Genomic DNA, 288,358 nt, shown 5'->3' with positions numbered 1-288,358 from the left:
AGCACTGGGAGACTGTAAAACTATGACTTCTGTTCCATTTGATTCAATTTAGAATGAAAATATCATTCAGCTTTACATAAAAATAATTTCAATTGGATTTTGATAAATGTCCTCACACTGAATAACTGCTTTTCCTATTAACAGTTCTATTGAATTCAGTGGAATTAAATTTATGGTGTAAGAGATCACTCAACATGACAAAGCATCACAAAATCAGACTTCAACATAAGAAATGTTTCTGTTTTGTATTAACAAGAATCCCACCCAGTAGGCATCTTGTCCATGGGAAGAACTCTTAAGTATATCAGAAAAGCATAAGTTCTTAAGTATATCACCAGAAAAGAAAATACCAGTAGTAAATAGTTACAACACCAAAAATACACTGATGTAACACCAGTAGGATGCTATGGTGGCATGACAGGAGTTCTAGTTTTCCCCAGAGTAAATAAATGCAGGTACTTTGGCAGCTATAGTAACTCTGTGAGTCATGACATGAGAATCTCATTCAGGTGTCTAAGGAAAGCAGACTTGTGAACCCTAAATCAATACTGCTTTTTTGAAGCTATTCTTGCTACCCATATTTTTACAGTAAAGCTCCTAAGTACTCAATCTTGCTATCTGTGCCAGTGCTGCCACTTATTCTTGTAGGCAGAGCTACCTTAAATAGCCACAGCCTGGGGACCACAAAAGGATTTGGTTTCCCTGAGAAGCCATGAAGAATCCCTGCATTGTTGTTCTCTCTGTTATGGACTGATTGCAAACAGGCTCTTCAGAATTGCATGTGTAAATTCAGGTGAAAAAGATGACAGAAAAGAGAGAGGGAAAACTGTATTAAAATCATCCTGACTCTACCAGGGAAGAGATGTAACACTGAAGACATGTCCCTACCAAAACAGTAAGGAAAGAGGAAAATTCATGCTTCAAACAGATTGCTTTTCTTTGCCAAATAGTACTGCAGAGTGCTGCCTAATTAGCTATTTGCTATCACTCACACATCCTTCAGATGCGTTGTTTGGCAGATTTCTTCCTGGCACTACGTCCCAGTTTTGTCTGAGATAGATTAGTTTGCATTTTCCAAGGTCAATCTCACTGTATTTGCTGCCCATGTTTGAAACCACTCTTTGATAACGGGTATTGCTGCTCTCACTACTGGGTTAGGCACTTCTGAACCCTCATTTCTTACGGTCTTTCCATGACATTTTGTAAAGGAATATCGCTTCTCTTTCATCAAACTGTTGGTTCACATATCACATACAGGATTGTGAACATTTGTTCACTAGTGGGATTTCAGGAGATTTTGTGACAGTTTTCTTACTAAGATGTAGATGTATTTTATGGTTCTGCTAATGTCTGAAAAATCTATAACCTATAATGTCTGAAAAATCTATGAAGTCTAAGCTATTCTAGGAAGATTCAGACGCTGAAGCTGTTTCATCCTTTATGGCTTCATGTACACCCAAGGGACCCAATCCTACCTCCTTTACTTACCCAAACTGTTCCAGTGAAACAGCTTATGAGAATGGGCAGAATTTGGCCCTGTATACTCATTTCACCCTAGTTAAAAAAAACCACAAATGTTGAAATCATCTGACATCTCCTAACATTGAATGCTTAGCATGATTTTTGGAGGAAGTTCAGCACCTAACTGCCAGAGAAACGAATAGTTATTATGCGCCAAATACTTCACAACAGCACTGATAGATCATAAAACATTTTTATGAAGATACTTTTAGATTTCTCTACACTTTGCACCATCCTTCATCTTTGACACATGCTAGAGGAACCTGGGTGGCCACAGATCTGCCCATATACCCTATATTTTGACCGCTCCTACCTGGCATAGTGCATCCCAAGACACCTGTACAAGCCTGTTCTAAAGCTATTTTGCCTGCTTTCTCTGTAAGGAAGGGCAATGGCAGCAGAAAACACTACTTATTAATGTTCTTGATTGGTGTTGAAGCTAAATGTGGCTTCAGATCTGAGACAGTATCCAGATGGAGTATTCACAGGTTTGTCCCGTGACGAGGGGCTGTAGCCTCCCATTAGCACTGCCCAACGAAGTCGACCTAGTCCTTCTGCAGGTTCCAGCTGTCTGCCATCCAACACCTAGTTCTGATAGCACCAGCTCTGAGAAACCTCTGCAAAAATTGCTCTGTCCTGAGAAAGTACAGAGAGTCATGCGAGATAAGAAGGGCAAAACAGCAGCGGGTAGTTTTGAGATGTGGGTGGTTAGCAGTTCAAGGATTCAAAATGAAAAAAGAAACACTTCTAGGAAAAGGTGTAAAATCCTTAGAGAAGAAACAGGTGGTTGGAAGCTGGTGACACAGCAATGATCAGCCCATTACAGGGACCACAGGGACTTTCCCCTGCATGACTGACAGCTGCCTGGCCAGCAGAGACTTGCAAATTCAGAGAAGACACAGCTTCAGGAACAGCCCCTTCAGAGCCTCCCAACACTGTGTCCACTTAGGTGTCAGCTGTGAAAACCGTCACCTTTTAGCCATTGGTTAGGAAGCTCCATGCCTGCAGACCTCTAGTTTGTCTTTGCCATGAGCTTTTTTAATTCTTCACTGTAGATATCAGTCATACAATTTAGTGCTAAAATGGGTAATATGATGCAATATACTGTACTAGAGCAAGGAAATAATAATTCCTAAATCATCTTGACATGAAGAGCTGGGAATCTTCTGAGAAGATCAGAGAATCAAAGGAAGTAGCTCAGACTTCATCTGTTAAGTAACTAATGAAGAGCTTAAACTTGTAAAAAGCGAAGAGAATGTAAAATCTGTAAACTGTAAAATATGGGAATGATGATAGTCTCCAGCTAATGAAATTATTAAGGCCTCTAATAAAGAACAGATGATGTTTCAATGATGGTTATGCTATATTCATGCTTTTACAACTATGCTAAAATGTGATATGTGAAGCACCTCCTTTCTATGTTTCTGTAACAGAAAGAAACCAAGAAAATGTTATTCTCAAACTTCCACACAAAAATTAGCATTGGAACATAGTTAAACCTTAGAATTCAGTCCCAAAGGAGTTTAATAAAGATGTGAACAACAGGGGACTCTGACCTGATTTTTTGGTGTGACTGTTGCATATACAAACTAAAGTCCCAAATTTCACTCCAAGTTATATCAGGGGAAATTGGAATGAGAGTACCATTGTTCCAGGATGTGGAATTACGGGGGGCGGGGAAAGATTTACAGTTTGAAGTGCACAGTGATCCATTAAACTGCACACGTTAAAGATCTTCCACCAACTAAAGAAACTGTAATAATTAATATTTTATTTAAACATTTTAAAAATGCAACATTGACATTTTATAGAAGTCTAATAGTATGCTAATATATAACAACATTTATTTCTTGAGCACCTGAAGACATATGAAAGTCAACTCTGTCTTGCAATGCCTTTGAATAGTTTCTGTATTCAGTGCAAAGACTCATAGTAATGATGATGCTATAGAATCTTGAACTGAAGAGTACAAAGTGCCTCTTGCAGTGTTGTCAAGAAATGGCGAAGACTGTGAGGCAGGGATGTCAAACTCATTTTCACCGGCGGCCACAACAGCCTCGCAGTTGCCTTCAAAGGGCCGACTGTAATTTTAGGACTGTGTAAACGTAACAACTCCTACATTTATACAGTCCTAAGATTACATTCAACCCTTTGAAGGCAACGGCGACGCTGCTGTGGCCCCCGGTGAAAATGAGTTTGACACTCCTGCTCTAAGCAATGAATTAGCACTGGGGGATGCTAATTCTACTTCTGTCTGAGATCCTGCCTCACAGTTGCCTTTTCATCTTTTACTTACCTGGTCTGTAGGAGCAGCTTATCTTTTGCAGTGAGAGTGTACTGCTCGTGGTTGTGTATGTGCTCATATCAGACCTTCCTGTGCCATTTATATAACAGTATCTATTTGTGCACATGCTTGCACAGCCACTTAATGCCTTCCCTATGTCCCAGTGTTATCATCGGCTAAATCGAGCAAATATTTAACAGAGTCAGAGCACCCGGAAAATAGTTTCCAGCTGGGAAAATCGAGATTGACTGACTGACTGACCATGTAGTTAATTAATATTCAGGTACGGATTTATGCTTGTTTCTACGAAGTGCCCTAATAGCACAGCTTGATGCAGTATAAGAAATACTAAAAGCAAACCCAAATCCACAAAGCAAGCAAACGAACAAAAAACCAGCAACAACAACGACCAACCAAAAACCCCCAAACCTTGTCATTTAATAGATTTTTATGCTTTCTGTGGATTATTTGTGGGATTTTTAGGTGCTACTCCTGTCGCTTACACGGAAAAGTTTAGTCTCTTGCCCATGGTAAGTCCGGGCTGCAGCGTATTCCAGCAAATGCCATTTTCGAGCTTTCAGCACCTTTTCAGCTGAGCGCCCACAGCGCTGCGGACGGCGGGACCTGCCGGTCCACGTACACTCGAGCATTTACTGCACCCCGAGCCTCGGAGAGGAGCGCTAAGGAGCCGATGTGTGTGCTCGCTAAGGAGCGTATGTACGTGCTTCTCCCCCCGATTTCGCTGTTTGCTGGACGTTCGTTAACCTGAGGCGGCCGCTCGTTTAAAAGAGGACGGCACGGGGAGAAGGGAGGGACCTCCGGCCCGTCCCGCCCCGCCGGGCCCTGCAGGGGGGACAAGCGCCGCCGCCGCGTCCCCCGTCGGGCCCTCAAAAAGGGGACGGGGCGGAACAGCGGCGGGACTCGCAGCGGTTGCGGGGGAAGCGGCTGTCGGGCTTCGCACCCAGGGCTGCCCGGTAGGAGCGACGGAACCAGCCAGCACCCCGAGCACCGCCAAGGCGCCCTCTCCTTCCCGCCGAGCAGCAGACCAGCACTCCCGGAGAGCGGTGGCACGGACGGCCGCGGGACCCACCTCACCGCGACCGCCACAGCCTGCCCGGTGGAGACACAGGCCCCCGGCACCAGGGTCTGAAGGCACCATGACCATACTCAAGCTGTCCCTCATGGCCTTCAGCTTCATCTTCTGGGCAGCAGGGCTGACCATGCTCATCATTGGTATCTGGGCTAAGGTGTCTCTGGGGAGCTACCTGGCACTGTCAGCCAACGACTACCCCAGTGCTCCTGCCATCCTCGTGGCCACCGGTGTCACAGTCATCATCTGGGGCTTCCTGGGCTGCTTCAGTGCTGCCACAGAGCACCGGGGCCTCCTGCGCACCTACAGTGCCTTCCTGACCGCCGTGCTGGTGGCTGGGGTGACGGCGGGGCTCTCAGCGCTGCTCTACCGCCAGAACATTGCGCAGGGTTTCCAGGAAGGGCTACACCAGGCTCTGCTTGCCTATGGGGAGGATGAGGGGATGGCGGACGCCTTGGACGCTTTGCAGCATGCCTTGTCCTGCTGCGGTGTGGAGAGCTATCGCGACTGGCTCGCCTTGCCCTGGGGGCTGGAGCACAATGGCTCCGTGCCCCTCAGCTGCTGCCGGGCCCGCCGGGGTTGCCAGCACAGCCCACCCAACGCACACTGGCTGCACCATGACGGTTGCTTCAGCAAGGTGTCAGCCTTTGTCAGTAGCAACATGTTTTATATTGCCACGGCTGCCCTGGGGCTGGCACTGCTGCAGCTCATCGGCATTGTGCTGGCCTGCCTGCTGGCTGCCCGCATCTCTGCCCACCGGCTGAGCATCTCCACCCCTTGCTGAGATCCCCCTGGTCCTGTCCCTTATTAATTCCAACTAATTTATTTCCCTAAACCTCGGTGTACCCCATTGGGAAAAGCCTCCCTTCATATTCCCCACTTCCACTTGAGCTTCCCTCTCCAGACTCTTCCTCCTCTGGAGCCTGTGTCAGGTGCATCAATGACACAGGCATCTCCATGGCCCCTCAAAGCTGGGAAGGTGTGTCCTGGCCTGGCTGTGTATTCTGCAGGGCAGTGGGTCCCCACAGCCTCCCTGGAGCCTCTGGACCACTTCTGCGGAGAGTGGTGCAGCATGGACAGACATCACCCTCCGGGGCACTGGGAGGACAGACGTATCAAGGCTGACAGATTTTCTGGGTGATGTAAACATCCCGAGGCACTGAAATGGGGCCCAGGAAAGCAGAGAGGGTCTGGGAGAGCAAGATAACTGTCTGTCAGCATTACACTGGGTGAGTGTTCTTCTGAGACTGGAAAATTATGTTACTGGAAAACTGCGAGAGTGCACAAGGGCCAGGTTTGGTCCAAGACAGCCGTGCCAGCAGCTGCCATCGAGGGCTGCTTGAGGGACTGCCCAGCAGTGTGCACCCCACCACTGCAAAGCTGTCCTGCATTTGCTGTGTGCAGAATCAAGCTGTCCAGCTGCCATGGGTGCTTTTCCCGCTATGGTGTTCCCGATGCTGATCTCCATCTAAAGGTGGAGCTGCAGCTCCAAGTGCTGCTCCCTCCTTCAGGATGTGCCTATCTGCTTTAGTCAGTGCTTTGCCAGTTATGCCATTGCAGGGCTCAGAAAACCTTAAACTGAGTCCCTGTCATACAAGTGGATGGCAAAAGCTGTAGGATCAGACCTGACTAGAGGTGGCTAGAGGAGGGAAGGGCACATTACCCTTCAGAAGTTTCTTTTGGACTTTCGCTGCTAACTTCAGGGTGAGCGGAACAGACCTTCTGTTTTATAGAAGGGGTTCTTAAAAATCAGCCTTCAGACACTTTTATCTTTTTCAGAGGATCTGTCTCTGAAGTCTGCCCCCACCTGTGTTTTTGAAGCCAGCTCTATACAAACTGAAAGTTAACAGAGAGCCCCAAGACTTGCTGTGTAGCCCTGGGTGTGTGCAGAACAGAGAGCAGTGTAAATCAACTGGATTTTGTTTTCCTCAGCACTTCTGGGCTTGCATTTGGAGCTTTAGGAAAAGCAAGCTGTTGACTGAATGTGCCTGTTTTATAGCAAAATCAACTCACTCCTGCACTTTAGGAGGTCCTGAACTTCCAGAGCTTCATCCCTGCTTCTTCCCACTTCCTTAAACCCTGCAAACTGGACTTTTACACCTTTCTCTGCCTCACGGCACAAAGACATGCTGAATGCCCCCCTTATGCAGCAAACTGGGAGAGGGAGATTTTCAGAAAAGAACCAAGAACCACAAAGGAACTCCAGGATGCAGCATCTTTTAGGAACGTGACTAGCGAAGCTGTGGAGAATGGTCAAATGCCAACAAACACCAGCAGGACAGGAAATCTGAAGTGAAGAAGGTGACTGATAACTTCATAGGAGGAGAAGAAAGGAGTTTAGCAGTGAAGCTCTGGTGCTTGCAATGAATGCATGGGGTGAGGGGCTTGGCTTGTTTTCTTCCTTGCCTCTACTACTTTTGACTACATTTCTGGCTTTCTCTTTTCCTCCCACTGAAGAGTGACTCATGTCTGCAAAGACGAGCCAGACAGAGCCTTTGTCCCAGTGGCACGGGAGGCAAGAGCTTCTCCTCCCGCTGGCTTTGGAAGATGAAGCTGGCCCTGCCCGCTCACCCTGCGGAGTGAGAGCAAACCCACTGCAGCCATCGCAGCCTCTCCCTCAGGAAAACCAGATCAGATACAGAGCTACCTCTCCTCCCACTGTTTAAATCCTCCCAGCTTCTCTACCTAAACTAATCCTGCCTCGGTATTTCTGTGCTTTCCTCCTGCTGAAAATAAACTTCTAGGCTTTTGTTTGACAATGCTCTTGGGGGTGAAACCAGAGCAAAACGTGTATTCACTTGGAAAGATTCTGATTTCAGGTATCTTTACTGCTTTTAACGCTTTAAAATGGCTAAAAATACCTCGAAATGCTACCACTTCCCAATCTTTTGTGAGAGTGAAGCAACCACCCCCCTTTTATTTTTTTAAAAAAATTTCCCTCCCACCAGTCTTCTTTTGTTTGGGAGGGGGATTGCACAATTCTGTGGTAAATTTGTTCCACCTGCAGGATTGTAAGTATTTCTGACATGGGGATAGTGCTGCAATTCAGCCTGCTAGTAACAGTCCCAGGCTCGCTGGGCTGCCTTCATAAAGGTGCAGTATTTCTGTGAAGCCGGCTTGCCCAGGAAACAAAAAGGGAATTCTTTCAGCTTATATTAAAAATTGCACAAACTTGATGGTAGTTGAGAATGTACAAAGCTCAAACCAAACCAATGTCAATAGGTGTTTCCATGTAAAAGTGATATTTTAGTCTCCAGATATGCAAAGTAGTCTAAAGTTTAAATGAAGTTTCAGCTGAGGACTGCTGAATCCAGAAGGGTATTTCAAAGCAAAAAAATCTACAAGGATCAGCAGGTAGTATCCAGCACTCACTGCAGTTTGGGCACACAAACTGATTTTGCCACTGTATTTATAAAAATTATGTTTGTTCATGGAAGTAATTCCCCTGAGTTTAGTTCTCTCAACCATAGTTCACAAGAACAAAACCATAAAAAGAGAAACTGGGTTTTCCTTTTTGGAGAGTGATTCAAGTCTGCATGGGTGGAGTTTAGGATTCTGGATTGACATTTGTGTTGTGCTTGGCTGTTAGCTGGGGCTTTGTCTTAACTGACCCTTTTTTCAGATAGTAGGTGGCTATGTAACTGTGATAATGACATTGTAGGTGAAGAGTGCAATGTAAACAGGCTTATCAGTCATTTGACTTTTCATCTGCATAGATGAACTCTGGAAATGTGTTCGGAATCTCTCTTTATAGAGAAACAGTGCTTCATTTTTAGTGCTGATGTTTATTGTTTTACATAATAATTTTTGTTTGTTTGTTTATAAATGTCCCTGTATTAGCACCACTTTTTTTGGAGTTATGCACTCGTGGAACTCTTGTTATTTTCTGGAAATCAAGGTCATGTTGTACAGCCTCAATGATGGGCAAAACGTATAGTTTGTATAGGAAATGATACTTGAGAAATAAAGTTTAGTAAGTGCTATGAGCAAAACAAATCACTGTTCTGAATCCAATTTAGTATTTGTGTGTGTCTCCATGTGGTTCAACTAAGTGCAAGTGAAATGAAGTGTACACTAAAATGTAAAGATAGAAGCATATTGTGGTTTGTTTTTTGTTTTTTAAATTCAGAAGAACCATTAACGAAGCAATAAAACAGGTGCTGTGGAATGTGTGGGAAAGGGACATGGAGTTGCACTGGGTTTATTATAATGGTCTTTATTGGAATCAACAAGCTTTGAAAATTTACAAAACAATGGCATTGTTCTTTTTTCCTCCATTGATTCATAAAATTATTTTTAATCCTGACCTTGATTACTTTATATGACACATAGCAGGCAGTTGAAATGAAGGTTGCTGTTAAAACACATTAAACCAAAACCCCTGTGTGGATATTATTTTAACTTCAGTGGATTTGCTGTATTTTTAAGTTGCTAAGAATATCAAAATAGGAATGACAGGACCAAGTTTTAAGCATGGCAGTGCATTTTTGTATGGCAACCAGGTCTGAATCTCAGGACATCAACTAAATGAATAATTAAAAATGCAAAGCATCCCTATGCACTCTTGGCCTACACTCACTGTGAGATAAACCTTGGCAATAACCATGTAAGTATACTTATATCACCGAAGATTTCATGTGAGTTTTATGTGGATGTTTATTGCCAGTTCTTAGAATAATAATTAATGTTAATTTTTGTAGTTGTATGGAAGAAATGTCATTCTTCTCTAATTAATACCCAAATTAGCAGATTTATGGTATCTGTTTCAGTTGTCTTGAATTCTTTGTGCTCTGTGAACAATTTTTAATTGAATTTTTAAAATTACCTAGAAACAATGTTATTTTTTTTAATGGACAGTCAGAAGGGATGCAAGTGGTAAATGTTACCCCAGACAGCACCATCTAACCCTTGCTGGACTACAGATTTGTCTTCCATCACCCTCTTCAGTGTAAAGACACTTGTCAAAAAGGTATATGTCAATAAAAAATGATCCCATCTTTTACAAAAAGCTAATCTCAATTTTAACATCCCTGGTTATTTAATAAATTAAAATCATACCAAATTAAGTATAGGAGCAAGCTATGTTGCAGTTATAGAAACAATAGCTCTGTTGTTTGGGCAAACTGAGATTTAGGATTAACAGGGTATTAAGATTAGACCCTTGTTATGAAACAAGGACTATTTTGTAACATTGATCTAGAATGCCAAGAATATAGCTCCTTCAAACTTCAGAAGTGTTTTGATATTTTGTCCAAGATCAATTATTTACCACACTTGTGTGTAGCTGAACTTCACATTATCAATAATATTAACTAAAAATGGCCTCTATAACAGATTGTGAATTTTCAGAGAAGAGATGGCTTTGCTGGGGTCAGAAAACTTAAACAATAGCAGTAATACTGAGTAAATCAGAGAAGAAAGAAGATTGATTTTGTTAAAAAGAAGTTTTTGTGTTTATTTATGTATTTATCTTATTATAAAATTATCTTCTTTCTTCTGGAGAAAATACAGTCACTGCCTTGGTGACTTCCACTGATAGCAGCGGATATTGTATAAAGCCCTTGACAAGAAGAGCACTCATTAGTTATTTCCATTGATAAATTACAGTAAAGATGCCCTTTTTCATAAATCCAGCAACCTAGAGGATCTTTTGATAAATCAGATAGAATTGGAACAAATCTAGAAATTCAATGTTTTCCCAATAAAATACTTCATATTCCAACAAAAAAGGCATCTTCATGGAAAGTTTGGACAGTCAAGTTAGGAAGTCTTACTATAGTCTTGTTCTGAAGGCCACAAAATATTGATCAGCAACCTAAAACCTGAGTCACATAACTAACAGAGTCTGAGACTTTCTTTCCATCTGAAATCTCTTCAGCCCAGAGGACAGCAGATCTCATCAGGAAGGTAGCATTGCTTTTGATATTAGATTTGTTTGAGCTGTACTAGCATCAGCATTGAACAGAGCAAGTCAAAAGACACTCGTAACTTGAAAAGATCTCCATAGTTTCTAAAGGGTCGGGGGTACATCTGTAAAGGTATCACATGTCCAGGCCTTCCCTGCACCCAACCACACATCTCTACCTCAGGGAGCTTATCAAAGCCATAGTCATTTCTCCATAATATCCCAAATCCTGTCTCAAACAATTAAATAAAGTATTTATGCATGGGAAGAGATTTCTGTTTTTCACTAGGAAAGCCGACAATTCATATTGGTTTAATTTGCTCCTATATTGTTCCTCTTTGATCCAGTGCCAGGGCATGGAGGAATAGCTCCAGATAGAAGTGCAGCTAAAAGAATTTAGATCTCACTAGAGACCTGAAGGAGGGCAAAAAAATGCCCAAAGGTGAAGTCAGATGTTGTAACAGTGAGACTGCAAAGGAGGAGAAAACAGTGCCATAAAGATACTATTTTCTGAGAAGAATTTAAGCATGAACTGCGAAAAGGGTTTAACTGTGGTTGAATCCCTTTTGTCATGAGCCTTCTGATCCGTGTACTGTTTACTTTTCAATGCCACTGTTTATTTTGTGCAACTTGAAAAGTTAATGGGAGTCACGTAATGTCCTTGAATTTTGAGCTTTTCAGGATGATGTTATGGAAAGACACGCAAAGCAAACTAGAGTGCAAAATAACCTAGTGGTAGGACCTCCTGTGGTTCTTCTCTGTTCCATTCTGTTTCAGAGACTGACCATCTTTGTCAGGTAAGATTTCTGACACTGTTGTATTCATTGGTTAAACAAATCTATCTGCAATTTTCCTCCAGTTTATACTTTCTTGGTCATCCACCAATTATGATTCAAAGTGGTAAAAATACATGCTCCTACCCAAATTTATATGATTGAAAACCATAAATTTCAATCTGTTCTATATGCCATTGTAATTTGCTGAGAAAGCTATTAAAGTATCACAATTTAAACTTGTTTTCTTGTGCCCTCTACTGTCCTGATCTACTTTCTGGGTCAGAAAAATTCAAATATCAAAGCATATAGTGTTCCCATGTTATCAAAGAGAATACAAAATACACACACACACATTTTTCAGAAGCTTTGTATTTATTAATCAGGCATGTGGATTTGCTTGTGGATGAGACAGTGACAGAAAAATAAAAGGAACTATCTAAACAATCGTTCTGTCCTTGATATCAGCTTCCATTTGCAATGGACACTCAGTACTGTCTAATATAGAGAGGAAATCTTTTGTTAATGATTTTAATCCATGTAATAGAATTTAGTAAAGAAACTTATCTGGGTTACAGGTTTAAAACTATCAAATTAAACATTATTTCAAATGCTCTAATTCTGCAAAGAGTTCTGTAATCTGCTTGAAGTGATTTCTGTGAAGCCTTGTGTCTGTTCTCTTTCTGCTGATGTCTAGAGTCACTCTTAGGCTGGCTTCACAGAAGCGAAGCTCTGAGTTAAGAAGTGTTTGAAGCTTGTATTTTAGACTATTCCTGTATTTTAGACTACTCTTGTTTTATCATGTTAGGGTACTCAGTCTGATACATCATGAATATAACATTTGTGTTAATTGGTTTTGAACAATACATTGAGTCTTAGACAAGATCACAGCAAAATAAAGGGAGGTGCAATGCTCGTCTTGACCAAGACAGGCAACTCCTTGGAACTGGAGATTCTTCAAGGAATACCATATTACATCCTAACATTGTAACAAATAGGTCAAATACTGCTTGGTGATTCACGTTATTAATTTGCCCAGAGTAACAGTTCTACAGCTATAGTCTGTCTGCATGAGATACATGCATCTTAAGGTATCAGCACTTTGAAGCAGTGCTATGGCCTCATAGTAAAACCTAAGAAAAGGGATCTTTCATGCTTAATGTCAATAATTTCTGATAGCTCTACTTATTTCAGGTCACAAAGATGGGGTGGTGGGAGTCTCCCTGGTCAGTTCTAGGACTGACTGGTGAGTTGGGATTGATAATATCTTGGTTTAAATGCCAGCATTAGAGTAGTCATACTGCTTTATTACTGCCCTGAATGCATCTTCCAGGGCAGTTTCTGTGCCGTTGGGTTTCCTGACCTTGCAGACAGCACTATGTAGGGTGCCTGCTGCCTCCTGGTAATTAGAGGCAAAGTTACTAGAGCGGGAGTGTTGGGAAAATGATCTGTGCAATACAGTGCTCTGCTTTCTGACCCTTCACCATCCCTGGACGATATAAAGGAAACCTCTCAAAGCGGATGTCTTTTACAGTGTATTTGAAATTTGTTGTTGTTTATTGAAAGGGTAATAAATACATCTTTTTACTTGAAAGTTTATTCACATGATAAAGCTTTCCTTGGAGGGCTGGAGGGATGGTGCCCCTTCTGCTCATGGCAGCCTCTGCTGTGCTGATGTTTGCAGCGGGAATCTCTTCTCGCAGAGCAGCTCGCTGCTGAGATGGGATTGCCTTGAGCAGTTCATCAGCACTTCAGTTGCCTGAAAGGATCTTTTTAACAAGACACTCTTCTCAGTAGTTGTGCTGGAGGATTATGTTGTGTTCCTTGACATAGTCTACTTGTCTCCCAGTAATCCCAGGTACTGTCATTCTTGCCTAGGAACCCTCAGAAGACATGGAAGTGGAGGCCTGCCATCTGCAGCAGCACCGTGAGTTTCCATGAAGAGTTCAGCCAAAATAATAATGAAAGAAAAGCACAAATCCAACAGCTAAATATACCTATCTCATGATTTGGAATAGATCTGTTTACTGAAACTGGTAAAGAAAACACCAAGATGGTTAAGTAATAAGCAGACTTGGAAACTCATAAATATTGCAAAATTTCCTACCGGCATAGCATGTTCAGACTTTCTTGTCCATTTTGCCTTTCCAAGACCTGCCTCTGTAACTCCACTTCTTATTCACAGAGTGTTATTATCTCTAATGCTCATCTCAGTTGTTGGTTTTCTACTGCATGCTGGCTCCCTTGAACCAACGCTTCTTTCTTTTCTAGTGTTCCACCCTAGGAGTGAGGCAGTCCTTCCAGGTCTGGGCTGCTGGTTGGAGAGGTTTTTGAAAAGAGGCCTCTTGATCTGCCTGGCAGCTTCCTAGCACTAGTAGTCACCTTTATGTTTTTATTTATATGAAAAATTTGGCTGAAAGTCATAATTAACCAATAATTACATGTAACTATTTTTCTATTAGATAATAGGTGTTTCTTTCCAAAGGCAACACCACCACCACCACCCACCTCTCATTTATCTTCTTTGTGGGCTTAATGGTATTGCTTGTTGTTGATGTTGTTTTATTAGAGTGATAATACACTGGGAAACTTAGGTAGAACCTAAACTAATTATTTTACAAGGAAAATAAGTTGTATTGGACCAACTCTGGTGATTATGTTAATAATTTAATTAATGAAGTTTCAAAGGTAGCATTGAGCAAACTCATCAGGAAATAAACGTGTCATCGGTTACTTCTTCGAGAAAGAATTCGAGATAGAATTCAGGTCTGTTTTCCAGAAAGAGTCCCAGGAAGTCTCATGGCTTGAGAGCAGAATAGAGCTTAATTTTAAGTCTCCTGATAGAGGGCGTTGAGACATACACCTGGTTAATACAGTTCTCTCTAACAAGTAGAAATGAAGATGCGAGTGCTGTTTTGAAGCCAACCTTTTAGCATATGTTGTATATGTCATGCTTTCATTGTGTCAGGGATGTCACCCTTTATTTCCGTTCTGTACGATGTTCCTTGTGTGCACATGACATTCACATTTATTTATTTATTACTCAATCTTTGTCTCAAGACAGTTTTCATCTTGTTCTTTTCCTTTTGCAGGAGGCTTAGCAGCAGTATTGAAACACCATTCTGTCCCTGCAAATGGATCCTATAAGATTTCTCCAGTGCTTCTTACATATTTCACCTTTTTTTTTTAAAAAAAAAAAAGAGTTGTTGTTTGTTTTTTTTTTCTGAGTTTACACTGTGCAATATCTTGTTTGCTTCTAATTTATAATGTGAAACACAGATTAATTTTCTTGCCCACAGAGCCTTCTAGAAGTCATATGAAAAGCATTGCTTGCTGTAAGCCATTTATTTTACTGAGTTTGCTCAGTGGTACCATCTAAGCTTTATTAATGTAATTCCCCTGATGCTGCTTCCTCTTCAGCTTTTAATTATGACATTGCAGTACAATCGGCAGATGGCTGGTCAGCTCCTTAGTTGTTACATTTTTGGGAACTGCATTTCCTTTGTTCTTCACCCTGGCTTTTATCACATTGATTATTACTGTCTGGTACTTACATGTTTTCAGGACATACTGTTCTGCTTCAAATGAGATTTAAAAAGCATTTGGCACTCAAAATGTCAGATCAGTTATTTCACATTTAACTTGATCTAAATTATTACAGTACTGAGTCCTGGAACTCCTTTCCTTGAGGAGAAACTTCATGAGGAGAAACTTTACTTCGAGGGTGCCAGAGCACTGGAACAGGCTGCCCAGAGAGGTTGTGGAGTCTCCTTCTCTGGAGACATTCAAAACCCACCTGGACACATTCCTGTGTGATCTGCTCTGGTGAACACGCTCCAGCAGGTGGGTTGGACTAGATGATCTCCAGAGGTCCCTTCCAAGCCCAACCATTCTGTGATGCTGTGATTCTGTGGTTCCAGAGCTGGTTGGCACAAAGCTGGAAGCCATTGGCAACTTAAAATAAAATTCCATTCTGCAAAAACAGGGCCCTTAGGCTCTTTTTTTTAATAGCACTATTGATGAAGACCTACATACATGAGCATAGAAAGCACGATTGCACAACCCATATAGTAGTGTGTGCCCATATCCATATATCATTTGCTGCTGGCCCAGCCATTAGATGTTATGATTGGGCTGGCAGAAACAGAGATATCACCTTCCAAGGTTTCAACTAGATCTGCCCTTTTTCCACAGTGGAGCCAGGACAACTACTGGAAACTGAACAATGTCCAAGGGTGGTGCTAATTCAGATTAAAATACAAGGAATCAGCTACTGCTGCTGTTTTCTTTGAGGGCACTCCTTCTCCCAGAGCCTGGAAGGGCCATGGGGACCAGCCCAATGTGGTGAAGGGTGCGTGGTCTGGGCAGCTGGCACTAACCCATCAGATACCAGCCCATAGAAAGTTGGAGGTGCACACTGTTATTGGTGGATTGTGCAGAGCTGATGGCATAAAGGTCATACATGGCTTAATGAAACTATGAAGCCCAAAGCTCACGTGAATCTGTAAACTTGGTTGTGGGAAGGGAGAAGATGGCAGCGCTGCTGACACGTGTGCCTGCAAAACGTGCTGTGGAAATCTCCCTGTGAGCTCTGTGCCCTCCTTGTTCAGACAGAAGCCTTGTTATGGAAAGCAGTGTCTTTCCGTGGCATTTGCTGCCTGGCTCCATCAAGATGCCCACTTCTGAACAGGGCCTAGACTGGGACTGGTCACAGGCAAGGTGTTTATCAGAGCCTGGTTTCATTCAGCACAGTTTAGAACAAACCCCTGTGCAACATAAGCAGCTGAAACAAATTCTTGCTGTCTTCTGATCCAAAAGGGAAGAAAAGCCCTAACATTTAAAGCAGAATTTGAAATATATATATATTCAATCTATTAACAGCACTATTTCCTGCAGTTTATGAGATGACTTGCAAGTCTCATCTTTAGCTATAGTACATGTCCCATCTCTGGTTGTGACACATGGCATTTCCTGGGATGTTGGCTCCAAGCAAGCCACTTATGAGAGCAGATGTCAATCTAATTGACTGGATTAAACTGCTCTGTTCTTCTTCTCAGGGCAAATTTTCTACAGTTAAAAGTGGAAGGAGTTTTCCTGCATGCTTTTTGACACCTTCTCATTCAATAAAGCTGCTCTGACAAAACAGCTGGCCTCTCTAAAAGCAGCCAGCTGTGACACAAGGTGGTAGTAGAAGAAGAAAAAGTAGGGAGAAACACTCTCCCTTATTCTATCACTGACAGTGCTGGTCAAAAGCAAGTGCTCCTCTTCAGTTATTTTTCCTAATTCAATCAGTGCAGTGCAGTTCTACTGAGCTATACATAGGTAACAAGCAGGGAAAATGAAGTGTTTGCATTTGTGTTGCTGTGGAGCGATTGCCTTGGACAGACACCTTCTGCGAAGAACATATCCCCATCTGCGGGGCAGCAAGGAGAAAGCAGACCTCACTGTCCATCCCACCCAGTCTGCCCAAATCCATGGTGATTTATGCAGGGCTTGTGGGAGAAGTATCATCCTAGTGATTTTACAGCTTTTGGCGCTGTATTTTTACAGTCTGTATAAACAAAAAATTCCATGTGGAATGAATGGGCCAATGCAACGTTATCTGTGCTGCCCTGGTACCGTGAGCCATCTCAGCTGGTGTAGGTAGGGGCTGTTTGCTGACATGAGTGAGCATATGTTCAGAAATAAGGAGCTAATGTGAAATGGGAAAGTTAACTGAGGATATCAGTTCACCAAAGTGTAGACACTGGAGATGAGAAGAAAATATTAAATCATTCTCCTTGGGATTACTTTTGAAGTCCACTGCTCTAGAAGTTTCTTCCATTTTCAGCTTTGCAGAAAAGGACCTGGCAGCTGTGGAGGATGAGTCAAACAAGGGTCAGCAGGATGCTCTTGTGTCAAAGGTGGTCAACCACATTCTGGGCTGTATTGGCAAAACTGTAGCTAGCAGGACCAGAGAAAAGATTAACTCTCTGCACTCATGAGATTGCACCTGGAGTACTGTGTCCAGTTCTAGACAAGAAAGAGCTGACCAGCTGGAACTCACCTGGCCAAGGGCCGCCAAGCCTGTTTGGGAGCTGGAGAGTATGATATATGAGGATGAGCTGAGGGAGCTGGGTTTGTTCAGGCTCGAGAAGAATAGGCTTGGTGGGGCATCAAATTGCCATCTGCACGTGTCTCGTGGCATGATTTTAGTATGCCCAATATGCAGTTCTCTGGATATCAGAGCTGTTTACATTTGCAGATCCTGCACTCCTGTGTTTAAACACACAGTGGTCCCTTGTAGGAAGTGAGACACATGTTAGTCACACTTAAGGTTTGAGGCAAAACTGAGGGTGAAAGAACAACTGTTACACGAGCAAACACAGTGTATGCAGCATATTGCCACTGGGCAATCACTGTGCTACACCTCCAGGTAGATCCTGGCAATTTGTCTTTACTTGCAACGAAGAACAATGCTTAGTTTCAGTCCCACTGTGTCAGAGACAAGAAGCAGTGATTTTTTTCACTACCTTATCCAGCCATTTCAGGACAACTCAGTTAATATTTATGTCTAGAGATTGTGTACATCATTTATCATCTCCTATTCCCATTCTCAGGCCGGGCTGACTGATTTGAAACTATGCTGAGTGAAGGCACTTGGGATGAAGTGGTACATGTTCCCATTGTGCAGTTGTCTTTCCCTCACACATTCTTGAGGAGGTTTTCCACCTAGAAGGGACTGAAGAACCATGGCATAGCCAGGAGCGGAAACGCAGAAGAACCCAGGACAGACTTGCCAGCTGGTGAGTCCCTATGTAAATCTGCCAGCCCGGTCGTGAAGCTTGCTGGGGGGTCTGTCCATCCGGGGCAGAGCACACGCTGGCGTAGCTGACCCTGCTGCTGGCCGCAGTGGTGGCTCCCACAGAACGAACTGAAGCATCTCCGCATGCCACTTCTGGGGTTTACTCACTGTGGTTACCAGCTTGGATGAGATTGTACTCATTGTGTACACCAGTCAAACCACTGGTTCGTGAAAGGATTGGACAAAACCTCATGAAAAGTATAACCAAATGTTAAACAATAGTCACTGAGTAGTAACAGATGTGACTAGACCAGTCAAGTGTTCTTGAGGCCTTGCCTGGCATGCAGCAGCTCTTGGACTAACATATGGCTAAACACAGTCCTACATTTTTATTTTCTGTATTGTGGAAATGCGTTACACACTCTGAGGAGGCCAGGATAAATGCCATTTACAAATGTGTTACAAATTTTAACCTCATAAGAGAAACTTGATCTTAAAAATATGCTACGCTGCTTTTTGGCCCATTTCAGCTACATGTTGTTTACAATAAGCTTCAGTAGAACAGTTGGATGCTCACATCATGGTACTGTACTTACTAAACAGTATATCTTGAGGTTATAGTTGGGTACTTTTATTTGAATGGGCACATTTTAGAAGGCAGGAGACCAAAGGTATCATGTCAGGAGGTACCCTTAGGAACTCTGCAGAAGCACACCCACCGGCTGCTGGGACAAGGCTTTTTTTTGCAAATAGGAATTTTACAGACGCAGTGGGAAAGTTTCCTTCTGGTGAAGTCCTTTGTGCAGCAATAGGCTTCAGGGAATAACATTATTGTTTAACACTGATGTGAAGCTTGGCCCTGTGAGGGCAAACATTGCTCTGAAGAAAGTCATACCTTTCACACATATGTTTGTGTACACGTGCTAAATAGGAGGCAGCGATACACTCACTTTTTCTCACATGTTCAGTGCTGGGCACTTTAGATGACTGTCAAATGCTCAGTGAAGCTTACTGACTTTGCAGTGGCAGTACATTTAAGAAAATATCACTGATGTTCAGAATTAATCAGTCATTTCCAAACCAGTTTTCATCAGGCAGAAGAATGTGCAATGTGAGAACAGCAGCCTGCACTCTCCTAATCTTGCTGTTTATCTAGTGATGCAAGTGGCAGAGCAGTATCTCTAACACAAATAAAATGGGATTATTATCTAAAGGGCTTTTTGAATTGACAAATACTTGGAACGACAGCAAGTACTAAGTTACTGGTACATTGTTGGCTGGTAATGTCTCAGGTACCTATTAGGAAAAGGGATTGGTGACATGGGTGTTTTCTACCTCAGTCACGGGTCTATGCCAGAGGCATGAAGAACAGAGGAAGAGCAATTAGAGACATTTTCTGTGTCAGAAATAGAAAAAAACCAGGCACATGCCCATGTCTCATGCAGACTTCAACTGTTGTGGACTATTATACAAAGAAGATGCTGAGAATGGAAGATGGAATGGTTTGGCTGTTCTGGGCCACAGATCTCACTGGAAGTGCTGAAGAGGTTGCTGAAAATCAGAGGCATTCTGGTGACATGTCATGCTACACAGCGCTTGAAAATCTGGGATGCTCAAAAATGAAGCCAGCTCGAAGTAAAAAGCACCATATTCCCCATTTCTTTGCTGTCTGACAGTGCCCTGTTGCATTCATTAAACATGAGTAAAGCTACATCCTGAAATCCAGTTAGCACTTTTTTGGTGGGAAATAAGAAGCAGGAGAAGATAAATACTTTAGCTCACTATTTAAAATTTGGAATGGATATAGTTATTCAATAGGTTAGTGGAACATCTCTCTGAAAACACTAGAAAAAGCATAAATATTGTGTAACTTACATTTATCTTATTAATACCGGAAACCTTAATGCCCTTTTGTAATGATTTCCTGGTTTCTTGCTTGTATTTTAAACAAACTTCTTCATTTATCACATGCAATTACTAGCTTCAAGATCCATATTTTTTTAATAGGTAGGACACATAATGCCTCTTATGTAAAGAACAGATAAGAAGCCAGTTGTTCATCTTACTCCCAGGCATCTCATTTCTGAGCAGATTATTTAGTGTGTTTTATAAAGTTCACTGTAAGATAATGTTTGTACTTTGACAGGGCAGGTTTGTCGCTACTATTAATGCCATTTCTGGTAACAAGACCTACGTACTATACAGTTTCAGGCTAATCTGTTTTTCCCTTCTCCTGCAAATCTCCACCTTGTACCCTGTGGTGATACCATGAATATAACTGAAGGCTCTGAATACCAAGCAGGTGTGGTAGGTTGGAGAAATCATTGCAATGCTTGGCAACGCTCCTTTCATTCAGATTAAAATGGTGCATGAGCATGTTTTCATAGAGGGCCCTTTTCACACACAAAAACCTGAAGTGTTTTACACAACTGTATTAGATATTAGAAAACTGACATGATTTTTTTTTGCTTGATGCAAATGTCAGCCACTTTTGCAGATTTAGTGTTTGAAAACAAATTCTTGTCTCCCTTTCTAGCGATCATCAGGCTGAGCAAATTTTAGTCACCCAGTGACGGCACAATTTTTGGTATTTATCTAATAAGCAAGACTGGACTGTTACAGCTTGATGCTGTTATACTGATTTTCTGAAAATGTATTTATTAGTGTTATTAAAGAGGCAGAAATGCCTATATGGCTGTAGGTACTCCAGCAAGTTTTTAACAATGCAATGGGCATAGTGAAATCCAAAAGGTAGTGAATACCAAGCCAGCAATTTAGTTTTCAAGGGGCAGATCAGGTGGCTGGATACCATATTGTGTCCTTTGGGAGTTGTAGGAAGCCCCTCCAAAGCCCTGAAGAAGAAAGGAAGACCTGAGCTGGTTTATGTAGACCCTTGCTCAGGGCATCATCAAATCTAGACAGTGTTAGATTTGGAGTGCAGCAGACTTGTATGTCTCTGAGACTTCACAGTGAACAGTCTTGGATTCTATAGTGAGGGGAAGTATCAGAAGAGCTTCTCTGTGACCACAGCTGTGGGAAGAGGCGATTCCTCACAGGCTGGTCCCTCCTCACAGCGACTTGGGTGGCTGCAATTCCTGCCCAAGCCCAGGCAGCAGCCAGATCTTCGCAGACCCTGCGGTGCTGTTGTCTGACGTTTCCCGTAAGCTGGCCCGATCACTGATGTTACATGGTATCGGTTCCATAACGATTTTAAGATATGACACTTTCATAGAATTGTTTTTCTTTCCCTGTTTTGTGTTTTGTTCTCTGATGTAAAGAAAACACACTTTTCTGTTTCATTGGACTCAAGTTAGGCTCTTCCACTGTGTGTGTTTTTACTTTGAGTATTTCTTCCACCTAGAGGTGAATATCTTTTATATCTTTTCTTTGTTGCTAGGACTTTCCAGGCTGACGTGCCTTCAGGAAACTTGAGCTGTCCTGAGTGAATGACAGAAAATGTCCTTTAATTTCATGCATCACTTACACTTGTGTCCAGGCGTAACATGATCCAGTATCCATCATTTCAGAGAATGACCTTGCCCATCAGAAAATATACAAATAAAAAATGTCTAACCCTTCTTGCATCCGAAAACACAGAGACCTGAGGGAAAGGCTGTTGTCGGCAGTGCCGTGTTTGCCACACGCTGCAGATGGATCCTGCGTGGGGGCTGAGCTGCTGCCGCCCCCAGTTACGTTGCCTGGAGCCACGTCTGCCAGCTGTGAAACTGCTATCCCAGCACATTGGTATAAACTCGGTTTATGCAAAGTCAATATTTTCAAAACAGGAGTTTAACTTTAGACTGATTCAACAAAGCCTGCCTAGAAAAAGCTACTTAATTTCTCTGGGAACTGTTGGGCTTCCTGAGAATCTATAAATGTACTTATTTAGAGCACAAGAATGTGGCAGCCTGCATGGAGATGCTGAAACTCCTGAGTAAGCACTGGCTGGGGCTGATGCGGGCAAGCAGGGACCCGTGGGGACACACAGACATGGCCCACCACTGCAGTATCACGCCTCTGCGAGCAGTTACCCCGCTCAGCATTTGGGAGGTAGCTCACACAGAGCCAGCCTCGGTGGCTGCCCAAATCCCTCACATCGTCTCTGGCCTTTCAGCAGATCTGCTGTGCTCTCTCCTGTCCCCAGCTGGAATTCTCTGCTGCCTTCAATCACTTAAGCATTCCCCTGGGACTTAAAGAAGAGATGCTCTATTAGCTTCCAATCCCGGGTAATTTTCACCAGGTGTAATTACAGCCTGACTTCTCTCCATCCCCCCAGAAATTTCGCTTCACATTGTCTGTCACCACTTCCTACTAGAAAAACCATTTCACTTCACTCGTGGTGATTGCACTTCAGGAATGAGTAAAGTGATCTCTAAATGCAGCTTGAAAATGCCAAAAGTCAAAGTGTTAGTCAACAAAGAAGTTAGAAATTGAAGCTTTATGTGTACGCATTGGAGAAGAGTCTGCCTGACACTTTGAACGCTGACCTTTCCTCCAGCGAGGTAAATCCAATTACAAGAACTGCACTGATTTCATTGCAGAACCACTGGGAGCACTCTAAATCCATAAAATAAATTAGCATAAACACAAAGCATACATGATAGGTATATTTCAAGTTCTCTCTGTGCAATATTAATATGTTGTTTATCCAAGCTGTGAGTGAAGGCTCACAAATCAGGGATAAATGTTTTTATCTACATATGACTTGTGATAGTAGAAGAATAAGCATTGCTGCTTACTCCTAGGAGGGTGCCTCTTTGCAGAAGACTTAGTGAAAGAAGAAATTCTACACCCTGTCCATCATTGACTTTAATTCAGATCCTATTACATAAGCTTCATGGAAACATATTTTCTCTATTTCTATCATCTGCAGTTGGAATAGTTTTGGATTTAATGTTACAAATAATGGGTATGAATAAAAAAAAAAATCAAACAAATGACAATGTCTGCAAGTAACTTGGTAGTCCACTGTTATAATTATCTCTTAATAAGAAATTGCATAAAAGAGGATTTTAGCTTTAGGCTGTTAAAACGTATTTGTTGATTCTTAAGTCTACTTTCAGGAAAAGCTTGCATTTTAATTGCTGTCACCAGGTGAAAGTCTAACTAATGCAATATGTAGCTAAGTTATTGTGTGATTAATTTTTCTTATAATTCGTTTAGGAAGCCTGTTATTGATACTAGTTACCAGGATAATGGCTGAGATTGTTACAAATACTTGTACTAATCATTAAATAATTCATAATGAAGTTAATAAATTATAGTATTTTATCTCTTCTAGTGACATTAGTAATGGATTCTGTGGCAATATTAACCAACAAAACTGGACATTTAGTAGGTCTATTCAGGACTGGTTAAATCAAATATGAGATGTCAGCTTTTGGATTAATTTCTCAGAGGGAACAGAAAGTGTCTCCTTCCTGAACCTCAGCCCATGATTGTGATCAATGGCAATTTTGGAGTTAATGGAGAAATTTCCATGTGTGTACTGCAGGTAACTCCTGTCCACACTATTAAAGCCTCCTGGGGAGAGGGGGAGCACGAGGAGCTGGTGTCAGATAATAATTAATAGCAATGCTTGTGATGTGCTGCATGTGACCTGTACTGGCAGGCACAGAACACTGGCCAGTCAGCCTTGGGCTGAGCAGACCTGTCAGGCTCCCATCAGACAGCCGGTGAATATTGAACTGCACCTTTTAGCTCAGCACAGTTCACACTGCAGATCCTCAGCTTGCCCTCTGGCTCGGTGAGGTACCGGACCTGCTGGATAGAAAATCTTCCTTATTGCAAGTTTCTTAATGATTGGACAAGTTTTAACAGTAAAGCAGAGCTGATGCTGATGGAAAGAAGTCCACCCTACTTCCAATACTGGACTCTGAGAAGAGGGGAGAAAATCCCTCTACTTCAATGCTTTTACCCACTGATCCAAAATTGCCAAGTACATTTAATTGTATGTTTTTTCCTAGGAAATGAAAGAACTGAGCTGAAGTGCTCACTTCATATCAGCTGTGGGAAGGGAGTGGAATTTTTGCCACCACTGAATAAATCAGTGTACTTGCCTATAGTGATACAGTCCACCCTAAAAGTCTCAGAGGTGGAGAACTGTCTTTTTTTTTTAATTAATTTTTTTAATGCAGCCTGGGATAGTAGCCAGAACATTGCTGGAGTGGCTCCTGCAGGTGAGACAGGTGTCCAACCCTTGTTTGAGAGCCCCATGGCAGCCTGGCAGGAGCCTGATCACGGCAGGCTTGCATGTACCATTGGCTGGACGAGATGCTCCAAGGACAGGGATATAGAACATAGGTCTGCGTCAGCCTGTGTTGTTACCTTTGAATTAAAAAATGTTAAACTCCTCAGAGAAGGAGTGGTTATGCTTGCCCAGGTGAGCTCTTCGTGTGTGGTAACTCAGCTGGCAATAGACATGTTAATGATAAAACCAGACAGGTGACAATCCTAATATCCCAATAAAACCCACTGAGGATTCCAGTCCCCACAGCCCTTTCCCAAAAGCAGCATCAGTTCTCCCTGCTGTTCAGCACTGTGTTGAAAGGGGGAAGGAAGAGAGGAGTGATGCAGGAAGGTCAATAAAAACTTATTTCATAGAGGAGTGTTGCAGCCTGGCATTTGATTTTGACATTAAGTTTAGGTATAGCACATAGCATTTCTTTATTTTACCTGTACGGTCTAATAGAATAGGTAAACACAGTTTTGCACAGGCTGCTTTTATGACAGGGAAATGCAAGCTAGTTTTGTTATGTCATAACTGAGTTTTCATTATAGTAATTTAATGCGTGTACCTGCTGTCCTCTCTCTTTCAATCTTGTACACCCCTTTTTTTGTATACGTGTCAGGTGTTTTCATGCCAGTGTTTTTGGAGGAGTCAGAGTGCAACTTGGGAAAATATTTCACAACTGTGTTTTTATTTACCTTCTTTTTCTCCTGACATGTACTAAAGTAATAAGCTCTCAGATCTTTCAGGCTAATCTTAATTAAAAAGTTGTGAAAATTATTTAGATTATGCAAAATGTCCCATGCCCGTTGTGTCTTGAATAAAGCAGTTTATACTAAATTACATCTGAATGTATCTGGCCTGAACTCAGTGTTTCAGTTACGCTGCTGAAGTCCAGGCTTCAGCTGACCAAGTCTGCTGTGGTGAAGGGCACTCAACAGGTAGGTGGCCTTTCAGTCACAGCCTTTCTGAGGACAAAGACCAAGACATTTGCTGCCTCTTTCTTGCTGAAGATGAACAAGCCCATCCTGACTGCCCAGCAGGACTCACGCTTGGCAAGACAGCGGGAACAGCTCTTGGTCCAACCCAAGTGATCACAAGTGGTCCAGGCTAATGTAGAGGAAAGTTGATTCCATTTCATTTATAAAGCTTTTGTCTTTGAACTCTCTAATTAAAAGGATTGAATCTATCCACACAAGGGCAGACACACGTTAACATTTCAGAAGGCAATTAAGGGAGCTATCAAGAGGAAGGTATTTAAACAGTAACATTTAGAGGTAAAGTATCATTGGAACAATGGTTCTGCTAAATATTAAGACTTATTTCTCCAGGAGTAAGAGATAATTAGACCCGCACAGACACACTACCTAGTGCACAGAGAAAGCTGATTAGCTGATTGCCAGCCTGTTAACAGAATCAGTGTTAATCTTACTCATACATTTGCTGTTTGATTAACATTCAGGGGAAGAAAATGGAAATGATATAATAAAATCCTCAGTTTGCATTCAGGTATAGCAACTTCTAAGCCATAAAATCTGTATGTATCAGCCATCCATGCTAAACAAGTCTTGTCAGTGCTCCTCAGGAGCCAAATGCTTTGGGTTTTTCTCACTGCTATAGATATTCAGAGAAAACATCATTACATCTAGCAATTTGTGTAGTCATTTATTACGCTGAACCTGATGGATTGTTCAGCACAGTCATAGCTTGTTTGGACACATTTGGTGTCACTTGTCACATGGTCTTTGGCTTCCTAAGCAAAACCAACAAATTAGCATTTAAAATTTCAACATTGCAATAGAGACATTAGTGTTCCTATCTCTAAGGAGTTTCCTAATGGAGTCAGCTCTACAGAACGCAAGAAGCTGGTGGGGAAGGCTAAGACATGGATTTAGGCGGTGTTAGGTAACAAGTCTTGCATATGTATCCATCCTATGGTAAAGCAAAGCTTGCTCTTCAGTGAGAATGGGGGTTTTATTTAACATTTAGCATGGGGCAAGAGTACGCGTGTGCGTAGTTGCCACAGAGAAGTAGTTAATGCGCTGTAAATCCACAGCCTAATTTCACTTCACGGTAGCTGACAGATACCACATTCAATGGGCAAAACTGAACATCATGATGGCTCATATGCATAAACTTACCCTCTGGGCAGAATTCACCTTGCACAGGAACCAGTGAATTCCACTGAGTTTGGCTCTTCACATCTAATGAGCAGTGTTAGCACTGTCACACTGCTACCTCCTTATTTTCTTCATTGCTGGTAGGGGAACCAATTCCACAGGCTCTGCTGCGCCCGCTGGGGTGATGCGCTGCAGCCGGATGGGTGCTCAGGGCAGCAGAGCTGGAGCAAGGTGCTGCAGAGCCCATACAGGAGCTGTAGCTCTATGAGCAACATGTTGTGAGGATGACGGGGCAGGGACAATGTGGGAGAAGACAGTGTAACAGCATCAGCTTTGGCATTTTGGCTAGGAGAAGTAGCAGCGTGGTTTTGGAGAATTGTCCCTGATGAACCTGCCAGTTGTGCACTGGTTCATTTTACAAAGTGGATCTGTTGTGAATGCAGCTCATCCAGGAGAAAACAGCCCTGGAGGCTCCACTTGAGGTACAAACCAGCCCCTGACAGAGTAAGGGTCCAGATACATGACAAGTATCACATGCAAGCCTGTCAGGAATGCTTGGTCCGGCGCTCCTATGGCTCTGCGACACTGGCTAATGAAGACATGGCCAGTGAAAGCCAGGCACAGTGTCTGTAACAATTGGCTTTAGAACAGTTTTTATGTGTGGAGAGTGAAATGGCAGAGAAAGAGGGCAGAATTTCAGAGGAGGGCTCAGCCGGCAGGGACATTGCAGAGTGAGGACCGTGGGTGAAGGGGAGTGGAGCAGAAATAAGTGACCAACCTGCCCGAGAAAGGACAAGCACTGGCTGCGTGGCCTTGGGCTGCGACTGCCTTCCCAGAGGATGGCCATCACCTTTGGCAGCTCTGGGCCCTGACTCACTTTCTGCTGATCACCTGTGCTCCTGAAGAAGCCAAAAGGTCAAGTGATCTCTGCCGTGCATCATATAAACAAGGCAGCAGATCCGTGTGCTTTCATTTCTCGCCGGGTAACGTTTTGGACAGCAGAAACAAAGAAGCGGGCAACCCTGTTGAAGAGAAGTTGTGTTGTGATGACTAAAGAGTCGAGGCTGCTCGGTGCTCGCCCAGGAGCCCCCCAAAGAGGGGCAGCTCCCAGCTGGCAACGCTGCTGCGCAGGAGCAGCACAAAGGCTGTGGGCTGCCCAGCTTCTTGGCCAGAGCTGCCCTTGTGTTACTGAGCTCTGACAGCAGCTCCCAAGTGTTCCTGCTGCCCAAGGACTAGGCAGTGACATATAATAAATTAGCAAGTCAACCCATCAGAAGTCTCCTGCCTTGATTTTGCACATGAAACCTGTCATCAAGTATCTTGCAATTTGCTGTTAGCCCAAACAAGAAACATTTAAAAAAACCCCTAGTGATTTACAGATCTTAATTCACTACGCTAGTTACAAAACTTAATTATACAACTTAAAACTTGCAGAAATTAGTTAATCTCTTATGGATTTTGGTTTCAATGCTTAGGGTAAAAATCAAAAAGCAAATTTCTAGTTGCAGTGAAAATGACATTTCTATTTTAATATGTATTTGCTGAGGAAGTCAGTAGAATATAAAATCATAAAGTTTTAATTATAACTGTGTAATGCCCAGGGCCAGAACCTCCAGAGGAGATATTTGGTCTGCTGGGAAAAAGAAGAGGATGCATGCGGAGGACATTTGATTTGCCAGCACACATCTCCTCCAGTGTTTCCCAGAGATTCAGTGTAACATAAGCCTGAATTTAGATGGTAAATGGGAAAACAAGGAAAATAAATAGCTTATGCTTTATAGCCAAATGTCTCTTTCCAAGACTTTGCTCTTGGATCTGCCCTTGGTTTCTGTCCTGTGGTTACTTTAATAAGTCCTTTTTGCTGAAACAAAAGGACTTATGGCAGGAGACCAGGCCTCCCCAGCCCTTGAGTAGAAACTGATGATTTAAAGCAAATTAGGTAGTTGCAGGCCAAGTCAGTAACTCCTATAAGTAAAGACAGGCGTGCAGAGAAATACTTCGCTGCTGTGGGACATTCTGACAAATCTGTGGGAAAAAGACTTAAGCAGACTTTTGCAAAGATCCTAGAATATAGAGGGAAAAAATACATGTCTGCATATATATTTTATTGCTGTTTTTTTCCCAGGTTGATGCTCTCCTTCCACAAATCTTTTCCTTGTTTTCATGTGGTCTGAGGGGAGGTTCCAGGGGAGCAGCCAGGCTGCTGGGGCACCTGGAGTCAAGGGTCTGCGCGACAGCAGAGACCTCAGGTGTGCTGAGAGCTGTCCCTTTTACAGCCACCACCTGCCATATACGCTGTCCCAGCTGTCCCAGCTTTCCCTCATAGGACAGATGCTCCAGTCCCTCCATCATCTCTATGGCCCTTCACTCATGCCCCTTTTCCAGATATTAACAATATTCTCTGCCACTGCCTTGGAGTCATTCTCATTATATTTAAAGCCTCTCATAGAAGCTCCTTTGACTCTTCTGCCGCTCTTGTTGTCATCTGAAGCATGTCTTTGCTGTGCTGGGATACCTGGTTCCTCAGGCTCTCAGCTCTGTTGTTTTGGACTATTTCTTCCTTATGTTTAATATTTACCTACTCTCTTTTAGTTTAAAGCCATTACCCCATGCCCCGTCACTACAGGGCCTATTAAAAATTCTGTTTCCATCTTTCTTATAAGCCTCCTTTAAGTGCTGAAAGGCCACAATAAGGTCTCCCTGGAGCCTTCTCTTCTCCAGGCTATTCATTTCTTCAATACTTCTAGTCACTCCTTTACATTGTTTAGGTCCTTCCAGTAACAGGATAAATCTGTCAATCTGAAGTCCGCGGGGCTATATACAGAGGACAAATAGTACAGGGTTTTCTTAGCCCTCATTGTGGCACCTCCTTTTTCCAAGTCTGCACCGACAAACACATCCATCACTTCGCAATAGAAGTTCCTGAACTGCTCTCAGAAGCTATTTTTCTCAGCAACAAAATGCACCCAACTGTCTCCTCTGCTGTGCGCCCCAGGGTCTGGGCACAGGCTTGTTGTCCCAGAGCAACAACTGCGGTAAACTGCCATGGCTTGATTGACACAGGATAAAAGCTCTGAGGGCAAACCCGGTATAATCTTTTTATTTACAGGCAGGCACCTGGGATGGCATGGGGTGGTTTTCTGTCTCATTTCATGCAAGACATCAGATTTTGCTTGTGAATCACGTATTCCTCTTCCAGGGATTTATTGTATTGCCTGCACTCCCTGGCTGTGCTTTTGGAAAGCTAGACTAGTGAATGCTATGAGCCCTGAGATTATAAAGCAAAATTATTTCTAGTCAACCAAAAGAGTTAGTAAACTTCTTTGCTCTCAAGCCCAGCAGGAGGACAAACAAGTTCTTTCAGCTGAAGCTGGCTCTGACTCCGGGCAAGTTCATTCTGTGAACAAATAGCAAGTCAATAAAGCATTAAGTCAGAAGCTTCAATAACCACTGAGGACAACAGGACTGCTGAACAAGCATTTCCATGAATGTGACCTGCAGAGCCCTGAGGTCCTCATTGGTGTGGCAGAGTAATTCATAATTTTTAATGTTTGTACAATATTGCAAACCAGCTAAGAAATGCTTTAAAACTGTTCAGAGAATAGCAAAAGCTGAAAAATTGTTGCGTGTAAACAATGCACACAGAATGTTTTCCCATTAGTTAGTCTGTTTACAGACAGAATGGAATATTCCTCATTGAAAGCTAGAAAATATTGGAAGGTGTCTGAAAAATAATTGTCCTGTTTAAAACTCCTGGTGTTCTCTGTGGCTTATATTTTAGCAGAATTATTTTAATGGAAAAAAACCACCATTGTTTCTTTAAAGCAAAGCATCAAAGCATTCCTTGATCAGCATTCCACAATGTTACTTGTAGAATTACAAAAAAAATAAGTGTTTTCAGCTAGGAGAAGAATTCAGAGGGCTTTCTTGCAGCACCCAAATCCATCCTCACTTGCTTACACTGGCAGGTAGGGCAGTGTCCTAGCGGTGGCATATTATCAGCTCTAGATTAGACAGTTTAGACACAGCCTAAGTAGCTTTGGGACAAACTGTTTCACTCTCCTGTGTTTCAGTGTCTGCATCCATAAGCTGGGGAGAACAATGATGAGCTCTTATAGAGCTTCCTGAACCCTCTGACTGAAAGGTTAAAGCTGGGGTTTCACTACTTCTATTAATACTCTTTTATGACTGATATGAGGGGAAGAATTTTCCCCTAGGCAGCCGTAGGTCAAGTGTGTTTCAGGCTGCCCTCAGTTTTCCAGTACAGAGATAAATTCTGTCTCGTGTTTTGGTGCCAAAGAGTCATAGGAAGCACTACGCAGAAAAGGGATCCCAAGATCAGGGCCTCACTCACTGTCAATATAAAAATATAAATTACCCAGCACACCTAACTCTGCAAGGGACAGAGCATCCCCACCAGCATCAGCAAATCCCAGTGGAGTCAGAGAGATGCATAACATGTTGCTGGGTTGGGTCTAATGCATGATAATGGGAAATGAAGAGAAAATAAATGACTTAGCATAACTTATTTACAAAGCAAAGTAGAGAAGATTTCTATGCAACAGAGGTATGTTTACATGTATATATAGAATCTGTAGGTATACAGTTGGTATCTATATAAATCTGTGTGTGTATGTGTAGTCAGTACAGCTAAATGTTAGTAACATCAATACTAAAAAGCATTATTGCACTAAAAAAGTCCCAAGAGAAGCACTTATCCAGCTGGCTGTGAGAGAGAAATGGCTGGTCTCCTGCTGGGTTTGGACAGCCTAAATACAGCTCGAAAGATGATTTTGACACACTTGTCTCTCCTGTTTTGTTGTCAAATGTACTCTGAATAAGAGCACCCTGAAGAAAGGGGTTTCTGTGCTCACAATATGTGGTCCTTGTCCTGGTGAAGTAAATGGGAAAGCAGCCTTGGAGAATGTGAGTCATCTGATCTGCCAAGCTGAAAACATTAGGCAAAGACTAGACAGATGGAGATGCTAATGTGAGTCAGACTAAAGAGACATTTAAAAATGAGGCTGTGTCTCATCTTACTCATCTTTGGTCTTCCAGTTTAGGCAAGTTTCTCTCAGTGAGTAGGGCACTAACATATTTCTTTCAGTTCAGCAAGGCAGCGTTTGTAGTGGGGCATGTGGCTCACCTCTGAAGTCTCGATGCCTTCAGGTGACTCCGGATGGATGGCAGTTACCATCAGGCTGGGCAGGAACCTTGCTTGCAGTCCTGTCACGAGTGAAGCTCCACTCCACGGCTGCAGAGGGCTTCCTCCTGCACCTGGGGGGAATGAGGCCCTGACTACACAGGCGCAGATTTGTTATTTAGAAAGTCGCACCAGTTTATCAGTCACACAGCCAGCGGTACTGAACACCTTGCAGCTTTGTCTTTGAGTGGGTTAAAAGAGGGGTGACCAACCTACGGCCCCGGAGCCACGGGCAGGGTATGAACAGCTCCAACTCCTGCCCATGGCACGGCTGCCCCACGCCTGCTGTGCTGGTTTGGGCTGTGGGGAACGCTGACATCCCAGGGCTGGCAAGGGACGAGGCAGCAGGAGCCGTTGCAGCCAGCGTCTCACAGCTGTCCCGGGCCCAGCTCTGTGTGCCACATCAGCTCCACAATGCCCCGACACTCTGGGGTGTAAGCCAGGTCCTCCTCCCACCTGTGGCTCGTGTCCCGTGGCTTGCTGCCTTTTTGGTATTTGGCTGTTCAGGCCATAAAGTTTGGGCATAACTGAAGTAATGTAGGAGGGAGTGGCGGTATTACATGTCTCGCTCACTTGCACGTAACTAAGCTAGGAAGTAGTACACATTAAACTATTCAGAATAATAGGTATTTATTTTCAGTGCTAATTTCATTAAATATTGGTATCATATATCCATGTCTGAGGTAATAAATTAAAAATAAATTCAAGATTTCAGTCCCATATTTGTGCTGCATATTTTTTCTACCATTACACATAATTTCGATGCAAACACATAGTCCATAATTCTGAACGCAGCTAGGAATATTATTTTAACACTTCACTATAATTTTGCTGAGAATGGTTATTGCATGATACACTTTTAATAGATGTTTTAGTTTAGTTATACTAGAGTTTTCTATTAAATCACACATACCGTAGTTATAGGAAGATGGGCATGAAGATGTGCTTTGAGCGAAGGAAGGCAAATATTGAATCGGAGTGACAGCACATACTGCAGGATTATTGTCTGCCCGCGCTAGAGCCCAGATCCAGCAAAGGCATTTCAGTGTGTGCTTAGCTTTAGACATACGAGTCGTTTCAGTGACAGCCATGGCCTTAAGTGTTTGCTGAATCAAGGACTAGCCAAGCCTGCAGACAGAAATTCATATTCTTATTTAACTGTGTGTTATATGAAAACAGTTTTGCTGGTCTCATATTTTGTAAGTTATTTTGTGATGACCTTCGTAAGATTTTTCGTATCAGTGAAGCACCCATGAAAGTTTCTAACCTGGTTTATAAATACACTATGAAAAAATAAGCAGCTACAATGACTCTCTTCTACACATTTTGTTAAAAGCAACACCTGGTTTGAAAAGTTATTAAAGTAATTTTTTCCATGGTAAAATATATTTAAAAAAATAAACTCTTCATTTCATCATCTTCCATCAAACACAAAAGCCTGTTGAAGGGCGGGACATACCTCAGGTATTTTCATTTATAAATGCAAGAGACTGAGGGCATCAATCTTTTTGCACTTAAATGCTGGTGGTAGTAAGGCCCTTTCAGCTAAGTCTCCACGAAGCCCAACATTAGTGAGCTAAAGAAACAAACAAACAAAAATTTTGCTTGCATATAACTTTTTCATAATCCTGAATTGAAAAAAATCCTCTCTGCTTAGAAAAAAACTCTTATTTAACTGCTGCCATTAAAAAAGTATACCTCACCTCCACGTTGTTTTAACTTTGATCAGTGATTCTGAATGCAAAGGATTTAAACACTCACTAAAATTACTGTGGCATGCCATCAGACTCTTAAAGTTCATAAATTGTGCTAATCCTAATTTAAATCAGGAAGCTATAGTTTAGAGCTAGAGCTAATGGTTGTCTTCGCGTGAAAGGTCTGTTCCCACCAGATTTTCTTTACTCTCTTTTGCACACGACTGACAGTGCTCATGATGTCATCCTGAAAGACCGTTTGGTGTTATTACCAGAAGCTACAGTTTGTGTGAAAACTCTCCATGCTCATGCGGTGAATTGCATCGTTGCGGGGACCACGGCCCGCACTGCGGTGGTCTGGGCCTGGCTACGATGGCGCAGCTCCGCAGCCCGGGGTCTTCAGTACTCCACCGAGCTCACGATTGCCATTGGTTCATCAAATGTGGCCAACCTTATCTGCTTTGGGGTAGGGATGGAGAGAATTTCCCCCGTGTCAGGTGGCGAGTGGATACCATTGTCTACTGCGTTTGAAACTTCCTCCTCGTGATCCTCGTACAGTGTGTTGATGTGCAGCAAAGGGTGGGCTGGGTTGCAGTTCAGTGCAGGTGTCGGCTCGGGCTTGACCTGGTTCAGAGTCATACCGGTGGCAGCAGCAGTGGTGGCTATGTGGTTGTGGTTACATGTGACAAAAGCCCCGGCAGCAGGCACAGTTCTGCATGTCTCGGATGAGTACAGGATCTCGTTTGCAGGGTGAGGGGTGTCTAGAAGAAAACCAAAGAGCCAGTTAAAACAAACACAAGTCATCTCTCACCCTTCCAGTCCATTACACAGCAGTGTCCTGAACCAATAAAAGTCACTGGCAGTTTTGCCACTGATTTCAGTGGGAGCAGGAGTGGACCCAAAAATGAATTTTCTTGGGATGCTCTGAGAAATCCAACAGGACTGTTTCAAAACAACAGGGTGGTAAGCTCAGGGAAACAGGGCAAACAACAAATGCGTTTTGTAAATCTCGCTTTTTTACGCATGCTCATGCTTCCTTATGTGAATGGCACTTTCATAAAATGAACAGAAAAACAACAGAAAAGAACCTTTTATTCTCCTCTACAGTCTGGCAGGTGTTTTATATATGTTATGACTTAATGTTTTGACAAACATTATGAATGCTGAAATCCACAGAATGGAATACAAAAAGCACTGATATTTTCAATGGGAAAAAACAGTGGTTACACATTGTAAGCCACTTGTCTTTAGAAAGAACTCAGCAATTTGACATTAACTGATGTCTCTTTCCAGAAATTATAAGTGTACCTTACCTGATGGACTGCAATGTAGGTCTAACTCAAAAGCAAAGCTGAAAATTTTTAATGGGAATGGGGAATAACAAAGCCCCAAAACTACATTAATTATTTTTTGCCCTTAAAATATTCAAGCACTAATTTAGATGAAAGTAATTGAGACCAGAAAACCCCAGTAGTTTTGAGGAGTTGAAATCAGAGCAGGTGACTGGATAAGGAATGCTGTAGAATAGCTCACATGCACAGTGGGGAGTTGGAGGGCTCTAAGGAGCATAAGGATTTGGAAGTGACAGAAACTTTTATACCTCAAATCACTTCTTTGCTGGGCAGTGGGGTGACGGTAGCTGTCAGTCTGTCGAAGCCCAGAGGGAGGTCTTAGCTTGTAATGAGATGAGAGCCGTTGCTTTAAGTATGTACAAGTCTTTCTGTAACTTCAACTGCATTGTGCTTCTTTCTTATGTCAGTAGCTTACAAAAATAAACAAGAAGATACCTATCTGTCTATCAGTTTATCTACTGATCTATCACTTTTCTCTGTGCTCACATGGCTTTCCCCATCTTTCCAGTACCTAACAACTCTTGATACAATTGAAACACTCCTTTGAGGTAAGAAAGGGACGGGATTTCCAAGACACACACTGGGAACTGAGGCACAGAAAGACCATCTCCTGCAAGGCCACACAGGAGGGGAATGGCAGAAATCCTGAATCCCCAGCCAGCACCTACACTTCAGACCATCCATCTTCTGGTCCACATGAGACAAAGGGCAATTTAAAACATGTCTTGCATAAGGAACAGTGTCAATGATCCCAGTTGTGATTTCCCAGGTCACAAACACATGTCAACCCCTAAGAACTGGTAGTTAACGAGAATTTTTTCTACATGGAGCTTTAACTGCCATTAGAGCAGTTTTTCACACACTCCTAAGAAGTGGCTGTTACTGGTCAGAATCATGGCTTGTGAATTTCCATATGACTTGAAAATTAGGCAGGTTTAAGAAGTGCCAGGTGCTGGTAGAGCACAAAGGGTATTGTGAAGGCCAAACCCTTCTCATTTTCTTGGCAAGGCAAAACCACATTTGGAATTGTGAAAATCTGCTTACATTTGAAAAACTACCTGCACCAACAGCCTGCGGGCCATTTCATACCGCTCTACCTGTAATAATGCTTATCTTCCATATGACCGATAAAGAGAGAAAACCCCTGTTTCTGAGGCCTGCAAGCCCTAAGATTATTAGCTATCCCAAAATCTAGTAAGGTAGGTCAAACAGTTCAGATAAGCTTTTAGTTTTTGAATATCGCTACGCAAATGATGGTCTGTGGACCTGGTATGGGCATTATGGCATACTGTACCTTTGAGAGAGGAGGTAACGTGCACTACAACATTCTCTTCCTGGTTTAAAAATCCACCCTCTTGGCTTTTTGACGTAGGCATCGAGGGGAGGGCTTGAATCTCTGGCTTCGGTTTTTTGCTACTAAGTATATATGGATGAACATCCAAGGAAAAGTGCCTCGTGTGTTTTTTTTCACTGCTTGTGCTTGGGATGGCGTTTGGCTCAGGTTTATGAGTGGCCGATTGCTGTGAGGTTTTTGCAGCAGACTCTAACAAAGGAGCGATAAGGCTGTCTGTTGCTGTTTTTCTCCGCACAGGCTTCGGTTTTTCAGGTTTATGGTTTTCAACCTTCATAATGGCTAACTGTTCCTTGAAGGGCTGAGGAAGGGGATTGGTAGTCGGGATCCATTTCATCTTCTTCCTTGGTCTCTTAATGATGAGCTGCTCGTTGGCATCGATGTCTGCTGGATCAACACTTGGGTCTATCGTTTGGATCCCTGAGTCACGCATGGTTGGAGTGGCATCGTGATTGGACTGGGCCAACGCCGCAAGCAGCTGGCGTACCACATTGTCGTACATCAGATCGCTTTCATTTGTGATAAAATCCAGGCGGTTCAAAGATTTTATGTGGTCCCGATTCTCATTACAAAACATGGCCAAAATATTGATGTCACAAAACTGGGACTTCTGCCACTGTTTCTTGGTCTTTATTCCAACTTTGTTCAGTTTATCAAATATGAAGTTGGACTTACGAAATATGAAGAGGTGAATTAAGTTGATGAGGATTATCAAGTTCATGAAGCAGAGAAGAACGATATCCACACCAGCAATAATTCGCTGGAGCTGGACAGATGGCAGTTTGCAGTTCACTCTGATGTGCAATTTGGAGCTGCTCGTTTTGTCTGGAGGCTCTCCTAATGCACACGTGAACTCATTTTGCTTCTGTGTCGCATAGTAGGTAGATAAGTATGTAATTGGTATGATGCTTAAAAAGATGATGAACAAATGTCTCGCAAGATAAAGCTTAGCTAAAAAGTTACTTCGTCCTCTTCTTTCCAGGTATTTCTCAAACAAGTTCTGTTCAGGGCTTTTTTCCTTCTCTGCATTCTCAATGATTTCTCTCTTCTCTCTCTCGGTGATCCCTGGGCCTTTGGACTGAATCTGTTTCTCTATTTTTGGTGCCCGCCCTTCAGCTGCACGGTGGTAGCAGTTATCAATCTCCTGAAGCAAAAAATTAAGCTCTGAAGTCAGTCGGGTGGAGGCCAGAAATTCCCAGCCCAGAGCTGGAATGTACATTATCCCAGCAAAAGCCAGCAGTGCATAAGGTAGGAACTTATGCTCAAACAAGGAGGGCCAGTGGCTGGCATCAACTCCTGGCAAGGCATCTTTTAATTCTGTCCAACAATATCCTCTGGCATACAGGGCTTGATCGCGGGTGAAGTTGTGTGGTGTGTAACAGTATATTGGCTCCTCTGTATAACAGAGAGAAAAGTCACTGCTGTGCATTTAACCTACAAAAGGAGCTCTGGAAAATAAACATTTCAAATTATATCAATTTTATTTCACTGTATCTTTACATGACCATTAAGCTCTCCATGTCTCATAGACAGCCCAGCCTGAACACATCTTCACAAGCCTCCAGGCAAAACTATTCTCCTGGAAGTTTTAGAATGAACCTGAGCTAGAAATGTCAGCAAGAAATATGTATTTTGGTTTAATTATCTCTCTGAGAACAATATGCTAAGCAACTGTGACCTGAACTCTCTAAAGCTAAAAGACCAAATAACCACTATGCAGTAGTTGAGGATACTATGGGCAAATGCTGAAAGGCTCATTTAGGTGAAATTTAAGGTTCAACACAGCTAAATATTCTTCTAAATAGAAAAAAAAATTACATGTAGCTGAAGGCAATGTTTTTAATCCTTATTAACAAAGTCTACTCATTGGGATATGGTAGAAAAAATTGAAACTTAAGCCACAGAAGCATTCAGTCAGCTGTATCCCACCCAGCTAACACTCTTGAATTTCAGTGTGACTGCCCAGGATAGGATCTGGTGTGCTAACTGTATTTATCGCTGTGAAAATTTAATTCTACATTTGAAACTGTAACATTGTTTTTTATACAATGTGCAACTAAATGCCATATAGTATTGTGGAAGAAACAAATGCTGTGAATCAAGCAAGCAAACAGACAAAGTAATGGAAGAAAAAGTGTAGCAAGGATTACTAAATAGACAGACAGCGATGCAGATTTTCTTTCAGGACATGTTTAAGCCCCAGGCTGCTGGAGAGTGGAAGAGTTTATCAAAAGAAGTAACACCATACACTTGTCTATTTTAACTGTCCTTCCTAAGCATTTGCTTTTTGCCACCATCAGAGACAGGATATTGGGCTAAAAGGACTTCTGTCTTCACCCAGTTATGTTGTTATACAATTATATTTTTCTAGCAATACATTAAAGTAAGACAGAAAAACTTCTGAAAGCTGGAATAATATTAACTGTGCAAAGAACAACCAGTAGCAAAACACCCTCTTCAAAAAGGAAGCCCATAGTTTCATGTTTTGGCATGTAGAACAAAGGGAATATATTTTACAGGGTTCTGGTATACCTTTAAAAAACTTCCTAAAATGAGACCCATAGGAAGAAGGCATGTTTTCTTGAACTGAGAATCGCTCAAGAACACCAAGCTTGCAGTCTACAATTCAGATTGAGAACAGCTCACTGGAAGAGAGTGGTGGTACTGTTCTCTTAATCATACAAATAATGAAGAGAAAAACCAAAATATTATGTCATTTGATAACAATACAATATTAAAAACTAATAGGCAGGCAAAATTCCCTAACCCTTTTCATTTAACAGAGGACTCTTTACTTGACCACCTATTTCTCATGTGCAAGCAAGTCAAAAGCAGTTACTAGTTCTCTGGTAAAATGGTGAGGTGTAAACCTCTCCTGTGACCCACAGAGATCTACTTGCTGAGGACTGCACTAAAATTGTTTGGACTGTTTTCTAAAATACAACCAATTTAAAGAGAGCTACTAAAATAAATGATGCTACCCAAGATAGCATGTAAAGTGAGTAAGCCCTGCAAATTCTTTAAAATCACTTTTGAAGACAATTTAAAAAGATCTAACTTACTTCAGAGGAGATCTTAAAGCACTCAAATGTTACACAGCCTCCCATTTAGGCTATTTCTGTGTATTTACAGCTCTGTGTTACATGAAAAAATGCTCAGACTCTCTTGTTTTCAGTAATCACATGCCCTCCCAACTCTACCCATGAAGGGATGCATATAAAAAATTACAACTCTTACTATCAAAGTTTTACTGTATGATTTCCAAGGAGACAAAGTAGATTCCTATGTGAAAATGTTCCCATGGGAAAAAAAAAAAAGGCAAAGAAACATGGTGTGTTTCTCATAAGCAGAAATATTTTGAATTAAGTGTCCCTAAGCTCAGTAAAACCTGCCAATATGAAATCTGATTTCCTGTGACACACATGGGTTCCTTTCTCCTAGGTACCAACACCATGAATATTTGGGAAAACAGCAACAACTACTCATATGAATCATCTGTAAGGATTATTTTTGGATTCATGTATCAGTTACTACGACGAAATAAACTGTGAGCAGGTCTCTTCAGTTCTTTTCACTGAGACCTGAAAGCTAAGGTAACTTCTGCCAAAATTGTACATACACAACAACAATCAAATGCATGTTTATTTTATAAAATTAAAAAAAAAAAAAAAAAGTCTTAACATTTACATTTATGTTGGGCAGATCATTTAGAGACTAACTCTGCATGCTGTTCAGTGCCACTGCTTCAGTGAAAAAAACCTGAAGAGCTTCACAACTCCAGTTTCAATAGAGGCTACTTCAAAAATGGGGCTGCCTAGGCTGGTAAAGAAAGCGAGTATCAGTTTACATTTTTTAAACTGCTCCCATTACCTGGTAATTCATGAGACATCTCTGATTTATTCGGATAGCTGAGCATGGTGTTCCATTCTTATTTAACATTTTGTTAATTTATTGATGCTAGTCTAATATTTTCTTTGCATCTTTGTTAAGTTGGCATGACTTTCATTATAAGTCATGTAAATTCTAAGACCCTTCAGATAAAACCCAACTCTCAGTGAAGCCAGTGGAGTTTCTTATAACTGACTGAAGTCGGGGCAGTGGGGTTACAATGCAATTTTATTCAAACTGTATCTTCCAATATGATTGAGCCATACTCATCATAAGTGAATGCTACTAATTTTGGTAAAGTTACTTCATGGGGGAATTCAGCTTAACCTTCTCAGCACAGGAAAATGATTCAAAGCAAAAGGCTATTCTAGTTGTCGCCTGGAGGAACTTCTTTCTCTCCATTCACAAGCGGCTGCCAAGCAAGACGGCCATGGATTTGGGTTGGCTTTTGTCAATGCTCCTTCTAAGACAATGGCACCCACTTCACCTTGCATTCAGCCTGGCATTTAACACCACGAACCTGTTTGATCCCATCATAGTAGAGTAACCCCCTGTTTCTCCTCACTGCAATCCGTGTCAATCAGGAATAAATGAAAAAGAAAAGCACCATGTCAATAATTGATCATTTGTTATGAAATATGGCATTAGCTGGGTCTTAACATGCAGATCTGATGAGGATGGGGGAGTAACAAGTTGTTCTCACACACACAGCTCACTGTAGCCATAAGAGCCCTACTTAATGCAGTTTCAAGAAGGCACAACAGATTTATATTTTTATTTTATAGTATCCTCCTGATAGGTAAGTAGCACTAAAAACAAGGCTGTAAGAGTGTTAAAATCATAGCTCTGACACTAGATCATGTAATATAAAAACATATACTTGCTTTTAACTTTATATTCATAAATACACAAAGTTTCTACTCTTATTCTTATTTCACCCTGAAAAGCCTCAAGCAATTTAGCAAGCACTCCAGCCACCACGAAATGCAGCTTTTTCCCAAGACTCTGCAGTTTACTTGCGTATGGTGTAACTGCTCAATTGTGTGGGAAATGACAATAGAGTAAGATGCTGTAAGGAATTTTTTTTAAAAGCTTAGGGGCCATTATTATGGCTGAATGGGTTGGTTGTGTTCTCAATACTGTGTAGGCGTAAGCCCATAAATATAATCCATCCCTCCACTCTCCTGGACAGCTACATTCTTGTATGCCCAGAAGACAGAAACTCTTACCAAAAGTCAAGAGCAAGGTCTTCGTCTCCAAAAGAATGCCTTGCTGATTCCAAACAATAATGAAAATATGGGTCAGGGTGGACATGCACACATATGCATTCGTATCAAAGGCAAGAAAAAGAGTAAGATAACTAACCTGCCAATGTTATTGTTGGTTGGAATACTGAACTCAACTTTTTTGCATTAAATGTGATGTGCTTACTGCAAGATTTTTAGTTCTGATGCTCAGAGAAAAATCTCAGTAAGTTTGAAATCTGAATGTCTGACCTGAGTTCCACCTGCACAAATGTGTTAACCGCATACCAGACTACGAAGTTCAACACGGTTTCAGATTAAAAAACCACTAGGAATGTCTAAGAAAAAGTCCTGCCTTCAGTAATACTTACCCACATTCCTGGGAAATGTGCCTTTTGAATCATTTTTAAGAGACTAAATAACCCTGTGCCAACACTGTGCAGAAAGAATTACTACATTGGGAAAAAGTCCTTTATGTTAATATGTCATAAAGTATAATATACTTTACGTTACACCAACTTGAGTATAAAGATGCATACTGGGAAGCTTAGCTTCCTTTTTTTCGATGCTATTAGATGACCATAGGAGCAGTACACCAAATGTTTTCAACAGTCATACATAAACGCATTTTATTCTGCTCACTGTGCATGTAAGCAGCTTATAGAAGTCCACAAATTCAGTCTTATGGATAAGGTATGAGAGACATCTCACTATATTTTTTGGGCATGCAAAGAAGATTTAATAATCAATGCAGAATTGTAATAATTGATTATGTTATGCCATTTGAAAAATTTAAATACTTGACAGCTAAGTTTTTTCACATGCTTCATTCTGTACCATCTCACCCCATCAGTTTAAGTACTACTTAAATGGAGAAAAATGACTTGCAGAAAGTATTGTGGTACAAAGGTCACACTTCAGGGGAATGAAAGAGCGAACACGGTTGTGAGAAGATAGCCAGGGTAGGGAGAGGGATGAAGGGCTCTGCCCAAAAAACTCTTTACAAAGAACCTAAACAGTATGGAAAGGAGTGAAGGCAACAGGAGCCACCAAGTCTGCTGCCTGTTGGTAAAGGCTCCAAGGAATGCCTGTGGGCTTCCTGCAGGCACAGGCTTCCATTCCTGCTGCTCCCAGTTCAAGGTTAGACACCTCCTTTCAGTGGTTCCCCAACCTCCACAAACTTCAACATACATGCAACCACCCTCTTCAAGAGGCCCTGAGTTAAACACTGTCTGTCAGGCTGTAAGTGGTAGGGATGAAAATATGTTAGGTAAAAAAATCCTGCTTAATTTCACACAGGAAACATAATACTGTAAGTTCTGAAATTCCTCAAGCAAGAAGCTGGAGTGCTGAGGTTTGGGGCTAGAACCTCTGTGAAACTCCCCCCTGCAAAAATGAATCTCAGATCTGGAAACGGTGTTCCCAGTAGAAAAGCTGGAAGGAACCTCAAAAGTTAGCAAGTGCCATGCCCCACTCAAAGTAGGGGCAAGGTTGATTAGGCTGAAAACCTCTAAAGACAAGGACTACATAAGCTGTCTGTGCAACCTGCTCCCATGGTTGATTGCCCTCAAGGTAATCTGGTGGTTTTGTAGGTCATGTCCAGCAAGAACGGCACAAGTAATTTTTTTCACTTTTGAGAAACGGCCATTTCCAATAATGAATGCAATGGCCAGTTGCACTGGGAACGCATTAGGTAAAACATGGCTAGATGGCTACCATTGCAATGCCAGCGGCTAGAGCTCAGGCCCCAGCCCCGCACCTCAACTGAAGGAAGAGGTATCAACAGCACAGTTCACCAGGGAGGCTGTGTGTGTGTGTGTGTGCGTGTGCGTGTGCAAGCATATGGGTGCATATTTGCCTATCTATAAAATACAAACCTTGCAAAGAAAAAAGTGAGCTAGCATACAGGACGCAGAAATGACACTGTCAGGAAGACGCGGTGAGGCTGGCAGATACATCTCACTCTGCACTACCTTTGCAAATTTTTTATGTGTCTTCCTGGGAGACTGAATTGCATGTAACCCAAACACTCATTTGCCCCTTCAAAATAAAGATAACAATGCCAATCTCTCTGTCTTCAACACTGTAAAAAATTAAGAGCTACTCCTAAAAAGACTTCAGTGACTTCGTGTATTGGGCTGTTCCTTTGAATCCAACAGGATTGCTCACAGTGCATAACATTTGGCATGTGCATCGCTCTTTGAAGAACTGATACTGTAGAGGAGTCAATTTCAAGCTTTTAAAATATTATTATGAGCAAAAGTTATTTAAATAAATATGGATGACACATCTCTAATGCTTTTGGTTATTAAAAAGAAAGGAAAATACTAGTAATGTACAGTATATGCCACTATATAAAGGGGCAAATGACTTCACACCTACTGTATTCCCACTGAAAAAATGTATATTCACTCAAAGCTAAATATAAATCGTAATAATAAATTGTGTATGTCTCCTGTGACCTCTAGCTTTTAGAATTTACTCTGCAAAAAGAAAACACACCTCATTAATCTTCCAACTGAATTGTATGATTTTAGCATTCTAGTGCAATAATTCAGTAATGCAGAAGGAATAGCACAATTTTTTAACAGCAGACAGAAGAAAAAAAAAGATGTATCCCAGTTTTTAGAAGATAGAATTCAAAAAGTAAAGGAGATGAAAATTCTTGTGCTTGCTACGCAAAGGTAAACATGCTTCTTGTGCAAAAAACTCTCTGAGGATCAAGAAGTAAACATTAGCCTGACCACCATGGCCCTACAGTGGGCCCAGGCAGCAGAAGTGGTGCTCAGGTGCTGTTGGATCTCCCAGCTCCTGGACAAGCACCTAAACCCTCAGGCTGGAGACCTGAGTTAACCATCAGGTAAGTATGCTGGCAAGTATACTTACTGAGTTACGTATACTACAGACTCACCCTGGGCCTAGTGCTTCCTGGCAAGTGGCTTTCTGCCCTCTGAAGAGGGCTGCTAAATCATCCTCATGCTGATGCCCAACCTGCTTATGAAGAAAATCTAGCATTCCAGTCAAGTTCTCTGCAGCACTCCTTGTACAGTCCTCTCCACTTGACTCTAAGGAGGAATTCAGTGTTTAGGTAGAACCTCTGTATCTCCCTGCCCATCAGTTGCCAGAACACAAGTTTCTAACAGCCACGATAAATGAGAACTCCCTGAATTCAGCAATAAATGCCAGTATTTGACAAGGATAGCCCTTATTATACTGCTGTCCTTGCACTGCGTCACATACGTGCAAGCAGACACACATGCATCATTAATCTTGGGTTCTAAAAGGATTGCACAAGAAAGCAGGTAGCAAACTGTTTATTTTGAGAAACAGAAATAATTTATTTAGTAGTTTTTCAGCATTTTTTAAATGGAAAAGAAGAAATGTCCTGGATCCTCTTCTCTCTGGAAAAAAAGAACAAAAAACATTCATGTTACTGAAGCTGAAAATGTAGTCTAATGAAGTATAACATTATCTAAACTGTATATGTGTTTTTCATCTCGGTCACACAGTCCACTAGGATTATGTAACTCTCTACTTAAATGTGATTTTAACAAATGGTGGCTAATACTCAAATCAATTCACAGCCGAAGAAACAATTCCCTTAATTTAACAGGTTTATTTAAAGGGTATTTAAAGGTTAGAAATTCATACATGAGGATGGATTCCTGAAATTACTTTGGTGCATCAACTGTAGACATACATTCCTATTTAACTCACTGAGTTTACTCATATTAATAAGAAAACATTAATCAAACTAAGCCTTAACTTAGCAAGCTAATTATTAAGAATTATTACTTTTATCAAAACAAAAGGACAATACCTTTACCTTTCTTAGGGAATATTCTTTCCAAATCTGAATATAGGTTCCATGCCCATGAAGTCTTCCTAAGGTACAAATTTCTCCATGCTCAACAAGGTAAGGTATAGCCTTTTTTGCCCACTCTCTGAAACCACTTGTCCTGTTTAAGAAAAAAATCTTGAAAAGAAAGTCCCTAAAGAAATGAGACAGGAAACCACTGCTGCTATTAAGTTTTATGGGCCTATACTCTACAACAATTAGTCATAATGGGTGAGATGTTGATAAGCAGTTTCAAAGACTGACAGGTAAGGGTTCCCTACAGCAGTAACTGCAATGTAAGGGCAGCAGCAGGTGTCCCTGTATTTACAATTAAGGGTTTTTTTCCTTGCAAGACTGCTGCTTGAACTGCATATATTTTGGATCTGCAGAATCAGTAAATTAGTAATGCATTTTCCTACTGTATAGATAAATTTAGAGAACTATATTCTCTGTATGTAATAAACATTGGCTCTTCTAAAATTAGCTGGTATGCTGAAGTTCACCTACCAGCAATCTGAGGCTTAAAGATTTGTAATGCCTGCCCGGGTTATTCAGGAGACAAGGATATAATACCTACTCCTGCCTGGATGATATGTTGGAAGTCTGTTGGAGGTTATTCCAGAAATGGCAACAGTTATGTAGTAGGTGCAGAAACACCTAAATGAAATCCCCTAAATTGCTCCTACAGAGGAATGTTTCCTCAATAGTGAGTTACCACCACTGTGTGATGGCCATGCGGTGTGGTGCCATTGGAAAGGGCTTATTCATAGTGACCGCACTGTTTGACATCACCAGAAGCATTTCTTCCTGTGCTCAAGAGAGGTCTGTGAGAACACAGAAAACACCTGGAAGGAAATTACAATGCTTGTATTTGTACATAGAGGTGTGTTTCTGTATTATAATGTTTCTTTGTATTATGTTAATATTTGAGGGAAGGTTAGATCTGAATTTAAAATGATGTATTAATCAAAATACAGTTAATGAAATTTGGCCATGCAGACAGTCCTAAAAAAGAGATCTGAATAACATTTACTTCTAAATGTAGTGCTTACATGAGGAGGTGAGTTGGATTTTGGTGATGTACAGATCTTCTGAATTAATGTTTTCCAAAGATCAAAAAAAAAATGTTGGCAGTTAAAAAATTCCCCTCTAGAGATGGAACCCCACAGCAACTGCATAAGCACTCAGACACTATGATAATGTGGACTAGAGTAACACCTAAAGTAAACTGCAAGAACATGTAAATGCCAAAGTGAAATGAATTATGAAAATTCAGTGAAACTGATAAAACATAGATAAGGGTGGCCCCTTAAGTCCAGAGTCAAGTGCAAAATACAAACACAAGAAGCAACAGGAACCAGCAGGTCTGTTCTACTGCTTTATTGTTATTTAATGACTAGAAATTAAAAAGATGCCTTGTATTAAGTACTTTTTGGCATTAACATAGCATCCAGAAAATTTCATATTGAAAAGAGAAGAAAAATGCCAATATTTAGCTCATTAAGGTAATTATGTTATTTTAATAATATAGTATTTAGAAGGCAGAGATGGCTGGTCTACTGCGTTTTGGAAAACTGATTCCTCCATGAAGTTTGGTAAAGTGTCAGAACTGTTCTGATCTATCACAACAGAGACAGGAGAATCAGCCTACCGAGGTTCCCAGGGGCTCTGCCAGGTCCAGTGTGGAGGTCTGCCCTCCTGAACAGGTCGTGGATCCCACAGAAGATAAGGCACCTCACCCTCGAAATGCTGAAATAATTACTTCAGCATTATTATCAAAATGCTACAAAAATAGTCACTGAGTGAGATCTAAGCTGCAAAAAACACACCACGCATCTTAGCACTGGCTGCATTGCCGCTCTGGTAACTGCATGACAGGTATGGTGCCAGCGAAGAAAAGCAAACAAATCCCCAAAGCTTGCTCTTGTAATGAACTGCTGTGTTTCCCAGTTCAAATGCAAGACTATAATATAGGCCTGGGACAAAACCCTGGTGATGGAAATATCTGCACTGATTTCGGTGTTTTTCTAAGAATAAATCCTGTATCACGGGAAACAAACGGAACCTTCTACAAGAATCATGCCAGTCTACTGCAAAATTATTCAGCTTTTGTAATTACACACGTACACCTACTGAAGGTGCCCACTGCAGTAATTTTTAATGCTGACAGAACCCAAGGAGCTCAGTGATGATCTGGATTCTTTTTGAAGAGTTTTGCAGTTCTAAGAAACAGTAAAAACTTAGATTTCTTCTAGATCATGGATGCATAATTTCTATCCCATTTATGGAGAAATAAAGCTTCAAAATACTTCAGGGTAGCTTTGAAAAAGAGTCTTGACCTTACTATTATTTATTCACAAGGTTCCCTCTTGACTACCATCAATGAGTTAAGTAGCTCAAACAAAGATATTTTTGACCATCTGTTCAAATTGTTGTTATCTGAAAACATGTACTAAGCTAAATCTCATCCACGTTTTAGACCTCTTCACACACATGACACTTGGGAAGATGAAGGATTTAATAGTGCAAACAGGGTCATTAAACTTCATATGAAAAAAGGATGATGTGTATGTGTCAATGAAGTTTGAGAAATGGAATTCATGACAGAAGAATATCTGTAGCCGCGAGGAACTGCAGTGGAATGATTACATGCAAGGCTCATGCACCGCCTCAAGATTACCTTTCTGTTTAACATTCAACTGTGTAACTGCAAATCTTTACATGACCAAAACTCATGGAAAGCCAGCTCACATATCTTGGGTGCACCTTGTGTGTGTGAACGGCCCTTACCCACTGGGAAAAATTCCATCAAGAAGTGCAAACAGCCAGTGGCTGAACTGCAGCCAGCCTGTGGTTGCTTGTACTATTTCAGTTCTTTTTGGAAAGACATGGCTGGAAAGCACTTAAACACAAGTGGTACTGAGACACTCCTTAAATTCTTTTATCACGGCTAATACCACCTCAGAACAAATTTCCGCACTGGTGTTGTCATGTACATAAAGCAATCTGGCCCTGTACTCTTAGCAGCAACAATAAACACTTGGAAAAACATCATCTTCACTTTCTTACTGTATGTAGCTTTAAGTGCAGTTAAAAAGAAAAAATGGAAAAGAAGCTCAAAAGCCATCTAATACGTAAATCATGTAAGTGAGCATGTGTAAATAGGCTGCCCACAACTTGAAACAGAAATATAAAATAGAAAAGCTGACCAGAAATACAAAATAAAACTCTATCTTATTATAAAGAAATCTTCAACATATACCGTTTCAAACATACTGTAGGGTGAAATGCATAAAAACACATTGAATTCACGCATATAACCGTACTACACAGTGAAGTAAGCATTGCTTATGCAAAATGATTACAGATCAGAAAACATAAAAACTTGAACTGACCCTTCAGTCATTTCACTTACTGTCTCCTTCCATTACTTCCTCATGAGAATTTTCTAGCTGAAGAGTGGTAGAGGTCTGAGCTACGTAACTGCTAAGAGACATAGAAATACAGTATTTATGAGCAACTCTTTGGTATTTTGTAGGTACTGCTTTACAAACCTAGCAAAAAAAAAAATAAAGAATGTCAAAGCTTGGCTTTTGACTGAAGTATAAAAATCAGCTGGATGACTGTTTTGCTTTATTTTAATAATGTATTGGTATTTAACAGCTTCGGAGGGAAAAGCAAACATGACTGCAATACAGACAGAATAATTCACTGTGAATAGAAAGCATGAGGCACTATACAAGAGGGATATGACTTGGTAATCCCTGTAATCTGCCACATCAGTCCTAAAGCTTTTGGAAGTTTGGAAATCAAAATATTTCAATATCCTGAAGGTAACACATAACAGAAACAGCAACATATTCTCCTTTGGGGCCCACCACCCTTTGGTCCATTACACAGAGAACCTTCCAAAGACACTACTGATAGTGCTGCTACTGAACATAGCGCAACACTGAACCACTGTACTCAAACCACTTAGTAAAAACATCAAGCAACACAAACTAAGCAGCACATCATGAAAGCCAAGTATCTCCATCTGCTGGACTGTACAACAGTGTCTTGAAAGTTCAGCAAATGCCATAAGATATTTCACTACAAAAGGCTGCTGCCCACTGCCAGCAGCATCATTGCCACTCACAGAGGTAAAATATAGCACTTGCCAGTGAGGACCAGTATTAAGTACTCAAGAGCACCCTACTTTTAGCTGAGGTCTCTGTGTACTCGTTCCATGGTAAAAACTGGAAGGGGAAAGGATGAAAAACACATGAAACACCAAACAGACTCAAACTGATAACAAATGTTGCAGTCTAATAACATTCTGCATTCAGTGCATTTTAGAAAGGAAATGAAAATGGAAAGGTGGTGCATTAAAGGACCGATTCCTTTTTATCTGGATGCATACCTTCCCAGACTGACCACGCCTTGATAGGAGATACTGAAACATCACCACTAAAAACAACTGCAGAAGGTTAACACAGACTGTAGCTGGACTAGAACTACGTATCTTAAAGCCTTGCCTAATAACTTTTAATTAAAGTTTTGTGGTTTACCATTTTTTTCACTACATATTAACCTAAGGGTAGTCTGCTTCAACACGAAATCACTTTAAATACGTTATTCAAAAATAAGTAAATGAAAAATACAAAGAACACCAAACCCTTTACTATGGGAAAGGGAACAATCCGGCAGGCTCCAACACAGGTAAAATGGAAGGACGAAAGCAACAACCTATACTTACAGGCTTACAATTTGCTTCTCCACCAGCTTTTTCCTGGTATAGTCACCTACTCCTGCACTGGGATAGGGCAGTACTACCATATTTGAACTCTCCGTTTATATTGGTTGCATTTTACTTCTAGTTTGCCTAGGAATAACTAACTGTTCAAGCTGCTAGGGAATGGAAGTTAGGCTTCTATATCTTCAGGTATGAGAAAACAAACCTTTAGCAAGTCAAATATAAGCAGACCTTTGCAAATCACCGCCTATACATTTGCATGAGTGCTCCAGCAGATGCCCAATAACATTTAGGGTATAATTGGGGTCATGCCCCTGTTCTGACAGAAATTCAAACACATTGGTAGTCATATTTAAATAATAATTAAAAAAATCTTATCTTTAAAGCAGTATTTTCCAAATGAAAACAGAGCAAACCGAAATAAGTTCCCTTGGGAGTACCAGCTGTGGCACTGTTATTCTCAATGAGGTTTCCTTTAGCCTGTGCCAGCTTCTGTTGGCACCTTCACCACGGCTGAGAGCTCCATGACTCCAGAAAACCAATTACACTTAAATATAGATACATCCACTGGGCAAGAGAAACACACCTTCAAAACTTTCCCTTTTATCTTCCAGGCAAATATATGCTGGCCCTTAAATACAGGATGTCCCGGGTTTATGTGAAGTCTGTTCTTGGGTGAATTCTAGAAAGAAAACCAATAATCTTTCTTCTCTTGTGGGTGCTTGTGTGCAGTTTCTTTATGTGGGGTAGCTATTGCTCCTAAATGACTTTATGATTAACTTATGCCCAGTAAAAATATGTCACATGGATTTATTTTAAATAACTTTCTAGGGCTGTCCTTTCTGGAGTCCCACTGGTTTGCTTGAAAAACATTAAAGGAGAATTGGGAGACTCAGAAATGATAATGTAAGAGGTCATCTGAGTGACTTTTTTTACTCTTACGAAAGAAAGTTTGGGAAATGCAAAGAAAGGCTGTATGCATTTCTCTGAAGAGGGGCCAGTGCAAGAATTGTATCTTACTTCAGAGTAAAGCCCTATCCCCACTGAAATCAATAGTCAAACTCTTACTGACTCCTTTGCAACCTGAATTGAACTCTCAGGAGCACAACCAACTGATGTGTATGTCCCATGCCTTCCCTCTGCAGAGAGCTCAATCTCACCAAAATGCACTGGCATCTAGTAGTGAAATTTAGAAAAAAAATTATCTCCAAATAAATTTTGGTTATGTGACAGATTCATTTCTAGGGCAAAAGGATGACAGCCCATTTTTCCACATTGAGTCAGACTGTGAGGACACTGTAAGCATCCACGGCTGCATAACAAAGAACACGGCCAGCAGGTCGAGGGAGGTGATTCTACCTCTCTATCCTCATGAGACCCCACCTGGAGTACTGCATCCAGCTCTGCAGTCCCCAGTATGAGAATGATCTGCTAGCAAGAGTCTAGAGGAGGCCACAAAAATGGTCAGAAGTCTGAAGCACCTCTCCTGTGAAGACAGGCTGAGAAGATCAGGGTTGTTCAGCCTGGCAAAGAGAAGGCTCTGGGGAAACCTTACAGCTGCCTTCCAGTACCTAAAGGGGCCTTATAAGAAAGATGGAGAGATACATTTTACCAGGCCCCATAGTTAAGAGGACATGGGGCAATGGCTTTAAACTGAAAGAGGGTAGCTTTAGATTGGACATAAGGAAGAAATTATTTACCATGAGGGTGGTGAGACACTGGGACAGGCTGCCCAGAGAAATTGTAGATGTCCCATTCCTTGAAGTGTTCAAGGCCAGGCTGGATGGGGCTGTGAGCAACCTGGTCTAGTGGAAGGTGTCCCTGCTCATGGCAGGGGGGTTGGACTAGATGATTTTCAAAGGTCTCTTCCAACCCAAATCATTCTATGATACACATAATAGAAGAAAAGCCCAGTACCTCATTTAAAGCCTTTTGTAACACACTAAGTTCAACTGGATTCTGATTTATTCAGAAAATCTGCATAACACCTGCTAAACAATTATGTCTTGCCTTTTATGGTACTGAAACTGTAATTTGTAATTTAATTTCTCAGAAGTGATGTAAAGATCAGAATATGAGGACAAACAAATCACTTACATGAATAGCAAATGCATTAACCTAAACAACGACTTTGTCCATGGCACTAAACCAACATAATTAACTAAATAACTTTATCTCCACCCACAGGCAAAATTCAGTATGCAATATATTATATTACAGACATAATGATTTTTAAAGTGGTTAATTATAATATTTTAAATAAATAACACACACTTCTCAGTCTTGTGTTGTGGAGCTGAACTCTGCTTTCGTGTGTGCTCCAGGCTTCCTGGGATGCCGAGGTGCCTTCTGCACAGCCCGGGGCGGAACAGCCATGCTGCTCAGCCCAGCAGCTCTCGCTGCACTTGCACTGGACTGAACAGTTGCTGTTGACTAGCTTTAAGCTACGCTTGATCCCACGCAGATCAACTCAAAGGCAGATGAGAGAGTACACAGGTTTTTATCTCCTCTGTGCACTAATCATGCAGACTCATCCAATCCAGAGCAAAAAGTTTTGTGAGAAGCCACTGCTTTTTGATCGCTACACTTTTATGTCTCCAGTGCACACAGCTTTGTTTCAACAGCTTTACCAACACTGATTAAATAAAATGGGATAGAGTCCAGAAAAGGGGACTGTTCTCAGTTTATGGGCGTGATGGTAGCCTTCCATGGGTCACACTAGATATCATTAATAGAATTCAGAATGATAAGCATCAGTTTTTATTTCCTATTCTCATGCAGTAACTGATGCACGTAAGGGCCCAAAGCAAAGGTTGAGAAGCTACTATGATATTCACAGCCAAGGAGGTTGCAGGAACCTTATTCAATTTTGTCAGCAAAATTTGCACTTTCATACATATTATTTAAATTGCACACAAGGAGCAGTATCCAAAGGAAGCAAACAGATTTTTTTAAAGATCAATGGCAGTGTATGGGTGAAACATAACTGCAGAACCAGTAATAAGTGTGCACCCAGCTGGACTATTGTTATTACCATTGTCAGTGTCTCTGTGTATGGGAACATAGTGGAAGATTTGGCGAGGAGATTAGTTAAATGTAAATACCCTGAAGTGACTTGCACCTGTCTGTAGAAAAAGCACATACATCACACTAATTGTTTTACTGACCTTGTGTGCTTGATGAGTAGAACCTCTGTGTTAGGTAACATAGGCCTGTGAGAAACTCTAGACACCTTATCGCTATGTCTGAGATTCCTGCTTTGTTGTGAGAAGGAGCAGGAGGCTGTGCCTGCCTGAAGCCTTGACATACAGGTGAGCTCAGCAGGCCCAGGGATCTTCCAGCAGGGCTGAACTGACCAGCGCCTGCGTCCCCGCTTGTGTCACCTCTGCCTGGGAGCTCAGGTGCGACTTCGGAGATCCCCCAGTAGAGAGGTAACTAAAATAAAACCTGCAATGCATTCGTGGCCTCTGGCTCTTCTTGTGACGTGCCTGCGTATGTGTACACACTCTGGACAAGCTTGAGGTAGTAAAGAAGTCTGAGCACACACTGTTTTGGTAACAGAGTAACACCTGATTCATGTCACATTAAGAGTTTTGCTCTTGAACTTTAGAAGCAGAATTGAATCCACTAATCCTGAGCTCTTCAACTCCACTCCAAAGCCAAAACTATTTAGTTTCATCAGATCCTTACAACATTTCTATACAATTTCCTGTATCTTCACTTTTTTTTCCTTCTAATTTTTCTAACTGCAGACCATATGAACAATCACATGACATCACATGACAGCAAAGTGGTGTCCCACATTTTTCCAAAGACATAGGGGTGTTTTTTGAGTTGCCTTGTAAGCTTTGTCCTGGCAGGACAAAATAGCTTACTGTCCTATATCTTACTGGGTCAAAGGAGCATATATGATCTGTCAGCAGTCACGAAGGATACTACTTTGGGTCCTTCTGAAAAACAAATTTGGAACACAACCATCAGCCTAGAGAATAGTCTTCCACAGCCATAAACTCAAATGCAGAAATTGAGTAGATTCCCTCTCTTACACATACCTGTGTGGACCACAGTTCACACTTGCAGAGGGACATCCACTGTATTAATCTGAGTGTCTTAGACTTGAGGCTTCCTCCACAATCTGCGGTCTCAGAGGATTTGTTCATATAGAACAAATCACTGCTGCCTGCACAAGCAGTGAGTCAAAGGACTTTTGCTGGGAAGCTCACGCCATGTAAAGGAACACACATGAAGGGGCACAACCTTTCCTGCAACCAAGGTTATCTTCAGGCCTGCTGAGGTTCAAACTTGTACATCCCAAACAGTATGAAGGTACACATATAAGTATGCACTCTTGTGAGCTTCTGTAGGATTGTCTTTTTATGTTTGCTTTTCTTCAAACCAAATAGAGGAAAGGATGCCCAAAGGTTTGCATTCTACAGAGGATCACCAAAGGTGACCTTGAATCCTGCCTTCCAGTCGCAATGAAGAGATGCCCTGAAACATGGTCTCTTTGAGAAAACTCCAGATGACCACACAAAAAATGAGGCTCTTCTCATTAACTGGGGCTGTCTTGCTCTATATAATGGTATTTTTCAAAAACTAAGGTAGTTTGAAAAAGTTTAGACTATAATTCAGAAATATCTCAATACTCCATTTGCAAGCAGCTCTTGCAAATTTTACCTCATAAAAATCCCAAGTTTTATGGGTACGCAAGTGCTAGAAGTCAATCCCAAAGCAGTGTGCAAAGCAAGAGCCTGATTCTGGTGTGTTTAGACTGACTGAATACAGCCAGTTCCCACCAGCCTCACAAGCTACAGATCGCCAGATCAGTCCTGTATATTAAAGCACTAACAATTTCATGTGAATCTTCAGTGTGGAGCTTCAAGGGACCTTAAAAGCAGGCATGCACTGGCAGCTACACTCATCAAGCTTATACTTCAGAAAGTAAAACAATGGTTGCACATGTGCTAATGGCCTGAAAGGTGTCCTAACAGTTTACTGAGTCAGTAATTTTCAAGGCTCATTAACACTTGACCTTCCTAGACTGGAAGGACACTGCCCTGCTGGTGATGGGCAATCAAGCCAGGCTTTTAAAACTCTTACTGGTTGTATACATAGGCCCTTCACTGAAACCCATACCAGTGATTTCCACTATCACAATATGGCAAAGCATAGTGTGCCTGTGTCCCCATACATTGTCTCAGTCTCCATGAAGGCACCTGCCTCTCCCTAGCTGGAGACACCTGAATTAACATCAGGACAAACGCCTGGAAGTCAGTCAGGGTCCAGCTCAGGACGTGTCCAGGATGCACCTCAAGGAGCAGAAAGCCGCACCCCGTGTCATCCACGGTAGCTCTCAGCTGCTGCGGGGCAGCGCAGCCTTCCCCGCGCCACCCTGCCTGCCGGCCAGCGCCCCGGGGCTGCGCGTCGAGCGGGGGCAGCAGGCTCCGCTCCCCACCGCCGGGAAAGGCGCTTCCCCGCCCGCCAGGCGAGCGGCAGCGGCCGCCCCTCAGCGCTGGTGCCCGTTGGGGAGCGGCCGCTGCGCGATGCGGCTGCCCCCGCCCGCCCAGGCGGGAAGGTGAGGGGCGGCGGCCGCCCCGTCAGCGCCAGCGGCCCCGCCCGCCCGCCCCGCCCGCTGCGGGCATCCCGCCGCCCTTACCGGCGAAGTTCTTGGTGAAGACGAGGGTGACGAGGAGGATGGGGATGAGGACAGTGCCGATGGTGACCACGCGGTCGAAGGGCAGTTCCAGCTTCAGCTGGAGGAGCAGAGCCGCCAGCGCGCCCGCCTTGTCATCCTGCTGCCCCGGCAGGATGAGCTCCTTCAGCTTCTCGCCCGCCAGCAGCGCGGTGGCCATGTCGGGGTGGTTATCGATGATGTGTTGCATAAGCGGCGGCGGCGGGCGGCCTCACGCCGCCGGGCCTCCCCGGAGACGGGCGGCGCGCTGCGGCGGGCCTGCGGGGACAACACCGACAGTGGTCACGGCGGGGCCCCGGTCGCGCTCCTCCGCCGCAGCTGCACCATGTTTGGGCCGGCGGGACGCTGACCCTGCGCGCCCTGCGCTACCCCCGGCCTCCCGCCGGGCCCTGCGCGCAGCTCCCCCGCCGACAGCCCCGCAGGGGCATCTCCGGCCCGCCCCCCGCAGCCCTGGGGAGAGCGGGGCAAACGCGCCGGAATAACGATGCAGCCGGGCAACCGCAAGCCCAGCGGCAGCTGTGCGGCGGCAGGCAGCCTCCCCCTCCCAGAGCCGTGCAGAGAAATGTCACGAGAGGCGGGCGACGAGAGCTGCCCGGTGACAGCTCTGCAATTAAACGCTGCCTCCGCTTTGCAGTTCATGCGGTACAATAGCGGTGAAGCAGCCATGCAACGAGACAGAGCGGAGCTGCCTCTGACAGCGCTGCAGACAAGGAACAGGGCATTTACCTGGCAGCTTCGGTTCCCTCCGTTCCCAGGGGATGGTGAGCAAAACCGACGAATTGTAAATAACAGCGGGAGCCGCAAATAAACTTACACTAGACCTTTCTGCCGGAAAAAAGGTCCCTGCACCTCCACACGTAATAAAATCGCTCCGGAGTCGGAGCGGGAGGCGAATGATGTGTCGATGCTTGTTATTGCAGCGGGTAGTCGGCGCTTGCATGGAAACGCCCGCCTGCACCGAGCAGCAGTAACCTGCACAGCAATTCAGGAAGGGGCTTGCAGCAGCCGTGCGGAGGAGGCGAGAGCAGCGCCGGGACGCGCGGCCAGCGCGCAGCTGCCCGTCCAGGCTTTGGGGCGCACAGCCGGAGCCGCCGAGCCGGCAGCAGCAGCCGCAGCGGGCGGCCGGGGCGGGCACGAGACATGCGAGGCTGCCGCGTGCAACACGTTGCGGCGCCGGCCCCGGGCGGCGGCGGCCGCGTCCCTGCAGGAGCCGCCGCGCGGCGACAGCGCGCATGCGCCAAGCGGCTCTGGGGGCGCGCGGGGCCGCTCGCTGAGGGGCGGGCGGGGGCCAGAGGAGGGTCCGGTGCGACCGCGGGCAGCGGGGTCGGGGGGCACCGGCAGGAGGAGGCCCGAGCTCCACTCCGCTTCGCCTCGGCCGCTCCGCAGCGCGCACAGGGGAGCTCAGGCCCGCGTGCGATGGCGCTTCCCGCAGCCCAGTGGTTTGTGAGGGTGGGTAGCGGCGGGGAAGGGGCGACTCACACCCTGCTCTGAGGGTCTCGAGCCTGCGGGCATGTCAGGCTTTAGGTGCTCCCGTTGTAAACCCTTCCAGCTGGTTTGTTTTTAAAGCTTATGTGGGGTTAGTCACGCCTGATAAAACAGCCCAAGGGTACAGAGCTTGCCAGAACACAGAGGGCAGCTTTCAGCTTGGCTCAGGCTTCTGTCTTCACAGAGGGGACCAGACCGTGCTGTCCGTCTCTGGAATGCAGAACACACTATCGCTCTCTGGGCATAAGCGGGACCACACAGCATCAGAGGACATACGTGCTGCATCACAGCCAGCATCTGCGGCATTCCCACAAAAACTCCAGGTCGTGGTTCCTCCTTCTCAAGTTGTTTATGGATTTTATATTTAGCAGTACTTAGATGAAAAACAGAGATAGGCTTAAACAAATATCGCTGACATTTCTTTCTCTCAAACATTTTGCAGTTGTCATCTGCAACACAGCATGAGTAAAGCAGGGGTTTTAATCTTTGCCTTGAAACTTCCCTTTCTCCAGTCACTGTGAACAATGTGATGGTCCTGCTTGTTATTCAAGTTCAATATTGAGTGCAAGCTTTAAATAATACTTCTTGGCAGGGGTCCTTCCATCCAGGGAGGGATGTAATGAGCAAGGCAAGAGGGATGTCCTGATGGCGACAGCCCTGATGGGGCTCCATTCAACAGGCACAAAGCTGTCAGTGCCGCATGTTCCTGAAGAGCACTGAGGATGAGAAGGCAAGAGAGCCTGTACCTGAAGCTGTCACCATCATTTGTGTCATTTTCCCTGCTTCTCGCCCTCAATAGGCTCTGTGGCTCTATTGGTGCTCTGGAAGGACTAACACGCAGTATCTGCCTCATGGGCAGAGGACAGGGAGAAAAGGTACCAACTTCTCACCCCCTTCTCCTGTTACAGTGGGCAGTTGTGATGCAGCGCAGCAGAGTTTGTGGTCACCAGCTGATCCCAGGCAGGAGAGTCTGCAGGGCAAGGCAGGAGGCAGAGCAGTGTGGAGCCTGGTGTGGTGAACTGGGGAACGGAGCACAGCCTGTGTCCTTCCCACATGCAAGGAGAGGGGGGATGGTTGCTTGTTTAGGCCTCAAGCCTCCTGACAAACTCTCCAAATCCCCGTGAAGCTCCTGCACGACAGCTTTTACTGCCTGCAGTGAGGGATGGATGCACTGGGTTCTCTTGCCATAGCTATATTTGGGCTATACATATATTTTATCAGCCCCTAACATACAGACTTTCCATTCTAACAACAAACAACTGGAACTCCTTATGCCAGAGGGATGATATTAAGCAAGGTGGGCTGAGAACCTGAGGCAGTACAGCTAATCTTCTGCAAAACTTTTGCTCAAACTCAACACCCTGATCGTTTCACCATGCTTTTCTCTGCTGTTGAGAATCTTGACCTGATCATTGAGAATCTTGCTGAAAGACCATTTTCCTAATGGTCTCACTGTCATCTCCTTTTTGAATCTGATTTTGCTTGTTCAGTTAACTTAATTCAAAACAAACTGCTTGCTTTTTGCTTTTAGAGTCTTCTATGTTTTTTCTCCTCCTATCTTCCCCTGCCTAAGCCCTTACCACTTGTCTGCTATTTAGATGCTGACTCTAGGTGCTTCCTCGTGTTTTCCCACGAGGAAATAATGCCAGCTTCTAGTAACCATTTCTGAGGAAGCTCAGTGTAAACATCTGCAAACTTTAAGAGCATAGGAGCAGCCACAGCATCTTTTGTTAAGGAATTCTACAGGCTTACAACCTGTTGTATCAAATCCACCTTGTTCTGTTTGTTTCAAACATAGTTTAATTTGATAGGCCCTAGTTATGGGAAGGTATTTGGATCGATGCCTATCTATCTTTTCCATGATACATATGCTTTTCTAAATATGTATTCTATCTTCTCCTTAAATTATATCTAGTTCCACATTTAATATGCAAGGAGTCCTGCTGGCACAGAAAAATAACCATAAATCAGACACTCAGTTTTTAAAATAAATATGGCATCCATGAATAATTTAAGTTTATCTTTTGAAGGTTACTTCATTATGATACCATTATTCAGTTTAATCATATTGATTTTGTAATCTTACTTGGCAAGATTATGTCTGTATAGCAAGCTGAAGAGACAGTAAAGATAGAATAGTGCTGTCAAACTAAAATGTGGGCAAACAGAAACCTGTAGTAGGGCCTTGGCACATGGAAAATTACTGTCATAATTTATAGACGAACACCATAGCCAAGTTTCTCAACAATAACATGCTGGCATGTTAATCTGGACAATAATCAGGCTGTGATAATAATCCTGTGCTCATAAATATTTCACAGCTTGCTGGTAAGGTCAGAAATTGATTTACAGATCAAAGTGGAAAGTCATGTGAATGAATTCTAATTAATACTAACAAAAGATCAAAACAGGAGTATTATTTTTAGACAATGTGAATAAATAATTTTGTATTATATATAATATATTGATTCTTGAAGGTCAAGTGCAGCTTTTAAAAATCTTGTTTTCTGAACTTCTGAAATGTAAAAATAAATGAGTAAAAGTGAGAAAATGATTGCAAATTCTGGTAGGAAGACCCATAGCCTCTATAATTTGCCTTATAAGCAGAGGGTACACTACCTCTAGATGCAGGGTGAGATTTATCTATTCAAACATAAAGGCATCTGAGCTGGATATTGCAGAGCGCTATTCCTGAATTGTGTAGGAGGAGAAATAACGAAATGTAATGGTGCAGTTCATGTGACCAAATGCAGATGTCTTCTTCAAAATGAGATGAATCATTTCCACATTGTAGGTGTCCGGAGTTTACACATGAATCCCACTCACTGTCTTTTCTATTACAGCTTGCCCAAGCTTAGCCATTTCCCCAAGGGCAACTCTGTGCTGTCCTTGTCCTTAGTCAGTTCCCAGTCACTTGGGAGTTGCTGCCTTTTAATCTGGTGGTTTTAACATCAGTCATGCTACTGTGAATCCTCATGCAATCCCCCAGGATATCTTTATGGAAAAGATGCAGCTTCCCTGATAACATTGGCGAGGAGCAGAAGGACTGGGAAGTAGCAGGGGGGCATTTCTTGCCTTCAGCTGAGGCTGTGATCCCTGCAGCCTTTACCCCACCAGACCACCTAGAGGACCCTACTGCCCACTGAGCAGTGGCAGCAGGGCAGTGTGACCCTCCGTGCAGACCAGCTACTCCCGTGGCTGCACAGATGCTCTCACTGGGCTGGCTTTGCAGTCAGTGCAGCCACAGCTCTGCAGGCACTGCAGTCTGTCTGTGTGAGCAGCAGTTGTTACTTTGGTGAGAACGTCGTGCCTTTGCTGATGCACCCAGCAAGACGAGGCTGTATAGGGTTGCCAATGGGAACTGGCAGATGGCAGCGGGCTATGACAGTGAGTCTTAGCGTTGAGGTGAGGGTTTTGGCAGTAAAGTGAAGTGAGATGCCAGATGATAGTGAAAAGTGGTGACTGGCAATGCAGCCTGGCTGTGGTTGCTGGTACCAAGATGTGGCTTTGGCAGTAAGAGGAGGCTCTGTGCTCCCTGTCAAGGAAAAGTTACTCTTAACAGAAAGATGTGATGCTGTTGGTGACATTGGTGAAGTGTTGTTTGCAGCAACGCACATCTTCTTGCTAATGGAACTCTTCTGGGATGGTTTAGAATAGAATAGACTATTTCGGTTGGAAGGGACCTACAATGTTCATCTAGTCCAACTGCCTGACCAAATCAGGGCTGACCAAAAGTTAAAGCGTGTTATTTAAGGGCATTGTCCAAATGCCTCTTCAACAGTGTCAGGCTTGGGGCATTGATCCCCTCTCTAGGAAGCCTGTTCCAGGGCTTGACCACCTTCTTGGTAAATAAATGCTTCCTAATGTCCAGTTTAAACGTGCCTTGGCACAGTTTTGAACCATTCCCACATTTCTTGTCACTGGATACCAGGGAGAAAAGATCAGCACCTCCTTCCCCACTTTCCCTCCTCAGGAAGCTGTGGAGAGCCATGAGGTGGTCCCTCAGCCTCCTTTTCTCCAAACTAGGCAAGCTCAAAGTCCTCAGCCTCAGAGAAGGGTGGGATATTTTGGTTGCAGAAGTGTGGACACGTCCAGTGTGAAGCTGACCAGTGGCCTCAAGCCCCCTGGGATGCTGGACAACACCCCTGGGACAAATCACTGGCCTCTCACAGGTCTGTGTCCAAAAGATGTGGCATGCAAGGTGGGGGTGAGAAGGGACGGGCTTCTGCCCTAATACTAAGTAGAGGAGGGAAGGTAATAGAATGGTAGCGTGATAGAGCTTTCATGCAACTTACACGATTTCGTCATAGTAATATAATTGTGAATTTCTGCTATTAGTAACAGGCAATATGATAGTAACTGATAATTGTTTGTAGTGAACCAGTCGTGAATTAGTAGGGCTAATATTAGACATTTGTTCTTTAGCCAGTTAAGGTATTACCAGTCTGTTAGAGGTGTGTTGATTATTCAATAAACTTCATAACTGTTATCAGCTACATCTTAGGTCTCCAATCTAAAGAAGTGTCAGACACACAATATAGTATGATCATTATTTTAGAAGCTATTTTTATGCAAAAAGCTAAAACCATTTAATTTCCCAAAGACTTCACAACTAGTCATCCACAGCAACCGAGGAAATGACATGGGGAGTACTTTTTTGTCCTGTGATGTGGGACTTCTTGCAGCATTGACCTAGTGATTTTATTCTAATGTCAGTATAGCATTGATCATTGTGGAGTCAAGAGAACTTACAGTGGTGCAGGCCAAAAGGCAAGGTGGAATCCAAACGTGGATTTTTGTGGGAGCTCAATACTGTGGCTGAAGACAGTGAGACACGGTGCTGAAATGCTTCAGTAGCAGAGACTGCGGCTGCGCAGAGATTGCTCAAGGCAGGAAATGCACACAGGGTTAGAAAGGCTGGGCTTCGAATACTGTTCAGTTTTGGGCCCCTCACTACAGGAAAGACATTGAGGTGCTGGAGAGAGTGCAGAGGTGAGCAATGAAGTTGGTGAGGGGTCTGGAGCACAAGTCTGATGAGGAGCCGCTGAGGGAAATGGGGCTGTTTAGCCTGGAGAAAAGGAGACTGAGGGGAGACCTTATCACTCTCTACAACTACCTGAAAAGAGGTTGTAATGAGGTGGGGCTTAGTCTGTTCTCCCAAGTAATAAGTGACAGGATGAGAGGAAATGGCCTCAAGTTATGCCAGGAGAGGTTTAGATTGGATATTATCTTCACGGAGATGGTTGTCAGGTGTTGGAACAGGCTGCCCAGGGAAGTGGTGGAGTCACCGTCCCTGGAGGTGTTTAAAAGATGCATAGATTAGATTCTTAGGGACATGGTTTAGAGGTGGACTTGGCAGTGCTTGGTTAACAGTTGGACTCGATGATCCTGAGGGTCTCTTCCAACGAAAATAATTATTTGATTCTATGACACTGTGTGGGACCTAGAGATGAAATTGCCAGTGTGAGACTGGAGACATTCAGACAGAGCCCACTGAAGTACAAAAACTATACTAAGAGAAAAAGTGAACATTTATTTGAATGTAATTTTGGCAGTTTATGTTACTTCAAAAGAGACTTAAAACATAAATACAATGTGTATTGAATTGATGGTGTCTTTATACTTGTATAAAGGCCAGAGGACAGCCTGTTTCTTGTCCTAGGCTGTTGCTTCAAAATTTCAAATTCTGACTAAAGAAAGCAAACCACATGCTTAACTGCTTTGCTCAGTACAGATTGCAGGCGGCGGTATTAAGTATCACATGGAAGGCCGTCATAATTCCAGTTTAGTGTAGCAAGGAGCATTTAAAGTTGAAGTAAACTTGGAAACATATGAGAAAGTACAGATGAGATGATGACGGCTTTTCTTTTCTTTTTTTTTTTTTTTTTTTTTTTTAATTTAACCCTAAGTGAAGGGGTAAGAGCCCTGATTTCTGCTGCTAGTCCTACTTGTTTGAGCATCACAAGCTAAAATACATAAATATCACTTGGAGTAAGGAACAAAACTCTCCAGGACTCATAAACTGCTGGGAGTCCTCATATTCTTGTGCTACAGACAGGTTCCCTATTGCTTGTCCCCTCTCCTTGGTCCCATTAAACTTGCACTCTGCTGCACATTGGCTGTGCTGCAGCAGGACGGACAGAGAACACAACTGCTGTAGCCTGTTTTGTAGCATGATTAGGCATTTTATGGAGAAGTACAGATTCAAATTCTTCAGGCTTGAAAGGGCCTAAAGCTCAGATTTTTGCTTCTCAAGGACGTGCTCTAACCCCTAGGATATCATGTCTTCTCTGCTACAGGATGTCAGAATTTTCTTTAATGAAAAATAAAGGAGAATGCTAATGTTGTAATTCTACAGTTGCTTAGAGCATTCAATTATGTTCAATTATTGTCTTGCCATTTCTGTGCATTAGCCTGCAAATAAAAGGTGTATGAAGAGGAAGGGAGGTTTTAACCCTACATCTTGACCTGTGAAAGTAGTACTGGAGGGATTCCTTCTCTTGCATGTTTGTTAAGGAATTCTAGCTGGGTGGGTTCTGCAGGGAGCTCTGAGATCTGCAAGATAAGCCGTGCTGCCAGGAGGCTGAGCATACTGCGGCTACCTTGGAAGGCGTTTAGGAAGAGAGTTGTGAAAGTGCTGCAGAGGTGAAAGAGAGAAGCTGTGTTCCAGGAGGCAGAGAAATGGAAGAAGAACAGAATACAGAACTTCACACAATTTTGTGGAATAAGGAGGAAAGAGTCAAGGTGAGGGACAGCAATGCTGGTTCACAACACCCTAAGCAACTTGCAGCATATTTTCTTGTGGGTCTGTGATTCTATACAGGGTTACGAGTACCTAGCTCCCCTCTCCCTGCAGCATGGTCAGACATCTCTGTCTTCTGGAGAGATGCACATGGCTTTCACTTCAGAGGTTCCTTTGCAGGTGCTTTGCTGGGAGTTCATCTGGCCTTTCCATTTTTGTTACCACAGAGTGAAGATGATTCCAGGGAGCTCAGGCAAGTGAAAGGGAGATACAGCTCCTACCCAGGTGGTCTCTAGCCAGCCCTGCATCCTGTGGCCAAGTAAAGATGTGAAAGGGAAAGGAAATGAGGAGAGGCAAGGAGGTAAGTGAAACTCCTGCATTTTTCATCAGTTTTTGTTCGTGAAGGTTGTAGTCTTTTTGATAGGGACTGTTCACTGTTATTATCAATCAGCTGTTCTAACTACACAACTATTTCAACCCTCTTGCATACATCGGCAAAATTAATACAGGTTATCGGGTTTTTTAACACTTGGTATTGTCCATCTAATTGTAAGGAAATGAGAAGGAGCAGCAGTGCCAACAGATTATTATTAATGCACTTGAAAACAGTCAGTAATCTACATTGTTCAATTATGGGGATCCCCTTGTCCCCAAATCAGCAATCACAGAGATTTATATTTTAATTGAAATTTTATTCTGTAAAGGGAAATAAAAGCCCTCAGCTACTTAAGACCTTACAATTAATTAGGCACAAAATAATCCATAAAGATTAACGGTGCCCTCATCCCAGAAGTGCTCAAAACAAACAAACAAAACAAAAAAACAAAACCAGAAGGCAAAAGAAGCACTTTAAAATCTGTAAGTTATCAATACATGTCTAACAACAGTTCACAATCCTCAAAACAGCACATGCATTTGCAGTGAGTAATCACTCATTAGAATTATCAGGCATAGCATGAATTTGAGCACAGATGGCATCCCTAATTACCATTGCCTGCTTTAACCTTAAGTCTATAGTGCTTATGAGGGCACATTGTTCGGTTAAGGGATCCATCAGCATGTAGGTTCTGCTCCACAAAAAAAAGAATCACCTCTAGTTTTCCAGTTACAGACTGTGACAAAAGCAAGTCATGGCTGTATGTACATGCTTTGGCAATCTTGACATCCAGGTGATTTTCAAGCCAGTGCCATTTTGCTTTTGTGTTCCATGTGCACAGTCTAACCCTACCCTGAACCTTCTAAATGTACTGTACTGCAAAGTAAAATTGCTGAACCCTATTTCAGTACTTGAATGGATTTCTTCAGTCTTCTACCATGGCTCTGAAAGACTGCTGTACCTCCCTTCCAGCCATGGCATTCTCCAGACATTGTGGAGCCCTTACTGGTCATCCCATGTCAGCAAGGCAGTATAATCCCACCTACCATGCTGTGTCTTGTTCTGCTGCTCCTTAAGTGTTGATGGATGAGAACACAGCATTCATCTTGTTTGCCAGATTTATCATATGCTCTGTGTTCAGTCTCCATACTTAATGCCTTCACATAATGATGAGCTATCACTCTGATCAAATGTCCCAAACCACAGCTGCCAGCAAACACAGAACTAAACAGTGTGCAGGCCCTGCAGAGCCGTATGCCTTGGCAGACTAACACAACTTCTGCCCTTGAGCTTGCAGAGGAAAACCAAGTCTCAGGGAAGCTTTCTCCTGGGAACAGCTGTGCATTCCCATGGAGAGGGTGGGTTTGCTGCTAAGACCATTAGGCACAGCATGAGCACTGATCACCCTTGGTCGGAGCCTGTTAGGCAAGACAGCATGCGTGGAAATGAAGGGAGTTTACCTGCCTCAGACTTGGCATCCACATGTGCAGATCTGTGGACACTTCTGTTAAGGAAGTAATACGTACCTGCCTCATAAAGTCAATTATTTTTTGTATATTGAGTTATGTCACGTCTTCTGGCAGATGCTGCTGCAAATGAATTTGGGCATCAGCATACCCTCAAGAGATGTTCCATTGTATAATAAACTGAACCAGATACTGGAAGGACATAGTGTCCAGAAGACTTCAGCTGGTGACATTCCTCATTGTTAGAAGAAAATATCACAGGAAAGGTAATACAAAACCAGAATACAATCTTCAGTGGCTTTTGCTGTCTAATGTTTGCAAATGGGCACATGCCAATGGAGATTTCCTGGCATTTATTTCCAGACGTGGGCAAACTTTCTCATGGATGCCAAAACATATATTTCTGGAACAAGATTGGACAAAAATTCCTAATAAAAACAGGCCTAGTTAGTAATGAAGCTGTTTTAAATAATAATATAGCAACAAAGACAGTGAGGTAAAACAGAAAAGAATGTTTTCACTATTCAAGAACTCATTGTCATATTTGAATGAGCTTTGACTATAGTCTATACATTAATATTTTGGCTTAGTTTCAGCTCAGAGTTATAGAAGTGACTGAAGTAAAGAGCTGAGAAGAGAAAAACTCTTGCAGCATTTATTAAAAAAAATAGAATCCAAATATATGTGAGAAATGGAGTCAGTTCTCAACAGCAATGATCAGTATCACTGTCACAGATACTACCTTATGTAGCACAGTGAAAACATGTTTTTGCCCCTGTCAGAACCAGCTAGAGACCAGCAGCAGTCGGTACCATCTGCGATGCACCCTGCTGCATTCCAGCAATTGCCCTGAGAGAGGTGCATGAAATCTGGCACAGGTGAGACTTTTCACAACTTCTACCTGCCCATCACACCTATGACCTGCCCAGTCCTGTGTGTCCCAAGCAGGTCAGGTTTGGTCTGTGCGAGCAGGCTGGCTGTGCACTGCAGCACAGTGTGTGCACCTGCAAACTCCTCGTGTCCCCAGTGGCAGATCTGATCTGTACATGTCCAACGGTCCTTTCTTCAGGATGTCCAGCAGCTGACATTGCTCTCAGCAATTCTACTTTGCAGCCAACTACATTTAGAAGATTAGGGTTAGACTGTCCATTACTTCAACCAAACTGCCAAATGCTTGGAAGTGACAAACAGTGAAGTCCTCCTAGTTCATCCAGTAGCCTTGTCCCATCTTTCCAGGGGGTTTAGTAGCTCAGGTGCAGTGCAAGACAAAGGCAAGAAACCTGCCTGGCCTGGGGAGGGACAGAAACCAGTTCCCCAGGGATCAGGAGTGCTGGGCAATGCCATGCAGGGTCACTAGTGGGACGCTGTTGTTTGTGCTCTGTGCATGTGTGTTATCTGGATTTTATGGCTATCTGGATTATCTTACCCTCTTGTGCCCTGGAACTAAGTTCAAAATCTGAATAATAAATATACTTCCTGTATTTACATTATCTGAGTAGTTCAGTTGACTTGATGTTAAAATAATGTGCAAGGAAAACGTCTAAAATTATCACAAGGCAAACTAAGCTGATAAATTTTGAAGTAATATTAATTCTTTCTTGTTCCAGAGATAGTTAGTAACTATCAGTCCTCTGGTAAAAGACAAAATTGCAAACAGATCCTCCCAGCTATATTGTAAGGAATTTCTGCTTGTGTCAGGCAGCTTAGTATTTTTTTTTTTTAAAGTTTGCTTTATTTTATTTCTCATATTTCAGAAAATCATTAAATAAACATTTTTCTCTTCATCTTCCTAATAGGAGGGTACAGAGAAGTGGTAACATGAGAAGCAAAAGACACAAGTTTGAACAATAGAAATTCTAGTTAAGTGTAAGAAAAAAATTAACATAACAATAGTTAAACACTGGAAGAGGTTGCCCAGAGAAGCTGAGGACTCTCTATTCTCGGAGCTATTCAAAACTCATGGCCCTGAACAACTGGGCCTTGTTGGACCTGCTCTGAGCAGGCGGGTGGGCTGGATGATCCAAGCTGAACCTATTTTATAACCTTATGTTACCTAGGTAGCATTTCATGTTTCTGTTACATCTGGAAAGATGCCCAAACCCAGAAAGAAAATACGCCTTTGAGAACTACTGTGGTGTAAGTGTTGTAATAGCTGCTGCAAATCATGTCCCTCCATTCCTGGCTGCAAACATTTTGCTTTATAAGTGATGTCACCCCTAAGAGCTATTAGGGTAAGATTACACGCAACACATCTCCTGAAGAGCTGGATTCTCATCTATCAACATAATAGGTTGTTCTTGTGATCCTGAGAACATAACTGATGTAGCCTTGGGTAAAACATTTTTTAATTCATGTGCTGTTCTGTTACTTCTGGCAAACCTGCATGTGCTGCTGGTTGGTGTCCTTGGTTCCATAAACTCTAACACACTTGCTTAATTTTATTGTCCTACACACAGTCAGCCATACTAATAGAAGTGGAAATATTTGCAATAGTAAGGCTAAGCCACTGAACACATTTTTGCAAATGATCTGCATTTGTTCATTGTTTATTATAGCACAAGCTGAGCTCTGGCTGGGTGCTGCTGTGCTCCAGGTGTGACAGTGTGGAGGTCTCCAGTAGTGACTTGACTGAACTGAGCTACTTACCTCTGAACTGAGAATATCAATGACTGAATAATTTCCTATTATGCTGAATTTACATTAGAAAATACTGATTTGGGCATAAGCCCCTACTGCGAAAGTTAGAGTATGCCTAAAGCCATAAGCTAAAGATCAAACCCCTTTTGTTTGTGGGGATAAAGACAACTGGTGAAGCTCCTTATATGAACTTGGAAGAGATTAAACCTTCACAGCTGAACAGATCAGATAGTGGGCAGGGAGCATAAAGCTGTCAGTCATAATGCAGAAAATGAAGTTACCACAAATGAACTTTTTCTTTGGAAAGTAGCAGGAAGATAAAATTAATATATTGCAGTAAGGGGATACTTTATATTCCATCATTATCTACTAGAACTTGTTAAAAAATAACTAGTCATGTGAAAAAACCCCCACGAATTAAGGGAACCAGTTAATCTGCAGAGAGTTTTTTAAGGAGTTAATTACAAAACAATCTGAATAATTTTGAACTTAAACAACTGCTTGAACTCTGAAGAAATTCCATTTAGTCTGGAAAAACCTATTATTTTACCCATAATTAAAATGGGTGAGTGCCATGACATGAAGAACTCCAGGCCATGTAGTCTGCCCTGGGGAGAAATTGTAGAGCACATGCTGTATCCTGTATCATAGTGATTAAGGAAGTTTCTTTTCCCTGGGTTTCCCTAACGATGACTAATGCCAGTCAACAAGAGAAGGGCAGGCACTGCTGTGGAATTGATGTTGCTTCTTCCTAACCCTGCTACCGTCAGACCATGGTGTATTTCCAGCTGGCAGGAGCTGAAGGCTTTCCAGCTCTGCACAGTGCCCTGATGTTTCTGTTGCTTCTTATAACTGATGTGTTTTGCTGAGAAGCCAAAGAGAACACCAGGTGTTACACCAGGAACCCAGAAATCCACATCTGAAGCAAACTGTATCAAATACATTTGGACAAAATTACAAATTTGGTTGATAAACTCTGAAATGATTACTTCATGTAATAGACTTTTTGAAGGCATTTATAATATATTAACTATGTACGTTAACTTTTTCATAAAGAAAATCACAGCATTTGAATAACTTTCATGCTGATGCATAAGCTGCTAGACACAATAATAAAACCAGCATAGATATTTGATGAAAAAAGCTTATAGACTTAGGTTATTCAATAAAGCTTCTGCTGGAGCAGAATTAAATTAGTATATAATGACATTTTCACACTAGAAGGAAAAGTCAAGTGAAAAAAAAAAGTTAAGTCAAACAGGACAGGTAATATCTGCAAAAAATCTGATGCTGCCCTTTGGGCATTCAGCTTCATATCTGTGGGCTGTAGTTGTTCATCGGGATCCTAAAGTCACAAAAGGAAAATTAGTCTTTGCAATATTAGATCATAATGTATTTTCTTATCTGAATGTAAGATAAATACACACTTTTGATCAGTAAAAGAAATGAAACTGGAAAAAATTACTAATGCAATGCCATAATGGCAACAATCTTTAACAATTATCCTAATTAAACCTGCAAAAACTTGACTATTATCTGCAGAAAGAACCAAGGCGCGTATGTAAACCTTGCTCTGCATCACCCCACGGGAAGCAGGAGCAACTCTACCAAAGTCTAAAATACAGGGAGCTGTTGGCAGTGGGCGTTAGGTCAGGCTGCGGAGTTCCTCTAGAAGCCGCGGGTTCGGTCAGCGCGGGCCCTGCAGCGCAGCGGGGATGTGAGCTCACGCGTGGCCAGGGAGAGGGAGGAACGAGCCTCCCCAGGCGCTGCTGGTGCAGATGGTGTCGGCGAGGTGGAAGAATTGCTGAGGTACCTGCCTCGTTCTGTCTGGGCTAATGGAGCTGCTCCAGGGGTAGAGCATCATACACTGCATACAGCTACCGCAAAATATGCAGGCAGCTCTTCACAAATTCACAGTAAGTATGTAATAGTCTCTTAAAAGGGGAGAAAGAGATTTGACAAGTACCTGACAGAAGGTCATCATTTATAGGTTTTCAGCTCCAATGCATGCAAATACCCACTGATGTAAAGACAAACTACTCTGATTTTTTTTAATTTTAAATATATTAGCTCCCAAGCCTTTAATGGGACTCCTTCGTTCGCAGTCAGTGAAGAGGGGATGATGTGCTTATAGAGACCCTGTATCTGCACTACAGAAAGTAGTTGTTTTTCAAAGCATCAAAAATTCTCAGTCAGAACTTGGCTTTCCAGATGCAAACAGTACACAGATACTTTTCAGAAGTTAATGTTTGGAATAACCTTTACCTGGAAACTGGGATGATGTAGTTTCTCATGTTCTTAACCAGTGCTGCAGTTCCCAGTCTTTAAAATAAGTCAACCAGCAGCCCCACAAGTGTGACTGCATGGAAGTTGCGGCTTTGTTCACACTTTTAACATGCCATTAGTAGCCTATATTTCTTCCTCAAACATCGTGAGGCTTTCTGCATACATCCCTAACTCACTGGACAAAAAGGAGTTGTGGAAATCAACAGACCTACATTTCCGCTTTGCCTTTCAAAACACATTCAAAACGTCCCTTAGGTTACTCACAAGCTTAAATTATGTTGTTCTTTGGGCACAGACTACTCAGCACTGTATAGGAAAATGCCTGAATTTCAATGGCATTGCTTGTGAGTCAATTTACTTTGTGTCCAGGCCCCATCTTCAGATTACACCAGATAGTCCCTGGAGGAGTTGTTCTGTCGTTCAGCCAAAGGCTTGCTGATGCAAATTTTATCCAGAATTTTGTCTGAATACAGACACCTGCTACCTCAGGCTGGTGGATTTCAAGGTATGGCTTAGTGCGGGTTTCCAGCCACAAGTCCAATGCAAAAAATTCCAGTATAAAGATCTGGAATGGCAAATTCTTTTTATAGTAGGAGCACAAGGAATTACTAAAATAGGCATTTTTGGAACACAGCTGTTTCAGGATTTCAAACGTGATTTTACTTTGTAGGAAAGAATGATGAGCAGGATGGAGAGGAGAATGTACTTTTAAAGCACCGCTTCAAGAGATTTTTTAAATGTACCTACCGTGTGAGATAAGAGTGGATTCCCAGCTGGTTCTTTGAATAATTTACTCTTAAAATGTTTGAAGCACCTTTTATAAAAGGAATGTGTTTGAGAGCACGTTAACATGCAGTTCAAACCACTGTCACCAGCCCGTTCAGTGCCGCAACTCCTGGTACGACGTGTGCAGGGCTGATTCTTGTTCACACCATGTTAGTCCTTCCTCCGGTTGTTCCCACTCAAGGCAGCACCTGCTCTTGCCTGTGTGCACTTACACTAGGATGTAAAAATGAAAAACAGAAAGGAAGGGCATCTTGAACTGTTAACACTTCTCATGATGAGGAAACAATGTTAATTTATTTTATTTCAGGATATCTTTATGAGCAGGCAGCAGGACAATAAAGATGGGCTTTTGAGTCCAGACCAAGTCTTGTTGACTTCAATCCCAGTAGTTTAATCTGATAAAGATTACATAGTGTTTTACAAACGACAGCATTAATCTGTCTGTAATTAATTTATTTTTATTTCTACTATTAATATATTATGTAAAAAATATCCTTTTCTGTAATCTATTTCTTTCCATGTGCACTTCTGCAACGAGCCATTTTTTAAAAAAACCTGTTCTTTGAATTTTCTTTTGCTAGGCTTTTTCTGTGGTGGTAGCAGTGATTCCACAAACAAATGAGGTTCACCTACAGGGCACTGCCACAACAGCCACATATGCTTATAGCACACCGTCATTTTTAGGACTTATTTTCAGGATGTTCTGTAGTACCAAGGGGTAGCATTACAGTTACCGTTTTAAGCACAAATGAGACCGTTACCATTCACCTGGTATGTTTGTGGTACTACTTATTACCTAGTTAGTGGTAACTACTACACTGTGCTTAAAAACTTGGTAGTATTATACTGGATGAAGAAATCTGACTGAAAACTCTGGCAAACACGTTGTTTTTCAAAATGAGTGGTGGCTTAAGTATAATTAATGGCCAAATTTAAAGTTAAAAAACCACATCTGACAAATGTTCAAGTCTTAGAACAGGCAACTCCAATCCAACCTTAAGACTCTGGAAATCTGGTCAGCTCGAATGAGCTGCATCACCCATCGGTGTGACATCAGTGACGAGCTGCATCACTGGCTGGTGTGGCAGCAGCCCAGCCTGTGCCAACCTTGCCTGGCCCTGCCCACGCCAGCACTTGCCCCTTCCAGCAGGGGCTGTGGGCTGGCGGCACCCACGGAAACCAGCGGCCTGCTTCAAGGGTGGAAACGCACATCTGGAGGTCACAGGGCTGATAATTACTGTCACTACCCTTTCCTACGGCAAGGCCTGAGCAGTCTTCAGAGAGCTCTCCCCTAAACAGAGATCGTAGAGATGAAAATGCCTTTTAGTCGCTGTCCTGTTCCACACAAAGGATGTCTTCATTTTAGGCACACTACAGGGAATATTTATGCTGGATTTCTACTTCTGCTTCACTTATCCCATCTGTGCTGTTTGCTCATTAATTTAAGGGAAGCCAGAAGCATAATTTTCAGTACCTTCTGCCTTGCTATCCTGGGCTCTCCATTGCCCCAGGACATGGTGTTGGCAACAGAATGGAAACCACTTACAAGGCCCTCGTCTTCCCCAGAAATATTTCAGCAAATTGGCAAGAGCTGACAATATGCATATTTTTGTGCTCCCTCCCTTCACACACCCACCCCCACTACTGCGTATTTGTAGGGGTGTGTAGGGGTGCTGCTCCGCTCTGCCCGGTGCACTCGCCCTGCGCTGAGGGCAGCACCTGCTCCCTCATCAGCTGCTCCACGGGGCTGCAGAGCTGCGCTGGGTGGGCACCCCACCGCCAAACAGGAGCAAATGAAATAACATTGGGGGCAGCTTTTTGTTTGGAGCACGTTTTTGTCTTTTGGTCAACATGGTACATGTGGCTGCTTAAAAAGTCTCACTGTTAGGGATCAGCCTGTTTGACCCTTATGTGAGCAGGACTGCTCTTCTGGCTGCTGTGACCCCTCCAGACACGCTCTAATAGTGACAGCCATCACCAGCCAGGCTCACAGCGACTGAGATAATCTTCCTGGTATTCATACAGCCATACACACAGTTCGTTGCTTTTCAGACATATTAGGGATACACAAATCTGATGAAAACACACACTTCTGCTACGCATCATTGTACTAAAAAGTGCATTGAGAGAGCTTTCCCTTCACAAAAAAAGCAGTCAAATACCCCAGCTTTTATCAAAGCCAAGTTTTTTTGGGACCCCAGCTTTACTGTATGCCATGAAGGACGTGTGCAAGAGTGTCAAACCCTGCATTATCACACATATGGTTTTCTGAAAAAAAATGAGAAGCTGTGAAGCACCAGGTGCCCAGCTCTGCCACCAGCTGAAAGAGCATCTGCTGCAACAACAGCACCTGCAGAGCCCCCTTTGCAGAGTCAGTGCTACTGCCGGGTACCCACCGCACCCGCTTTTCTTCCTCTCTTTAAGGACAGTGCGCATAAAAGTTTTTTCTATTATTAGTCTGAATTATTCATCTCTGCCATCTCTGAATTTCTATCTTGCTCTTCCTTTATTTTGATGCCGTTTGGATGCACTTTTTCCCACTTGAAAGAACTACAAAGAGTGAAACACGAACCAGAGTCTTTACATGCTTTTCTTGTTTTCATTGTGCATATCCCGAGGTGTAAAAAGAAAAGCAGAAGTATTTTCCTCGAAGATGATAACTGAATTCTATCATATTGAAGTGTACTGGAAGCAAAAAGATCACTCAAGTTCTGCCCAGGACTTGTCTACAGGAGAACGTTATTTCCCATGAGGAAGGGTATGTATTTGAACAACTGCTGAACCCCAACGTTTATTTTGTAACAAACAGTTTAAGACGTTCATTCATTTTGAAGTGATCCAAGATAATTCATGCAAGTCTCTTGGACTTGCTGTGTGGGTGTTTTTATTTGACAAGCGCTGTCATAACAAATACCTCTGCATTTATCAATAAACCAAGGTCTTTGGCACCAGGTTTTTGTAAATTTAAGTTTAGACATGAACTTAGTAAGACTGTACTCAAATAGCCTTATTTTATTCACCATGAGATCACTGTTGTTATTGAGACTAGTCTGGTGTCAATTGCACGTTACACCTCATTTTCACACACTTCCTCATGTCAAGATGCTCTGAGCTTTGACATCATGACTCAGAATTTTTCTTCTAAAGCAGCTCTTCAGCAGTTGGCAGTCACTGAAGGATTTCATTCTGCACTACTGTATTCCACAGATGTAAACCAGTCACCTCTACATCAGCAACCTCTACTTCCTCAGCAGAAGAAAAATTAGAATTCCAGTTGTGCCATTTTCCCAAACACTGTCACATCCCCTCCCAGCTACACCGCTTTGCCTTAACTTACAGGAACAGAGCTGCTCCCTGTGCTCCTGTGGAAAGCCGACACACGCCGCCGGGGCCGGCGCTCCCTCGCCCGCCTTCCATCACTCACAGCTGGGCTTGGCTCAGCTCCCAGGACCCCTCTCCAGTCTCCTCCTGGCTCCCAATTTTTTCTTCCTTGATATTAGCATTCCTTAAAAGAACAATTAGTTCTAGACTAGAACTACTCATTTGTGCCTTCTGGACCCTTTCCAAATTTAACATTTCCACAGTACTTTGTCCTCTGTTTAACATCCAGTTCTCCATTTTGGGTCTGCAGTCTGACATTGGTCCTTCTACAGCCCATCACCTCCTTTCCTGCACTTCTGTGAGACACTGCAGTGGAAGCGATTCCTTTTGCTCGGGTAGAGCAATTCTCAAGAAGCCAGTAATGAAATATCTTTAATTATATACTGAAATATAATAACACTTAAGAGCTCTAAGGCAATTGAGCAGTTTAAAAGGATTATTTTACACTCTCATTCTTCACAGTGTACTAGAAGAACACCCTTCCTCATAGCTTAGAGGCATATTGCATTTTCCTTACCATTACTATTAAAAAAAAGCCAATTATTTAAATAATCAGAGTTTATACATTTTAATGAGCCTGGTAAAACTGAGACAAATGAATTGTTTCTGAATTTGTGAATGAATAGTGATGTCCTCTTCTGTCAGTTGCAAAAAACCCTCAATATTATTTTTTTTTTTAAAGCACTTGTTTCTTATTAAGATTTAGAATACTCATTATTCTGGTAACTGAGTTCCAAATTGTGCAGCACAATACTCCTTTACACCTTGAAGCTACTTATTTAAGCTATTTTATTTCAACTTCTGTAACACTGTCAAATCAAGGTTACAGAAGACAGCAAATAGCATGTGAAGTTGTCTGCACACTCCAAATTCTACTTCTTGTCCTACTGATCCCTTAACGGAATAACGGGCCCCATGGAAAACAAAACCCAAACCACTATCACAGACGATGTTAAACACAGGTTGTAACTGCAGCTTTTTTTTTTAAATATGTTTTTCCTGGGCAGCATCCAGCCATGTGTCTGAGCTGGCACAGCCTGCACAGTGAGGCTCGTGTCAGAGATCTGCAGTTTGACCTTCAAAATGTTATGTCATTGGTAAGGAGGGAACTTTTCATAGATAAAGCTCAGTTAAACAGCTGTTAGAAAGAAAATAGGAACTAGCAGAAATAACACATGAAATATCTAAAAATACTTGCCCAGCAGCTCCTTCATCCATCAGTGATTTAGCATCTGACCTAGGCTGTGCCAGTGTGGACAGAGGAACAGCAGCAATTTCAGGGGAATCCAAACCCACAAAAAATAGTGGAAGATTATAATAAGCAACATGAGGGACTGCCACTCTAATAAAGCCCTCATATTCTAAAAGACTATTATAAGTGCATACTTATGATCTAAATGCAGCCACCTACAAGTTATAGTGATTCTTTCAAAAAGCAAAGACCAGCCTTGAGGGAACACCTGCTGCCGCAGCACAGGCTCCCACTGCTGGGATGCTGCAAGGTCAGGATCACTGCAGGGCAGAACATGGGTCTCAGCCCTTCACTGCTCTTGGAAATGCACTGAGAACACAACCAGAACCTGTTGAGTACTACAGGCCCTGATTCTGGCATGGAAACCTTTGGGCTTTTCCAATGTCTTATCTGGTGTTTCAACAGCATTTTAAAAATGTCAGCTCTTAACACCTTATGTTAAATGGCTCAGGAATTGCTTTACAGATTAACTCTTTCTCCATCTCTTGTTTTTCTAAAGCCCACAATGTCTAAGACAATATTTGGAGGGGAGCAGGGAGAGAAACTTGTTCTCATGGTCCTGTGTTCTCTAACTTGATGTACCTCGGAAGCGCTCCTCAAGACATGGAAGGCCGCTGTACGGCTTTTGTAATTTCTTAGTAAGGCAAGCAATCTGTAAGGAATAGGCAAGGAATCATTGTCAAACAGGTGTGGTTTATTTCTTCCCCACTTCTTTGGGAATAGGTGGTTTCTGTAAACAGAAGTGAATAACTAGAATGGTTTGCATGCAAAGTATGACTTAGTTCAACTGTCTCTAAAAGAAAGAGATTGACTCCAAACTGTCATTGCTACTTCTGCATGCACTGGCTGATCCTCATTTTTCACACACCAGAGCCAGCTCTGCCTCATCAAGCTGCCAGAGAAATCTGTTCAGAAGCTGCAAACCCTGCTTAAACCAGTACAATTCCAAGGGGTAGGTCTCTCTTTAAACAAAGTTTTCAGTAGCAGCTGAGTGGGTAGAAAGAGATGAAAAACATTGCAAGAGGAGGAGGAAGACAAAGTTGTTTTATATCATACAATACGGCTTCTCAGTCACTGATAAGCAGCAGCACACAAGGGGAGGTGAAAGCATTAGGAAAAATCCCCAGACATGGTTTTAAACGCATAACTAGTCACAGGAATAGAAATCCCCCTTCTCCCCAAGAGTGCAACCATGCCCGTGAGGCACAAGCACTGCTCTGAAAGCACTTTATAAGAGTGTAGGAAGCTATTCTTGGCAACTCATGGAATAGGTTTTCAAATTTTAGTCATAGGCAACATGAATTACAGTAAGAATAGGTACTAGTGAAAAGACTACAAAGGTTTCTCCACTGGAAAAAGGTAATTGTCGGGGGGAAAAAAGAAGCCTTTCATCCAAAAATGTGTACTTGCTGTTTAAACTATGAACTCTTTCAGAAAAATAAACACCACATATGATAACAGGCATTTATCATTTGACTTCTGATGAGTAATAAAAGCACAATGTTCAAAAATAAATCAAATAGTTTTTTTATCTCTGTAGAAACTGATGTCAACATGCAAACTATTACCAGTAAAGTATTATTAACTTGTAACTGTTAGGAATCACAATATGGCCAATTCTCTGCTACTTTGCTATGCAGGGGTCATGGAAATACCTCTCAGTAGTTGTGGATTATACCTTGCAGTAAAGTGAGCACCATCCCTCTCCATTACCATCTCTTCTGTTTTCTGAAGAGGGCACGAGCACGCTGGCACTGAGGAAGGTGGGCAGGTCAGAGCAGTGGTTTGTGAGATACAGGAGGTCCTGACACATCCTGAAGCAACAGGTCTTTCAATAGGCAACAACTAGGACAGATTCTTAGTTAAAGAGCTTCCCAAGGTCAATATAGAATATTGGCACAGCATCACCAATGCTGGCAGATTCAGCATCTTACTGCAACAACACAAGTTATCTGTTCTGGCCTGGTATGAGTGAAAGCAACTTCAGCAGCATAACAGCAGGCCAAGGGGCCGGGCTGAGCTAGCCTGAGCACTGCTCAAGTTCAGCTGCAGGTCAGACTGGAAACACTCACACCATGCAGTCTGGGATCTCAAGAACAGGGATCACAGCACAGTGCACCCTTACAGAGTGTCTGCCTTCGGTGTTTTACCATATTTGCTGTCTTATAAGTTGCAGCATCTACATATTGTGCCTTGCAGAGGTAGGAAGTAGAGTGCATAGCAGGAGTGGAAGCAGTATGTGTGGCCTGTGAACAAGCAAACAAAAGCTTGGTCTCTTTTACCCCTCCATTTGTTTCTCTGTAGATTATAGTCATATCCACAATACTTCTGTTACAGAAAGCCATCTTATTGTACTGGCCCTTCCTAAGCACAGTGGCTATTAGTCCAATTATTCCTAAAGTATTACATGGCAAGACTATCACCAAGAAGAAGACAAGAAAAATTCTGTTTAAAAGGACAGAACAGTGCCCAATGAAGCCAATAGCAGAAATACTGCTAATCCATCAGTTATTTTTTAATTTGTCAAATAAAACACGATACTTTATTCTACAATGTATTTGTAGAAACACAAAATATGGGTTTAATTCTCTTTCATTTTAACCCACCATTTGAGGCACAGGTCTGACATCACCACAGCCAACAGCCAGACTGCAGTGCAAAACAACAAAAATCCTGTGTGATTTCAGCTGTATATACAAAGGCCTTAAAAACTGGAAGTAGGGTTTTTAAACATGCTTGGCTTAAGATACCCAACATCAGTGAAGTGCAGATATTTGTGTGTCATTCCAGTTCACATCATGGATATATTATTGTAACACTCCCATAACAAGATTACAAGACAAGATAAGTGTTCTTGGGATGGTCCAGTTTTAAGAGGCCTTTTGTCCTACAAAAGCCTGAGAAAACTGAGAAGCTGAAAAAAGTTACAGAATAAAGGAAAGGTAACATAAGAGTTTATCAATATTCTTCCTCTGAAGCTTGGAGGATTCAGGCACACTGTTACAGACTCAAGCATACTGTTCTATGCAAAGGCATAAAGTCACATTTTAAACAGAAAAGTTGCTATTTCTATTTTAGAGAGCTAAATTTCAACTTTAACTTCTTAAAAAAAGGAAGTATTAAAAATCTTATTTGGAGAAACATCCAGCCATTGCAGAACATGTGCCTTTCCCCGAGGACAAAAGGTACTGGTTTGCTCAGGGCTGAATTTTGGTTCAGTATTCTTAAGTTTCAAAACAGATGAGGACTGAATGCATCTTGAACACTGGAAAACTAGTCACATCTGTCAATTAAAGGAAACAAGATAAAAAGTTTGCTTACCTTTCCATGAACAACAACTTTGATTAAAAGTTTTATCTAGTAGATAATACCCATTTAACAATATATTACATGTTACTAGAAGAGATGTTTAAATCACTCAAGCAAATTTCTTTAACTACAGTGAAGTGCCCTTAAACATTTCCTCTATGCTCCCCCCACCCTTCACCCCCAAATCATTGTGGTCACCAAATACATAATGCATCATTTGGGGATACATAAAATACCCAAGTAAACAACAGCTCTTATTCAATATTTAATATTCAGACTCTTCTTATGGGGTTTGGAGAAAATACGGTTACATTACATGTTGTTATGTTTACAGTATTTAAGAATGCAAAAAATCACATCCTAATATCATAGCACACGTTGTATTTATCCATCCTTCAAGTGATACTAGCTTTAAAATACTGTGAACTGATCTGTATCTAGCAAGGTTAAAGACCAGACACTCACTCCTGCTGGTGTTCCAGCTCCAAAGGCAGGTCACAACCTACGTAAACTCCATTTGTTAAACTGTATTCTAACAGTGCACAAAAGCAGGGATCCTACAACAGAAGATCAATGTTAAATGTAAATCATGCTGCTCTGTGAAGTGAGTTTTCAAACAAATTAACATGGCACATGGATACAGGAGATTTAACAGGACCTTTTCCAGAAACAGGACTCTGCAAATGATACAAGCGTGGTGTACCATGGGAGGAAGATACCTATAGCTGCTCTAAGTTAATTTGTTGCATGGATGTGTCAAGAGACTAAACTCCATATTCAGACAGTTTCTGGAATACTGCTTGCTTTCTTATCTGGAGCCAGATATCACATCTTAGATATTAAGCAAAGCTCACCTTTCTTCTATGGAAGGACCATGCATGGGTTCAAAAGGAGACAGACTCCCTGGTAGGCTGTTATATTAATTGAAACAATCACTTTACCACCCTCCATTTAAGAAGTGAAGCAACTCCGTTTTGTGAATAATCTGATTGCACAAGGTTATTCAGAACATGCTTTATGGACTTGCAGGCTGCTGGAGAACTTCAGCATTGAGATCCTGACCACTTCTAGACAGAAAAAGGAGGTAGGATCCCATACACACAGAGCAGTTTTACAATTTCCATTGTGCTTGGAAATCTACAGTGTAGGTGCCTGAAATGTCCATACTTATAGGAACCTATGGAGTTGAGATATTCCCAAATGCAGACTGTGGACAGCATATCAATTCTTAACATAATCTGATGTTCTCTCACCCTGCAAATCATTCATTTACTGTGGCAAATACCACATGCAGTTCAAAGACATAAAATCAAAACTTACTTTCACAAGGACGTGAGGATTTCCCACAACAATCAGCAAAGCCTTTGCTCTAGTAATTGCTACATTAAATCTCTTGGGGTTACAGAGAAAGCCCAAGCAATATTTGTCATCAAAGAAGCTTCCATGAGATCGCACCTAAAATTAATTTTGGATAGTTTTAGAAACAGAATAATGAGAAAGCAACTTAGCAACTTACAACACTCGCTTATTGCAGCAATCCACAGCTCAGTGTCAGCAATGCACAAATTGGCTTCATAATCCAAATTTCAGCCAGCTAGCTATTTCCCACTATTGGCTTTCCCATAGGTCTGTTCTTCAAGAGGCTGCCAACGCAACTTCAACATCAAGAGAATGATGTACTAGTTCTGTTTTAGCATCAGGACTATCCACTGTGATTTGAAACACAAGACACCAAAACTGCTGCCTAAACCCCAGTGATTTTATCTTTTCAGTAGAAAAAATGCCAGAGCTGCTGCTATTCTAACCCCTACAGCTGAATGATAATGCAGAGTGTCTTTCTGCAAGCCTTCTGCAGTAGTCTCAGTGACTTGGCTTAGAAAAACAGACCAACTAGTGTGCTGTAACTGATGATCATTACATTTTACCTCCATTTCATCTATATTTGAACCCATCTTTGATAAAATCAATAGGAACATAGTACATACCTAGAACTACTTTAAGAGTGATAACAATGCTGGCTCTAAAAACTACGGTAAGATGGAGAACAAAGAAAGTAAGCATAGTACCACTGCCCTCAGGAAATAAACACACAAGAAAAATCCTACAAACTCTTCTTCCAAGCCACAAAAGAATGCCCCAAAAATCAGCTGTTCCTCTACCCCTACATTCACCCTGATTTCCATTGCTTTGGTTGTTTGCAAAGCTGTTTTATACTCCTCTCTCCTGGAAATCCTATGTACTCTGGCTAAAAGTAGTTCAGTACTGGTCATATCATCAGCTACACATTCCTGGTCTATACTTCCTCCTTTGATCACTTTTCCTTATAAACCATTACTCAGACTTACACAGGCTCTATATATACTGTATGTTCTTGAACAGCCCTGAGAGATCTCAGGTCACAAAAACCTCAGGAACATCATGTTCCAAACTCCTAAATCTTCTACTTAGACACTTATCACACCAAAACTGCACTACCATTTGGATAAAGAGCAAGCATATGCAGACTTTCTTCTGTATTCTGAACCGAATTCCACACTGTAGAAATAGAGCTGTATAGGGCCCGTAGTGCTCACCAAAAGAAAGTCTAAAACCTCAATTAGTCATGTACACTTAGCTGGCATCACTTGCTGATATTCAAAGTATTAAGTTAGCCTTTCCCTAAAGTTTTCCCAACTGTCTCTTCCACTGAGTCAGCAGATTTTTACCCCAACCAGGAGTCCAGTGTGCCTACAACACTGCATATGTGGCGGACAACATCTCAGAAAATACAGGATTGGTATCACATTCTGGTAGCAAGAAGCCACCTGTGAAAAGCCTCAGTAGCCATCAGCTGACTTCTCAGCTGCTGCTTACACTTCTCAACTCCATATTGATTTCTCCTTAAAAGTACAAAGTCTCCTGTCAAGAGCCCCAGCCAACAACCTTACACACCTGAGAACACAAAAGGACAGAAAAGTAGGACAAAGAATCTGCTGTAGTTTTTCCCTTTATGGTGCCTTCATGTGAATTGAAGTATCAGGGATATGTGCATACACTGGAGTAAGATCTAGCATTTAGAGAGTGGGAACTGGTATATACTTGCACAGAACTTCAGTTCAGTCTCAGAGACTTGTGAAACTTCATGTCTCAACTGCTATGGATCAGACTAAGATCCTTCAGAAAAAACAGACATCTGCTGAAGCATACTGGTCATCAAGTTTACAAAACCAGGTAAGATACAAGGGCAGCCAGCTGTCAAATAACAGCAACTCCCTTCCAGTACTCCGTGACACCATCCTCTCTTTCCCCCTTCCTCAAGAGAAGAGCTCAACACAAATCCACACAAGCCTCAGGTTCAAAAATCTAGCACCTAGAGAAGAGCTTCACCAACATCCCTCTGATACAAACAGCACAACACTTAAAGTGCACCATCGAGATGATCAGGAAAGGCTGTCTAATGCTCTCCTACCAATGCAAAATAAATTGTAATAAAAGGTATTCAGCTTCTAGGCACATCACCACTGATGTCTGGAAAGCTGTCAGCTGTATATCATTAAGTGACAATTCTCAAACTGAAGGTGAAAAAGCATATGAAAATCTACATCAGCTTTTATAAGTCAAGTAGGAATTACTTTTTAATACTGTGATTTACACAGTTGTCTATCTAATATTTATAATGCATCCAGTTTCCATCCTCTCTATGCACAGTCAAGTGAAAGGTACCTTATCGCTATGAAACTAAAACAAATTTAGCACTAGGATCTACAAAGGTTTGAGGTTTACCTCGAAAATCAGATCCTGTACTGTTTCCACACACTCAAAAATAACCACTGCCTTCAAATACTCAGACAAACTGACAAAAAATATAGCTTCTAAACTTTTGTTTCTTATTTTTAAAAGCTCTATATCAAAAAGGAAACATAAATAGACACATACTAGAATCTCTCCACAGGACCAAAACAAATATACATACTGTTGATAAGATGATAACCAGGTACTCCTGCCCTTGAAACTCTTCTACTGTGCCAACTTTAATGTCTGCCAAATCGATGCTTCTCAGAAGAAATCTAATTTTTTCCACCTACAAAAAAAGGTTTTTGAAGGAATTTATTTTTACATTTGAGAACAAATTACTTCAGATATCACACCAAATGCCTATACCAAGCTTGGCCATCATCTACAACTAAGGTTTTAAAATAAAACAGCAGTTTATCCTGAGAAGTATCATATTTATTATATAACTTAGAAGGTGAAGTACTCACTCCCATCCTTTAAACAGAAATCATCAGATATTTAATAATCAAGATTTTAATGAGAAAAACAACTTAGATCCATAAACTCTCTCCTTCCAAAGTGCATCATCGCCAGCCCCACGCTTACCACAGACATGGTTGGGCAACCAGCTCCCCCAGCCCCTCAAGAAGACTGTGCAGAGACTCCACCTTTGCCTGTCAGCTGCATCATGCAGAGCGAAAGACAAAAGGTGAGATGTGACCTAAATTACCCTCCCTGAAAGGGAAAGAACAAGGAGTCTTGCACACTGGAATGATGGTACGTTTGGGACCAGTACATTATCATCTGCCAAGAGCTGCCTGGAGACTGCACCTGCAGTGCTCCAAGAAGTTTACCAAGAAATCATTCCTGCTGAAGCTGATGATTACAATGACTACTTTTTAATCAGCCTTCCTGCAATGCAAGGTGACTTTCTTGAAGTAGGGATTACTATTAAATGATTAAGTGTTTTAGGGAGTATAAGAGGTTCATTCACATCGATACTATATGTAAATATCTGAAACAAATAGTAACTGTAAGCATAGGCAGGTGCATGCACCTGAGCAGTAGGATCTCTAAAGACAGAACTCAAATTTGCAAGTGAGATTTCTTCAAAAGGGGTTGGTCTTTTCCACACACCTCACAGTGTTTCCCCCAACCCAGGCATACAAGGCCACGAATACAGCGATGGAAACATGCAGAAGAACAATATACACACTGTCCAGAGCATCCTCTGGAAGTGAAAGGAGATTTAGTCTTTTTAAAATGAAAGCAGACTTAACAGGCTTAAATATAAATAGCTTTAAAAATAAACCACAGCATTTGAAGTTGACATTCAACATTCTCTACAGGTTTAAATACCAGCACAAGCTTCAAGTCTGACTACAGGACAGGCAGGAAGTCCCAATTCCTCTAGTATTCTCAAAGCCTTAACAAGGTGACACAAAACCTACTTCACATTTCCCTTTTGTTCCACTCCTCAGCACAAATTAAAAATGACAGAATCAGATTGCTGTTCCAGCTCTTGGATAAACTCTTGACTTGCACTCTTCACTCCCAACTACTGAAAAATCTGCTTCTGCCTTCAAATCTGCAAGCAGATCTCTCCTTAAGAATTTCTTAATTTTTAAAACTAAAAAAATTAGAGTGTCATTACTTTCATCTTTCTCTAGGTTTAGGTATCAATGGAAACATCATTAATGATTGATAATACACTGCGTAATACCACAGTGAAGTTTTGAGATATGCCTCTCTGGTTTAACAAACCACAGCTACAGCAGTGTAAAAATCACAAGATTAAATACAGCAACTTTGAAGTTCTTGGACATCAGTTATACCTGTTTACGATATGGTGTAATCACTCCAATATCAGTCACTGACACTGCAGTGTTTTCATTTTTAGCAAGGTGGCAACAGTACTGCATTACTTGAACTGCTTCAGTTGGATTAAACCATGAAGGACTGTGACCTTCACGTGTTTCATTGCCCTGTATTAGGGGAAAGGAAAAGAGAATGAAGAGCAGGTATAGAAGCGACTATATATTTATTAACAGATTTTTCTTATACATCCTAAATGCAAAAAAAGAGTGATGTAATGCTATGTACGATTTATTTTCTTTACTATATACCCTTTTCCAGTGAACAAATTTTCAACAAATAACATTTTGTATATTTAATTACTTTAAGCTGAAGAATCTACATAGCAACAGTACTTCTAGTGTACAAAGAACTTAAATTTCAACTCACAATAACATGTGTTAGCAAGCTAGTATCTTGCTTTTGTGCAAGGTAGAGTTCAAGCATCTCCAAGCAGTGTATATTATCACATTTTATTAACTTACTGGAAGAATAAAGAAAAACTTTTTCCAAAGTACTGTTTTTTCCCCCTGTCTACCTAAGCCTTAAAAACTCTTTAATTTTAGAAGCTTGTATTCATTCTAATGTAGCAAACTCTCATCAAAAGCAATCAAAAGGCAGCTGGGTGTAGCTTCACCTTGGTCAATCTGCTATGAATTTACATTTGTATCAAGACATCTCCACAACACACTTAACAGGCAGCTGCTCAAGTTCTTAGCAAACATTTCACTTCAGTAGTTGTTGCTAAAACCAGACAGTCAGGCACTGACATTACTTGCAACAGAAAGTTTATTCTTTTTCATAACCTTTCTAGATTTCAATCTAAAGAAAACAACTCATGTACAACAAAAAACATCTATTAGGCCTCCTTATTCATACGTTCACTACATGAACATTTTACCTACCCTTATTCCATGAAAAATTAATGGAAAACCCTTCCTGGGCAATTTCCCCCAATGCAACAAAGAAGTTACTACTGAAGTGTCTGCACAAACTTCTAGCTCCTTATGATAAAACAATTTAGATGGCAAGGCAAGCAATGCCGAATGGGACCTGTAGTTCTTTACAAGTTTTGTGATCTGCAAAGACAAAAAACAAAATCCACAACTGAAACAGACAATTATGTAGACGTCACAGTACACAACTCTACAGCGCTACAGACTGGGTGCAGAGTGGCTGGAGAGCAGTCAGGCAGAAAGGGACCTGGGGGTACTAATTGACAGGAAGCTCAACATGAGCCATCAGTGTGCCCAGGTGGCCAAGAAGGCCAATGGTATCCTGTCCTGTATCAAAAATAGCGTGGTCAGCAGGACAAGGGAAGTGATCCTTCCCCTGTACTCTGCATTGGTGAGGCCACACCTGGAGTACTGTGTTCAGTTTGGGCCCCTCAGTTCAGGAAAGACATTGAAGTGCTGGAGCGGGTCCAGAGAAGAGCAACACGACTGGTGAAGGGACTTGAGCACAAAACCTATGGGGACAGGCTGAGGGAGCTGGGGTTGTTTAGTCTGGAGAAGAGGAGGCTTAGAGGTGACCTCATCACTCTCTATAACTACCTGAAGGGAAGTTATAGCCAGGTGGGGATTGGTCTCTTCTCCCAGGCAGTCAGCAATAGGACAAGGGGGCATGGGCTTAAACTCTGCCAGGGGAAATTTAGGCTGGATATTAGGAAGAAATTCTTTACAGAGAGAGTGGTCAGGCATTGGAATGGCTGCCCAGGGAGGTGGTGGACTCACCAACCCTAGAGGTTTTTAAAGTGAGGTTGGACATGGCACTTAGTGCCATGATCTAGTAAATGGACTGGAGTTGGACCAAGGGTTGGACTCGATGATCTCTGAGGTCTTTTCCAACCCAGTCGATTCTGTGATTCTGTGAACTCCCGAGCAAATAGTACTTCACCATTCTCTAGCATTTAGCTTTGATAAAGCTGCCAAAAAGCTGTATTCAAGGCAAAAAACTGCAGGTGTGACCTTCTATAAGAAAATACTAAATAAAAGCAGTTTAAAGAACATCTCTCTTCCCTCCAAAGGTGAAAAAAAATGAACTGAATGTACATGAGAGATTAACTGGTCATTTTCCAGGCACATGTATTGTTTTTGAGAGTCAGATTGGTTTAATGATGTTTCTATGGATGTAATCTGTTTTTCTGAGGAAGTCTTGGCAGGCAGAAAGGGAACATGAGAACAGGTAATAGAAACTGGCCTTACAAACAAGAAATGCATGTCTTCAAATGAAAGAATGGCCTTAAGGAAGCATTCCAGTCAGTAATACACAGGTCAAAAAAAAACCTGTATGTCCTGTAAAAAACCTAACAAGTTATTCAAGCCCAATGGTGCCCTTAAAGCCCTCACATGTTCTATTCTCTCATTACGCCAATTCTCTTTAAGCATTGCATAAGGAACACAACAATGTAAGTTTGCCACAACAGATTTTACAAGGAAGCATGATGGGTTTTTCAGTAGGCTGAATCCAGCCTAAAGCCTAGGGCCAAACATCCCTGCTCTCCCCCTTCAGTCCACTGCCACATTTCCCCTCTCCTCTGCATACATGGGTCAACTAGTTATCTTTTGCTCTCGGTTTAATTCTTCAAAATATATTACCATGAGAATGGGAAGGCATCTTAAGTTTAACTTTAGCCTTGTATTTCATATTCAGCAATTAATTTAAAGCAGCTGAAACATCTGCCACCAAACACAGATTTTAGGTGTTTCACCATACAGGAACCCTGGGAAACTGTCCTTCGGCAGAAGAGGTGATAAAAGTTTTTTTTCCCATTCCTGAAACATGAAGTTTGCAAATTTAATCTTTATGTTTAAAGAGAAGGCTGGTTTTTAATGCTAAAAGTAGAAGCTTGACTTGTTAATTTGTGGAAAATTGAGTTATGAAGTTATGAAGCAAACATGGACGAAGGAGAAGGAAGGTAACTTTAAGCCATTATTTAGAAGGCTGCTTTGTGCACCACTTATGCTTCCTTAAGAACAGAGAACCTCTTCAAATAAGTGTTTTAAAAAAGTGTTGGAGGGCTCAGCATCCTTGCTATTTGGAGTATATACTCAGAATAATCAAGCTTTCCTAAAGAACTAATGCTCAAACTGGACTTATCACTAAGCATCAGGGAGCAAAATGGTGCTAAGGAAACAGCAGGAACCAGAGTTTCTCCTTTTTTTGGATTTAGATGAAAAAATAGTTGCAATTTTAGTTTTACTCACCAATAAAGGATTATATGCTCCACAGGCACTAAAAGCATCCTCATCTCTCAGATATAACTCTCTTGATGTCAGTCTTTCCAGCAAGGAGATATTTAATCCAAAACTCTGCGCAATTTTAGATTTTATTACAGGCCCTAACTGCTTTGGATCTCCGACAAGAACTATCTGTATACACAATTAAAAAAATCCATATTGTATTAAGACAGTTATTAAAAAAATGTCATTTCAATACTGTCATACACACACCTCAGAATTCAAAGATCAGTTTATATCAAATATTCCCATTTTCTCCAAACATCTATTCTGTTTGTAAAGAAGGGTTAAGCCCAGGACAGAGTATATTTGTTGTCTTAAACTAAGAAAACATTTTTATTTTAACATCTTCCACATACTGAATCCTGTCCTACCAACATAAACTTGATTTAGATGTAAAACCAGTGTTTGAGTGTGGGAAATAGATATTGTGCACGAGTAAGGTTTACTACAAGTACTTAGAATTCCATACTTGTTACCAGGAAATGGCTGCTTGCATTCTACCTCATTCATAAAAGTAAGAACAGTAAAAACTTTTCTCCTTTCAGTAAATGATGCTAAGAGAATTACCTGTCCATTAGCTTCTGAAATCAACCCAATAGGAATCAGGCTCTCTGGTTCACTTGCTTGTCCTGCCTCATCCAGAATCACATGAGTGAAGTGTCCAAGCCTTGAATTAAATGACATGAACCCAAAACAGGGCTATTGTCAGATTAGTTCATTCTGCCACCCTGTGGTTGACCTCAGCAGTTCCATTAACTTCCTTGTCAAGTGAGCCAAGCAACTCCACATAGAGAGCCAAGATGGCTATTTCCAACACAGAATATAGATAAAACAATCCAGTAACTTTGTCACCTTAGATTTTGCTTATATACTCCAATATACACAGCCACTGGTTATCTTAATGAAAGCATTGTTTATACCAAGGTTAAGACACTTTGAAAAGCTTTCCCTGTTCTTAATTTTCTTCAGGTATTTAATTAGAACTACACACTTGGTGTAGCAAAGAAAATCCCCAGGACTTGTTTCTACCAAACAACTCAATGTCTTTTTACAAAGTCAAAATCAAAATCACATGAATCTTTAACAGCACTTGACATGGTGGTTGCTTACAGTAAGTAAAGGTGACTTGATAAAAACCAAATACAATATAGTTTTTAGTTTGACTGTCATTTTGAGCCAAAATGATTGTCAACAGTGACATAACTTCCAAGGCTCCTGCTAATAGTGGAGAAGTTATGTCCAAAGTTTAACTTTACTCAAGATAACTCTGAAATTTACTATGGAGAAAGTCTCTTCTGAAAGATTACTAAAACCAAGTAGTTTGCTAGGAAGACGACTTCAAAATAGAGGCACATGCAATGGACTGTATTAAAACAGCTCAAGTTATAGTACAGAGGGTATCTAAAAGCTCTGGGTTTTGTAGCATCCAGCTCAGTGATATTCCTCTCTATAGTACTTTACCGTATTTCTGCTTGATAAAACATTCCTGCACTGCTGCATGTGGTAATTATTATCCTGAACCACGATGCTTTTGAAATATCTTCACCATCTTTGCAGTAAGGTTTCACCATGTCATCAATTTGCTGCAGGAACAAAAAGGTATTTCGTCAAACAAAATGCTCCTTTAGAACTAAATGTTTTAATTTGAATTAAAAAGCCTACTGAAAACTATTTTAGAAGCTGAGCAAAACACTTATTTAGACCCATTCACACACCAAAATGAATTCATCATTAATTTTCCCAAACAAAGCAGTACATATGCAAGACATCTGTGCTTTATTATAAGTATCAAAACTGAACATATGGATATTTCATGTACATGCATATGTAAGTATAAAAATATACGTGTGTACTGTATAAAGATGACACACCTACTTGCTTACTTTTGGAGACAAAGGCTTGACTTCAGCAACAGATTTTAGGATTGCTTTGTAATCCAAAACATCTTACCACATTACAAACCCCACTGATAGGTACAGGCTGCTTGTGGAGTTAAGCACTGCAGGAAGAAGGTTAAGATTCTACAGTCATACAATTCAACTAAGGACCATGACCAACATTTTCCAGTTAATCTTCCGGAAAAGCTAATGTGTTTGTACTTTGGATCTTAAACAAGCCTAACCACCACTGACAGTTACATTAAATCAGTATTTTAATATCAAAGTATTAAAGTGGACATATTAACTGATAGATGACTATAATATTTACCTCTTCTGACCTGCAGCTAGCATTAACTCTGACCATAGCTCCCGGTTTTAACAGATTGCTTTGATGCAGTCGCAGGCAAATCAAATCTGTTGCAGCATTTGATGGTGCACAAACTAAAATTCGACTATCTGGTAGAGTATAATGTATCTACATTAAAGAAGATGGACATTAAAAAAAAGGTTATTTAGAGAAGAAGCAATAGCACAAATGTGCCCATTTTATTTCACTAAATACAGAATCCAAGGGAGTTTTGCATACATTATATTCATCCACCCTTTTGCAGTTCAAGAACATCAGGTCTTGAGAGTCATGACTAAGTGTTCCCAAACAGAGTGTACCAACAGCAGAACTAATTAATGGTTACCATATTAATGTATACCTGGGCTTTGTGAATGTATTATGCACTACTGGAATCAGAAGTTAGATACTGTTCACTAAAGCTTTAAAGACAAAGACAAGGAGACTTGAAAATAAGCCATTCAAGAGTTCTCTTAAATTCATATCAAGATTTCTCCTCTTTCATGAAGCTACAGAAAATGATGTTAAAAAGACTGTTTTGAGATCTCATTGTGAAAAAAAATGGTACTTGCAGAATTACTGTAAGTGTTCCAACAGTGAAAAGATTAGAGATGACTGATTTGTCATCCACCATTACCTGCAAAATAGCTTCAATTACTGTTACTGTTTTTCCAGTTCCTGGTGGTCCAAAGAGAACATAAGGTGTTGGACGACATTCACCACTCAGTATCCTCCTCACTGCCAGTTTCTGCTGCTCATTCAGCATAGGATTGAAAAATTCACCAGCATTCTGTTTAAGTGTCACAGATTCACCAACTATAATGAAGATAAGCATGTATTAAAGCTCCATATAAATATTTTTAACATATGTAGATTAAAGCAATTTCAATTCACAATATGCTTCAAAAAGTTTTCATTTTCCTTATGTGGTAACAACTAATGAATTTCTCAAAAATTTTGATTTCACAGAATAGTATGTAGAAAATAAGCCATATTTCAGAAGCGTATCAGATCTTTAATCATATTGAAGGCCAGAAAAGGACTATGATTACATAACCCAACAATTTTTAAAACCTCTTGTTCAGTGATTCTAGCATCAAGTTAACTTTTGTCCGAGAATAGCAAAATGTCGGTAACTTTCAGTAAATGGTACTTCAGGGATAATACCAGTACTACATGAATAGTAGTAAATCACGATTACTGACATTTTTTTCTTATTCCTGTCTGAACTAGTGTAGCTTTAGCTTTCCACAGCAGAATCTTATCAACCCTTAGACAGAAGTGCATTCTAGGTATTCCATTCTGTATTTCTTTAGGCATCCTATCGCTACTAAGTGATAAAATCAGCCTCTTTGGCAATTAAGGACACATATTTAAAGCTGCACTTTCTAGAACAATATAGGAATGATCTGGGCTTTCTGAAAACTTTTCTAAAGTTTTAGCATCTTTGGCAAAGTACCTATCCCAAGGATGAGACATAGCATCCCAGTAACAAGTCAAACTTTGAACATGAGCAAAAATTTTCCAGTAAACAACTGGGAAATGACAATATAGTGAGCACAAAATATAACACTAATTGTTTGCTGTCCCTTCCCTGGAAGTGTTCAAGACAAGGTTGGATGGGGCTTTGGGCAACCTGATCTAGTGGAAGGTGTCCTTGCCCAAGGCAAACGGGTTGGAACTAGATGATCTCTAAGGTCCCTTCCAACACAAACCATTCTATGATTCCATAATATGAATGAGAAATGTTTAAGTAATCCACAGAAAGACTCCAAAGAAACTTCCTGCTAGTACTGTTCCATGATTTGTCTTTAAAAGACAGAGCATGAGGACACCTAAAAGGTACCTTAGCCCTGGTGTACTGAAGGGATCACAATGCTGAACTGTCTCAAATGTAAAGTATTAAAGTATACCAAGTTGGCTTGTTTGCGCAGGTACTGTCATTGCATTGGTTTTATTCATTTCCCTTGATGCCACACATTTTGCCTGTTTGTTCTGCATTTTTTTGACCTGAAAACAGCAAGATAAATGCATTTATAACCTTAATATGACAGATAGCTATCTTCACTAACACTTTTGAAGTTGCTAGGCTTTAATTTTCCTATTAAATAGCATTATCCCATTTAATATCTACTGTGAAGACAAAGTAGTAAAAGGTGCTAGGAATTTCCACCTTAAATTTAAGATTTCTACAAGTTGGGCTTAATATTAAACATCTATTTCACAAACGCTTTGCAGGTTTAGATGACAATTTTGAAGCCATAGCTGAGTAATTTGCTTCCTTCCACAAAAGCTCATGTTCATGTTCCATACTAGTAAGCAAGACAAGATATTTTTCAGATTGCAGCATGAGAGAAAACTGCTCGTAGGGAATATGGTGCTTGCAAGGTTCTGGACCAGATTCCTTGGTCACCTTAACAATTCTGATCCTAACCGAGCAAAGTGATGAGCATTAGTGATGAGCATGTACAGGACAGAGATATCATTCAGAGATGTCTGCAGCTTCCCCAATGCCATGATGTCATGGTAAGACTGCAAGGCTCATCTAGTCCTTCTGAATACTCCCCTTTGCTGCCCACCCAAGTGAGCTCTACTGACACCTTGAACAGATCAGAGTGGGATCATACATCTATGCAGTAAGCATGAGGGGTCCAGGCCATGATCTCCACCATCCTTTTAGTTAAAAAAGGAAAGGCCCAAGTAGAAGTAGGCACCTTGCAGAACAGTAACTAGCTGTGCAGCTGCTCTCCTCAGCATGGCTCTGGGTCTACAGGCAGGAGTTAACCTTCTGAACTCCTTTATAAGACAGATACCTACATTTTCTATATATAATTTAACTAGCAGCTAAGAAACATGGGTAAAATCTACTCAGAACAGGATGCTTATTCCCTGCCACAGTAACAGGACTTAAGTATTTACTCAACAGTAGCTACAAAAACTAGTCTAAGGCAAATCTGACAATTTCAGTTATAATCATACAGGTTTTTTTATAAGCACTTTCAATTTCAGATGATAATGTTAGCTTAATAATATCTGTTACCATAAAACGCCCTGTCTCCAGCCAGTAAACAAAAGCTTCTGTCATCTGAAAGCAGCACAATACAACTTGGATTCTTTGATACTCCATTACGCAAATCCTTTCTATCAATAGCTGCAGAGTAAGTATCTGTTACCAATCTGAATGGCATCCAGCATTTTAAGGAACATACACAGAAATACCTTGCTTTCCTGCTGGGAACATCGTTCAAGGCCATCATCAACAACACAATACTCAGTAGTATTCTGGGTCTTGATAGCTTGTGGTGATTTTAAGACAAGTCTTTCTGGAAACAACACTTCAAATTTAGAGAAGAAAGAGAAATTTGAAAGCTACACAAACACTTTGCATGTTTCAGTGACTACATTACTGCTGATACATCAGTTTTCTCTTAGTTGCCTAAACTGGTTTATTAGACCTAATGTAAGAGTGGTCAAGATCTGTATGAAGTTCATATGGATCATTCTACTAAACCATAAAAAAAACCCCCAGTTCATCTTACTAAATGCTGAGGTAACAAAACATTGCCATTTCAGTTGCTATTACTTTAACAGTATGATTTCTACAGTTTTTATTGGCTCAAACAGTTCACAGAAGTTTGTTTACACTACTCTCCCCTATGATGACCAACAGATGAAATGATTCTAATGATACCTACACTAGATTCAGAGTAGTTTTTTTTAATACAGAAAACTCCAAGAACAAACTACAATGCATTCCCCTCTCAGTATGCCCTGATGTGAAAGAAACATAAAACACAAGACTGCCCACAAACAAACTCCTCTAGATAGTTTCAGTCAACTGAAGTGTACCTTTTTCACCCAGGTAGACAGCTTGCTCAATTGCCAAGTGGCATCGCCTGCTAGTAGTCCTGTTACCAGAATACAAATTTATAGATTAAAGCTTATATGTCCTTAAGCTGCAACAGCATACACCTGCAAGGTACTCAGTATTTATTATGCACCAAGGCATATAAAATTAGGAGTTTTTATATAAAACCACATTTTGTTTTCAAGAAGCATCTATTGAGAAATATGCTTCAGAAGTGCTCATCAACAGCTTTGCTATCTCTTCAGTGATATAAAGATGGCCCTGTGTTCCAGACTTAAATAGTCTTTCAGGGAAGTTCCCTGCAAAGCTGATTTTACAGAGATTAACCAACCATATACAGATATTATCCCATGAAGAAAAGTAAAAAAGGATGGGTGGTTAACAATTTTTTTTTTTTTTTTTTTTTTACATAGTCTTGCAGCCATATTGGTATTTTTTTCTTAAAGAAAAAACAAAACAACAACCCCAAAACAAACACCTCACCTCACCCCCTACCATTTCATTGTCTGGCATTGGTATAATTAATTGTAGAGTCTTAAGATAAGAATTCTTTGTACACAGTGATTACAATAGCAGTCTTTTACCAATGAGTGTAGTGGCAAAGGTGTGTTGAGGGAAAGAGGTGAAAGAATTGCCAAGATCTTAATTATGTCTTTCTCCTATCTGTATCCACCAAAACAACCAGATGACAATCACGTATATTTTAAGACACTTTTAGAGGAATCATTAAATGTAGTCTTTTGGAAACTTAAATACCTGCAGTGAACAAATTCCACATCCATGGGTTCCAAATTGTAGGCCTGTTCAAAGTCTGCATTAAGTTTAAGAGTAACATCTTCATTACATATCTGTTGCAAAGATAAAAGTCAGTTTACTGATGGAAGTTTAGTAATTTAAACACAAAGAAGCATCTGTGAAAGCACTGAACACCCCATCAACTCCAAATAGAACATTAACGTTCACCCGCTATCAACATATTGCATATCTAGATTGAAATGCTTTCAGAGCAGATAAAGATTATAATCTAGAAAGAACAGGGAAGGCAGTGTCTTAAAAAACAGAATAAAAATACAAAATTATCACTCAGCATGTAGATAAAACAAATTTAGCTTCCCAAAAGTCAGGGTAAATCGGCCTTTAACTCCACAAATTGCCAGTTTCCCCTTTGAAACCTGTGAACCCCATATTTTCAACAGAATATACACCTTACTTACCTCAGTAATATAGGCAACATACTCTATTATATGATCAGAGTAGACCTGACTTTTCAGTATCACCTTATCACCTAATTGTAAACAAAGTTAAAAGGCAACAGTGTTACAAGGAATAGCAAAATTCTCCCCCCAGTAATTAATTTCTTCTTCTTTTGTATGGTTAAACTAAGAATTTGCAGGATGCTAGATGTTAATGAAGATGTTCCTGCTCATTGCAGAGGAGCTGGACTAGATGACCTTGAAAGGGGCCTTCCAATCAAAACTATTTTATGATTCAAAGTTGCTGTATTCATGAGTACCTGTTTTGAAATGCCACAAGCAGTTACATATTGCAAAGGTACCTAATATCGATGCCATCAGACAACAGCTCCTGAAAACATGCACTATATTTGAATTTCTGAATTAAATTTTAACTACTTTCCCAGCTTTCTATACACCTGCTGTCTTTGAAGTTATTACTACATTGCACAGTTTATTTCTACTGAAATCCTCACCAATTTTCGTACATGAAAAATCCTGATGTATTGGAGCATGCATAAGGACACACACAACACTGCTGCAGACAGCAGCCACTGTAAGACACTGACAGACTAACAGTGCAACTCACTTGTCTAGTAGCCTAAACTAATAACATTGTGTTCAAATATATGAAAGACCTCTTTAAACAAATGAGTAAGCACTAGAGTTTGTATTGCACCGAAAATATTGATCAACATGTTATTTGGCTTTATCTCACATTAATCACTACCTGTAACCAGGTGAGGTCTGCCCTCTTCCACTCCTGGCACTTCCAACACTAACAAGTTCCCATTCCTTTTCAAAATAACTCCACTCATACTGAAGTCTTTTATTTCCATTTCTGCATAGATCTCTTCAAGCCACAAGAGAGTAGAAAAGTTGGCTTTATAATTATCTAGATTAAGTTGCTGAAAAACAAAATAGTATGTGCTATTATTGTAACTTCTACATTAAGATATGGAACCCACTCTTCTTAACATTATACAAAACATCTCAAGACAGACTGAAAAACAACTAGATTGCCAATTAAGGCACCTAAATATACATGTCTATACATTAGCTAATATTTTAAACTCCCCCAGTAGTCAAAGAAGAATTAGCACAGTCCTTGGAGCACAGATTCAAGAGTCAGTAAGCTGAAAGGTTAACCAAGTCTCTCCCTACTACATTGGCAGTTTCAACATGTGAATTCCAGGGCAGTCTACAAACTGAATGCTATGCTCAGCAATTCCAGAGAGCATAAAATCTAAGTACACCAGGCAGAGATGGGTGAGCAGATAGAGTCATGTCAGTCTTGGCCCTGGCTGGTGATTACACAATTTATAGCAAGCTGAACTTTCTCCCTCAGAGCTTAGTGCATCTCACTGAAGATGTATTCTCCAACAGTACAAAGCTCTATCTAAACAAGTGATAGCACAGAATGCTTTCAATTGATATCTTCTTACTAAATTACAAGGCAAGTGAGAATTGCTTTCTGGAGCAGACTTAAAACAGCCACCAATATAAGACAGAACTTAAGGTGTGGTTAAAAAAGGTTACCATTAATGGCAGAGTTTCCATACAGAAGCATTTCAAGTACTACAGCGTTTTTTTTTTTTCATTTTGAGAGAGGATCACTAACCTGCTGTCTCTTAATACTGTGACCTCAGGCTTCGTGTGAGTTGTTTAGAAAGCAGGCAACATAATTTTTCAAAAATCTAAAGGGCTAAGTATGAGACTCAGTGTATAAGTCCCTAAAAAGTTCGGAGGGAAGAAAATCAAACAAGCAAACAAAGTTTCAGCAAAGCTCTACCAGAAATCAGAACAAAGTTTTGGAGAAGAAATCATTCTAGTATTATTCTTAGACTTTTTCTTTTAATGTATTTCAAAACAGACATACTTGTGGGAAGAATGTGAACAAGCCATAGTGAACTAAAATTAGAGAGTTTTTTAAAACAAAGTTTAGAACAAGCAGAAAAGAATCCTCTGTTATTGAAATAACTTCAGAATTTCTGCTTTCATTCGCTATGAAACAGCTGGACTACTGCTCTGACACTCCAAAACCACTTTCCAGTGATGCCTAAAAAGTAAGAGTGAAGAAGAAACTTTGTTCAGCTCCTGTAATATCCCCTCCTCATCCCCCACCTTCAACTCCCTTTTCAGTTTTTCACATTTACACTTTTGTGCTCTTAAAAGCTTAGATTCTGGGACGTACTGAAATCCATGGAAGTTACGGGATACAGACTAAAGTGGTAAGGTCTACCCAGCAGCAGTATTATATCATCTCTTACACTAAGGGCTACACACTTTTTCTAAATTAAGGCCAGCTTGAACACACATCTACATAAAATACATTTTCTTATATAAACCTACAGTGGCATACCTCTGCTAGAAGAGGCTGAAAGGTCAGTATGTCTACCTTCTGCTCCACACATTTTCTTAACTCATCTGGTACGGTATAAGATGGGAGAAAGCTTGGCAACCGCCTTCTGTAATTTCTAAAACACAAATATATGACATATCATTCAGCTTTCTCCAATTATACATGTGAAAATCAGCTAAAGAATATGCCACATCCTCACGCTATAAAACCAAAACACACACACACCACATGACAGACACATTGAACCAAGAAGTTTCATACAGTGCGAAGAAAAATCGTTCCAGTTACAGATTATTTGAAAGTATTGTGCATCTGCTTTTTCAGGTTAGGGATATTTTTATAACTAACCAAATACTGTAGGTATAATGGAAGCTTATTTGCAAAAGGAAAAGTTCTGAATGAAAAAAACATTTATCAGATACATATACATGGCAAAGTTGCTTGAGGAGTTACAATGCTCTCAAAACTTATTTTTCCATCTTTTTCCTTAATAACACAATTGTTACTTGTAGATTACTATACAACAGTGTTTATCACCACATTCTACAGTAGAAAGAGCTCGTTTGACACATCTACAAAGAAATCAAGCAGTTCATTTCTAAAACAACCCCTTTCACAGTATCACAGTATCACAGTATGTTTGGGATTGGAAGGGACCTCAAAAGATCATCTAGTCCAATCCCCCTGCTGGAGCAGGAACGCCTAAGTGAGGTTGCACAGGAACATGTCCAGGTGGGTCTTGAATGTCTCCAGAGAAGGAGACTCCACAATCCCCCTGGGCAGCCTGTTCCAGTGCTCTGTCACCCTTACTGAGAAGAAGTTTTTTCTCAAATTTAAGTGGAACCTCTTATGTTCCAGCTTGATCCCATTGCCCCTTGTCCTATCATTGTTTGCCAACGAGAAGAGCCTGGCTCCATCCTCATGGCACTCATCCTTTATATATTTATAAACATTAATAAGGTCACCCCTCAGTCTCCTCTTCTCCAAACTAAAGAGACCCAGCTCCCTCAGCCTTTCCTCATAAGGGAGGTGCTCCACTCCCTTAATCATCTTGGTTGCCCTACGCTGGACCCTCTCCAGCAGTTCCTTGTCCTTCTTGAACTGAGGGGCCCAGAACTGGACACAATATTCCAGATGGGGTCTCACCAGGGCAGAGTAGAGGGGAAGGAGGACCTCTCTTGATCTACTAACCACCCCCCTTGTAATACACCCCAGGATGCCATTGGCCTTCCTGGCCACAAGGACACAGTGCTGGCTCATGGTCATCCTGTTATCCACCAGGATCCCCAGGTCCCTTTCCCCTACACTGCTCTCTAATATGTAATTTCCCAACCGATACTGGAACCTGGGGTTGTTCCTGCCCAGATGCAGGACTCTACACTTTTCCTTGTTAAATTTCATTAGGTTATTCCCCGCCCAACTCTCCAGCCTGTCTAGGTCTCGCTGGATGGCAGCACAGCCTTCTAGCGTGTCAGCCACTCCTCCCAGCTTAGTGTCATCAGCAAACTTGCTGATAGTACACTCTATTCCCTCGTCTAAGTCGTTAATGAATATATTGAATAATACTGGCCCCAGTACTGACCCCTGAGGTACTCCACTAGATACTGGTCTCTACAACTAGACTCCACACCATTGACTACCACTCTCTGGCTTCTCTCCTTAAGCCAGTTCGTAACCCACCTCACTACTCTATTGTCTAGACCACACCTCTGCAACTTAGCAACTAAGATGCTGTGGGAGACTGTGTCAAAGGCTTTACTGAAGTCAAGGTAGACCATATCCACGGCTCTGCCATCATCCATCCACCTTGTAACATTCTCATAAAAGGCTATGAGGTTGGTCAAGCATGACTTACCCTTGGTAAAGCCATGCTGACTGCCCCTAATAACCTTCTTATCCTTGATATGCCTTGAGATAGCACCAAGGATAAGTTGTTCCATTACTTTCCCAGGGACAGAGGTGAGGCTGACCGGTCTATAGTTACCCAGGTCCTCCTTCTTGCCCTTTTTGAAGATTGGAGTGACATTTGCTTTCCTCCAATCCTCGGGCACCTCTCCCATTTCCCAAGACTTGGCAAAGACGATGGAGAGCGGTCCAGCAATGACCTCAGCCAGCTCCCTCAGCACCCGCGGATGCATCCCATCTGGACCCATGGATTTATGGATGTCCAGTCTATTTAATTGCTCCTTAACCCAGTCGTCATCAACTAAAGCAAGCTCCTCCATTGACCTGGCTTCATCTGGGGTCTCAGGGGTACAGGGCTCCCCAGGACAGCCTCCGGCAGAGTAGACAGAGACAAAGAAGGCATTCAGTAATTCTGCCTTCTCTGTATCTTCCACCACCAGGGCACCCACCCCATTCCTCAGTGGGCCTACATTGCCTCTGGTATTAGTTTTATCTGCTATGTATTTGAAAAAGTTCTTTTTGCTGTCCTTGACCCCTCTCGCCAGCTGTAATTCTAAGGAGGCCTTGGCTATCCTAGCTGCCTTCCTACATCCTCTAACAGCAGCCTTATATTCTTCCCAAGTGGCCAGCCCCTGCTTCCATGACCTGTAAACTCTCCTCTTCTGCTTGAGCATACTCAATAGATTCCTATTCAACCACACAGGCCTCCTGGCTCCCTTCCTTGACTTCCTACGTGTGGGGATGCTCTGATCCTGAGCGCGGAAGAAGCAATCTCTGAATGCAATCCAGCTCTCTTGGGCCCCTTTTCCTTCAAGCAGTCTTGCCCATGGGATTTCCCCCAGCAATTGCTTGAAAAGGCCAAAGTTAGCCCTGCTAAAGTCCAGGGTTGCAATTCTACTTGCTATTCTGTTCCTGCCACACAAGATGCTGAACTCCACCATCTCGTGGTCACTGTAACCCAGGCAGCCCTCAACCTTTACTGCTTCGACCAGACCCTCCTTGTTAGTGAGGATGAGATCCAGCAGTGCACCTCTCCTAGTCGGCTCCTCCACCATCTGCATGAGGAAGTTATCATCAATGCACTGGAGGAACCTCCTGGACTGTGGCTGGCTGGCTGAATGGTCCTTCCAGCAAACATCAGGGAAGTTAAAATCACCCACAACAACCAGGGCCTGTGACTGCGAGGCCACTCTCAGCTGCCCATAGAAGGCCTCATCAACTTCCTCAGCCTGATCTGGTGGCCTGTAACAGACACCCACAACAGTGTCACCCCTGCCAGCCTGGCCCTTGATCCTGACCCATACACTCTCAACTCGCTCATCATCCACTCCTGGGCAGAATTTAGTACATTGTAGTTGCTCTCTCATATAGAGAGCAACTCCACCACCACGCCTGGCTGGCCTGTCTTTTCTGAAAAGGGCATAGCCATCCATGACCACATTCCAGTCATGTGGACTGTCCCACCATGTTTCTGTAATTGCCACCAGGTCATAATCTCCCAGCCGAACATAGGATTCTTTCTATCAGCAGTGTTCACATTTTCCTTGTTTACAACATACATATATAAAGATGTACAGACTTACAGTTTGCCAGCATTACAGAACAGATATACCAATAGAGCAGTATTAGGTAAGTGTTATTTTTTGCTCTAATTCACAGTACCTTATGGATTTAGGGGCATCCACTGTTGTCTTCTTTGGCTGAGGTTCTGTGATGATTTTAGGTTTTCTTGGAGAAAATGGTTCCAAAGGTGCTATTAGTAACTCTTCTTCAGTTGTTACAATGGCTTCAATATAGCGTCCAATAGTAAAATCGGAAAAACCAAGCAACAGGAGTTCTTTACTGTATCCAGGATTTCTTCAAATAAGCAGAAGTTATGTTCTTAAAACCACGTTCACACTTTCTTTTTACCAGCCATACTTTTAAAAACAAAGTTGTAGATTCTCATTTCAGTAACATATGAGGAATTACCCTAAACCAGCAGTTCTCATACTTACTCCCCGCCCCTAGTTCAATCCGGGTATCATAATTAAAACAGTGTAAAAGTCTTAAAGTCCCAGTTTCACCAGAAGCTTGGATAAAAAGCAAGATCCCTTCCCTCAACCTACTAGGTGCAGAATTAATACTTCTGTCACAAGGAACACCTTAGAATTACAGTTACTGAAAAAGGTATGCCAAACATTTCCAGAGAAACTGGAAACACATCCCTTCACTGTCTGCAGCAACAGCTTTGCTCTACCTTGCTTAAGGCTACTCAGAATTGTAGCCTAACTGTAAACACACTAAGCAGATAAAGTAGGAAAGATCCTTTATTTCTGGTAAGTACACCCTATGTGTAAGCAGAACTTGGGGAGTGACAGGGCGACGGGGGGGGGAGAAGTAACTGTTTCTTCAGACTGCTTTCTAAAGAACTTAAAGGATGTAACACATATCACATGCTCTGAAATCCCTTGATGAACTCACTCCAGCACTATCCAGAGCCAACTCTCTCCTTGGCATTGACTGCACTGTCCAACATGGTTACCACATGCCTTAAGCAAAAGCATCCCGGAAGGATTGCAGCTTACTTTCTCTTTGGCAGGAATCCCATTTTTTTCATGCCAACTAACACTACCTGCTGAGGTGGAACCTATAGCCTGCTTTTCTCTGACTCATGAACTCAGTACAGACACTGAACCATCCAGATTTATGGTCTAAATTTTAAGTGTCTGGCAAGCACTTGTTGCCCTCATACTGCAGCCTTCCATGGAACATTATATGGATTATTATTCTGTGTTGTTAGAAGATCCTCAAGCTTTGTGGAAAAAGATGTGTGGAAAGAACAATTTCTATTTCACTGTAGATCTGTAAATGCCACAAGGGCAGGTAACACCTGCAGCTTATCTTTCAAGCTGAATCCAAGACATCCTTCTAAGAAAATTTCTATCCCTCGCCTCACTATTTACAATGGTAACAGAAGTAGTGTGAAAGTTAATGCAGTGTTACTTTGATGAATGAAACAATTTAATCTTGTTTTCTCTACCCAACTTTTAAATTATGATCATAAAAATCATCAGTTGTGGTACACAGTTTATAAAGCTATAGCTGGAAGTAACTTAAAAGTACATGAAAGCAAGCTTTCCAGCATGAGATTCTTACTTGAATTCTGAAATCTCAAAGTCACTTTTTATTCTTAACTAAATCCATGAAGTATTTTTGTTTTTCAAGGGTTTTCTAATATCTGCAAACTATTTCCTCTATAAACTACACTTTCAAGGAAGTAGGGGTTTTGTGTGTGCATGCAGTTTTGTACTTTCTTGTTTTGTTGGTTTTGTTTGTTTTTGTTTTGTTCTTGTGGTTGTTTTTTTTTTTTTCCTTAATTTCAGCATAGATAATTTGCATTTAGCATTACAGGGCAGGGAAGTTTGAGATCAAGGCATATAGCAACATGAATATGACATAAGGGTACCCATACTGGAAGAACCATATCAGACATAACTCCCAGGAAATCTACATTAGCTCTAGTGACCACAGAATAATGTGTTTCCTCAAGAAAATATTAACTACCTGTACACATTATCTTCACCTTGCTGTGTGTGGATGTTTTTTTTTTAGAGAAGTTATTTACTCCCACTGTATTTCTTCATTTAGCACTAAATTTTTCTTTTGACAAAAATCGTAACCAAGCATTTAAATACTAACTGTTTTCAAGGTCTAATACAGATTTCCACACCATTTGCTAAAAAGTACTTGCTTACTTTATCAAACACCAAAAAGAGAACTGTGCCTAAAATAAGGGCCCTATTAAGTCAATTTGTTACTTGCTTCCATTGTATCAGTCAGAATCAATGGAAAGAAATACTTACACAGCTGTGCATGTGATCACTATGAACATTCTTCCACCTGCTGGTATGACAACTTCTCCAGTAATATTGACATGCTTTATCGATTGTTCCACATCTTCTCTTTGCTCATTTTTGCCATTTTCTAGATTTTCATCTTTCACCAAGGAAAAGTTCACTTTTGTCCTTGATAAATTTGTATCCTGAGAATTAATTTCTTCTGTGGGAAACAGATTATAATAAATTCTGTTACTACAATTGCTATGGCTAGTATAGGCAAGTCTTCTCAAACAAACTGTACAGTCTCCTGAGGAGTTAACACTCAGCATTCAAATATTAACAATTCACTGTACCTGGAATGAATCCATTCTTCATAATGGATGCATTATTCAATGACTCATATGTTGTTCCTCCACTGTCATTATATGAATTAATTGCAGCTTTTGAGAGGTTTTCTTGATTTATTGGAAAAGATGACACATATGCTTCCGGGCTGTTCTCACATTTGTGAGGAATCTGAAGACTGAATTGCTTGTCTTTCACCCATCCAGCTAATCTGCAGCTGATTAAGGACTGTGGTACATTTCCTTTATTCCTAGAAGTAGTTATGTAATTAATTATTAATTAAATGCATAGTTAATGTTCTTGGGAAGCTTAATTCTACCTGAAGTCAAATACAACTGTTTGTAGCAGATTAGTTCACCATTATGTCGTAACTGCTATCAGAAAGAAATTACACTGCTGCTGTTTCTAACTCATAAGGACTAGAACCTCTGTTAAATATTAATATTTCTAGGTCATATCGACTATCATATGAACCATACATAAATACTGTGTGTAAAAAAAAAGCTATTGTAACTAAAAATTTATCCTTGGGTAACTAACTCTTAGGAAAGAGCACATAGCAACAAATAGAAGGTACTCAGGTGTGACTCAATTTGAGCCTTTATGCACAGTTGTGGAAAAAAAACCAAACTGAAACAGACAAACCAAAAACCCAAATTTAAAAAACCCTACAAACTACAAGAGAAAACCACCAAAACAAAAGTCACTCAAGCACACACTAACATAGCTCTTCAATATTCAGGACAAACAGCTGCCCCCCACCAAAACAAAATCCCAAACAAAAAACAAAAAAACCCACATAAAACCAACTCCAAAACAATTAGGAAAAAAACCTGGTCTGCTTTTAATACATTAGTATGCAACAGTCCTCCTGGTCTAAGATTTTGAAGATGACAGCATATCTGCAGTTTAATTTAAACAGACTTAGAAGTAAAAGCATTCACTTTAATCCTCATTCCATAAAGGATTTTATTGGCACTGAAAAGAGACATAAGACTGAGGAGTCACAAAGCACTATCTGTAAGAGACATGCTCAATAAGAAAACTATCAAAGACATTAAGTTTAATATTCTCTTTAATTCTAGTGTTTCAGGGTTACTTCAAGACCATGAACCACAAGACTCAACTATGAGAGGCTTCAGTATGAAAGACAGGTTTATGGACTATGGAGTGATGGAAAGGAAGAAAGCTTAGAACAATCAGAAAGGCTTACTCTATCCAAACAATCATTCTTTTAGATTCGCCTTGTTTCAGAGTTCCAAAATCAATCATTCTTGATACTTCCAACCCTTCTTTGTCTCTCATTAAGTCTTCATAAGGCTCATCTGGACTGACTCCATTAGAGTGAGATTGACTGTAAAAATAATTACAGCTAGTGATTTTGAAACACAAATAGGCTCAGCAAATATCTTTGATTCAGCACAAGTTTAAGAATCACTATAACAAAGCATAGTTACAACGTCTACGAAGAAGCAGGTGAGAGGGTTCACTTCTTCTCACCTACCTCCAAAACAAAGAGATTATCTTTGCTAATTTAAGTAGCAAGTTAAAAAACTACAAGTCTTTTGTCAACAGCACAATATACCAGCATAAAACTTTGGATACAAGGTTAAAGTGATTAAGAAGCTACCTAATCTTTGCTGAAGAGCTGAATCAAATGGTGACTGAAACTGTCATGGATCTCCTTGGGAGCTGAACCAAGACACAAAGAGTAGCTCCTTCACAAGAGTCCCAATTAGCACTGGAGCTTAAGAGATAAAATGGCTAGACTGGAAATGTTTCAACATGTACCCCCCCAAGCACTTAAATCTTCTGTTTCCTGCTACAATCTGAAAGCATCAAACTGAAGAAGAAATTGAAAAAAGCTGAAAAACAAAAAGCATTCTTAAAAACTATCACACATACTACTGATGAAAAATGCCTATGAAGCCAATATCACATGTTCTTCCCTGTCTCGAGACAGTCAACATAACTCTAACCTCTCTGTCTCAGCTACCTGTAGAAACCATCAAACAATTGTTTCTGTTCTACAATGAAAAAACTATTCAGTTAGATAAAATGGCACTATCATCACTTGGAAATATGCTAATCTCAGTAACATTTACAGATCCTAAATATACCTCAGTTATTTAACACAATAAAGTAGAAGATGACTGCAGCTGTTATTTATTAGCTACATCAATTTCCTAGCAAAGCCCACTAGATGTTTCTCATTGCAGCTTAAGCTGTCTCAATTTTTTTTATATGGTAGGAGGTACACTAAAACTGAGAAATCAGCCTTAAGGTCTGCTTTTGTAGCTTGGCTCTAATAATTTTCTGTATAAAAATCCATCATTAAAAACAGGTCCAACTGAAAAAAGTGAATAAATTGTACTGTTGTGCAAAGCAATGTAAACACTTCACGCTCCATCTAGGTATAATTTAAATTTACTATATCCATTATCTCCAGTGAAAAAACACAGCTTAATCCATTCTTCATAATTCCTCTTTGAAGACACGTGTATCATAGAATCACCTTAGTTGGAACAGACCAGAAAAAAAATCATTGAGTCCAACGATAACCTAACTCTGGAACTAAACTATGTCCCTAAGAACTTCATCCAAATGCCTTTTAAACACCTCCAGGGATGGTGACTCCACCACTTCCCTGGGCAGCCTGTTCCAATGCCTGACAACCATCTCCATGAACAGTTTCTTCCTAATATCCAATCTAAACCTTCCCTGGTACAACTTGAGGCCATTTCCTCTCATCCCATCATCTTGCTACTTGGGAGAAGAGACGAGCACTCTCCACATTGCCCTTAGCTATATTTCCTAGAGACTGAACAAGATAAGCTCTCCTGAAGACTATTTGAGAGGTATTAGAATGTCCTTCTTGCTCTCGTTTGGACTTCCCAGTTGGCTGACAGCTTATTTTCGGCCCGCAGAATCAGACTCAGTAATCCTACCACAGCCTAAGTTAGCACTTAGAGTGTCAGACTCTACAGGTAATACCCCTATTTATATACATTTTGGCCATATTTGTGTTTTTCACAGGACAGACACTTGTACTCACAAGTCGAACTCTGGATCTTTGCTGCAGAATTCCTACTGACTAGTTGTTGCCCATTCTACATTTTTGTAGTTGATTATTTCACAAAATTTTGTTTCTCCATACTGAACATCATTACTTTTTTCAACCTTTTTCTGCAATCTGCCCAGATCCTCCTCACATCACATACACCATCTAAAGTGCCTGCAGAACCTCCCAGATTGATAGTTGCAAGCCTAAAATATCTGTTGAGATCATTAAACTACCCATTTAGGATAGACATCTGAACTACAAGAAACATCCATTTTACATCAATTTTGCTGAGAATGGTTTTCAAACAGTAAATCCTCACCAGAACACAGATTAGAGGAAACAAAAGGTAAGAGCATGAGCTTGGCATTTTTCAAACAAAGCCATGCAGAATTCCTTCCTTGCCCAGCATTATCCCTGAGCTCAGCTGCTACTAGTTTTGCTTCTCTAGTAAGCAGAGATGTCCCTAACTTCTGGAAAGGAAGAAGAAAAAAGCAAGGACCAAAACTTATCACACTCTGATCTTTGCAATGATCTATCATGCCTTCTAATCAACTAGTGAAGAATTCACAGTATTTGCCACTTAGTAGATGCAACAAAATTTAAGCTGCATAATTACAATTCATCTCTAGTTGTTATTAGGTGGAAAGAGAATTAAAGAATGAATATTACCCATCCTGGCTGACTGGCACCAAGCAGAGAGCTCTCCAAATGTAACATGACTGATTGCTCTCCACCACAATTGCGTTCACTAGATCATGTCTACAAGGTGAATAGCCATCAGGAAGTCTCAATGAATCCAAAGTGAAAAATATACTCTCATCTACTGTACCACTTCTTCCACAGATGCTGGAAATGCGAACCTGTAACAGTATGTTATTCAGTGTTATTTGACATTAACTGCTTAAGCCAACAGGCTTACTACAATTGCTAGAAAATACATTTGACTCAATCATGATACCTGTCTTGCAACTTACCAACTTATCTAATTAATACTTATATATTAGCAGCCACAAGAGAATTTTTTTTTCCTGTGCTTGACATGCAAATATGATTCTGTATATACAGTTAGGTCAAATACCATAAACCCAATACACATATTCCTAGAGGGAACCAATATTTTAATTAAAATAAAAAGCACAACAGTTGTTTTAAAGCCAAAATACTCGGATAAATTAAACACAATACCACAGTCATTAAAGTTTGAAAATCCACACATCCTCATTACAACCAGTGTAACTAAAACAATAAGCATCTAAATCAACAACTGACAGCCAGCAAGTTACTCTCCCTGTTCTAACCAAAATGTGTATGCTTTTTTGAAAAGCTTTGTTACTTCAGAAATAATCCTACAAATGGCTGAGTCTAAGTTTTATCTTTTAATTACAGATGTGTGCAAAACCTCCCTGCACACAAGATTCCTCTTGCCAAAAACAACGTGCAGAACATTACCTTGTCTACTCGCTTGTATCTCAAAGGCTTCACAGTAACTGCTTCACTGCTCCACGTTTTTGAGTTAATAAAATATTTTGCTTGCACCCAGTCACCTTCACAAGGTTTGTAACCTAGGTAAAACACAACATTTCTCAAGTTTAATTGCTAATGATGACATTTGCATTACTCCTATACAGGACTCGTTTACATTAAATAAAATGACCAGCCAGAACAATGCATTATCCAGTTCCACTGAGTTCAAACTTCTCTTCTCAGTTCTTCCACCAGTAGGTTATAACAAACTACAGAGATGCTAGTGGGAAAATACAGTTGCTTACATGTAACTTAGGTATACATGACTGCATCCAAGTTATGCTCAGTGAGACTGAACAGATAGCTTTCTTCACCCAAATCCCTATATTGGTTTCACTACATACACTCTATTAGAACTTATTTAGGATGTGGACTGTAAGTTTATCAGAAGATATTTCTGTTGTACATATAAAATAAAGGAAGAGAAAACAAGAAAGCCTCTACACACCTTCACAGACATCTTCCATTGCAAAAAAAGTATTCTGATTAATATAGCCACCATCCTTAGATAGAGAGGTGATATTGCCAATTAATATTTTCATATTTATTTCAGAGGCTTCACAAGTAGGATTGGAGTCTTCCCATGTATTCTGGACTGCATCTACCTATTAATATAAAAAAACCCCAACATTCAAATAGCCAATACTTAGAATTATGTGTTAAACATACATTTCTACAATAAATATCAGAATTTCAACTGCTTATATAAGTCAAGCTCCTTGTTAGACAGTTCTATATTCAATGCAGCTGTTCATTTTCATACACAATAAACTTGAGTAGTGAACAGTAAGAACTTCTTAAGAAGCCTGCTGTCTGCTGCAACATTGACAGCTACTACAATTACACATTGATCTGTCAAATTTTTCTCATGCTTCCCTTGCTTCAGGTCTACTTAAGACTTCTCTTCATATTGACAAGACGACTCTGCACTGACAGCAATCTGATTGTACACAAATGAAACTAGAAAATCGCTATTTCAAAAAATAAAAAATATTCAAGACACATTTATAAACACTATATGTATTTCAGACTGCCTCTTTAGTAATTAGAATTAAAAAACTAAAGAGCTGCTTCTTACAGACCCTCCATATCACAAACTCAAATATAAGTTTACTTATTCAAAAAAACCCTCTGCAGAACACAAGCTACAAACAATTTTTTTCCCTTAGCTATGCTGGGGCAAGGATGTAGCATCTCTGCTCTTAATTACTAGAATTCCTAGAACTGCAAGTTCTCTTCTTCACTGCCAAAGGGCCAGCATCATCACAGGTTCAGGAGCCTCCACTCTACAGTTCAGACACTTTTTCCTCAGAGCTTCCCTGCTCTCCGCAAGGACTGTCACGGCCACTAAACACCAGTGCCACGGGACAAAAGTACATATCATTAAACAAGAATTGATAACTCCAGACGATATGCAGAGAAACTACACTGTGCAAATAAAGCAGAAAAGATATAGATTCTTCTTTTTCTAAGGCTTATGAGGATAAGGATGTAGGAAGCTTGAAGAAAGCATAAGGTATCTCTGCAGTGATTAAAAAAAATAATGAACAAAACGCTCGTGAACAACTTCTTCTATGAACTGTAGTCTAAATTTACAAGTCAGATCATTAAGTAAACAGCTTATTTCAGAAAGCCAAGAGTTTACAAATTCACAACCAGAATAAAGAGTGGAAAACTAGAATAATGCAGATAAAGTAGTAACTAAAAAAGCCACAACTGGACAGAAAAGAAAGAAAAATAGTTAGCTGTAGTGTTTTCAATTTTACATGAAGACTAGAAACTCTAAGTAAAAGGTATTTTGTTAATGTGTGTGAAAAAAGTTATACACTGGCAAAAGACTCTATACAGTGCCATCTTTCTTACAGATCAGTATTTGTGCACAGATGGAAAACAACCCTATAGTCAGACTTCTCATAAATATTAAGAAGAATTTTACACTTGTTAAATGCTATCACCTTTGTGTGGTACACTTTAAGGCAAAATTTTTGCTAAGAACATGTGTGTTACAGAGCAAGAATAAACAGTCTGTTAATTGCCTTGTCTTGACCACATGCATCCTATTCCACATGTCCATGAACACATGGGTTCAATCCTCAAATTAAGGGGAATAGAGAGAAAGGAAGAGTACACCATATAGCCTTGCTTTCAATAGACACATCAATGCTTCCTCTCAGTCAGGGCCTTGCTGAAAAGCCATGAAGCTCCTTCCCAAAGAGTGCAAAGAAAAATCCACTGGAGCTTACAACCTGTAATTCACTCTATGAATATATGGCATTGGTACCAACAGAATTGCTGAACGTATAGTACAAAAGAGTACAAATTCACTTTTACATGATAGCTGGTTATATCTGGACATTGCTGGCAACTGTACAAATTATCTGAAGTACCAAAAATCAGGATGGTGCATAAAAGAGAGGCATGAGGAATCAGAAATACTATATGCTAATCAATGCAGGACTTTGACCTCCTTTTCCCAATGTATGTATTGTTCGATAACATAATAATACCAAATTCTTCAATTTGGTAATTTACACTGTTCCTAAACGTGCATATAAGACCTTTACTAATAAGATTAATAGATACATTAGAATACTTCAGCTAATCATTACCTTCCCATTATCTGAAGCATGATCCCTGAAGCCACTATGTTTCCTGATTACATTCTTTGTAGACAAGTTGATAAGATGCCTAATTATGAAACATCCATTTACTAGAAAACTCAAGTTAGCTTTCAAACTAGTTACACTGTTATTTGCTCTGTAGCTGCTCTGCAGCTTAAGCTTTGGCTCAGACTTTTGGTCAGGGTAAGTTTTAGAGGAAGAACACCAGTCTAGTGCTGTACTTAAAAGTGTAATGTAGCTAAGCCAAGCAGATACAAGCCAAGAACAAGGGTTCTGTACCACCCAGTTATCCACTGCTTCTGCACTGCTGTCAGTCTTCTTTACATAATATGTAAATGGAGAAAGGCCACTTGACCCAGCTTCTGAGCTAGATTATGACAGGCACCTGAGAGCTGAGCCTATATGATTAAAACAGTTACAGTAGTTTAAAGTTGTGACAATGTAAAATCAAGCTTGAAGTAGGTATACAAAGTATTAAGCAAGTAAAGTACTGAAATATCAATTTATAACTCTCCACAACATTAAGTTGCCAACTTTTTTACGACAGAAGTTTTGAAATCAGTGTTCTTATTCACTTCTGTGCAAAAAGAATAAATTTGCAGTCCCCATTTTTATTTTCTTACCTATTCATAACAACATCAAATTGACTCTGAAGCTCAAAAGAAGTTAAAACACTGAGATTTGAACTAGGTATAATTAAACATTCTGATGCAATTATATCAATCAATAGTTTAATATTCACTACATCTATATCTATATTCAGAGAATCAGTATTAAAGGAACAACACTTTAAAGGAGATGGGATTAAACAATAATTAATAAAGCAAAATTATTTAACCCCACTAGGTGAAGGGCTGTCAATTTCTCTCATTTCATAGAATTTGGGAGGCTAAAACTACAGTAACCTCCAAAAGAAAGTCTCAAGGGATTTACAGATAAAGTGCGATGACTATCTATCTTCACCTCTTACCTTGATGGCCTTCAAGCCACCCGATGTTTTATCCTCTTCAACAATGGCAGTAACTTCCTGTCCAACAGTCAGCATCATATTTCTTGTAACAGCATCCTTTGTGAAGATTATCATGTCATCTATCATCCCATAATCATAACAAAATCTTGTCACTACTCCTTGCACAGTTTTCAATTCTTTATCATCTGCATTCAGAGGAAGTGCAGTCGTAAGAACAAATCAGTTATTTACAGAACTATGCAATAAGTAATGAATACCACTGAAAGTACCATCCCTCCTATCAAAAAGTCATTCTCTTGTTCAACTGAAAATACCAACAGTTGTCAACTCATTGGTTACACATTTAAGTCTTGAAGTCTTATGGCAAGTTATGTTTTCCACCAATTAAGAAAACTAGTTAACACAAACTACATGGTAAAATCGACATTCTTTAAGCTGCATGAAAACACCATAGAATACTCTGAGTTGCAAGGGACCCATGAGGATCACAGAGCCCAACTCCCTGCTCCTTGCAAGACCACCTAAACCTAACCATATGATGAAGAGCATCATCCAGATGCCCCTTGAACTCCAACGGGCTTGGTGCTAGGACCACTCCCCCCGTGGAACCCGTTCCAGTGACCGACTACCCTCCTGATAAAGAATCTTTTCCTAATGTCCCCTTTTCCTCAGACTTTGTCACTATGTTTTCCTCCACACTGTGAAAAAAGACAGATTCTCCTTAGCCCTCCTTTTGTTGTTTATGTAATTACAGAAACATTTTTTTATTGTCTTTTACAGAAGTAGCCAGATTAAGATGCAGTTGGGTTTTGGCCCTTCCAATTTCCTCCCTGCATAACCACACAACTTCCTTGAAGTCCTCTTGAGTTGCCTGCATTTTCTTTTAAAGTACAGACTTTTTTTTTGTTCTGAGTTCCAGCCAAAGCTCTCCATTCAGCCAGGCCTGGATTACCTTATTTCAGGTGCAGAATCTGTCACTTGAATATATATATATATATATATATATATATATATATAAATACATACATAGAAATTTCTGAGATAAAAACTTCTGCAAGCTAAATAAGTTCTCCGAAAAGCTCTGGCTGGACCAACAACTGTTTTCAAGATTAACCACAGCAAAAGAAAGCTCTCATCATTGTTTGCATGGGGAACCCAACACATTTAAGATTTCTATACTAAAAAAAGCAGGGAAAATAAACAAGCTATACAGAATAACTCTTCAAATTTGTTTACGTAACATTATAGTTAATACATTTTTAATATGAGATGAAGTGCTGTGTCTCCAGATACCCAGGAGTTTTTAGTTTTTTGGATTATAAGTAGTATTTACTTACATATCAGACAAACTTTCACTCAAGAGCACTGCACTGCAACTCTGGGCTAAAAACTGGACTTTAGATGTCTAACATGTTATTGGCTACACTCACAATCACGACTATTAAAAAATTAATCTTTTTCGCTTTCTGTAGTCATTGTGCTACACTAAGTAATGCCACTAAAAGCATCTCAAACATACACCATTTTGGAGCCTCAAAACACCGAAACTACATTATCATCTCTATTCCACAGCCCAAGAAAGACGAAGAAAGTTTATTTATTAAGGGAGAACAAGGGAAAGCCCAAAGCCCTCACCACCACATTTGTCTTACACCTCACTCCATACTCTAAGCAGCAACAGTAACCTGTCCTACAGCAAAAAAAGCACTGCTAGGAACACTCCCACATGCTCTACAGCCAACAAGCTGTCTTCCTTTCCTGATCTCCCTAAGGAAACAGGTCTGCACTCAGCACCACTGACGAGGGACACGAGGCCGCCGGGCCCTCCAGGCTCCGAGGCGGCGCACAGCCCCGGCACGAACCACAGGAAACTCACAACCGGCCCGGGAACGCCTACCTGAGGCCGCCCATGGCTCATATCCACTTTCATTGTCACCCGCACGTCTCCAAAAGTAGCCGAGCGCCTTCGAAAAGAGGCCGAGCATCCCGGGCGCCTGAGGAAAAGCCGACAAAAACAGTGAACACCCCCGGCCCAACCCACACCACACCAACAGGCCGGGGTGCGCGCCGCGCCTCCTCTTATAGCCGCGCTTCGAGCCCCCAGGGCCCCGCCGGCCAATCACGCTGCTCGCTCCTGGTCACGTGAAAGAGCACGTGACGTCGGGGGGGGGCAGGTGTTACGGGCCGATGCGGCTCTTCCCGCCTCGGGCGCGCGGATTGCTGGGCGGGGCGGGTGGTTCCTGCTGGCCCGTGCGCCTGCAGGGTGCGGTCACGTGCCGTTACGTGGCAGCCGGTGCGCGCGCTCCGGGCCGCCTCGCGCCTTCCCGCGGGTGAAGAAAGAGATTGTTTTTCTGGAGGAGGGGAGTAGTTACAAATGCATAAATTGCTGCCTGAAGAGCCTGTACTTCATAACAGCTTCCCCGGGCTGTGCTGCTCAGGAATCTTCATTGCGAGAAAATGGCCCAAGCAGAAAAGACCAGGATTCAGTCTGGATGGCCTTTGGAATGCTGACGTGATGTGTGTGACATCCATGAAAACGGAGGTATTTTGCATTTCAATAACATGGAACTGCTTGAGAGAGTCCAGCACAGAGCCACGAAGATGATGGAGTGGAGCATCTCCCTTATGAGGAAAGGCTGAGGGAACTGGGTCTCTTTAGCTTGGAGAGGAGGAGGCTGAGGGGTGACCTCATTAATGTTTGCAAATATATAAAGGGTGAGTGTCAGGAGGATGGAGCCAGGCTCTTCTTGATGACAACCAATGACAGGACAAGGGGCAATAGGTACAAACTGGAACACAAGAGGTTCCACTTAAATTTGAGAAGAAACTTCTTCACAATGAGGGTGACAGACGCTGGAACAGGCTCCTTCTCTGGGGACATTCAAAACCTGCCTGGACGCCTTCCTGTGTAACCTCATCTGGGTGTTCCTGCTCCGGCAGGGGGATTGGGCTAGTTGATCTTTTGAGGTCCCTTCCAATCCCTGACATTCTGTCATTTTGTGAATGGATAGTATATATACTGATAGGACCTGTTTAAACTCTTCACGTGATGATTCATGTGAAGGACTAAATCCAAAATTTATATGACATTAGGGGAGGAAGATCCCTTTGAAGCTGTTGGACCTGCATTTTGCTCTCGGTCTAGTACATGCCCCAAGACATGAGCCAGTAAACAAAGAGTGAGGAATCAGCTCCAGAGAAACAAAATACTTCAAAGAGCTGATTTTAAAAGAGCTGAAAATACTGCACAAGGAATATAGGTAGTGAGCTGAAGCAGTGTAGTTAAATATTGTGTGAAAGAATGCATAGGTAGTGTAACCAATAAAAACTCATCAGAAAAAGGAGGAGTTAGTCAGCCTGGTGTGTTTTTGCATTTAGATTGGGGAACACGGTTGTGAGGCTGGGTTCAGTGCTGGGGAAACTGGTCTAGGACTGAATGCTTATTTATTAATTACTGGTACAGAAGTAGGACTATGACAATTTTATGTACCTTTTAATCATATTATTGCTTGGCAGATCAGTTATAATTGTCAATCTGGTTTTTATCTTCTGTGGGGGATGCTCGCATGGCACAGCCCTGGCAAACACCCAGTATCAGATACAGCTGCTTCAGGCAGCCTGAACATGCTCAGTGGTCATTTCAGTGGTGGAAATGGTTCCTCATAACCTCTCATGATTGAATTCAGTTTGATTTCATTGTCATCCCTCAGCATCTTTTGGCCTAACTTGGCATAAAACCACTTAATTTGTAAACCCTTTTCAGAAGCCTGTAGTGTTCTGTTGGCATTGTTATATTTCCTGCAGGCTTTGTGTAGGTTTCCTGTGCACTTTAGAACTGAGAGGAATCTCTTTGTACTTTACTTGGCATTACAAGGTCTTGGCCTGTGACCTGGGCTCTGGCTGCAGATCTTGCCTTGGGGTTATGTATACACCAAAATGACCCAAGGCTTTTTAAGAAACCAGGAACACGAAATGAAGGGAACTTAAAGGCCCCAGAAAATTCTTAGAGTAGAAACTGAACTATGAAGTGGGTTTTTTTTTTGTTTGTTTGTTTGTTTTTGTTTGTTTGGGTGGTGGTGTTTTGTTGGTGACAACTGATGCCAAATGCAGAGGACACAGTAATTGTGTGATGAACTGCTGTGCAAAAAGGAATATGAGAAATACTGAGAAGTGCATGGGAGAGGGGGCAGAAGGAATTTCAGCATAACCAGAGAAAAGCCTGTAGTGCTATGCTTGAGAGTGGGAGCCTCCAGGTACAGTAGTGTCTGAAACAGTAGGAACTGTGAACAGAAATTTGTGGGGTTTGAGCCTTGCTCTGTTCAGCGGTGCAGGACTTTATAAATTCTTGTATTCAAAGAGATTAGATCAAGTAAATACCTGAATATCTTGCCAATTTTGTGTAAATAATAAGTTGATCTCCTGAAATTGGTCAAAAGGGATAAAATATGATCCTGTGTTATACATATGGCAAACTTGTACCTAGCATTCATTGAAAACCCGTAAATATTATCCATTTTCCATTAAATCATAATCTTTGAAAAGTTACAGATAATGGAAATACTTGCATAGTGTTTCGTCTATGAACATAGGAAAAGAAGGGCTCACTTAAGACAGCTTTGCTTGGCTACACAGTCTCTTTTCCCCCCTTTTCTAACACAGTTTACATATGTGTCTAGTGCTCTATATAGTGTATTAATTTCTATGTTTCAGTCTATTAAAACAACTTTAACATTTTAATATTCTTTCAGTATTGGCTGACGTTATGAGAAGAGCAAGATCTGCAGTCTGTACAAATTGAGAAGTGCTCCTGTTCTGAGTTTTTTCAGCATATTTTAAAGGTGATGCCCTCCAGAGTACTGAAGATTTAATTGTGTCTTGGTTACAAGCGTGTTTAAGGCTTAGACAAAAGAGCCTGTCATTGCTGTAGCTGTCAAGGTGCCAACATCTTCAAGATAAAAGCATTCCTTTTTTTTTTTCTTGTTGCCTAATAAGCAGGGCTGGATCCAATGCATGCTGGCCACTGCATGTCACTGCTGCGTGCTGGATTTAAAATGTTGTTTAGTCATCATGGTGCTCTGTAAATATGAATGTCAGCAAAACTGAAGTGTGCAGGGTTTATCTGAACACTTCAGGAATCTATGGTTAATAGAAAAAGATAATGAAGAATTGTAGAGTGAAGATAATTTTCTTGATAGATTTCTAACATTTACCTTTCTAACCTCCCCACTTGTTGAGATGCTTGAATTTTTAACTGGTGTTTATTCTAGGAGAACAATGCATTTTAAGTAGCTTTGCTCCTTTGAAACAAGAACTAGACTGTTGAATATCATTGTCACTGGCTATTATAATAACTAAAACTGGGAAACTATGTGGAATGTTTTAAGATGCCAAGTAAGGAGTAGTACTCAAATTAAAAAGAGACTTAAAACTTTTTAAATTTGTTGCTCTGATGTGGAAGCAGCCCTATGAGAATGCAATACAGTCATTTTCTAGTGTGTTCTGTTCATTAAAATTCAGGAGGCATTTTCCTGTTCCCTGGCTTAACTGAAGTTTTTGCTGTGCTTTTGTTCCGTATCTGAATAGATGTTGTTGGGAGCCAAAGTGTAAGGGAGAACTTTTCAAAGACGGCATGACTCACTGAGCGGTGAATATCCCAAAGTGCACAGGCAGCTGTGTGCACAGGGCTGTTCTAAACTGACAGTTAACTTTCCTGTTGAAGGTAAGCATGAAGGTTTTTAACTGTTGAAAAATCTGCAGTAACTTAATTCTAATATAAGGTACTCCTCGAGGTATTTGAACAGACTGGCAAGCAGTGAGGTGAACAAAAAAGGACTAAGTGAACAAGAGAAATGGTTGTTTCTGGGTAAATAAGTTTTCTGTAGTTGAGTTATTTTGAGTACATGAAGCCTCTCATTTTGGATACCTGATAAGAAATGTTAAAATCTAATGAAACTTAATTTCTAAACATGTTTAAAAATCTTTTCTATCGTAGAGTTCAAAAAAAAAAAAAAGAGAAAAGAAAGCTTTGGTTATAGAGTTACCCCCAAACTAAACACTCCAAAAGTGGTTTTTAGACCTTGAAATAAAAGTCTATTGAGGTATCATAGATATACAATCTTTCATTTTGTTGGTATTTATACTGTATTACTGTGGCTTGTGGCTATAGGATGTAATTTATGTATTGTATGCAAGTTGTTAGAATGCTTACATATTTTGAAATATAAATACAGCTCATTACTGCATATTGCTTTCATGTATTTTACCTTAAATAGACAAGAACCTAGTGGAGGACTGATCTGAGTATGTGAAGGAACTAAGTGATACTTTTGGTCTTTCTTCATTATATTGCATTTCCATTATTATTCTTTCATTGCCTTTGTGAAGTGTTATGACCAGGGAAGAAGGTTACAGAGAAGAATTTAGCTATGACAGGATGCCAACTTTGGAGCGGGGAAAACAAGAGAATGGAAATTATATACCAGATATCAAATCCAGTGACCTCCAGCTATCAAAGAGGCTGCATCCTTGCTTTAGTTACAGAAGGTGGATCTTTTCTTTACTGATGGGAGTAAGTACTTTAAATGATACGAAATTTAAAAGTGTAGGTGAGGTCTCAGTGCCCAGTAATCTGTTCAGTTTCACATCATTTGGGGACTCAGAATTTCATCACAAATATTTGTACAGAAAGGGATGTATTTAGCAAATTTAGAATGTAATACTTAGTTGATGGTATTCTTTGCATAATTCTACACTAATCAAAGATGCCATATGAAGGCTGTTTTTTATCTTTAATACTAATCATATAGCATAAACAGACAGTAAGAGTGGTAGTGGCAGATATCAACCCATATGTATGTATAAGCAGTGCCTTTTGGTAAAGGATGTAAAGTATTCTGATCATATGCATGCTTTTAACATATTTTTAACTGTAAAAAGTACTTGCCATTATAGCATTTTGGCATTAAATACATATGTGGTACTTAATTGTCACATTCATCTTTCATGGTTCAATAGTCATGTAGTTACTTGGTAGAATCTTCATGTAGTGAGGTGTATACTTGTGTTTCTTAGATGAACATCACAGTGATTTGAATTTTTGTGTAACTACTAGAACCACAGGACACTGATCTGGCATGTACATCATATGCGGCTATTATGTTCTGAGCCATGTTAATTAAAGGTCATTATAGCAATTAGCATTTGATCTTTTTCTATCAGCTTGTGTGTTTTGAAGAGCTAAAAATGTTTCACTGTTAATACAGTAAATACTTGCTTTTGAACAGTGAATAAAAGTATTGCCTTATTTTCATGGAAACAGCTGAACATTTTTTCCTTTCTGACTATCTGCAAAACTTGGATTTCATTTCATATGTACTGTTACATAAAATCAAGCAAAAGAAGAGATGGCTTTCTTTGCATTAAATTTTCTCAAACGTAATTGTCTAAAAGGACAACTGCCTATAATTAGATTTTCCTTTTTAGAGAGTCGTTGTGAATGCTCCGAGGTAGTAATGTTTAATAATCATTTACTGAAGTCATATCATCAAGAAGCATGAATTTTATGGATAAATGAAAATGCCTTTTTATTAATAAAGTAATTCAATAAATTCCAATTCGATTTTTCTCCCAAGTATTAGAGTGATTAATCTCAACTCTTCTGAAAGACAGTGTCCCCCAAGGAAAGTCCATATGCTGAGCAACTTAAGGTGTAGTGAACAGAACTGTCTGGTTCAGTGAGCAGTTGCAAACTGCAGGGTGACTTTCACAGTGGCTGCTGGTATGAGCTGTTGTGGTGCAGGACCAATTAAATGTTTCAAGCACAATTTCAAGTTGTGTTCTATAAATACTGTTCTTCTGTCTGCCAGAATTCTGTGTGTGTGTGCTTATACACACACACACTATCCTTATTTTCTGTCATTACTTGACAAGGACTTTTGAAAGACACCCATAATTTTGTAAGATGAAAAAAACAGCCAAATAAAAACAAAGAGCCATTCTGTGTTTCATCTTCTCCAGCCCCTTCAAAGAAATGCTTGCTCAGAGTAACAACAAGCAAAAAGAAAAAATGTTAGTAGTAGAACATGCTAATCATTTATTGCTGAAAGTGTAACTCTGATTACTATGAAACAAACTGAATAGTTAGCAAGGGAACACGAGGAGTTGAACACAAGGCTGGGCCACTGGACCAAAGCAGGAGGACAGTTTGGAGGGAGGCAGGGATACAGGTGGAAGAATCTTCATCAAAGTATTGGAACATTGTTTTTCTGCCTGTGTTCCTGTTGGTAACTGCCCAGCTGCCCATCCGCATAATGCACGTTGGGGTAGCCAAGCAGAGGATGCAAAGTGGAGGCTTAGCTGAGGTTTCTGAAACATATTTACCACTGAACACTGCAGTTACCTTTTGAGCATTTTATTAGGTATTTGCCAGGTCAGGGCACAATGCTTGATTCAAACATGATTATGTTGTTCAGTGTTAAGTCTTGATAACCAGCAGAACATAATCTTCACAACTTGGCATGTTTTGATATTTTTCTTCAAAATTTTTCACACAAAGACTACATTATTAAATGTTCATCAGTAGCTTAATTTGAAAGGAATTACTGGTTTCCATCTGAATAGCTGCTTTTTTAAAGAATAACTTTATTCATATTAATTTATCTTATTTGTTGCTTTGCAGACTTGCCTCCTTATTACCTCGGGATTTTCATTATATCTGGGAAATATTTTTCCATCTGAAATGGATTATTTACGTTGTGCAGCAGGTTCAGTAAGCATTCTTAATTATTTGCTGTTGCTGTTTGACAGCAAAATCAATAGTAAATAATTTTTGTCTTTTTATTCTGTCTTTACTACTAACTTTCTTAATGGAAGATTTAATCCTTTTTAACGGTTCATTAAATGGGTTTTCATTCCATGGTTAAGGGAATAACAGTTGTCATAAAGATGACTGGTTTGTGCCACCATTTTTGTTAGCCAGCTCACCACTGGCATGCAGTAGTTACCTGCGTGAACAGTTTTTTTCTGTGCTTGACTTTAAGAAAATTTGCCTTGTTACTTATTTGGTGAATTTCCTGGCTAAATGCTATCAGAATGCATTTCAGGTTGTATTTCAAAGTATTACTTTTTAGATTTATTTTGGCATCATATCTGAGTACTGAAGCAGATTAAATTTGTCTTAAATATTATTCTAGTAGTAGAAAATGTGTTAAAGATGTCTGACACTTTCCAAAGTCCAGTATTTTTTACTGTATTTTTAGGAACTTGTATTTTTTTTACTATATTACAAATGCTTAATCTACACTTTAGATCTGTGTGCATAAGATGGGTCTGATTTACTTGCTTTCTTCATGGCAGACTTCTGTTCTGTCATTGTTATTTTCGCAGCTTGGCTTACAGTTTTGTTTTAAGTTAGGTGCAAGACTGATGCTTTACTTTAAACAATAAAGTCCCAGGTGTTGCTCTGTGCATGAGTTGTTGCGTATGTTTCTGCTAGAGGTGTTAGAATTAAGTTGAAGCAGTTTTTGAAGTTAATATCTCACTAATGTGATATTATCTGCAACGTTAGTGTTGGTTACTGACATGTCTCCTTTTCTGCCCCAAATCTTGTGTCTTTGAACTTTGTATTTCTTGAGACTTTCCAGAGTTCTGGTAGATGCAGAAGGTGATCATATTGGGTTTGAAAGGCTTGCTGTGGGTAAAGGTGTGTACATTTGGGTGTCTGTATGTGAGCAAGCTGTTACAGCTCGTATTACAGATCAAGGAGTCCGTATAGATGGAAGAGCCTGGGAAGCTCTATGGCCAACTCATCACTGAGTGTCTGGTTTGGCATGAGCTGAATTGATCTCTAGACTTTATTGACCATATTTAATTGTAGGATTCAGTTGCCTGAACACAGTCATGTAGTGTTGCAGAGACTCCAGGGAATGTGTTAAATGCAGGTCATTTAGGTGTTAAGGATGTGCTGCCAAGGATTTTAAATGTTGATATCAATCTAGTTACAGTGGTCCCATTGTTAAGCCATCAGTGCTTAGATGTGTGAAAAGATAATTAGTGAGGAAATGAAGCATTTGTTACATGATTCTACATGATTCATTATTTAGCATGGAAACATTTAATAATTTTTGTTGAATATATTTTTGTTTTTGTCATTAGTGTGCTGTGAGGCAGAGTTGGATCTGTAATGGTACCATTTCTATTGTGGTGGGGAACAGCTAAGGGATAGAGAAGTAGCTTTGTGAAACTTTTCACTTATGTGAAAAGCTCCTAGTTCACAGCTCCTAGTGAACATAGTGGGGATCCCAGACACAATTCTTAAAGTCTAATTTGACTCAACAGATTAGTTTTCACAAAGTTCTTCAGAACCGTGTTGTGACTGGCCAAATTTTAGCTTACACAACCATGACTTGTCCGTTTAAAAGAATGCGGAGGCCCAGTTTAGGAGTAACAGTGTTTTTCTGCTCAAGGATCACAGGCCTTCTAGAGTTAATATAAACTAACAAGAGCCATGAAATGCCTCATAAACGACTTTGTTTCTTTACTTATCACATTGTACTGATTAGCTAGTCAAAACTGAGGGATATGGAAGGCACATTTAAACCTCTTCTAATCTTGTAATTAATCAGCTGAGACAAGAGTGACAAACTTTCCCCAGGGTTTCTAGTCTTCTGTTTGTCCAAGTTAACTGGAATATGAATTCAAGACCAAATAAAGTACATGTACAGAAATATATATAAAATTCTATGTGCAGAATATCCCACTAGTCTTCTCTTTTAATTTTCCCAGTGTATTCCTTCAGCAGTTGTGAGCTTTGCTATAGCAAGGAATAAAATTAATGTGGTAAGTATAAGATTTTTACTGGCTTTTATATATATATATTTATATATTTTTATATATATATATATATATGAATTTCCCTCCCCCCATGCACTGTGGTTAAGATAAGAGAAAAACCCATTCTGAAACTGTTTTTCAGATACCAGATTTTCAAATTCTGTTTGTCTCTACATTTGCTGTTACAACAACATGTTTAATTTGGTTTGGATGCAAACTTGTCCTCAATCCATCAGCTATAAATGTAAGTTACTGAAATAGTTACTAATTAATGCTACATTTATCTTTGTTAAAAGAAAAGAAAGGGGGATGAGGTGGGTGGAGGTCATGTGTAATTACATGGTTGTCAATACCCTCATATTTGTATTTAGTTTGTGAGGAGAGATCAGTAACTTTATTTTTCTGAGTAAGAAAAGACTGGAAAATTTACATTGGAGATGAAAACTCGTGTGGCTAAAAGATACATGGTACAGATAACTTTGCGGAGATTAATATGGAAATTACTTTCTTCTTGTATTCAAAGTTCAAAATTATAAATTAGATCTTCAAATGTGATCCGGTTTGATCAACTGACTGTTTATTTTTCTGTTGACTGTAGCATTTTTTTTTTTTTTTTTTTGAAAAAGCAGGGTCAGAAGAGAAAACTGAAAATGAATTAGCAGCTCATCTGTAGATTAGCAAATTTTTAGGGTTGAATTGTACTGAAATGAGAAGGTGTCCCAAACAGTGTTGCTTCTAGGTCATTTAATCATCAAGTTAAGTATAATCCTTTCCTGAGTCTTCTTTAATGGATAGTTGTCGAGGTTTTGATTGCGGCTTGACAATAAAACTGTGGCAGATATATTGTTAACCCCCTCTCCTCCCCTTCCCTTTTTAGCCCGTCTCTCTCCCCCCTTCCCACTAAGGACAGGCGATTGGGAGGGGAAGAAGGACAGAGAGAAGAGAGTTGGAAAAATTAAAAATGTTTTACTAATGCTACTGATAAAATAGAGGAAAATAATACAAAATATACAAAACCAATCTTGAGAGTCCTGGCAGCTGCTCCGGCAGATTGTAGGGCCTTCACCCGAAGTCATGGACTGGACTCTGCAGCCAGCTGGAACTGGATTCAGTCTGTCACTAGGCCTCAGTTTGCAGGGACGACTAGCAAGGTCCTCTCCTAATGTCGGCCATAAGGAAAAAGGAATGAGATCCTTGTGATCTCCCACTTTTATATGAAATGTTCGAGTCAATGGGATGTTATACTCTGTTGGTCAGTTTTTGGTCACCTGTTTCTCGTTGCCTCTCTCACAAGATGTACATCCATCCTTATCAGTCCAGCGACCTTGCATACCATTGCACATAGCAATGTCTACCAAAACATTTATCTGTTTTTTTCAGGAAAATGCAGCTAATATGAAGGCTTTAGCTGACAGGTAAAAAAAATGAGAAACTTGTTTTTAACAAGAACGAAACAATAGTTTTGCTTGTGAGACCACCAGGAAGGAAACTTTCAATGGACATTTTTCTTATACATCACCAAAGGGAATGCAGCAGTTATGTAATTTGAAGCACACGTATTTCATGCTGGGAAAAGTTCACTGGGTTTGAGTCACAACCTTTTAACATCTATCTCTGGTAGTCTGAGCCAACCAGTAGAGCTGTAGGGTGGTTTTATGTTTTTTTGCTACGGTAAAATGTTTTGAAACCTTGATACTACAAAATATTACATGTATGAGTAAATAACATAGTCATAGGTATTATTGTTACCGTTGATGAATATTTGTAATAGACTATCACTCAATACAACTACATCATACATTTCTTATGAAGGTTAATGACTACTCTCGTGCTGTTGTTGAGTTCTTCTCCCGCTATCGTATCAGCTGTTGTCATACTAAGAGCTCAGCAGCAATAATGGCTCCTTATAGAGCAGATCTGAATTAGTAACAAAAGACTTTTCTAATAGAAAAACAGTGCAGAAGCTAGAGTTTGTTTTGGAGTTATCTGTGCTATTTTCATAATATCTGGAGCTCCAGATTTCACAGATGTTGAGCTTTTAAATTAATTGTGTTTACTTCCCCTTAGGAAGTGCAGTATATTAAGCCAACACTTGCAAACCTGCTTTCTGAATTCAGTAACTAAGTCTAACTTAACATTTCTGTGCAGCTGGCCCAATTTTCAGAGAGATGCAGTACCGCAGTAAGAATGGTGGAGATTTAGAACTCTGGACAGTCAGATTCAAGCAATAGTGACCTGGTTTCTGTGTGTATCTCAGGACAGTTTACCACAGTCAGTTCTTCTCACAGCCTTTGTGAGGTATTTGCTAGTGTAGCAGTTTCCTCATGTGTTTGCCCCCTTCAATGTCTTAGGTTATTGGGGCTGAATTAATTATATACCATTTATGCCTTTTCCCTTCCTTTCTTGGTAGTGAGTTCGAATATTAAAAACCAGTCCAAGCATTCTGAGAGAAAACAGTAGAGAAGTCTGACTGGAGACTACCCGTCACTTTACATTCCCTTCCCCTGGTAGACAGGATCACAGCGCTGTCGGGACACTGGAAGGCTATGTCTGCCCAGGAAAGCTGCACCTAGGAGACACATTTTGCCACCGCAATTAAGTAATCATTTTGTCATGAGCCTTAGTGTGACAAAATTAATTTTGCTTATGCTCTTGAGAAGCTTTGAGCTGGCCCTGTGTGTAAGTGCTTAGCTTTAGTTGCATACTTTAGAAGTGAGTAGTTTTTAGATTGCACAAAAATTTGCATTTTCTGTTATTAAACATTAACAGCTTTTGTATTTTCAAGCCAGCTCAAATGATTTGGAAAAAAAATATTATATTAGACGAGAAAAGAATAAGTGACAAACATTAGCTTTGTAACAAGGCAAATTTGCTCTTTGCCAAATGTTAGTTATCCACAATAATATCCACAAGACATCCTTGGTTGTGTGGTTTTAATTATTTTCAGTTGTCTATTGCATGTCCATATGGTGTTGTTGATCACTGAATAAAGATAAGTCAGGATAACTGTGTGTGCAAAGTTGGCTCTGAAGCTGTTTTGAGTTTCTGTCTCAGGAGTTATTCATGGTGCTGACTTGCTCTCCTCTTTGAAGGGCACTGTTTCAGTGAGACAGTCTCGCTGTTTGGCAACTTACTGCCAACTGTTTTCCATTATCCATCTGGTACAAAGAAAATGTAGAATACCGTCTCTTTAACTATTCTTTCATCATCGTATTTATTTTCCTGCCTCATGGGAAACTGCACAAGAAAAAAATACTTGGTCTGATGCAAAGTCACTGCCCGAAGTTTAAAAGCAATAAGACTTGTAAGAAGGATAAGTTTATCCAGTTAAGACAGTTCATATTTAATGACCTTCCCACCCCCACCTTATAAAGGACCTGGGTAATTCTTCATTAGTCTTACTCATGTTGCTGGTTAACTCTGCAAAATTACTTTAGATAGATAAATGGAATGCAAGATACAAGCCGTGTCCTAGGCTGTGATTATGTGACACCACTGCAGTAGTGTGCAGGTCTGTAGTTGGTGTACTATCAGCATGAAGGATGCGATGTGTAAGTGATGCATACTGCCACTGCTGCCACTTTGTTCCTTCCCAGCGCTCAGAGTAAGAAGCCTGATAAACAAAATGGGAACCTTGTGCTTGTGGGCCACTGAAACTGCAAGGGTGCAGATCTTGAACAGGATTCAAATTATCTCCAAACTGAGCACATACGTTTATTGTCTCCTTGTGAGTTTAGTGTCTTTACCTCTGTTATAGTTGAGATGATCCAGTCACTGGGACGCTGCACTACAATCTTGTTTGCCTCAGGCAGGATTCCATGGCCTGAACTTAGACATCTCCTATTATAAATGTTCTGTAAGGTATTCTGCCTGACTGCTGCGTCTGCTCTGGATGGGTGAAAGTCTCCTGTTGGTCTTGTGTCATACGCCCCATTTGTGCAGGTGCACTCAGCATGCTTGGGTAGTTCAAATGGCACTGGCAGCCAGTATGATTGAACCCTACCTCTAGCAAGTGGCTGGTTCTGTAGCTTTTGGGGTTTCCTCTCTTGTCTGTATAGATGAGGTTTCCGCTGACAGTAGTGGAAGCCTCGACAATAAAGGTGTACACAGATACTGGAGTGTAGGTGCTTGAATTCGTTGCCTAACCATAAGTGTGCATCTCCATGAGGTGTGTGCTGGCTTGTCTTGCCTTGCTTCAGCTGCTCATCCAAGAAGTCATCAGCCTCCTTTAGGTTCTCTGTCATTATTTGTCAGACCTGTGCAGATGTCTGGAAACATCTGTAGGATATCTTAAATCATGTTAAAAGTATGCATTCAAGCAACTATATTGATCTTTAAATTATTTAATCTTGAAATTAATTCAATCCTTTCATACAACTTCAGTGAACCATGTTTTTAATAGCCGGTGCAGGTTCAGGGCAAATTGGATTGAGGTTGTGCTACTCTACTAATTTCTGCCCAGTTGCACTTGCATGTTCCTTAGTTATGGAAGAAAATTAGGGACACAATTTACTTGGTTCTGTGCATGGGGTGATAGATTTTATGTACAGTGGTAGTTGTAGAGAGCGTTTTCTTTAGTGCCTAGAAGTCTAACATGGAATTTCCCATTGTTACAGGTGGTATAAAAAGGTACTTACTTGGAGCTTTAGTTGTATTTCTGTTTCAAAAATAACAAAACTACCCAAACTCTAAAACTGGAAATGAGATATTTTTATTTTGGTCTAGCAGTGTTGAACTAATTTTATGAGTGAAAGGCTCTATCTGGTGTTCCATATGTGTCATATAAAAAATATTGCAAATATTAATATTAAATTAAAATCTAATTTATTTACTGTTACTTTTTCAATTTATCTTATTTACTTCTTGTAAGTGACACTAAATCAGCTAATCCATCAGTGTAGTTACAGTGCTTCTGGACACAAACTTGTCTGTCTACTTGGCACTGCACTGTGTAGTGTGGCCTTGGCAGCCCACATCAGTACCAGCGCTATGTGTCAAAACACATCACCTGGACAAGCTCGAAAATTGGGCCCATGTGAACCTCATGAGGTTCAGCAAGGCCAAGTGCAAGGTCCTGCACATGGGTCGGGGCAGCCCCCAGTATCAATACAGGCTGGGGGATGAAGGAGTTGTGAACAGCCCTGTAGAGAAGGACTTATGGGTAGTGCTGTACAAAAGATTGGACATGAGGCGGCAACGTGCGCTCACAGCCCAGAAGGCCAGTCGTATCTTGGGCTGCATCAAAAGGAGCATGGCTAGGGAGGTGATTCTGCTCCTCTCCTCTACTCTGGTGAGACCCCACCTGGAGTCCTGTGTCCAGCTCTGGGGCCCTCAGTATGGGAAAGACGTGGGCCTGTTGGAGAGGGTCCAGAGGAGGCCACCAAAGTGATCAGAGGGTTTGAACAGCTCTCCTGTGATGGCAGGCTAAGATATTTGGGGTTGTTCAGCCTGGAGAAGAGAAGGCTCCAGGGAGACCTTATTGCAGCCTATAAGAAAGAAGGGGACAGACTTTTTAGCACGGCCTGTTACAACAGGACAAGGATTAATGGTTTTAAACTAGAAGAGGGGAGATTCAGGCTAGACATGAGGCAGAAGTAAGGCTGGAATAAATTGTTCTGCAGGCCACATGTTTGACACCTCTTCTTTTGGCAAATAATGTCTTTATTCTTCATGCTAGCACTTTCCCTGGAAGCTTACTACTATGATGTTTATTGCTGTCTGTGGCTCTAGTACAACTGTTGTGTACTGCAAGGCACATAGTTCTGATTGTGATTTCCTGGTGAGGATGAGTTTCTCTACCCAAAAATGCCTCTCAAATCCACCACTTAGGATCTTTTTCAAAAAATGTGTGCTGTAAGATACGTGGAAGGAAAAACTGAGACTTTATTATCTACAAAGCAGGTCTGACATGAAGGAACAATATAATTCTGTTCTAAGTCATTGAACAATGGTTTGCTATGATTGTATAGGTTCTGAATGGAATCAGTTCTCCTTAAACTTCTGGAACTTGGCCCAATGACATGACCTAACCACCAGATATTTTCTTGGGCTGCCAGTGGAAGAACATGGTGCTTTTGAAGACAAGAGAGGGACATCCACTCTGACTAACTTGTGTGCCTCTAGAAAATGGTGTGGCCTATGTAGACTAGTTGTCTATGACTTTTCATGAGCTAATAAAGAACCAAAGAGAAATGTTAAGTATTACATTCACTTATTTGTCTCTTGAAGATGAACAATGGCAGGACGAATGGCAGAATCCACGGTATTGCGCAGTAATGTAGTCTGTTATACCTGCAAGAGCTGTGAAACCACAAAAAATATTCATCAATGCTCTGCTGGCACTTGGTAGAGCAGAGAGCTTGCATTCTTGGCCCAGTTCTTTGGAGTGTGTTTTCATTCAGCATTAGATATTGCATCACACCGTTTGGATTGCAGCGTAGGGTTTGGGAGCCTGTGACCCTCCTTCCCCCCACAGCAGATTGCCTTAGCCCTGGGCTGGTCATGCTTGCTCTTGGTTGTCCTCGGTCTGTTTCTGTGAATCTTCCATGATTTGCTGCAGTGTTCTGGTTTCACATGGGAGGTCCTGCAAAATGCAGATGTACCCAGCAATCACCCTTCATCATTAACTGCTCTTCTGGAGGACAGAGATAAAATCTTCACACACAGTATTCCCATAGATGAAAAAAATGTTTCATTCTTAGCTTAGGCATTCTGGGTATTATGTAGGCAGCTAACTGTTGTCCTAGAAATTCATCAAGAAACAAGAAAATTATTAACAAAGTATCCAATTAAGAGATAGGTCTAAATGTCACAGAAAATAGACAGACTGGTGGATCCTGCTAGATCCCTCCCCTCCTTTATTTTTAGTATGGAAGATGTAACTCATTTATGTCTGGGATTTTACTGACAGATAAATTTCAACTTGATTCTCCTTATTCTGCTGGAAATCTTCATGGCAACCACTGTGATCATTTCAGCCAGGTCTACTGAAGACTGCTGTACAGGAAAGAAAGTAGGTACCTTTAAGGATTTAAAATGTCTCTTTTTTGTGTTAAAAATATTAGATTTTTTCCAGTATTATGTACATTGACAAGTTACTGGCATCTCCAGTATATAATTTCATATTACATGGTAACACTGGATTTGAACAATAAATAAAAGTATCATAGTAAGCAGTAGTAGCTTCTTCTGTCTTTAAGAGTACAGTGGGTGCTTTCCAAAATGACCTGTTCAATTGTACAGGGCAGGGTTACTTGAATATCTTATGAACAGGCACGGCAAATGTATGAAACATTAAAATATTATGACTTTGTATGTATGCGAGCCATGCCTTTTGAAGCCTGAGGGGGAGAAAATGTTTGTCATGTATGCCAGTTTGGTGGTACCTGGGCAATGAATGCTGGCCTCAGGATTTGGAGCTATAGATAAAATTTTATTCAGTTACAAATGCACACCAAAACCCCACCCTCACTTTTCTACAACAGTACTTCTTTCAGTTAATAATGAAGGAGATGTGCTGTGTCATTCTGTGTTACAGTGGAAGTATTGCTTGCCAGATAAAGTCATGTAGTGTACTATCCTCCTTCAGTTACTCTTTAGCCGCATCAGTAAAATCTGAAGGCTCAGGAAGAAAGTATGTGTTTTGAAGGTGGAAAAGGGAGACAAGATGACACTATTTCATTGTTCAGCTGTGATTGTATAACAGCTAATCTGGGACTGCCCCATTTGTTATTAATGTGATTGATGTGGTCTGACACTGGCAAACACCGTGGTGTTTCACTGTCAGTGATGATGGGCCAACCAGACATTGCGTGCCACTGTTAGGATCTGTAGCAGGCTGTATGGGATATTAGAAATAAATGTGTTGCTTTGTGTATGTTTTTGATCATAATTTTTTTATTCCCCTCTAGAATACAGCATATGACAGTACCATCATTTTGAGCAATGTCAGCTTTCCTACTCGAATTCTGAAGTCATATTCAGTAAGAAAAGCGTTGTTTTCTTTTATTAAATCAATTTGTTCTTTAATCTTTCTAAGAGCTAAGCTTCTTTAAAGCCAGGAAGAGATCAGTATAGCTGAAAAAATAAGGACAGAAGTGAGATATATCTTAAAATGTTTCCTTTCAGAATATTGCAAGATAAATGAGAACTGCCATGTATAATAGGAGGGAGACTACTTAATGAGTTAAGGATAAATAGTGTAAACCAAACTGTTGTTCAGTGGAGCTAATAAATGAGAGCATAAATATGTATAATGAAGCTGATCTTGTTTTTGCTTAAACCAGCTGGAGTTTTGCCAGTTTTTAGATCTGAAAAACACTGACTTCATGCATAGCTAATAGTGTAAATGCCTTGCTTTTTTTTGGCCATTGAGTTCCTTTCTATATGCAAATAGGAAATTTGGTGTTCAGATGCACTGCTAATAATTTGTGTGCTCTTCTTTTTTTTTAGGTAGTTGAGGTGATTATTGGAATTTCGTCAGTATTTGGTGGAATAATTGCTTTGAATATGGATGTTCTAGTCTCAGGTCCATATCTTTCAGTAACATTCTTTTGGATCTTAGTTGCTGTAAGTAGTGCAAAGTTAAAGTATTATTTTAAAACAATGTCTTTGATTTTTTTAAATTTTTTTTTTTTCATTTTCCCTGCCCCCCGCCCCGCAACTGGAATGTTTGTTTGGCCCTAATACTAATTGGCAATTGCTTCAATATACTTAATGTGTTTATGCAATGTGCTTATTCTATTTTGATTTACAATACTTTAGTTCTGATACATTACTTTAGTTCTGACACATTTTCAGTCCTCAGTTCAGTAAAATGGAAATGAGTAACTAAACATGGGTATTAGACAGGAAGTGTTCTGTCGAAAAAGTCCTAGGTTTTAGACTATTTCAGGCTGCAAAATGAAAAGTTGAGTTGGGTTTCAGTGTGGTAGAATCCTTAGAACATCACCTTTAGCCTGTCAGCCTTAACTGTGGTTGGTAACCCTTGTCACTAATAACAGCCGGTACCTTGGAGCGGTGGATTCATAAACCACGCTGTGCTAAGCTGCTTGCCATGGATTGAACCAGTTGAGAAAGAAGACAATGAACATTAGATTTACATATGGCTCCTATGTCTGGAAAATCTCTCAACATGAAGTGGAAAAAGACCCTAAAAAAGTTTTTCAGCACTGAGAATTCACAAAGTTCAATAGGGTTCATTAGGTTTTTATGTAGAAGTGTCAAGTTTTAAGGATAATCGTATTTCAGTATATGTAGGCTTAATACATTATATTTATTAAATGCGACTTAAATGGAGATTAGTTTTATCTCCATTTGACTAATTGATTCCTAATACTGTCATAATAAGTCTATGCAGTTTTACCTTTTCAGGAAATATAGGATGTGATCTGTGACTAGTGAGAATCCCTGTAACTCAGTTATAATTTGGTTAGTTTTGAAGTAGGTAAATATTTATTTTGTTACGCTTTTTTTGTTTAGTGCTTTCCAAGTGCCATTGCAAGTCACGTAGCTGCTGAATATCCAAGTAAATGTCTGGTAAGTGTGTAAAGTTCTTGGATTTTGTCATTAGAGAGGAATAATGCTAAGGAAGCCTGCCCATGGTAGTGGGCACTACTATATTTGCTCACTTGTTTTTAGTTACTTCTACAGAATGTGACAGAAACGTGTAGCACGTGTAAGCTGATGTTCCTGAAATTATATCCAGTAGTTCCTTTGGAGACTTAATTCCACCAATTCCAGAAAAGAATTCAAAGGATTGTTTCTTTTTGTACTGGTTCCTTGGGAATGGATTACTGTAGGAAAACGACATACCTTGTATGGGGTGGCCAGAACTGCTTTCGTGTTCCTGAGCTGAGGTCCTTCTTGTTCCTTTCATTATGAGCTGTGGTTTCTGACAGAAGCAAATTAGGTGTGCGGGCTGTACTGGACCTAGAGCTTATTTTAAACAAATTCCTCATCTGCATGACTAGAAACAAAGGACTAATATTCAGTAGAGTGCATTTACTCCTTGACTGTCCTAGGTGTGTAGTTAAGCCTCCTTAAAACATCTGTTCTAAGTTATAGTTGTGCAACCATATGTAAGTCAGTAATGACACATGACCACAACTGAAGTCAGAATTTGATCCTGTAGGATGATATTTGAATGAAAACTTAGCTGCTATTGTATTGAAATAAATTTACCTCAAAGCACTCCAGTTTATTTGCATAGTTATTTTAAGTCTGCGATATCTGCTATTGATTCTCATTGTTTCATACAAACTGAAGAATAAATGATACTTCTATACTGGTTCTCTAAATTGAGTATTGGTTTCTGTATCTGCATATGAAAGGCGCTTTTAAAACCAAACAAAAATAATAATCCATAATCCATATTAAATGGAAAAATAATTACAACACTAGGCTAGGAAACTTGATTTATTCCAAGTTTGCCTCTGTGTCTCCATGCAATGTGGGTGGCTCTTTATTTGTCTCATGTAACCTTACACATTTTACACACTTTTGTTATGCTTACCTCAAGCAAGCTCACAAACCAAAGTGTTCACTTGTTTTTCTTCTTATTTAACATGTATTATCTGATTTTTTAGGTTGAGGTCCTGATTGCCATTAGCAGTGTTACCTCTCCTTTGTTGTTCACAGCTTCTGCCTACTTATCCTTCAGTATCATGCAAGTTGTTGACATCTTTAAAACTTATCCACCTGCTGTTAAAGTATGTATTTTTATGCAATTGAAAAATTAACATCTACCTATTACAGTAGCAACACAAGAATGAATTAGGAAGTATAAGAAGACAAATTGCTGTATTATAAAGGTGGAATAAAATGTTATTGAGATGATCCAAAACCTCTTATCTGACTAATGATATAATTTTTAGTATGTTAGAACAGTTGCCACACTGGAATTATAGTTTAAAAACCATGGGATATTATTCTAAATAATGTGTAAAAATAATATGTACTATGCCAGGCTCCTTGAGGTTTTGATGAATTTGGCATATATAAATTAGAGATTCTAGGTGTACTTGAAGAATACATTTTCCTGTTTCTTAGGATGTCTACCAACAAATGGCATATTTGGATTGTAAGCTTACTCTTGAATTCATTTGATTGGGTCAGAGAAGAAAAAAAGTTTGCAAATCTTAAAGTATTTCAATATGAAGTGTTGCCAGTGCATTGCTGAAGAGCTTTCTAGGGCTTTACTGTCAAAGTGTGTAGCAATCCATGATAATGTTCAAAGAACCAGTTATGGGTATTTAAACAGTTTGAATAAGAGTACTGACTCTTAGTACACCCTAATCCTTAAGTAGTCTTGTAATTTTAGAAGAAGAGAAGGAAAATATTTATCAAAATGAGATCTTAGGGACTGGAAAACCAGCTTTTAAGTATGTGATGCTGTTCTGATACTGGAGGAGCATAGCGTGTTGTTAGACAAGTAGCCAAGGCTTACGTGCTCTCTTAAAGCCGCTTCTCCTGTTGCACATGTTGGAGACAGAAGACTGGACTGTCTAGACAGTTGGTGTGACTCTGTAGAGCATTTCTTACATTCTTATCCTATTTTGTGTCTGGACGCAGCACGAGAGGGCTACTCCGCTAAGAAGGGTAAACAATGGAACGGAAGGTGACAGCAAGGTGGCAGACAAGGGCTGAGACCTCATTGGCAAGGGGTGTAGTCCTGCAGTACCCACAAAGAGAAAAACAAGGCAGGTCTGACTGTGGTAACCAGGTTCAGCCAATAGTTCGGTGATGGCCGGACAAGTCCGTAGTGGTGAGGGAGATCCAGGATGAGCCAGGAATTCAAGTCAGGCACGGGGCCAGGCCCAGGTATGGCTGCGACATCACTCAGGTCAGGACCAGCAGTGAGGTTCTATATTTTAGAGGGTGGTTTCCTCAGTTCTGTTCTATTTCTAGAGGAAAACATCATTTGGCAAATGAACATTTTGTAAAAAATTATTGATCTGTTCTACTTTGAACAAACTCAGACACTCAAATTTTGATTGAAACTTCATGCTGAAATAAACTGTAAATTATAATTGAGTTAAAAAATAAAATCTAGATACAAATCTCAAGGCATGGGAATATCAGAAAATATTTTATTTGGTAGTTAACAACATATTTAATGTCTCTATTTTCAGCAATCTTATGATGTACTCCTGTTGCTTCTGATGTTGATGCTGCTAATTCAGGCATGCCTTACTCTTGGAACTGTAATACAGTGTGTAAATTACAAGACAAAAATGAAACTACATGATTTGTCATGGACAGCATCACAGGTTAAAAAACAGGAATACAGAACACCAGAGGTATGTATTTATGCCCATTACAAAAGCTAAAAATCTGTATTTAAAAATATAATTTTTATAACGTTTCACATTGCTTAATCTAGATCAGAATTAAAAGCTGCTCTGTAAAACTGTAAATATGTTAATACACTGGTGAATTTTGTAATAAATAGAAAACATTTTGCTGGTTAAATGATAATTGTGGTATGACAAACTCATTATCTGTAAATCTGTGACGAGTCCTGCTAAGAGAAAAACATTTGAAAAGTTAAAGCCCCATTTTGTTCTTACTTCTAGTGTGGGCTCCCAATTAGATACAAGTTTTATCATTGTATTAAGATACAATGGTAGTCCTACACCAAATGATGCACATCCATAATTGCTATTTATGTGTCAGAATGAAGTTATAGGAAAGAGAATGGGCCTCGCATGACCATATTCTGATGATGAGGTAGTCAAGGAATGGATTTATCCCTTTCAGTGTGAGCAGAAGTTTTAGGCTGTGCAATGAGAGTGTTTGTTACAGTTGTACCTTTCCAAGGCCTGCTATGGGGCAGAGAATTTACTAAGCAGAGTTAGTTCTCTTAAGTTCCCTAAACTGTGAATTGAAAGAGTGAAGAACCTGGAGTGCAGGAGCAGCAAAGGGCAGGCTGAGCGAGTGGCTGCCTGTGCTGGACAGTATGAAGTCGTGCGCAGAGGAGAGTGCCTGGAATCCCTGATCTCTCCATGTCCTAACTAGTGCTACTTCAGAGACTGGGGGAACCCAGCTTTCTTCATGCCTGTGAAGGTTGAAACGACAACCACCTCCTAGCAGAGCAGTGTAGCCCTTCGGCCTTCCTCCCCTTTGCTGTACAGAGCCAAGCGCCGTGTCCTTAAAGATGGAGAGAGAAGAACTCATGTTAGCTGGGTGGTTACTGTGTGGCCCAGCATAGAGAGTCCAGGGTTCAGTCTCTGCCGTGGAAGGAGCATCTGCATTGAAACAGCACTGGATAGAAAGCATTGGGAGCAGGATCTGACATGCAGTCAAGTCATACAGCTGGTCATAGAAAGTGGAAGCTGTGGGTTTGTGTCCCCTCAGGATGCTGAGGACATTCAGTGTATGTGGCTTATTTTCTGGATCTATGTCCTGACAGTTATGTTCTGTGTAAAAGATGAAGCACAGCAGCACTTCTGCTGCTGCAAGTCACATTTTGGAGCATATGTCATGGCATGTCTAAACAGATCTCTTCTGGGGATTATTAGATTTATGTACGTATGCCTAATTTGTGAGTCACTGGGAAATTAGGTGTGAGTTAAATGCTAAAAGGAACACTTTGTCCAGAAAAACAATACCTTTTTGCTTACTTTTTAGTATTTTAAACACAGGAATAACATTACAGGTAAAGTTGTAGGTCCCCTCGGCTTCTCAGAAGTCCATGTTTCTATGCAAGACCTTAGTTTGCTTGCATGTATGTAGATAAATCTTGCTTCACTTGCTTTGTAGGGGCCTACTTCTGGCTTTGGGTTTAGAGATTTAGATGCTAGGGCCTTCAGTCACATTTTGGCAAAAATCTTTAAAAAATGTCCTAAGTAACATGTCTAAAATAGAAATTTGGCCATGTTTCTTTGACCTAATGTCTCAAGTATTCTACAGTTTACACTATTATATCATAGATGTGTACAATACGCAAACGATACAATTTAGAGTGTATAGAATATTTTAATAGCTCAGACTGTAACTAGTCATCTTTACATTCTCCTAGCTTCTCTCAGATATTTATTTGCTTGAACTTCATTTTTTAACTGAAGCATTGTTTGATGTTTCCATTTGTCTGAAATTTGTTTACTTTTAGGTTTCCAATAATACCTTAAAGGATTTCGACAAAGAGAAAGCCTGGAAAGCAGTTGTGGTGCAGATGGCTCAGTAGTTTAGATTCTGCAAATACAGCCAGTACAGTACAATCCAACACAGTAAATCAACTGTTTGAATTAAGGCTTAAAAACTTTTCAGTTTATAAACAGCAAAATAGTCACAGCAGTAGGAGCCAAGGAATAACACAGTAAATAATGTGTCTTTCTAATAATTTTGAAATATATTGATAATATTTTTAACACGTCTGTCTTTTCTGTTGGTATCTGTATTCTAGTGTTGCTTTAGAAGATACCTTTAGGAGAAAGGTATTGAGTCACATGGATTTATGCTGATGGCAAAGTAAAATATGACAATATGTAGTGGGCTTCGTATATTTGCAAGAGATTGTTATAACTGCAGTTATGCAGTCAATGTAACTGATAAATGCTTTTGTAAAGTTATGAGTACAAGTCATAATTGATATTTTTGCTTATACTTCACTTTTGTAGGAGTTGTAAAGTTGTTTTGCATCTCATTGCTTTTATGTAAATAAAAGTCTTTATTATGTGGAAACTCAATAACGTGGATTGACATTCTGATTGCAGACGTGAAAGCAGAATATTCTTTCCCATTAAGCTTCCATCTCTTGTTTGTTAGAGGGGGAAGGGGCTTTATCTGAGTAGCCAGGCACAAAATCTACTAGTTGAAACAAAAAAATAACAACCTGAAGCAATCAGCCAAATAACAGGAGACAATACTGATATTAAAAGGTTTTTTTTTCACATGTTAAAATGTATTTTTAGATATTTTACTTTTCATTTATTTTCCTATCTTTAAAGCTGACAGAACCTGGTGCCCTTAAACAAGGGATATCCCCTGTACAGATTGCCTTTTCCTCCTAGCTGAATTATGTGTCTGATCATGTGGATTTCAAACAGTATAAGAATTTTCATGTTAACAGGCTTTTTGGTGTAACCAGGAAGATTGCTGCTGACAAGCTGGTGGGTTTTTTATTGTTTTTCTTGTTTTGTTGTTTTACTGTTGGTTTTTGAAAGGTTCTAGACATCGAAGTTCTTTCTTTTTTAACCCGAAGTAACCCAAAACATTTGTTTAGGGCATGTGGCAAAGCTTGCCTCTTTGCTTTGGGGGGGGGGGGAAATAAAGAATTATAAAGTTATGTACAGTGTGGAAGCCTTCAGGTGTGCTATAAATGGCATATTTTCTTTTGTTTTTGGGACAGATGACAATTCTTATGGCATTTTAATACGTAGAGAATACTCTTTCAGGTTTCGATCAGTGCTTCTTAAGGTCATGTATACAGCAACCTCTCTGTTCACCTAAAAGAGTGTATTTTTTGGTCCAATCTGCTACATCAGCATCCAGAGGGTGCAGCTGGTCTTTCCCTAAATATTACCAAATTTCATGCCTCTGCTGGTGGTACTTGTGTGGACATTCAACAAGGCAGATAAATAGTACCATATCTGCTACAATCTTACCGTTTTTATAAATAGAAAACATTTTTGATTGTACACTGTTTTTGAAAGTCACAAAGAAATAGCAGCAGTTGTACCTAAAATAAGCAAGTAAGCATCCAAACAACTTTCTACATCTCACATGTGGATTGAAACTGGTCACAGTAAAGTGAAAAGAGGGAGTCCTGTGTAGAATAGTGAGATGTATCTTAAGGATTTGCTTTTTTTTTATATGATAACACACTTGCCTTTGTTTAACTTCATCTGTATCTTCAGGAGATCATCTGTATCTTTTCTGCCAAATGATGACTTGCTTTGGTTATCCAGAAGGCTGGATATAAGTACGTATTTTGTCTATTACTGACCATGGTTGGAAAAGAAATAAATGGGAAGTTGTGCATTCTGAAGGAATTTCCTTTCCACAAAGTGCTCATACTCAAGGTGCTGAGGGATTTTTACCTCATTTTGAGTGAAATGGTTTGAGATGCTCTCCTCTAAACACTAAGAAACTTTTAAACAGCTACTGATTTTTGTTTTGCTGCCAGGAGTGGCTAGGAAGAATCTAAGGACAGGTTATAATATGGGATATTTACCTTTCTTTTGGGCAGCTAAACTATTTTAAAAAGAAGTGAAGAAAATAGCAATCATCAAAAAGAGGAAAACTGAATAGGCTGAACGGGATGATTAAGTTTGAATTTGGATTGACTCTGAAGTAATGGTAGAGCTACATGATTGTATCTGAGGTTTTTTAGTCTTCTTAGATTAACAAGAGGAAGGAATAGATGGGAATTTAAAAAGTCACCACAGAGCCACCAGCCACAGATTCTGCTTTCCAGTGAGGATGAACACGCCGAGCTCCCTGCCCGGCCACGGCTCCCCCCTAACCTGCTCAGTACAGCGGCGGCTGCACCATCTGCCAGGTGCCAGGACTTTTCCCAGCACACCCAGTAAACTGGGAGCCCCACCATGGATACCGCCCTGGAGGCTGAATTTGCTCATCCCTTGCAGGAACGAAAATCATGGAGGAAAGAGGCAGGCTTTTAAAACCATAATTTATGTAGGGCTGACGGCTGACTTGAAAAGCCTTTCTCAGGCAGAGAAAGTTTCACTGTAAATCTCACTCTGTGATTAAATGCCTTTGTAATTCAAAGCAACACCCCCTGTGGCCCCTGCTACTGTCAGCCTTTCTTTGCCAAGTGTTTTTGTGTGTTGGTGTTTGACGTGGAGTACATCTTGATTGCTTATAGCTTTAGTTAGGGTGTGCTGATGGTCTGTTTCCACACCACAGCTGGGAGGCCTGTTCAAGGGACATAAATCATGTCCCTCTCTGAGGTCAGCTTGATGACATAAAGTATATTTGCCATGTTGTAAGAGTTTCTGCTTGGAACCAGTTGGAAAGTGCCCTTTCCTACCTTGCTGGGTTTCAGTAGAATTAATGCAGTGGGCTACTGCTTAGTTTATACCATGAGTCCTAGCTCAAAAGAAAAAAACCCAACCAAACAAACATAAAAATAGCCCTAGGTAAAATAAACAAATAAATGTGGCTGAAGCATCTTCTGAAAAAGTAAAATTGTATGCACCTGGTGCATGGATCCTTCCTCAGCTACCAGTTTAGCTAGCTAAAGCTGGGAAAGCAGGGGGGAAAACTGTAGTTTTAAGAGCATTTTTTAATCCTCTCTCCTTCTGCAGGCAAATTTCTTGTAGCATCTCACCAGGCACAAGAACACACAGTTGATTACTGGTATATTTTTGTATTGTTGTTGTTAGTAGTAATGTGCCTTCTAAGAACAGATGACGAAAGCTGCAGTTAGGATCCAATTTATGAAGTTTCACCATTGATGCTTTTGTCTACTGTTTTTCTAAGACACATGCCTAGTTATGGTTAGAAAAGCAGCCTATCTGTAGTTTTGTGGACCTGAGCTCCTGTTGTGAACCTGGGCTTAAAAGACCCTGCATGCTCAGCTGGAATGAGGCATCTGGAAGAAGTGGTACACTGCCTCCCACAGCCGGAATACAGACCTCTCTTTGTGTCCAGCAATGTCTCTGTGTCAAATGGACATGTATGTTATGTGTGGACAGTTTTGAGTTGATATGAGGTTTTTAGATCTTTCCTACCATTCGTCTCCAGCAGCTGAAATGGGAGATTTTTACAAGGTGAATGAGCTGATGTAACTCAGTGCTGAAAGGTGTTGTGTCCTCTGGCCTCTTCCCTTGTGCTGGCCATGGCTGGTATCTGGTTAAACTGGCAGAAAATTACTTAATTTGAAAAATTAATAGTTCCCGGCTGATTTAGGTAGCCAGCCAGGCTCTGCAAACTCATCATGGCCCTCTTTAAGATCTTGGATATGACTTCATACCAACTTCTACCTCATTAGAGGTAGATCAACAGAGTATTCTTTTTTCTTGTTAGTGCTTCCTTTGTCCCTTCCCATCACATTCCTTGCCTGTGTTTTGCTTTGGTCATGTGCCCCTTCTCTTTTCCATTCCTCATTTGAAAAACTAGACTTGTATAATACGTGACCTGTACCAGGAATTACAAATTTAATCTGATCATGTAATCAGTTATTTTGTGTGTAGATCACTGTCAATTATAGTTAGAATGAAAAGAGTTTCTCAAATGAAAAATTGCATGATTGTGATCTGTGTCTTGTGTTTCCATGAGATCAAAATAATAAAATCTAAATTAGTTTCAGATACTGGAGTAGTCAGACTTCCCTGGCAACTGATTTGATTTTATAATAATTTCCTGTTTTTTCGAATGTTAGAAGTACTTTTGTTTGTGACTGAGTGGGAAGTCCCTCAGGAAAAAACTGACAGGAGAAAATGGTAATATCACCCATTTTATGGATAGTAGTATCGTGGATAAAGGATCTTCAAAAGATGAGGTTTGGATTATTTTTTTCCCTTATCTAGTGTTACCTGTCCAATGCTCATATGAGATATTTCACAGTAAACTGTTTTTCTGCCTCTACATTTATAAGGAAAACAGCCAAGGAGTGAAATAACAATGACAGAGCTGAATGTGTTACAATGAATCAGATTCATGCACAAGGAAAACTATGCCTGCTGGCTTTAAGGGATGAAGAAAGAAATGTCCGTGAAAACAGTTTATAGTTTAATTTCTAATCAGTGGGTTTTTAAATATCAAGTTATGACCATCAAATATAAGCAAAAATTGCTTTTCCTACTTTCTTTGTCAGGACAGGAGAGGTCTACATGTATAAAATATCCTTATGTAATGCTTACCGGAGTTTTCCTCAGAGTATTTTTTTAACATTTATTTCCTACTTTGTTTCACTCATTCAAAAGTTATAACCCCTTTAGTGAACAGGTTATAAATATTATTTTCTGTCCTGTAAAGAGAAACTGTTGTTTCTGGAGAAAAAATATTAAAACTGAAACTGATTTATTTTTTCTTTTGAACGATTTTTTCCCTGACACCATTTTTAAAATCTGATGTACCTCCTAATTCCAAGAAACACCTTTTATATGGGTGCTTGGTAGTGGCCATTTCCCCAAACAAAGGGCAGATTGTTTAGGTTTAAACAGGCCCTGTTCTTTACTCCTCCACTTATTGTGATCCATGGAGTCTGGAATCCAAATACCTAGAGTTCTAAGGTATTCTTACCACCTGTATGTTCTGGAAAGGGAAAATAGGTGTTAAAACACTGTATGCATAGGATGATTTGCTGTTTTGTATTGCGTGGTTATCTGCTTTATGCCATCAGACTTTGGGCATCCAGAAGGAACTTGGAAATGTGTTTCTGTATTGCCAGCTCTGCTTTCCAGCAGCTACAAGAGGCTTCTGCAGGGGCTGAGTTGCGAGGTGGCCCCGTCATGGCTTGTTTTCGGAGGTGCCACCAGAGGGGCGATGCTGGTGGAAGTGTCTCCTGCTGCCTCTGCTCACTCTGTGTGGGGTGTGCCCTGTCTTTGCCACTGCACCCCATTGACAGTGCAGGGATTGTGACTGGTTCTTGGTAGTGTCTGTGCTCACCATTTAACAAATAACCAGGATTAATATCAGCTAGGCTTAAGCTTGTTTTTCTGGACAGAGGCCTTGACTCACTCAGGCTCAGTTCTGAGGGCACATACTCTTTGCCAGCAATCCTGGTTTAGATTATTCCTTTTCTTCTGCTGCTCATTTACCCATCTCCATTGAAGTAAATGGAAAGAGTCTAATTTATTTCAATATGGTTTATCTTGGAGCTTTTGTATTTATTTTACGTTCTTTCCAACATCTGATTTATATAAAACGTTACATAAAATTAGAATGATTTTATCTGCATCTTGTAAATACCAAAGTTTAAGATTGAAACGGGAAGGAAAAATGATAGCATCAAAACTTCAACCTACTGCATACTGTCTGCTACTACACTGAATTCCACCAGGACACCTGTGATGCTTCAAACTAATCTGCCTAAAAAAAATGCAAATCACTCAAATCGCACAAAACCGCTGTTCTTAAGTTTTAAAGCTGCATTGGTTTCCTTATTCAGTTTGCAATGTGATCCCACACCCTCAGTTCAACTGAAGGATTGAGATGCTACAGCGCAGGGCAGCAGATATGGTGTGAAGTCATCATGGTTGCTGCTTACAACATTTTCGGACTGTATCCTAGATTTCCTATTTTTTGAGGGCTACATAGCATCACTGTTGATAGTTGCCGCTCTGCCAGTCTTTCCATACTTCCCTCTGTCAGTGTCCTTTGGCGGTCCCTGCTTTTCAAGGAAAGACTTTTCCTTCCTAGATTTGGTGAGAAAGGAGGACACGGTGAGAAGCAGCTTTCCTTCTTTCGGTGACTCTACTTTTTTTGGTTTTGGTCCTGGTGTTAAAAATTTGTTAACTTCGGCTGAAATTTTGATATCTGGAAAAGAGTTTTTATTCCAATCCTTCCAGATTGTAAAGGGTTCCTTTCTAGAAACTGCTGGTGTCCTCATGTGCAGCATCTCTTGTGTGTTAATCTCCATTTTATGTTTGTATCAGACCAAATGCTTCAATATATATTCTATTCGTAATCTGATCCATAGATCTAGTATCTAATGACAGAGTATCAATTTATCTCTAAAATCCAGTCTGTCCTAGTAATGATGCACTAGGGACTTCAAAGGTGTGCTATAATCTTACTCATGGAGATGTCGTGGAGTATAAGAGAATCCCTTACCCCCAAAGGTACCCTCAACAAACAAACAAACAAATAAAAATAAGACAGTCACCAGACTGAAGAGTAGTCCTTATGTAATCCAAGAAGATTTTAGCAGTGCATTTTCAATTGGTAGCATGGTTGAGTTGTTTTTAATATACAGTAGGGTGGAGAACTGAGAGCTTTTCATACAACTGCACATAACATTGTTGTCTGCAGAGGCAATTTGGTCTACTTGTTGTCACTTGTTGTGGTTGTTTGCACTGAGGAGGGTTCAGTATTTAAATGTTACTTTATGCCACCAAGGCTCATTGGCAGCTGGGGTCCTCACACATTTGAGAACAAGGGGTCAGGACAAGGCGCTTCAGCCTGTGTTCTTTCTAATGGTGTAAATCCTAAACGCAGTGCAGCTGTTTAGGTAAGAATGACTTCTAATTCACTCATTAGCATTATTCCTTTAAGCAGCCGTGATTGAAATGTAATGTGGGCATAGCAGAAAACCAAATCAGGTAAAATTAATATTTTTTATTGCTAAAGTTGAAGAAACGAAGTATTTCAGGTACTTAGTTGCCCTTGTAGCTGTGGTCTGCTGATAAAAAAGGCAAACGATATGCATTGCAGTCCGTGTTAGGGAAATTTGTTCCTAAGAACTTGCCTTTAAATGCTTTTCTTTTTCCAGGTCATCTAAATTTCAGCTGCATTAGGAAGCAAAGTTGGTTTATGTAAGCCTAGAGTAAACTCAGTACATTGTGTTGTGTTTTTACATGAAAATGTTTTTGCACAAAGCAAAATATGTTAATATGTATGGTGAGACTTCAAGTAGCTTATTCATATTCAGTTTCAGAATTCCAAGTTAGCTGTATTGTTGGCTTCAGATGGAAGACAATAATTTAAGGGCTTGAGTAGTAATTTGCAATTTTAGTATCCAAATAACTGTTTAAGTAACAATGGTGAAGGGGTAAGGACAAGAGGAAGAGATCAGCTATAAATAATGGAATTCTAGGGGTTAGGTTTTGTTTTGCTTTAAATCTTTTCTTGGCTTAGGACCTGTTTTTTTGAGAAAGCATGCCAACATTCAGCCAAATTGCTGTATGTACAAAGTGCCTGAACTGATTGTCCTGCACCGTGTAAGTGGCATTTGGGTGGCAGGATGCTGAGGCCCCCCAGCTCTGGGACTTGCCTCAGCGCTGTGCTGTGGTTTCTGGTCATGTTGTCAGACTTGTTGGGTTACTTCCATTTTAGTACCCAGGTTTGGAAATCAGGCTGTGTCTCTAGGCAGTGTAATGGGAGAAAAGGACCTTCTGAGGGCTTCAGATATTATCTTCCTCTGTTCTGTAGGGAGGGAGTCAAAGGAGATCACTTACATACTGAGGCTGTAGTTTCATGACATTGTTTGAACCAAGTTAACTGCTGAACTAAAATTTAAAGTTATATTCTACCTGATGTCTTCCCCTTCCCCAGCATCCATTCCCTGCCTGCACCACCGCCTTTATTTTACCTTGAGTCTACTTATGCACTCCTTTCATTTCAGAGTAGGCTTGTTTAACTCATTAATGCAGCAAATACATTTTTATTTCTTCTTGAATTAATTGAATTAATTCAGTTTTGATGAAATGAGTGCCAGAGTCTGTGCAATGGCAGAGGGAAGAGTGAATTTATGTGACTAAATATGAAGGGGAAAGAGCCTGGAAGGAAGGAGAGAGGACATTTTGGTTCAGAGATAATGTGAATCCTCACATCTTAGATAATATTAAAGTTAAGTGGGAGGAGTCTAAACTACAAGCGATGTACTACTTAATAATAAAAGCATTCATGTTAACAATTAGAAGGCAGCAAGTCTTAAATACTTAGCTAAATTAACTAGGTCTGTTTCTGAATTAAAACTGGTTGATTGTGCATAAGGAAAATGATCGTTTGAATTAGGAAGGTATTAAGTAGTAGAAAAAGGTAAGGTCTATCTTTTGATAAACTACTCTGTCTTTTAGGAATGCCAATTATGCTGGAGAATCTTGTGCTTACCAGTTTTAATTACTGTTTGGGAATCAGGCTGTCTTATGGAAGGAGCAGTTTCACACCCTTCCTTACCTCTCCCACACTTGGTTCCAGCCATGCATCCATCTTGTCCTGTAGGCTCTTGTGTATCTGGGCTGACTCACCAGCTGACCCAAAGGAACCTGTTCAGTTCACTGGGATGGATGAGTTTTCTGATAGGCCACCAAGCCGAATCACATTGGCAGGTAATCTGATGAGCAGGGCTGGGACTGAGGGAAGTAGGGGTAAGAAGGACTAAGCCTTTCTTTTGCAGGGGCAAGCAGCTAGAATTGGCTAATCTATCTGATCATCAGAGCATGAAATGGCATCCTTTCAGTGGATGTCCTGGGTTTGGCTGAGAAAGAGTTGATTTTCTTCCTAGTGGCTGGTATTGTGGTGTGTTTGAAATTTGGAGTGGTGTGGAATGGAGTGATGTTGTGTCGAGGGTTAAGATTGCGAGGTGACAATAAAACCCTGGCAGATGTATTGTTAACCCCCTCTCCCCCTCACTTCCCCCCTTTTTGCCCCTCCCTCTCCCCCCTTCCACTCAGGAGAGGCGATTGGGAGGAAAAAAGAAGGACAGAGAGAAGAGAGTCGGAAAAAATTAAAGATGTTTTACTAATGCTACTAATAAGAATAGAGAAAATAATACAAAATATACAAAACCAATCTTGAAAGTCTCATCAACTGCAGAGCCGGCACCCAAAGTCCTGGACTGGACTCCGCAGCCAACAGGAACTGGATTCAGTCTCTCACTAGGCCTCAGTTCGCAGGGACGACTAGCAAGGTCCTCTCCTAATGTCGGCCGTAAGAACAAGAAGGGAAAAGAAGGGCCGAGATCCTCGTGATCTCCCATTTTATATGAAGTATTCACGTGAATGGAATGTTATACACAGTTGGTCAGTTGTTCCTCGTCGCCCCTCTCGCGAGATGTCCATCCATGCTTATCAATAAGTTTGCATTCCATTGCTAGGTTTTACCAAAACATGTGTCTGGTTCTCCAGGAAAATGCAGTTAATACGAAGGCTGTAGCTGACAGGCAAAATTCACTGAAAGAGAAACTTGTTTTTAACAAAACCAGGACATGTTGCTAATACACTGGTGTTTTGGTTATTCCTAAGTAGTCAAGGACTTTTCAGCTTCTTATGCTGTGCCAGGTGCACCAGAAGCTGGAAGGGGGTGCAGGACAGCTGACCCAAACTGGCCAAATGGGTATTGTAGAATTGTTTTGGCTTGAAAAGATCTTTAAGATCATTGAGTCCAACCATTAACCAAGCACTGCCAAGTCCACCTCTAAACCATGTCCCTAAGAACCTCATCTACGCATCTTTTAAACACCTTAAGGGATGGTGACTCCACCACTTCCCCGGGCAGCCTGTTCCAATGCCTGACAACCCTCTCTATGAAGAATTTTTTCCTAATATCCAATCTAAACCTTCTCTGGCACAACTTGAGACCATTTCTTCTTGTCCTATCACTTGCTACTTGGGAGAAGAGACCAACACCCTCCGTGCTACAATGTCCTTTCAGTAGTTGTAGACAGTGATAGGGTCTCCCCTCAGCCTCCTCCAAGGTAAACAGCCCCAGTTCCCTCAGCGGCTCCTCATCAGACTGGTGCTCCAGACCCCTCACCAGCTTCATTGCCCACCTCTGCACTCTCTCCAGCACCTCAGTGTCTTTCCTGTAGTGAGGGGCCCAAAACTGAACACAGTGTTCGAGGTGCAGCCTCATCAGTGCCCAGTACAGGGGCACAATCACTTCTCTCTTAGAGGCAACATATTGCTGCTAAATTCTCACTGTTGTTGAAGTGGAAAATGGCCACAGTGCATAGAATCATTCTACGAAGTGTATACAGTCCCTAAAAAAAAAAAAAAAATATCCTCAGAATAATGGGTTGTTTCACTGGACTTCCCCAGAGTCTAATTTCCTCCTTTTCATTAGGAGGCTTGTTGTTCAGTATAAAACCAAAGACATTATGCAACGCTTCAAAAAGTATGGGCACGGATTTACTGTTTTCCAAATGTATAAGCCCACAAATATAGTACTTTCAAAGTAAAAGTTAAAGTAGTTTAAGTGGCATGTGAATAGCATTCCATCTCTTAAAACGTATTTCAAATAAATGCATGTTTGGTGACATAAGGAAAAAGAACTTGGCAGGGTTTTAATTTTAGATCTTAATATAGTTCAGAAAAATGTCTCAGAGTAAGAAGGCTGGTGCCAGTGCACTGGCCAAGCTGAGTATCTTTTTCTGTACTAGGTTGAGGGCTAGTCAAAGATTGATTTACCAGTGTTTCATTTCCAGAGGGCAGTGAGACAATGGAATTCCTTTACAATTATTGATGGATTGATTAGATTTAGTGAAACAGAACTTACAATAATGTGATTTATTTTAGAGGACTTCTGGAATACAGCATCTTCTGTATTCCCTTCAAATGACTCGTTTAAATGTCAACAGTAGAACATAAGAGAGATGTAGACACAGATAAAGGTATTTCTTAAGTAATGTTATATTTTGTTTTGTTTTTAGAAGCAGCCAAGGATTAGCTAGTAGTGAATATGTTTTTTAAGCCACAAGTACTGTTGGTATTTTTTGTGGTTGGTTTGTTTGTTTGTTTTTCCACTGATGTAACCAAAATGGTTGCAATTTGAATTTGTTGTTGTGGCAGCATCTTACACATTATACACTTATAATTATAACCTAATAGTTACAGTGTAACTGTAGTCATGAGGGAAGAAGTATTAGGAAAGCATGGTAAAGGTCCCAAATTCCTATTGTAGCTCAAATCTCATTTTTAAACCAGAAAGGTTTGCTATACCTTTAAGACGGCTCAGGACATTTTTGAACTCAGGAAAACCAGTTTTGCGTCAAATGTATCGGATTTTATTCTTGGGCAGGACTTTAAACCATGGGTGACTGACAACAACACCAGCCCAACCAAATTTCCCTCAGCCCCAGTCATAGAAAAATTATGTACGCAGGTACAAGAAAATACAGAAAAGGTTGTTCTCAAAAGTCAAAAAAAAAAAGGAGGGGGGGGAAGAAAAAAAAAAGAAAAATGCAATGATGCAGAAAATGTTTTTGTTTCTCTGGAAACAGGTGTGGAGGATATAGCATTTCATTCTTGTCAAGGAGAGCTCATTCTGGAAATTGCTTTAAAGCCTAAGAAATGTTTTATTGCTGTAACAGCTTCAGTTTAAAATGGGACACTGAAGTCACTCGTGCCTGTAAGAGAATATTCCTTTCTGTCTATTCCCACTTTGTTCCTCTCTGATCCCCTTTCCCTGCACATTCTTTACTGAGTTTTGGCTTTTCTCAAATTTCCCAAATCCTCACGTTCCACTTATTTTCCCCTTCTTACCAGCTACTAAGTCCAGGTTTGCCATTGCCAAAACTATGTCTACCTATCAAGCAGCTGCTCTCACCTTCAGTATACCCTTACGTTATCCTTTCCTCAAAAATGGAAGATTCAGAAAAAACATAAAGGAAAAACATAAACTGAATGCAGTTTTAATAGTAAAACAAGTGTCCTGAAGGAAGCAGAGCAACTAGGACAACAGAAGAAACTAAAACCGAAGTAATTAGACACAGAAACCCCATGCTCATCATCTTTGAGAATGATTCTGATTGCACTATGTTAAACACTGTGTTTCCACAGAGTGTATTAGTGACCATAAAACAGCTGATACCAGGCAATTTACCATGCTGATACCAAATCAATGCATCTGCTCAGGTCAGTGCACTCCACTGAGGGAATTCATGCTGGATACAGGAACCCTTGGGCAGCTCCTGTGCCACCAACTTGTGCTGTGGCTCTGTGGGACTCAGTGCCCTGCTGGTGCCCGCGCAGGCTTGCTCTGGACAGGAGATGTACTCCTGGAAAAGTGCAGCTCCTGAGTAGCTGTGAATCACTGCGAATATGTCATTGTGATGACAGGAGCACCACACACGGCGCCGCTCCAGAGCTTGCCCAACATGACAAGAAGCTGCTAAGTTATAAACACTCAGCTGTCCTGTGGTTGGTGTGAGTGGCCCTGAGGCAAGATGTCTGCTGCCTGGTGCAGGCAGTACGACTGCACGCTAAGTTAAAAGAGGAGCCATGGGACTGTGCTGGCCATGGCCCTTCGTCTCAAGACAGCTGTAATAATAATAATAATGATATATGTGCGCCTGTGTTGGTGGGACTTGAAAGTATGTAATGCTGTACCACAGGATACTCTTGCAAAATGTAGTGTGAATGTGGCTGTTGTGCTCCAAAGTAGACCGGGACTTCTCCAGGATGGATGTGACTGGAACATGCCTTCCTGCCTAGGCACTGACATGTTCATCTCAACAAAGGAAATCTGTGTGGAGTTCTGTGCCTAAACTCCTACGCAACAAGCCACAAAATCCATATCTGGCTGCTCAGGTATGTCTGGTGATACACCTGTCCTAACCTTTATTTCAATGGTGGAAATATATTAGCGATTGCATTTGAAATGGGCCAAGTGTGTAGCCAAGCATGCAAAATTTGTGAAGCCAGAGAGCAATGAAAAAGGGACCTGGGCTGGTGGTCCAGAGATCAGGCTTGACCCAAGAGAAGATGGAGAATGGGAAATACCAGATTTTGTGCTGTTCTCTAGGGTCTACCTCTCCATTTTATTAAAAAAAAAACCCTGAGTAGCCAGGCTACTGTCCTGAAATGTGCAAAATTTGGACTCAAACCTTCTTGGACTGAGAAATGTTTAGAATTTGGTTTTTCTATAACCTTGACTAGTGCTCTCGTAAAGCTTTAGGGCTCAAAGTGTCTGTATTACTAAAGTGCATAAGGAGGCACTTCCTGTTGAAGGTATTTTTTGAGTGTTTATTCTTAAGATGGAGGGAACATCAGTAGAAGCAGGACAGTATATACTTTGCTGTCATCTGTTCTTCAGGGATGAAGTAGTAAAAACTTCAAACACAAGACAAATGTTGATTAAAATGTAGGTAAGGTGTAGTGAGTGACAAGGAATATAAGGAATCTGTTATCAATAAATTATTTTAAAGAATAATTGTAAGGAATCAGAGACCCATTTGAGCAGAGAGCCTTGAAGGGCTAGTGCCCATATAAATTTCACATTCATAGATGCTCCTACGTAACAGACACTTTTCAAAAAAACATGGTATGGATCTATTATACTGCCCAGCTTTTAGTGGGAATGTTTGCCTAGTGGGGGTTCTGTAACCTGATGTAATAAAAACAATGGATGAACACTGTAATTCCAGGATACAAACTATGTAGGAGTGGTAAAGTAGTTTGTGCTAGTTTAGACATAATTTTAAAAAAGCTTACTGTCAAATAAACTAAATAACAATAAGGTTGTTGCCTGCTGAACTTAATAAATGTTTTTACAGAGACTGTCTGGACTCTGTTCCCACATAGCAATGCTATACTGCTAGAACAGTGCTGATAACCACTGTATTTAGAAGGGGACAGATGTGTGCTAAGAAATACCAGAAACAGTAAGAGAGAATAAGTGAGTGACATCGGTAATTTCTGTGGAAACTGGAGGAGTGTTACCTCAGGGCTTGATGCAGAAACTAAATTTGTGAACACTAAAAATGACTGTTGCTTGGAGCAAGTGGTCACAGACCCCATAGGAAGAGCAAGAACGCTTGGTGCCTTTCCAAGCAGCCACTCAAAAAGCTGCTCTTCAATAGTGGCATGAGTTCAATGTCCAAAAAATTGTGTTATGCTGGTGTATAAGTAAAAAAGGAAATATATAGAATGAATAGGTCTCCAAAAGGAAATTAAAAGCAACAATTGAAAGGGTAGAGCCTTTCCAGTGACAAGGAGCTGTTCTAAAAGTAATATAGGGGGAACTCAGGGCAGTACATATGTAAGATCTCTACCTGTAAGAAAACATCTTTTTGCACTTCCCAATGCAATATTTTTAAGAAAGCTTAATACCATCCTTTTTTAACCAAAGATGAGAAGGAAGCCTCTGAAAACATCTATGGAGCTGACTAGTGGAGATATGAAATGACACCTTTTTCTCAAGGAATTTTAATGGCACAGTAAAAAAATTAAGTGCTTGCTTGCAGTACCTGTTTATAGTAGAGTTCATTACGAGGGAACCTACTGAAGGGTGAGTTGGAAGAATTGTCTCAGATCTAAGTTTAAAACAAATAATTCAAAAGAATAAGACTAATATCTGAAACAGTGATCAAACAGGATTTTATAGGGTCCCATAAACTGCAGTGGAAATGAAGATGCAAACCCACTGCCTCTGTTGTGTGCTGAACTGCCTTGCCAGCAGTAGACATACTGGTAAAAGATACACTAAGGCAAGTCAAAATTGCTTTTTGGTAGAGGGTTTTCATGCTTCTGATGATTCTGTCAACATCACTATGCTGTTACTTAAATGATATTGATCTGTTCACTGCTGAATATTGTGTGTGGGACCACCTATTTTACAAAAGGGTATGGCAAAAATGAAGAGATGTACTCTTGATCTTAGAAAGAATAGGTGAGATATGCTAGAAATCAGTAAAATTGTAACTGTTTTGGCAAAGGTGAGATGAGAATGAATATTCTCTATTTTTTCTAAAGTAAGAACAAGGGGGGAACCCAGCTGAAATGTTTGGAAGCAGTTTGAAAATCAAAACAAAGCAAATACACATAGTTTCATTGTCTAACTCATTGCCATGAGAAGTTTTGAAAATCAAAAGGATAAATAGATGCAAAGAGTTGTTGTACAAATTCATGTAAAAAAGATACAGAAGCTGCTATTAAAAGCAGTGATGTGCATGTGGCTTTTGGTTCAGGAAATTCTTAAAATCCACATCATTAGAATTTGGCAACATATAGGTTAAAATAATCCATGGAAGTAGTGTATTTAAACTTCTTTCTTATTTTTCTTAAGCATCCATTACTGAACCTGTTTGGCACAGGGGAGTGGACGGGCAGATCTTTGTTCTGGTGTATTACTATGTATAGATGACAAAATTTGTTATTTTTTAAACCAAAATAATTAAATAACGATTTGTTCAGTACTGTGATTGATACTGCTCTCTGGCTTCCAAAAATACAGTCTTGTTGGAAATGTGACAAAGTGCACCCACATGAAAATATCTAAAATACAATTATAGTAGGTACATTGGCAGACATTACCTGTTTATAGAAAAAAAGATTGGTAAAGCCAGATCCTGGCAGATGGTGTTAATTGTGTATTTCTTACTTTAACTCATGTCAAAGGTTTTGCAAGTGGGTTCTGACACTGTCCTACTGAAAGATGCTTCTCTTAGTTGTGAGCAAGCCCTCTACATGGAGGAATAACTCCCTGTTCCACCAAGGGCAAAACACCACATGCAGCCTCCATATGAACCACAGAGTGTGTTTTGGGAATACTTGTTCCTTGTGAGGGGTAGTGGGACTATACTAGGTGGCACCCAGAAAGGCTCTCCTGAGCATTTTGTTCTGCCAACAGGTATCGGGGAGTTGTGACTGACTTGTGCTCCGCTTTCAGAGCGGCTGGTGTTCAGTTTCTGTGGCAAAGCATCCATACTTCACGAGGGAGCTGGAGACGGGTTATGGAACAAGAGGCTCCCACTGATACAATAAAATAATAGGTGAAAAAAGTTCAAGGCATAGATTTCTAGGGTAAAATAATCTGTTTTTCCTGCTGATGAAAACCAAGAAAGCAGTCTTCCAATACTCCCACCTGAGCAAAGCTGTTTTTATTTTTATTCAGTGCATTAGAAAAACAGAAAAGTAAGTAGACACAAGAATGTATTTGGATTCCAGTGAACCTGCTTGGTACATTGAGCTAGAAAAAAAGATCCCACTTATACATAAAATTTATGGAAAAGAAGTTTGCTAAAACTGTTCTAAAGCTGACATGATGAAAACCAGGAGGAAAAGGCTTTTACTGTGATTGTCAGAAATTCACGTTTCCCATTTTTCACTATAGAACATAATAAATGAGTTGAACATGCTTTATATTTCCCACAACTAGTAATTTCCTGTCTTTGGAAAGTTTTAGAGGGAGGAGCTCAGAGGTGCTGTGGGAGGGACTAAAATTCATATTAAAGTTTTGGCATGAGAGAGAAAATTGTCAGAGTAGAAGGTTTCTTCTGAGGTTTTGCCTTTTTTTTTTTTTGTTTTGTTTTTGTTTTTTTCCCCCTAATTTAGGATGATAAGTATTCATGGTCAGATTCTTCTAATAATTCTTTTTTGGAATTCTGATTGTCAGATTATTCCCAGGATTGAAGAATGTGGACTTTCATGTTCTCAGGTAATCTCTTACTTGTTTCTATTTGCTCTCTACTAATATAGTAGTTGTATGTTGTGAAAATAATTGGAAGAAATGCAAGAAAGCAAAAATGGAAAAATATTTATTCTGTCCTGAACATTCACTTTGTATTCCTGTCATTCTGAATTAAGTATCCAAAGTGGCAAACATGACTGTTAGTGAGGGAGTAAGGAAATGTATCTTGCACTATTTCCAGCTGCTGTTGTTAGTACCCTTTTTTATTTGTCTTTTGTATTTGAAAAAAATTATTTAGTTCATACTAATCACTTTGGAGAGTCAGTTTTTACAACAGCAGTGGTGCCAAAGAGATGAGGGAGGGAGGACTGAGAGGTTTCAGAAATTGCTAATTATATTAGGAAAATATGAAACATTGACTTTCCTGTGAGCAAATGAATGAAGTGTGAGAAAGAGTGAACTCTGTTTTTCATTTTGTGGGACGAATGTAACTGCAGTATTAAATTTAATGACTTATGTATGTGCATAAATGTGGAGTGTGAACCAAACCATCTCTTTAAAAGCTTTGAGTTTTGTATGTTTCAAATATGCCCACAAAGGGGCAGTATGGAGATGTTCTGCTTCTGTTGGCATCCTGAAACTGTAAAAATTGGAGTAAATTGAAAGATAAATTAAAAAAGGATAAAATAATAGAGAATCTGACTTCCAGTCTTATTAGAGGATGATAACTCTGTACTTGCTGTGGAGAAGTGGAATTGATGCTATAAAAGAATTTGGCTGTCTGTACAGGCTTCTGCTTGAAGATGTCAGTGTTTAGGACAGGCAATGAGACATAGTAAAGATTATCTAAATGTTGTGGTACTACTAAGATATTAAGTTAGTACATGTTACTGCAATTTATTCTATATTTTATGTGTGAATCCTATAAAATATCAGGAATAAAGATGCTTATAAAATACTAGATTGAGGGAAAAAATACCCTTCTATATTTAAACTTGTTTTATGTTCCTGTATTAAATTTCTGTAGTCTCTATCAATTTAGATGATGCTTTTAGAATAAGAAGATATAGTCATAAGATATTAATCTCTAGACATATCTGAGCACTTTTCAAGAAGTTTTATTTGCTTATGTTTATTAATGCAAAACCACATGCATTTAAAATAATTTATGCTCCTTGGTCTGCTGCAATGAGAGTTCAAAATAGAAATGATTTTCTTTTCTAATTTATTCCTCCAAATAGTGTATGACTATCAGACTCAGCATGTAAAAAAACAATAGCAACATTTTCTGATGAGATTCAGTCTAAGGGATAGGATTTACCTCTGGGGACCTTAAGGGGCATGTTTCTCTGTCATATGTTAGGTGTGCATGTTAGGAACACTGATTCACAGGATGCCTGAGATATAGACACAGCCCCGAGGTTTGGTGGGTGGTAGGCTGGAGCCCTTTATTTGCATTCAAGAATTTCTTACAACTTTTCCGATACTGAAGGTTGAACAACTGAGAAAGGTGTGGATTTTATTATTAGTTTTTTTAATTTACAGGGGAAATACATTGCTTCCAATATAATGAATCAATCAATCATTTGTGATGTCCAAGATAGGATTCAGTTCATGTTCTCTGTGTAATGTTTCTCCTAGTTGTATTCAGTAGAATCTTGAATGCATTAATGGCTTTTTAGGACAAAAATATTTTCTCATTAGGAGCAATAATGGTCTCAATGGGACAAATTACTGCCAGCGTAGCATTTTCAGTCTAGTGCAAAGCATTTTAGCTACATGAACTTTAGAGTCTCATGAGTAGCTTGTTAGAGAAAATTGCTTCTTGCTTGTCCTTTGGAAGTAACTTCAATGTCTCTATGTAACTGCCCACAATTTGTGGCCTCAATCCCATTTCTACCTCAGTTACTTTAAAAGCGAGCAGTTTATCTTCTCCATAATTTATAACTCAACGGTCTTCATAGGGGCACTAAGCAGGGGTTACAATTTAACTTTGTTCATGTGCAATGTATGCGTTCTTGCCTTCTCCTATAGCACATCATATCACAAAGTAGCAAATCAATGGCTTTTTTTCAAGCAATATGTTTAATGTTATAATGAGATATTGTAATTTTAAAACTATAAGAAGTTTTCTGTAGCTGATATGGCTACAAGTGAGTATTAAAGGGGTTTTTTTCTTTACAAAGTTCTCCCATATTTTTTTTTGTGGATTTCTCTTCTGCAGAGTCAACTCTGAGGCTGTGTGGTTTTTCATAAAGCAATAGGGGAATGAAAAGCAATTAATTTGCATTTTTCTGCATTTTTCAAAATATCTGTGTTCTCGAAAGGTTTTGAGTAGGTTTAATAACTATAACTGTTGAGTTTGACCAGCAGACTACAATTTAAGGTGTCCCTTGAATATTTGCAAGCAATTTTGACCTTCTTGCCAATCCTGATCTGAGTAAAGCACTGGTTGTACTTCAGAGGGAAATAGTGGCATAACTGTTTTCAGGTATGGGACCTAAAAACCCTTACACTGAACTGTTTAGATTTTGGATCTTCTTACAACTTTATGGATCATTCTTAGTTTACCATGAGTATTCAGCAAGACATCCTAGCATTGCCCTGTATAAGGCAATATCCAGGTTTCATTACTATAGCACAAGCTGCACTTCTGTCCAGTACAGTAAAAGAAAAAACAAAAGGACTTTGGATGTTTATACAAGTATTATGTGAAGACTTAAATATACAGTTGTGGGTTCAGCAATGGCAAAGGAACAACCAAGATTTTATGTCTTACGATTGATTTCTCCTTCCTTATTTTAATGGCTTGGCTTTAGAGCTTGCGTGATATTCTGGTATTGAAAGGTTAAATACAATGGATTGGTCTCCATGCCTCACCCAACAGCAAACATAATTATCAACCAAGTTCCCCTGTAAAACATTGGGGAATCCCAGCCTGCAATTGAAATTGGGTTTGTGCACGACTCATTTTACAATCCACATTGTTTGCAGGCTGTACACAAAGCAACAGGCTTACACTAAATTTGATTCAACAGCTGGTAAAAATCAAGAGACCTACATTAAAAAAAAAAATCTCCAGAAAATTATGAAATAGTATTTGTATTGTCTGCCATTAAATGTAGTGATGCTTCCAAAGTCCATGGGTAAAGAAGGAAACCCTAAACTGAATCTGGGATTTCCCTCCAATTATAAAGGTTATTGGCAGCAGATTCTTGATATAGCTGCTGCGTGTTCGTGCTATTCATAGTCAAACTATGTGGTGTTTCTTTACTGGATGTTTATGCCACAGATCAGACCATTCTGGCTGAATACTACCCACTGCAAAACCAGTGAGATAATACAGCCCTTAGGCTGCTAACTCAGCTGACATAAATCGACATTCTGTGTTCATTCTTAAGGTGAGCAATTTCTATTTTAAAAGAAATCTCAAGCCTCTAAAAGATGGACATGATAATCCAGGTGACATGATTCAGTCGTTCTCTAAAATCTTATTGAAAAACTAGTTTTAGATGTGGAAAGTGTCTTAAGAGACTGATCGGAGACCTGGTTTCCTCAGAATGAGAGATACAGCATGAAGTCCAAACACAGGAAGATGATTTATCACAGACTTTTTTGTGTATGCAATGATATACCTGATGACTGGAGGAGATGCATAAAAATATAAAACATAGCCTTTGCTAATATTTGCTGAGATGCAATACAATCCACGACAGCATGCCCTGGGTAGAAAGCCTGGGTTTTGCATCCCTGCCTGTCATTGACTCACTTGTGTGGCCCTATTCGAGTAATTTCCTTTCGTCAGTTTTCACGAGCACAAAATAGTGCTGACCTTCCTGTATCTTAATTATGTGTTTTAATTAAGTGCTTTGAATACTATAATTAAGTGTTAAGTACTCATTAGTCAAACAAGTCATACTTAAGGGGCTCAATCACGTTGAATCACTGTATTAGAGTAATATAAATTATTTGCTTAGATATCACAGAATCACAGACTGGTTGGGGTTGGAAGAGACCTCTGGAGATCGTCTAGTCCAACCATCCTGCTAAAGCAGGTTCACCTAGAGCAGGTTGCACAGGAATGTGTCCAGGTCTTTTTTTAGTATTTCCAGAGAAGAAGACTCCACAGCCTCTCTGGGCAGCCTGTTCCAGTGCTCTGGCACCCTCAAAGTAAAGAATTTTCTCCTCATATTCAGATGGAACCTCCTGTGTTTCCATTTGTGCCCATTACCCCTTATCCTGTCACTGGGCAGCACTTAAAAGAGTCTGACCACATCCTCTTGACACCCACCCTTGGGTTATTTATAAGCATTGATAAGATCTCCTCTCAGTCTTCTCCAGGCTAAACAGACCCAGCTTTCTCAGCCTTTCCTCATAAGAAAGATGCTCTAGGCCTCTAATCATCTTTGTAGCTCTCAATTGGACTCTCTCCAGTAATTCCTTGTCCTTCTTAAACTAGGGAGACCAGAACTGGACGCAGTACTGCAGATGTGGCCTCATCAGGGCAGAGTAGAGTGGCAGGATAACCTCCCTTGACCTGCTGGTCATACTCAATGCACCCCAGGATACCGTTTGCCTTCTTGGCCGCATGGACACATGACCATGGTTAACTTCTTGTCCACCATGATTCTCAGGTCTTTCTCTTCAGTGCTGCTTTCCAGCAGGTTAACCCCTAACTTGTACTGGTGCCCGGGGTTATTTCTCCCCAGGTGCAGGACACTACACTTGCCTTCATTGAGCTTCATTGGGTTCTTCTCTGCCCAACTCTGCAGCCTGTCCAGGTCTCACTGAATGGCAGCACAGCCTTCTGGTGTGTCAGAAAATCAGGACAATCAGCCACTCCTCCCAGCAAAGCTGCTGAGGGTGCATGCTGTCCATTAATTTAGGTCATTGATGAATAGTTTGAACAAGGCTGGACTCAATACAGACTCCTGGTGGACACCACTAACTACAGGCCTCCAACTAAACTGTGCCACTGATCACAGCCCTCTGAGCTCTGCCATCCAGCCAGTTCATGATCCATCTCACTGTCTACTCATCCAACCCACACTTCCTGACTGCACCTATGAAGATGTTATGTGAGACAGTGTCAAAAGCCTTGCTGAATTCAAGATAGACAACATCCACTGCTCTCCCCTCGTCTACCCAGCCAGTCACAGAAGTCTATCAGATTGGTCAAGCATGAATTCCCCTTGGTGAATCCATGTTGACTACTCCTGATAACATTATTTTCTTCCACATACTTAGAGGATACATCTAGAATGAGCTGTTCCATCACCTTTCCAGGAGGTGAGTTTGACTGGGCTGTACTTTCCTTCTTGCCCTTTCTGAAGACTGGAGTGACATTGGCTTTCCTCCAGACCTCAGGTACCTCACCTGTCTCCGTGATATTTCAAACATGACAGAGAATGGCTTAGCAATAACACATACCAGGTCTCTCAGCACTTGTGGATGCATCTCATTGGGGCCTATGTATTTGTGAGTGTCCAGTTTGCCTAAATGATCTCTGACCTGATCATCCTCAGCCAAGGGAAAGTCTTTGTTTCTCCAGACTTTCTCTCTTACCTCCAGGGTCTGAGATTCCTGAGGGCTGACCTTAGCAGTAAAGATGAATCAAAAGCAGCATTCAGTAACTCTGCCTCCTCTGTATCCTCTGTCACCAGGCCACCCACCTCATTCAGCAGTGGCCCCACATTTTCACAAGCCTTCCTTTTGCTACTGCTTGCCTTCTCTGATGGCAGTCAGGAGAGCTGCAGTTTAGCAAGCTTAGGTGATTTATCTCTTGGACTGTGTTTCACATTTGCGCTTTTAGGGTAAAAAATAGCTTGGCAATGACACGAGACACTTAAACTTCTATATTTCATACTCTGTCCTTTGCTGCTGGTTGGGAGCCGTCCCATTTCCTCACTCCCTGAGAAAACAGCCAGTGGCAGGTACAAGCAAGGACTTAAAAACTCTCCAGTGTTCCTCATTATTAGAGCATCTACCATCACTTATTCCAGGAGAAAAAGAAATGGAGAAAGCTCTGCAATTCAGAACCTGCCAAAAATGCAACAATAGCGCTTTTTTTTCTTTCTTTCTCATTTCTCACTTCCTCAAGAACTCTGGAAAAAGGTTACAAGGTGTGGAAAGAGATAAGCCACTGGAGCAGCAAGAGCAGAGGCACTATAGACAGTCATGAAAGCTGGGGACACAAAATTAACAGATGTTGGAACTGGAACTGAGAAGGTGTCCTGAAGCTGAAACGCAAAGCAGTGCTAGAAGCTTCACCACTGTCAGAGGGCAACATAAGTATGTGCAATCAGTACCTGTAGCTGGAGGTAAATGCTAAAAAAAAAGGATATATAAGCAAGCTCAGCAGGAGATGGGAGCAGCTGACCTTTATTATTGGCAGGGAATTTTATCTCACAAATCTCTCAGCCCTGATCTTAAGGAAGAAAGATACCCTTCAGCTCCATTTGGACCCAGAGCTCAGGGGTGAATATTGAGATTTCAGAATAGGTGCTGTCCACAGCTGCAGAATATTGCTGTCTGACTGACTGCTTTGCAGCTACTTGTAATTTGGTCAGGACAATTTTTCTAGGAGAGGTAGTAACTTTAACAAGAATTCTTGCAATAAGAATTGTTGCAGTAAGGTCTGGGATTAGCTTAATTTGTACATTTGCTGGAGCTGGCAATGCTGTACCTATTACTTTGTCATGTGTGTTTATACTGTCCCATACTTCCTTTCTTGCCAGAATGTCTGTGCATGGAAGAGAACCAGGAATGATCAAAAATGAGAAGAACCAAGAAGAGGTTTTAAAAGACTTCTTTCTGAGGATAGCTTTGGATTCTCCACTGGCTTTTTGGCTCAGTATTGAGAAACTAGGCCTCAGTCCCAGATAGGTAGGGAACTTGGACCTAAGAATGGAGTTTCCTCCTATCCTTGATTGAAAATAGCTTAATTTCTGGCAGCCATGAATTCCCACATGCTGTGCTGTGGCTACCAGGCTGTTCAAACCAGGAACCCACAGTTGAAGGTTTATGTGTTTTGTTACCATCATCCCCACAAAAGATCCCTAGATTTTATATATCAACTCTGACACAGGTGTTTTCATAGTAGTTTTCATACTTTCAGGAAAATATTGGTCTTTGTAAAACCTTTTTTTTCCCTGATTATGTTAACACTAATTTGCCATTTTTTGAAGGCCAGGAAATTATTTGACATCTTAAAAACACAGAACAGAAAATATGCCCTGGACAGCACTGAGGAAGTTGAGGAAGTTCCAGACCAGCTCTGAAGTATTTGGCTAGGAATTATCACAGAACCAGTAAATTCATGTAGACTCAGGTGTGATATGGACACATCACATGCTTGATTGTGCCTTCACAACTGTAGGAGTTTAGTGGGCCAGAATTTCTGAGGTCATGAATAAGCTGGAAAGTCACTATAACAAATGATGCTGAGCACTGGAATAGATTTCCTGCAGACCCTATAGAGATCTCCACACAGGCTAAACAAATATCTCTTGGATATGTCTCTGATAAAGATTGTTCTTCCTAAGGCAGAAATTTATTGTAGATGGCATCTTGAGTTCTTTTCTAACCCTAATATCTCTGCTTTCATGCATAATTTTCTCTTTTTTGGGATCTAAAGATATTTTTTGAGTCATAATTAACTCATTCCTTTGGAACAGTCAACAGAGTCTAAGACCCATCTTGCTGTGTTCTTGCTGTGCCCTTTCAGCATGTGAAATATGGGACTCACCGTAAAAGCTATGGGACATACAATCTTATTCAGGGACTGTCTATGGAAAAATGAAGAGAATTTTAGTTCTGCTTTGCACATTATCTGTGCCTCTTTCTCTTGCAAGAAAAAGTTTCAACTTAGTCACTTTGAGTACATATGGTCAATTTCAATAATTTCTGGAAAACTGATCGTCTTGGAGTTGCCTCTACTTGCCTGCATGTTTTCAGAAAGTATGAATCATAGAAACAACATCGTACACTACTAGATGTGCATTCATTGTCTTTTCTTGGAAAAACTTTGAGGAAATAGAATTTATTGCAGTTAATACATTTCACTGTCTCTAGTTTTGTTTTTTGCTTTCATCCCTACATATGCAAACTTCCTTGATCTTTTTCCCCCTTCATCTCCCTGACCTGCTGTTCTTCCTTCCACGATTGCAATGGCAGATTTCTTCATTACTTTTCAAATTTTGAAAACCCTGTATTATATTTTTTCCTCGTTTTTTTTTTTTACATTTATTTTTGCAATCCGCGTTATAGTGTCATGGTTCATGACACTATAATGGTGGGTAGTAGGTGTTCTTTTATTTTTTTCCCTCATTTTCAGTATATTTACATATAATAGAATAATTTTTAAAGCGTGGTCACATCTGCATTAACCATTCAGTTTGCCTTCGTGGCTTATTTTCTCCTCCACTTAGGGAGAAAAAACCACATACACTTTTTAGGCAAGTGTGTACCATAGGTGCTTTTCATTGAGTAAGCGCTATAATTAAAAATGAGACACGGGGTGAAGCAACATATGCAGGTACGGAACACTGATAGGTTTATGAAGCTGGGGCCATGCCAGGAATTATCGCTGTCTCTAGAGACAACAGAGTGTTGAGGAGAGGCAGCTGAAACAATGCTGCTGTTGTGAAGTTGATGGAATCTTGCCTTTTCGGAAGTCCTTCTTTTGGACCTCTGCCTCCTTTAACTAGACTGTGCTAACTTTAGCAACTACAGTATGCAGAAGATACAGAAGGTGAAGCCAAACTATATGACTATTCCACAGGTGTTTTTTTTTTGTTTTTTTTTTCATCCTTCTCCCCACTCCTAAATTCCCACAAAATTATACGTTAACAGTAAAAAGCTAAATAGACAGTGTAATGACTTTATGAGTAATTATTTTGTATTTTATATGATTTAGTCTTCCTAATTAATTCACAACTAGCTTCTATATCAGTTGTCTCAGACTGCAAATGTTTCAGCTGGAATGCACAGAACAGATGTTTCCAGTAGGCCTTCTCTGCATGCTAAATTCTGAATGGTTTTTAATTTTTCATGTACTCACACTGCTAGCTATATTTCAGGGAAAGGTATTTTTGGCTTTTGTTACTCTTGATAGGGTAGGAAAGGCACGTATGCAGAGATTGTGGTATAAGACTTCTGTGTAGGATTAAGAATTTCAGGTGCCATAATAATACAAATATGAATAGTTAGCAAATAATCCTCTCTTTCAAAAATTTTCAAGTATAAAGCTGCAAAAGCTGCATGTACTAAAAAATTTTCCTCATTTTGCTGTGGCTAGAGTGTTTCTGTAACTCAAGCAAGCACAATTAGAGCGAGTCAGGCATGTTTATCATTGTCTTTAATGGAAGCAGTTCATTAATTGATGCTGTGGCACCAGGAAGGAATGCAGTGGCCTCTCAGTATTGCCATCCTCTACTACTCTACCAGTGCTTCTAGATGGCCTGAGGAATCATTTGAGCAGCCTTACAACAACATAAGCTAAGGCTACAATAAAACCAAAGTCAACATTTAAAAATATTTCTCAGCAGGAAGAGCTATAATCAAGGGTAGTTCCAAGTTTATTTAGGTTTGAGATTCTTTGTTTAAGGAGAAGAGGGAGAAATACCATTTTTATGGGAGCTACAAAAACCATAAATGTGCTCCTGCATTTCTCTACATGGCTCAGCCCTGACATGCTCTCTAAAGTCTTTAAACTGTTAAAATACATTATTGGCAAGTGTGCTTCGATGTTCTAAATTTTACTCCAACTTTGTGATCCGTGCTGGCAAGGTTGAGATTAACAAGTTCATTTTTTTTTTTTTAAGGCTCTCTGCCCCCAACATTTCCGGATAGTATCTGTACAACATCGACCCATTCTATGACCCTGCTATTTTCCTATGATTCCAGGTTATTAAATACAAATTAAATGGAGATCATGAGAAAGCATTAGTGACTTCTCAGGGCAGTATGAGAAACCTGCATGGTCAGCATGGTGCTGCCCCAGGTTAGGCAAGGGAAAAAGTTAAGCTCTAAGTTAGTCTGAGCTCTGCTCTCCAGAGCCCAGGCACCTGAGTTGTGAGCCAGAGTCTGACATTCTCTATTCAGAGCACTTGCCAAGAGCCACTCTTCCAAAGTTGCAGTTTCTGGTTTTTTTTTTTTTTTCTGATGATTGCTTAAAATAAAATGTAAATGACCTCTGAAGTAGGAAACAGATGTCCCATTTGAATGTTGAAAGCATTCTACTTTAAAAATTAGGCTGTATCTTGGCTGTCCTTCTCTCAGACCATCATTCTTGCATTTCCTCTCTATACAATATTGCTGCTCTGACAGGAGGCCTGGGAAGCCCTCTTGTATACTGGGCAGTGTGGCAAACAGACAATTTAGGGTTAGAACTGCTTCAGGCTAAGGAGGATGTTGAACCTGGCTGTCAATTGAGACAAGGACATGGAAGCTAGAGTATTAAAGTGGGAACATGCCCATACTCTGGTTCATTCTTCTAATATTTCCAGTTTGAAAGAAGCTGGGCATGAGCTTTGTTAGTTTGACCCCTGTAACTGTTAAACCTCCTCAAGCCACCTGCTACACTGGGGGATGCAGGTATCTCACAAGTGACTGTGTGCTCTCCCAAAAAGCTTTTGTCATTCCAGCTTTGTTTTGGTCATGAACTAGATACCAAACTACATGTATCCAGGAAGCTTTCAGACTAGAAAAGGAGATAGGTGCCTAATAAGCTTATGTGCCTCTAGTGTAGAGGGGGCAATTAATAAGGTATTATAAATCATGACGTTTGTCAGAGATTACCACGTTTTACTTATATCATGTTTCAGGTATGGAAATCCTCTTTTTGATTTGGTTGACAATCTTATTTTGCAAATGATGGAAAACCTTGTCTTAATTTCACTACCAGTAGTAATGCAAAATCCGCACAGCCGAAGTGCCTTACTTGGAAAAAATGTGACAGTTTTCTCATGGAGAAAGCTGAAATTTGTAGAGGCAAAAAGCTTTTCCCCACTTGGATCTCATTCAAAGTTCATTCAAATTGGTGGAAAGAGTTTCAATCAACCGTAGTCCTCCACAACTTGTGAATGTGAGCAGGATGGCACTTACCATTTATAAAGGTCACAGTGTAGGGCAGAGTGCTGTTCTGCTCCTGGGACTGACTCTAAACATAAAAACTCAGTAGTCTATTAGAGCAAACTGGTGAGGATTTCACTGTGTGTGCCAGAGCACTGGGAAGACAGGCCTATAATATATTCCCTCTTTTACTGAGCAACAGTGTAAGGATGTATAAGAAGACAGTAAATTGAATAGGAAAAGATCTTCAGGCCAAAAGAAAAATAAGTATTTCCAAAAGAAATAGCCACTTCCTCCAGCAGCAACAGGAGCTTTTCTATCCTGGGGGGTCTCTTCCATGAACTTCACTTCAATTCTTTTTTTTTTTATCCGTCTTCTGTGGCAATCTCATGGCCCACGGACTCCAGTCACCTCTGAGGCTCCAAGTCTCAGTTCTGTCAGTGTTGCTGAGGGATCTTAACTAAATTTTTCTTGCAGCTTCTTTTGTGTTATAGAGATCATTATACCATCCTAACCTCAAAGCATGAGATATCCATGGTTGTTTGGAGAGCTTATGGACTCTACATCCTCCAGTTTTTCAAGCAATGGCCAAAGTAATGGCTGAATTGATTTGATGTTGGTGACAGCATTGCATCTAGCAGGAGGCTGGACTTAATGACCTCCAGAGACCCCTTTCACTCTAAATTTGTTTGATTCCATTTTATCATACTCCATATGAAATTTCCAGTCATTCACTGGAAGAATCATTAATGCTGTGTTAGAATGTCCCTGTCTCATTGTTAGGCTAGAAGTGCTGATTTGGTGGATTAGTTCTCCTTTCAAGTAGCTGAGTGGTCTGAAATTTTTGGAGCTCCATGTATGGGATTGTTCTGATTTATACCAGCTGAGGATATGGCATTCAAAGTCCATTTTAATTTTACTTTGTCTATTGTATGCAATTCTATTTTGTTAACAACTTGTATTAGTATTTTAGGAAATGTAACATGAAAATTATTGACTTTTTTGTCTTATTATTTTTCTGTTGTTGTTTTTATTTCTAAAGAAAAAAAAAAAAAGCTAGAGTATAGTGTTGCTTCAAGCAAATTCTGCTTCTTGTCCTGGAATTGGAGCATACAATAGAACAGGCAGCTTTTATTTCAGCCTGTCATAGCTCCTTTTGGTCTAATGAATCAAGTGGTTTCTGTGTAGGCTGTTTTTGTATCACAGCATGATTTTTACACACAATTCACTTAAAAAAAAATACAAGGAGGAAATTTTCTTCCCAGTCGTGAGGATGAAAGCAATATTATTTTGACCATGCATTCACTTAAAGGAAAAATGCACATCACTGCAAAGTGTTCCCAGAAATATAATTACTGTGCTGCCAACTCTTTCACTTGTTTGTCTTTGTAAAAGGGATCCAGTAGCCACAGTGATGGTCAGAAAACGTTATATGCCACATGCGGTCCAGACAAAATACGGGACAGTCCATTTAAAATATGGAAACAGGATTCCTCTGCATCAATATAGTGCAGGAGGAAGAACATATTGACTTGAAAACAGAAATCTCTGTTATACCTGAATAGTTGCAGATAAACTGAAGGACAAACATCTAAGGGGCCTGAGGATCTCATGTTAGTCATTGCTCCTGCACTACTGGGGTGCTGCTGGGCTGTAGCTGAAGTGTTGGCCTTGCGACAATCAGCAGGTTGTGGAGGACAGGTCCATACATTTGCATATACATGTGAAATGGCAAATGGTGCAGGAAACAACAACTGGTACAAGGCTATGCTTTAGACTGCTGTGGAGCCTTACTGAAGCAGTAAACCAAATAATCTCTTCCATGTTTGTTCATCATCAGTTCACCATTTAGTTGAGAAAACATTAATATGTTATTAAAACAGGGAGATGTTACCTTGATCTGTTGGACACAAGCCAGCTCAAATTCAATAAGTGTGTGACCTTGTTAGCACTGTACTGAGCCTGAGCTTAACGTCCCACTTCTCAGCAGTACTTATCCTCTCAGGTTCAGCACTGCACTAATGTGATGGGCTCATTTTTGTTCAGCTTGGAATGGACACAGAGGGGCTCAGAGCTGAATAATATATAGGCATGACTCTGTTTCGTTTTTAGCATTCTGTAAAAATTTCCAGCAATATCTAGGCCATATTGTAGAAGCAATAGTTTCGAGTAGTCCAAAATAATGCTTTGCCATAAGTTCAGGTGCCTATTTCTTTTCTGCATGGATGACAGTCCAAATATTTCATTCTGCTGTTGCTTAGCTGATCCCATTGCACACTGTTCACATGTATCTGATTACCACACTGTCAGTCAAAATTGAAGAGCAACCTTGTGGTTTGCCAAGAATTAAAAAGGATCATCAGTAAGATAGTTTTACTTTGGCAATGAAAGTAATTAGTCATGACATCAAAACAAATGCAGTTGCTCCTATTGATAAAAGGTATTTTTGAGATGCTGTATCAGGAATACTAACTATGAATTTTTAAGAGTTCTAGATTTTCATATTGTTTGTATTTATTATCTCCGTGCTTTCTCTTGCTATATAGAATTCTGTTTCCTTACATTTGGTAAGATAAATACAGGGGTGATCTTTAGAAGAATAGAATGAGAAAAGTCCTGCGAGGTTCAAATCCCCACCAGCATCATGTAAAGTGCAAAGCCATTATCTCCTTCACCTATGAAAATAGCGCTGGAAAAAGTTAAAGCATACTAGTTTTTTTCCATTTGTTAAGTTCCCCCTAGCTAGCTTCTGGGACTGAATGTAGGAAGAAATTACAGTCATTTGTTTATGGTCAGAGGAGCTCTTACGATGCAGCTCTAAATCCTCTCTGTTTCCATCCGAAGTGTTTAAATTGTATAGATCCATAACACTTTGCGTGTGGCTGTCCACTGCTCAAAGACCTTTTCTTTATGGAGGTGATTGAGATCACATTAGCATTGTCAAGTTTGTCACTAGAGGCCATGAGAAATCATTTAGGACTCTTATGACCCAGCATCTGTTGGCTCTTCCTTTCATGAACTGAATGGGGTGAGCAGATGGAGAAAAGAAGGCTGCTGGTAGATTGCCTACACAGAAAGGGTAAGTATCTCCCTCTCTGTTTCGGAGAATAACTACTGATTTGACATGGTGGTGGTGCTCCCAAATGAGACAAAAAAATATCACCACTTTACGAGGCTCCAAATGAACCCTCGTAGGAAACCGTCTTCAGAATGGTGTATGGTTCTGGTCACTCCACTGGGAAAGATGCATTAAAGTAGAAATAGCTGCTGAGAAGGGTGATGGTAAGAAGGAAAGCCTGTTTTATTAGGGAGGAATAAAAGAACTTGGCTTTTATAATCCACAAAAAAGCTGAGAAAAGTTATATGACTGGCTGTGGACAAATGGAAAGTACATTCCAGGGTGAAAAGCATCTGTTTAAGTGGAAAGATAGTGGGTGCTATCAGAAGTCAATACAAGCTGACCATTTCTGTGTTCAAGTTAGAAATGGAAAGATTTGGTGCTGTTAGAGAACAGGGCTTCTGGAGTAGCCTCGGCTAATGGAGCAGGGCACACAAAAACCTGACTGATTTTAAAATGAAGCTTCACCAGTTTTTGAAAGGAATTAGATGATGTAGTATCTGTGGTTATTAGGGGGTTAGACCCAGTGATCTGAGAGATCCTTTCTAATTGTGTGCAGAATAGGATGGATTTCTGCAGAGCATCACCTCTTCACTGGAAATGAAAAAGAACATGATTAGATTCATCACTTTTATCAGCCTTTCGGCTACAATTCGCACATTGGTTATTGCAAGACCATACCACATTAAGACAGTACTTTTTAATGGTGGTGAAAGAAGAGAAATTGTTGGAATAGATGGAAATGTCAGAAGATGGTCATGTTCCTTTTTCTCTGCCCTGTTTTACAGTTGAACATAAAGTAGGAATGTGGGCAATAGCTTTGCCACTGAGGATCTCTCAAAAGGGTGAAAAACTGTCCACTGTACATTCGCTGACTCTATGTAGGCATTTTAATGGATGAATGTTAAATGTCTGACAGCAAGATTCCAATTAAAGAACACATTTTAAGGCATTTTCGGGCTTATTCCTTATGGAATTGTGGAAGAGCTGCCATCAACTCTGCTATGAACAAGGTAGAACAGAACTAATAGGTAGACTGTAAAAACCCAATTTTGCCTTAGAATCTTTCCTGCATGACAGAACATTCAGGGTATCATTTCCACACTTATGTGCTTGATTCAGTGCCTGGAGATATAAGAGAAAATGGGAAGCACATCTAATCTTTGGGTTTTTTGACTTGGCAATTTAAATTCATGAAAATACTCTCTGTGCCCCCAAATCCAAGTGTTTGTCTGCTGATCTCACTTTCTTCTCTATGGTCTTTAAATAAAACAATGTGGCATTACAATTGGGTCAGATTAAGGAGAAGTTGCTGTGCTAGCTAAAAAGTTGGCACCACACCTTCTATTCAGAATGCTGTGCATTGTTGGTGTCTGTTCAGATAACCTCTAGCTACAGTTGAGTAATACCACAAATGGGGAAAACCCTAGAGAAATAGGAAAATCCCTAACTGTTTCTGCATTGTGTAAGAATATTTTGCTTAGGTTCTTTTCCTAAGCAGATATGAATCAAAGATGCTCTCTGTATAGGAATAAAGTGTACTATCATGTTCAGGATCTTATTTTTGCATAAAAGACACCCACGGCATTTGTGAAAGGGGAAGAAAATTTCCATTCCGGTTTTAGTGTGTTATGTTTTTCTATTGCATTCATCACTGAAAATTCCTGAAAATAAAAGGTATGGAAAGTGGGAGAGGAGCTTCATTAATTTATTTGAGTCCTTCTTTGAGACAAATGGTCTCTTTTGACTATTCTACAAAATGATTATAAAGAAAATTGCACCCCATATCCCTGGCATCGTACAATAAAAAAGAAACATTTAATAGAAAAAAAAGGAATTAGGCTGTGACCAAATGCTTGCTGTAACTGGCAAATGTTTGTGCAAATGTTTGATTATTTATGTAAAACTTCCCAACAGCTCTTCACCCAGAACAAAATAAAGTGCCCAAGAATGTCAAAATATCTCCCTACCAGAACAGAAATCACTGATGGATGCATTTCTTGTTTTCCTATGGAGAAGATAAGCAAATAAATGTAAGATGGTATGGGAAGGTATTCAGATGGTAGGATTCATCTGAGCAACAGTGAAAAACAAGGTTTAATTAGGATAGACTAGAAGGTATAGGAGGATTTCTGCATTGTCTCACAGCCCTACAGAAGTGGGTAGGTTTTTTTTAACGTTTATAACTTAATTTATTTACATATGATTTGCATTTTTCAGGTGTCATAACAGGGGCTCCAAAACACTGGCCTTCTCCAAATAAAAGTCTGAATCCTCTGAGTTTTGTGAGATTTTTGTTGTTTACTTCACTGGGATCTTGATTTTTAACTAGTGTATGTTGGTACCATGATTGTAACCAGAAAGAATGCTTGGAGAAATTAGCTTAAAGATGATATTCTAAGAAATTTTGACTGGGAATTGGAAAATTTCTCAAGCCACCTAACCAAAATATTTTCAATAGTCTGGCTGCAAAATGAGAAGTAATTTGCTAAATTATCAGCCCCATGAAAGATTAATTTCTTCCAGTAAGCAGTGTCTCAGTGATTAGTTCATCCAACAGTTAGGTTTTCTCACCAAGAAAGCTCGCTCCCTAACTCACTCACTCAATTTTTTTTGCAGTCGTTTTGTGTATTTGTCTATTCCGCTCCCTAAGGCTGTGGAGAACCTCCAGTAAAGAGACTAAATTCAAATTGTCCTTCTGCATACTCCAGTGGGGTTTTATTAGAAATAATTCAAAAGGAGGTCCTTGAAACAGCAGTTAAAATTCCAGTGGGGTTTTGTATGAGCTGGCATGTTCCACTTTTATTGGTTTAATGTTGCACTTAATTATTCAAAAAGCTGCAGTCTTCTTTCTATTGATGAATGTGCACTGGGAGAATCAGCAAACTACCAATGAAGCTTTTTTGGGAAAGGCAGAAATAATTCATAAATGACAAATATTTCTATGAACTCGTTACTGCAGAAGTGGAGTTGCATCAGTTACATTTTTCAGTCCTTCAGGGGGATTGGAGGAATTTATGAAACCATTGAAATTGAAGTACCCCAGTTTTAGAAGAGTCATGTAAACAAGTTTGATTTCCTTTAGAGAGTAATAGAAGCATAGAGTAGTTTGGGTTGGAAGGGACCTTCCAAGATCATCTAGTCCAATCCCCTTGAAAGGAGCAGGGACATCTTCAACAAGATCAGGTTGCTCAGAGCCTGGCCTTGAATGTTTCCATGGATGGGGCATCCACAGCTTCTCTGGGCAGCCCGTCCCAGTGTCTCACCACCCTCATCACAAAACATGTCTTCCTCATGTCCGATCTAAGCCTCCACTCTTTTAGTTTAAAACTATTACCCCTTGTCCTATCGCAACAGGGCCTACTTCTTTGAGTGTTGTGGTAGTATTCTGTAGCAGCAGCCAAAGAAATATCTTTAGCAATGTCACAAATAATTTTTATAATTATCAGTCTATCAAAGTACATGACCATCTGTGTCTTACTATAAAAAGTGGTTTAAAATACCAACTTTTATGCTTCTAAACTTTTATGAGTAATAGTGACAAACTGCCAATTGTAAAAGGTGACAACTCACCTCCACAAGTGATTATTAAAAATAAAAGTGCCAAAAGGACAAAAGAGTGAGAACTAATACAGGTTAAATACTGGTCACTGGTTTTCCAAAGGCCTTCCTTAAAAACAAAGTTATCTAACAAAAAAACTTAAAAGCAGTGATGAAGGACAGAAAACACACTTCTTGGGTACCCTAGGCTGCTGTCACAGGGTAGCCAACCTCCTGTCATTTCTCGCCTGCAGCAGTAATAGGATTTCGCTCACCAGCTGTGTTCATGAGGAGGACAGAGCTGCCTGTGGATGAAAGCCTCCTGGAAGACCAAGCAATAATTATTTTATGAAGTGCTAATGCTTACCCAGGCTGCAGCCTCTGTGTTTTTCTACAACTTGAAAACTTCCCAGTGTCCACTGAGAGACTTTTGCTGGCTCTAAAACTTACAGGTTGTTGGCTTGTTGACAAGATCCTAAAATGTTTTGAAAGAACCGAGAGCTCCCAGTCCACCCAAGAAGAGAGGAGACAGGGTGGTGCCCGCTCCTTCTGGGCGTGTGACAAAAGTGTATGTGTCTGTGAATGAGACATCAGTTTTAAAGGAAAGCAGAGGGGAACATATATGCTGCATACAAAGAAATACTGGTATATGTAATATGGCAGAAACTTGAGTGCCAGAACAGGAGAAAACAGTATTCACTGGCTAAGTAATAGCTTTTCTTTAGAATGTCATGCATAGTATTTGAATTAAGAGCTGTTGTTTTTATACTCTACAAAAATGTTAGCGTGTGGTTAAGGGTTTATTTTATTGGGAAAATGGATGAAGTCTGTCTGAAAGATAGCTGGCAACTTTTTAAAATCTCAGTGTTGGGTTCTCTTCGCCTCTTACAGTGGTAAGTACTGTGCCTGAGTAATTTAATTTTCAGGAATTGGAGCCAGATGGTTCTCAGGAGTAAAAAGGCAAATCTTGTTTCTAAACTTCATTTGCAAGTACTGTAATACTTCCTTCCATTGGCCTAGTGTGATCTTCTGAAAATGATACAATATTCAGAAGTGTTCTAGCTGTCTTCCACCAAAGAAATCACTTGCTTTCTTTGCCCTGGTATGAAGCAGTCTATGGTAACAAAATAATAAATAAGCTATTGGTCGGTATGAATGACGGTACCTTGTAAAATGATGTCTGTATTTGTTGGAACTGTTATACTTGTTATAACAATTGGACCTCAGCAGAAATATGTGAAAAGAAGGATAATGCTGATCTTGTGTCCCTCTACGTATTAGGCTGTCATATGCAATAGTCATATGCATTTTCACTGTGTTTGAAAATCTTTTTTTTAATCTTGAAAATGATTTATGCTATGGACTTTGAATATGTATGCTTGTTTAAGGTATGTTTATGTTTGTGTACAATAACTTAGCAACATTTGTTTTTATTGCTACCTCAGCTTTTATAATATTTTTTTTCTATTTGCAGGGGATTCATTGTAAAAGCAAACCTTCCAGTGAGTATACATCATTCACGTTTTTACTAATTTGCTTTTGAAAAATAAAGATAATTCATTGCTGATAATAAATCCACTTTCCTGGTGACATCAGATCACTGTCATGACAGGGTATTTCCCACCAGTTTCCTTGTATGAAACACTGGAAACTGGTAAGTTCTGATAAAGAATAGGTTAATAATGACTGTGTGTTGTTGCTTTATGATCTTCCTTACCATAGATGGTCATTGGGATAATTTGCTTATTTATTTGACATGGTTTATTCATTCTATTTATTATTATTGCCTACAGTAATAAAACAGGCTCTTGGATTACCTGAACTCTGAAGCCTCCATCAGTTGCTCCTCCAGTGCACACTGTCACTTGACAGGGGAGCATGAGGCAGCTGCCTTGCAGGCATCTCTCTGAGGTCAGTGCTGCTGGAGGCCCAGCTCTCAGCATCACTTGTCTCCACGGTGCCTTTCCCGCATCCCCATGGTGGAGAGTCCACAGAAAGGGAGAAGCTGCAGCACTGAGCCATGAGCGTGTGAGATGCTGATGCTGTGGCATGGGGCGTGAGCTGAATGTCAGCTGTCGTGAGTCTTACTGTGAAAGCGTGTCATTTGTGGGACACATGTTGATGCAGAGAGAAGGGACACGGCAGTGGAAGGGAGGCAGTCCAAAGTCCCACCTGAATAAAGTCTCTGGTCTTCTGCCAGTGAGCAGAGTGAGCTGTTGGTGGTTGGTTCAAGGACTGTGAATTAAACTTCTTAGGATTAGGCAGCTGAGCTGCTAGTTACACAAACTATGTGGAAGGAGTCCTAGAAGAAGAGAGAAATGGGAGTTGACCTCTGCTCTGCCTAGCTGAAGCATGCCTCCATGCCATCTGGCAGCACAGGCTGAGGAGACCAAACCCTTCCCCCAGGTCTCAGAGGGAAGGACACTTGGTTATGAGTTAAAATCTGTGCTGGGTATTACACAAATGCAGATCTAGATAGTGGAGACTCACTGTAGGTACCACGAGGTAGTGATTCATTCTACCCACCTTAGAACAAGGTGAATTAGGTGCTGGGAGGGAGGCAAGAGGGGTTCCCTCTGCCTGTTTGCTACCAAAGATGCTTAGATGATGCACATGAGCTTAAGCTAGATATTTGGCTATTAGCTGGATGTAGACTTTGGGCACTGAAAAGTTTGTAAACCAAAGATCCTTATCTCGAAACATGATGTATGGGAAACAGAGCTGGTTGTAGGTTTTCCCTGCTGCCTGAAAATGACTTATCAGTTATCTTTAATAGAAGTAACATGTAGGATGACTCAGTCTTATAGGACTGATGAAAAAACATTTTTTCAGTCTTCATCCTACTTCACTTGTGCAACAGTGGGTGTATACTAATTTCCATCATTTGGCACAGTATATCACCTTGTCCATTATTTGGAAGTTTGAAATACTTGCTCTAAGTACAACTGTGAAACCCTTCTAATTTACTGTGCATTGAAATCTGTCATGAAAGAGAGGCTCTCAGCCTGAAATTTAATCAATTTCATAATTGGTGTAAGTACTTTTTAAGTAGCAAATTTTGGTATTTATTAACTGAAGTGCGCTATATGGTTATTTTAGGAGAGTATATTTAGTTTGTGAGGTTTGTTGAATCATCGTAATGCACAAATGCAGCAGATACTGTGGTAAATCACATGCAAATAGGTTTGAAATGCCACTGTAATTTATACTCATGGAATGATGCTCCAGTGAAGCAATTTTAATGTGCTTTAGATGTGCTCACAGATGTAGCACTGTCATTCAAATTCTTAAAATTCTTGCAGGAAAGAAATATCAGACAAAAAACCAGTTAGGATTTTCTATTGGGTGTTAGCCTTGGCCTGTCATTAATGGGTTTTTGCTGCAACTTTTTTGCACTTTTTCAATTTCATCTTCTTGCCTGAGGCTGCAAATTAACCATCTAATCATTTCTATTGTGTATTCATGGCTTATCTCTGGCTACTATTATCCAGGTGTACATAAGGTGTGTTTTGCTGTCATGACAGTTCTGGGTTGATTGCTGCATCATCAGATTAAAAAATAATCTGCTGTGGTTGAGCTGATGGCAAGAGTACAAGGAAAGTGTCTACATGCTGAATAATAAGCCTTGGGTTCTTTATGCCTGGGCTAACATGTGTCCATAATTAAGGAATCTTACAGCAACAATCACTCTCTCACGTAGGGCTAATTACAGTTATAATTCATAAACATAAAATTTAGGCAAGATTTACTCCACAGGTGGTTTGTGTAGCAAGATGTCTCTTTATGTCCTTTGGGGTATAGATCATACCACTCGTGAGAAAAGAAAAGAGGTGTGTGTTCCAGAGGAAACTATCCAAGTGGGGGGATTAAAAGATGATAAGGTAAGAGCTTACTGAAGAATTAGTCAGAAATGAGACTCATGCTGTGATGACTTATAGAATGAAAATTGTTTTCTGTCAGCTCTTACTTGTATCATATATTTATTGTGATCCAAAACTAATATCCTCATGCATGATATGGTCCATTTAAATTATTATTGAGTTTTGCTGCATCTTTTGCAATTCTCAAAGTGCCTCATAAAACTAATGGAAAAACATCAAAAGTGGAAGAGTCATTTCATTTTATCCAGTGTAATACTTATTTATTCTCAGTTTGAAGGTAGAAGCCGCAATCAAGGAAGACAGTGTCCCCACTTACAGAGCATAGTGCCTAAAACTGTGTTTGTGCAGCTGCCTGATACTGATCCAATGACAGTAACACACCTAGATATGACTTAGGATTCTTCTGAGATAGTTCCAAACCTGTTATATCTGACAATACCATAACTCAGGCAGTAATAACTAGAGACCAAATTTATTTAAGTCATGACAGTCTCTCCTAAAAATAAGTAGGGTCAAATAATATAGTAAAATTCACCCAAAGAGAATACTTTGTGAAGATTTGTCAGCTTTGACTATATATATATATATATATGTACACATTGCTCTTCCCTTAAATTATTTCTACGTAGACATGGGAATAAGAAAGATTAGGCCTGGATGAAGAAATTTACACCAATAACCAAGGAAATGAGCAGAAAGAGTTGCTCCTAGATGCCATTTGGTTGCTACAACTCTATGTCATACGAGGCAGTCAAGAGAATATATTTTTTGAGCAAAGAGTCAGAGCTAAAACTAATCATCACTCATCACATTATTAGTAACAATTATCAGGTAGTTCTGCAATATAATAATTTCCCAGTTGACTGTGAGTGGATTGATTGGGTGTTGTACAATAACTCTTAAGGATTGTTATACCACCCACTCTTGGAACACGGAATATAGTGTTCACATCTGGCTGCTGTGCACTGTATTTCTTAAGGCTGCATCATCTCTGTGGAAATATGTTTACAAATTCTTCAAAAGTCATTGTACTCTACTGCTCTTAAGTTCTATTTTGTGTATTTTGGATTACCTGTGCTTTTTCTTTGGTTAGCACAAACTGTCCTCTCTTGTTGCCAATATTACCTTAGATAATTGAGTGTTGATTTCACTGTCAGTTGAAGTAAAATGTCCTTGTTTTTCCGCACTTTTCCACTTGGCTTTTATCAGCATATCCTGTTGCCTCCAAAAGATGCTTAATGGCAAAAAAACCAAAAAAAATGGAGTGGATGTTCAGGTGTGAAGTGCTTGTCTTTTCTGACTTTTGATACGTATCATGCAGGGTTTATTTTTCTTGATACTAAGTGTGAGGGCACCTTAATGCCTGACAGAATCAAGCCAAGGTACCACATTCATGTCAGTCTATCTTCACACTCCACCTGTATCAGTCCCTGGCAAGGGGCTTCAGCTGCAACTGGATCTTGTGAAAGTGAGGATCTCATAACATAGAAAGAGGTCCTGTGCAGGTTAATACAGTTTCAGTCTTTAAATTTAGAGCACTTTCCTTCATTGGAGGGGTTGGAGAAGTAAGTAAGTTGAAGTTTTGCCCTTCTTCCTCCACATCCTACCCTTCTGTGAGAACTGTGGATGTGAATTCATGGGCATCTGTGCTTGACAACAATTTTTGGCTAGATGTTGAAGAATGTACCTTTTCCTGATGATTTAAGAGTGTTATCCTGTATTTTGTGGCAAGGACAGTATCATGGTACTGGTGTTTCGTACTATGTTCTTCCCCAAACTAGCCGAAGTCCTCCTAGGAATATGTTCAGCCATATGACTAATAAGAGTCAGATATTTTTGTTCTTCCAGCCTGTCCCAAGGGAGGCAGGTGGAGAATATGTGAAGTGCTTTGTTTCATTTGGGTATCTTTTAACTTTCATACTATGTACTCAAGTTGGAAGGGTAAGAAATATTTCAAAATTGCTATGATGTAGTTACAGCTAAAATGAAGTGCACTGCGTTGTACACCACAAAACCAAAAGAAAAAAAATCCCTGGCATTTGTTCTGATGGTTTCTTGAGCTCTTATTTTTTGGGACTACAAACAATGTATGTGAGGTAGAGAAGCCCAAGGAATTCCCTGGGGATTAGATCCACTGTGCCAACGTCAATTCATAAATAAATAACTGATTTCTGTTCAGGGCAGTCTGAGAAGCAGAAAGAGATTAAATATGGCAAACTGATGAACACTGGGGCCTTAAGACTGTTTTTTTCTTTTGCATTGACCTACAGAAGGTGGCTGTGCAAACAGATGTCCTTAGGTTTTGGGATAACTAATTTTGCGTAGGAAAATAAGACAAGACACAGTAGCTGTGTTCCATGCCTACTGTTTACACCTTGAAGAAGGCCTGGATAATATTTATTCTGCTCTTGCTCTTCTGGTTTTAAAAAACAAGGAAATCCTGTAGGTGTAAGGGATTTTTCCACTACTAGGAATGCAATGGTGCCCTCTTGTGTGAAAACAAGATTTTAACAGTAGTTGAGACCATCAGCCAATCCTAAAATTAAAATACTACCTATGAGAGTTCTTACAATATACAAGTAATGGTTTTGAAAAAAGTGTAAATAAACTATTAGTCTAGATACGATCTAGCAGATCTGATTATTTAAAAACACTGTTAGTCTGAGTTCACTTTGATAGCCTTAACTGTTTCAAGTGTGAATCCTTCCTCTTGTGGGTCAACACTTGCCTAACCCAGGAAATTTATTATCAAACCCCATCTGTAGTGCAGTTTTTTCAACCCCTACTTGCATTGCTAGCAAAGCCAACCAGCTCTGTTGGCCATGTGGGAAGTCTTAGGTAAAGTGCTGGCTTTGCTATTGATCTCAGCAGAGCTGAAGCTTCACCTTTGGTGATTTCACTTGGTCAGGTATCCTATGCACAATGAGATTTCTCTTTCTTTGTATTTGCATTTGCAGGTGGCATTTTTAACAGCTTCTGCCATGATGCACCTGCATCTTTGTCTTCTATGGTACTGAAAAGCATGAAGATCTCAACAGTGATGAAATGTGTCCAAGGAAGCCCATGCTCTCTTCATTTGAACATTAAAGGAACTCTGAGTCTGGATGGTAGGAAACAGATTTGCTACTGAATAATTTCTGTTTACTTTTTTGTTTATAGCTGTTCAGCCAAATTTTGTTCCATATTGCAATATTTGTGTCAAAACTGTTTTCATGTAATTACATCAGAAAGCTATTTTTTTGTGAAAGCCCTGGCCCTTCTTGAGGGGATGAGAACTAACATAATGAATTCAAGACAACTGAATTTTTACTTGTAACATAATAGAATTAACTTGTCCTCTACCAGTACCCCAAGCATACTGCTACCCTTTTCTTTCTTGCTCTGACATACGCGCACGCACACACAGAGGGTAATTTTGTCTGCCTGGTCACTCAGTCATGGGCAACTGCCCCAACAGGAGAAACAGTTTATGTGTCTGAAGTTACAATTCTGCACTAAAATAGAATGAAAGCACTCAAACTTTTGGGCATAGTCTACTTTTATTAACATCCTGCCACTCATGTGCTTAGTGTGTTACCATTGAGATATTTCCTGGTGTGCTTCACTCAGAGTTAATAATTTTAGTATTTTAATTTGCATAATTAAAACTTCAATGTACAGCTATCTGTATTAAAACCTTGCTCCCACCCCCATGCATGTGTTATATGTAATGCCCCTTTTTTAACAAAGATAAAATACATGTGCCTTTCACCTAAAAAAAAAGCTTATGACATGATATATTTTAATTTATTTTTTGTTTTTCTTAAAGATGCTCAAATGATGTTTTTGAAATCTATTCTTATCTCATTTAGAGACCAGCTTTGGAGAGCAGTGTAGCGGAAAGGGACCTGGGGGTCCTGGTGGACAGCAGGATGACCATGAGCCAGCACTGTGCCCTTGTGGCCAGGAAGGCCAATGGCATCCTGGGGTGTATTACAAGGGGGGTGGTTAGTAGGTCCAGAGAGGTCCTCCTTCCCCTCTACTCTGCCCTGGTGAGACCAAATCTGGAATATTGTGTCCAGTTCTGGGCCCCACAGTTCCAGAAGGACAGGGAACTGCTGGAGAGAGTCCAGTGTAGGGCAACAAAGATGATTAAGGGAGTGGAGCATCTCCCTTATGAGGAAAGGCTGAGGGAGCTGGGGCTCTTTAGCCTGGAGGAGACTGACGGGTGACCTCATTAATGTTTACAAATATATAAAGGGTGAGTGCCATGAGGATGGAGCCAGGCCCTTCTCGGTGACAACCAATGACAAGGGGTAATGGGTTCAAACTGGAACACAAGAGGTTCCACTTAAATTTGAGAAGAAACGTCTCAGTGAGAGTAATAGAACACTGGAACAGGCTGCCCAGGGAGATTGTGGAGTTCCCACTCTGGAGACATTCAAAACCTGCCTGGACACCTTCCTGTGTAACCTCATCTAAGTGTTCCTGCTCCGGCAGGGGGATTGGACTAGATGATCTTTTGAGGTCCTTTCCAATCCCTAATGTTCTGTGATTCTGTGATTTCAGAAAACATCCGTGGGCTCGAAATATGTTCTTTTTCACTGGACACACAGCAATCTCAATGCACAAATATAAGATTCACTAGGAAAAAAAGCAAGCTCCTTAATGGAAAGAAGGTAAACTCCCTTTTTTGGGGTTGCTTTTCATTTAAATGTTGAACCTTTAGAAAAAACCAATATTTTTTCTCTCTCATTTTCTTCTCCTATTGACTTTGCAGAAAACTGCAATTAAATGTATGTTTCAGCATTGTGAAATGGAACATCATAGAAAAATGTCCTTTTATAACCCATAAATTCAATTCTCTACCATTTTCATACTTCTTCCACTTACCTTTTTCCAAGAGAAGGTGCCTCTCCAAAGCCTAATTTTCATATCAATCTTGCTGGCTTTGTTTTTGTGCCTACCAAATTGTGGGGAAGCATTTCTAACTCCAATTGATAGGAAGTACAATGCCACAGGGATTTTAAGTGCATCCATATGATTCATTTACGTCCAACCATGTCAATGGAATTAAAACATCTAGAAGACAGCCTAAGCACTTGTGCACATCTGTCCTAAATTCGTGGTAATAATTGCAAGAGCAGAGTATAATCTTTTACTTAATGAAACCCAGAAGTATTTGTTATTAAAATTTGCAACGGGAAAAAAAAAAAAAAGAAGAAAAAACCCATCCTTGACCAACTGTTTAAAAGAGATGAATTTTTGCTTTCAATTACTGGTGGATAACTGTTAGTAAACCCATACAAAATGTGTTACTTGATGTTATATTGATTGCACATGTGAAACAAAGTTCCTCTCCCAAACTGCAATTGCAGTTTACCCTCTGTAGTACCATGTGATGATCAAATGTCTCTGTTGGCAATGCAGGGCCAGCAATAAACAATTGGAAGCTTTCAGAGTAAGGTAAGTTTCATAGGCGAGACTTGACAAACATATTTAATGAAATTTTCTTAGTTTCAGTTCAGTGACTAGGATGATAAGGTATCTTCTACCCTCCAAAAGGCTTGTACCAAACAGGAATATATCCAGCATGAAAATCTATATGGAATGTAATAGTTTCTGATATCAGTGAGGGAATGACCGGCTATAATTGGACCTCAACTTTTGTCTTCTAAATTACTTTCTCTCTCACAGTTACTGAAATGAATAAATTAGCTGAAATTTCCATTAAATCTTTCAACAGACATTTTTTTCCTCTTCTGCAAATGCCTATGCTTGTAAACTGCCTACAAACTTGGACTTTTGGTAGTATGAAAGACCTTTTTGTTTTTGAAATTCAATAAGCATTGGGTATGCTTTTAAGATTATTTTATAGCTTGTATATATTTGGATTTCTGTAAGTGAAGAAGATAGCAACATCCTAGATTAGAAGTAATGATGCTTTTTGAAATCCTTTCATTAAGTGTTATCTGCTTCTTTTACATTCTTAATGCTACAATATCTGAGACTACGTAATGCTCCTTGTAAATATAAATAAATCTAAACAAATAATATTGCTTGCTTAACTCTGATAATTAGTGATTTTCGTGTATTCTGGAAGTCATGCACAAACTTGATTTTTTAAATGTTTTAAACAGGTACAGATACAATTCAATTGCATTGAAGTCAATGTAGCACAACACATCTATGTGACCATGAAAACAATACCAAATTACTGTGAAGTCAAGCTGAGTCAGGAATACTATGTGGAAGGTAGGAAAACATCTTAAACAGTTGGTTTTCAAGAAACATCTTTTCAAAGAAAAATAAACAACAAACCAAACCAAAAAACCCCAAATGCGATGCCAAACCACGTTCTGGAATACACTGGTTTAACTGATGGTAGATTATGCATGCCAGGACCAGTCTTACTCTACATTTTGTAGAGTGCATATAAATGTTTGACTTGCTATATTTTTATTAGTATTATGTAAGTTATTATTAGGTACTAGGTAAAGAAATGCAGTGTTATATCCTATATTGCCACCTTAGAGTGCTGGTGAGGTTTTCCAGTAGAAACCCCAGGCAGGTGAGATAGGTCCTTAAGGCAAGTTATGATACAATCTCTGTTTGTGGTAAGGGTACTTTTATGCTCTTTATGTAGGAATGGATATAAATCTGCCTTTAAAGAGGTGTATAAGACATACATTTCCTGTTGGGAAGCTATTGGATAATTTGGTAGTTTATTTAGACAGTTCTATAAATAAAGCAGCACTGAAGAAAACTCTGGTTCTGTTTCGCAGATTGCCGAAACAGTGATGTGGGAAAATACATTCCATCTTGTTCAGGTGAGCTGATCTTCTATGTAACTTAAAGCTGTGAGGTATTTCTGTTGACCTATATAGTGATATGTTTTCATAGCTGAATAAGCAGGGAAAAAAAGGTTGATTTAGGACTACCACTACTACTATGTAATTGGTAGGTAATGTTCTGGAAATTGTGTTTCTTTATGTTGATTTGGAAATGCTAGGTAACACATAGAGATATTAACAACCTATTTAATATTTAAATTTTTGGAAAGAAGGTTGTGTCCTTTTCATGCATTTTGGATTGCTGGTTTTATATTTTCTTCTCTAGACAGATCTCATAAAACTGAACATAATCTCTAAGTTATGAAATTGCAAACGTAAGATAATCAGCTTTTGTAGTAGTATTAGTGTGTATATTTCAAGTATTCGTACATAAACTACATAAGATTTTGAGTACTATGGTTGAGGTACAATCTTTAGGTGTCCTGGCCTCTCCGTATTGCCAGTGCTAATTTAAATAAATAAATTGAAATTTATTCTCATGGAAATTATTGCATCATGTAAAATAAGAATATCTTTGGGAATATCATGATATGAAATTAATGAATTCCAACAGCCTAGGTAATAATCTATAGATGTTGAATTTCATCTCCATCAAGTCATGAAATACATTCTATACCTTTTATAAATTATAATACCTTTTATAAAGAAATAACAAAATCAGAAATAATAAAGTATTAAAGAAACACGTGAAAATTTCATGTTTGAATTTTATTTTTTTTTCAGCTGGGAAGTTTGATTATAATGTAGACAGGGCAAGGAAAATCATATCAGTGAATGTATCCAGCTTCCTTGGAGATCAGGATTATTACATTCGCCTGTGTCACAAATGGTTTACCTGTGAAGATATAGGGGCATTTGCAGTGGTAAGTTAAAGCTCAAAGCAGTTTGTTGAACTGGTGGAGGGTGACTTGTAGGTAGAAATGCTCATTGAGGTCATAGTTACAAGAAATGGCCTTCTATATCTTTATTTAGCTTTGTTAAAAGTCATTTCCTGTCTTGGATTAATGAACGTCTTTTTATTTCAGATAAAAAGGAAGGAATCTTTTAAATCAGTTTCTCTGAAATATTCACAGCTACTTCCTTGTCTTTGCATTGAGGTAATACAGTCTGGAATTTGATATATATTTGTGTTTCAGAGCAAATAAATTTTATCTGCGATTTGTGCTAAGAAAGGAGAAAAAGATCTGTAGAAAAAGGCTCTAGACCTAAGGTTTTGACTAAGGTTTGTCTGACCTTACGACTGTGTAAATGTAGAAGAGACTTTTTAGGAAACACTAATTAAAACATGGAGACAGTAAGGAAATGTGATACAGTTTACATTAATTTATAGAAAGTATTATGTAAGATTAACTTGATTTTTTAATGAGAAATCAAAAGACAGAAAATTTAATCTGACTGAATTTCAGCATAGCATTTGATTTAGTATTGCATGAGAAACCGAAAGAACAATCGGGGAAGCTGGGGATGAGAACAAGATTTGTATGGTAGATAATACCTAGCTGGAGGGCTAACTCAACTACTGTTGAATAGGACTGTGCTAATAGGAAGATTTTTTAAGGACCACACTTAGAGCATCTCTTATATAAATATTTTTGTCAATGACAAGGGCACAAAATATGGGAACATGTTAATGAGATTTACTGATAATACAGCTGAGGGATGTAATCAAAATGGAAGAGGGTCAGGATAAATGGAAGAGACTAGAGATCTTCAGATATGAAATAACTAAAGGAGGGTGAAGAGTAATGTATGAGGTGAAAGTTCATACACTTGCTCAAATAAAATAATTCTTGCTCTAAGATGTGGGTCATTGTTTAGAAATAATAGTGGAGAAAAAAAGATCTGAGTGTAATATGCTTAAACTAACATCCTTACATGATGTAAATGTGAACAAAGCGGGTCCAGTGGTTTAGATTATTCCAAGCTAGCAGGAAAGTATGGGCAAGGCCTTCTTTGAAATACTGTAGGTAATTCTTCTATCTATATTCAAGAATGATTAATTAAAGTGGAAGATGTACATAAAAAATCAAGAATGGGTCAGAAATTGAGAGACTGTCTTATAAAGGAGATCCAAAGAACATGTTTTTTTAACGTGGAAAAACAGGTGCAAAGAGAAAATGTGTTTGTTATCTAAATACACATCAGAAAGGTCACTTATCAGGAATAAAAAGTCACCAAACCAATTTAAAATGATCGTGGTAAGCTATCAAGATACTATGTGACCTAGTTTCTCAGTGAATTTTGGGGCAGGATTTACCTTGTGGATTAAGATACCTAAATGTACATGTTCAGATGGAGATATCTACATTTTAAATAGATGTCCAAACTCTTATAGTCATTGATGGATATCTAGTTAATGCAGTCACTTACTTAGCTGGCCAAATGTAGATGGCTGTTTTGGGATGTCCCCGATAGCACTGTAGACTCTGCCGGTTGCATTGGCTGGATCTTCATATGGTTACTGTAAGAGTAATTTGGGCACTTTAGTCACACTCAGATGTGTACAATGTAGGCACCTAAAATCACATCCCTTAATATGTGATTTGAACCACAAGATCTCTTACAAGCCCAGGTAGTTTTTCTTTCATTTCACTCTGAAAGATGTGAGGTTACTGGAAAGATATAGCACATACACAGGGAATGCCACAATATGATTGCTGAGCAAACAGATGGAAACTGTGAGTAACAGAAACATTTGCAGATGAATTCAAATAATTAGGGTATTGTAACAGCCATGCGCATACACTTGCAGATTGGATTGTTATTCCTCAGATTTTAAGGATACATCCTTTGCCATAACAAAGTTAAGGAAATCTGATATTATGATTCTTGAATGTCTTTTGATACCCTTAGAAAGTGATGACACTGTACGAAACTTAATGAAAATCAAACTGGAAGACTTTCTAAATGAAACTAGGCTTTTAAATATGTGACTCACATGTAGTAGGAATATAGTGATAGAAGCGATCACCTTAGTTCATCAGCTCCAATCACCCTAACGATGAAAAATAAAAAATATATCTAGTGCAAAACATCCTTTTAAAGATCCTGCTTGCAAAGATTTTTAATAAACACATAATCTTTATCTTTGATGGAAATATTTTCTGTCACATTATGTCTGAAATGTTAAAAATTGATGGATCTGAGAATCTCTAGCTAATGGCCACTTTTTGACTTGTAGGGTTGGCTGGCAATTCCAGATGCACGGAGGATACAACTTTGCCCCTTTGAAAATGGCAAGTATTGTGTGATTACTCTTCATATGATTGATTTTCCATAGCTCCAGTAGTATGTCACAATTTGAAATTCATCTAAGTTGAAAATCATACATTGCAAAACTCCAAGGAAATTGTCACATTGGTTTGCTGTATGCTGGGTAGAAAAAATAACTTACTTTCAGACCAAATTGTTCAGAAATTTTATGCCAATGTAAAAACTAAGTAACTTTCTAATAATTTCCCACATTTTCTTAAGTCACATGCAAACTGGTCAGAAGGAAGAAAAGCCACTGAAGTCAGCTTTGAAATGCTGATGTGAGAGGAGGACTTCAAGAAGAGCTTTGAAGAGGGTATCTGATACCAAACTTAAGGAGGGAACAGGGATCTGAAAATAAGACGATTATCTGCATATGGGAGTACCCATACTTAACAGGAAGTTATTCACACAAAGTGTTCCAGCAAAATCAGAGTTTGGTCTGAGATGACAGCTGAAAAAGCTGAAAAAGAAATATAAAGGCCTTTAGTGGAAGCTTTACCAGTTAGATAGAAAAAAGCAGAGCCTGAAAAAGTGTTTTATTGTGTTAAATCCACCATAAATGCAACATTTTTTCCCCCAAACTATGCTAAGAAGCCCATTAAGGGATTTTTAGTATTTGACTTAAAATAAAAGGAGAGAGAGAGAATAAAAGCATCAAGCCATAACAACATGTCCAAACTCCTATAACATTCAAAATGTAACTGTGAAAACTGTCAGAACTGTTGGGAACTAGGACTTTGCAGCCAGGTTAAATGTTCTCCAAACATTAGCTTTATAGTACATGTCCATTTATTACAAGCAGCATTTTTACAAAGAATAAAAATTTCCAGCATTTTTTAAAAAAACAGAATAAAAATGTCCACTTCATACAAAATGTCAGGATTTTGATGTATACATATTGGGACACAAAGTTATGACAGCAAGAGGCTTGGCAGAATTAAAGGGTCTGGAATTTATCTATCAGAAAATATGAAAAGGTTTTATTGCAGGACATTTCTGTGAGAAGCAGTAGACATAGGAATTGTTATGCTTGATAGGAGTTGAATTTGGACACCTGGTGTTTCCACTCTGATGTAGACTCTGCTACTTGACTTTGCTACATTTTCTAGTCACAGGTGTTGTTTGTTCACTCCTCTTGAGCATCCACCTGGCCATGTTTTCAAGTTTTTGCTTCACAAACAGTTGCAGGAATAAATTTTTCTCCTACTTCTGACTATTAGACAAACGTAAAACCTTACAAGTTACTTCCTGTGAACTGAAATATCAGTTTGAATTTCATGCTAGAAATTCCCTCATCCACATGCACCTAAATGGAAAAAAAAAGTCAGTACAAAGTAACTAATTTGACCAATCAAATAAATAAGAGAGCTTTTATTTTATAATAGTACCTTCTTAAGGTGTCCCCAAATACATGTTGACCAGCTCTGAAATTATGGTGTTCCCAATGTACATAGAAAGAAGATTTACATAAAAGTTGTACAAAAGTTATTTATTATTAATTACTTGCACATCTTTGTTTGCCATTAGAGTTCTTGATATTCAGCTATGGGCTTGAATTTATCTTCTTACATGCATGTTGTGTGCATGTAAGTCCTACACAAGGTGAACAGAATCTGAGTCTCCAGTACCATGACCTTGAGTCACTGATGTACAAATTAATTCCAATTTACCATACATGGTTAACTGAAGGTCCTTGGTTAGGAATGTACTTGTGTTACAATCCCCTTGTCAGAGCCCTGGGGATACCTGTCTGTCTGTCACCACAGTGGGAGACTGCTAAGACTAAGATCGCAGGTTGAGTACCTCTGGTAAATGCCAGGACTTTGGTGGGATGAACTCAAGGTTTATACCGCTACAGTGTGAAACACTGCATTTCTGATTGGTAAAGACGACAAGGAAATGGAAAAGCAATGCATTTGTTTTTAAGCACATGTAGAGGTACCAGATTTATGAACAGTTTTGATTCATTTTTAAACATCTTGAATTATGTTTCCACTCTTTGTACACAGATACGAAGGCACTATGGGATAATGTTGTATATAACCCAGCGACACAAACGCTAGCTTGGGAGCCAGCCTGTCCTGTGCTTGTCATGGTTAACCTATGCAGGTTAATGAAATCTAACAACCACTGTGAAGATATACAAAACTCTTTCAAGAATTCTTCTGAGAAAGTAAGAACTATGCAGATTTCATTCAAACTGTCAGATCGAAGGCCACAACCAAGGACATAATGTGAAGAGCTAGACCTTGGAATAAGAGCAGTTGAAAATTCCTGTCTTCTTCTCTGATACTTAAAACTATCCACAATAGTAGTCTGTACTTGTACACTAACCACATCATTTATTCAAAGAGCTCACTGACTCACTATTAAGAAATAAAAAGTGGAGATGACTGTGAAGCTAGTAATGTTTGCTAAATTCTTTGGGGTAAATAGGGTCTGCTTTTCATTTGTAGTAAAGGCATAATTCATCTGCCCTGACTTTGCTGTCTAACAGAGAGGTGTTCAAGTCTATGCTATTTGTGTCAGATTTTCTTTAAAGTAAGTGAAACAGATATATGGTGAAGGCAACTCATTTCATCTGAAGATAGGCATATAAGAGTAGTCAGAGGAAATTCTCTCTGAAGGCACCTCTTTCTCTTCACTGACTATGACAAGAGTCTATTGTCATTAGATAAGATTTGGATATTTAACATTTAGACACATAAAATGTGAGATGAAGCTACATCTCTTTAAATCTTACTGGAGACATAGGGGTACCTTGGTGGGGCACAATTGTCTTGTACTCTATCTAAATCTCTTTGAAGTGCCTTTATCAGCCTGGTCTCATGTCTTGAAATTATGGGTTTCCTCATTTCCTCAGTTCTTCCAGCACTTGCATTCTAAATTTGAAAAGCGTTTTAATTGATGTATGTTGAACTGCTTGATACTTCATCTGAAGTCTCATGATGCTGAATGCACTGGATTCATAAGGCTGGTTAGAATTCTGGCTTTCATCCTGAAATGTAGGTTTTAGGCTTTCCTGATAGTGGAGAGAAGTCAGTAAATTTGAGGTAACAACAGAAAAGGCAAATAAAATGAAATACAAATTCTTAATTTTTGAAACTTTATGAGTAGTATTCTGATGACATGATTTGGGAAGGGCTGACTCAAGACAGTTGAATGCCTTTTTTGATTAGGACCTTCTGGCCAAGTGTTTAGTGGATGTTCAGATTCACCATTTAATGGGTTACAACAAAGCTTTGATATTGCAAAACCAAATATATTTAATTTTACACATGCGAGCAGCCCCTGTGGGATTTGTCATCTACTGACAAGAAGAATAACTCATTGCTTGCAGAGAAAAAAAAAAGCCTAAAAAAGCTAAAATGAGGTTTGGCTGGTAACGGCCATATTACCCAGAACACAATCCAAAGTTAGTTTATTACAGACAATGAGTGCTTTCTTGTATTTACTCATTGCATTTAATGACTGAATATTAATGGAATGAATTATTTTTCCCTTTTTTTTCTAATTAATCCTACAAGGTCTGATATTGAATTTGGTGCATTTATTGTACTCCCAAAGAACATCTCTATAGTGTGCTGGAGACTACTGCAGAGATTTCTCAGGTAGTGCCAGCTTCCCCAGTAAATCCACACAATGCCTCACACTCTAATACTATGCACGTGTGCTGATTTAGGCCTCAAAGCTATTATATATAACACTTCTCTGTAATTAGGCTGAGACTTTCTCTGTTGATGGCAAGGCTGTCTCCATATCTGAGTGGACTCTTACAGAACGGTCTTCTGTGACCCTATTGTAGACATATCTGATGACATCTATTATATTCTGCTCCAAAAAGTTAGAGGAAAGAGGTGTTACTCTGGTCACAATACCGTGTGTTGTGCTCAGTCACCTGAGCAACAGTGTTTATTTAAGTAAGAGTGCTTCTTTGGGTACTAATTATTTACATGAGACAAGGCTTATTATGGTGAAGCATTTGGTGGGTAAACTGTTGTTAATCAAGAAATAAACAATTTGTAGGTCACTTAGTGGATATCTAAAATTCAGTCTATATTTAAGTATTTTCTGGAATAGGGATATGGAAAATTGAAAAAATTCTGAACTGAAGGTGGAACAACAGTTTTAGGTGTATGTTTAAATGTTCTGCTGAGTCATTGATGAAAAATAAGGGACTGAAACAAGATGACTGTGTAATCAGAATTTTGCACACGAGCCACCATAGAATCAGTTCATTTACCTCTAGTGGGCCAGACTGACTATAAAAAATGATATGTTACATAGAAAAAGAAGCAAATTATTCAGTAATCCAAAGTAGCATTATTTCTATTCTTACTATTTTATGTGATTAACTTCCTGTGATATTTATGATGTAAACAAACCAGTTCCTATCTCAGTAATCTAAAAATGAAAATTTTAGGTAATTGATTTTGTGGAACTAGTTAATAAAACTAGCTAACGCTGAGTGCTTTCTTTTCAAGCAGGTTAAATATTCTCGTGTGGACACTCACCCAAGACTTTGCATGAAGGTAAAAGTATTTCTTTTTAAAACACCTATTAACTGCCCTCTTTCTGCTAGCTCTAAAAAAAATGAGTTGCTAATGTTCCTTAGGATCAATATTTTGTTTCATAGCTCTGATAAATAGGAAGTAAGAATGAAGGAAATGTGAAAGATTAGATAAAAAGGAGGTTCCTTGGAAATGCAGCAGCAGTGATAGGTAGAACACAGGTCAAATTTTCCCCTCTGTTTTCTCTGCTTAAGAAAAGCAGGAAAAATGTTTTAGGTCAATGCAAACTGAAGCATGCACTCAATGTATAATTTTTTCCATGTTAATATTTGATAATAGAAAATATTTGTACACTGCATTTACCAGAGTACCTTCTATTATTCTACTTGAGAAAAAAATGCCACATAAGGTTAATAAAGGCATATTATTGTTTTATTTTAGATTACTTTAAGTCAATGGAACTACATGTTTCTGTAAAATAAGTATGTGTAATAATACTTGAAGAATTGGGGGGCCTAATTCAAATCTAGGGTTGGAAGATACTATAGAGCAGGAAAGCTGTGAATTCATCTTCTACAACTTTCTGGAATGCACTGATCATCTCTAGTTAAATCTGTAGCCACAGACTGAAACTGAAAATTCAGTTTCCTAACTGATTTCTCTGCTTTCAGTTTACAACTAAGCAAGGCTCCTGGGTTAAATGTCCATTTGCTCATGGAGAATTTCCAGGTAAATATTTTTTTTTAATTACATAATATTAAATTGTGAAAAACATTTAAATCAGTCACTAAATATGAGCCTTCTCCATTAAGCAAGTGAGATATGTTCACATCACTGTAGCTTGTAAATGATAGCAAAGAGATTTGACAGCTTAATATTTCTATGTATCCCCAGTAGATCAAGTATTTATGAGTATAAAAAGTAATAGTGGGAATCAAAATAATTACTTGCATATCATTTGATGGCACTTAACTAATGAAAGAGGCTTTTATTTTAGATATAAAAATTGAGTATATTATACATGAACCTTGTACATCTAAAAGTAAGTCTTTTCCCCTAATATCAGCTTGGAAAATGAGAGCTGCTGCAGTTGCAGAACAAATACAAGTTTTCTTCACATCTCAAACCAAGGCACGGTTCTCGGTGCTTGTGTGTAACAGGACGCAACTGGCCTCGTGTGAATCTATCGGGATGTACCATTCAGTCTCCATGGTTTGTATATATTATTTCTTAAACATTGTAAGACTTTTAAACATACCTAACCACATTCATTTATGATCCCATTTACCACTCTGCAGCTTGAAAGCGTTAATGAAGCCTTCCATGTACATACTGGAACAATTACTGGAAAAATTTTTAAGCATGTAGTTCTAATTCTGATCTCACGCTGAAGTGAGAAATGAATAAAGATCTTGAAGTCAAATGAGTCACATCCAAGGAAGTGACTATTGATATTATTCATTTATTGATTTATTCATTTAACATCATTTTTGTGGTGTAGTATTTGTTTTATGTGTGTAGCAAATGTTACTATTAGTATTTCATATATGGGTCACTGATCCAACTGACCTGGCAAATCTCACATCGTGACATGTAACAATTGAGGCATAAAATCCATGATGATCTTGAGCCACTCTAAATCTCACAGCTGCTGAAACAAACTCAACACACAAAAAAAGTAAGTTTTCAGCCAAATTAGCTTTTTGAGTCAGCTGACTGTATGACTATACAACTACTTCCAGCAAAGTGGGGGCAGAGAGGGAAAATATTATGGGAGGATGAGATTTCTTTTCGTGCAGCAGCTAGTCATGAAAGGAGAGCCTCATTCCTCTCTTGCAACTAAGCCTGTATCTCACACGTTTTCAGTCCAGCACTGTGGCTTTGCCCTTGCCCTTCAACCCTGCCTGCCAGAGTTACCTTGTTGGCCTGACCTGTGATCTTCTGAGAGGTCCCTCTGGAAAGTGAGGTCATAGAGCAGAAGAGTGGCCATAGCATTATTTTTTCAAGTAGGAGAATATTAGCAGGACAGGTCCTAGGAGCTACTAGGACCACGATGCTGAAAGGCATCCTGCTGGTCCAGCAGCCAGCTTCGCAGTGGTCTTATATTCACCTCTAAATGTGTGCTCCTGCTGTCTAATACACTGACCAGGTTTATGTCATATGATGGAGTTTGAGTAAATTGAGAAATGCAGATGTTGTGATTTCTATGGTTATTCCTGACTGTGCCCATTGACTTCACTCAGCTGCAGAGTGACGTGCTTTAGAAGACACAAGCACATTGTAGCTCCTACACCTGCCCTCTTCTAGGATATATTCCAGCTGAATGTCTCTCTTTGCCACTGCATGCAGATACATGCTGCACCTGTAACTTTTTCAAGTAGCTCTGATGTTTTCAGTGTGCAGGGTCCACATACCAGGGGGTAACAGACAAGTAGATGGCTCTTACACTCAAAGGGGTGGAAAGTGAAAGCTGAATTTGTTTTCTAATGAATCAGTTCAGGTCTTCATTACATCTCTGGTGCTGAATGTAACATAGCAGCTGTTAAAAGTAGAGTTTCCCAACTCTGAGCTTTGTTGCTCAAGCTGAGGCCATGCTAAGTAGAACATGATAACTACTCCTGCAGGAGATCTCAAAGCTGAATAAACATGGGGAAAGGCCTGGGAAAAAACTGCTCGCCTAATCAACACAAAGCACAGAAGGCATTGGTGCTGCTATCAGAAGTCTTTCCTAGTAGGGCAAGATATCTGGGGAAATGCTGCATTACTGGCAGAGATGGAGGTCTGTACAGTAGGAGAGTTGTCAAACGCTCTGTTCAGTGAACACGTAGCAGTGGCACTTCCCTGCAACTGGCTTATTTCACGTGAAATCTGCGGAGCTCAGACTTCCTGGTTTTAAAGGTTCCCTGTGTGAACTGCTAAGTGAGAAGGGTAATGGTGGAGGTACAAAGAAATCACAGCCAGGTGTTGAAGTGTGTGTTTCATGAAGGGCACTGATGCATTAAAAAGCGCTGTTTTCTTCCTTCTGGTACAAAGCTGTTATGTCCTCTGCTACTGTGACAGAATGAGAGCCCGTATAAATTACACAGAGTTCCTGTCTCAACATCACGAACAATATACACAAAGTTTTCATCAAGTTTTAGCTTTGTGTTCCCAGAAACCAATGTCCATGCTCTACCTAGTAATCCCTGTTCAGTCATGTCTGAAAAAGGACATATTCTCCTAGTTTGCCCCAAATTATTTTAGGAGTTTACCACACTAAAAAAAGCAGTATAGGATTCATAGCTGTTAGTGGAGTAGCTAATATTATTTTGAGGACAAACCGTAAGCAATCCAACGTTAAGTGTCAGAACAGTCATTTAGGACAATTTTACCCCAAGGCTGAACTTGTTCTTAGCATGCAATGTGATGGTAAATCCAGAATAACTGTAAAGACATGATGATTCCTTCAACTCATGTATACCAGGAAAAAGAAGTGAAGATCCTCTTTGGTCAACATGGTGGGAGCAGCCACAAGGGGAGGGTATCCTGCCTTATGATGCTTCATAAAATGCGGGAACATTAGTCCTCTTACTCTGCTGCCCATATTGCACTTGGCAAAACTACACCAGCTGCTTATGGTCACTGAGATCTGGGGATATCTCTGAAAATAAAAAAAAGTTCCATAATGAATATACATTTTATTAATTTTCTGATGCAGTAGAACACGTAGTATTATTGGCAAACAAGCCAAAGAGCTGGAGAGACACAATGCATTTTCATTGTCCCAGGGTTTGGAAAATAATACTTTTCAATTTTTTTCTTTTCATTAGGGAGATTCTGTATCAATTGCTTTGTCACGGGAAATGTGTGGAACAACAATTTGCATTCAGGTGTGTGTCTTGATTTTGCCAGCTACTATGTACAAAATAAGCAAATTATCACACCAAAAAAAACCATGAAAAACCAAGCCAAAGCCCAAAGAAAACCAAGCCAGCAGGCACTCTCACAGCTTCCTCCTCCCAGCCAAATCTGATCGCTGTGCAAATTGACTTGGCAAAGAGCATTATTTATAGCTTAATGTGCTGCCACCACCTCTTGTTGAGATTAATTAACAGAGAAGTTGCTCTCTATGATCTTGCAGCTTTGTCAGTGGCAGATAAAGGCATATCATCAGGAAATTGTTAATCTGTCATTATATTTTCCTTTGTAATGAAAAGTTCCAAGATATCAAAAGATCCAAGTAAATCATAGTTGAATTTTTTAAAAATTGACATTAGCTGGAAAAGGTCAGGCACCCAGCAAACAACAGAGCAAGTGCACAGTGTGCTAGAATTAGCACTCCTGAAAGTAGAGCTGAGCAAATTATTTCTGACGTTTTTGCTTGCTATTTCCGTAGCTGAAATTAATTAAGACAACATTAATGGAAAATGAGCATGAAGCTGACAGGTTTACTCCTCTCTGGAGTTAATGTTCTCAGCAGACGCTGGGGCAAGAGAGACTGACAGCTGGAGTTGAGGCTCCAGCACCTGCCCTGGAAGGTCCTTGTCAGCTTCACTTGCTGCTGCTGGGAAGAAAGGGGCACGATGAAAGTGAGATTGGCAAGAGCCTTCTGGGTAATGAGAGTTATTCTTCTTTACCTAGTGAAAAATCAGATTGTGTGGTAAAATTGAAGTTTACCTGCATAAATTGTTTCTTTTGTAAATAAGACATTATCTGTCAGAATACAGTTCTCCACAAAGAAGGAAAGGAAAGGAAAGGAAAGGAAAGGAAAGGAAAGGAAAGGAAAGGAAAGGAAAGGAAAGGAAAGGAAAGGAAAGGAAAGGAAAGGAAAGGAAAGGAAAGGAAAGGAAAGAAGGAAAGGAAAGGAAAAGAAAGGAGAGCTGATTAGCTTCATCATTTAGAAACTTTAAAGTGATTGCAACTCACTAGCTATACTCCTGACTAGCTGTCTCCATATGCATTTATTTAAAAAAAAAAAATTAAAATTCAGTCACTCAAGCAAACTAATAAAGCAATCTCATTTTGTCAACACAAATGTTTGCTAACTGTTCTGCTGAAAGGGAAATAAGACCAAACTCTTTCTTTTAAAAGGGCTGGAGGACAGATGTAGATTATTCAGTTCCACTGCAGATTTGTGATATCCACTGTGGTAAGTAAGAATGATAACAAAAGGTCTTGACTGTGTCAAAGAGAAAATCTCAGGTGAACTGTGTTTTTGCTGGGGAGCTGAGGTGGGATTCACCTGACTGAATGTGGATATCTGTGTATGAGCTTTTAATAGATATGCTCAGCTTCCATTACAGACAATGGACTCGTGTGCCTCAACTACTGTTTAATTAGCTACTGCAAGGGCAGCTTGTGTGGCTGCTTCTTCCTTGGAGAATTTTCCATCCTGTGCCAAGTTCTGCATGCCACACCTATATTTACGTTGCTGTCAGTACATGAGGTAACTAGTTAAAAACAATCCTTGGCAAGTAGGCACATGGTGCTATCACGGTAGTAGTTGCAGCACAGCCCTACTGTTAATTCCCCACCTCTGCAAACAGGGCAGTAGTCCTTCCCTCTGCTGCAGGAGTATGGTGAAGATGTTATTACAATTTGAGGTATACTCAGATACACTCATGGAGTCAAAATATTCCGAAATCTCCAAGCCCTGTAAGTAAGGTGTTATAGAAGATAATGAGTTCAGAGTGAACTAAGGCTCTGGGTTTTGTGGTGAAGAGTGCAGGAGTGGATGGGCTAGGTTAGAACTAAAAAGTCTAGAAGGAGTCAAGCTGAGAGAAGGCTCAACCTGAGCACTGCCAAAAAACACCTCCCCAAACCCACCCACACAAACAACCTCCCCTCCCAGTTAATTGTAAACGTGATTCCTATGACAGATCTTCTCTGTTGTCTAAAAATATCCATCAGTTAACTATAGCTTCAGATTTGGAAGCCTGATACTAAAAAGGAGGGGGCTTGAATATGTAGCCTAAGCATAGTTATCTGTGCAAGCCCTTGCATAATGCAGGTTCAGGTTTCTTCTCCACTTAAAAATTCATAACAAGCCCACTCAAGGTGAATCAATTAAATAGTCAGAGTGTTGTGATTCATGTAGTCTGGATGCATCTTCCTTACTCATACTTTCCTTTTAACAAATGTGAATGGTATGATGAAAGTACGTAACATAATGAAAGGCTCCAGAGATGGCAGTCTGGGAATTCCCTTCTACCTTATAGTAGGAGAGAATGGATCTGCTTATTAAATGGAAATGGTAGAACACCAAAAACTGAGTAAAGAACTTTTTTGGGCACAATATTTGATTTAAATGTGGAACTTTTTTATCACAAATTTTTGTTCTGACCTGTGGAGATTCAGAAAAAAATATGAGAAACTGTGCGCATATCAAGAATATCAGAACTGTAATACATAATCAGCATACCTATTGTATAAAGGATATTAAGTACATGGATTCTACCATACTTTATATTTTTGGGATAATGCTGTCCACATTAGAGGGTGGATAATTCCATCTCTGTCAACTGCCCAGGAGCGTGTTCTGAAACCTCCCTCTGAGGCAGATGGTACAAGTCAGTGTCAGAGATGGGACACTGAACTAGGTAATTCTTCTGTTCTTTTTGACTCATCAGGAGCCATCAACTGCTTGTCATGTGTAAGAGTTCTAATGTAACAGTAAAAGCATTACTACTAAGGACTATCATTTTCTTAAATGCTTATTTTCTGTAACAAAAATGTTTTCTCAAGCACTAGCTTTTTGAAATCAGATGATGAAAGTTGCTTAAAGACAATGCCACTGAAGGTGATAATTCTTACACTGGGATGCTATTGTGTTTGAACCTAAGATGTTAGGAAAAACAATCCACATAAATGTAAAGGAAATGTTAAACCTAAGATTTGTCCATATTTTGTGACAATTTGGATTATAAAAATTGTCAAAGTAACTGAGAAATAAGCTTATAATGGCATAGTGAAAATATTTGCTGCACACATATTTGTAAAATAGAAATTTCACATTGTTAACTATCACTGTTAAAGGTATCAAGCCCCATCAATGTGTCCAAAAGAGCCATGATATCATCAACAGGTATTTTGTTACTCAAAACCGGGATTCCAGTGCTGACAGTTTCTATTACTAAAAAATCAGTGTAGCTGACCATCATGAAAGCTGCTCTCTTCCCAGATGCAAGAAGAGTTTTCTGGCATGTAGAATGTATTATACTCCAATGCATTGTGGGTTTTTTTGTCTGTAGTTGTGCATTAGAAAGGGGAAAATCCTAAATTTTCTTTTCCACTTTTCTGGATTCCATTTAACGTAGCCACACATTCTGAGACATTATTTCACCTATTTGAGACAAAACTTCTCTGTTCTGAATGAAACAATAATGCAAATCGGTTAATTTGAGAATAAATGTGTGAACCATAATGAAAACAAAATGGCAACCTACATTTGAACTTGTTTCTTTAGGTTTTCGTGGTCAGACATATGATGATGGAAACCCAGCAAAGGTCATGACACACAGGTATCCATCCAATGTACAGTCTAAAATGTCTTGGAGAGTTGATGGAGTTGTTAATCCTGAAAACATGGAGTCATTCTCTCTAATGAACAGAAGCAATGTCTGAGTGAATTTTGTACTAAGCAGCAGGAATATCAGGTTTCTGTCTCTCTCTTTTCCTTGTCCCCACTGAAGACATTTCTTGCTCCTGTCCTCTCTCTCCTCTTGCTCGCTCTCTCTCTCTGTTGCACCACGGTGCAGTCTGGTATCAGAGCAAGCTGCCTTCTGCTGAAGACAGAGAAACAAATAACCAGTGTAAGTGAGACATTTGTAAAGTAACAAGACAACCTTTAAGAGCTCTGGAAGAATCTCAGATTTACTGAGCATGAAGTTCATATTATTACCACGTGGCCTGTGCTTTCTCCCTGACATTTGCAGGCAGATTCAGTCCTCTCTGTGCTCTCACTCATTCCATGTGTCTGCTCAGCTGTTCCATTGCATCTTTTCATTTCCACAATCCTTCACAAAACACCTATTCCTAGGTTATAAACAAGTCAGTAATTAATGCAGTCCACAGATGTGTGATTTGGTAGACTCTGAGCTCTTAGAAATGCTCTTCCTTTAAGGATATCCTTTCAGAAGCAACCTAAAATGGTGGGACCAATGTAGAACTCCAAGGAGACTAGAGTTGCTCTGAAAAACCCTTGTTCAAAGATGGGAAAAAGATACAGCCTTGCAGAAGTTATGCAAGACATGTAGTTGAGAAGGGGGTACCATCTTCACTTTGAGGCAGTCTTTGGCTTTTCTCTTGTCAGAATATACCATTCAGAATGAAGTATCTTGGTTTTGTTTATTTGGTCATGTAAGTGCTGTTTGGACTGTGACAGTCCACAAGTTGTAGACAAATGGTTAGATTTGTTTAACTCCAACTATATATGAATGCAATGAACTCTCTCACACTTCAGAGTAAAAAAGCCAATCTTTACTCTTCTCTTTTTCCCCTAGACTGAAGAGTGTGCATTCCTTGCACTGAAGTTAACACCACATTCTCAAGGTCCTTAGTATCTTCTCAACATCAAGTTGTATTTGGATGTAACTTGCAAATCTTGTCAAACTGGTCATCTCTCATGTTAGTAGTTCCTGCTAATTGCTGTGAGATTATTCTCATGAGTGAAGAATTTAGCAAATTAATCCTATTCTAACATGTCCAAAAGAAGCTAGATTATGATTCCTCATTTCCTAGTATTTCAAAACAAAAAACGTCTTAGATCACTTAGAGACTCAGGTTCATGTTTTCATTCTAAATTAATATTTTATATACAATATGCTATAAATGAGTACTTTTAATAGTACCTTGTGTACCTATAGAACAAGTATTTCAGATTTTGTTATTTGTAACCTTTTTTTTTTAAACCACAAGCAAAAGTTTTTGAGAAATGAATGGAGGAAGTTTTTGCAGCTTTGTTACATTATCTTTCTTTGTAATTTCCTTTGTTTTCTGATACCATTCTGATGATCGCACTATGACAGACCATATTCCTTAAATATGTCTAACAACTGCTTTCTGTGTTTACATTTGTGTTTGACTTGGAGATAACTTTCCTATTTGTTTGAGGAGGTACATGTCTTTGGTTTGATAGCTATTTAAAACTGCCATGTGGAAATCTAGCCATCTAGCCTGGAAGGAAACAGTTTAGTGGAAAGAATTGAAGTTTATTTTGTTTTGTTTTGTTTTCTGTTTGTGTTTTGTTTTGTTTGTTTGTTTGTTTTTCCCGTTATGTCAGTATTTATACTCAACAGTTGAGAATAATATTACGCACCATACTGATTATCAAATATTTGGCCTTTATTTCACTGAATATTCCTGTCAAACATCCTTAGTTTCTGTTGTGTAACAAGGAAACAAAGTCAACAAAAAGATGATTAATGGCAAATCCTGAAACCATGTGGAATTACTCATGTGGGATCAGGAATATGGGTGGGGAGTGAGGGTCTGGAACAAGAAGTTGATCAATAAAAAATATTTTCCATCTGAATGTGCTTTTTTGTTTCAAGACTTTCAAAGAGACAAATGTGGTGTAAGAGACATATCTGCTGTGTTGAAACACAAGGGTTTTGGGGGGCCCTGAGAAGGATGAATTCTGCTTGGCTCCTTTGATATCAAAGCTTTGTTGTGTAGACGGCACATCTATTAGCTATATTCTTATTCCAAACAGAGCTATAGCTCCAAAAGCAGAGGCGGCAAGGCAGTTTTCCTAAAGCATTTAGTTACTTGCTTTGGCTGTGAAATAGAAGTGCTGGTCTATTCTGACATCTGCTTCTTGTTTAATGCCCTCCAGGCTGCAGCCAGAAACAAGACATTCAGCCATTCAACTGGGAGAGCACCATAACATTACTCTCTTCAGTTTCCTCCAGTGGAAAAGTATTTTCTGCAGGAAAGGTTGATTTGCACAGTGTTCTTTTTCTTGCAGTAAAGACTTAAGATATAAACTTTTTGAATATGTCCTCAGACTGAAAATGAATTAAAATTATACAGGTGTGTAGGATCTGAAAACCCAAGTGTAGCTAAGACAAAACACCACCTCCAATGACAAGCTTATATGAGGTCCTGAAGCAACAATAGCTGTACCGAAGCTGGATGCTTTCAATGGTAGCATCCTGTTTCAGCTCCACAGACACTAAATCCTTTGCAGTATTTCTTCTCTTGTTGGCTGCAGTGACAGAAGTACTAAAGAGAAGGTGACCAGCCATGGTCCTGATCACTTTGGTGCTGTTCACAGGAAAGCTTGAATGGTGAACATAGCAGACGTGTCTGTAAGTAAAGTGTTCATTCATTCAAAGATTGTAGCCTAGGCTCCCATGATGGCCACTGCAGAGGAACAGGTACGTCCCAAACCTAGTTCATTCTGTTTGGATACTTGTTTTAGAGGGAGCCTAGGCAACTTAGTCTGAATCCTTACCATTAGGACATTCGTGCTTATAACAATGTTTGCAAATAATCCCTAATAGTATTTCCATACTTTGACTCAGGTGTACCTGTTTGCATTTGTGCAGTGAGAATACTGCTGGTAGCTTTTCTGATTGACTCCCAAGCTGACTTTTGAGATTCCTGTTTCTGATACACCACTTCAGGTAAACACTGTCTCTTCTGATTATAAAATTCCTGCTCCACCTGAGATCAGCTCTTCCTGCTCTCTCAAATAGTGACTGGATGACTCTATACATGTAATGCACTGGAAGGACTTCCACTCAGGTGGTGCATTACGGTCCTTGTGACATTACAGCTGCAAATATAAAGTATTTTTTTTTTTTTTTAAAGAAGGCATTCAAAACATTTGTAGGTTAATGCTGAAAGAAGACGGTATGAGAATCTTTCCCAACTCTAAAAGTATTAATTTCACTCTGCTGACCACTAAAATGTTTTCTTTTTCTGACCCAAACTATGCAATAGTTTTGTAATATTGACCAACACACATGTAAACGTGCTGTAATAACAGTCAAATACAAAAACCCACCATGTGATTGCCTATAGACTTGGCTAATCCTGTAGTGTCTCCATTCTTTTGTTGCTTATTGTGGGCCCAGTCCAATCACCCTATTTTGAGACAACCTGGAGTTATTTGGTTTTCATTTCATTTCATTTCATGTGTATCTGAGTCCTGGAAGTCACTTTGCTGCAGTTTTGTGGGAATATGCCTAAACTAATAAGATTTACTGAAAGGCAGGACAGACCATTTTGACCACAACACTAATGCGGTTTCCAGATTGAGGATAACTTGCTCTGGCCAAGTCAGAGCACAGACAGCAATCTGGCATCTGTACTCACCTTGCTATATAAACAAACCTTCAGCTTTTTTTTTTTTTTTTTTTCTGGATATACACTCTGTAGTGTTATTTGAGCTATGTTTCCCAAATCAGTTCTTTTTGTCATGACTTATTTAAGGTATGAGACTGAGCTGAACCTAATGACCTACGTCTTTTGAGGTTCCTTCAGAGACTCTGTGTTTTTTTAATTATTCAAGCTGAGGCATCCTTCCCATGTTCCTTTAGGTTTCTGTGAGTTGATGATGAGAAGAAAACTGTCATAAATATCTAGCCTGACAAATCTCCTTTGGCCCGTTTTCAGGCAGCTGACTTCTGTAGAGTTTTGTGACCCTCAAGTTTCTTTCTAGGGGCACATTTCTAGCTCTTTAAGGGTGTGTTATGGCCCACCTTTATTTGTGAGCTCCAACATGATCAGGCTCCACTTGCTTCTACTGCCAGAAGAATGTTCACCGGTTAGTTGTTGCTAGCCAGCTCACCAGACATCATCCCCACTTCCAAAAAGAAGTGCTACAACAATACTTTTTCTTCTGCTTGACTTTATGTCCTTCAGATGTTGCTGCAAAACCTTCAGATGCCATCTTACTGCATTGTTTTTTAATTTTGTTTGCTAATTTTCATTCCTGGGAGCTGTTCCACTGCAGCTCCATCTGGCCTCCACATGAAAATGATCTCACAAGTTCTTGAATTGGATACCTTGGGGTGGATTTAGGCCTTTGTGTCATGCCCAAAGTCGGACAACAGCCAGGGGGAAATAAGAACCTATTCCTTCACAGCTGAAGCATGTGTTAGTTCCTCAGTGACGAGCAATATTCTGATTTTTCTTCTGTGAGCAGAGCTCTTGAAGTTCAGAGCTTTGCTCCTTTGCTCCTCTGCCTTTCTCTAGTCCAGAAATGGCTTTGGAGATCTGTTCTTGAATAAATGAAATTATTAATGAGTTTATATTTTTCTCTCTTCTCGTATTTTTCCTTGTGGAAATGCCTCCAAGGAGCCAGCCCTTCCAGTCACAGCCAGCTGGAACTAACTTAAAGGAATATTTTGTAGAGACAAACACCAACAGGATGCTGAGGTAAATGTGTTCCAGTTGCTACAAAGGTCTTATCAGGCACTTAAAAGTGATACAAGGCCAACTTTCAGGAAAGTGGGTCTGAAGAGTTATTGTGAAATGACCCTCAGTCTTTAGGGAACACAAAACTCTCTGATATTTTGTTATTTTCTTTGTCTAAGAAGCATTTTGTAGTCCCTAGGGTGAAAATGTATTGTTACAGTTTACTTCAGGGTTCTGATCATCCACATTACATACATATTAATTCACTCCAGGACTTTAGTTTGGAGCAAACCAACTTTTCCCATCTGAGACAAAGCATGGGCACAGCTTAGGCTCCAGGGTATTTTCCCTCCCTTCAGGGGTGTGTATATAGCCAGTCTGCTCTTGAAAGAGCCCTGGAACAGTGTATGTACAATCTAGTCTGCAGACTAAGATTTACTCCATGGAAAAGATCACAAAGATAACGTAAATGTACTCGTGAGGGCTGTTTATCACTTGTCATGACCTGCTTGGTGCAGAGACATTTGGTATCATGGGAAATAGCTGTAAAAAAATCTCTGCTGTTGTGTCACTGCCTCAAATAAGAGAGGATGATGATTCCTGAGTGGATGCTCTACTGCACTCCAACTTAGCAATACTCTGTCATCTTTACAAGATAAAAGTACTGAGTGTGTTTGAAGAACGTAAGCCACCATCTATGTCTCTGGTATTTTATAAGACTCAAACACTACAGGCTAATTTGAGTTAGATTCTCACAAGGTTTCCTTCTCTTTCTCCATTAAATACTCCAAGATTTTGGTTCCAGCTTACAGAAATGCTGAACCTTTGCATGAGGTCTTCACTGGAGCCAGGTTTGTGTGGGACTCAAAATATAGGGTAGCAGCACTCCCTTATTTATATCTTAAGGTCTGTAATGAAACTTTTAAGTGTAATAGTCAATTTAATGGCATTCTGAAAAACTCCAGCAAAGTGGGAGGGTCACATAAAGAATGTTCATTGTAATATAGTTCACAACCACAATTCCCATCCCATGTCTAATCTCACAGTTGTGAATTTTTGTGAAGGGTGTGTGTGTGCATGTGTGTGGAAGTGTGAGACAAAGGGAGAGGAAGAATGAACTTAACCACGAGAAACTTTCTTTCCGTATTGTCTGCCCTGTGAACCACTTCTTGACAGCAACAATTGCTGTGCCTGCCAGAAACAACAGCATTCACTGCTCACGTAGTATTCTCATGAAGAAAACAGACTTTATCCCACCCAATCCCTCTGATCTGTAAGTCAACTGTAGCAATTAGGAGCAAATCCCAGTCAAATATGGATTCCATTTTTCTTATGTGTTATTTTTCACTTGGCAATATATGCATACTGCCGAGTTTCATTTCCCAGAAGCACAAAAGCTCTTAATTCTCCTGTGAAGTCCAGTGATTCATTTCCAGGTAAGTGGAAAGCAATGCACTTTTTAGACTATGAGACATGTGGAACAGCCTTTGAAATGTGGGTAATTACAGATTTTGTCCAGAAAGTACAAATTATATACATGGTATAGAAGAATAAGAAAGTAAAAATTTTGATGGCCTCTGGAGCAGGCCATTATGAGCTTCCATACTTTTGCTGCCATCCTTCCTAGTTCCCCTAAATGCTTGACTTCAGGTCCCCATCAATATAAGCCAGAGCAGGATTCAGTTCTGATATTTTGTGGGGGTATCTACTTTTTTCACAGCTGCCGGAACTGTGTCCTGTGATAAAGATGCTCCTCCTTCAACCATGTTGTATCACGTGATGGGACGGCTGTCTTCCCTTTACATCATCTCTAAATCAAGTCCAACCTGGGGAAGGAAGGTGAGGCTGGAGCTGGAGGCACACATTCCCTTTCTGCCACACAACATTGCCTTTTATCTCCAGTTCTTGGAGCCCAGCTGGTTGAGGAGGAGCAACAAGAAGCAAAAACCACTGTCTGGGGAATGTAGGGAATCGCAGACAGAGGTAGGAAAAGTTAAATATTTTCTACTGTGTAGCCTGTCCACAAAACCATTTTTTATGAGTTAGCCAGGATTTCAATGCACAATGGAAGCAGAGCTTCTCTGCGCCACTACATTTTTCACATTTTTATCCAGTCACATTCAGCTTACCTGACATTGTATAAGGACATATGAGAGTTTGTACTCAGTCAAATCAAAGGTTCATCTAGCTTGTACTCTGCTTTCAACAGGTACATCTGCAAACAGCCAGGACAAGCTTGTGGTAGTGTTCCCCAGCCTCAATGTCTATATCTTAAGAACTTTATAAAGGATTTGTTTTTTCTTTTAATCTCTGAGTTTTTCTTATTGCAATTTAACTCTTTTTTTTTGAACTCATGTAAACTTCTCAAACCTTCTATGTCTTTTGGCAAGGGACTCCACAGTTTAAGCAGGTGATGTGTGAAGTATCTGTCTTTGCTTTAAACCTGTCACCAGCCACCATGCCATTCACCTATCTCTAGCTCTTGTGCTGTAAGGGACAATGAACAGTTTCTCTTTATTATTTTCTCATACTCATTATGCTTAATTGACCTATACATTATCCCCTCCTGATCTTTTTGTCAGTCTGAAGAATTCAGGTCTATTTAATTGTTCTTTACATGGAAATAATGTGAACCGTATACAGTACTCAAAATATGAGTGTTTCATGAGTTTATACAGTGGCTTAGTGATGTTCTATCCTGCTCTCTGTTCCCTAACTAATAGTGCTGACAACTACACGCCTGCTTTTAACTGAAATTACTAAGTACTGAACTGTTGACAACATGGAACTGTTAGCAATCTGAGATCTCCCTCCTTAGTGCTTATGGCTAGATCAGAGTTTAGCACTATATTACAAAAAAATGCAGCTTTATTCTCTGTTCAGACCCCACTTCTTATAGACTGGACTGTGGGAAACTGCAGCGGGTCTGTGGAATCCTTGACAGAAAATATGAGAGTAGAGATCAGCCTTGAGATATTAAGATTTACCCTTGAGGAGGATGGGAGTAAAGGAGTATCCAGAGAGAGGAGAGATGTACCCGTGAGAGAGAAGGGGATAGAAGAATAACATGGATGATAGCAAGTTTAACCAATGAGATGTTAGTGCTGTAACTTGTAACCAATAGTGAAAAGACACATGAACTGGCAGAATTGTATAAAAATGCACTTGTAGCAATAAATGGCATCTATTACTTTCATCTTGAAAGAATTTGGTCCATGTCGCCTGTCCGTCTCAACCGCGACACTGGACAGAAAAAGAGAGGCTTTATTATTACTACTTTAACTAAGCAAAATATGAAGGCAAAAAAAGACACCTGCTGACACTTCCCTTGTATTAGACAGTTTTCAGTAACACTTCCATGCATGTTAATATAACTCTGTGCCAATCTGCAGTGAATACCCAGCCAGAGGATGTTCAGTCTGTACCTGTGTCTTCATACGGTAAGTTGTGAAATATGGTGGTGCCCATGCATTGTTATATAATAACTCCATGCTCTTTATACAGTCAGATTTCAAGGGAACATGGTCCTGATCTTCCAGTCCAAATCACTTCTACCTAGAGCAGGCTGTATGTGACTATATAATATACGGACTACAATAGGTTTCTGCGTGTCAAGTAGCTTTAGAAAAGTTTTGCAATCTACTCATTATGGTTGTTTTTGTTTTCGTGAGTCTACAGAGTTACTGTGGTCAAGCATAGGACACATTCTGCACGTAGTTACAGTTTCATGGCGGGGATGAAGATGGTAGGGAGGGATCAGTGGTGTTTTCTGCAGCTGTAAAGATTGTATTGTTTTTTTCCCACACACATCACTTTATTTATCAGCATTGAATATCACCTACAATTTTATCACCAGCTGCTCAGTATTATGAAACCCATTTGTAATTTGGATACCTTAGGAAGATCAGCACATGTTTTATATCAGTGCCTAGATAATTTATGAGCATATTGAACAGTTGAGAAACCAACACATGCTTAACTACAGCAGTAAAAATTTACATCAATATTTCTTCTTAAATTGCTGGATACCTTTTCCATGCCCTCTATCTCATCCTCAGGGTTTTTTGTCACTAGAAGACACCGTTATCTTCAGATAGATTGCTTAATAGCACAGCTGGGGCCAAAAATGAAAGCTGTGGAATGGAGTTGCACTGACTTGCAATTAGCCGTGGAGTGCTCCAAAGGGAAATACTCTGTAGTGAATAATATCTCTCCCTGTATTTATTTCTTAATTTATGCAAAGTACTCTTTGCTTTGGATTAGTCATTCTTGTTCACCTTCTCAGCTGTGATTTTTATCAACATTTCTTAACAGCTGCGTAGGTTTAGCATTTATTTGATTCATTGTGAAAAGCTGGACACAACATTCAAACCACAATGACTGGTAAGCAAAGAAGAGACGACCTGTTAGGCCTAGGCTGAAATCTTGCTGCATTTGGGAGTCTGATAGGGGGAATTTCAACCTGTGTTGAAATGTACTTCCAAAATTGCATGGTTCCCCTGAAACTGCGTAGTGAAATTCTCCATGCAATATCCAGGACACTCAGTTACCTTCTTGTTTGTTTGTTCATTTGTTTGTTTATTTTTTCCTTAACATCTGTCAGTCTCTTTGATTTTCAAGACAGACCATTTGGAAAACTCTCCGGACACCATGGCTTTGTGTGTTTTCAAGGCCCAGTGGGACCCCTCAGCAGCAACTTGGCCTCTCTTTCCTCTTAAAAGTGATGCAGAAGAAGAAACAGAAGCCTTCCCTCTCTTGGTGCACTTGAGTACTGAAGGTTATGGTATGATGGTTTGGAAGTTAGCTTCTCCAGTAGCTTATTCAGTAGGATGTGAAAACAGGTGATTGCTAACACTGGAGGTGTCTGAGCTCTGGTATTGACTTTTTGTACTGCCCCATCTCCAGAATTTGGGAATTGCACAAACCAGCTTTTGGATCTGACAGAAAACAGGAACGGGAAGCGGGACTCACATCCCTTTACATACTAATAAATGCAAAGCAGAGGCTTGAGGTACAGTGAGGAGAACAAATAAGGCTGGAAATTCCCTCTGGGGACTGATGAGACTGAACCTCAACACAAACCTGTCATGACCAACACCCCAACACTGATGTGTCCTGAGCTGCCTTTTCCTGGCAACTCAGTAGCTCATGGGAAGGAACAGGAGTCTCTTGGACAGAGTCTGAGAGCTGACCCCTGAATATATGGCTGTGCTGTGACACCTGTGAAGGCAGAACCACAGCTTTGGCTCAGGTGGGGAGTGCAACATTTTTGCTGTGTGTGCTGAAGGTAGACTGCAAAACCTGGGGCCTGGGCCAGCTTGCTGGGACAACCGAATATGTGCCAGGAAAACATCTCCAAAGCATTTGTTTGGAAAAGAGGATAGATAATAGGTACATGAAATTCTCTACCTTCCTGTTCTAACGTGCATTTCATAAAGCAAACACATATATATGCAATGTCGATTAACATGAGGTACAGGAAGCAGACCTGGGTGAGGCTCTGTTTGGGCTCTTGCTCATAGCAGAGGAGAGCTGTTCAACCTGAGGTGGAGGGATTGCTCTGAGGGTGACTTTCCTGTTGCTTCACTGGAAAAGAAATATGATTTCCTAAAAGCAACTGAAACCTAATTACAGATTAATCAGTTAAATTGTGGTGCTTCATGATATTATTTACAGGCAACTGTTTAACTTGTGAAAAGCAGTGGTGGCTTTGCCATGACGGCTGCAGGGCTTTGTTGCACTCTCCATAGATGTGGCTCCTCTGGTTTACCTAACATTGCTCCACATACAGCTTTCAGAGGAAAAATGGGTTGCTTACCATCATGAAAATTTTTGCAAAGCTTTAAATCCACAGTTCCCTAATAGTTTTCTGTCAAGGCAGCTAAATAAATTTTTCAGATGCCTTTTGTTTCTCATCTCTCTTCAGACACCCATTTCCTACCCACTTGTATCTACTGTAGATAATCCTCAGCAGTTTCCTTTTCATGGTGCTTCTGTTTGAGCTCCAGGGTTCACAAAGCATTCTTCTACTCTGAACATGGAACCACAGTCAGAACAGCAAATAGTGCCATTTTTACCTCACAGCTTTTTAGCTCTGAATTTTTGACTAAATTTACTTATTAATATAGCAACACCAGACCCTGTGGGAGGTCCTTCCACTTTGCAAAGATGAGAATGGGGAAGTGAATGCAAGCTTTCAAACTATGTTCTTTCCTATAAAAATCTCAGTTCCACTAAGATGCAAGTGAAACAAAAGGAGAAGAATGTTAAAATGATGCATAAAAGGGAGAAATGTGCAACGTATGACTAATGTGGAATCTTTTGAAACAAAATACAAAGGATATATCTGCTGTCAAATTATCCCTTCCTATGAGGTAACGACTGAGGTATGAATTGCAGAGCCAGGTCTTCAGGACCACACATGCACACACGAAGAGGTAATTTTTTAGGAGAGAGTACTGCTTGATTGTGAATTCTGACTTTGAAAGTGACTTGGCTTTACTGCCTTCGTTTTCCTTATTACAGAGGTATAAGTTTGTATTAATACTTCTCCCAGTATTCCACAAACAAGTATCTTCTGGTCTGCTCATTGTGTCCTTGGATCCAGTCATGCAAACCAAAGACTGGCTTCCATCTCTGCACCCTCTCTAGCACTTATTTTCTCATAGCTTCCATTGGAAGAAAACAAAAAAAGCCCATAGACATATTGTTTGTCATGGTTTAACCACTGCCAGCAACTAGGACCATGTACCTACTCGCTCACCTGCCAGCTGGAATGGGGGAGAGAACCAGAAAGGGAAAAAAACCTCCTGGGTTGATATAAGAACCATTTAATACAACAGCAAAGGAAGAGAAAAATCATAACAATAGAATATAAAAAACAAGAGATACACAACACAATTGTTTATCACCCACAGCACCTATAACCCATTCATTCCTGAAAAGTGTTATTTGCCACCTGGCCAACTCCAGCTTACACACTTAGCATAACATCATATGGTAAGGAATATCCCTTCGGCCAGCTTGGGTCAGCCATCCTGGCTGTGCTCCCTCACAGCTTCTTGTGTGCCTGGTAGAGCATGGGAAGCATAAAAAGCTCTTAACTACCTAGTAACAAGCAAAACATCAGTATATTATCAACATTCTTCTCATACTAAATCCAAAACACAGCTACTAGAAAGAAATTTAACTCTATTCCAGCTGAAACCAGGACATTGTTTTATTGCATTGTGATGGCACAGTCTTCTTCCTACTTTTTTTGGCCAGAGATATTAAAATGTTTATTTTGCTCTGCATGTTCCTGTGGTGAGAAATTGGCTTCGGAAGTAATTTCTGCATTTTCTTGTTATCAGTTATCCATTCTACTTTAGTAATTTATTATCTGTTTTACTTTAGTCATTTGCATCCTCCAGCTGTTTCTGTGGACAGACACAATTTTTCATTGGATAGGAAGAGGGACGTAGTATCAGTGTTTGCCTTTCAGGTGGATTTTAGCTTATTTGAAGTTGTCTTTGAGAATTGTTTCACTATCAGATAGGAATCTAAATGCTGAAATCAGGTATCTTCCCTTATCTCTTTCATTATCTCTTTCCTCATCTCTTGTTTTCTAGGCCTCCCTGAAAATTATTCCAGTCCTTGAACTCTGTTAACTTAAGGCTGAATTCCTGGACTCATTTTTACTGGACCTTCACCACCAATAACAACCATTGCAATATAAATTCTCATTCCAGAATCTGATTTTTAGCTTCAGTCAATTGCATAAGATAATGCCTTGGAGTGATTCCAGGTGCTCTTTCAAGCAGACAAGATGAACAAGAAAGTTATGCCAGAGGTTTCAGAGGGAGAATTAATCTAGTCAATGCCTGTGTCATGGTGGCCGTGCCACCACAGGGAACAGCCTATTGCTGTGTCCAGGTAATTATGTTACTTTCTCGGCTCCAATGGATGCTTGCTGTGTTAGGGAACTGAGCCTCATCATGGAAAAGACAATAAACAAGGTTATGATCTGACACACAACCTATTATAAAATTGCTGATCCTTGGCCACCTTCCAGTTACAACACAACTTCTTTTCATTTTCAGAAGAGGGTAACAAAGGGAAAGTAAACCCGCTAATTCTAAAAGTGCAATCTGTCCCCAACTTCCTATAAGGAAACTAAGCAAATATAATAGTCTGTAATTTGTGTAAGTTTGTTCAAAGTTGGGAATTTCCAGTTGACAAGCACTTCTGAAAACTGATGCAATAATCATGAATGATGAATCTTATGAAGAGTAATAACAACAGAAATGACAGTTTTCAGTAAGGCTGTCATGATAAGACCAAGTCAGCCAGTGCTGGGAACCCCACAGAACTAGAGAGCAACATGGTGTGACAAAGGGAGAAGCTACCGTAATACAGAAAATGCCCTTACTGTCAACCATATCATGTGAGTGTGTGAGGAAGTGTGACTTCCTCTTCTCTGCTGGTTGTGGGTTATTTCAGATGAGAAAACCCTTTGGAATTTGTGTAAATACCACTGGGAGCTGGATCTTTGTGCTCTACCCAAGGGATTGCCGCTGCTCAGGCTATGCTCATCTGAATGGTCTTAACTGGTTTGTTGTAGAACTGAAAAAAAATCACTGCAACTAAGGAGGGTAAAGGTCAGTTAGGAAGGTCTAAGTAATTGGTTTTTTTTCCATGCTAACCAATCCTGTTCCTAGCCAGTTAGCAGCTACTCAAATGGCAAGGTTAATGAAACAACAACAAAAAAAAACAGTAAAACCCTATACAGGTTTTCTTTTTCTGAATACTATCCCATAAAGGGAGTAAGACAAGGAACCTCCAGATGAAGTCAGGGATATGGTATCCCAACTCCCAGGATATTTGTAAAATCTGGAAGAAGAGGAGGAGGCTTTAAGTGTATGTAGCACTGTCTAACCTAGGACTTGCTGTTGGAAACTACCCCTTCCACTAGGCTGCTTTCTGCAGGAATAGAATTATGGAATTATAGAATCATTTTGGTTGGAAGAGACCCTCAAGATCAAGTCCAACTGTTAACCCAGCACTAGCACTGAACCATGTCCCTAAGAACCTGATCTATGCATCTTTTAAACACCTCCAGGGATGGTGACTCTACCACTTCCCTGGGCAGCCTGTTCCAATGCCTGACAACTCTTACCTTGAAGAAGTTTTTCCTAGTATCCAATCTAAACCTCTCCTGGTACAACTTGAGGCCATTTCCTCTCATCCTGTCACTTGTTACTTGGGAGAGCAGACTAAAGCCCACCTCACTACAGCTTCTTTTTGGGTAGTTGTAGAGAGTGATAAGGTCTCCCCTCAATCTCCTTTTCTCCAGACTAAACAGCCCCGGTTCCCTCAGCTGCTCCTCATCAGTCTTGTGCTCCAGACCCTTCACCAGCTTCACTTCCCTCCTCTGAATTCTCTCCAGCACCTCAATGTCTTTCTTGTAGTGACAGGCCCAAAACTGAACACAGGATTTGAGGTATGGCCTCACTAGTGTTGAGTACAGGGGCATGATCACTTCCCTAGTCCTGCTGGCCACTCTATTTCTGATACGAGCCAGGATGCTGTTGGCTTTCTTGGCCACCTAGGCACACTGCTGGCTCATGTTCAGCCAGCTGTTGACCAACACCCCAGGTCCTTTTTTTGCCAGGCAGCTTTCCAGCCACTCTTCCCTGAGCCTGTTTGGGTTGTTATGGGGCTGTTATGACCCAAGTGCAAGACTTGGCACTTGGCCTTGTTGAACCTCACACAACTGGCCTCAGCCCAACAATCCAGCAAAGGTGGGTGGAAGGTTTGCAGTGGGCAGGCTGATAGTTACCCACTCACATTTTAGACTACTGGGATTTCAAATTGGAAATTTGGAGATTGCCAGTGGATCAGTAGCACGTGGAGTTGCCACTCTTAAGCTGCAACACTCTGGAGATACTGTATTAGTTTTGCTTTCGGCAGAGCTCCAGGAGCCTCAGGGATATGGGCTGCTGAGGACAGTCACGTTGAATGCACTCCAAGCGGTGTGGTTTAGCACTGCTCCTCTCCACATGGGTGGTGAGGGAATGAACTAGCATTTGCACTTTTAATGAGGCATAATAAGTATGAAAGCTGAGAAAGATTGATCACTGACTGGATATGCTCTGTTTGCTGTAGATGTTTGCTCTTTATCAGGCTAGCCCATGCCACATTGTTGGATGATGACACATCGATCTGAATTATGGAAATACTTAACTGGAATTTATTACCGATGTATAGTAAGCCATAGGAGTGTAAGCAAATCAAAGGTAATAACAAATGGCTGCTTCCTCTTTTTGGGTGAACTTCTCAGCTTTCATGTGTATGCTGAACTAATTAGGCAGTCCTAGGTGCTAAAATGTTATTCCTTGGCTAATGTACTGTGCAATGACTTTTTGGGAAAATAATAACCTATACTACATCAGTCTGATTAGACCTATCTGAAATATAACTGAAAAATTTATGCTAAACAGGAAAGGGTAGCAATTTTTTTTCCAGCTTTTGAATTGTGATGGAGTTGGTCACAGTTGTAACATACATTTCAAATTTGGTATAGAAAGGGAAATCAGGATTTTCCCCTAAATAAAAACTCATTTGGGGTGTGCTTTCTGATCAGTTGTTCTGGCCAGGAGTCTTCTCTGAACCAAAAAGATTTGCATTACGTCTTTTCATAAAGAACTGTGCCCCTTAACGTAATTTGTTATATGGAGTTGAATAGGAAGGAGTTAGTGTCTTTTTCAAGCAGGAGCAGACCCAGCTCAGCAGCAGAAGAAAACTTACGATTTCTGTCCAGATACAAACAGTGAAAAGTCCTCTGGGGACTGGGAAATACAAATAGAGGATAAGGCTGTATTGATATAAGTTACCAGACTCTTTGAGATCTAAGTAGAACATGCAGGTGTTGTGGTATAGATAGAATTGCCCATGAAGCAAGGAAACACACACCTCTCTGAAAAATCTTCTGTGAAGTGAATGTGGGTTTATCAAGCAGGGACAGACAGGTACAGGCTTGGGGACTGGAATGTGGGTGTCACTGGTTTTCTTCCAGCAACACCAGCCATGTGCTGTCCAAAGAGTTTTTAAGAGATGGCCTCGGGCAGCCAGTCATTTGACGCATTCTATCTGTGCTCTGTGTTTGTCTCTCTTCCTGCAGCAAATTCCAGTAAGGAGCTGCCTCCTGCAGCTGGCATGTTCCTCACCAAATGACAAGTTATTTACTGTAATTCTTCCTTCTGCTCACTCAGGAGCATATCTCCACTGCCTTGTTTACTTTGATTCCCTTCCCATAGAGCAAAAGGAAAGATGATCAACTTTGGCCTGCTGTCAAGATCAAATAAAGCTGTGGCTTCCCATTACAAAAAAAAAAAAAAAAAAAAAAAAAAAAAAAAAAAAAAAAAAAAAAAAAGAAGAAAGAAAAAAAAAGAAAAAGAGAGAGACAATTATTTTGCACTCTGAAAACTCTGAATTGCAGGAAAACCTGAGACATTTCAAGCTACTCTAGCCAGTAACTGTGATTTAGTTTAAATAATTAGGGTGCAAGATATATGGACTCAGAGGTCATAAAACTGAGTTACAGAGAGACAGTCTTTGGGATTGGTAAAATATTTGCATATATGTGGATTATGGGGATGAGGAAGAGGTGAAGTTATTTGACAGGACGCTTGTTACCACTACAATAAAATGAACAAATATTTTAGCCTGTGTTTAGCTATATGCCTCTCATGTTTGTTTTCATATAGCTCATGGTTACTCCCATGCCAGTAGAACTACAGCTTAGTTAGTCACTTTCTTTTCTTACTGACTTTTAAAAAATGCCTAGAATAGATTCCTTTTCAGTAGCACAGGTGTGATCTAACTTACAAGCTCATTTGAGTGACTTCTCATTTTGCCTTAATATTTTTGCAATATCACTTCTTCCTAGAAATCAAAGTACATCTGTGTTACCTAATTCCTAGTACAAACCTTCCAAAACTTTTTTTTGGTTATATCATCAAGTCACCACGCCTTTTGAAACTTCTTCTGGTGTAGTTCCAGTGGTCACCCTCTTTGCTGTGCCACACTGGCTGAAAAGGAGACCTTGAGGTCCAAACACACAGAGTGTAGCACCAGTGGCCAACGCGTGGCCACTGGGTCTCCTGAGGTGGCTTTGCTGCATAGCTCCTTGTTGGCCCTGTGGTTCTGTAGCTAGCAATCCTAGCATATTGTTGGTGGGTGCAGCAGATCTGGCAGGAGATAAGTATGATGGATTATGCATGGGACTAGGCACTGAGACAGTAAATGGTGGGTGGGAGGCAGTGTCTGTGATGCTGAGTGGAGATGGCAGCAGGAGGGCCCAGGTTTATTAGGCGTTTTGGGTGATGCATAGCAGAGAGCGATGCACTGGTACACCGGGGATTTTAGAGGTAGGCTGTGGGGCAGCTATTGGGTATTTAAGTAGTTTGGGGAAACAGGAGCTTATTTCTGGAAGTGAATGTCTATGTGTGCCTAGTCTGGCAGGCAGAGTCCCTGCCCAACCACCTCCCAGTCCAGGGGAGCAGGTCCTGCTCTGCATGAAAAAAAGGAAAAGTCTTCTTCATTTAATTGACAGAAGATGCTGTCACACAGATCTGAAATTATTTCACATTTACTACATTGTTTATTGCTATTGCTCTGAACCATGGTTCTCTGTGAGGAGTCACCAGTCAGTCAGCCTAAGATTTAAATATGAAAGTGTGTAAAAAAAAAAAAGTGATTCCTTAGGGTTTTTCCTAGTAGATTACAAACCTCTATCAGCAAGATTTTGCACAGTGTCTTGGTTATAGTAACTATTGTTTCCACAAAGACAATGAAAATAAAATGCTTGTAGAGAGCTGGAATTTGGCTGTGAAACACTGGTCCACCACACAGATTTATTGGTCTATAAAAATTACAAGCATAAAACCAGCCTTTTTTTGAGGTTTTATGAAATCTATTAAAAAGATCTAACACTATAAAAATGTGATATAATTTGTGACATCCCTTAAAGTTACCAAAAAAAAAAAAAGACTAGATCAGGGCAAACCAACTGAAATTTAAACATACTGTCTATGCTGCTGCCAAAAATATAAAATCACGTTTGAGTGTCACAGTCTTATTTTATAGCACATGCCTGAAGATAAATTTTATGGTTCAGATAAAGCCTTTTCATTTATTAATCTTTTCTTGTAAGGGAGTCTACTAATGTAGACATGGCCAGTATTTCACGGTAACCAGCATTATGGTTTGCTGCAGTAAATGTAAAAGGAAAAGACTGAAAAGCTGTTTATATATGGTAGGTTCTTCTTTGCTGCAATATTTTTGTAACTTCATGACTTAATTGGCTGAAGTCAGTAAGTTTTTAGTACAGTTAAACAGAACCCAGTTTCAATCCCAAGCAAAATTCCAACATTTCAACATTTGTTTTTGTTACACATGAAGAAAAATCGTGAGCACGTAGCTATTCACAGAACAGATGTTCCCACAAAATTTTAATTAAAAATCTGGAAGTTTTTCTGGTGTTTTTAAAATCTAAATGAAATGTTATCATAGTCCACAATCAAAAGAATCCACTTCGGTTTACTGAAGTGAGCCCAAATGATTCATTTTCAGGTCTTCACATCCCATCATACACCCAGCATAATGAAGCAATATGACTGTGCAGAGTGATCAAACAAAAATATGTATTCACAACAAAAAATAAAAGAATTGAGAAGCCTCTGATCTAGTAGCTGGGGTAGCAATTTGGCTGGTGATAGGATTCATCTGATCAGGTGTAGACATCTACTAGTGAGCTGGTTGTCTGCTCTCTTATAGGCACTGTTTGGAAAGAGAACAAGGTTCAGTTTCTGAATGTAACTTAAAAACATAGACTCAGCTAATGACCTAATTTTAGGCAATTTTAATGAGTAGAAACAGGCCTTTTGAGGTGAAATCCTTTGCCAATATTTACTTCAGAGAGAGAGAGAAAAGGACCCAGAGGCAGGCATAAAACATATTCAACTTTTGTATTTCATCATACTCAGGCAAATGTCTGTCAGATATTTTACTGCCCATATTGACCGAATGACAGGACATTCCCCGCAAACTCCTTCAGCCCAGAAAGCCCGTGAATGGTCTCTGTAGAATGGCTCAGGACAATCAGTATAACTAATGACAGACAAAGACAATGAAGTGAGAAGAAGTAAGATCTTTTCTGAATGCCAAGAGGTAATCAAGCTTTTGAACTTGTGCATCTCGCATCAGATCACTCTGTGCTGCAGTTATTAGAACAGTCTGGTGGATAACTTAATTGGGCACGTCTTTAAATGCCACAAGTGAACAGTCATAGATTCTGAACAGATTTTGTACTTAGTGCGGGTTTGACTTGTTTACAGGGCTAGCCAAAAAGAAATGTAAGAGTTAGGAATGCCTTGTCAGTGTCTCCTGGACAATGGAGGAATGTATCACTGTAGGCTTGCTCTCAGCTCCTTCTGATTGCTATGACTCTTTCCAAAACCAGAGGGGAATCCTGTGACTCCACCCAACCCAAACCTTCTGTACTCCATTCTGTTATCATAGAATGGAGGTGGGAGGAAGAGCATCCTATTATCCCTCAGCCTAAAACTAGATGGTTGCTGTGATAAGTGAAAACCTGTTCTCTACTAGTCTTTGCTACCTTAATTGTCATCAGCAAAACCTTGATAGGCAGAACTACCACGCTTTATGATGAGGTCTTCTGTCTGAAAAAGACTAACACTATGTGACATATTGCAACTCTCCACACCAAGCCACTGTCTGGAGATGTAAGAAGCACTGTAGTAGCCTGTTCCTCAATTTCGTCATGCTATGTTAGAAGATCATGACTACATTGTTTCTACCTGGATAAGGTATTTCTTAAAAATTCACTCTGCTGACAGAGACTGGATAATCTTTGCTAATCTAAAGAAGCTGAATTATGCTCTTCCCCAGAGCTATCAAACCCTATATAGGAATAGTGACCTAAAATCTAGGTGCCAGACAGTATCCCATTCTTTGTCTTCTGGATCATGTATTTTGGATGTTGCTATGGCCATAACAGAGGTGGAGGGTATGTCAATTTCCAGCCATTTAGGAACTCTCCAAAAGGATGGTAGATTGCACAAAGAGCTCTGGCAAGATGGCCAGGATGGACTTAGTTGTGAATGTAAGAGTATTTTTAGCATTTTTAATGGACCATTTTCTGTTGATGTTGTGCTATTTACATTTTTTTCATATGCAGTGAAACAGGGCACCAGAGATGTTTCAGCAGTGTTAGTGAAAAAAAGACATTTGAAAGAGCAAACTCAGATCTCTGATGACACAACAATTTACAGAAGCCTCTAGATTTAATAGGTAGCAAAGCACTCCTGTAGTCATTGTTCTTCTTCACTTCTGCATACTATGAATTTGGTGTTGCCCACAGCAGATAATCCTTCAAAGGTCTTCCCTGCTTGACCATGAGTCAGCAATGTGCCCTTGTGGCCAGGGAGGCCAACGGTATCCTAGGGTGCATTTAGAAGAATGTGGCCTGCAGGTGGAAGGTGGTTCTTCTCCCCCTCCACTCTGCCCTAGTGAGACCGCATCTGGAGTACTGTGTCCAGTTCTGGGCTTCCCAGTTTAAGAAGGACAAGGAACTACTGGAGGGAGTCCAGCGGAGGGCTATGAAGATGATTAGGACCCTAGAGCACCTTTCTCATGAGGAGAGACTGAGATAGCTGGGTCTGTTCAACCTGGAGAAGAGAAGGCTGAGAGGGGATCTCCTCAATGTTTATAAATATCCCAAGGGTGGATGTCAAGAGGATGGGACCAGACTCCTTTCAGTGGTGCCAAATGATAGGATGAGGGGCAATGGGCACAGACTGAAGCATAGGAGGTTTCGTCTAAGTATGAGGAGAAACTCCTTTACTTTGAGGCTGCCAGAGCACTGGAACAGGCTGCCCAGAGAGATTGTGGAGTCTCCTTCTCTGGAGACATTCAAAACCCACCTGGACACATTCCTGTGCAATCTACTCTAGGTGTACCTGCAGGTGGGCTGGACTAGATGATCTCCAGAGGTCTCTTCAAAGCTCAACCATTCTGTGATTCTGTGATTTTTTTCCCATTAACGTATGTTACAGTAGCTGGAGTTTTTCAGACTGTGTTGCCTACTCTTATCTGCATTGTTTTCCTCAGCAAGGGTACTGCTATGTTACAGGCACAGGCTGTCCTCTGGCCCATGAGGCACCACAGAGTACATGCCCACTACGTATCCATATAGGCAGGTATAGATCTTCACTGTTGTCTCTTGAATATACACAGCAAAGAGACTGCGAGGCCAGAAAGAAGTGCCATGCATATGCCAAAAGCTCTTACACGGTTCCACACACTTGCAGGAAAAATTACTTCTCACTTCTAAAACTGCTTTCCTTTCATAATCTCATTGCTCTCTTGCAGCCCAGGGTGCTGGTAGCTCTGGTATCTTCACTCATGTAACTTTTCTGTCAGGGATTGACTGGCAAAAAGGAAGGCATGATCCAGTCTCTGGGCCAAGCTCAGCCCCTGGGGATCCCTAATAAATAAGCGCAGGCACACACTGTTTTGCACACTGATGCAGAACTGTGGGGAAATTAAATTAAATAGAGGAAATTAAACCAAGCTCTCTAGGCTTTGATGAAAAGCTTTTTCCTCAGGCATAAGCAATACACTGTACAAATGGGTATAAACAAAGGGAACATGGGGGAGAGAAACAAAATACATGTCATGAATATCCCCAAAGGCAAACTACCACCCCCAGAAGATACTAGTGCCAGGCTAAATACAAGTTTTTCCCCTGTGAGGGTGGAAGCAGGATGTAGTGGATCACCTCAGACAATCACAACAGCCATCACCTTGTGTGGTCATTGATCTGGGAGACTGAAACCTCTACAGCTGAAGCTTATTTTTCAGGTCACGGCTGAAAAGTAAGGTCTGGATTTCCTTGGAGAACTACCTGAAATTCTTTTTCTTTAAGCCAGTTGCCAGTGGATAACGAAAGCTGTCTTCACCTGTAGCTGTGATGGGTGACAGGAGACCTGAATGGAGGGCAAGTCACTTGAGCAAATTATTAACGTTATATATGACAGGCTGAAAGAAAATAATGCAACAAGAAGAGCAAAAAGATACGTTTGTTGTACGATTCAGCTTCCCAATCCAACTTTTGCCACTGCAAATGACAAAAGACGAATGTGCTATTAACTGGTAATTTTTCCATGGTAAAGGTTTTGTAATGTTGCTGTGTTGTCTCTCCAATATAGAAGTAATGCGACGTCTTTGCTGGGTTCTGGGAATGGGAATTAATTTAAACTGTGGTTACCTTAGCTCATGTACAGGAATTTCAGTGGTAGGGGAACCTTCTTTCAGGGTTTTCATTTTACATCGTGACTAGAAATTACCTGCTCGACTGCATAATCAACCAGAAAGGATTTAACCTTGGGAGTTCCTCTTTCACATTTCGGCGCAGCAGCGGTTTGTCTCTGTACCTTCCCACATATGGGATATTTTGAAATGTCTTGTGCACCACAAGTTGCTTATATGGTTTGGGAATCCCTGACCAGAGGCCACTTTGAGCTGCCTCCCCCACTTTCCCAGCCTCTCAGGCGTATTCCAAGGCTTTGCTTAAAGCGGATTTTTTTTTGCTGTTTCAGAAAGCTATGTTTTTTATTCCAAGAACGCGTCTAAAGAATTTACACATCAAAGCCCATGCTGCCAAGCAATACAAAGAATGTTTAATAAAACCAAGACATGATCCTAATGAAATAAATGCTTATTGTGTCCAATGTGATCTCAATGTGTATCAAGTTATAGGAAAAAAATTCTCACTGTTCAAAATGGCGGTATAATTATTTTAATATGATAAAAACTAGGCGAAGACACATTCACATTATGTCAATTACATTTGTCTTTTACAAGCAGAAGTGCAGAAATCGCACCTGTAAATGGGGAGATGGTGTTCCTGTGGCTCATCCATAAGCTGTGGACATGCTCCCATGGCAGCTGAAGGGCAGGACTTGCACTGTCCTCTCTGCAGGTATCAGCTGCTGCTCATCTTAGCTGAGATGTGCCTGAACTTGCTGCCATCACTCTTCAGCCTGCATTGCTGATATTCCCACTGTTTCTGCAGATTCCCTTTCACAGACTGATGTTGCCTTTTAAAGTACATGTCAGATCTTGATGAACAGTCAGTATCTTGACAAACGATAGGCCCATGTGTAGTAATACAGTGATGCAGATGCAAAGGGCCCTCCTCCTCCTGGTACTTGATTGGCACTGCCATTGGTAATGCCACCCAAACCAATGTCAGTGTGTGTGGAGAATGTGGCGCTGAGCAAGACTGTTGCTCTTCTGGAGGTCATAGTCACCACCATGAGAATCCACAGCATTGTCAAGTGTATTGCCGCCCTCCAGTGAGGTGAGAGAAAGTTTTGGTAGTAACCCGAAGGATTTCTCAAGAATGCTTAAGAAAAAAGTAAAGCCAAAAGCAGGAGTGGCATGTGCTGCTCTTTCTGTGCAAGTACAATTCTGGGAAACTGAGAAAATAGCAAAAGTAAGAAGTTACATTGCAACATGGGGCTACTTCATCCAGGAGCAGTGAGTGCTTCCATTTTTTTGTGAAGGTGGCTCAATCAACACTGTTTTGTGATCGAGGAGAGAATGTGTGCTTGAAGTCAGGACAGTTTCATGCACTTGGGATCCAAGGAGGTTTTATTTGTGCATGAACTTTGTCTTTTAATAAAATTGGTTGAGAAAAGCCCCTGTGAAAGGACTGAAAACTGGTGGTCTTATTTTTTTTTTTCCCCCCCTTTCTCTGTAACATCATGTATACTTTTAAACTAAGGTCACCTACAGAAGGACTCCAGATGTGAGGAGCTCCAACTCTGTTCTTCACTCAGGGAAGAGAGGCTGGTGTACACAGTTTGTCAGCTACTGGTGGTGGAGCTAATGGCTTAGGATTGCTTGGGCCAGTCATTACAGCTGGAGGACTGAAGTTCTTCACCTGCATTTTTCTCCTCTCACCCTCAATTGCATGATTTTCCTATTTATGTTGCACCAATTTGCACTCATCAACACCTGAGCTGATTTTACGCCCTTACTTGGCAGAAAACTGAAAAAGGAAAAAAATGGTTTTCTGCTTGATTAGATATAGGCTGGGGCTTCATGGAGAGAGAGGTAAAGATAACAGGAAGAGCAAGGTTTTTAGAGACCGTATCTCTTTAGTCATTTTGTTTGAATTTAACCCTGGCTTCAGAGCGGGTTTGATCCCTGAACTGAGAAAAGGATCTAGTCCCAGAGGTACTGAACTAAATGTCTTAATGCTCTTAATGTTTCACACAGAGAATTAATTCCTGCCCTCTCTGAAATGGCAGGAATTGGCATTAATGGAATCATGGTGCTACCTCTCTTGATGGAAATAAAATTGTGGAGATTGCAAATGAGAATTAGTATACCAAGCTGATAACGGTTCTTTTCTGCCTCTGCAAGACAGGTTTTCAGGGTTGACTTGACTATCTTGACAAAGTTGCTATGAAATTAAAGCTGTGCAAGAGTAGTACAATGGAAAGCATCAAAATATATTATGTGGAACAGTGTAAACTGCTGCAGAAGTATGGTACTAGAGTTTTGTGTTGGATAGGGACGTGGACTGGAATTTGGAGAATCTGAATTCTGGTCTCTACTTTGCCCACGACTTAGTTTATGACCCAAAATGAGGCACTCAACCCTTCTGTGTGTTACCTTGTGTACAAATGAAACCAGGTGGATATTAACTTCTTGTTTTGACATCAAAGAACAACAACAAAAAAAGCCTTATGTAAATGATAAATAGTAAAGGTTCACAAAAAAAGATACTCCTGGAGATTGCGTTTTATGTTACCCTTTTTAAGTTAGCTGCTTTACCAAACCTCCCTCCACTTTTTTCAAACCACAGAATTCCTACTTACTGAAATGTACAAAGTCTTGAAGAGTTTTGTCCTGGAAACAAGCCTCTACTGTTGCAACTCATTACCACATGTTGATTTCCTCGGTATCATTTGGCAACAATCTAAATGGCATTTCTGGAATTTCATCTGCTCTTGCCCAGGAAAACAAAGTCCCGGTACCCTGGTGAGGCTCACTGCTGCTCCCCCTCCCTGTGAGAGACGGTGGCTGTCAGCATACGCTCTGAGGTTGTGTGAAAGATGGTGGGCCTTAACATATGGCATAAGTGTGGAAGGCTGAGATATTGGGAATTATTTGTTTCAAAGCTTGCTTGCTAAAATAATATGCTTAAGGTCTGCTTGTTATAGAAAAATGCTTGCTCACGCTGCTTGCTTAATTGGGCCCACTGTAAAGGCCTAAATACAGTGAATTAAAGTGCAAAATGCATGATCACTGTGAACTGCTAAAACTCAAAGAATGCTTGAAGCTTATGTAAGCTCAAGTGAAGCTCCGGCAATATCAGCCACCAACATCTGCGACAAGGCCTGCAGCGTGCTCAGGCAACGCCCGCCACCAGCTGCCATAAAATGACCAAGTTACAAGTTGCAAGTGTGGCCATCCACCACCAGGACCAAAACCTGTCACCTGTCACCGGCAGACCTGAGACCTGAGCACTGCCAGCACCTGTCGGGACCTGGACTCTGATACCGGCACGACCCGAGACCTGCAAAATACCAAGCGTTACCAGGACCTGAGACCTGCAAACTGGCACCGTGCTACCGAGGCCTGAAACCTGAGAGCTGCCCCACAGGAGGCGATGCTTGGATCCCGGGCAGTGACTGTCTCTTGCTTATCGCTTGCTTATCTTCTTGCATGCTTGCTTAACTTTCCTCCTGATTTCTCCCCCTTTGTTGCTGTAGCTTTAGGTGTCAAAATGAAATAAATTTACTCTGTCTTTAGGCATAAAAATAAAATAAGCTTGTGTAGCGGTATCTGACCTCGTTTGTGTCTTAATCTCACTCTTGGAACCATTTTTTAACTTTCCTGAGTCCAAAATTGGACCGAAACCCCACACTCCCCTCTCCAGCTACTGTTTTTTGTTGGAAAGACCAGGCTGTCACCGCAGCCCAGTGAAGCTACGGGAGCCCCTTTCCCCAGGGACACCCGCGCCGTGAGGAGGGCGAACCGGGGGAAAACGGCCCTTTTGCGGGAGCTGCGAGCGGGCGGGACAGCCCCCGACACACGCGCTGCCCGCGCCCCTGTCCGCGTCGCAGCCCGCGGGCGCCCCCTGGCGGCGATGTCGCGTCCTGTTCCCGGGCGGTGGCTGCGGGGGCGGAGGAGGCGATGGCGCCCCCGGGGCTGCTCGGGAGCCCGGCCCGCCGCAAGGACCCGGGCACAAAGACGGCGAGTGAGCACCGAAGCGGACTCCGCTTTGTCCTGCCGTGTGGGCAACGATCCTGCAGAAGAGCTGCCGCACGCCGGGTGAAGGGCGATGACTCCTCCGCCTGGTGCTGGCAATTGCTTTCCCGTGTCGCATTCCCGGGGACACCTCCTGCCCGCATGGATGGCGCTGCCTTCGCTCCGCAGCCTCAGCGGGACTTGGGGTAAACTGCAGAAAATGAAGATAGATCGCTGAACGCCTACCATCCCTTGCGGATTTACCGATGAATTAACCTAGGAGACTGAACAGAAATAACCCTAAAGTCTCAGGGTGTTCAGCAGAGAATTCTAAGAATTGTTAAATAAAGTGGAGTTGTATAACAGGAATACAGCAGCTTTCTTGTGTATTCTGACATTGCACCTATCTTTCATGGTGCAGCACAGGCTGGTGGCTCCCACGGGCTGGGGTTGGGAGCAGTGGGGGCTGCCTATGGGATCTGCCAGGGCAGGGCCTGACTCCTAAAAAAAGTGTCCATGCTGGGCTTTCAGATTACTGGCTGATAGGTCTGTCTCAGTGGTGATAAGAGAGGACAATGTGAAAGCATAGACAGTGGTAGAAAACCCTGGTGGCAGAATTTTTGCCTGCCACCAGCCAGGTCCCCCTGCACTTGCACAGCCTGAGGGGTGACTGGCTGGGTGACGATGCTGCCGAAAAGGACGTGGAATACAACAAAAATTATTACCCAGAAATGCACCCTTATGTGAAGGTGGCCAGGTGGGCTGCAATAGGTGGTGGCACCAGCAAGTTGAGGGAGGCAATCCTCACTCCCTGACTCAGCCCTGGTGAGTCCACAGCTGGAGTGCTCTGTCCAGGTTTGGCTCCACAGGGCAAGAAGGACATGAACATGCTGGAGTGAGTCCTGCAAAGGAACATGGAGATAATTAAGGCATTAGAACCAATCCTGACATACAAGGAGAAACTGAGATAGGATTGTTTAGACTGCAGAAGAGAAAGTGCAGGGGCATATTATCAATGTGTGCAAATATCTGATGTGGGACAGCAAAGAAGATAGCCAGACCTTGCTAAGTGGTATCCAGTGAAAGAACAAGAGAGAATTATCACAAACTGAAGTATGGTGATTCTCATTTGAACATAAGGGAAACTTTTTTACTTTGAAGGTGTTCTAACACAGGCACAGGTCACCCAGAGTGGTTGTCGAGTCTCTGTCCTTGCATATATTAAAAACTCAGCTGAACATGATCCACAGCAACCTGGTCTAGGTGACCTTGCTTTGAGCAGGGAGGTTGCACTCGGTAATCTCCAGAGGTCCATGTGGTCCAGAGGTCCTCAGCCATTGCGATCCTGTGATTCCAGGAAAAGTGCTTTTTAAAGCAAGAGATGTGCCGTCTTTTTAAAAGAAATATGAAGAAGAAAAATGTAGTTGGAGAGGAAAATATTTCCCTTGCTCTCTGCATCCTAAGGACTGAAATAGGTAAGATTTTTTTCATAGTTTTCTCCTTTGTTGTTGAATTGGGTTGTGTGGAAATCTGAAAAAGGATGGGAAAGGCACTGGTGGATGTAATACTATTATTACTCAGTCAAAAGGATTTCAAGCCTGAGATGGACATTTCTTTGCTGGCCTGTAAATCTGTTGGGAATAATCTTGTGTTTTGGCTGGCTGCCTTTTTCAGCGATGAGATTAGCATCTTCAGGCTGGTATAAGCCACCTTTACCATTTGAATAGCTTGCGTGGTCTTGTTCACTGCAGCCTTTTAGAAATTCATTTTAACCGTGTATTTTGGAGGCCACAGAAATGAAATTTAACTTTTAAACTGTTTGTCTGGACTTGGATTTAAAACATCTAGCAATACAGTGTGCAGGAATTTGCTCCTGCAATCCAAATGGATGCTCCCTGAAATATCTGTCACATAGCAATCAGCCTCTCTTTGTTAAACTGCACATTGCAAGATCCTTATCCAAGGAAAAGCTCAGCTTCAGTTTTTGGGTATCTATTAATCCTCTTCATAAATTTTCCATAAATACTATGTAGCTAGTAAATGCACAGAGCTGAATTTTGATCTTGTCTACCTTTCAGGAGATGCCAAATTACATGATCTAATTAGAAAATCCATTGCCCAAATACTGGTGTTGTTGCTCATTCCTGTGTCTATCCATGAAAACTCAGTGAGATGGGAACAAATATAACACTAGAATAGTGGAAAGAAAGACTGTCAGATATTTTGTCTCTGTTTGTGACAGGCATAATTAGTCCCTTCAGGTCCAAAAATATATATACATATAAAAAAAAGGGAATGGAAATCTGGCTAGTTTTCTCTGGGATTTTTTATGAGATTGTTTTCAGTTTTATGGGCATATTTCTTTTCCATGTTTGAATTCAAGCAAATCTAGGAACCTAAACCAGAATTTAGTCAAAATATCAATGAAAGCAAGTATCTTGCTCAGTAATCTCTATTTGCACCTCAGAGCTTGCTGTGGACAAATGCTCTATACTTACAAAACCATACTTTCTCTGCTCTTGTAGCCTGTAGAAAGTTGACCCATAGCAGGTATCATGGCGGTAGAAGTGGCAGTCTTCCTGTGTTGGTGCAACAGGAATAATATGTTTCTTTAATGGTTTGTACAGATGTCTGTTTCAGAAAGCCAGTCTTCTGGAGATTTTGCTTTCTTCTTGTACAGAGTTCACACACTGCAGAAGAGCCAGCTGAGAGCTCACGGGTTAGGGTTAGAGGGTGACCAACATGCACGCTGTGGCAAGCGTCTGCTACAGACAGGAGGGAGAAATAGATGAGGTGTCCCAACTGAAAAACATAACAAAAGAGCGTAGAAGCAGGGTCAGGTCATTCTTCCAAGTCTTGGAGGAACAGAGACACTTTCTGAGAGAACAGAGATTAGATTAAGAAAGTGAAAGTCCACCTGGAGTTGAATTTAATGAGGGATGTGAAGGGCGTTCTGTGTATTAGGAAGTGTAGCAAAATGTGCTTGGATGTTATTCATGTATGGCAAAATAACCTGAAATGAGCATTTTTCATAAGGAACATATTCAAACAGAGGATGTACCTTCTTGAAAGAGGGTATGTTCTTTGACCTGTGAATTCACAATTATTTGAAGATTAGATCACTCCCAGACTCCTGTTTCTATATAATTAATTCAGTATTTTTACTCCTATAGCACATCAACGCTGTGCTACCAAATATTTACTCTATATGAAACAACCAACAATGCAGTAAAATTTCCAAGTGTGATTTTCTTGTTTGCATGTCTACCTTCTGTCATGTTGATTCTGTTAATTTACCAATTTGTAGGCAAATATATATGATTCTAGCAAAGGAGAAAATTCCCCTTGCAGTATCAGAAGCTTCTGAGAGAAATCCTAATTATTATTTTTTTTTTTTTTTACAAAGTCAACACCAAGAGCTTTGGGTGGAGTGAAAAGTGCAGATGTTGGAAAAATTAATTGTTTTCTAAAAGTGGCATTTTTAATTGTATTTTCAGTAATGTGATGAAAAAATATCATAATTCAGATAAAGACTTGATTTTTCTTGAGGCATGTACTGCCATGACGGAGCAGACTGTCCCTTTAGAAACTGGTCAGAGTCTGGTCAGCCTTTGTTCCAAGGTCTGGCCCTTTAATCACAGCATTTTGAGTCTCCTAGATTTGTGTCCCAGCACAGAATTGTGACAGCCAGCTGCAAGTTACCCTATGTAATGTGAATTTTATGCTCAAACTAGGACGAGAGTAATATCCTTGGTCACTGGATGAAGGCAGCCCTTCCTCTTCTGGGCAGCATCGTGACCACCTGGGAGACACCAGAGCTAAGCCTCTGAGAACTGTAGGAAAAGAAACATTCCCACCAGGGACTGCAGCTTAAGCAGGTACTTGGAGGGCTTTTTATTATTCAGTGTAGGGTATCTCATCTTAGAGGTTGAAATTTGGCTGTTGGACAGTGAGTGAGCCCCTCGCAACTGATCTGAGGCGTGCAGATTGCCATGAAGTGCATAAGCAAAAATTAGATCTAATGAATCCCACCTGTTTCAGGATCACCACATTTCAGCTGTGGAGTTGCACCTCAATGACCACTAGCTTGATGCAGATTCCTGAAGTCCTCACAGATTGCCTGGACAGAACTTGCAGATGGAAACAGATAACAGATCTGAGAACTCAAGTGGATGACAGCTCAGTTTTGAGGCAGTCCCAGTTGTACCTGTAGGCCCTTCATTGTCAGGGACCGAAGAGCCATCTGACAAGTTCCAGAAAAATCATGAGACACGTGAGGTTTTTTTTTCCCCTTGTTTTTAAATTTAAAGAAAGATTTCTTCCCCCCATTTGATTCCTAGTCTTTGTTTCCATTGCCCTGACACTTTCATGCTTTTCAAGAGCTGTGGTTTTAGTATGGGTTTGCATTTTAGGAAGGCTCAGGAAATTACGAAGTTTATATCTGAGAGAAGTTGGCCTTTTCCTTTCAGGTATTAGCTTCTTCAACAGAAATGATTTCCATTCTAATTTTCTAAATTGGCCTAGTTTGATATCGGCCCATTTCTCATTAATCAAAACAGGCCACAGAATGAAATAACTTTTAAATTTCAAAAGGTGAAAATGTTTCTAAAATTCACCATTTGGAGGGTTTTTCTGCTTGTATAGTTTCAACTACAGGGAACTACAGAGGGAAAACTAGAGAGATAAAAGCTGAGACTCAGCTTTTCTCTCCTGTGGAGAGATGAGGGAAATGGCTTTTTCTTGATTCTCCTTCAGTTGCCTCTTAAGCTAGAATGTTTTAAGTGTTCAGTTAAACAGAAAAATGATTTCTCATGTCTGGAACGAAGTTGAACACATTTGCACATCAAAAGCTCAAATTAATATTTGTGGGAACTACTAGATTACCTAAAGATATTCTTAAAGATACAGATGTTAAGCTGATGAACTATTTTGGAATGCATCTGTTGGACTCAGGCACCAAAAAAGTTTAAACCCTCAAATGTAGTATGTCTTGAATTTTTATAAGGTATTTGAAATTACTAGGATTATTCCCCAGAATCAGAGCATTCCTCAGCTCTGTTCTGTCCACTTCCCTATATGTTGTAACTGCATTCCTAAGGAGCCTGGAAATGTTCAGGTATGTTACTGAGCAAGGCCAGTGGAATTAAATATTCACAGCTTGGATAAGAATAAAGTTTTTATAAAATACATGTTGCTGAATATCTCATTCTGCTTTCCAAAATGCATTACTCATCTTGAAGCCAATAGGATTAGGGTAAAGTTGGAAAATAGCTCTCTCTTACTCTTAAAGAAGATATCTGAAATAGAATTATCTCTTGCCTGCAGCCTGTAAAGGAATTTTCATAGATGTTAAACCATAAACACCTTTTGGAAGATTGTCACAATGTGCACTATACATATTTATGGTTAGAATGCCTCAGGACTGTATTTTAAACAGGTAGTTCTGATCTAATAGTGTCAGCAAGCTGTAGATTTGCTTTAAATTGTATGTTGGTTTGGATATGAGAATCAGACTACAGATCTAGAGTTTATGACAGTATGTTTTATAGCTGGCTGCCTGTGTTGCATGGCGTGGATTTTAGTACTATTCTGGCATTTCATATGCCCATTTAGTGGAAAAAACAACATTAACACCTTTGATGTAGAGCACTGCAGTAAAATTATAGCACGAAGGCCTTCCTGCTCGTAAACAAGTCCACTAGATGTCCCTCCAGCTCCTTGTGATGATAATGCAAGGATGATTGACCAAATGAATTTAAGATGAAGAGCACTGCATTTTATGTCCCATATCTTGCATGCATAGCTTTTCTTGGGTTCCTACAGAAACTATGACTGCAACATAAATCCAGTTTGAGAAGGTGAAGGTAGGCATCTTCCTCCACATGTGTACATATGTGGTTCCGACCTTTCAAATTCTTTTTGTCCTTCTAACTTTCCCTTTTAACAGATTTTTTTTGCAGTGATTTGAATAGAAGGAAAATGCAATCTCTCACTCTACAGATAGCAGGCAGATATAAGACTGGGGTGGAAAAGTGAATACATTTGTAGGTTTTGCTGTTTTTTTAAAGGAAAAAGACCATTTAGCTGTCTCAACATTTCTACTCTGCAGGTGAGGGCTGGTCTGGGAGCTAATCCAACACAACAGTCCAGTTAGGTGGCCTGATCAGCCATTCAGTCTTACTATGAAAGTGGCCAGCTCAGATACCTCAGAAAAGACACTTTTTCACTTTTCCACTCCACCCTGAAACATGAAGATTAATCTCCTCTGAAATGCTTTTAGCTCTGTTCCATATTTTCTTCTGCTACCTCTGAATATGTAATCTCCTTTTCCATCTTGCTACTGTCCTGATGCTTGTGACATCTAGAAATGTAGCTCCACAGTTTGAGTAAATATCATATGAGAGGATATTCTATTTTGATTGAATATCCGGTTACTTTTGTGCTTCAGCACAGAGAAAATGAATTTCTCAGTCTTAGTCTTTGTATATTTTAATCCTATAGCCTCTTATTCACTTGTTTTCTAAGGAAAACAATCCACATATTTTTATGATTTCTACCGATACCCCTACTCTTTCTCATCACCTTTTCCTTGAATTTTCTCCCTCAATTTCTCTATGTTACGATTAACTTGGTGAGGTGACTAGTGTGGCATAAATTTCTTTAGATGACAAAACCACAGGAGACGGGGCTAACATATTGCTAACTTCCTAACAAGGTTGCCAATTCATACACAGTTTCCTCCCATCAACAAGATGTGTTTGGAACATTATGTCCGTATTTCTCTTGGCAAGATAATACACTAGGAACACGAGATGTAGACAAAATAAATTAGTTAAGATACAGAAAAAAAATACCCCATTGGATAGCTTCATCTGCACCACTACTCGTATAATGATTACACAGACTGATAGCTATTTTCAACAGAGGGAAAATTGTGTTGAAAATAAGGGATATTGCTTTATAACAAGGAGGTGCTTCTGTAGTTAAATTTAATATGACTGTTCTATTATCTTCTGCTTGCAGTGCATCCTGTCTCTCAAAGCGAATCTCTTGTACAGTGATGTAGCAGGTGTATTTAGATACGGAGTTAATAGAAAGTTAATAAGTGCTCTGTAGAAACCTTTGCTGGATGTAAGGGATGTAAATAGTGTAGGGCAGACTCTTGCACTTTAATTTTCTGCTGTAGGTTTATACTATAATGTCAGAGAGGAAACCCTTGGTTATGTGATGCGGTAACTAAAAGCAAAGACACTTAAGTCAAAAAACCCTGATGGTACAGAGAGAAAAAACCTTTGCTATTTAGAACCAGAGCAATAGTTTCTCCAATCCTCTAGGTTCCTTCTGCTCCAGCTGTGATCGGCATAGCCTAGTTATGAAATCTAATATTGTTGAACTGACGATGTGGGTAAGACATGGTGGAAAGAATTATCTTCTCTGCATGGAGAACATACCCAGCAATGACAGTGGATTGGAGTGAGGATGTGGGGAAAGTGAGTGTATGAAGAGGCAGCAATGTTGCTGTGCTGATTTATATTAGTAAATCAGACCACTGGATTCTGAATCAGCTCTAGCACAGAAGTGCACTACATCCAGCCCTTCTCAATAAAACAGGCTAACCCATAGGCAAAACTGAAGGTGGTAACACTACATCTCTATTGAGCAAAGATAAAATTCTGGTTCTCTCTGTTGAGAATTTGACACAAATAATGTAAGATATTTTCTCTGACTGCAGGCACACAAAAAGTTTAGAAAACTGCAAGTCAATTCACTATAGGAAAAAATATTCCCAGTTATGTATACCAAAAATAGGAGGGAAAATCAGGATGACCAGTCAGAGAAGTTATACCTATGCTTGTAGGATGCCCTGGAGTACACAGAAGTGGGGAAACTGGTGATATTGCTCCATGTTGGAAGCCAGGACTCGAATGTAGAAGGATCCAGATAAACTTGTTATGAAAGGATAGGATGCGTTTTAGCTTGAATATTTAGTAGTGTCAGACATGTCCAAATATTTTGATGACTACGTTCATTCGCAGATTGCATTGTGAAGGAGCTTCTCCAGACCTATTAATCATGAGGGATCTGATGATCCCCTGTCCCTGCATGACACCTCCTCTTGGTTCTTCTCTCCTGCTTAGATCCTCTGTACTTGCCACAGATAGGAAGGAACAGGGGAAGAAATTAACAACATGTTTTCCCCTTTGTCTTCTACTCACCTTTCTTCCTAACCCTTTACTCCTCATTCCTTAGACCATGGGAAACCAGACAAGGGAAGGAACGTTAGGGAGGTTGATGGGAGATTCCTTTCCTATCTCTGTTCCTCTTCTGAATGAAAACCACATGCCTGTACTAGTCCTCTAAGTCCTTTTAGTCCTAAAGTTGTCACTTGACATCTGTCTCTTACCCAACCACCTGACCCAGTTCCCCTGCTTGCCAGCTGATGTTTTTTTGGGATTATTAAATAGAAAGGACCATTATTTGTTGGTTACTTAGTAATGATGATGACAGAAGTCTTCAGAAGGGCAGTTCTTTGCTGCTGAAGTTAATAGTTCATGTTTTGACAAGTATCTGATTGTCAGTGTTGAGAGTCTACATGAAGACAGATGTCAGGATCAAGTCATTGTTACAGAAATTGGTTCATGTTTTTCGAGTAGTAAATAGCTTCATCTGCACCAAATTTCTCACTTTGGGATAGGGGTGCAAACCGATGCACTTGTAATGTATTGGGGGTGCTACTTGCTATTTCAGACACATAAAGATAGATACCTAAACTTCTGACCTTGCTTTACTTTGTAAGAGAAGCCATACTACTGATCCTTGCCTGGACAGATGCTCATCATTTATCATGTGAAAAGAAGCATCCAACTATGTAGGATTCTTTATGTAATATTCTTCAGGGTGGTTGCCACAGGGAAATAATTAGCTTTTATTTATTTAGAAAATGCATTTTACTAAATCTCTGCCTCTTACACTTCAGGTCTTGCTTGCAAAAGATAAGATAGAGAACAAATCAACCAAGCTAGTAATGTACATATGATATGTTTTCTCGTTGGACAAAAACATCTTGTTTTAGATTGACTGACAAGAACAGCATCCTCTTTTCCTTATTTATTAGTATTTTAGAAGATAGGTAATTTTAACATAATAACACAAAATCAAGAGATAAACATTACTTGTTAATCACTGAAATCTCTTTTGTAGTTCAGACAATCATAACAGAGAGATAATTCATGGCAATAAAGCCAAACAAGAGGACTATTAATTGTTTTAGATGGAAATATTTCTATGATAAAAATTTCAGCAAGGATTTTCTGTATACGTCTGTTTCTTTATATTTTAGAAAGTCTGTTATTTGAGAATCAACTCTGTATAGTAACTCATAGTGACTGCATTTTCAGTACTTTGAAAGACATAGGTTCATAATTGCCAAAATCCTCCTCAAATATTTTTATTTGGAGTGGTTTTTTACAGGCCAAAAGATAGTCTTGAATAGGTTGTTGATGATTTCAGATTCTAGACCTGCAATCTAGTAAATATGAGCCTGATACAGGACTATCACAAAGTGCTACTTCCCTCTGATAACACTATTTTACATAACACAACTGGAAAAAGCTCACTTGTCAAGGATGACAAGGCTTAGTCTGCAGAACATGGAAAAGTCAGATTTCATCTAGGCTGTGTCTTTGGGATTGTCCATCTGTGGAAATTTAATTTGTGCTTATGAAGTTCACACAGTGTCTAGGCTCGTGATTACATGGTGTAATTTTTTAGGGGTACAGCTTGGTGAGGTCATTTGTATGCACTCAACTTTCACCAGAAAGGACAGATTCATGTTCTAACAAGGACAAATTCTCAACCCATAACTTAATTACCTTGTCATGAGAATGAGAGAGGCCATTTGAAGATCTGGATTTATTTTCCTTCTTCACTTTCCTATTTCTCTTTGATTGTTAATACTCAGGAGAAGAAATACGTGACTAGAAGTGAGTCTAAAATTTTTCCTCACTGTTTTTGGAGAACTTGTCAACTTGAGTTTTTGATGATATCATTTCTTGCCTTCAATAAACTATCAGAAAACATCATCTACAGTTTGACTTGTCACATTTTGCATGGAACATAAGGATTTGTAGTATGGTTGGTGACACCATGAATAGGTTTCTTGGTTTAGAAACAACCTTAGATATTGTAATAAAACATGCCAGTTTCTTAAAAATAACCACAAGGAAAATTTCACCACTGTTCTCTGACCTAAATTATCTTCACAGCAGAATCTGTGCACGTTAATGGATAATTGCTACAGGCAGTCTTGGGCACCAAGTGTGGGCCTTGGCTGTGTGTAACTCTACATTGGAGTAAGATGTGGGTGGGTCTTGTCTCCCATCCTCCGTAGGCAGCAAACCCAGGCAGGGACGGCACGTACTGAGACTGACACAAGTTCCTGTATCTCCCCCAGGGCAAAAGATTGGGACAGTAGCGTTAGTGATGATTCTGACAATCTCTTATAAAATTTAGGAAAAATATGTGCCAATTAAATGGGTTTATTTGTAATAAAATGCATGTTGACCTTTGCTCTTCTGCTCTCTACCACCTATATTTTACACTAATAGAAGTTTAAATTAAAAGTTTGGGGCATCTCTTGACATGAACTGGTACTTGCACCCCTTGTGAAGCGATGAAAATAACACTGTCAATTGTGTAGAAACAGATCACCTTTACCCTAATTTCGTCAGATCAAAAGCTTTCTCTTCACAATTTTATGTATGAATGTGGTGTTAGCAAAGCTGTATTAATTTGGTTATTAATGGGCATAAAGGATGTTTATTGAAAGATGTAGTTCATTGAACACACTCTGAACTGAGTTTCCCAGAAGTCAAAGATTTGTATTCTGTGCTGAATGTAATGGAAAACACTTTCTTTTTCCATTTTAGTCATCCTATTTACTATGTGCTGCTTCTCAAGTCTGTCATCATCCTGTTGTTCTTGCCTAATGTTTTCATCCTTTTCTTTATGTATGCTAGTTATCTTGATCCCAGCTTTATTTTTTTTCAGTTGGGTAATTAATAGAGTTGGCTTCACTCCTTTTATGCCCATGCTGAATTTGCCTCATTTCTATATTGCTTTTCAATTCATACGTCAGCAGAGATCTCTAGTTACAATAGCTTCATGTTTCCTGGAAGTTCTGCGTCACAGGGCCAAATTTATCCCTGGTGTATTTTCCATTGACACAGAAATTACACCAAGAATGAATCATCCTCTAGTGTTTATGTTCATCTGGTATTATTTTTTTCCTCAGACATTGTTCATTTATATTAATCATGTAATACTGGCAGTCATTTGAATGATATGAAATCAAATTATGTTGTTTTGGGCGCTTTGCAAAGACAAGAACAATGAAATAAGATTATGGAAGTCACAGATCCAGGCTAGTCTTGTTTTTTTCACATAATGTACAAAGTACTCATGATAAGTATTAAATCTTACTGCAGTCTATTTTTCATTGTTCTGAAAAAAAAAAAAAGAAATTTAAGATGGGAAAATAGATTTTAGAGATATACTTGCATTTGGGAGTACAAAAGCCACTGATTTCTCGGACCCTTATACAGAACGAAAAGATGGCTAGGAGTCACCTAGCTTTAAAGTGATATACACTGAAGGACATGGAGAACAACCCTTCTGAGGTCTGATATGGGTGCTTAATATGCAGTTAAACAGTGGAACTTTTCATTGTGTTTGTTAATCCTAGTGAACTACACATACAAAAAGGTAAAAATACTATCAGAGTTGCAAAATATTTAAATCCAGTGGTCTTCTCCTCAACACTGGTTGTAAGTAGTTGGGAGAGACAAGCATAAAAAAAAAAAAAAAGAGAGATTTTTCATTGTGAGTTCAGTGCCTGCTTTACTTCTGATCTTAAATAGCTGGCTGCATCCCTGCAGCTCTAGTATATTCAGCCAGTCCATGGGGATGATCCTTTCACCATTGACATAGCAGGAGTAGCTGTAAGAGGGCAGAAGAGTTTCTGAAGCTGTTTCATTGATGCTCCTCTGAGCTGAGAGGCAGTAGGACCTAGCCAGTTATTATATACTCCTTACCAGCTGGCCAATATGTCAGTGCATGGTGGTGGGACCTGGGTATGAGACTTTGCCAGGGAGGGCAAAGGAGTACTGGAAAGCAATCTGGATTTTGTCTGGATCAGCATGATGACTCTGTCTCCATGATACTAATATTGAATTTCAAGCCAGCATGAGGAGCCTTCTCTTTGGTGCTTTGCAGAGAGCACTCTGCAAAGGAAAAACAAGTTGTAAAATGTAATAGTTCAATTAATAAAGCATATTCTGTAAGTCTTCCTTCCCACAGCTGGTCTTCAGTGATGCATATTGTACAGCACACAGTTGTTTCTTGTGAAGTCTATTTAGTTTGGGGTTAATAGCTGGGCTCTGTTTACAGAAGGTGAAATTATGAGATCTCTGGATCCTGATTGCTTCATTTTAAACTCGCTCTGACGCCACTTCTGCCTTAGTCCTATAGCAGGACTGTGAGTTGGGGAGAAGGAATGAACCCAAACTTCTGCTTTTTTGGTATTCTAGTGCTGTGATGGTCTGGAAAATTACTCTTTTAGCTCTGGCATTGAAGTAAAGCAAATTTAGGCGAAGATGGGTGCTGGAGTGTGTCTTCCTGGCAAAGATCATTGGCAAAATGGATCCCAAGAAGAGCCTTGGTGCTTCAGAGATGCAAAGAGAGCTGAGGAGGGACTCAGAGTGAGAAACTTCGGTAACACGTGTTCACTGTGCTTGCCTTCATACATGTTTTTGTAGTAGTAAAACCTGAGATATCTAATCCTTGCATGCTCTCTTTTTTAAACTATAAATGAAACCAGGAAAAATATTTTGGGCTTTTATTTCGCTTTTCAGAACTATCAGCAAATTTAATCCGAAAGCCACCAAAACATTGTGCCCAAAAGAAAAAAGACAAGTTTTGACAACTGTATTTTTGGAAATTTGTGGTAAAAGCATGAAGTAGTGGTATATATTAATCACTAAGCAGACAGACAGAAAAATTACTCTTTTTTACTTCTCCTTACCCAGCCAATCTGGACTGGAATTTTTGAAGATGTGAGAAACCCTGATTCAGTTCTCTTGCAGTTCAAGAGGATTTGAAGCCATATCTCACAACAGAGTTCACTAACCACTACTATAGGTATAACTTCAAAGTAGATTTCCTTCAAGTACTTAATGATGTTCAACATTACATAGAATGCTAAACCACTTGGTGGACAAGGGATAGGAACTTAGCTGTCTTGCCTGTTTTTTCTCTCTTTACCCTGATACATATTTAATGTAAAGTGGACTTACTCTAATAGGAGAGACTAAGAACAACACTGATATATACTTTGGAGTGGTTCAAACTCTCCCTGGGAGGTGGGAGACAAGAGTTTAATGCTCTTAGGAAGTGGAGGGGTCCTGTATCCTCCAAATAATCTTAACTCCAGATATTCCATACCTTTCAAATAACACTGCACTGTGAGGTGTTCATTATTTACTTCCACAAATATTCCTCCTCTTGTATTTCAAGTACAAAAGCCCAAATACTTTGCTTGATGGTTTCCTCAAGGATGTTCACCTGTGGGAGAACTAGAGCAAAAGATGTAAAACCTCATTGTTGAAAGATGTAAGACCACACTCATGAAAGCCTTTAGGGAACAGACATAAGTGCCCATGACAACCTTCTGGTAGCAACCAAGTGAGAGTGAACAAGCTGTTTTAAGTTAATCTCACTCAGCCTTAGCAGGTCCTACAGGCATATCAGCAGCATCTCTTCATCAGAGACTGATAAGAGATCAAGTCAAATTGGCAGGAATACTTACTGTTTTGGATTATAAGTAATTGTAATGGGGAAAAGTAAAAGAAAGCAGGAGTAATGCTCAAAACTACAAAGACTAATGTGGGCATTTGCACATGAATGTGACTTGCAGTTCTTTATTTCCCAGTATGTGATCTTGAGCAAATTCAAACCAAGTGCTGTCTTTGTTCACTGCTTTAATAGCTACAAACTTCCTTAAAGGAGAGACACTTTTACTTTTGTCATCTTATCAACTTCATGTGAAACAGAATTTAGCTGTCTAAAAGAGCTTTGTGTCTCAAAGTGCTCTACAAAGTAGGAGCTTTGTAGAGACTGGTTGTGCATTGACATATAAGCAAATGGAATGGACAGGTGTGTTTCACAATAACTTTTACACAGTGTTTTATTTGAAAGCCTGGAAGAACTGTCCAGCTGTGCTGCATAATCTTGCTACATTTTTTTTCATGTCATAAAGTCAGTCTGACAGAACTGTGATGAAAAGAAATTACTTTTATACATATCTAAGTGGACCTGTAGCTTACCAGGCTGTTGCTAAACAATGGTGACTTGGATTACGTGCAGATGGCTTTCATGTGGTAGTAGGCCTGTGTTTGTTTGGTTCTGACATGGGAGTGTAATTTTCAATATGAATTAATGTACAACACACCATTTGTAGGTTGATTAAAGATTTATGTCTTGCAAGACAAGTTCTCCAGTGTTTTAAACTATTATTGACACAATGATGGTGGCTCCCAAAAGTGAATATTCCTTCACATCAATTCATATAAATGTTATTCAGCTGTTGTTTAAATATTTAAAACTCAATTTTAGTTCAAAAATGCAGGCATCATAAAAGATAATACTTGTTTTTATACAACTGAAAGGGCAAGAGAGGTCTGAAAGTACAGTTTTTCTCCATAGTTTGAAGTGACTTGCTGATTAGGGTAGTGCATTTACTTTCAGAGTAATATCTTTGTTCTCCTTGGAGGTTTTGAAACAACATGTCCATATTATGAATTCACTCTGTTAAATATTTCTTGCCTCTTTCTTTCAAACAGAGATCCAATGCACAGCATGAGCAAATATGAATCTCGTATTTGGAGAAGCATGATAAGCATTTCAAAATTCAGCCAAAGTATCATAAAATATATTCCCGATTGGAAAGAGAGACTAAAATTAACCTACTAAAGCTTTTCACTGTGGATGATCACAGTTGTTTTCATTTCTTTCAGGAACACATTCTTGGAAGTATGTGGTATTTTAAACTGTGGATAAAACCTAAAGGTTTGTGTTTTACTTTGAGAAGACAGGTGTATTGCCAGATTCAGGAGTGTGGCTTCTCAGAGATAACATAACTTTGTACATAACTCAGAGTCTTTTGTGAAGAACTAGGGACCTACATTCATGCTCCAATGACAGAACCTAGCTGCATATGAAAAACAACAAGAATCCTGGCTTTCTTGGCTCTCTGAGTAGGTTTTTGCAGGTCAGAGTTTTCTCAGAAGTTTTGAAAATTCTGTCTGTGCTACGGGAGTTCTTGAATCTTTGTGGATTCTCTTTAAATAAGACACAGCTTTCACTGCATCTAGAGATCAATAGTCACCTGCTAGCAGGGTGTAACATTCTCTGGCATTGGCTTTTTGTGATCAGCCTAACCCAGACAAACTCTAACTGCAACCTTGAAATTTTCAACAAGTGAACTCCATCAGAGAGGGGACGATGATACTGTTTGTTGATTTTATCAGTCTTTTCTTTCACTGAGTTTTGTGTCGCTGATCTAGGAAACACGCCTCACTTAGCATGTCTGCCGTCAGCCGTGACTTCACCGTATCTAGCGCTGTTTCTAGCACTGCAGTTGTTCTCTGGACTTAGTGGCTCTATCAGGATGGTTTCTCATAGCTTCTGGTTAGGTTGCACTCTCACTGATGATCAAAGATGATTGAGTTATTCCTTTCCAAAGACTACAGCCAATGGATGGTAGCTCCTGCTGCTGATACCGCAATTTTACCCAGAAATTGTTCCATGAAAACCAGCTATGCTGGGAAGGAATAGCAGAACCTCAGGTTCTTTTAGAGCAGGTGAAAAATGAGTCTGTGCTTTTAGAACCCTCCTTGAGCTCTTCTTCTGGACTTACGAATAATGAATTCCATTATTTATGGAACAACAGTTTCAACAGCAGGGTCGAGGTGTGCTACTCACTTCCATTTAGTTGAAGGCACGGTTTTGAGGACAATCTTCAGAGGAAGTAAAGCATCTGAGAAATGCCTTGGATCCCATTTTCCTACTTCAGTTATGGTAACACAACAGCTCACTCTGCAACGTTTGTCAGACCATGAGGGTTACAGTGGATTTCTGATTCATGGTTGGCAACATGTGCCATCTCATTAGAAACTCTTGGAGATGTGGGCCTTCAGGTGAGCATCACTTCTTTGCCAATATTGAGAGGACTGAATTTGAACCCTTAGGATGTTGGAATTTCATGCTCCATTTGTATGGGTAACTGACTTGCTCTTTTCTGTTTACTTATGGGAATCATGCAGATTCCAGGACAGCTGGATTGTTCACAAAGTTTTACACAGCATGCATGTTGCGCTGGAGGAAGATCACTCTAATTCTGGCAGAGGTGGGATCCCATTTATTAGCATTTTCTACTCACTGATGTAGGTATTTTCCTCATTATTTCTCTTATTTTTCTGTAGAGCTACAAGATATATATGGTCTGAGATCTACCTTTACCAGTAGTCAACTATTTCCCTGACCTGAGGAATGACAGTGTGTGCATCTGTTTTATCAGAGTAAATGGGTGCTCTGTTTATGCCCTAAATATTCCACCTGGAGTAATGTGTAATGCTTCTTTTCCACAGAGAAACATAATTTGTGTCACAATCCTGCCCAAAGTAAATGTTGTTTACAGCCTGGCATCTTAATCTATGCATACAAACTCTAATTACCTGAACTATTACCGATCCTGTAATACTATATCATAAGGTTAGAACAAGTGGTTCTGGGTATTCAGTTTTGATTTAGCTCACAAGTTGTGATTTCTTGCAAAACACGAACGGGTTTCAGGTTCCTTGGAGCTGGTGCTGTTGTGGATCTAGGCTCACGAGAGCTCTGGTTCCACTGAAGACAGAAGGGGACATATCATACTTCACATCATGTTGTAGTTTCAGGGGAGTTTTTATTACAGGCATTCCAGTGATATTCTTATTCAGAGCACATATCTAATTTCAAGCAGGCTCTGCTAGTCTGGTGCCATTAGACATATTGTTTGCACAGTTGGTAGAATTTTGAGGAGTGTTGAAAGTAACAAGTGGATTCACTTTTATCTTTAAATTTCTAGGGAAACACAACTGTGCAATCAATTTTTTCCATGACATTGCCATCCTTAGCCAGCTTTGTTGAAAGTATGTAACTTCAACATGTGAAGCTTTGATGACTTATGCTCTGTCACATTTAGAGTGAATAAAAGCTCACCATTTGTGTTTTACAGGCACTGAAACAATTAAGTGTACAGTGAATTGCAGTAATTAAAATCAAAGGATGTTTTCTGTCTACTGGAGCAGTAACAGCACATCAGCAAGGCAGGAAGATTGGCTGTGGGATTTGGAGTATCCCAGGAGGAAAGGAAGATGGAACATTGAGGTGGTCATGGAGAAGGGGCAACAGCATTCCATGAGCAGTTAAAAAGTCGGTGTCCCATCTTTATAAGCAGAGGAGTCTGACTGTGGTTCCTAATCTGGTGGGACGCGGACAAGTAGCTTTTTGTAGCAATTTGGGAATACTCCATCAATGCAACTGAGCATACATGCTCAGGAGGGAGTTTAACTTCTGAATCATCAAAGAGCGATTCAGAAAAAGCAGTAAGTCTTGTTATTGGCACTAAAAGTAAGCCAGATTTCTGTCTTCCTTATAACTGTATTTGTTTAAATTGTTTATCTTGTTGCCAGTAGTCAAATTCTCTGTGATATGCTGAGTGCAAATTGTTGTTATTTTTAATTCAGCACCTCTCAGGATTTGTGTAAATGGTCCCTGGACTGATCTCACTGATACTGTCCCCAGAAAAATAGTCTGTTTCTGCTGCTGTATTTCTCTGATCTGTTACAGAGAGGGGACCAAAATTCTCCCATCTTCTAGTGTGAGTAGAGCACTGGGGCACAGTGGAAATACTGAATGTTCTGTTCACAATTTTGTTCATGTGCTTGCCCTGTCTTTGCCATCTAGAGCTTTAGCTGTTTATCAGGACCTCAGTTAGTAACTTGATGTTCTTTACATTTAAAGTAAGAGCACAGCACATTTTGTAATATCTGTCAAACTGTGAAGGATAAATAGAGCTTTTAATCACGACTGATGCCATGTATGTCTCATTCATAATTTCTGGAGGTGCTGGAATCCAGGCCATCATGTTTTCTTTTGCAGCATGGGGAGAACGGAATGCTGTAATGCCTGTATCCCTCTGTTCTTCTCTCGATGCCTTTTTCCCATGCAGGTGGAGTTGGACAGGTTTCCTGATCCTCACCGAGTGACTTCAGTTTCCAGACCTATGTTCAGTGACTGCCAGGAGCATAACAGCTACACTAGAAACTGAAAAGCATGTGAAAGGCATGGAAACCTGGAACACTGGTTCAGAACATGGTACAATCTGTCTTTCAGTGAGTTACAGTTTTCAGAGGCTTTGATCCAACTAGATGAGAATTTCATTGGCATGGTTACGCAAAGGAATTGAGAACTGGTCATCTGCAAAGCAACCTTAATATATGTGTGTTTTTAAACAAGTTAGCTTATCTCTGAAAATGCCAAAAATGAAATTATTTTTGCAGTGCCTTAGGAAACTCAGCTGTTTTTCCAGCTTATTGTTATTTCATATCTTTTCTTTCTGCAACCAAAAAGGCTGAGAAATCATACTGCCTTCTTTAGAAAAAAAATTGTTTGGGGGATAAAATGCAAAAGCAGCCTGCAGGAGCCTCTTCTTTTTCAGTATCCTTTGAGACTGACTGTTGGTTTAGATTTTTGTTTTTCCTCAAGGGGTGACCTCCACACACAGCAGTCCTTTTGAGCGAGCTTATTCCACTTGCTCTGAATTATCTGATCAGCACAACACTGTTATACAATGCTTCATACAGTGTGAGAATTTCCTATCCTGAAAACCTTTCATCAGTCAAGAAGCCAGAATGAATGTATACAACTTCTGTTCTGAAATTTCAAGGGAATAGGTCTGAGTAAGAATATGTTTTTAAATGCACAGTCTCACTCCAGCTGCATTATGCTACGGCTTGCTGTCCACAGCCTTTATGTTCCATAACAATATTAGAATAAGCTAGGGCTCCTGTGACCTAACTTCTCATTGTAAATCTCACATTGAAACCCTCTGTTGCCTGAACTGCTCTATGCACATGTATTTATAGAGAGAGGAGGATACAGCAGAATCCCTCTTATCACAGCACACAGGTCTGCTCCATCACACAGAGGAATCAGTGTTACTCGAGGTGCTTTCAAGGGTACATCAGATGCAAGTCCAATGTTGAAACCACAGTCCTGTGAGTCACTAATAAATAGCTGCCATCTGCTTGAATGTATGGATGCTGCATACATTTCCTTTTAGTTCCACAAACCTTCTCTTATTTCCCTGCAAAAAGCAAATTTTCAGCTCTTATGTGTTTCCCTTTGCCTGTATATCTTAGTTATTAGTGTCATGCCTATTTTAAACTGAGACTTTTGCCTATATATCAGCTCTTAGTAAAAGGAGGGCATGATTGCCAAAAGAGATCTTTTGGCATTGTGACTACTTAATACATTTAATCTTTAATGAGAAAGTAATCACTAAAACTCAGTTAAACCTTTGATCACAGTCAAAATCTCCTTTCTTTTACTTCGGAATTGAAAATATTTACGTGGACACCTGTAGAGATCACCTGTCCATTTGTAGGTATTGTATTTAAAGGTCCTGGATCACCTGCTGCTCCAACTGCTGTGCATTTAATGCTGTCAAAACCAGAGCTGATTCCTAGAAAAAATTTCTGAAGCAAGTAGTAGGTAGCAAAACTGTTTTCCTCTGTAAATGCTTGACTTCCCACCTGCACTAGCTGAGTATGCTACACAACAGCAGGTCAGACTTAGGCATACAACATTTGCATAATTGAAAGAAATGATATTGATTAATGAAGTCCACTTGATATATAAATTAACTTTAGTTGTTGTTGTTTATTTTTAACATATATTTTATTTGTATCAGCTATGAGCCTTGCAAATCACCTTCAAGAAAAATTTAAAGCATGAACAAAGAGGTACACCACTTCCAAGATTCCAAGATTCTGTTGGTTTGCATAAGTGCATCAAATGTTTTCAGAATAAGAATATTTACAACTGTGGTTATGCATTGGATTAAGGAACCGTCAAAAATAAACCCCAACACTGATTCAACTGAAACTAGCGTTACACTTCTGTATCTGATTTGGGGATTTTAATGCTCTGCTTGGCTGGCTGTACTTTCTTTTTTTTTTTTTTTTTTAAAGTTGATGTGTCCCTGCAGAACATAGTGCTTTTGACAATAATAATGATGAATCAGTTCATTTTTGAAGGAAAGAATAGAGTCTATAAAAGAGTAAATCCACTTATTTATGGGCTATTCTGGTAGGCCAGAATGTCAAAGCAGAAATATTTGAAAGTGAACTTTTCTCTTCTCCTTTAATACAGCATTGACATATGCTTAGTATTTTCTTCCATATGCTTTATATCAATGACATTTTATGAAGTCATTGCAGTGGTCACTAGGAATGTAAGAATATGAGTTATTTCGCATGTATTGAATTTAGAAGAATGAATGAAAATAAATGACCCAGTTATGTGGAATATCTTGATAATAGTTTGTCCAAATACTTTAAGAGTAACTGTAGATTTAATCTGCACAGCATCAGTTCTGGTATAAATAAATGTTGGTAAAAGAGAATCAGTGTGCCTGTTTCTCTCAGAAATAGTTATATTTTTTGGATTTTGTATTCAATCGTGCAAAGTGAGTTGTGAATCAGCTGCCACACTCTGAATCATCAAAATACTTCTATATTATTAGCAGACATTAAAGCCAACATGTTGTTCAAGTGGGAAGAGTAACGCAAGTATAAAGCATCCTTGTAAGTCAGTGGTGTGTGTAGGAACCACCATGGCATTGTGTAATGGGAAGAGCAGCCTGGAATCAATCCTGCCACTTTTTCCCAGGGAAAACCGCCAGAGACTTGAGCTGTTAAATCAATGTTGCGCTTTAATGAAATTCCTGGCACTTCTAATACTAAAAGTCCCCTGAAGGGAAAATATTGTAAATCTGGCTGGTAGCGCTAGAAGTGAGGCTTGTAAGTTGGGAAAGAGGTTGTTGCTTGTGGCGTTTGTTGGGATCTGGGAGAGGTGCCATTTCCCACCCGCGGGGCTGTCCCCAGGGCAGCCGGCCGGGAGCTGCCACCCGCTGCTCGGTGTGAGGGGTGTCGGCTGTGACTGCTGGCACCGAGCCCTGTACATGAGGAGGGACACGAGGGTGTCCGATGGAACCACTGCATGGAAACTTGTGTCAACGGATAGTGTAATAAATGAAATGAACTGTGAGTAGGTAAGGATATGGACCAGGTGGCTTGTGAGCCTTGTGTGTTTCCATATAGGGCAATATGTGATGAACTCCATGACTGTGTGTGTAAGTGAGAAAGGAAGCAGTTGACGAAATGTTTATACTGAAAAGTAAAATTTTACTTCAACGACTGCTCATAGGCGTCAGTCATTTAGGGAAAACCCTCTTTTTACTTTCCTTATGAATTTCAGAAGTTTGGTTTCAAAGATTTTCAATGTACTTGCACTTGGCAAATGCAGGCAAATGCACTAATGCAATGTCTATTACATATCCATTTAATAATAATGAGGATATCACTTGAGACTGATGCATATTATAACAATAAGTACATAACATAAAGTGTATGTGTCTGTGTGCATGTGCCGGATGGATTTTTGGCTTGATAAAGTTTTGGCTTCTCACTTAGGCAGTCCAAGGAACTGAGCTGGATCTGCCATAGCCTGTTTTGCTTTATCTCCCTGTCTTCATTCCTGATGCTTCTCTGAAATTCTCCTGTTTTGATAATTTTTTTCTTTTTTTTTCCCAGAGAATGAGGTCCAGTTAGCTAGAAGTGGACTTTCACTGTAGTCATACTTATCCCATCACCACCTACTGCACAGCTTTGGCTGAAGCAAGAGGATCATTTGTCTCATACAGATAACCTGGTGAAGTTCACCAGTGGTCTTATGATGTGGAGTCTGTTCCACATCTCTACTTCTCATAATGTATGAAGCTCATTCAGCTAAGAGAAATTTGTTCTGGTCTAATAGGTAAATACATATTTAAGAAATTCAGAAGGAAATGATGAATGCATAGTGTAGACCATAGTAGTAGCTTAGAATATTTTCTGCTTGTACAAGAAGGTAATTTCTTACTATTAGTATATGCATTGCAGAATCACTTGAAAGAGCTCTTATTTTAAGCAGACATCTTAATTGGATATAGAAGACCACACTTGTTAGATATTTTATTTAGTTTCTAAAATGCATTTTTTTTAAGCTGGTGTTATTGTTAGAATATATTAACGTTCCTCATGGTTAAAATTATTACCCGAGTTCTTGAAAGTCTTTTCTGTGGAGTAGTTGAACATCAGATTATTGGGAATGCCTAGTGTGCACTAGCATTACATGGAATTATGTAATTTAAGACTGTGCAGTAAAGTTCAACTTTAGAAAAGTTTGGAAGTGAGATTTCCATCAGATCTGAACAATTATAGCAAAAGAATTTCCACAAATATTTCAATCTTTCAGTAATTTTACTATCACTCTTTTTGTAACCAGTCTGTAAACATTTCCTTTGAATCCTCAAAAAAAAAAGAAACGAAGATCAGTTTATTGTTTATTTGTAGGTACTTCCAAAACAGTCACGTTATCTCAATTGAATTCTGAATTAATCACTCTGCTGTAATTACTATTCTCTTAAAACTGTGTGCAGTCTGTGGCTGAGGCTGTTACAACCAGAGTCCAAACCTTTTTTTTTTAACTTATGAGCGTTTTTCCTCAAGAAATTGTGTACACTCTTTCTTTTAGAAAGAGACAGGAGAAATAAATGGTATTCCTAAAAGTCTTGGGTCTCCACATTTTTGGGATGCTCTTAATTTTCAAAACAACTGTCAGTTCTATAAAACTTTATAGAACTGACTTATCTGACAAGCCAGCAAGGATTACTTTAGATAGTATATAAAACAGATCCCTTGTCTTCAAAATCCTCAGTATCTATGAGCCTGAGAAATGCACACTGGTGGCTGCTCGCACCAGCAAATTTCTCAATATTTAAGGCAGCTGGTTCTCTGCACTTTCCTTCTGTAGGCACTGCAGGAAGTGAGCAAGAAGAATTCTGTTCCAGGGGCAGTTTAGAGCAGGAATCTCTTTTTCTCCCCTTGGAAAAAGACACCTTCATCTTCCCATTGGCTGTGAGTGAGAGACCTGCTGGTTAAAATAAGTGCCTAAAATTGGAGAGTGTTAATAATTTCCATGGTATGTATGCACACCTTTGTGCATTGCACAGGTTGTAGCCTGCGTAGTATTATCACTTCTCTGTTAGGTTCTCTCTCTGCTATTTAACCTTCCTGCAGGATTCCACTGCAACGAAACAAAAGCACTTCTGTGCCTCCCAGTCCAGGACTAGGTACAATCACACTTCTGTTAACTCATTATGGAACTGGGCCAGCTCAGCTACATTTCTCTCTTTCCACAGTATGCTACCAAATAGCTCTAGTAAAAGTAGAGGTTCAGTTAGCCAGTGGAACAAAAGATCATTTCAGAGAGGTGACTTTATAATTTTAAGTGTGTATTTTACTCCCCTAATCTTATACATCATCAAAAGCTAATTTGGAAGGCATTACTCTTCTGAGCTAAAGGAGCAGACCAGTCTGCAGTCCTCCGGAAGCCTAGAATTCCTTGGGGCTTAGTGTGGGCTTTCTCTGCCAAAGAACATTCCCTGAGTCTTTTTTTTTTTTTTCTAATATATATACATATATTTTTTTTATTTTTTTTTTGGTCAGCCACACTCCTAGATGAGTTGATTCTCAAATTGCACCTTCTTTTCCAGAGTTTAAAGGAAAAACATATTAAGGTTGTCCGCAAAGAACATCTACATAGATGTTTGCCACCCTACATTGTACTGAGAAGTACTTTAGGTAAGTAGAGATACTCAAGTGAGAATAAACATTTAAGTGTAGGAAAGGCTGTGGCAGAGCGCAGATCAATATGGAAGCTTATGAGATCTCAGAAAACATCTCAGGCAAAACTCTTTTTATGTGGAAGTGGAATTTAGATGCTCTGAGACTGCTCTGCACTGTGAATCAAAGACTGATGAATGGGAACGATTAGGAAATTCCCTTTGACAGCTCCATCGTGGTCAAACTTAAAGAGTTATATAGACATAAGTTCCAGCTGCTGACCCTAAATCTGCAGCCCTTTGAACACTCCTGACTTAATGATGTCAACAAAAACTGATGTTTTTTGCAAACAAAAGGTGCTTAAATCTTTGCAGCTTTGACTCATTAGCAAACCATTGTACTGTCTCGACACTCACAAGAAGAACATTAGAGATGATGGCATCTTAATTGCAATCTGAAGTCTCTATGTAGTGCTGCAGGAGGTGATCAGCTGAAGAACTGCAACATAAAACAATGTATAAAACTGGAAGTAGGATACAGGTTGGATCATCAAAGCTGCTGGTTTTGATGGTCTTCTACAAACAAGGAGAAACTAAATTCTAAATCTTGTTAAGCTCATGAGTGGTCTCTCACTTCATGTATTGAAACAATTTTGCAGTACTTATGCTGAAGGCAGAGCTTAACACAATTCAGAGAAGTCTTCTGAAGATCCCTCAGGACATAAACTGTAAACACTTAAATGTGGCTTTCAAGTTTGCCAAGACTAAAGTGCAATGTATATGAAAGAAGAACTGAAGCCCACACACTCCTTAATTTTGCAGGAGAAAGGTGGGGAAAACGGACCTTAAAGACCATGTATGAGTAGTTGTGTTTATACAGTCCTAAAATTACATTTGGCCCTTTGAAGGCAAGCGTGAGGCTGATGTAGGCCCTGGTGGAAATGAGTTTGACACCCCTGTTATAGACCATCTCTACTGGAAAATAACAGTATTTGCAGGACCTTCAAGAGTTTTGGCTGCGATGTTACTTCATGATGTTGACTACATTAAAATTACATATTTTTTAAATGTATTTGGGCTGCTTTTGTTTAAAAGCCTACAGGACAAATTGTCCAATTTATTTTCTTTAAGTTAACATACTTATATTTGTAAAATCACTACTCGGAAGCCTACAGAACAGAGTTTATGGCTGTAGTGCTATATTATGAAATACTCATGCAACTTCATTATTTCCACTGAACTCCTCCTCACCATGGTTTGGTTATGCAAAAAAAGTTATGGATGTGAACCCCCCATTCAATATATTTGAAGGGAAGTGAGAGGGGTAAAGGAAAACGCAATAATTGAAGATGTTTCAAAATATTAGGTATTAGAAGCATAATCTTTATAGTATTTTTTATGAATAGGGAAGCCACTTCTGAATTTTCTCTCTTAAAGGCAACTGAAGCATATGGCTTCCTTTGCCAAAGTCACCTGGGAGACTTTGTAGTGCTCTTAGGGACATGGGAACTAAACACAAAACAACCTCAATAATTCAAGCATTTTTCCTCCTTTGCATGAAAAAGGGACTGAAGTACTTTTATTTTTAAATTAGAAACAATTCCAAAACAGTAATGTATTCATTAAGGATCTCTTTCAAGGGTTGGTTTGGTATATCCCAGGTGATATTTTCAGTGAGACTCCCAAGGAAGTAATAAACAACAAATCCATATTTTATTAGAATAGAAAATGAATATTTAACTTTTTAATGGAGAAAACTCAAATTAGCAATGCAAGATACTTTACAAACCCTGTTTATTCTAGTTGTCTCCTGTCCTTTGTAACCCTGCTCTACCGGTTTCGATCAGATCAGTAGCCTTCTTGGTTGCAGCAAACTTTCCTTCCTATATTCAAGGGACTTCCTTTAACCTCCAGTTTTCAGAGATACATGGCATGGAGTAAAGCAACTCTTCTGTAATCCTTTGAATTCAAAATTCTACTGCAATCTTTTCACTACTTTAGACTCATGTTCAGGAAAACTGGCCTGTTCTGTCAACTGTTCAACTAGGTACACAAGAACTTGGCTTTAATGTGCAAATATTTTATTATTTTTGAAATGGTTTATTTCTTCTCTTTTTATGTTCTTTGAAAGTAAATGTTTATTTTCTAAAATAAAGGATGAAGGAAAACAGACGAAGAAGGTTCTCAGAGTTGCATTTCACAGTCCTTGGATATTTTGTTACTAGTGGTGTTGTCTGTTTTAAGATTGAAGCTTACCTTTTCTTACAAATCTCCTGAAATTACTTCAGTTTCCTTAATATTTTAATTAATAAATTAAGCATCCCTACTCTCTACCAATCTCTTATGATACTCTCCATATGTAGCATCTCCTAATTTTCAACAGCAATGCAAACAATTTTGCTGTCTTATACTGTTTGCTAAATGAATTCAGTGTTTGAATCAATATTGAGGTTTGCTGTGTACAGTTGTGGTCAAATCTATGATAAATTATGCTTTCATCAGTGTTATTAAAAATAGCACTCATAGACTATTTATCTATTAACATGCTGTCACTAGGGAAAAATTCATATAAAACTGGCTTGCAATTGCATAAAGAATTCCTGTCGTTTCTTCAGACGCTAACAAATTACATTTAAGATTCATCTTCTTTCCTCTCCACTTCTTTCCCATCTCCCCAACAACTTTTTTCCATTCCCCTCCTTTTCTGTTGATATACTCGTTATTTTCTGAATGAATGCCAACACCGTAGCAGATTTTTCAAAGACTCTCATCATAGCAGACATTTTGAGCTGTGGCTTTGACAGATTGCACATTTTGAAAGTGTGATACTGTAGCAAGCTTTTTAGTAAATTTGGCAGAATACATACTGTCTTGAAATCCACTGCTGAAAAGTGAAAAATCTATTAGATGTAGGTTGGCAGGATACATGTGACCTGCTGACAGGCTGTGCACATATTTTATTTGATTCCAGGAGCAAGGAATCCAATTCTCAGGAGTTTATGAAGAATTACAGTAAATGTCACTTACAGAAGGAAAAAAAGAGAGTCTTGGAAAAATTAGATTGTAGGAGATGACTGAAAAAAGAGTTGTAACAGTCTTCATCTTACATATAGGGATCTTAGTGAAATTATGAATGGTAGAGGATAGGAACCATGGTAGTAGTGTACGTTATACTGCTAAAGAGCTGCTTTGATTAACATTCCCCCCCACCTCCTTGTTTGAGAAAGAATTTGCAAGTAGAGTAAACCTTTTCATTTTCCAGGGCTCAAAATACAGATTTACATTTGTGATTTTGACTCTCCATTTTCAGTGCCGGGGCTGGGACACTCAGCATCCCATGACTGTCCTGCAGGAAAGAGCTCAGCTGCTGAAAGCAAAGGGGGTTTTACTACAATTTACTTGTACACAGAATGCTGCTCTGAGGAATGTCCCTTGTGGCTTTAAGATCTATTTCCTTGCTTGGCGGTTCCTCAAAAGGTGCCTGTTACACAGTCTTGTATGAGAGGGTATCGAAGCCAACGTTCAGTGCGTAAGGACCCAAGAAGCACCCTGTGTGTTTATGTTGCTAAACTGCAGTGTCATGAGTCTAGTTTGAATACTTAGGTCATGATGCTGCCCAAAGGGGTGATAGGACCCTCCTTTTCATCCTTGTCTACATACTGTCTTCTCCACCTTTGTATTGGCATTGGCTTTTGTCACCCTATGGTTAGTTGCATCAAACAGCTGATCTAACTGAAAACTAATTATAGCACAAAAGAAAAATGTTAGGTTGCAACTGGATCAGGAGGCTTGATGGGCATGTGGGTACTAGTACTGATGCAAGGATAGGAGGAAACATACTGTTAGGGCAAGTAAAGGGCAGAACTAAATTTTTGGTAGTGACTTCACTTTGCAATTTTTTTATTCAGTGAAGTATACTCATCAGAGGAATAAATGGATTACCTAAATCTCTCCAAAACTGTGGCTGGATTTAGGATGGTAATCAAACAATCACATTTAAAACTGGTGGCATCTACCTCGCACCTCATTGCAGTGTAAGTGAACCTTAAAAGCTGCTTTTTTGCTCCCCACATGAAATCCCTACATTAGATAATAATAGTGGAATATTAAAACAGATATTAACAAAACAGCTAAATTGGCTATTAGATTTTCTGTCTTTTGTGGAAGTATGCCTCATCAGACGTTTGTGCTCATTTCCATTTCTGAAGAGAAGTCATTGTACTACTTGCATGTTTGGGAATTTCACAGCTTTTGCATTGCAAAAAGAATACAATGTTCTGATTTTTTTAATGTTCCATATTCCCCTTGAAAACATGTAGCCTTAGTGCTGACCATGTTGTGATGTAGTAGTAAAAAAGTACATACAAAACATTATATATTACTTTCTAATTAACATTTGCAAGGGCAACCTAAAGCAGATGTATTTTTCATTTCTTTGTAACTTTTAGGGACGTTAAACTGAGGAGAGGAAAGATAAAGAATGAAGAATATGAAACAAAGTCTATTTAACAAGGGAAAGGAATATAAAAAAATAAAAATCAAAACTACAGAGTTTGGAGTCTATAACTTTGGTTTTTAATACTTGAAACTGATTCCTGCTTCTAGTACTACTTTTGTGTCTCAAAATATGCAATAATTTAAGTGTTTCTCAGCTAAGAAACCAGATGTAGGGATTATAATCCATAGTGAATTCTATAAATTGAAGTCTTGGATTCTTCTGTTGTAGACTTAACCAAGAGATCTTAGACTGTTTTAGGGAGACCTATTCTGTTTTGGAAAGATGAACACTGTCACTGGAAACAGAGGGTAACTCAAAATGTCACAAGAGATTTCAGATAGAAGTGTCCTAAGGCATTTATAGTTTCTGTGAGTGGGTTTGGGTGTACAGGAGAGAAATTACAAGCTTATAAAGATGCTTATAAGGACATTCATACTGATTTTTGCATATCAGACATGGTCAACTGCTGATATGCAGTGTGTATCTATCCTATGAGGCTTTTTTACATAACAGCTAGAGATGTAAGAAGAGGGTTGCACAATCTGTAGCCTGATGAGCCATTCTCTTGGTCGTGAGGAACAGATCTGAGGATGCAAGGAAAAATAGGTGATATGGGAAGGTGGTCAGGTTGCCCAGTTGGTCACTGATGTGAAGTCCACTTGCCAGCTCACACATCCTCCCATCTCGTCCCAACCCTGCATCAGAAACTGCTTGACAAGCATGGGTTAGGGAGCCTGGTGCTGATATCTGAAAACACTGGAGAAGGAAAATTAAAAATAGGTGACACAGAAATACAGGGGATGTGTGCAAGGGGGTGGATGTTGGGAAATAAAAACAAAGAGGTAGTGCTGGGATGGCATTTAGAGAATGCAGTAAAGTGAATGGGGTATGAATGGAAAAGTGGAGAAGGTGTTTGGGTTTTGGCACCCTTGACCTTAAATACAGCAGTCTCTGAGCTGAGCATAACTGTGCTAAGGTTACAGAGATACTAAAGCTGTCAGGTTCATAAGGCTGGGTCTGACAAGGTAAGTGTTAATACATAATCAACTATAAAAATCAAGATGGCATTTGCTTGTATGATTTGTATTATAAAGGAGGCACTTATAAAGAGTTAAGATGATATTTTATGTTTGCTGTGAATAGCAGAGTATTTTTCTCCAAACTTTCAGTGTATGCTATTAGAGGGGCAGCATTTCATATAAAATACATTTTTTGTTTTGCTCCACTGTGTTAGCTCTTGATTTAAGTATTAATTTAGGATAAAGTACCACCCATCAATCACAACTTCCATGTCTTCATACTTTCCTTTGTTGTCATCTTCAGTCTTGAACTGGCACGTTCCAAATATGTGTCAGTCTTTAATCGGTGTAGCCAGAATGGGATCCAACCTTTTGCAAGTTTTAGTGTACTTTTTCTGAGCTGACATCTGATCTGTCAAATTCACACCTCTTGAAAATGTGAAGATGTAGGCAACAGGGTTAGTATAAGAATCATGTAATTGTGAGACAAAATGTATAAATTCTTTTCAGTAAAATCTTTATTTTTTTTAACACCATATAAAAATACTGTCATTTCATCATTTGTATTAAATGTGTGTATGAAAAAAAAAAAAAGGTTCCCAAAATTGTAATTATTCTCCCAATATATGCACATGAAACCATCACCCTTAGAACTGAGTTTCTATCTTCAGGCAAAATATAATTCCATTTATTGCAGCTCCTTGATTATAAGGAACAAGATAATTCTGAACAGCAAGGGTTAACTTCCAAAAGGAGAAAATGAAAATCCTCCACAGATCTCAAAACAGTAGTCCTTTTCACATTTTCTTTTTCCCCCTGTTTTCACTTTGGATGCACACTTTAATGTATTTTACTGAACTACGAAACTACTTTCTTCAGGTCACTGGGGAAGAATTGACATTCTTGCAGATGCATATGATCTAGCCACTTAATTATAAAAAGAAGAATTGAAAATGCCTAGCTAGCTGCATGCATTTGTATTAAAAATCAAATGTATGATATCTTTGGATTAATCAGTTTTGCATTTGTCTGACAGATACAGAAGCACTTGTGCAGCCAGACAGACCATGCTAAAATGCATTAGGGACTGAGATGGGAGTAGGCACATGAGGAGTACTTGAAGCCATAAGTGACTAAAGGCTAAAGTTGCCATGAGGACTGTTCTCTTGCTCTCATGTCACTGTTCAGAGACACAAAGCCCCCATCCACGATCTGTTGTATCTCAGAGGCAGGAAGAGAAGTGTGTAAACTATGCGTGAGTCCTTGGGAGGGCTTGATTTACCAAGCAAATGAGTTACACAGTGAGGATGTTGAGTTCAGTTCATACTAAAGAAAACACTGACCATCTCTTTGGAGTAACAGAAAGGCTAGAGCACTTACTCAGCAGTGGATACCTACGACTGAATCTAGGTGTTCCTGCTCCGGCAGGGGGATTGGACTAGATGATCTTTAGAGGTCCCTTCCAATCCCTAACATTCTGTGATTCTGTATGATTCTGTGAATTCATCACTTTTGTTAAACAAACATGAATCCAGAACTCCCAGTTCACAGAAGGGTGCCATGGCCACCAGGAAGCAAGCATGTCTTACCTGGCAAGGCGAACAATTTCACCTGTGACAATATCGGTTCCTGTGTGCAGAAAGGAGCACTGGAATCATGGGCTAAGGACATTACAGAAAAGCAAGTTGAAACCCAAGTATGTACACATGCGGATGTTACTGGGGCAGAAGGGATGCTCCTGGGGTTGCCTGTGCATTTTGCTTTAAGGACTTACTAAAAGGAGTGCATCGGCAGCACTGGAAAGCAGGATCACACCCCAGAACAGCAATTCCACAAAAGAATGATCTGATTTTCTTATCAGTATAAAAATGCCACTTGAAGCATTTACTTAATAATTTACATGGCTCTCATCCTAATCAGAAACCCTCTGAATTTGATGAGCTTTTCCATTCATTTTCACAGTGTAGGCTTAGGCTGTAAATTTAAAATTGTCTGTGCCTCTGTCAAAGAAGTGTTGTATTACATTTCAAACAATGTTTACCACTGATTATATGAGTTGTCACTTTGATTACAAAAAGAGGCTCTGCAGGGAGTTGCTAATAGTTGCTCTAATAAAGAGTCAGACCATAAAAGACCAGAAGGACTCAATATAAATTATAATTGTGCTTTAATTTACAATAGATGTCTTACAAAATGTTCTCTAAGGAATATTTTCAAAATAAGTCATCCATGCAGCTGTTCTTAAAGGGAAAGGGACTTTGTGGCAGAATGAAGCATTGCATCCTATCTGTGAGGAAAAAAAAATAAATATACATTTTCTTTATATAATATATTGCAAAACATAATATTTGAAATACCAAATAAGACATATAGAATTCAAGAATCTGAAGGCATTGTGAGTCTTCTCTCTTTCTCAGCAAAGCATGGTCTTTTCCTTAGCTGCATCTAGGAGCAGTACCATGTTAACCTTAGGCAGCATCAACCATAAAGTTGAAGTGACAGGACTAAGTTCCTGAAGGAAGGATGTAAGGATGCTTCTTACATTTGTATTAAAGATCAAAACACATTTTAGAATAGGTGATGACTGAATGTACAAAATTCAAAGGACATTTAAGGCTAGTAGCTCTAATTAGTAGTTTACCAGATTGCTCTAATGGTAGAATAGGAATTTCATATCGCATAACATAAAGAAGGGAGCCTCTGTAGCTGACACGAAATGAAAATCTGAATTCAGCCAAAAATCTACCTGCTAAACCAGCTTTTTTTGTTTGTTTGTTCTGCCTTTTTTTTGCTTTCTACTATGGAATAAGATTAAAACCAAGATTTTATGTTTTTCATCAATATATAACACCTCTCAACTTTCAAAACAGTAAGAGCAACTTAACACTATACATGCAATTTTCAGATTATGGCAAGGAGTCATGCATTATCAGATAAGTGATAATTTGATATTAATTAAGTCCTGTTTCTGTATGGCAGGAATGGGCTAATCAAATCCTGTCCACAGCTCATTAACAGCGGTCCTGCCCCCTGGGCACTGAGCACCAGGAATGCCTGCTGCAGTCTGTCACCCTGACTCCCTCTTTCCATGCTCTAGGACAGTAAACACGGGGGTATTAATATCTAGACTGCAATCAAGAGACCATGCTGTTTTAAATCATCCTATTATCATATTTGTATCTTCTTGTCTTTCTTTCCCGTGGTGAATTTAGCTGTCTACTGTTTTATGCAATTTCTTACATAAAGCCTCACTTTTAGAGGCTGTACAACTAGAAGTAAAACACTTAAAAACACATACACACTAGAATAAATAGAATGACCCTTTGTTCCCACCTGTTGCTTAAGCAATTTAAAATGATGTACACTGAAAGTAAGGCTATTTAATACTCTGTCAATTTTCACACAAGATTGACCCAAAGTGATATTACATTTTTCCTGTAATTGTAATGCATAAAGAAGAAAATTATAGAGTTCAATGACTTCTTTGTTTTTGTTGCAGTTTAAAATTTATTTTTTAAAATGCAAACCAAATTTGGCTGAGAGACTGAGGAGAAAAGGCATTAGTCATGACCACAGTGTAAGAACTGTAATAGAATACATCTAAAAACTTATTTATGTCTTTTTCTGCTGTTAACATCTGATTTGCCTTTTTCTGTCTGTAAGCTTGCCTAGTCTCTCAGCTCAAGCCAGGTACTGCTTTGGGGAAAGACAGATATGCCTAGAAAGGCAACCTGATATCAGATTTCCCTGGAGATATTATGAAATGAGTACATGCTTCAAAAGAGAAGCCACAAATAAAAAGAAAAAGTGCATACTTATCATTGGCCTTTGAGCTGGCTTAACAGGACTGGCGGAGCTCAGTGCTCAGGCACTTTGAAGGTGAACATGTAAAGCCACACATGGCATGGGGGTTTTTGTTCTAGAAAGTTTGCCTTACACCTCTTGAAACAAATGGGGTATTTTTCTTATCCAGTCAACTGAAAGACGGTGGTTTTGTTTAATTCTTCCTGTAGAAACAATGAACCCATGGTAAAATATGGGGTTGGTGTGGAGTGGCAGCTGTATATGGCAATCTCTTCCTGGTTTGAATACCCAGTAAAGGAGTTGTTCTGAGAGACCTGGGATGCCCAACAGAGAAGTCCTCACTTATAGCTATTTATCTGCATTTCTGTTACAGGCTATTTCCATATCTCAAGCTAGTCTCTGTGATACTTTCTAGCAGGCTTTGAGGCTTGGGTTTCATGGGATGCTAAATTTTCTTATTAACACTAAAAACATGACCACAGAAAAGGATAGTTTTTGGATCTCTCTTGCTCACCTCATTAAAAGCTGTACAGATATATGAACATTGCTCTTATGGGAGATCAGAAGGTGTGCATTAATCTTTTAATTAATAATTTAAAAGAAAAATGGTTATCTTTGCGCATATGAGCTTATTCTTAACAGGGTGATCAAAATGAACTGCAAGGGACAAAAAAACAGGTCTGAAATAGCTGGCACAGCATGTTATACCTATGGTTAGATTTCAGACATTTTCTGTATGCAATTAAAATTCATTATGTCTTTGTACAAGAGCTTATTTAGGAAGTCTGACATGGAGAAATTACTTGAGCAATTTGACTTATCATATTTTTATGCATATAGTAATCTTTGAAAGGTTTCTGTTAGATTGAGTGTTCAGAATTAACAGTAATTTTGCTTTTACTTTCCAACTGTAACCAGAGTAATACAACCTAATGTATTTCAGAGACAATTCTAAACATTTTTTATCAATTCAATTCAGCCCAATGAATTCTTAAAATAGAAATGTTATTTTTAAAATGTTAAGTTTATAAAGACTGTCAGAAAAGAAAATATTGATGGAAAACTTAGGAACAGTGCATTGCTGTTTATTCATTGAAGTGAGATGTTCCAAGTTTTTTTATAAACCAATGCATCTTTCCTGCTGTACATATCTTGGATTTCCAGATTCAGTTATTGTTTAGGAATGAACCAGACACTCACTGCCCTTAGTGCACTTTTTCCTTTTATCCTTTCAAGGTGACTTTATTAGCTGTGTCTCCAGATGCAGATGAGGCAGGAGCAGAGAGAAACAGGGAGGAAAGAAGGGTATTAGCCAGCCTGTGAATATCTAGGCCACAAACACAAGTTGGTATGTAGTAACTTGTTAACTGGTTGATAAATTTTAGAGAGGGATATAGTTAATTTCACCCAGTTAATACATATTAAGGCACATGGCCATGGAAATCAAGATGGTAATGCTTTTCTCCACACTGAGTACATTTACCCACACAAAATACAAATATCTTTGATCAAAGCCACCTAGACACTGTATTAAGTATGTCTACTGCAGGTACCTTGCTTAACTGTAGCAGCTGTCTTGGATTTTTAGGCTAACAAAGTGACTGTTAGAGGCTTAATGTCCACAACTGCTGAATGCCTACTTGCTAGAGTAAGAGGAGAGTCAAATTCACAGCTGTCACATACAGGCACATTGGGGTAATACCACAGTCCCTTTCTCTTTTCCCTCTCCCTACAAGCCCCTCCAAGTCTACAAACATTTTATTAAGAAAAAAAAAGTAATAATGAGGAGCTGTCTAAGCACAAGAAATATAGGCCAAAGTGCAGAAGGGCCAAGATCATTATTTTTAGTAAAGCACTCTGACTGTTTTTGTTCTGAAAACACTTATAGCTAAGAATTGGCCTCTGTGTGAAGTAGAAGAGCCCTGCTGATACTAGATTGATGCTCTCCATAGGAATGTGAGCTGCAGAATTTTGGCCACAAAAGCAGCTGCCATTATGGCATTATGGGCCTTTTTTTTTTTTTTCCTCCCCTGTATGTGTGTGTCTCAAGAGGCTAGCTGTTAAATTAGAAGCTGTGATTTGTAGTCAGAGTGGAGATGGAAGAGTTTCTACTAACTTTCAATATAATTTCTACTAACTCACAATATAATTACTTATGTTGCTGAGTGGGTTGTGTTTGAGGTGTTTGTAGCATTGCAGAGTGATGGTTCTACAGCAGACTCACAGAAGACTGCTCGCCCCAATTAGGCACTGCTTCTTTAGCTCAGAAGGGGGAAGCTGAATGTATTGATTTCTTCCTATATTTAGGATACAATGAACAAAAACCATATCTTATGCCTGAACTGAGCAAACTGGAGAAAACTGTAACAAATGAAAGAAAAAAGCAGCTTGTTAAGGAATTGAAATATGTTTTTTGTCACCTGATAGAAGTGTCTGAACACTGAAAGCTATTAGTTTTGATTCTGTGGAACAATTATCTTATGAACAGCCAGGATCTTAGTTTGCTGTTTTGTACTCTTGACTTTCTTGACTTCTAAGGAACAAATAGGCAAAGGGAAGAACTGGACCTGTTTGAAAAGCTGAAACAATTAAAACTGGTAGAATGGATACTTGTCTTATCGGAAGTGAATTTACAGCTCTTCTTCAAATAGGGAAGGTGAGAAATTCTTAAAAAATGAAAATGAGGACTTGAACTAGTAAAATCAAGAGGGTGTTCCACAACATGTACAGTTAGAACAAGACCCAGCTCTGTTGACTGTCATTTAGTTGATCCCAGCCTGCATACCTCACTGTTTAAGGTTCATGAAAGCATTATATTATGTGAGACACTGAAATGATGTTCAAGCCTACATTGCTTTAAATTTAGGGGTGTTTTATGTTATATATTTTCACCATTCATGGAAATGAGACAGAAAAAGCTCATGTTTATGTTTTGCTCACCAAACTGAATTGGGCAATAGCATGAAATCCATCTGTAAGTTCATTCTGTGGTTTTCACAAAGTTTGTGAATTCAGCAGAGAAGACAGTGAATACAAGGCTTGTGGTAGTGTTTCCACATAAGAGTATGCATATGACTTAAACTACAGGTAGCAATGCATCTCTTTTCTGAGTTAACTACAATGATTCATGAAACGGAGCCAAAAGCTGGTGGTAACTACAGAAAAAATGCTTGCTTACTGGCCCTTTCAATCTGTAGTATATGGATGTCCTTTTAGTCCTCCCCAAAGATTTGTAAGCACGTGCCAGAAATAAACAGCTGACCTAAGGAATTCTCCCCTGCACATCTGCTTGGGTTATAGGTTTATGGCAGTAACGAGTTGTGGAAATCAATCTTTTGTAATCTCTGCCCTTTATGCTTTACTCAGAGGGTTGCTGTTGCATCTATAAATAATCCATTTGTGGATGTGTTTGAAGATAAAAGAGGCTGGCATGCAAAAAAGCTTTGTCATGTTCTCCAGTTACTTATCCAAAAATGAAAGCACAAAACCTGGGGTGTTTTGGGTTCACCTTATTGATTTAGATGTTTCTTCCTACAAAATCCTGTTAATGCAGATTGCATTTTCAAGACAGGGCTTACAGTACAGTCAAGACTTAAAAATTTATATTGCCTATCAAATTCTAACAGAATAAACCTGTCCAATTCTCTCTTGTAAGCAAGGACCCAGTTAATAGAAGCAACACAAATGGAATGTAACAACTTGCAAATGGAGCTGTTTATGTGCATGTACTATATTTCCTCAAAGCTGTGCAAAGGATGAAGGGTGAAAACACTGTTTGTTATCTTATATAGTTCTTAAGGTTTTACACAGACCAATTATCCAGCTTCAGCCATGTTGACTAATTGAAAACTAGCAGTCCTAAACTGGAAGAAGAAAAAAATCTCTTAACACAGATCCCTTTCCAGAAATCCTTACATTGTATGATGAGCTCCTTTTCTTTTTTTCTTTCTTTCTTTTTTTTTTTTTTTTTTTGCATGAGCAGCACGTATTTTGATGTCTGTTGTTTATTTGCCCCATTGCGCTCCCTCTTCCTTGTGCTCCAGTGGAAAAGTCACTTTCCCTTTGTAGTGGCCTGTTGAGTGAAAAAATAACCTGCTATGTAGTAAACAGGCTTCCCAGACAAGACTGCTTCTCCCTTGCTGTTCTGTTCTCTTGGGAGAGCAACAGCTTTCCATATGTATCTTGGTGACACGCGGTAGATGGAGGATGTTATATATGATTTAGCTACTCTTTATTGTCCCATATCTTAGGGGCAATAGTGTCGCATAGACAGGCCTCCATGCCTTTGCAGTGAACCAGAGAAAGCTAAAGAATCCTATCACTACCTATGGAGTGGGGTGAAGACTGTTACACTGCTTAATTTCAGCTCCCACTTTGTGGGTAGTTAAAGGCAGGGAAGCCTTTATCTTGTGTTTTCGCTGATGCTTGAACTGACCTGATGAGCCTGTGTTTTCCCTTGTATTGTTTTCACTATTCTGTGCATGTTGGATCTCTGTGGAGACAGCATTTGTCATTTTTCTGAGGTGACAAGGACTTCTAATGATGCAAAAATCCAAATCTTTTCCACTCTTTCCTTTGTCACTCTCAGCTTGCTTGTTTGTCTGTCCTTGCAAGGCCTTGTGTTATCATTTCCTGATTTAGGACCACTTAGGAAGATATCTTGAAAACTATGCTATTATAGATTCTCTGGTTTTACTATAGGTTGCTTATGTGAAGTATAAGCTTATGTTTAAAACCAAAAGCAACAAAACAGACAATGGGGCTGCTGAATGCACCTCCTCAATTAGTGGTTAAGGGCTGGAAATGCCATGTAACCAAAGGTTGTAACCAAAGGTCGGCAGCTGCTGTGAATCAAGACAGAGCTGAGAAGAGGCTGAGTTTGTGCCACAGGAGGTGCTGTGAGGTCCCTCCTCCTGTTTTCAGCTTTATTCTTACCTGCTGTTTTGGGTATCGCTGTTACTCTTGGGACAGTTAAGATCAGCACTTCAAGTGAATGTCCTCAAGTTTCACTGGCTCTTGAATTCAGGGGAGAGATTAATTTTTGGAGGATCTTTTAGAAATGGAATGCTTGGTGTAGCAACAAAGAGAGAAAGTTCTTTACTGTAAAAGAAGGAAAAAAAAAAGGATGCCTTTAAGGCTGACACAGTGAAAAAGATCATGTAGAAAAATGGTAAGTACATGGCTGACTACAGTGAAGATCCCAATTATTCAGGCTGGCAAACTGGCTTAAACTACACTCCATGCTCTGTGAAAGTGTATTGAAAGCATGCATTTGTTTCTATTATCTTAAGACCTAATGAGAGCTCCATAGAAGTAATTGGATTTTCAATTGTTAGGATGGCAGCAGCACTATCACCCTGTGAAACTACTGTGTTTAGCTAAAGTTGTGTTGTGAATACCATCTTCTGAGGGTGGTCTTTCTTCACCCACAACGTTCTTCACAGCAGGCAACTTCAACCAAGCCTGATTTCAGCTTTCATTCTGCTGGATTCCTGCCCCTCTTTAACCTTGTCAAAGCCAAACCAGGGTGTCTGATGTACTGCACGGGTGGTTGCCATCCGGAGGAGAGTATCACAGATGCATTCCAGGCTTGGACAAATCATTTCTATTTGAGGAGACGTCTGAAAAACTAAAAGTACAACCTATAGAATTTAAAATATTTTTTTAGGAACTATGGTTTTAAAATAATTGCTTTGTTTACTTGGTTGTGGTGGACATGTTCCTTTTAATATTCTCTGGAAGTGTCAGAATGGCCACTGGTCACATGCCTCACCTGTAGCTCTCTGAAACAGTGAGCTGCGCAATAGCAGTGAGACAAACATTGGAGTTCTCCAAAACCCCAGGAATTGTATTTGATTGGAGCAGATGAAATAGTAATGAAACAGCTGTAGTGCAGAAACAGGGTAGTGCAGAAGGAATTTACAAAGAACATACTCTCCAAATCTTCCTTTGGTACAATGAATTGAAGGCCTATATTAACACCATAAGCAGCTCCATATTGTAGAAACTGTCTGTGATTCTGTTTGTGTGTAAGCATGAAATTGATAAGCAGGTAAATATCTACTAAAAAGGAACTATTTGTAGGAGGTACAAAATAGCTTCATGAAATCCCTTCCCTAAATTAACCAGCTCATCATTTTTCCTTGCTTGGTATCTATGAGTGGCTGCACCAGGTTTGCTAACTCAGATATATTTAAGTATCGGGCCTCTCTGGAGTGCTGGAACTGGTGGGTTTTGCTAATCACAGTTCTGTGTAAAGCTGTCAGGAGGTTTGATATTGACTTGAGAAAAACTAGAATTTCAATGCTAGTTTTCAACTGCAACAAGAAGGGTGTTATCGATATATTAGGATAAGCTACAGGCAAGAAGTACCTTTAAATAGTTGATATTGATTTATAACTGAAACTCCCAAACCCTGCAGAATTTCATTTAAGTTTTGCTTCGATCTTTCTAATATTTAGTGCAGTTGTTTGTTTTAATGGCATACACACCTGAAATAACTGTTTAGAGACCTCATCCTTCAGAAACTGTATAATACCCAACCGTACAATAACATCTGGAAACAGAAGACAACTGTAAAGGCTTTAGACAAACATATCTTGCTTCGCTGTTGAGTAAATGAAAAGAGATTCATGTTCCTAAAAGAATGTGTTGGACTGCAAATGGAAAAGCAAAATGAAGAAATCCAAGTTGTTAATTTCCATAGTGCATTATGAGATTAGAAATATGCTGATCTGAATAGGAACTGTAAAAATGCATAATGCCTTTTGACAGAGATCATAAATCATGGACTTCTCAAGGCTATTAAAAAATTCTGTTCACATTGGTAGAGCTGTTTTTAAAATACTTATGTTAGATAATGCTTTGTGCTATTTTTTGAATAATATGGTCTCCCCAAATTATTCAGGTTATTTCAATAACTTAATTTCATTCTCAACTGTACAAAGAAACCTCAAATTTCTAATGTGGTGGTTCTAGATTTATTGATACATAAATTATAATGCTTTTGACATCAGGATGGAATGCTGAAGATAAAACCTGTGTATTCAATGGTATTGTGACAGTATCCACAAGGAAGTAAAACAGAGAAATAAACCCAAGTATTTTTTTTTTTCCTCTGAAATTAATAGTATGCATTTTTTTTTTTTTTTTTTTTTAATGATTAGATTTAAAAACATTTTCAGATAAATTATCCTGGAAAGCTAAAAAAAAAGTTCTGACTTGAATAGTCTTACTTGTTCAGAATCTTATGTTGAGTAATACTTTCCACTGAAATCTATTAGTTAAGTATTATTCAGTATTAATAAGATTATCAAAGTTTTCTCCAATGATTGTATAGAACATCATGTGCAACTGAAGATTTGTCACATGAGAAAAGGTCTTGCAATGTTTAGTTCTTTCTTTAGGAAACTGCAAAGAGTTCTGGGTATCCTGAAAGCCTGCTGAAAGGATCTACAATATTATTCCTTTTTTTTTTTTTCCTCAAAAATGAAAAATTGAACAAGTTTTTATGTGAGTTGTTGGAAAGCAGATGAAGTTTCTTAAAATGATAGCCTTTTCTTTGGGAGTTCATGCGTGTCATAATAAAGACTTCATTGCAAAAACGAAGCTTTGCTAACAAAACAAGAATAGAATATGTATGAACATGGCATTTACAGGCTTCATTCCCTGTTCCCCTCAGAAATGTCAAAGCATTTTACAAAAACTTGTAGAACATAAGGTTGCAAATAAATATTTAGAAGTAAGTGTGTATTAGTACCTTTACTTTACAGAAAAATGAGAGAATAACAGAGTAGACTGATTTTCCTGGTGTTACATACAAAGTCACTGACAGAGTAATTAAAATAACTGATACTATTAATTTCTTGTCCTTGTTTTTAGGCATGGAACCACAGCTTCTCTGGTATGACTGAAATCTAAGGTTAAAAGAGGCAAATGACAGACAAAATGTAAACTTCTTTGTATTTTAAGATAATGAAGTCTCACTCTTCAGGGAAAATTTGTCTTGAAAAGTTGTATTTCTTGATTAGAGTAGGTTTTCCTAAAGGGCTCTTGGGGTACTGAATTTGTGACTCTGTGTTCAAAACAGTACTTAAGTTCCTGAAGGTTGCTCTAAATAAAATACTCCATAAGACTATTTGGGAATAAAATAGTCTAGAAGACTGTCCTGCATTTGAGATGAAAACTTATAAGACCATACCTGTTTTTCTAAACAAAAAGAGTCAAAGTTCAACAGAGCTATCTGCTGGATAGAAAGAAAGAAGCACTGGAGCTAGTAGGGTTTATAAAGTTAGTGACCTACCTCCACAGTTTTATGTCCCCTCTTAGTGCACAACTGAGTTCATAAATATGCTTAGCTGAGGGATAGGATCTCATGTGGCACATGACAATGTAGATCGACAGATTTCAACCACCTGATGGCTGGGAACCTGGTGCCTACAATCCTCAGACTGAGCCACTATGAGAAACTTTTTTGTCACTCTCAGTTATGTTACTTAATTTCTATTTTGGCTGATACATATCACCTACATTATGTTTGTGGTTTATGTTTACCCCTTCTTAGTCATCAAGTCAAGCTTGCATTCTCTTTTAACAGCTCTTTTTCAGCCACTAGATCTCAAAAGCCCGCCCTGGTACCTAAATACATATTGCATAGATCCCAGCCTGCTTCAGGAGGAAATGTCACCCTGTTTTTTTTCATGTCAAAAGAGAAAATTGTTTGAGTGCTATGAAGCAGCTGGAGCTCACAAGAGAAGGTTTTCAGCTAGGCCAGAGCCTATCCTGCTGCCCTGGGTCAGATTAATACCCCAAACAGATCCTGGCAACAAGAGCTGCGAAGTCTTAGAGTCAACACTTGAACCTCCCTGATGCATATGATCTCCTGTTTCATTCTGGGTAAATGTTACTGGTAAGCGCTACAGCCTGGTTGGTCTTTTTCAGCTGTCCCCTCCAGACCGGTGAGCTGCCTCCATTTCCAGTTTGATTTAGTGGATATTTGCATGCTTTTGGGCTATACGGTGAGATTTTTTTTTTACCTGTTTGTCAGTCACTACATACACATTCTTTGACTTCTTCAGGGAGACTTCTGAAAGAGTTAAAGATCAGAGAAAGTGGGGGTTTAGGGATTTTGGAACACTAAGATTCAGTGCAGCATGAATGCTGTATAATTGATTATATTACTGTCTATATGTTGCCAACATGTCCTGTTTTCCTTATTTTTTTTTTTTTTAATACCTCAGAATGTGTTTAGTCCACAGTCTTGATAACTAAAAATATACTTAGATTTAGAATTTAAAAATTACTTTTAAATAAGAATATAAATTGTTTAGAAGGAGAGAGTTTTCTCTCATATTCTGTGATTATAGTTTACGACTTCTCTACTTCTAAAGCTGATTTTAATATTTTTCATTAAATCTAGTATATTCTTTCTTCCCAAGAGCCATGCCTCTTCATTATAACCGTTTCCATCAATGACAAGATCAGAGACCATTTTTAATGTTAAATAGGACAGAAGGGTAGAAATTAGTACTTAAAGGGTGAAACCATTAGTATTTCTGAGTGCTTCTATGTATTCATCACTGCCTGATACAGATCAGTATTAATAATGGGAGCAGCCAGACACAATCCATCTGCTGGATATTCCCTTTCTCTCTATGCACTGACTGCCTTGTCTTCTTTCTCAGACACTGCCTGCTCTGGTCTCCAGACAGGAAATCCAGACATGGCCATTCATCAATGCTGCTATAATCTGTCTGATTTTATTAGCTTTTGAATTTTATCACCAAAATGAAAAAGAACGGGGCGGGGGGCGGGGAAGGAGAACCCAGCAGTATGATTCTCCCATACCTATGCATTCTGCTCAGTACAGCAGATTGGGACCAGACAAAAAGTAAGAAGTGAAAAGGTACCTGGCAAATTTGCTCCCCCCATCTCTTTTATTTTTTAAGAGCTTGATCTATTTTATTTGATTTCTTCTTCAACAGAGACATTGTATGCTGCAGTCAAAGTTTCTGGTAGATTGATTTTTTTTTTCCTTCGTTTAAGATTTCATGGGTGCAGATTGAATATTCTGTGTTATTGTGAGACCCATCTAGGATTGCATCTTGTTTTGGAGGGCAGACCCAAACAGCATGTTGAAATTGAGTTTTTCGGAGCAGCTGTATGGAGAGAGGCAATCTAGTGCCTGTTGTCCCAACTGGGAAAATCCCAGTTGGAATAACTGGTTGAGGCAAGGAATGTTAGACTACATACAGACCACCCTTCTGACAAATTGAGAGAAAACAGGAGTGGACTAAAGATTTTGATCTTTTCTGGTGAAGTGGCACAAACAGTTTCAACCCAAGAAGCCACCACAGGAAATCACTGAATGGGATTGCATATTTTCATTGCATTTTCCTCCTGTACTCAGTTTCTGGTGAGGTGTAGAAGGTAAAATTTAGGTTGTGAGGAAGGGTCCACCTTGGAGCTGTATGGATATCATTGTATTTTCTTAAGAAGAGCAAGTTCTTTGCAAACTCCTACAGATAACTTGCTGGGGTGGTCTAGGCGGAAGTAGAGCATGGATTCACAGAAGTGTAGTATTTGCAGGAAATGAAGGAATTTCCTACTTATCACCCTTTGCAGACTCTACGGAAGTGAAGGAATAATTACCTTATAATTTGTACTAGGCAGAAGAACAAATATAAGCACTTTATACTCCTGCATTATTTTCCTACTCAATTTTTAATACTTGTGAGCTGTCCGCTGGACTGTTTCTGTCAGTGTAGGCTTCAGAAGAAAATGGCCCAGAGATGCTGTGACACTTCTTCTTTGGCATGTTGAATTGCTGGTAGGTTGAAAACAGCATGGTAAAACCTCTGTCATACACTCTGATCATTTGCCTACTCTTTTCACATGTTGTATGAAAACCGTTGCTTAATATATAGTATTGTATATCTTTGAAATATTATCAGCAATTTTATATTAGGTTTTAAATCAACCCTTTCACCCAATAATACTATCCAAGTATTTGGATATACAAATAAATAGAATGTTATAATCCAGTTTATAAAGTATTCTTCAGTACCAAAAATATTAGTACAAATTTAGTAAATTTTATGGAATTTACCCTTCACTTGACATTTGACTGAGGTGACTGACCATATTTGCCCCAGGTATGCTAGATAACAGTTTCTTCTTTGCTTTCTGATGAGAGAGAGAGTCACATGCATAGGTTAGTAATGTATCAACGATTTTTATTACTCAACTGAATCTTTATGAGTTTGTGTGTGTTAATTTTCTAAGCCATTCATAATAATTTTCATAAGATCTATATTACTGCAAGAAGGCAACTTAAAGTGCTCCCTGAGGAAGTTGCTTGAGTTACATCTAACTGCAATTAACTATAATTAAGCCTATTAACACTTCATTGTCTCAGAATTTCTCATGCATAGCATAGATGTTGGGGCAGAGACTGTAGTATTTTTGAGTGCTTGTGCAAATGGTTATGGGTTCAGAAGCTCTCATACAAATGATAATTTGGGACTTGGCAGAGTAGAATGTATTAGCTAACAGAGATCTAAAGCTCTCATTTTACTATAGAAACATTCTATGCACTTCTAGCTGAAGATGAATTTAAATATTAGTTCATTTTCACATGTCTGCAATTTTTAAGGAGTTCTGGAAGAATCTGGAGTTTTTTCATAGCTCCACATTGAAAGTTTTTTCAGTGAATTTATATGCCATTGCTGTGTGAGAGAAAAGGTGCTTTTGGTATTTTTAGTGTAACTGCACACTGAAACAAATATAATTGTCTTTATTTCTTTGCATACAGAGGCATTTCAAAGAATCTAGATGAATACAGCGGAATAATTAGGCACTTCATTGCACATAAATAGTAAAGAGCATCAAGTGTTTTGGTATTATGTGACCTGTATGTACAATGTAATTAACAAAGCAATAGTCACTCTATTTTTCACTCAGAAAACAAAGCATGAAGCTGTGAATATTAAATGTGAATTCTTGGTCAAATTCTGTTAGTATTTAAAAGTAGTTTGACTGCTCATACATGCCACCAAAATTCAGTATTATCATTTATTTGTATGGTAGCTAGTAGATATCACTTAGCTGAATGAACACTGCTTTGAAACTGTGGAGTAAACTAGAAAAGAAGGGATATTCCTCTGGAAAATATTTACTTGGTGGAGCTGTCCATCTATTTTCTCTCTCACATTACTCACTCAAAGTCTTGATCTTAGAAGCAACATAAGAGTAATAAACTAACTTTCAAGACCATATTTATGCAGTTCTCCCTCTGCAGGGTATTTGAGTACACATCTGTCATCTTACGTAGAGATTAGAAATGTGAACATTATGGAGCAGAATCTGGAAAAGACTTCAAAATGATGTCTTTGAAAAAAGGGAAATAAATTTCGGAACTTCCTTGATTCCATAATGAAATTATAGCATTCAAAAGTGGAATGATGTTTGTGGTACTTTTCCAGAATGATATACAGCAACCTGCAGTAGCAGCATTGCTATGTAGATTGCCATTTTTTATAAATTCAATTTGCATTATAGTGTTAAGAGCCTTTACTATAGCAGTACTGATTTTGCACTTCAGTATGGTATGTAGAACAGAGCAGTAAGTATTCTATTATTAGAGATCAAAGGAGCTTATGCAGTACTTGATGTGTCTGGCATCTTGGTATGTCTCTAATTCTGTAGAAAAATGTACACTGAAGCATCTATAGAGAGTCTAAAGTTTTGTATTGGCATAGCATAAATCTACAAGCAGTGGAATCATACACTTATATGCATAAAATGGAGCCTAAGAGAGAGAATTACTTTTTATTTCCAGTTCCTCATTTTTGGAAACCCAAGAGCTGCAATTTACCAGAACTGGAAATACAGAAAGTATACTTATTTGGAATATAAATCCTGATCAAGACCAAGAGAGTTTCTTTCAAAAATCATGCAGTTCAAAACTCTGTCCTTTTAAGTTAATAATATTCCCACCAATGACCTGTGGGGTAGAACCTTTTTATACAATGGCTTTGTTTTCAAAATACTCATACAGAAAGTGGGAAAATCATATTGGATCTTTGTGTCCTAAAGCATTCAAAACCTATTCTCCTGTCTTTTATGAGTCAACTCTAAACATCATGCTGCAATTTGTTCATGGAACTTGCAGCCTCTACGTCCCTTCTTGGAATTAGGGAAGTGTTTGAAAAACATAAGCTAAGATTCATGTGAAGGGAGGAAGAGGAAGAGAGTGAGTGGTTGTGCAAAAGAGCACCTGGCTTTCAATTTGGTCATCAGCAAAGTCCTCTGCGGTTGAAGACCAGTAGGTCACAGGTCTTGCTCCAAGGACTGCTGCTTATAACTGAAGTAACACCACTTCTGCAGCAGCGCTCTTTAGAAAGAAAACTTCTTTCTGAGAAACTGAATCTATCCAGGATGTAAGAAGTGTACCCTGAAAGTGCTTACCTGTTATTCTGAGTTCAATAACTGGATAAAAGATTAATTGTGTTACTGAAAAACCATTTAGAACTATAAAAAAAACCCCCAAACATTACAGGATTGCTACAGCTATTTCATGTAGTTACTGCCTAAATATTTGTTTTAAGATATGTGTAAAGAGAAATGAAAGGTCAATGTATTACAGTGCACACCTTAGAAAACACTTTTCCAAAATGATGATTGTTGTTTTCATTGTCTTTGTTTTCAGCTAATTTAAGCCATTGTCATATCTTTATGGAAAAAGGTATTTGAAGCAATAGGGACCTCTAATCAAAGAAGATGGACACTGTCATATATAAGGGAGTGTGTAAGAGTGATTAATAATTTGAATTACATAGATACGGGGTTTCTCAAGGTATTGTTTCAATTTAAGAGACTGACTGGTTGTAGTGGTTTGACCTAGGCTGGTTGCCAGGCGCCCACCCAGCTTTTCTCTCATCCCTCCTCTTCAAAAGGACAGAAGGGGAAAATTAGATGGAGAAGCTTGTGGGCTGAGATAAAGATAAGGATATCACTTACCAATTACTCTCACAGCAAAAAAGACTTGGGGAATATTAATTTAATTTATTGCCATTTAAGATAGATTTGGATGATGACAAACAAAGACAAATTAAAACACCTTGCTTCCCCTCTCCAGTTTTTTTCTCAACCTCGACTTAAATGCTTTGTTTCTGACTCCTTGACCTCTTAACTTCTTAAGTGGCACAGGGTGAGTGGGGAATGGGGGTTATGCTCAATCCATAACAGCTCCTCTCCATTGCTCCTTCCTTCTCACACTTTTCCCTGCTCTAGCATGGATCCTCTCCACAGGCTGCAGTCTGTCAGCAAATATCCACCTTCTGTGGTGCGGGGTCCTCCACGGGCTACACTGTGGATATCTGCTCTGTTGTGGTCTCTCCATGGGGAGCAGGAAAATACCTGCTCCACTCTGGTCCCCTCCACAGCTACAGGGGAATCTCCGCTCTGGCGCCTGGAGCACCTCCTGCCCTCCTCCTCCTCCCACCTTGCTGTCATAGGGCCGTTTCTCACAGCTGGAGTAAACTTCTTTTCTGGTTAATATATAGTGTGGACAAAATGGCCTCTAACCAGTGGATAGCAGCAAATCAGCCTTCAAGCATACCATCTTTGCACCTCCCCAAAAGGTAATGGACACATTCCGGGTCCAGCATTCTTAGTGAAATCTTGTTGTTAAACAAAGAAAGCATGCGGAGTTCTCTTTGTGCTGAGGCAGCAGGAACAAAAAGAAAGCAATTTTTTTTAGTCAGAAATCACAGTCTCAACATGCAGCTCTGAATTGTGATACTTTATTTCTATCCTTTCCCAAGCTCATTCTAGGAAATTCTCTAGAATTTCTTGGCTTTTCTGGTTGCTTTTTGCTTCATACATGCATTATTCTTGTCCTCATCTCCTTTTTAGGTCTTTCTTCAGGAAATCTTTCAGCTTGGATGGCTTACTTTTGCTTAAGGCTACGTAACAGGGAGATGGCTTCCCTTGTTTCGAGCTAGCTTGCTTGACAAAGGAATATAATTGCTTTGACCTACATACATGCCAGCCAGAGGTTAGACATATATAAAATTCTGACTGAAAAGAAGAAATCAGCAGAAAATAATTCAAGATGATTTAAAATGGGAGGGGTAGAAATGAAATACCTATAAATGGGCTGCTTCAATTCCTTGAAACAAGATTATTTATTATACTTCTGTCAAAGTGCAAGAAAACGTGATTCTTATCTTGAGGACAGAGGAAAAACATATAACAAAACTTTTGTCTATATTCCAGCTGCAGATTCCTCTAGTTAGCTCTTCTTACCCATCAAAGTGATATCTACAGGGCCATTACAAGAGACTTGGATAGTGCCATCTACTATCAAAATGCAACAAAATATGTTAAGGGGAATGTAAATGTATTGTAGTTGTATTATTTCAGGAACTAAGTTTAAATAGACAACTCCTTCATCCCCTGTTATATCATACACAGGTCTGCTTCACTAATTTCATATCTTCTGTTAATTATGAGCAGGAATCCATCAATAACATTATTTTATTTCCCTAGCAGAGCTAGTCCAAACAATGTTTCACAGAGTTTCCTTATCATGGAATCATAGAATGGTTTGGGTTGGAAGGGACTTTTAAAGATCACCTAGTCCAACCCCCTGCCCTCCTGACCAGGGACATCTTTCACTAGATCAGATTGCCCAAAGCAACCTCCAACCTGACTTTGAACACTTCCAATAATAGAGGGATTCACAGCTTCTCTGGGCAATCTGTTCCAGTATCTCAATGCCCTCATTGTAAAAAATTTCTGCCTTATGTCTAGTCTAAAGATATCCTTTCTCAGTTTAAAACTGTTCCCCCTTGTCCTGTCCCTGCTGACCCTGGTAAAAAAATCTCAGTCTGTCTTTATTATAAGCTCATTTGAAGTATTGAAAGGCTGCAATAAGGTCTACCTGGAGCGTTTTATTCTCCAGGGTGAACAAGCCCAACTGTCTTAGGCTTTCTTCACAGAAGAGGTGCTCCAGCCCTCTGACCATTTCCATGTCTGTCCTCTAGAACTGCTCCAAGATTTTCTTGTACTGAGAACCTCAGAGCAGGGTGCAGTACTCCAAGTGAGGTCTCATGAGAGCAGAGTAGATGGTGAGAATCACCTTCCCAACCTGCTGGCCACACTTCTTTTGATGCAGCCCAGGATGTGGTTGGCTTTCTGGGTTGCAAGTGCGCATTGCTGACTTGTGTCCACTTGTTCATTTATCAGTATCCCCAAGTCCTTCTCTCCAGGCTGCTCTCCATCCATTCATCCCCCAATCTGTATCAAAGGCCTTACAGAATTTCAGGTAGATAACACCCATAAGCTCTTCCCTTGTCCACTGATGCAGCCACTTCATTGCATAAGGCCACCAGATTAGTCAGGCGCCCCACCCAGCTTATCCTACCTAACTAATGGGAAATGTTGATTTATTCTGATGCATTTTTATCCCTGTATGGGTAAAACTAAATGTTAAAATACAGGATTTCCTGTAGGCCATCAATTTCCATGTCTAAGACAGTTGCCACTGTTTCTGTGAAGAAATTTGTGTGTGTGTGCTAATCTGAGGTGAAAAGGTTACCTCTAGGCTTCAGGCAAGTCTTTGGAATAGACAGGTATAATTATATGGCAAGTTAAAAAACCTGCTCTGACTTTACTCTTGTCAGTGTAGTGATCATGTGGTACCTTGCCTTGGATGTAGGCCAGCTACCAGCAAGGGTATCTCTCTTGCTGAAGCCTCTCTTGCTGGCAACTTTTCGTTGCTGTTATCTTGTACTAGTAAACTTAAACTTGGAGCAGATATGTCTTCCTGTATTGAAATGCAGCCTCATCTGCAATGCAGATAAACCTTTGCTGTAAGACATTAATTTCTCCTAATGTGCTCTCTGAGAGTTAGCTGCCTCATCTAAGCTTATTGTCTCAGTTGCTCCAGTAGTCAGTGTAACTGATACCTCCTCAGGGTGATTCACCCTACTGGGCTTAGACATCCAACCTACGAAGGTGCAAAGCACCCTCCAAAGGGATCAGTCTCTCTCTCAAACCTTTTTAATAGCATTAAGAGAGAGAGTTCCACCTTTGGTATCGCATAACTAATCTTACTAAAGCTTTATTATTCATTTTTTTTTGAGCTTTCACAAGGCATCAAGAAAGCTTTCTGACTGTGTATGAAGAAATATGCTTTATGCCCTTCATGAGTTTTCATTGCCATGTTTAGTGAATTGAGGGTACCTTTGTGTCAGTTTTACCTGTGTATTCCACATAGCACCAGACTTTGTTTACCTTGGTCCTTTTCCGAGAGAAGGAGATCTTGTTATGACAAATCCTTTTTACCCTTGGTTAACAGCCTAGAATATTGTTTAAAATGAAGTGTATAGATTGAAATTTATATTAACTATCATAAGCCTTTGCCATTTTCTTCTCTGTAATTTTGAGACTTATTAAAATGTAGATGACAGTACTGGAAATGAATCACTCCTAATGCCTTTCATTATTACTGTGCACTCTAAAACACTGAATAAAATGGTAATACGAGAAATTGACATACAGGAAGACAGAGTCACTTCTTATTATATGCAATCCCAAGTAGTTTAAGCATGGATTAACTAGCTCACATTGGCTATACTATTATTCAGTTGTGAGAGTTCTTGTTTGTAATAAGGAAATAACTGTGAATAAATAAATTGTTACATGAACTTCCCATGGTCAATGTCTTATTTTAAAACAGCTTTCTGGTGTCAAATAAAGAGAATGGTCAACAGACAAGCAAAATTAAGGGAACAGATTCATGCATGGCTCACAAAAGGAATGTATTATAAATGACCTTGAGTCATGGTCAATTAGTTTTTTGTTTTAGCAGTTATTACAGGAATAATCTCCTTCATAAATTTGACAGTATCTATTTTTAGAGAATAAAACATATGAATTCATTTTTCAGAACAAACCGTACAGAAAAAAATAAACTGAGGTAATTTGCATCTATTGTGAATCCAGTCAGTAAGACAAGGGGACTTACATCAGTATAAATAGAGATTGTGTTCATTTCTGGAAAGCATTTAAAAATGTTTCTGCTACCTGGCTATTGCAATATGGTACTATGCTTAGTCTTTTTAAATTGCCAAAATGGGTGTTAGTAGGTCAATCTTAAAGGGATACTCAATATAAACATGCTAAATCTCTTATTGAGTATGGCCTTCAGTAAGTATTTGGTAGTAAACCAGCTCATTTTCTGTGGACATCTCTTAATTAAATTCTGTAGTTTATTAACCATGTTATGTAACAGTCAACAGTAGTTTAAGTCATGCTCTGCCTTTATTTAAGACTTCATACCTGAAGTGAAAGGACAGTCTGTTAGCAGTTGTCAGAGTATGTTGTTTTATGATCACTTGCACCAAAAAAAGTAATTCATTTGGCAATGGGGGCACACAACTACTTTGTTAGCAAGTCCATGTACTAATGAAACCACTGAAAAAAATAATATTGAAAGGAAATTTCCTTGCCTTGTTAATAATGTATCACATGAGGTCAGGACGTTATTCCTGAGAATCTTCAGCACTCTGTACCACTTCCTCAGCTGGAACTTTCAGATCTGATGTGGCCAGGGTGGACGCTGGGGAATGCTCCTGCTTTCCAGCAATAACCTTGGTCTTTTGAAGACATACAGTCCAGATTGACAGGCTTGCAAATTCATAAAAGAACAAGCAAACATAAAGCTGCTTCTTAGGTGATGGAAATTGAGCCAAAATCTTATTACTCCTTAAGTGGAAGAATTAAGTAATTAGAGTAAAAATTAGTTTGTGGTTCATATGAATATCTGCTCCTTCTTTAATGATGATTACCTCTTCACTGTAGTCTTAAAAGGTCAGGGTTGAAAAAGAGCAAGATGGTAAGGTCGTCATATCTTCCAGCAGATGAAATATGCACAGCTTGGCTGGCCCTTGCCCTGCAAATACAGAGAAGTATAAAAAATGTCAACATTAAGTATGACAAATACTACTGATTTTTCTTGTTAGATGAACCATCTGCCTTTGTGATGCTAGGATGAATTATGACTACTGCTTGTCAGTAGCAATGGTGGTATTTGTTTTTGTTTTTGTTTTTTTTTTTCTCCTGGCTGCTTAAAATTTGTCCTCATTGAAGGCTTGCATTCCTGGAGCACTAGAAGTTTCTGTAGCCTGGTGGCACGGACATACAGTCTGGCTTTGCTGATGGTAAAGGTTACTGCCCTCAGCTCCTTGTTTTGCTGTCAAAGACAATTGCCCTCTTAGATCTGCATGCACACAGCTCATGTGAGTGCTTCCTAACCTTTTCCAAGAAAGATGAACTTGGGTAGCTTAAATAGTTTAAAATAATAGTTCTACTGGGCTGTCTTGTTTGATGAGTGACTGCAATCTTTTAATTAATGTTGTTTGCAGATAGCAGCTCTCTGTATACCTGTGGAAGGGGACAACCACAGGCATACTTTACTCTTCACCCAGAATTTAACTGGCTTGTTTCCTATCAAAAAAGTATGTCAATGTAAGTTCTAACAATGTACTTTATCTCTGCTATAGTGTTTTGGAATCTTTCCCTTAGAAAAAAGACTCACCGATCAATCTAGAGCTCTGCATGGTTTACATTTCAATTTTATAATTACTGAATCAATCAACTGTTGTGGAGGAGTCTTGATAGATAAAGATTTGTTGCTGAATTAGTCAGGCTCAAAGGAATCTCAAGGCCTCTTCGAGAAGCTGAGAACAGAATCTGCTGTGAGAAAGAGGGGCGTTCCTCAATCAGCTGGGTCCTGGCGTGGCGTGAATCATCGGACATATCATCAGTGAGACTCCAGCACATGGACAGCCCACGATACTCATTTAGCGAATCCATGCTTGGAGCGTGGACACGTGATTAGAATATAGTTGCATATATAAGGAGGCTTGTTTTTGTAATAAATGGCTTTAGCGTGATTCACATTGAATCGACTTGTTTTGCTGAGTCCTTATTTTGCTCCAACAAATAGTGACCCTGATGTGATACTCTGAACGGCGTACCACTGAAGTTGGGGAAAAACCTGGAGCGGCCCAGCTGGAGGCGGATCAGCTGGACTGAGAACCGGGCGGAGGCGTACGGACGTTCTGCATTAATTTTGTTGAAGAAATCATCCTAAAAGGTGAGCGGCTGGGAGCGGGAGGAGGGAAGAGTGAAGTTATGAGGCAAAATATATCCTCTGAGGAAGAAGCCATAGTTAAACTCCTCCTGCCTATTCTCTCTATGAGAGGACTTAAATAAGAAGAAAGTAACATATGTAGACTATTAATTCGGTATAGAATTAATGACTACCCGGGAGAAAACAAGAAGGCTTTTAAACGTTAACTTTGGGACGATAAAGGGCAGAAATTATGGAATAAGGTCAGCAGTGGAGATGATAAAGAAACTAAATCATTAGTGACTACATGGAAGCTTATAATTTCCACCTTAAAAGACTTTAAGGCTGAGCGGGCTGCCGTTGCCAGAATTTTTCCAGCGTTGCAGCCTGATAACAAACCTAAAAATGACTGTGAAGTTTACCCGGATCGTGTCTTTTGACCCCCTCCTCACCCCAACCCCTGTTGTGCTGTCGGCACCCCTGATGATACAGCAGTCTGGGGTGAGGGGAGGAAAATTACTGAGTGGATGGCCTCCTATACCATCACACGACCCTAAAGAGACCAAGCAATCCAAGGAACTGGAGTCAGATAATTTGTCAAAAGAACTGTTGGAAGCTGAGAATGCTAAAGTCGTAAATAAGTGTAATATCAGTCCTTTTACTGATTCGTGTCCACCTTTACCGCCTTCTACCCCTCTAACTCCTACAAAAGAGCAGAAGGAGTCGCCGGATAAGAACTGGGCAAAAGAACTGTGTGAAATGTAACAGCTATAGATCATTTAGGACAGAACAATGCAGATTTGTCGAAAGGGGCAGGTATCCCACAACTCCTGGAAGAGACACTAATTGACACACCGCAACTACAGACATGATAAGTTTCTGAAATCCTGAGGCAGTCAACATATCTTGCATATCAAGCTATGAGAGAGGTGCCTGAAACCAACAAAGCAGCCAAATAATTTGCAACTATTAATCAGGGTCCCAATGAGAATTACATGCAATTTATTGACCACCTTCAAGAGGCCATCAGTAAGCAGGTCAAAAACTTAGAAGCTAAGGAAGCACTAGTGTTGAGATTAGCAGTAGAGAATGCTAATGTTTGCTATCAACATGTTATTTGCAAGTTTTACAGTACATATTATGTGCTCCTGTTTATTGCCTCTCTGAAAATCAAGCAGCTTGTCAGGAATGTGAGTTAATTGTTTTCAAGCAGCTCTGTGCGTTCCTCTCCTCCTCCCCCTCCTTCCCTCTTCTCAAGGTTTTTACTTGCAAGATGGGGTCAGGAATAATTGTTTTCAGTTGTGTTCCTAAAAAATCAGTATTGAGAGGTGTTTTAAAACTTAGGAAAGCACTCAGAATTATAAGGAAGGAAGATCTTGTAAAATATTGTAATTAATGGTGGCTGCGGTATAAGTTAAATGATTGGGAATAGCGTCCAGGGAATAGAATCTTGAAGTATAACACCTTGTTGCAATTAATGTTGTTTTTAGGGTGAGAAGACTGGGACAAAATAAATCCCTACAAGAGATCATTAAATCATTTCAGACAGCTGAGAGAGTGTTAACTGATAACACACAGGTCACAGAAAACTTGTTAAAGTCTGCAAGATGCTTTCCTTATTAACCTGTTTTCTTTGTGGGTATCTGTTTAAGTATGTTGCAATTTTGGTGGGTCTGTGCTATATGGTACGATAAGTTCACAGTCTGTTAAATCATGAGAATCTGTTGACTCAAAATGTGCATTTTGTGATAATTCTGAAGATCATGAGTAATTTAGTTCTTTACTGCGTGAATGTGATGGTAAAATTTTGCGTGTAGTAGCTGTTATTTTTCTCTCCAGCATGCTAGCTTTATTCCAGCATTCAGACTTGCGCAACTCTGTGACAGGCTGTGTCTCATCTTGATGTGCTGGACTTGGCTTTTCCGTATGCACACCATGCAAAGAATCCTGGTTTTGGAATAACAGCTGCAGCGCACCAGATGAGACACTAAAAAAAAGGCCTTGCCCAGTCCGGCTCGCTGTGGCGGGGGGGGGCGATGGGGGCTCCAGCGCGCACTGACTTTTTTTGTCAGGGAGACCCAGAGGTACCTCCACCTGGCTGAGCAGTGAGCAGCCCAAAGGTGCAATGCAAAAATTGAGATATTTTCTTAAATCGGTGTGACTGTGATCCATCTGCATATTTGAACTGGGTATTTGGTTTTCACATCTGAGCTCAGTATTTTAGTTTGCATATTCATATTTGGTACCAAAAGAATCTTGTTTGGGGAGATAATTACAAAATGGGAACTGGTTCCACTGCTAAAATTCCACCTTGACCTCCCCTTAGGATGCATCCTTACACATTAGAGTAATTGCTTATATTGTTAGAAAAGCATTTAAATTGTTAAAATGCTATGATAGATGTGAATTTAGAAGAGGTTGTATTTAAAAGTTGCTAGAATATTAACTGATTTAGATTTAGGAAAATAGAATAATGGATTGATGTTTATTATACTGGTTTGTACTGGTTTTTGACGTCTCTAAATTGTAAAAGGTAAATGGAGCTAAGGAATGTAACTATTGCTGAGCTACTTGAAATTGTATATAAAGTCTATTACGGCTGGAATGAAATGGGAAAACAAAAGAGCAAAACATCCCAGGCCTGTGTGCAGCTCATTGTAACTGCGAAGTTTCCCAGAGCCTCCCACTTCGTACCAGCCATTATGCCAGCTGCGTGACCTTGGTTATATCTGAACTGCAGTAAGAAGAGAAAGGAAAAAAAAAAAAAAAAAAGGAAAAACCTGGCTGCCTGCTTTTAAAGCAGTGAAAGGGGGGTTCTCTCTCTCCCCCCCACTGCAGCAATGTAATACTGAATAGAGCAGTCCGAGGGTGAAGTTTAAAGGCATCCTTAGCAGACCCATAGTTCTAATGAAACTGGAAAATTAAACCAAAAATTTGTTGATAGACTTATTCTGTGGTAATTAGTTGTAAGAGACTTCATAGTAAATTCACCATGCTAGTTTCTGAGGTCATGGGAGAGAATGAAAGAAAGGCCGTTTTTTGAGACCGATAGCATGCCAAATTTGCAACAAAGTTTTAATACATGAATTCTTATAGTTGCCAGAAAGTCCTATACCTCTCTTAGGTTAAGATTTGTTAAGTAAATTGTAAGCTCAAATAACATTTTCTGAGAATTCTGTTTAGTTGCATGGCCTACAAGAAGCTGCTGGGATGGTGCAGATCTGCTTGCTGCAAGTGACAAATCTCCAAGGAAATTTCAAATGCTGTATTTCCACTAGTATTAACAGCCAATGTTTCGATAAAGCAAACACTACACTGATAGATCTGAAACAGGACTTCGATCTGGTAAGGGAAACCAATATCCAATAAATATGACAGCCAAAATGGAGTTAGAAACTTTGAGGAATGAATTTATGGCCACCTTACAGGCTGGCTGCATTCGATTGGACTTGCAGATTTGTCTATAGCTACAACATAGAAACAACCTGTGGCAGTTGTGGGACAGTATGATGAGAGTGCTAGCAAACTGATATACCAACTGTTATATACCAATTGTTACTCTGATCAAGAAAATGCAGGGAATGAATTTAAGTCTTAATAGGCCATGATCCTTTCATCATATATGTACCATTTGTGAAATTTAATTCTGATTTTTTTTTTTTTATTTGTAATCTATGTCTTTATAAATTGCACTAGCTGGTTTTCTTAACAGCACAGCTTTTGGCACACATAATTGTAAAATGTAAATTGCTGCAGAACCTGCAAGTCTTTAACATCAGTTCATAGGCCATACTTGTATTTGGTCTGATCCTACATACTTGCAAAGTTTTTGTCGATGGTTCTGGGAAGTCTCATAAAGCTATAGTGGTTTGGTGTGAAGATAACAATTGGCATCATTCTGTAAAAATTATTGAAGGTTCAACCCAATTAGCAGAACTTGGCACAGCTTTACATTACTTAGAGCTTTTTAAGGAGGAACCTCTAAATTTGATCTGTGATTCTGAGTACGTAATCAAGGTCCAATACACGTGTCTGCTTCTGAACTGTGTTTTTTGTTTTGGTTTTGTTCTTTTTTAAAACAAAAAGGGGGGAGAAGTAGGGAAAACGCCACAAAACCAATTGTCAAAAGCATTGTATGTGATGAAATACTTTGCAAGTGTGACCCAAAACCATGCTAAATCAGAAAGAACCTATATTAGTTATGGTCAAATCACTAGTCAATGGAAAAGGCCACAACAATTGATAACCTGGGGGAGAGGTTATGCTTGTGTCTTTACAGATCAAGGGCCGCAATGGTTGCTGGCACGAAATGTGAAACCTGTGTTATCTTCCTGACAATGATTGTTGCAGCTGCTGTGTTTTGGATGCCCACACAGACAAAGACTAACATGTGGAGTACTTTAGCCAACATGACTGACCGGGACTCCATATGCCTAGCTATGGCATCTCCGGAAAACCCATTCCACACATGCTTGGTTGGCATCCCCCTTGATGACTACAACAGCATCACACAACTGCTTCAAATAGTGGTCGGTGCAGAGGCATTGCAACAAACTGTAATAATACCAACATGGCACTTTGGATTAACTGTCTCCCGGAAACAGACATTGAACCACAGGAAATGGAATTGCTGGGATCTGTGCCCATGGATGCTTGTATCCAGCTTGTTTGTGAAAAGTGCCAGGACAATATGCTAAAGCATGAATGGATAAGACTGCAAAATGTTAATGCTACCCTTGGTGACTACAGAAATGAAACTCGTTGGTGCAATGACTCACAGAAGAATCCAAGGGGTGTTGTTAACAATGTGGGACAGCGACCCCAAAAACTCCTGTATAGTGTATTCTTGATCTGTGCAGATAGAGCCTGACCAGGAATTCCTTCTAATGCTGTTGGAGGACTGTGTATTTTGGGACTATTAACTCTCTTAACGCCCAATGTATCTATGATAATAGATCACAGAAGAGAAAGACGAGAAAAACACCTTTTGCGTGTATATGAGTCAAAATGTGATAATGTAGATTTTTGGGGATCAAGGTTAAGGATTTTAGGATCTCTTGTATCTGGTGTTGGCACAGATAAAAGCTTTACATATTTTAGAAAATTAGGATGCTGGCTAGTTACGCAAACTAACAGAACTTCAAAGGCTTTAAGTGGACTTTTGTTAGATGTAGATTCTGTAAGACATGTCACATGGCAGAGTAGGGCCGCAATAGATTTTTTGTTATTAGCTCAAGGACATGGGTGTGAAGATTTTGATGAGATTTGTTAAATAAATTGCTTAGTGGTTGAGGGTTTTTAGGATGGTTGTTATCAGTAGTGAAAACAGGACTGATCGTTTTGATGATTGTTGTGGTTGTGTTACTGATGTTGCCATGCATGATTTCTCTGCTGCAAAGGGCCCTGCAGCGGACAATGAGGGCAGCATTTTTAGCACAAATACAAAAAGGGGGAATTGTGGGAAACAACAGCGGGTCTGTGGAATCCTTGACAGAAAATATGGGAGTAGAGATCAGCCTTGAAGATATTAAGATTTACCCTTGAGAAGGATGGGAGTAAAGGAGTATCCGGAGGTATGGAGTTATACCCGTGAGAGAGAAGGGGATAGAAGAATAACATGGATGATAGAAAAATTAACCAATGAGATGTTAGTGCTGTAACTTGTAACCAATAGTGAAGACACACATGAACTGGTAAAACTGTATAAAAATGCACTTGTGGCAATAAATGGCATCTACTACTTTCATCCTGGAAGAACTTGGTCTATGCCGTTTGTCCGTCTCAACCACGACAAAAGATGTTGACTAATTTCAAAAGAAAGTGGCACAGGAAGCATCTTCTTGACATTCTCAGGTTTATTTTACTATTATTAATTTCAGGTGGAAAGGAGGGAATGTATCGATGAACATCTCCAAGTTCAACATTAAGTCTGTAACAGATCAAGTGTCAGAATCAAGGTGGTTCATTCTAGAACCTCTCTGAAACTTGCTAAATCTTTAGTTACAGAAACTTTATGGAATGTATCAAACAAAACAGGAGGTAAGAATGAGGAATAACTGGAAATCGGTAACTCGCAACTGGCTGAAGTGATACATTCCTTTGTTTTAACTGGGCTTTGTCTGAGTGAGCAGAACGTCGCATTGGACTGTGCAGTGCGAGAACAACCACAACAGGTAAGTCGTGCCCTGACGCAGCAGCAAGTCTTCTTCCTCTGGCACCTCGCGGGGCCACGGTCCCCTCGCAGCTGCACCAGGGCTCACATCCGCGCCGGACACCCTGCTCAGCAGGAGTGAGGCTCGCACAGCTGGATCCTGCCTCAGTCGCTGGGTTGCCAGGTTTTCTTGCTTGGCAGTTGATTCTTGCAGCTCCTTCAGACAGGCCCTCATCTTGTGCAGCCGCAGACGTTGTTGTCAGCAGGGGTGTTCTCCATACATTTGTTGGGAGCTTGTGCAGTTCAGCCAAATGTACCTGCCTACCTACCGGCCTGACTCACCAACTCTCTGGCCCTATCGGCTCAAAAGCCTGTGGGAAAATTTTGGAAACTCGCAAACCCGCATGTGAACCAAAAGTGCACTCAGTACACAGCTACCTACACTAGAAACTAACAAACAAACAAAATAACGAACTTGCTAACTAACTCGCAAAGAAACAAACAAACAAACTCTCTTGCCCTACTGGCTCAAAAACCTATGGGAAAATTTTGGAAACTTGCAAACCCGTATGTGAAAAAACAAGTGTACTCAGTACACAGCTACCTACACTAGAAACTAACTAACTAACTGACTGACTAACTAACTAACTAACTAACTAACTAACTAACTAACTAACTAACTATCTAAGTAACAAACCAACAAACAAACAAACTAACAAACTAACTAACTTGCTAACCAACAAACTAACGAAAACAAACTCTGGACCGTCCGTCCGAGCCAACATGTGGGTGGCAACACGAGGGCGACTTCCTCTTCAACCTGCCTTGAGAAAGAGGGGGGGAAAAGACAGGCATTAAGTACAAGGCTGAGAGGAGAACAAGCAACTCGTGCTTTGCCGGGATAGGCAATCCCCATCCACAGTTCTCCTCTGCAGGATTCCCTAGGGCTGGGTATTAGACTTTGGTGGTTTGCTATGAATGATTTAGATTGTGCGAGTTTAGGGAGGCTTGAGCGGACACAGGGGCTTTTGACTCAACTGCCGTACATATCTATGCTTCGAGGGCCAGGCCTGGGTACAGCTGCCGTAAGAACAGAGAGTAAAACTGAACCAGGGTAAAGGAAGGAGAAAGCAAGACAAGCACGAAGACAAAGGCAAGAGGAAGAACTGTTTGACAATGAGCGCGGTGAAATACTGGCACAGGTTGCCCAGAGAGGTGGTAGATGCCCCATCCCTGGAAACATTCAAGGCCAGGCTGGACAGGGCTCTGAGTAACCGGATCTTATTGAAGAGCTCCCTGCTGATTGCAGGGGGGTTGGATTAGGTGACCTTGGAAGGTCCCTTCCAGCCCAAACTCTTCTTTGATTCAAGGATTCTAAGTGCCAAATGAAAAGCGCCAACGCTGGAGTGCTCTTTGCCTCCAGACATCCCCCTTCTCCCAAGGGAAGGGGAATGCTTCCTCTCTGGGGCCATCTCTGGGCACCACAGAAATATTTCCGAGACTCAGAGCAGCATGACAATTGGAAAGAGGGAGAGCAGGCTCTTTCACACACCAGGGCTCCTTGTTCCTCTCGCCCCACCTGGCTTGGCTCAGTCGCCCGCTCCTGAGCTCTCTGGCTCCAGGCTCCTCCTGCGCTTGCTGGGCTGCGCATCGCTCTCCTCTTCGCGTGGGAGTTTTCTCTTCCGGGGGGAAGGGTTTCCCCCCTCCCGCGAAGAGCCTGGCAAGCTTTCCATCCAGAAGGATTGTTAGGCAGGTAAAGCCATGACAAACAGGAATCAATTCTACTCTAAATCACAGCTAGCTCATGTTACCTGCTCTGCCCAGAGGAGCTATTCTGGCCTTCGCTTGCTGCAGCGACGTCAGGCACCTGCAATGGAAACGCAGAAGATGCCACCTGCCCCCTGCCCGTTTTCCAGCTCAGCTCTAAAAGGCAGATCCCTTGGGTGGCTTTGCTCAGCCCAGCTGTGCCGCTTCTGCTGGGGTCACTGCACAAAGAGTGATGGCCAATCTGCGTCAGCCTCACTCTGCACTTGTGCAAAGCTGCAGGTTGGTGGATGAACTTGCTGGTCCCTGCAGCGGCAATCCCGCCTTCTGAGGGGGGAGGCGTTCTCTCACGCTGTTTGTGGACCTCACCTACCTCGGCACATTCCGCCTCTGCTCCTGCTGCCGGCGACTCCTCGGCCCCTTCAGCGGCGAGCCCGGCCCCCTCTTCCTTCTCCTCCCGCTCCTCCTCGGCCTCAAAGAGTTCCTCCCGGTGGTTGATGAGGAACTCTACCAGCTGGGTGACCTGCACACAGCAAACCACTGTTTTCCAACGCGCTGGCTGCAAATGACTCCAACAGCCCTTCCCACTCCTCGTCCTGCCTTGCGCACAGAAAGCTGCAGCTGTGCGGCTGCTCTTCCCAGCAGCTCCCCTGCCAGCACTGGCTGAAGACAGGAGGCAGCCAGGAACCTCTGAAGAGCAAAGCTGGCGTGGGCCTGGAAGGCTGCAGCGGGCTGGGAAACGCAGCGTACCTTGGCGGTCACCTGCACCAGCATGTCCAGAGGGAGCGTGTCCTCCTCTGGCGGGCCGAGGAGGTTGGGCCCCACGCAGATGGCCAGGTTGCTGGCTGACATCTTGCTGACGGTGGCGTTGCTGCTGATGTTCTGCAGCAGCCGCAGCAAGGTGTTGAGGAGGAGGAGGTTGGCCTCGGGTAACTTGCGGGCCACCCTGCGGGAACAGCAACGCAACGTTCAGAGATGAAGTAGGCGTTGTCAAGACAGGTGTCCCATGCTGATGTCAGCCAAGCCCACCCCAGGGAAGGCTCCTTGGCCAAGGAGCGGCTCTACAGCAGAGGCGCTGCCTTCCCTGAGATACTGCCACCTCCCTCCCTGCCTGCCCTTCTGGCCACAGTCCCTTTGCACAAGGAGCCAGCCCCAAGGCCTGCATCTTTTTCAGGCAGGCTGTGGCTTTGCAGGCCAGTGCCGGGCTCTGCCAGTCCCTGCGCAGCAGCCAGGCTGCTGGCCACACTTACTCTTTCAGCCCCACCAGCCTCTCCTCGCTGCTGCTCTTCTGCAGGGCGGCCATCCACTGCTGGTAGAGCTCCGCCACGAGGAGCTTGGAGGGGATCTTGCGCAGGAAGTCCTGCAATGCCAAGGGCTGCGCGTCAGGCTGTGAGCGCTGCTGCCGGGAGCGCGGGCAGCATCCCCAGCACGCTGGGTGCCGAGCAGCTCCTGCCTTTGGGCTCCTGCCAGGGCAGGTGCCCGTCAGCAGCGCCAGAGCCGGGAGCTGCCGGACTGCAGGTCAGCAGGGCTCACCTTCAAGATGACGGCCAGGACGTGCACCGGCTGGCTTGCCAGGTGGACCTCGATCCCGCTGTCCAGGGCCTCCCTGATCTCCCGGGAGGCACGCTCGCTGGCCGCCAGCCGGAAGATCCCCTCCGTGGATGGCCCCTGTTCGTGCAGCAGAGCCAGCAGGTCCTGCAGGGGAGAGAGGAGGACGTTGCTGGGCTGGAGACATGCCCTGGGAGAGGCCAGGCTTCCTCAGGGGCAGGAGTGAGTGTGGATGGGGCTGAACAGAGGGCTGGCTGGAGTTGGGTGACGTGGAGAGGAGCGCGCTTTGTCCCCAGGACTCCTCTGGGATGCCTGCCATGGGGACAGCGCCTCTCCAGAGGAGCCAGCAGGATTGGGACCCCCTGGCCAGGGTCGCTTACCTGCATGGGCTGGGGCAGCATGCCGTCCTGGCTGCAGAGATCCGCCAGGGGCCGGCCAAAGAGAAGCCCCGTGCGGGCAGAGCCCGACGGCCCCGGTGCCTCTGCAGCCGCCGAGGTGCCCGGCCGCACATAGTGCCAGGGCAGCCACCTCCTCCTCCTGCTGCGGGCGCCACCATCTGCCGAGGAGAAGAGAGCAAAGAGAGGTGGAGCAGAAGCGCTTGGCCAGCGCTCCTGGGACCTGGAGCGCACGGGAGCAGTGTCCTTTGGCAACGAGGGATCCCGAGGGCTCGGGTCTCTCCTGCCGCAGAGTAACGGGGACAGATGTGCCCTGCGGGAAGGGCAGCAGCAGCCCCAGTGCAGCCTGAGTGCCCGTCCGCAAGAGGAGGAGGGAAGGGCTGTCCTGCCCTAGTCTTCTCCAAACTCACCAGCCAACTGGCCACTTCCACCGCTGGGCGTGCGTGGGTGCTGGGGCTCAGGCTCAGGCTCGTCCCTGCGGAGCAGACGGCGTTGGGCGTGAGAAAATCGGCTGCTGCACGGTCCGGCTGTTCTGGGGTGTCTCCCAGCCGTGCGCGGGGGGAGCCTACCTGGAGCCGCGGCAGCAATTTACCTGGCCCATCGCGACGAAACCGAGATGCCTGTCCTTGGGCACGCTTGCGGGGCGCGAGGGGGTGGCCAGACAGACGGACAAAGTCCGGCGAAAGCGCCCCAGTGCCGTCCCAGTGGTGCAGGGCAAGAGCTTGGCTCCTGCCCCTGGCACTCCGAGTTGGCACAGAAGCGTTGCCGGGACAGCGCCGGGTCAACACAGCCCAACATTCTGAGCGCAGTGGTGGGGGAGGGGCACTGGGGGCTCTCCCCACTATGCCCATGTCTCTCTCGCCCTGGGAGCCCGGCCCTGGGCACAGCACTTCAGGCCTGGCCTCAGCAGCGCCGAGCAGAGGGGAAGGGTCCCCTCCCTCCAGCTGCTGGCAAGGCTTTGCCCCGTGCAGCCCAGGGCACCACCGGCTGCCGCCTTGGGCCAAGGCCACCTCGCTGGCTCCTGCTCAACTTGCCGTCCACCGGGAGCCCAGGACCTTTTGTGCCACGCTCTTTGCCAGCAGCTTT

General features: G+C 40.1%; 5 protein-coding genes across 5 annotated transcripts; 3 read left to right on the top strand and 2 right to left on the bottom strand.

The window, feature by feature from the left end:
* Nucleotides 1-4,962: 4,962 nt before the first annotated feature.
* Nucleotides 4,963-5,679, top strand: LOC308052972 (tetraspanin-7-like; the record flags this gene model as incomplete). Its single annotated transcript, XM_080363689.1, has 1 exon — nucleotides 4,963-5,679. One exon carries the CDS (start codon nucleotides 4,963-4,965, stop codon nucleotides 5,677-5,679), a length of 717 nt encoding a protein of 238 aa, XP_080219815.1.
* Nucleotides 5,680-34,002: 28,323 nt separating this feature from the next.
* Nucleotides 34,003-55,893, bottom strand: PANX2 (pannexin 2; the record flags this gene model as incomplete). Its single annotated transcript, XM_080349637.1, has 3 exons — nucleotides 34,003-34,364; nucleotides 36,250-37,701; nucleotides 55,668-55,893. 3 exons carry the CDS (start codon nucleotides 55,891-55,893, stop codon nucleotides 34,003-34,005), a joined length of 2,040 nt encoding a protein of 679 aa, XP_080205763.1.
* Nucleotides 55,894-76,682: 20,789 nt separating this feature from the next.
* Nucleotides 76,683-114,195, bottom strand: MOV10L1 (Mov10 like RNA helicase 1; the record flags this gene model as incomplete). The annotated part of the gene is made up of 22 exons (XM_080363688.1): nucleotides 76,683-76,766; nucleotides 80,744-80,878; nucleotides 83,376-83,483; nucleotides 85,012-85,161; nucleotides 86,026-86,109; nucleotides 88,237-88,401; nucleotides 88,840-88,939; nucleotides 89,734-89,855; nucleotides 90,481-90,627; nucleotides 91,136-91,314; nucleotides 94,348-94,406; nucleotides 95,123-95,214; nucleotides 95,581-95,651; nucleotides 96,329-96,506; nucleotides 97,961-98,075; nucleotides 101,528-101,722; nucleotides 105,245-105,385; nucleotides 107,765-107,955; nucleotides 108,545-108,657; nucleotides 109,068-109,224; nucleotides 112,211-112,395; nucleotides 114,108-114,195. 22 exons carry the CDS (start codon nucleotides 114,193-114,195, stop codon nucleotides 76,683-76,685), a joined length of 2,859 nt encoding a protein of 952 aa, XP_080219814.1.
* Nucleotides 114,196-118,598: 4,403 nt separating this feature from the next.
* On the top strand, nucleotides 118,599-137,225 carry MLC1 (modulator of VRAC current 1; the record flags this gene model as incomplete). The annotated part of the gene is made up of 11 exons (XM_080362041.1): nucleotides 118,599-118,778; nucleotides 120,888-120,977; nucleotides 122,993-123,046; nucleotides 123,183-123,284; nucleotides 129,951-130,052; nucleotides 130,951-131,022; nucleotides 131,492-131,608; nucleotides 132,521-132,577; nucleotides 133,627-133,749; nucleotides 135,172-135,339; nucleotides 137,151-137,225. 11 exons carry the CDS (start codon nucleotides 118,599-118,601, stop codon nucleotides 137,223-137,225), a joined length of 1,140 nt encoding a protein of 379 aa, XP_080218167.1.
* Nucleotides 137,226-153,666: 16,441 nt separating this feature from the next.
* IL17REL (interleukin 17 receptor E like) lies at nucleotides 153,667-198,737 on the top strand (the record flags this gene model as incomplete). The annotated part of the gene is made up of 17 exons (XM_080363956.1): nucleotides 153,667-154,045; nucleotides 173,224-173,251; nucleotides 178,588-178,737; nucleotides 180,179-180,288; nucleotides 181,750-181,864; nucleotides 182,395-182,439; nucleotides 183,187-183,326; nucleotides 183,489-183,560; nucleotides 185,645-185,708; nucleotides 187,728-187,891; nucleotides 190,203-190,250; nucleotides 190,901-190,958; nucleotides 191,296-191,441; nucleotides 194,039-194,098; nucleotides 195,300-195,357; nucleotides 197,674-197,728; nucleotides 198,710-198,737. The coding sequence occupies exons 1-17, from the start codon at nucleotides 153,944-153,946 to the stop codon at nucleotides 198,735-198,737; spliced, it is 1,443 nt and encodes a 480-aa protein (XP_080220082.1). The 5' UTR covers nucleotides 153,667-153,943.
* Between the last annotated feature and the right edge of the window lie 89,621 nt (nucleotides 198,738-288,358).

This window comes from Nesoenas mayeri, assembly GCF_963082525.1.
Source record: "Nesoenas mayeri genome assembly, chromosome: 1".
NCBI lineage: Eukaryota > Metazoa > Chordata > Aves > Columbiformes > Columbidae > Nesoenas > Nesoenas mayeri.
Note: the sequence above shows the minus strand (reverse complement) of the source record. Positions and strands in the feature narration are given on the sequence as shown.